Source organism: Scyliorhinus torazame, chromosome 7, assembly GCF_047496885.1.
Source record: "Scyliorhinus torazame isolate Kashiwa2021f chromosome 7, sScyTor2.1, whole genome shotgun sequence".
NCBI lineage: Eukaryota > Metazoa > Chordata > Chondrichthyes > Carcharhiniformes > Scyliorhinidae > Scyliorhinus > Scyliorhinus torazame.
Window position 1 is genome coordinate 112,303,639 of NC_092713.1, and position 285,888 is coordinate 112,589,526.

The 285,888-nt window shown below is 46.5% G+C and overlaps 2 protein-coding genes across 6 annotated transcripts in view; one reads left to right on the forward strand and one right to left on the reverse strand.

Moving 5' to 3' along the window:
• Positions 1-3,069: 3,069 nt before the first annotated feature.
• On the reverse strand, positions 3,070-152,314 carry abl2 (c-abl oncogene 2, non-receptor tyrosine kinase). 2 transcript variants are annotated; one of them, XM_072511273.1, is made up of 11 exons: positions 151,797-152,314; positions 50,210-50,380; positions 44,054-44,349; positions 28,379-28,651; positions 24,496-24,580; positions 20,385-20,562; positions 13,648-13,832; positions 12,795-12,947; positions 11,947-12,036; positions 11,082-11,243; positions 3,070-10,362 (listed from the first exon to the last, which is right to left on the reverse strand). In XM_072511273.1, the coding sequence occupies exons 1-11, from the start codon at positions 151,966-151,968 to the stop codon at positions 8,657-8,659; spliced, it is 3,471 nt and encodes a 1,156-aa protein (XP_072367374.1). In that variant the 5' UTR covers positions 151,969-152,314; the 3' UTR covers positions 3,070-8,656. The 2 variants fall into 2 exon arrangements, with proteins under 2 accessions (XP_072367374.1, XP_072367375.1); XM_072511274.1 differs by having other exon boundaries at positions 9,929-10,099.
• A 92,903-nt stretch (positions 152,315-245,217) lies between these two features.
• The window catches only part of soat1 (sterol O-acyltransferase 1), a 142,636-nt gene continuing 101,965 nt past the window's right edge, over positions 245,218-285,888 (forward strand). The window contains exons 1-2 of one of the 4 annotated variants that reach the window (XM_072511276.1): positions 245,218-245,325; positions 245,894-246,024. In XM_072511276.1, the coding sequence (XP_072367377.1) occupies positions 245,901-246,024 (124 nt within the window). In that variant the 5' untranslated portion in view covers positions 245,218-245,325; positions 245,894-245,900. Of the gene's footprint in view, positions 245,680-245,889; positions 246,025-285,888 lie in introns of those variants that run through there. The other 3 variants (XM_072511277.1, XM_072511278.1, XM_072511279.1) reach the window with 3 other exon arrangements.

Here is a 285,888-nt window from a genome sequence, read left to right on the forward strand (position 1 = left end):
AAATTAACCGTCAGCAGAAGGGGGAGGGGGGGTTGGGGTTCAGTTTAGAGTAGGTCTGAGAAAAGATGGGACCTGGGAGGGAGGAAGACGGATTTTGCACTAGGTTTACATTTGTATGTACACTGTTTCTTCTGTTATTGTTATAAACCATACATACCTCAATAAAATGTTTATATAAAAAAAAAAAGGCTGCCCTCTTCAAGCAAGCGGATCAAGTTCACAGTGCTGTACCCGGCCCGCCTCTGGGTGACTTTGCAGAAGCGAGAGTACTGTTTTGGTACTCCAGAAGAGGCAATGGAGTTCATGAGGGGCAATGGACTGGGAGGAGAGTGAAGATTTTGAACTTGAGGAGTTCGTGTGAGCGTTTGCTCTGAAAAAATATTCCCTTTGAAGTGTTTCTTTTGTTTCGATGGCAGTGTTTCTGGAGGGCAGGTATTTCATGGGAGAACATAGAGGGTGAGTGTATCTTCTGCATTATGGGGGAGGGTTGAGGGGGGGGACACCATGCTAGCTGGGCGAGCTAGTTAATGGGAGTGTAGTGGGGGGTTGTCAGGATGTAGGTGCAGGAGAGGGGGATGGTGTTGATGCTTTGTTTAAGGGGGGGGTTGATGTGGCGCACTTGGAAAAGGGTCGATGACGGTAGACATCCATGGGTGAGCCTGGAGGGTCGCGTGACACCCTCCGGAACTGGCCTAAAAAGGAATACGGTTGATCGGCAAGGAAGGGGGGGATGGGGGCTCCCAACCAGGCTGGTCACATGGAGCGCGAGGGGGCTGAATGGGCGGTCAAACGGTCACGTGTGTTCGCGCAGCTGAGGAATCTGAAGGCGGATGTGGCCTTTTTGCAGGAGGCACTTAAAAATAAGGGATCAGACAAGGTTGAAGAAATGATGGGTGGGGCAGGTGTTCCATTCGGGACTGGGGTGACGAGGGGGGGGTGGCGGTGCTGGTGAATAAGCGGGTGGCGTTCAAGGTGGGGAACATTGTGGCACACTAGAGGGTGGGGTGGGGCGAGGTTCGTAATGGTGAGTGGAAAGCTGGAGGGGTTGCCAGTGATCCTGGTAAACGTTTACATCCCAAATTGGGATGATATAGATTTCATGAGGGGGGTGAATGAGATTCCTAACCTGGACTCGCACGGTTGATCATGGGGGAAGATTTTAACATGGTTATTGAGCCGGGTTTGGACCGGTTGAGCCCCAGGTCAGTGCATGTGTCGGCAGTGGCGAAGGAGCTGAAGGGGTTTATGGAGCACATGGGGAGGGGGATGGATCCATGGAGGATTGGGAGGCCAAAGGCAAAGGGATTCTCATACTTCCCGCATGTGCACCGGGTGTACTCCCGGACCGACTTTTTTGTGCTGGAGAAGGCGTTGCTGGCGGGGTGATGGACTCTTGAGCATTTGGCGATCATGGTTTCATTTGGGTGGAATTACAAGAGGACCGGGAAAGGGGGGGGGGGGGGGGCAGTGGAAGGTGGAAGTTGGCAGATGAGGTGGTGTGTGAGCCGGTGAGGGTAGCCATCTGGGGGTATGTGGAGCTAAATGATATGGGAGAGGTCATAGCCACCACGCTGTGGGAGGCACTCAAGGCGGTGATCAGGGAGGAGCTTATCTCAATTCAGGTGCATCGGGAGAGGGTGGAATGGGCGGAGATGGAAACGCTGGTAGATGAGATCCTGAGGGTGGATAGAAGATATTCAGAAGCACCGGAGGCAGGACTGATGAAGGAGAGGCTCCAGAAGGAGTTCAGATTAGTGTTGCTGGGGAAGGTGGTGGGGCAGCTACGAGGGCCAGTATACAAATACGGTGAGAAGGCAAGTAGGAGGCTGGCCCACCAGTTGAGGAAGCAGGAGGCGGTGAGGGAGATTGGCAAAGTAAAGGACGAGATGGGTAGGGTGGTATTGGACCCGGAGGGGATGAATGCTTTTTTTGAGGCTTTTATAGGAGATTTTAATGAGACGGAGCCCCGGCCGGGGGAGAGGGAATGCGGGAGTTTTGGACCGAGGTAGTGTCGGAAGACCCGGGAGCAAGAGATCCGATATCTTGGCCTTTGCCTCCCTGATAGCCCGGAGACGGATCCAGCGTGGATGGAAGGACTAGGAGCCACCAAAAGCAGGGTGTGGGTGAGTGACCTGGCAGAATTCCTGAGGCTGGAGAAGGTCAAGTTCATGCTGAGGGGTTTGGTTGATGGGTTCACTCGGAGGTGGAAGCCATTCATTGATTTCTTTCAGGAGGATTGAGTAATCAGCAAGGGGGGGGGGAGGGGGGAGAAGAGAAGAATGGGTGTTGATTATTCATAATATTGTATGATTTTTCTTCTGCTTTTGTTTGTTTTTATGAAAATGCCTGAATAAAATATTTTTAAAAAAATAAAATAAAATCGGATATTTGTTCTCCATAAAACATGGCCATATATAACTGGTATATTTGATACTAATATTTCATGGTATTCCTTTTTGGATACAAGTAGTCTAAATCATGTACAGGGGACATTTTGAAAAGTTGGGTATCTGCAGTACCTATGTACTCAATTTAATTGGCATTCTTAAGAATAGGGGTGTTGAAAGATCCTCATTGATGGTATGGTGTCCAATAACGTTCACGTAACTTGAGAGATCTTTATTAGCACCAAAATAACTCATGTCTTAGAAAAAAACTCAAACATGAAACAGATCAACAAAATATCAATTTAAAGTTACCACAAAGTATTCTCCAGAAAAAAAACACATTTCAGGCAGATGCACTTTAGAAATAAAAATGACACTAAAGTGCTTTGACAAGTGGGTGGGGGCTTAAACATTGCAGCCACAATGAAAATAAATTAGTTTTCAGCACCTTCAACTTAGTATAAATTTAAATATTTAACATTTTGTGGCACTGTAAAAGCTTACCAACAATGAAGTGAGAACATGTACCCATCATAAATGTCTCCCAATTATAAAACAGTTCATTGTATGATGTTTTAAATGCTAATAGTTTTTTAAAATCTGTGGAACAGAGAATGATGCATTACTTATGGATTCTGACCATATGCATACCAAGCCAACACTGCCAAAAACACTCAGTTGATTCATAATTCTGTGATAATTTAATTACAAACTCAAACATATTTATAGTACAAAAAGAACAAAATACTGCTCGTGTCATTTAGTGTTCATTCTGATAGTTCCGCCATCCCTCAAACCCCTGATAAATTCACATATTTATACATCTTAGTGCTTAAAAGGCTGGGGAAAATTCATTTCTGCTTTCTGACAAAATCCTGACAAATATCCATGTGTAACAAAATAATCTTTCACCCCACCCTGCACCAATAACAGCACCCCACCGCCCGCCCCACCACACACACATGAAAGAGATATTTTAGTCAATCTGATTACTCATCTTGTGACAGTTTCCGACATCTTGTTGTTAAGGAGTTGCATTTATATCGTGACTCAAATGATCTCGCAATGCATCAATTAATTTTACAACTTTTGTAAGTCACTGTTGTAACATAGGGAAATGTGGGAAGCCAATATTCCACACAGCAAGGTCCCCAAAACAGTACTGTGATAATGCCCAGATACTGCAATACATTTTAATGATGTTTGTTGATGGATTGATGAGGGACCAAGACACAAGGAGAACCCCGCTCTTTGAGTAGTGTCCTTCTGCCTCAGAGACTGGAGTTTTTTGTTAACTGAGTCCAGGCTGAACCAGATTGTGATTACTCATTTGGGATGTCACAGCATGATTTGAATAATACCCTTATAATTTTGAAATCATAAGCTTCACTGGTACAGGATCAAATAACAAAACCCAAAACATTTATGACAATTTGAAATTCTAATCCAAATTAAAAGCTTCCATTCAACTCTAAATTTACCTTAAAGAACACGATGTGACTGTGACAGGATACTGTAATGCAATGAAGGTCACAGAAGTTTTTAATTACTGGAAGGAGAGGTATTGAATCCTTGGTGGGCAAAGCTGTGAATGTTATGATTTCTTATTCACAGTGGATCATACTCCCCAGTTTTAATTGAGATTTTCTTCTTGATTTTAGTTGTGATCTTGGTTGATCTCCGCACTGTTGTTGAAACTTAAGTAATTTGGACATTCTGAATTCTCAGTGTACCTGAACAGACATCGGAGTGTGGCGTCTAGGGGATTTTCACAGTTATGTCATTGCAATATTAATGTAAGTCTACTTGTGCCAATAAAGATTATTATAAACGATTTGTGTGTGTGAAATAAACTCAAGTTTGCGGTGTTTCGCAGAAGCCATCACACCCCTGATGTGTGGGGATTGTAGGGTCAAAGAAAACTTTGGATTGTCTTTTGGAGCTGAACCCATCTGGGTAGATAAGAATCGGTCAAATAATATCCCTGTCTTGGTCAATTTTACCCTGGTGACTGAGAAAATTGATTGTGAGAGGTCTTTTGGTCAGGATAAAGCTATAGCTGCACGTGCCAGCTTAGTTGTGCCCATTTTAACATCCTCACACACACAAGCGTATGAGGTGGAATTAATTACATTTTAAAAAAGATCAAGGTTAATGGACTTGGAGTTTCAAATCAGGCAGATGTTGTTTTTTCTCCCCAGTATGGAAACTACAGGTATCAAGACACAGTGGTTCTGGGACTCAGTTTCTTGATAACTTTAGTCTTACCTTTTATAATCAGACGGTCAGAATTTTATGAGGGTATAATATTACTAATTGTAAGGATTGTAATTATCTTAATGTTTTTAGTGAAGAATTGCTCAAGGTTGGAGGGAAACAAAGGGTTTGTTGTGTCCCAAGAAAAATCAGGATGTGAAAAGAATCAACAAAATCAGGATCGATGAAACCAAAAACCTAATTGCAGATCTGCCCATGAAACCAGAAATAAGTTTGACCCAGCCTAAATTGCACAAAAAAAAATGACTGAACCAAGTGGCCTTTGGTATAAATGCACACAGAGTATTTCTGCTAATTATCAGCAGCAAACAGTCTGAAATGACAGTCCACAGGCAATACTGCAAACACGATCGGACGGTCACAGCACTCAACAAAAAAAAAAAAAATTCTGCATTTCACTGGACACAGCAAGGTTATTTTAGTGTTTTCAGAAAAACAGTATTTTGCCGAGTCTTAAAACAAACAGTAGTGTACGGCGAGGAAAAGTGACTTCAGGGGCTGCTGTCATGCGCCTAATGATCCGTGCTCTGTGGTACAAACTTCCCTTTCCTTAGAACTTGGACACCACATATTATGAAATGCTGCCTTGGCGTTGAGTCATGTACACAGTCACAACTCCAAATCCCAACATGAATAAAATACACAATTGGCTGCAATTCATGTTTCCTCTTTGTTCTGGACACAACTTAAGGCTCAACATTTTTTCTTCACAGAAAAAAATTGTTCTCATTAAATATATGGTTTTAGCAAACATGATCTTGTATAACACCTGTGCACGTGCTTTGTGGCTAATTTGAGAGGCAGTGATGAGCATGAGGGATTGAGTGCAGAAAGAGTGAAAATTTAATAATGCTCCGATGGCATGAAATTAATTAGCCTACCTCAAAAAGAACTGGGCACACATTCAGGAGCAGTAAAATGATGGGGTAGAGAAATATATAGTTTTAAGAATGGGATACTGGTCCCTCGTTGTATATGCATTTAAAATAAATAAAAACTGATAAATTAATCGTAAAAAATAAATAAATAGGCAAATCCCCAGGCCGGATGAATTGCATCCCAGACTTTTGTGGGAGGTGAGGCAGGAAATTGCAGGTGCTCTGAAGCAACTTTCTAATTCCTCCCTGGCCACGAGGGGCCGGGGGACAAGGAGGAAGTGCCAAAGGACTGGAGAACAACGCAAGTTGTTCCACGTTTTCAAGAAGGGTGGTAGAGATAAACCAGGGAACTACAGACTGACGAGTCTCACGTCAGTGGTAGGGAAACTACTGGAGAAAATTCTGAAGGAGAGAATTAATTAATTCACTTGGATAGGCATGGGTTGATTAGGGATAGTCAACATGACTTTATCAGAGGGAGGTCATGCCGAACAAATTTGACAGAATTTTTTGTGAAAGTGATCGAGTGTGTACATGAAGGAAGTGCAGTTTATGTAGTTTATATGGATTTTAGCAAAGCCTTTGACAAGGTCCCACGTGAGAGACTGATTGAGAAGGTTGAAGCACATTGAATTCAAGGAAACTTGTCGAGGTGATAACCAAGTCTGCAAATGACACCAAGATTGGTAGGGTGGTCAACAGTGAAGAAAAGGGTCATAGATTTCAGGAGAATATAGATGAGTTGGTTAGATGGGCAAAGCAGTGGCTGATGGTATTTAACCCTGATAATTGCGAGGCGATGCACTTTGGAAGAAGAAACGGGGCAAGGGAGTATGAAAATGAATGGCAGGACACTAGGAAGGTCAGAGAACAGATGGATATTGGGGTACTTGTTCACAGATCCCCGAAGGCGGCAGAGCAGATGAATAGGATAGTTAAAAGGGCATATAGGACTCTTGCCTTTATCAATCGTGGCATAGAACATAAGAGCAAGGAGGTTATGTTGGAGCTAAACAAAACGTTGGTTAGGTCGCAGCTGGAGTGCTGTGTGCAGTTCTGGTCACCTCACTTTAGGAAGGAGCTGATTGCACAGGAGGGGGTAGAGAAGAGATTCACCAGGATGTTGCCTGGGATGGAGCATCTGAGCTAAAGAGAGATTGGATAGGTAGAGCAGAGAAAACTGAAGGGGGATATGATTTAGGTGTATAAGATTATGAGGGGGTTGAATAGGAAGCAGCTATTCCCCTTGGTTGAGGGGTCAATCACAAGGGGGCATAGTTTTAGGGTGAGGGGCAGGAGGAGAAAACAGTTTTTCACTCCGAGGATGAGGAGAATCTGGAATGCACTGCCTTGGAAGATAGACGAGGCTGGAAACCTCAACCTTTAAAAAGCACTTGGATGAGCACTTGAAATACCATCACAATCAAGGATATGGGACAAGTGCTGGTAAATGGGATTAGCGCAGGATTAGGAGTAGTTATTGTCGGTGCAAACTTGATGGGCCGAAGGGCCTTTTCTGCACTGTACAACTGCATAACTCTCTCGGACTCTAAACGTTTACATGCTAGAAGATTAAAGGGAAAGCTTTTCAGGGACAGTATAAAAATCATCTTCCTGGTTACTAATTAGACAACCAGCTGTTTGTCAGAGCTAATAGTTTGTAATTTATAGACAGGAGCCTGGATTAAGAAGCTTTTCTTTAACAGTCACATCACAATGGGAAACTGTCAGCTGTATTTGTCACCGATTAAATTTCCTTTACAATATTTCTGCAGAGAACACGTGGCTGAAGAAGTGAATCCAAAATATGTGTACTTTTCTTAGTGTAATCTATTGCTGTGAACAGAGAAAAAACAGATGCAATATTCCTGTGCGACCTTCAAGATTCTCCACCACCACAGGTGAGTACATGGGGCAGGGGGAAGAGGGGGGGGTCGCTGTCATAAATATTGATTGCAGTAGAGGTCTGACTTGACTGTGTGCATGATTTAGGGATGTCATTTTCTATACTCACAGCAAACACAGTAAATTCACGTGGCATTGCCAAGGAAATACAATTCACATTGTCATTCTGAAGTCACAGCAGATTCTGCCATGTAACATTTGTTCCATTCACTAAAAATAGAAACATGAGGTCCATTCTGAGAAGTAACGTTACATAGGCACATCTTTAATCCCATGACAGTTCTGAGGGACTTCCTGAAGTAGTGTTACCATGAAGTCTACAGTGGAAACTCAGAAAAATTATCAACCTGGATTAAATCTCCAGGTCTGCTGATATTAGTTTTGCCTTGATGTTGCTCCTGAATGAGACACAGCACCGCATTATATCCGCAAATATGAAGAGGAAGTCAACATGCCCAAGCTTTAATTTGCAGTCTTGTCACAACCATTTCAGTAGTGATTAATAGTGGGTACATGATCTTTATGTCCACTGGAACGCTGAACAAACACCTGGCACAGCAGATTACAACTTGCTCTCCAATATTTTGGTGACGCTGGACAGAATTTTGCGCCATGTACCAATACGATGAAGTGTTGGCGTCTGAAGGTTGAAGCCTGCACCACTGCTGATGGGAATAATTGGTGATGATTTAACATTACCTGATAAGCAGCAGTTGGATAACATTAAAGCAAACTGGTTCAAGCATAATATTTTTGGGATAGTGTACTGATACAGGCACACAAAATAAGTCCAGTGACAAGACTTGGTTTTGTATTTTGCACTAACGTAATTGAACATAACCACATGATTAGGTATTCTAAAACCGTTCGGTTTGACTTCCTTTTCATCAGGGAAAAGTCCCTTAGAACTGTCCAGTATGGGGATGGGGGTGGGGAGAAAGCTTACCTGGGCCCCAACTTAAAATAGCTGGTTTTGGACCTGTCCCACTAAATGCATTTAATATCAGGAGTAGCATTCCACCCAGTAAAACATGGAGATTATGTTTCCCCCAACCCTCCCGCAGTCTCACGATGCACAGATGGCTCTAACCACGACTCCACTGACCGAAAGAGATGAATCTGTAAACATTGAAGAGCTGAACATTTGCTGAGGTACTTAAGATAACAAACTTGAGTCACTAAACCTCACACACAGTATGGCCATCTTGGCTACCTCTGCACAATATCACTTAGCTCTTTAGCACATGTCAGTAAGTTACTGAACACAGGGTTTGTAGCAAGTCCAGTAGAAGCTGTGGAGGATACCTGGAGCTCATGCAGGCTCTGTTCTAATTTGTTTACAGCTTCACGGAAAGCAAACTTGTTCCTCATCTGCGTAATGCAGTCCACATAACCAGTACAATGATCAAGCAACCGATATCCTGCTTCAACTAACTGGCTGTTGGAGATAGACTCCGAGCCACTGTCGATGACACTGCAGAGAAGCTCAGCACACTCTAATAGTGCTTCTTTGCTGATTTTTTCTGTTGGCACCTTCTCCGGTGGCAGCTTGGTTTTTCGCAAGGAAATTCTAGTACCCGTAGTTACAGAGGCACCATTTGCAAGTTTGGAGGAAGCTATTGTGGGAATGGATGAAGATGGAGGCACTTGAGGGGGCGGTAAAGATGGTCTGGAGATCTTCCCTAAGACAGTCATGATTGGCCTTTTGCCACTTTCATCATTATCAACCCCCTGTTGTGATATTGATGAGTTCTCGCAGTCCTCTGCTGTTTCTGTGCTGTTGGGACCTGTGCTAGAAGGAGGTTGCAATAGTTTTAGAGATGGTGGAGGGGGTGGGGGTGGTGCACATTTTGGTTTTACAAGCCTTGGCCTCTCCCTTTCTGCAGCAACCTGGTGTTCTGACAGCAGTTTGAATTTGTTTCCAAGAGAATCTGTTCCAATCAGCTGAACGTCTGCCGGAGCATGCTTCAAAGTTGGAGATATCAGAACAGGGACTTTATGATTATGAGTTGCTGGGAGTGTGGCAGCAATCTTGACTGGAGATGTCCAACTTGTCTTCTCCACATCCTCTTTCACACCTATTGGACCGGAATGACTACTATTGGTTTCGCCTCGCCCAACTTGCATTGAGTTTAGGTTCTGTGAAAGATCACTGTCGCCATTGCCTGAATGGGCCCTGAGAGAAGGTGTTGCAACAGCCCTTGCTAAGAGCTTCGCTTTTGATTTGTCTCTTGATGAAATAATTCCGTCTTCTGCCTTTCTATGTAGTGGATCTGTCAATCTTCCCGGTCCCTCCTCTTTAGAGATGATGGGGACTGGATGTTCTAGTTGAATTCTGTTGCGGTGACAATTTCTAGGAAGAGTCAAGGCTAGTCGATCCAGCTCCTGCAGCCCTGAAGACATGGAAGAAGTAGAATTTGACCGAGGGAAAGGTTTGGTGGCCTCCAAGCTTGAATCATCATTACTCGAAGGCTTCCCAGCTTTTAAGCCAAGCGTCTTTTTTATTAAACGTGGAGTGAAAAATCCTGCAAGTCCTGCCCACCCTCCACTAGTTACGCCACCATTTCTTTGCACAGAACCCCTTCCACAGCACCGAGTCTGTGTGTGATTCCCATCAGCAGGCGACTGGACAAACGCGAGACCTTCCGAGTGCTGAAAAGACGAGAAAGAAGAAAAGTTACCCGTTATCTCGTATTTTTTGTGTGGGTGGTTCTCCATCTCTCGGAAGGAGCTGCTGCGCTTAGGAGGCATAGGGACAGTCTTCTTCTTCATAAAGGAACTGAAGAAGCCAGCTTTTCTATCCCTAGTAAACAGGGTCTCTTTGCTATCATCCAGGAGACCACTAGGAGATTTATCTCTTTGCTTACGAGGCAATGCTGGGGAGATGCTACATGGGGCTGTGTTTGTTCCCATTCCTATTGAGAAATAGAAAATGAAAATAAATGCAACTTGATGTGGAAGAAAACATTTAAGTGCACGATCAATTTGTATTCATCATTGTTGTTTCCAGCCAATTTTCATGTTCTAATTTTGTAGCCATTAGCTTTTATTGCAATCTTACCAACTTGAGATATTTTTCTAGCTTCTAAATTAACATAACCACTCACATGGTAACATTGCATACTTTGTTTTCTTTAAAGTTTCTTTTCTAGGTGAGAAACAACTCTGCACTCTATGTTACAGCCAACCAAATTCACCGTTCGTTGCTTGAGATTTTTTCCAAGATCCTACTCGTGATGCAATTTCTTCAGAAAAAGTGGCTGATAAAAATCAAACTCAGTCTACCAGATTTGTACTGTACCTAAAACTTAAACAAAGTTAACTGCCAAGGTTTGTGATTACGTTGCTTAGTTCACAAACTACATGTGTCTAACAGCACAAGATAAATTTAGAGAGATATTAGCCAGAACTGTTTTTGTATATATTATTGGGGAAAAAGAGAAGTTTGCCATCTGAACTATTTTGACCATTTACACAGTGTGTTGGCAATTACAGGGAGTGAGTGGGTGGACATGACTGTGACTTGTTCACCTAGTAACCTAGCTCAAGGGAGATAGCATTCAGGGGAGAGGACAGAGAGGGGCAAACGTAAAAGGAGAAAAGGCAAAAAACAACCAAAAGGTGACACAAGTACCTGGCACGGTGGTTTGAGCTACAGCATGATGATCCATGTCCATGTTTTCCTTATTTTCTGCATTTTTCTTTAGTGTTCGAGTTTTTGTTGGGAGCAGGGGTAACTGAAGCTGGTGGGTGATCACAGTTGAAGAAGCAGTTTTTCCAAGCTCTTCTGCAACTTCTGCCAGAGGAAAAGGAGCACTGACAAGTTTGAATTTCTGGTTTTAGTCTTCAAAACTTATAAAAATATAAAATAAAAATGAGATAGAGGAGTGATAGAGAGGTGGAGAGTGAAAGAGAGCGCACACGAGCAAGCATTGGAGCTGTTGGACATGGTTTATCTGACAGTGCCTTATCTAATGTACAAGGTGAGCATGGAAAGACTGGACAGTCTTCTCACACCCTTTTTCTTTTGTGTATGCTGATCTTATTTCTCAATGTAATTTAAAAAAAAAAATGGAATTTGGCATCTTGAATTGATTCTACAATTTTTTCAGCAGTCTTTATCAGATTTATATATGTAGCCACTGAGTATAAGCTGACAGTTTCTCAATATGTCACAGCTGCCTCTTTCATAAAGGCACATGCTGTTTTGCTTACAGATTGCCAATTCAGGAATCAGAAGCAGTTGTCTGCCTGATGGTGACAATGTTGACTTGACTTTGCCGTTTCCTCTGAGGATCAACAAGCTTCTAAATTTGGCAGCAGAGTGGGAACAGACAAAGTTACACCTCAAAGCAAGTTTGATCCACATACAAATCTTATGCTCATGAGACTAACTGACAGTACTGTTGTTTGTTCTTAGAACAACACAGAACTGACTGCCATGTTGAGTCCTGTAAGGACTAGATCACTGGAAAAGATTAAAAGTAGTTTTCTTTTACCTTCCGAAATACTGGAGTCATGGAACATGGTCTCAAATGCTTGATGGATCTCCGCAAATGACGGGCGCTCCATGGGATTCCACTGCCAGCCTAAGAGGAAAATAGGCATATGACAGCATTGATTCGTGTCATCTCGCCACATGAATCACGGTTCTCACTTTTCGAGCAGCACAAATCAGGTTTTAAACGTGACTTGTGCAATATGGTAAATAGAGTAGAATGATTTTTGTAGAAAATTTATGACAAGTCGGTAATCAGAGCAGGGAGGGGTAAGGGTGTGTGTAGTGGCGGGGGCTCCGGGGGTTGGTTGGATGGGAGGTCCGTGAGGATGGGTGGGAAGGGAAGTCGGGGAGGGGGACAATGGTTGGGTACATGGCGAGGAGGGGGGGGGGGTTTGCATTGGGGGCGGGCGGGAGAAAGGAGGGCGAGTGGTCAGTTCAGAGGGGGGGGGGGGGGGGGGTGCAGTTGGTGGGTTACGTGGCGTGCTGGGGTCTTACTGTCATAGTTATCTCGGAGTTAAAACTGGTTTTCATCCTTCTAACCTTTCCTGTGTAACTATTCTGCGAAGTGAGTTGGAACCATCCAAGTCTCTGATTTTAAATCAGATGGTCGGAGGGATCCAGAAACAGAAATCATCCCGGGCAATTCTTGTGCAGGCACCGTGTGGGGATTTCCGAGGGCTATCCCAGCGCACCTTCTTGGGTATCTCCAGGGTACGACTATTTAGACACCGGAACATCTGGACCATAATTGCCATTGATTATATATCTTGGCAGTAAAAAACACACAATTAATATTTGCTGAAAGACTGCCACTGCCGTAGTCAAAATTGGCATACTGTTACTTACATGATCTCATCAGTTCATAGACTTTGGGTGGACAGCCCTCTGGTTGCTCCATTCTGTATCCTTTCTCAAGTAAATCATAGACCTGAGACAGATCGATTCCTGGATATGGAGACATCCCATATGTGGCAATTTCCCACAGTAATACTCCAAATGCTGAGAAGAAATGTAAAGACAGACAATTTGATAAACGTCACCTAATCTTTCCAACATAGCATGAACCATCACTCGAGCTGCATTTACTAAAAATATGATCTATGATATTCAATACCTGAGAAATACCCTATTTCTTGTCTCAAATATGATAAAGAAATAATGTTTAATTTGAACAAAATTAGCATTTTAACAATCAAGTATTAATTAATGCACAACACAAGCTCATCCACTGTGGCATTGCAAAAACTAATCTTCAGGTGAAACTAGGATAATTGGAGAGAATAATTCAACTAGGATGTGCAGATGCAATTCACATCCAATCTTAAAGCCATATACTTTGACTGTATTACTATCTTTTCATAATAAATTCCTAATTCTACAGTTAAATCATGAACTGCCTATAAAACATGTCATACAGTCATTGCACCCACCCAACGATGTGAAAGTTGAACATATTGCAGGATTTTACCATCTTTCATTCTTTTCTGCAAGAACCACATCCTTGTCGGAAAAAAACCTGACACTATGGTTTTTCAACAGGGATGGAATTGTGCAGAGTTCGGGTTTTCTTTTCCCACTCGAACAAAAAACTATCTAGCTTGGATTTTAACCAAGGTGAAAGTCAAAGTTCAGCTCTAATTAATAATACGGAGGTCTGTCGCCGAGTCCAATGCTCATAAAATCCTCATACAGTACATACCCCATACATCAGATTTTATTGAGAAGGTATTGTAGGCCAGACTTTCTGGTGCAGTCCATTTAATTGGGAATTTAGCTCCAGCATGGGCAGTGTAGGTATCACCAGTCATTAGCCTGCTCAAGCCGAAGTCTGCAACCTTCACCACATGATTCTCACCAACCAGGCAGTTACGTGCAGCAAGGTCTCTGGAATGAAGAAACAAATGCATCATAACAAGTGTCCACACAACATTTGCATAAGCAATTCAGCAGCATAATATATAGCACCTAAATGTTAAATAAATATTAAACCTTTAATGGATTTTCAGAGATATTTTAACATTATCTTTATGCAATTCTCAAGGGTTATCCATCATGCGAGCATATTTTGTAGAGACTCCAACTCAGTGCTATTAAAACTGTGTGCTTTGATGACTTCCGGTGGTGGCTATGGGGGAGTGAGTTGCACATTCGGTGGCTCTCACTCCAGCTGGCTTTTTGGACCTGGTTTCCCGACTTTTCGGAACTTTTGAGCGCTAGAAAAGGCGGCCAAAAAGTTGCTGATTGAAGTGTGCGGAGCTGTATGGAAACAAAGAAGAGCAGAAAGCAGCGAAAGCAGGAAAAGGGACAGAGACAAAGTGGTGTGGGAGCTGACCCGGGACCGAAGATGGCTGACCGGACCGCGGACCAGACGATCCAAGCAGCGCTGGACAATGTGCTGCAGGACATAAAAGGAAGTTTTGAAGACATGAAGCAGGATAACTTAGAACCGCTGGAGCAAGTGAACCAAAGGCTAGAGGCCCAGGACAAAAAGGTCAAGGAGCTGGAGCAAGCGGTGGAGGAACAGGCGGACACACAAACGATCGCTGCAATAGAAATAGATGGGTTGAAGGAGCAACGAGAAGGCTGCTTGAGAGAATTGAAGACCTTGAAAACAGAGCCCACAGATAAAATTTGTGGGGGGCCGGAGTGGACACCACCACTTTTGTGGCAGATCTGTTGCAGCAGCTAATGGGGGCTACCTCCTTTCCGCGACCTCTGGAGCTGGATGGGGACACACAGGGTGCAGGTGAGGCAGCAGCAACCGGGCTCCCCGCTCCCGCTCCCCCCCCCCACCCACCCCGACCAGTGGTGGTCAGGTTCCACAGGTTCTCAGACGAGGAGCGGGTTCTTCAGTGGGCAAAGAGTACAAAGTGTTGTACATGGAACAACAATGTCCTGCGCATTTACCAAGACCCAAGTCAGGAGGTGGCCAGGCAGCGTGTTCAAAAAGCACGTGACGTTCAGTCTGCTGTTCCCGGCGCGGCTTGGGTCACGCACCAGAGCCAGCATTACAACTTTATGGACCCCGATGAGGCGATGGAGTTTGCAAAGGATCAGGGACTGGTGCCGAACTGAGAGCCCACGGACCAAAGTCAGAGTCTGAGTATTATTGTTTGTGGGACTTCTAGTTTTCTTGGACTGACTTGATATTTTTTGTTGCTTCACAGGTACTTTGTAGTTGCTTTTTTCTGTTTTTGCTGCCTTTGGGAACAATGGGTGAGGGGGGGGGGTGGGTGCTACCTCTCTCTTTTGGGTTGTGTTTTTGCTTTGTCTGTGTTTTTTTCTCATTTTGGAGCTTCCAACGTATCAGAAATTTGGCCAGGAAGCAATGGGGGTTAAAGGTATTGGATGTAGGGGGGTGACGCGGGTACTGTATTGCTGTGTGTTTTTATTATTAATGCACAGAAATGGTGATTGGTATCACTCATCTGTTTACACAACTGGAATAGCATTACAGTTGGAGCGGGCTCGGGTCTTTGTTTGATTGCCCTTGTTTTTTTGTTTGAACTCCCTTACTGCAGGGAGACTGCTCAAGCAGGACACATCAGGGGCATGAGCCCGGGGGAACAATGGGAGCGAGACAAGTGGGAGCCGGAGGGATGAGTCACTGGGCTAGCGGGAAGCTAGTCAAGGGAGTCAGGTGGAGGGGATGCATACAGCCGGTATATGGCAGGGGTTGGGTTACAGGGGGTTATTTTGCTGACATGGGAGGGATGTAAAGTAGGTAACAGAGTGGAGGTCGGGGGTGGGAGCTGCCAGGAGGCAAACTGGGAGGGGCATGGCACATGGGCAGGGGGCGCGCCCAAGAAGATTGATCGGCAAGCTGGGGGAGGGGCAGGTGCCCTCCAACCAGGCTGATCACCTGGAATGTCAGAGGACTAAACGGGCCAGTGAAGAGGGCGCGTGTGTTCGCACATATGCGGGCTCTAAAGGCGGATATAATCATGCTGCAGGAGACATATCTGAAAGTGACTGACCAGTCAGGCTTGGACTCTAAGTCCAGGGGAGTGGCAATCATGATCAATAAACGGCTTCAATTTGAGGCGGAGGGCACAATTGCAGACGGAGGAGGTAGATTTCTTCTGGTCCGGGGTACGCTTGAGGGGGTGAGGGTAGTCCTGGTGAATGTAGTGCTGACTTCATTAAAAGGGTGCTGGGGAAAATCCCAGATTTGGATTCATGCAAGCTGATCATGGGTGGGGACTTCAACACGGTCCTCGACCCCGGATTAGACAGGTCATGCTCCAGAACTGGTAGGCTCCCAGCGATGGCAAGGGAACTGAGGGGGTTCATGGAGCAGATGGGGGGGGTAGACCCATGGAGAGCCATACGGCCGACGGGAAGGGAATATTTTTTCTACTCGCATGTTCACAAAGTATACTCTAGAATCAATGTTTTCATCATGAGCAGGGACTGTGTAGGCGGGGTAAAAAATACGGAGTACTCGGCGATCACCATCTCGGATCATGCCCCACACTGGGTTGATCTGCAGGTCTGCAAAGGGAACTACCAGCACCCGCAATGGAGGTTGGACGTAGGATTGCTAGCGGAGGAGGGGGTGTGCGAGAGACTGCGGAAGTGCATGCAGGACTACATGCAGGTTAATGACACAGAGGAAGTCTCAGCAGCGACCCTGTGGGAGGCGCTGAAGCCGGTGGTAAGTGGGGAGCTGATTTCAATTCAGGCCCAGAGAGATAGAATGGACAGAGCGGAGATGGACAGACTGGTCAAGGAGATCCACCGGACAGATAGGGAATACGCAGAGGCCCCGAGGGAGGACCTACTTAGAGATAGACGGAGACTGCAGGCCGAGCTGGGAGTGTTGTCCACGAGTAAGGCAGTGGAACAACTCAGGAAGGCAAAGGGTGTGGTCTATGAGCATGGGGAGAAAGCTAGTAGAATGCTTGCGCAGCAACTCAGGAGGAAGGAGGCGGCCAGAGAAATAGGCAGGCTAGTGGACGGTATGGGTAACAGAGTGGATGACCAGTCAGGACTGAACAGTGTGTTTCGGGAGTTTTACAGCAAGCTCTATACTTCGGAACCCCCTCGGGGGGGGGGGGCGGCGATCAGAGCTGAGGAAGTACTGGGGGGCTTGAAGGCCATTCAGTCGGGTAGATCCCCGGGGCCGGATGGATACCCAGTGGAGTTCTACAAAATGTTCTTGGAGATAGTGGGGCTGGTGCTGACTAGGGTATTTAACGAGGCGAGGGACAGAGTGACGCTACCCCCGACGATGTCACAGGCTACCATTTCGCTGATAATAAAACAGGATAAAGACCCGGAAGCGTGTGGGTCATACAGACCTATCTCCCTCATCAACGTCGCGCCAAGCTCCTGGCTAAGGTCTTGGCGCTTAGAATTGAGGACTGTTGGGATAGAGGATAGGTGTGCGAGATGCTCGAGAAGCCCAGCGAATCACACACCCACATGTTCTGGTCATGCCCGGCACTGCAGGGGTTTTGGGTGGGGGTGGCAAAGGTGCTTTCGAAGGTGGTGGGGGTCCAGGTCGAACCAAGCTGGGGGTTGGCTATATTTGGGGTTGCAGAGGAGCCGGGAGTGCAGGAGGCGAGAGAGGCTGATGTTTTGGCCGTTGCGTCCCTAGTAGCCCGGCGCAGGATATTGTTAATGTGGAAGGAAGCCAAACCCCCGGGTGTGGAGACCTGGTTAAACGACATGGCAGGGTTTATAAAGTTAGAACGGATTAAGTTCGTACTAAGGGGTTCGGCTCAAGGGTTCACCAGGCGGTGGCAACCGTTCGTCGACTACCTCACAGAAAGATAGAGGGAATGGAAAAGAAGACGACAACAGCAGCAACCCAGGGGGGGGGGGGGAAGGAATCGGACGGACTCTCAGGGATGTTATTGTATATGTATAGGCACTTGTTTTAGGTAATGTATATTGGACTGTTAGATTGTATCTTTGGAGAGTATTTATTTTTGACAAGGCAGTTGCCATTTAGTTTTGTTTTTGTTTCTGTTCATATATTAATTATTTATTTGTTTAAAACTGGCCACTGTTATTTATATTGCTTTATTGTTGTTTAAAAGAAACACTACGTACTGTTATGTTTGGCCAAAAAATCTTGAATAAAATATATTAACAAAAAAAGAATTGAGGACTGTGTCCCGGAGGTGATCAGGGAAGACCAAACAGGGTTTGTGAAAGGCAGACAGCTGGTAGCCAACTTGAGAAGACTACTCAATGTGATCATGATGCCCCCGGAGGGAAGAGAGGTAGAGGCAGTGGTGGCAATGGATGCCGAGAAGGCCTTTGACCGGGTGGAGTGGGACTATTTGTGGGAAGTACTCGGACGGTTTGGGTTTGGGGAGGGCTTTGTTGACTGGGTTAGACTATTGTACCAGGCCCCAAAAGCTAGAGTGAGGATGAATAGGACAACATCAGAGTACTTTAGACTACACTGGGGGACCAGACAGGGATGCCGACTCTCCCCGTTGCCGTTTGCATTGGCCACAGAGCTGCTGGCGATTGCTCTGAGAGCTGCGAGGGGGTGGAAGGGAATGATTAGGGGAGGGGTGGAACACTGGGTATCGCTGTACTCGGACGACCTGCTCCTGTACGTATCGGACCCACTGGCTGGGATGGACAGTATACTAGGAATATTGAGAGAATTTGGCAGGTTTTCAGGGTACAAACCGAACATGGCTAAGAGTGAGATGTTTGTAGTGCAGGCGAGGGACCAGGAGAACAGGCTGAAGGGGCTGCCATTTAGGATGGTCGGAGAAAGTTTCCGAAATTTAGGGATTCAGGTGGCACGAGACTGGGGCAGGCTGCATAAGCTAAATTTGACTAGAGTGGTGGAACAAATGAAGAATGAGTTCAGGAGATGGGATGTACTCCCGCTATCACTTGCGGGGAGAGTGCAGACAGTAAAGATGACAATCCTCCCAAGATTCCAGTTTATTTTTCAGTGCCTACCGATTTTCATCCCACGGTCCTTCTTCAAAAGGGTCAACAAGGTTATTATGGGCTTTGTCTGGGCGGGGAAGTCCCTGCGGGTGAAGAAAGCGATGCTTGTGAGGAACTGTAGTGAGGGGGGACTGGCGCTGCCAAACCTCAGCAACTACTACTGGGTGGCCAACATAGCCATGGTAAAGAGTTGGATGATGGGTACAGGGTCTATTTGGGGGCGAGTGGAGGTGGCTTCGTGCAGGGGCACCAGTTTGGCAGCCCTGGTCACGGCCCCCCTACCGCTCCCGCTGGCCAGGTACTCAACCAGCCCGGTAGTGGTGGCAGCCCTGCGGATCTGGGGCCAGTGGAGGAAGCAGGTAGGGGAGGTGTGAGCATCGGTCTGGTCTCCAATATGCGACAACCACCGATTTGCCCCTGGGAGTATGGACGGTGGATTCAGAGCGTGGGTGGGAAGGATGGGCGATATGTTCTTGGGGTGGGGGAGCTTCTCAAGCATGAGGGCCTTGGAGGAGAAAGTCGGACTAGTAAGAGAGAATGACTTTCGATACTTGCAAGTGCGTGACTTCATACGTAGACAGGTCCCATCCTTCCCACGCCTCCTGCCAAATGGGATCCAGGACAGAGTAGTGTCTAGGGGAGAGGTAGGAGAGGGGAAAGTCTCAGATATTTACCGTGAACTTATGAAAGGGGCGGAGTCCCAGACAGAGGAACTGAAGCTCAAGTGGGAGGAGGAACTTGGCGAGGAGATGGAGGAGTGGGTATGGGCGGAAGCCCTGAGTCGGGTAAATTCAACTGCAACATGTGCTAGGCTCAGCCTGATTCAGTTCAAGGTCGTCCACCGGGCCCACATGACGGTGGCCCGGATGAGTACATTTTTTGGGGTGGAGGACAAATGCGCTCGGTGTGTGGGAGGGCCAGCGAATCACGTCCACATGTTCTGGGCATGCTCAAAACTTAGGAGATACTGGGAGGGATTTGCAGATACTGGGAGTCATGTCCCAGGTACTGAAAACTAGGGTGGTGATGAGTCCAGTGGTGGCAATTTTGGGGGTCTCGGAAGACCCGGGGGTCCGGGAGGAGAGGGAGGCCGATGTCTTGGCCTTTGCTTCCCTGGTAGCCCGGCGACGTATACTGCTGGCATGGAGGGACTCAAAGCCCCGAAGACCGAAGCATGGCTCTCAGACATGTCGAGCATTTTAGGGCTGGAAAAAATTAAGTTCGTCTTAAGAGGATCTGTATTAGGGTTCGCTCGAAGGTGGCAACCATTCGACTTCTTCGCGGGGAATTAAATGTCAGCGGGGGCGGGGGGGGTAGATTACAGTCGAATAGGAGGGATAAATAGGCGGGTGCTGGTTATGAGAGGGGAATGGTCTTTTGCACTATGTTTCTGCTTTGTGTTGATATTTGCACATTACTGTACACCACAACTTTTACAATGCCAAAAATATCTCAATAAAATTGTTTATTAAAAGAAAATTGTGCTTTGTATTCTTTGCAGTGCCTGACCTGTGAATAAAGTTCTTTTTCTCCAGGTACTCCATGGCAGAGGAGATCTGTGTGGCCATGTACAAGAGCACAACAGCATTCGCCTCCTCCCTGTTGCACTCACGCAAGTAGTCCAGCAAATTCCCATGGGGCATATACTCAGTGACAATGTAAAAGGGGGGTTCCAAAGTACAAACACCTAAAGGCAAAAAATGTCACATTATTTCCATCTGCACTCTTTAGGTAAACAGTAACCAAAATTACTCTGTTTTAATAACAACCAGCTCATGCACACTGTTGATTATTTGTCTGTAACCCACCTTCAAATTATTTAAATAACTTATGCTTTTCACAACCTACGGTCAACCTAAAGCGTTTCACAATGAATTAAGCATTTTTTGAGCTTCAGCCACGATTGTAATGCAGGGAATGTGGCACCCAATTTTCAAACAGCAAGGTCCACAAATGGTAATGACATAATGGTCAGAAAATGTGATTTTGAACAGATCAGTAGAGGAACAAATTTTGGCCAGGACAATGGGCTTAACTGCCCTGCTTCAAATAGTTTCATGGGATCTCTTGCATCCACCTGAGGAGACAGACTTGCTTTAACGTCTCATTCAAAAGACAGCATCTCAGAGTCAGATTATAATTGTCAAAATATTTTATTGAAGGCATTTTCAAATATATACATAACGAAGAAGAAAAAACACAAACCAACCACTGCAACAGCAAACAGTTTAAAACATCCCCCCCCTCTCCGAACTCTACCCGCTGCCACTCTGGCACCTGCCCCCCTTTTTGAACTTTTAACCTAACCTGAACTGAAAAAAGAAACCCCCACCCCGCTGACAACTCAATATTACTTAAAGAAGTCAGTGAACAGCTTCCACCTTGAGGTAAACCCCGCCCTCTGCCCCCCACTAATGGCAAACTTGATCTTCTCTATGTGAAGCGACTCTGCCAAATCAGTCACCCACACCCCCTACACTCGGCGGCTCAGAGTCCTGCAACCCAGTCTCCGGGCTGTCAGGGAGGCAATGCCAATACACCGGCCTCTCTCCCCACCTGTCCCCCTGGATCCTCCGGCACTCCAAATATTGCCACCTCCAGACGCAGAGCTATCGTCACCCCAAAAATCTTTGACATAATATCTGTAAATTCTGTCCAAAACGCCTCAACCTCTAACACGCCCAAAACTGTGGACATGGTTCGCCGGCCCCCCTAACACCGCCCCTCCGCCCCTGAAAAGAACTGACTCACCCTGGACACCATGTGGGCCCTGCGTGCCACTTTAAACTGGATGAGGACGCATTAACCCTCTGCAAAGCTTCACTCCATATTCCAGCCCCCAACGTACCCCCCAACCCCCACCTCACCTCCTCCACCGGGACGCTCTCTCTCTTCAACAGCCCCCCATATATAATAACAATCTTTATTATTGTCACAAGTCGGCTTACATTGACACTGCAATGAAGTTACTGCGGAAATCACTAGATTTTCACAGTAACTTCTTTGCAGTGTTATTGCAAGCCTCCTTGTGACAATAATAAATATTATTATTATATATCCGAGACCATGCCCACTCCTATTTCCTCCTCAGACAGATGTTTGTCTGCAGCACCGGGGTGTGGCAGCATCAGAAACAATTATAAAGCCCCACACCTGCAGATATCTGAACCCGTTCCTCTTTGGCAACTGATAAGCCCCTCCCAGTCTGCAAACTTCCCTCCAACAAATAAATTACTCTATCCCCACCTGCCTCCACCCTTGGAACCTCACATCTAAACCCGCCGGAGCAAACCTATGACTGTCGCAAATCAGCGGCAACAGGGACATATGCCTTCCATTCTAAAATGCGGCCAGCACTGGTTCCACATCCTCAATGCTGATACCACTACCAGGCACGTGGAGTACGTGGCCGGGGAGAACAGAAGGGGCAATAACAATACTGCCCTCAAATGGTCCATTTACACGAGGCCTCATCCATCCGCACCCACACCGACCGCTCCTCCACCGTCCATCTCCTAACCATTGCAATGTTTGCTGCCCAACAAAAGGTTTGCAACTTCGGCAACACTAGCCCCCCACCCCACCTCGATCCCTCTTCAAGAACACCCTCCTAGCCCGCAGAGCCTTGTCCACCCACACGAACGTCAAAATTATCCCATTGACCTTCCTAAAAAAGGACTTGGGCACAAAGACCGGCAAGTTCTGAAACACAAACAAAAACTTGGGCAACACCACCATCCTTACTATCTGGACCCAACCAGCCAAAGACAATGGCAGCACATCCCACCTCCTAAACGTCTGACTTCATAGGTTCTTTGAGGGGGGGGGAGAATAGGTGTGGGTGCTGTGCGGGGGGGTCTTGCGAACCATGTCCATATGTTTTGGGCATGCCCGAAGCTGGCAGGGGTTTGCTGACATCATGACAGAAGTATTGAAGCGGAGGGTGGTGCCGAATCCAGAGATGGCGACCTTTGGTGTGTCGGCCGATCCGGGAGCCCAGGGGTTGAGAGAGGCTGGTGTCCTGGCCTTTGCCTCCCTGGTGGCCCAGAGATGGATCTTACTGGGCTGGAGGGACCCGGAACCCCCGAAGTCAGGGGTATGGGTCAGTGATCCCCTGCTCAAACCCAAACCGCCCCAACACCTCAAATAAGTACGCCCACTCCACCCAATCGAAAGCTATCTCCGTGCCCATCGCCAAACCCACTTCCACCTCTCGGCCTTCCGAGGGCATCATAATGGTATTCAGTAACGTCTGGACATTCGTTGACAGCTGCCGTCCCTTCACAAATCCAGTCTGGTCTTCACCTACCACCCCGGCACACAGTCCTCTATCCTCATTGCCAGTTCTTTCGCCAGCAACTTTGCATCTACATTCAACAACAAAATTGGACAGTATAACCCACACTTCTCCAGTTCCTTGTCTTTTTCTAAAGTAAGCATACCTGAAGCCTGAGACGTTGTGTGTGTGTGTGTGTGGGGGGGGGCCCAGAAAGACCCCCCCCCCCCAAACCAGCTTCTCAAACAACTTCACCACATACTTTGTGGCCTGCGTTCCTTCGATCCTCTCAGACAGCCCCACAATCCGGAGATTCTGCCTCCTGAAGCGATTCTTCAGGTCCTCCACCTTCCCCCTCAACCACTTCTGCCACTCCGCCATGAGTACCAACTCTGCCTCCAATGAGGCCAACCGGTCTTCATGATGCACCACCGACTCCAACTCGTGATCCACCACCGACTCCAACTCCTTCTGGAGTGCCCAACTCTGCACCTCCAGCCTTTGCTCTACTCTCTCAACAGCCACCATGATCAGCACCACCACCTGAGCCAGGTCCTCCAAGGTCTCTTGCCTCTGCTACTGAAAAACTTGGCTCTCAAAAGTCCACCAATTGCTCAGTAGACCATTGGGTAGCCAACGACACCCCAGAGCCTTCCGCCATCTTTCCCTCTGTCGCACTTTGAAAGTCCTCCCGGCTAGACTGTTGCCCTTTGCTCGATATACTTCTCATTTGGTAAACCATAAAACGATCCGGAGGAGAATTCCTGTCTCTCAGTTCATCCACTTTGCACCATTAAACACCCCCTACATTGGGTGAAAAGGACCAAACAATTCCGTCTCGAGTAAGAGCCACCAAATTTGCGACCACTCACTCCATGGCTGCCCCTGGAAGTCCAGAATTCAGATTCTGCAATGAAACGTCAGCCTAGATTATGTGTTCAAGGCACAAACTCTCAACCTTCTGGCTTAGAGCTGCTGCTGAATCAAGACTGACACAACATACATTTGAAGAAAACGTTCACAGCACAGAATATTCTACTCCCAACTCAAAGGCTTAACATGATCCTCACGCTGCTTCTAACCATGTTGAAGTCATGCTATAGTTTGAAATGTGCACAGGTTTTAAAATTTAATGTGCAGCATTAATGGAGTATGTAAAACCTAATTTGATCACACTCACTGCACTGACAATTCCCATGTTACAGGTTGGCTTTTCTCAGGCAGAGGAGGGAGTTGGCAGGATAGAATAAAAGAAATATTCATCCACAAGCCAAATGGTGAATTGCTATATTGTCAATACAGGACTAGTTCTCATCAGAAGACAACAGATCAAGAAACACTTGCCTAGTAGCTGAACTAAGTTTGGATGTTTAATTTCTTTCATTACAGCAGCTTCCTTCAGGAATTCCTCCACCTCCATTGTGTCCTCCTTTGTTGGGGGGGAAAAAAGACAATTTGTTACCAACTGGCAAGATGCACCATATTTGGTGCAAATTGCAAACTTGTGAAGCATCTACAAACAAGCACTAGCTATTCTTATTCAGCACTGGCCAAAGATAATGTAGAATCAAAGCATTTCCAACACCTCAGCTGTTTAGCATTGCTTTGTTTTAAGCAATATTTTTGTTGCAACACTACATTTTGGAAAAATGGCATTCTTCATCAGATTCTTGGTCTGTCCTGTACAATGCATTAACCCTAGAAAAAAATATGGACTGGATAGTTTGTGTCTTGCAATAACTTTGGCAAGAATATTAGTTAGATAATCTGCATGTCATCTGCATATCATGACTAAAAGCATGAGTTGACAGTGTTGTGCACTACTCAGAACCAGTGTGGGCTGAATAGCTTGCTCCCAGCTTTCCTCAATGCTTCTTTGAAGTAGGCTAAGGCAGGAACATACAATATGCTCACTTATTTTCTTTCTGTTCCATGTGTCCAGATTCGGTTTACTCCTTCCATATGAAGTCACAAGAATTCTAATAAGATCATGCTTACTGCCCCAGATTTGTTTTGCAAATGCATTCTTATGCCTAAATTACATTCTATTGACTAAAGACACTAGCAAATCTGATAGTGAAATGTTTTTACACCATCTGGAGTTCAACACCAGTACAAGAAAGATAAAATTTAGCAGCAAACCTTGCAGGCCTGGAGAAATGTTGTCTTTATACATACAGGCACTGTCTTTCCCTGAACCCCATAAACATTCTCTACTTGCTATTGGAGGGTTAAAATTCTTGCACTCCCATGAGAATTATTCAGTATGTTTTTATAACCTATACGGTCTCCCACATGGGAGACTGATCAATAAGGTGAGAGCCCACAGGATACAGGGAAATTTGGATCTAAAATTGGCTTCGTGGCATGAGGCAGAGTGTGATGGCCAAAGGTTGCTTTTGTGACTGGAACCCCGTGTCCAGTGGCATACCGCAGGGATTGGTGCTGGGTCTCTTGCTGTTTGTAGTGTACATTAATGATCTACATGTGAAGTGTGGGAGGTATGATCAGTAAATTTATAGATTAAATGAAAATTGCCAGTGTTGTAAATAGCGAAGAGGAAAGTCTGAAATTACAGGATGATAGTGACGGGCAGGTCAGGTCAGATGGGAGGAATAGCAGCAAATGGAATTTAACCCTGAAACATGAAGCATTTTGGCAGGACTAACAAGGCAAGGGAATACACAATGAATGGTAGAACGTTAGGAATTACAGAGCACCAGAGAAACCTTGAGGTGCATGTCCATAGATTCTTGAAGGCAGCAGGACTGGTAGATAAGATGGTTAAGAAGGCATTTGGGATGCTTGCTGTTATTAGCTGAGGCATAACATATTAGAGCAGGGAGGTTATGATGGAGTTGAACAAAACGTTCAATAGGCCACAGCCAGTGTACTGTGTGCACTTCTGGTTGCCACACTATAGGAAGGATGTGATTGCAGAGGATATTCACCAGGATGTTGCCTGGGCTGGAGTCTATCAGGAATGAAGAGCGGCTGTTTAGGCTGAGGGTGTTTTCCTGAGTAGAGAAGGCTGATTTGGTGGCGGGGGATGATCTAGGTGTACAAAATTATGAGGGACATAGAGTAAAGAGGAAGGAACTTTCTCCCTCAATATAAGGGCCAATAACCAGGGGACATAGATTTAAGGTAATGGACAGGAGATTTAGAGGGGATTTGAGGAAAAGCTTTTTCAACAAGAGGATGGTGGGAATCTGGAGCTCACTGCCTGAAAGGGTGGCAGGTGCGGGAACCCTCGCAACATTAAAGAATTTAGACGAGCACTTTGGAAGTGCCATAGCATACAAGGCTATGGACCAAGTGTTGGAAAATGGGATTAGACTAGATAGGTGCTTGATGGCCGGGCTGAAGTGCCTCTTTTTGTGCTGTAAAACCATATGATTTGATGACTTCTTTGGTGCCAGTTGACAGTGATATCACATGATTGCTGATACCCTATACTCCACTCCGGCAAATCTGATGAGAGACAGTAGATTTCAGGAGGTGTGGACAAGAAAACAATCAGCAGACTGGGTGAAGTGATGTGGGAATCAACTTGGCTGATGTCATCCTCTTGAGAACATGAACTTGCCCTGCCCCTAAGACCAAAATCACTTTCGGGTTTGGATTCATCTTTCTAAAGTGCTTTCATTTTTGAGACTTCTCAACATATTTTTCACACTCTAAAACCAGAGATGGTTTTAAAAACTGGGTTTGAAAATTGTCCTTAAATAGCAATATATGGCTACACTAGTGAGAAAGTTTAAGGCCCATAAACCATGGCTTCAATTTCATACAGAACACCTTTAGTGAAAATCTCTTCAGGTTGCTGGAGTTGACAGTCAGGAACAAAAACCATGACAACATGAATTAATAGGAAGTAGAATGGCAGGTGGTTAATGCCCGAAAGAGCATTTTAAAAAATATGGTATTCACCTTAAATCCCACCATCTTCATTCTGCTGAACAAAGTGGGTGAAAGATGAACAGAGGCGTAATGACCACTAGAAGGAGCTATAAAAGCTCCCTCCTCAAACAAAAGCTATTAGTTAAATTACTTATAAGAAATAAATGAAACAGAAATGAACACCAAAACAGAACTCTGATTTTCAAAAACAATGGCTACGAAGTGGCAGCCCGTTAGCCACGGTGCAAATCCTGTAATGGCTGCCAAATTTTGCGAGCAGCCAGGAACCACACCGGCTGGTGACTTCAGTCCAAATCACTACTGGCTTTCAAAAGTGTGATCATCACACTGGGGGTGCAGAGCTGCCTGTATGCCATGGGGGTTGAGGGACAAGACTGGACATTGCCACCTGGCACTGCCAAAGGGGCAGGTGAATGGGTAGCACCAAGGGGCTCTGGCAGGCAGGTGTTACCATCTCCATTGGGGGTGGTTTCCCCTTATTTGTGGTGGTGGGGGTACGAGAGAGGATCAATGTCTGCAAATGGTGGGGGCTGCCCTTTAAAAACGGCACCCCGATCTCAGCATCCTGGCCTTGCCGGCGTGATTAGGCCCTGCATCCCAAACTGGCTGTGCAATCCATACCAGCACTTTGTAATTGCATGGACTGCTGTTGAATCAGGCAAGGAAAGGCACCTCCAAAGCCGTCAAGTTTCATGCAGCTTTCTTGCCTGATCCAACACACTGCAATTTTGGGGAAATTGTATCCAATATCCTGATTTTAAATAACTCGGGATTTCTAATTATTGAATCATACATCTTCAATAAGCACAAGATGGTGCTGGAGCGTGGCGACTCTCTGCGAGCTCTCCCCAACAGATCCTCTCTTTACTTATCTTCTTTTCCCTATTATGTATTTTTCTAAATTTCCTTTTCTTTTCATATACTTAATGATCTGTTGAGCTGTTCGCAGGAAAATACTTTTCACTGTACCTCGGTACACGTGACAATAAACAAATCCAATCCAATCCAATCCAATAAACGTGAAGATACAGCCTGGCCAATTAAAGCAGTTATGTCCGAGAAAAACATCCGACTGAAAAAAAACCAAGAAACTAAACAGTTAAATACTATTTTTCGTATATTCTGCATTGTGGTTTAATTTGAAAGATCAGAAACATACACATTTTCTAATCAAACCTTGCTAAAACTCCCACCTTATCGTGCCTGATTTTGAACCTCCCAACACTACTCCTGACAAATCTGCAGTCCAGCACACCTCTGTTGGTGAAATTTCACTCTTGAAGGGTAATAGTCTAATATGTACCTTCAGTGTTTTTACTGCAACGGTAAGGCTGTACTTCCTCCAGACGCCAACGTACACCTCCCCGTATTGCCCTCCGCCCAGCTTGTGTTTCATTGTGATGTCAGTGCGTTCCATCTCCCACTTGTCATGTATGGGAGAGACTCCGTAAACTGTGGGTTTGTTGCATTTTGGAGCAGGGTAGTGCAGGGTCGTGACCAGCCCATCGGCCACAGTGGAATGGTGATGAACAAGCTCTGCCAAAGTGTTAAAACGGCTCTCTGCTGTCACATACACCTGAAAAAAGAAAACACGTCTAACTTCTGGGACTGCTTTTTCCGCAAATAGCCAAGTAGTTAAGATAAGCTACAGCATTTTTGTAATACAAATTGTTTGACCAAAACCTGGACACTTCATGTGTGATAGCAAATGACAAAATCTAAAGATGTTCCGGATGTGTTTTTATGCATTGCATACTCGGATTAAATAAAACAGGAAGCATGAACACAGGGAGGCCGCACTTTTAGGGTCACGGCATCTCAAAATAGATTAGTTTTGACTGTCACGCAAGGTTCCAAAAGTTTGAGTATGTCCGCTTAAAAATACAAAACTAACCACTCATCACCACCCCCACCACTCAATCCATGGATTTTTAATGATCTTCATTTGAAAACAAAAAGATTACCAATCATCACGGTCAATTTAAGAAGCCATTCCACATTTACACAAGTATTGTTTCACATAGAAATGTTTTTACTATGGTGGTTAATTCAGGAGAAGGGGAAACATTAATTTAGAGTTTTGCAGAGTTCAAAACAGAATAAATCATTCAGGTGCTACACTTTTCCAATGAGGTGAAAGTCAATGCTGCACTATAGTGCTTTAAATCAGTTTTTTAAAAACTCTCTTACAGAGCATTATGCTCAGTCCCTGGACCACGATGCTACTGAGCCCATGCGAACTGCTTCTAACCAAATAAACTACATAGAAACTAGTAGAAGCTATTTGACCCTTCGAGCCTATTGCCCCATTCAATATGATCATGACTGATCCTCGATCTCAAGGCCACGTTCCCGCTTTCTCTCCATACCCCTTGATGTCATTAAAATCTAAAAGATTACCCATCTCTTTCTTGAACATATTCAGTGACCCGGCCTCCACAGCTTTCTGTGGTCGAGAAGTCCACAGGTTCATTAACCTTTGAACGAAGACATTTTTCCTCATCTCAATCCTAAATGGTCTACCCCGTATCCGGACACTGTGTCCTCTGGTTCTAGATTCCCCAACCAGAGAAAACATTTGCCCTGCATCTAATCTGTCCATCCCAGTTATAATTTTATATGTTTCAATTTATATGTTCCTCTCATCCTTCTAAACTGTAGTGAATACAACCTCTCCTCATAGGACAGTCCCATCAACCCTGGTATCAGCTCAGTGAACTTCTGCTGCACTCCCTCTATGGCAAATATATTCTTTCTTAGGGAGACCAAAACTGCACATAATACTCCAGGTGCAGTCTCACCAAGGTACTGCATAACTGCAGTAAGACATCTCCACTTCAAATCCGCTCAGGCCAACATACCATTTGACTTCCTAATTGCTTGTTACACCTGCCTCTTCACTTTCATTGACTGGTGTACAAGATCCCTTTGTACACCCACACTTCCCAATATATCACCATTGAGATAATACGCTTCCTTTCTGTTTTTCCACAGAGGTGCATAATTTCACTTTTAGCCAAATTGCATTGCATTTTGCCAGGTGTTTGCCTACTCATTCAACTTGTCTAAATCATCTTGAAGCCTCCTTGCATCCTCCTCACAATCCACCCAGTTTTGTGTCATCAGCAAACTTGGAAATGTTACATTTGGTTCCCTCATCCAGATCATTTACATATTTAGTAGTACCTTGCCCCTCTCTATTTCCTTGTGTCCTCCACCCCCCCAACTTCCCTCCTCCTTCCCTCCCCCCCTCTTTTCTTTCCTACTTGTGACTTGCCTGCGTCTCTCCCCCTCCCAAAAGACGTATTTATTCCCACTGTCTGTCAACCAATTCTTGATCCACACCAATACATGTGCTTTAATTTTGTCCACTAAACCTCTCGAGGGACCTTATCAAAAGCCTTCTGAAAGTCCAAATGCACCATATTCACTGGTTCTCCCTTATCTATTCTACAAGTTCCATCCTAAAAAAAACTCCAGTAGGTTTGTTGAGCATGATTTGCCTTTCATTGTCCATGCTGGCTTTGTCCAATCCCATTGATGCTTTCCAAATGTTCTGTTATTACGTCTTTTACAATAGACTCGAGTATCTTCCCCACTATCAATGTCAGGCTAACTGGTCTGTAATTCTCCCTTTTTTCTTTTCTTTCTTAAATAATGGGGTCACTTGTACTACCCTTTAATCTGTAGGAACTGCTCCAGAGTCGAGAGAATTTTGGAAGATGACCACTTATGCATTTACTATTTGTAGGGCCCATTTCCTTTCATACTCTGGGACGTTGATCGCCAGGCCATTTGTCAGCCTTTAACCCCATTAATTTCCCAGCACCATTTTCTTGATAATACTGATTTCCTTTAATTCCACCTTCTCATTAGACCCTTGGTTCTCTCACATTTCTGGGAGGGTATTTGTGCCCTCATTTATGAAGACAGAACCAAAGCAGGTGTTCAATTCTTCTGCCGTTGCTTTGTTCCCCATTATAATTTCCCTGGTTTATGACTGTAAGGGACCTACATTTGTCTTTACCAATCTACTTTTCACATATTTGCAGAAACTTATGGTCAGTTTCGAAGTTCCCTGCAATTTTACTCTCATACTCCACATTCACCACCGATCACATTTTTTGTTCTTATGTTAAATTCAAAAATGCTGCCGCTCCTCAGGCTTACTGCTTTTTCTGCCAACTTTATACGTCTTCAGAAGGATTTAAATAGATCTTTATTCATTTTTATGTTTTGTGCACTTGGTTGGCTGTGCCAGCATTTGTTGCCCATTCTTTGAGAAGGTGATGGTGAGCTGCCTTCCTGAAACGCTGCAGTCTATGTGGTGTAGCTGCACCCACTGTGCTTTTAGGGAGGAAGTTCCAGGAGCTTGACTGAGCGCAGTGAAGGAACAACATATATTTCCAATTCAGATCTGTCAGAACTTGGAGGGGAACCTCCAGGTGGGGGTGTTCCCATGTATCTGCTGCCTTTGTCCTTCTAGATGGCAGTGGTCATGGGTTTGGAAGGTGCTGCCAAAGAAGCTTTGGTGAATTCCTGCAGTGCATCTTGTAGATTAGTGTATTTCAAGCTTGTTTGCCTGGGACCCATTTTTATCAACCGGCCATCCTTCGCGACCCAAGTCAGCCAACCTTCACGACCCACGCCTGCTGACCTTCGCAACCCACGCCGGCCGACCTTTGCGCCCCACCATTTTTGCATGCCGTTAATGTGACAGATGAACCTGCTTGGTCCTCACGATCTCACTTGCTTTGTTATTCAGTGTTACATTTCTGCTAAGGACTTCAGCTGATGAGTTAAGATCTCACTGCTTCCATGGAAAAAATTCAAGAGGTTTGTCCTCAAACTCACCATGCTAAATATTATAATGCCTTTGAAGTTTTGAGGGTTTTAATCTTTCATTTGTCAGTGCTTCCCTGCATATAACACACATGAACTTGGAATCCGGATTTGCATTTGCACAATTAACAATCCATACCTCAAATAATAATCTTTCTGCTGCTTTGTTCACGTTTTCAGCTTCTTCTTCAAACTTGCTTACCAGAGGGCCTGGAGCTCACACCAGCACTGCTGGCAGCCACAAAATGGAGAAATCTCTCTCGCGCCCAGAACACGTGATGTCACGTGCGTGCTACGTGCTCTCTGCCACTGCTCCAGGCAAAAAGACTCCAGTGATGTTTATAAAAAAAAAAAAAAAAAAAAAACAAAAAAAAAAAAAAACTGTACCTGGGTCAGCGCACTGACACCAGCAGGAGGAGTTGTGCCCCGCTGGGCTCTGGGCCTGTGCAATGCTGAGGGGGCACCCACGCACAAAACAGCTGACATTCTGAAAGCCGGTCGTACCATTGGGCACTGCTTCCCACGATCGGGAACGGCAGTGTTAATGTAAGCCTACTTGTGACAATAATAAAGATTATTACCATGGCCCCAGTATCGGTGACACCGTAACGCATGGCCCCGTGACCCTTCAGACACCTGCCAGGGACCCACCCGCGGTTCGCGACACTGGGCTTGAAAATGATTTGTAGATGGTATACAATGCTGCTCCTGTGTATCGATGGTGAAGGGAGTGAATATTTGTGGAAGGGTGCCAATTAAGCAGGGTGCTTTGTTTTGGATGGGGTTGAGTTTGTCTTTTTTGAAGAAAAGCCATTTTTATGCTGCAAGGCTCTGGAATGCACAGCTTGAGTGCGCAGTGGAGACAGATTGAATCATGACGTTCAAAAGGGATAATTAACTGAAGAGAAAAAGATTGCAGGGCTACAAGGAAACGATAAGCGAGTGGGACGAACAGTTGCTCTTGCAGAAAGCCGACATGGACATGGCATGCCGAATGGTCTCCTTCTGTGCTTAACTATCCTATGATTCTATGTAGTAAGTCACAAACAAAATTAACTCAAGAGATTCAAGAATTTTCGATCAGGTTGATGCAACAAATCCGATCAGCACTGGTACAACTAACACAGTAGCAATACAGTAAAAGGATATGAATTCAAGTGACCACATCATTACAGCTACACTACATCTGCAAATTGTATGGAAAAAGGATTTTTGTACAGCCCATGCGCTTTGTCAAACACAACTGTAGTGTCTTTCAGTTTTGCACGACTGAATATGCTGTATCCCATGCGTACAACTGCTCATACTACTGGTGTAAGTATAGCAGCAAATAAATGGGAATGGTGTTGAGATTCTGGAGTGTGTTGTTGCAGCTGCACTCATCCAGGCAAATGGGAGTATTCCATCATACTTCTAGCTTGTGCCTTATTGGTGGTGGACTGGTTTTGTCTGACCCGCTCTTGTAGCCACAGTATTGATATGGCTAGTCCAGTTCAGTTTCTGGTCAATGGCAACCCCCAGGATGTTGATAGCAGGGAGATTCAGTGATGGTAATACCATTGAATGCCAAGAGGAGACGGATGGTTTGATTCTTATTGGAGATGGTGATTTATGTGGCGCAACTGTTACTTGCCATTTGTGAGGGCAGGCCTGGACATTGTTCAGGTTTTGCTGCATTTGCACGTGCACTGCTTCACCATCTGAGTTATCACGAATGGTGACCATCAGCAAACATCTGCGCATCTGTCCCTGTGTTGGAAGGAAGGTCTTTCATGAAGCAACTGAAGATGGTTGGGCCTAGGACACAATCCTGAGGAACTCATGCAGTGATATCCCAGTTTTGAGATGAATGACCTCCAAGAATCATAACCATCTTCATTTGTGCTAGGTATCACTCCAACCAGTGGAGAGTTTTCCCCTTGATTCCCATGGACTCCAGTTTTGCTAGTGCTCATTGATGCCATACTTGATCAAATGTTGCCTAGATGTCAAGCACAGTCACACTTTTGCATTAAAGTTTAGGCGAACATGGCACAGCTTGTGAAGGTCGGCTGGTTGGCAAAAGTGAGTCCCGGGAAAAAGTTTGAAAAACAATGCTGGACTGGTACAGCTTGGCTAAAAGTGCGGCAAGTTCTGGAGCACACGTCTTCAGTACCATTGCTGTAATATTGTCAGGGCCCATAGCTGTTTGAAGTACCCAGTGCCTTCAGCCGCTCTTTGATATCATGTGGGGTGAATAGAATTGGCTGAAAACTGGCATCTGTGATGGTGGGGCCCAGTATCATGTATCATCCACTCAGCTCTTCTTTTTAAAAAAATATAAATTTAGAGTTCCCAATTAATTTTTTCCAATTAAGGGACAATTTAGTGTGGCCAATCCACCTCGCCTGCACATCTTGATGGTAATGGTAGTGGGGATATTCTGGGCCATGAGGTTACAGATTGTGGCTGAGTACAATTCTGCTGCTGATGGTCCACATTGCCTCATGGATGCCCAGTCTTGAGTTGAGAGATCCGTTCTGGATCCATCCCATTAATCATGATGGTAGTGCCACACATGATGGTGGACATTCTCAACATGAAGACGTGACTCTGGTGGTCACTCATACAGATACTGTCACTGACATATGAATCTGCAGCAGGTGGGTTGGCAATGTGAGGTCTTGTATGTTTTTCCCTCTTGGTTCCCTCGCCACCTGTTGCAGACCCAGTCTAGCAGTTATGTCCTTTAGGATTTGGCCAGCTTGGTCAGTAGTGGTGCGCCCGAGCCACTTGGTGATGGACATTGAAGTCCCTCACCCAGAGTACATTCTGTGCCCTTGCCACCAGTGCTTCCTCCAAGTGGTGTTCAACATGGAGGAGTACTGATTCATCAGCTGAGAGTGGTAATCAACAGGAAGTTACCCTGACCACGTTTGACCTGAAGTCATGGAACTTCATAGGGTCCAGATCAATATTGAGGTCTCCCAGGGCAACTTATCCCGACTGTAGATCACTGTACCGCCACCTCTGCTGGGCCTGTCCTGCTGGTGGGACTGGATATACCCAAGGATGATGATAGTAGTGACTGGGATGTCATCTGTGAGGTGATTCCGTGAGACTGGCTATGTCAGGCTTGACATTAAAATTATTATTATTATTATTATTTTTTTAAATAGAAAAGTTGAGTACCCTATTCTTTTTCTTCCAATTAAGGGGCATCTTTAGCATGGCCAATCGACCTAGCCTGCACATCTTTGTGTTGTGGGGGTGAGATCCATGCAAACAAGAGGAGAATATGCAAACTTCACACGGTCAGTGACCCAGGGCCGGGATCGAACCCAGGTCCTCAGAGCCAAGATGCAGCAGTGCTAACCACTGCACCACCATGCCGCCCTTGGGTTGGCATATCTTGACTAGTCTGTGAGACAGATCTCCCAATTCTGACACAAGTACCAGATGTTAGTAGTGATGACTTTGCAGGGTCAACAGGGCTGGGTTTGCTGTCATTATTTCCTGTGCCTATATGAACTTGTTTCCCCCTGGTTGGATGCAAAGATTGAACAGCTTCTATTTGGGCCATGGTAATATCTCTAAGTTTGAAAAGTAATTGAAGATTATTAAGGCATAATGTTCCCTTCACTTTTCTAAATGCTGGTACTCAATTGGTACCAGTAGACTTAATTCAAGTAAAAATGAGAACAGAGAACAACCATTAGGTTTGCTGGAAAACTCCTTTGTAAACATTGCTGGTCACTAAATGCTTTCTCAAAAGTGGGACTGTGCATGATCACAGGAAGTAATGACATGCAGCACAACCTGTTCTGTCTGCTGCAAGGCGTATGAGTTGCGGTGTGCAACACAAAAGATAAATAGAAATTAAATGTCAAGTTTGAAAAGTGAAAATAAAAAATACACTGTGGATGCTGAAAATCTGAAGTAAAAATAGTAAATATTATATAAACTCAGCAGTTCTGGCAATATCTGTGGACAGAGAAACAGAGTTAGTGTTTCAAGTTTGTGTGACTCTCAACATGACAAAAGGACAAATGGAAATCTTGTGAAAAAGAGCAGTACTTCTTCAACGCAGGCATTCCTGGAAATAACTTTCGACTAAGAACGTTCTTCCCCCATCTTAACTGCCAGGTTTTTCAGACCATATAAAGATGCAGAAGCACAAGTAGGCCATTCGGCCCATCGAGTCTGCTCCGCCATTCTATGAGATCATGACTGATCTGATATGATAATCAACTCACTTTCACACTTCATCCCAGTAACCCTCAATTCCCTTACTGATGAAAATTCTGTCTATCTCAGCCCTTTTGGTTTGTCCCAATGCAACCCGCCCGCCCCTCCCCCACAGGATCACCTGTCACTTTCCTTTAGTTTTGCTTTCACTAAGCATTGACCTTTGTTCTCCTATTCACCACATTCTGCTATTTTACTTATATTCCAATTTCAGCACTTTCTTTCATCTTTAACGCTACCATTAACACTCCCCTTGGTCTTGTGTCCATGTCATCTTTGTCAACATCTCCTTAGCTCCCACCTATCCTGGACTTTCTATTCTGTTACACCTTCTTCTCCCCCCCCCCAACCCTCCCCTCCACAACTGTATAATCCATCACACTTCTACCCGTCTCAGCTCATCAGACTTGAAATGTATGTTTCTCTGCCCACAGGTCTTGCCACACCTGAGTTTATCCTGTGTTTTCAGTTTTAAAATTGTATTTTAATAGAGGTGAAGCTGTTCATTTTATTCACATCATTAGCATATTTGAAAGCACTTCACAGCCAATGATCTAACCTGAAATGCTGCTTAGGAGACAATACAGCAAACAGTAAGATCCTATTGGCAGCCTTTTGCAATGTTGGTTGAGGAACAAATGCTGGCAGAATTTGTGAGAACTCTCTTGCTGTTCAAATGTGGAAACGTTATGGACAAATCTGACAATTTTAACACCATGCCTCAAAAATGGCATCTCGAATATTACAGAATTCCTTTTGTGCTACTCTGAAATATCCTAGATTGCATTGGTTATATTCTAGATTAGGGCTGGAATGCACAACTCATTATCGTAACAGCAGTCGCACTAACATTTGAGATTAGATCACACACCATGTGGAAATTGATGTACAACATTTGCCTCATTAAGAGATCACTGCATGATCATCAATAATTGTGTACTGGACTTCCGGGTGCGGCGATGACCAGCTGAGTCGCACGTTTCGGCACCTCCCGTTGGAACGGACTTTTGGGCTCTTATTAGGAGCCCCAACGGCAATTTTTAACAGCCAAAATCACTGTGCGGTGAAATAGAAGGGAATCCCCCCGGATATATATGGAAAAAGGAGAGGATAGCGGCCAGATTGCAGTGGATCCTTTGGAGCAGCGGCAAGGAAGGGAAGTTCGAAGCAAGATGGCGTCGGAAGGTGGCCGTTCGATATGGGACCCGGAGCAACAAGAGTTCCTGCGGCGCTGTGTGGAAGAGCTGAAGAAGGAGGTGTTGGCCCCGATGCTACAGGCGATTGAAGGGCTAAAGGAGGCGCAGAGGACCCAGGATCTGGAGCTTCGGGTCGTGAAGGCAAAGGCTGCTGAAAATGAAGATGAAATACAGGGCCTGGTGGTGAAGACAGAGACGCACGAGGCACAGCACAAAAGGTGTGTGGAGAGGTTGGAAGCCCTGGAGAATAATTCGAGGAGGAAGAATTTAAGAGTCTTGGGTCTTCCCGAAGGCGCAGAGGGGGCGTACGTCGGGGCATATGTGAGCACGATGCTTCACTCGTTAATGGGATCGGAGGCCCCGACGGGCCCTTTGGAAGTGGAGGGAGCTTATCGAGTTCTGGCGCGAAGACCAAAGGCTGGAGAAATACCTCGAGCCATAGTGCTGAGGTTCCACCACTACAACGACAGAGAGATGGTCCTAAGATGGGCAAAGAAAACTCGGAGCTGTAGGTGGGAGAACGCGGTGATCCGCGTATACCAGGATTGGAGTGCGGAGGTGGCGAGGAGGGGGGCAAGTTTCATTCGGGCTAAGGCGGTGCTTCACAAAACGAAGGTTCAATTTGGAATGTTGCAACCGGCGAGACTGTGGGTCACACACCAAGGGAAGCACCACTACTTTGAGACGGCAGAAGAGGCGTGGACATTCATTGTGGACGAGAAGCTGGAATAGTCTGGCGAGAGAAAGAGCTTCTGGGATAAAGTGGTGGGGTGATTATGTGGGGCGAGGAAGGGGAAGGGAAGGCGGGGGGGCTGATTTTTCAATTTGTTAATTTTTCAATCCTGTAACTTTTCTCTCTTCCCCTCGTTTGAGGGGGGGGGGGGTGAGTATGAGGAACTGTGGGCGCCGGTGGGAATGAAAGGGGAAGGAGAAGGGAACTGCGCCATTAGGGGCGGGGCCGAGTGGGAAACGCAGGAGTTGCTCCTGCGCTAGGGTAATTATGGCGGGAACAGGGACGCAGGAAGGTGGGGGCCTCACACAGTGAGAGGCCGAGGGCAAACGGGGAAGCCGAGGTCAGCCAGAGTTTGCTGACTTCTGGGAGTAACATGGGGGGTGTAATTATGCTAGAGGGGGATCTAGCGGGGGGGGGGGGGGGGGGGGGGGGGGGGGGAGGAGTTAACTGGGTAGCTGCTGCTAAGGGGAAGGGGGAGCGGTTATGGGGCGGGGCGGTCAAGACGAGAGGGTACCTTCGGTGGGATATACGGGTACGTGGGAACCGGGTAAGGAGCTGGGTTAAAAAAGGGGGTGGCTAGTCGACAAGGGGGGGGGGGGGGTAAAGAGCCCCCCAACCCGGCTGATCACGTGGAACGTGAGAGGGCTGAATGAGCCGATTAAAAGGGCACGGGTACTCGCACACCTAAAGAAATTAAAGGCAGATGTGGTTATGATGCAGGAGACGCACCTGAAATGGACAGACCAGGTTAGACTATGTAAAGGATGGGTGGGACAGGTGTTTCATTCAGGTCTAGATATGAAGCATAGGGGGGTGGCTATTTTAGTCGGGAAACGGGTACTGTTTGAGGCAAAGACCATAGTAGCGGACAGTGGGGGCAGATACGTGATGGTGAGTGGCAGATTGCAAGGGGAGGCGGTGGTTCTGGTGAATGTATACGCCCCGAACTGGGATGATACAAACTTCATGAGGCGTATGTTGGGGCGTATCCCAGACCTGGAGGCGGGAAAGTTGGTAATGGGGGGAGACTTCAATACGGTGCTTGATCCAGGGCTGGACCGGTCGAGGTCCAGGACCGGGAGGAGGCCGGCAGCGGCCAAGGTGCTTAAGGACTTCATGGAGCAGATGGGAGGAGTAGACCCCTGGCGATTTATTAGGCCGAGGAGTAAGGAGTTTTCATTTTTCTCCCATGTTCACAAGGTATATTCACGGATAGACTTTTATGTCCTGGGAAGGGCACTGATCCCGAAGGTGACAGGGATGGAGTATACGGCCATAGCCATCTCGGACCACGCTCCACATTGGGTAGACCTGGAGGGTAGGAGAGGAAAAACAGCACCCACTCTGGAGAATGGATATGGGCTTATTGGCGGATGAGGGGGTATGTCTAAGGGTGAGGGGGTGTATCGAAAGGTACTTGGAGCTTAATGACAATGGAGAGGTTCAGGTGGGAGTGGTCTGGGAGGCGTTGAAGGCGGTGGTCAGAGGGGAACTGATATCCATAAGGGCACATAAAGGGAAACAAGAGAGTAAAGAAAGGGAGCGATTGTTGAGAGAACTTCTGAGGGTGGATAGGCAATATGCAGAGGCACCGGAGGAGGGACTGTACAGGGAAAGACAAAGGTTACATGTGGAATTTGACCTGCTGACCACGGGTAAGGCAGAGGCGCAGTGGAGGAGGGCACAGGGTGTACAGTATGAGTATGGAGAGAAGGCGAGCCGGCTACTGGCCCAATAATTGAGGAAGAGGGGAGCGGCGAGGGAGATAGGTGGGGTGAGAGATGAGGAGGGAGAGATGGAACGGGGAGCGAGAGAGTGAACGGGGTGTTCAAGGCATTCTATGAGAGGTTGTATAAGGCTCAGCCCCCGGAAGGGAAGGAGGGAATGATGCATTTCCTGGATCAGCTGGAATTCCTGAAGGTGGAGGAGCAGTAGAGGGTGGGACTGGGAGCACAGATTGATGTGGAGGAGGTGGTAAAGGCGATTGGGAGCATGCAGGCGGGGAAGGCCCCGGGACCGGATGGGTTCCCGGTGGAATTTTATAGGAAATATGGACCTACTGGCCCGCTTTTGACGAGAACCTTTAATGAGGCCAGGGAAAGGGGGAAGCTGCCCCGACTATGTCGGAGGCGACGATATCGTTACTTTTGAAGGCGGCAAAAGACCCGCCGCAGTGTGGGTCCTACAGGCCCATTTCCCTCTTGAACGTAGATGCTAAGCTCCTGGCCAAGGTGATGGCGACAAGGATAGAGGATTGTGTCCCGGGGGTGGTCCACGAGGATCAAACTGGGTTCGTTAAGGGGAGACAGCTGAACACGAACATACGGAGGCTGCTAGGGGTGATGATGATGCCCCCACCAGAGGGGGAGGCGGAGATAGTGGTGGCGATGGACGCCGAGAAAGCATTCGACAGAGTGGAGTGGGACTACCTGTGGGAAGTGTTGAGGAGATTTGGTTTTGGAGAAGGGTTTATTGCGTGGGTACAGCTGCTATATAGGGCCCCGGTGGCCAGTGTGATCACGAACAGGCAGAGGTCTGACTACTTCCGTCTTTATAGAGGGACTCCTGTCTCCGTTACTGTTTGCATTGGCAATTGAGCCCCTGGCCATAGCATTGAGGGGCTCCAGGAATGGAGGGGAGTTCTTAGGGGAGGAGAAGAACACCGGGTATCATTGTATGCAGATGATTTATTGCTGTATGTTGCGGACCCAGTGGAGGGGTTGCTTGAGATAATGCAGACACTCGGGGAGTTTGGGGAATTCTCGGGGTACAAATTGAATATGGGGAAGAGTGAGTTGTTTGTGGTGCATCCGGGGGAGCAGAGTAGGGGAATAGATGATTTGCCGCTGAGGAAGGTAACAAGAGATTTCCGGTACTTAGGGATTCAGATAGCCAGGAGTTGGGGAACCTTATATAGGCTAAATCTAACACGATTGGTGGAACAGATGGAGGAGGATTTTAAGAGATGGGACATGGTGCCCCTGTCACTGGTGGGTAGGGTGCAGGCGGTCAAAATGGTAGTCCTCCCGAGATTCCTTTTTGTGTTTCAGTGCCTCCCGGTGATGGTCACGAAGGCTTATTTCAAGAAAATCGAGAAAAGTGTTATGAGTTGTGTGTGGGCTGGGAAGACCCCGAGAGTGAGGAGGGGGTTTTTGCAGCGTAGCAGGGATAGGGGGGGGACTGGCACTACCAAGCTTAAGTGAGTACTATTGGGCCGCCAATATCTCAATGGTGTGTAAGTGGATGGGAGAAGGGGAGGGAGCGGCGTGGAAGAGATTGGATTATGGCGTCCTGCAAAGGAACCAGCCTACAAGCACTGGCGACGGAGCCGTTGCCGTTCTCCACGAAGAAATACACCACAAGTCCAGTGGTGGTGGCAACACTGAAAATTTGGGGGCAGTGGAGACGGCATAGGGGAATGACGGGAGCCTCGGTGCGGTCCCCGATAAGAAATAATCATAGGTTTGTCCCAGGGAGAATAGATGGGGGATTTAGAGCATGACAGAGAGCTGGGATTGTGCAACTGAGGGATCTGTTCCTAGACAGGACGTTTGCGAGTCTGGGAGTGCTGACGGAAAAATATGGGTTGCCCCAAGGGAATGCTTTTCGGTACATGCAACTGAGGGCTTTTGCGAGGCAACAGGTGAGGGAATTCCCGCAGCTCCCGACGCAGGAGATTCAGGATAGAGTGATCTCAGGGACATGGGTGGGGGATGGTAGGGTGTCGGATATATACAGGGAAATGAGAGACGAGGGGGAGATTATGGTGGATGAGCTGAAGGGAAAATGGGAAGAAGAGCTGGGGGAAGAGATTGATGAGGGGCTGTGGGCAGATGCCCAACGTAGGGTAAACTCTTCGTCCTCGTGCGCCAGGCTTAGCCTGATACAATTCAAGGTTTTGCACAGGGCGCATATGACCGGAGCAAGGCTCAGTAAATCTTTTGGGTAGAGGATAGGTGTGGGAGATGCTCGAGGAGCCCAGCAAACCACACCCACATGTTTTGGTCATGCCCGGCACTGCAGGGGTTCTGTGTGGGGGTGGCAAATGTGCTTTCAAAGGTGGTGGGGGTCCGGGTCAAGCCAAGCTGGGGGTTGGCTATATTTGGGGTTGCAGAAGAGCCGGAAGTGCACGAGGCGAGAGAGGCTGATGTTTTGGCCTTTGCGTCTCTAGTAGCCCGGCGAAGGATATTGCTTATGTGGAAGGAAGCCAAACCCCCTGGCGTGGAGACCTGGATAAATGACATGGCAGGGTTTATAAAACTAAAACAGATAACGTTCGCACTAAGGGGTTCGGCTCAAGGGTTCACCAGGCGATGGCAACCGTTCATTGACTACCTCGCAGAACGATAAAGGAAATGGGAAGGTAACAGTAGCAACCCGGGGGGGGGGGGGGGGGGGGGGGGGGGGGGAAGAGGGGCGGTCCTCAGGGATGTTTTTGTATAGATACTTGTACTTGGTTATGTATATTGGATTGCTTGATTTTATTATTTGGGAGAGCTATTATTTTTTGTTATGGCAGTTGCCATTTAGTTTATATATTATTTATTTATTTGTTAAAAACGGTCACTGTTATTTATATTGTTTTATTGTTGTAAAAAGGGGAAAAACCCTTGTACTGTTTTGTTTGGCCGAAAAATTTGAATAAAATAAATTTTTAAAAAAAATAATTGTGTACTGATTTACTGCAATTTGAGTGATTATGCAGTTTACCAATTACCACAGGATCTACAAATGACGTCAGTAATTGACTGTGTGAAAGCTTGCTGACTCCCATGAGCAAAGGTATCTGGGTAGAACACGTGTACACATCACAATGATACTGTCTGTCTGCAAAGTCCTTTTTTACGTTAATACAGTAAAGTAATGACTCAGTCATTCCAATAACTATGCAAGCTGTGAAAATTGGACTGGATCTCCTTCTGGATGCCTGCCTCATGTCCTTTCAGTTCGTGGTGCTCACTTCCTTCTATCTACGTGGCCCAGCAAAATAGACTTAACATAACTAGTTCTCCAGGATGGACACCCACAACTGCATGGCTGAAAATCAAGCACATCCTGATTATATTTCATAGCTATTTAGGAGAGTTCTGAGACAAGTGCAGAAGAGTACTTGCAGCATTTTTTTTTTATTTCCGATTTTCAGCATCTGCAATATCAAAGTGGAGGCAGGTAGTGAACAAATCTGCATCATGCTCTTGCCTATCTGCAAGTATTGCACTGAAATTCTGCCCCCGGTTTGGAACATAACTGTTGCACTATTCCGAGCCAATCCTAACCGCTTCCAACGCTGCCAAAATGGGGCACCTGGAAAATAGTCGCTTTGTGAATTTGAAAGAATGGCACGTGTAAAAATGTAAATGAGCAATGGTTTTGATGTAAAACTGGTTCATCAATTTAAGGTTGATCAGTTTAAGAGGACTGACTGAAATAAACTGCCCGTCATATAGACTAAACAATTTGCACATCAACTACAGCTGTTGCCAAAAGCCAAAAGGGAATCTAAAATAAATGTTGAATTAATTACAAACAGCAACAGATTACTTGACTTTGCGAATGCACGCATACAGATAATACTTGGGGAGTGCCTGTATTTTGAACTATTTGAACGCTACTGCATCATCACTACCTACCTGCCTCTTGCTTTGATTTGTGTAATAAAGGTTTCTTCAGTAATCTGATCCACTTTTGTTTCAGTGGAGGCATGATTTAAAAACTTAAGAGGCATGAAAACATTCTCAGCCCACAAAGGTTGACCAAAAAGCAATAATTTTTGAGGAGAGCATTAAAGACTACAACTGCTCTAAATAAAAAAGCTGGCCATTTATTTTTGTGTGTCCAACAAAACCTTCCAAAGACACTATGCAAACCAGTATTTTAACTTTACCATTTTCAGATTGGTAGGGTTGGTTGAGTGCCTGTAGAGAGAAAACCTACAAAATAAAGCAGAAGGAGGTGCAGACATGATAGTTTCACTATTTACCTTGGCATCATGTGTTGTGTTGATTCTGTAGTGGTAAACTCGACCTTCGTAGCGGAGGGATATTGATAGCTGTCCCGGACTGCTCTCACTTTCTCGCACAAGAAAGCTGCCATTGATGAGGCTGCTAAGCAGGTACTCGGCTGCACTGCGGGAGACGGGGCCATGGTACCAGGAGTGCTTTTCCAGGCTATTTACAGGTGTAATATAATTGCTGGGGACCCATCCCTGCCCGTTCTTTGAGCGCACCTCACACCATTCGCCATTCTGATTGTAACACAGCACACGTAGCTTTTCACCTGTTGAAGGAGCAGAACCCTAGTCAGAAATTGCGATGAATTTACAAAACGTTACAAATTTTTTTTCTTTGCTGCTCAGTGCATCCCAAGTCAGGGAATGAAAATTAACTCCAATTTTGTGATACAAATATGAAATTGAAAGACAGAAGACTAAAAGCTGGAGTAGCCTTTTCAAACTTGCCAACCTGTAACTTCCGCAGATCATCAACCCTATTTATTGCTCTCTTCCAGCCTCACAGCGTCGAGGACCCAGGTTCGATCCTGGCCCCTGGTCACTGTCCGTGTGGAGTTTGCACATTCTCCCCATGTCTGCGTGGGTCTCACCCCCGCAACAAAACGATGTGCAGGGTAGGTGAATTGGTTATAAGGGTGGCACAATGGCACAGTTGTTAGCACTGATGCCTCACAGCACAGGGTCCCGGTTCTATTCTGGCCTCGGGTGACTCTGTGGAGTTTGCACATTCTTCCCATGTCTGCGTGCGTTTCCTCCGGGTTTCCTCTCTCAGTCCAAAGATGTGCAGGTTAGGTGGATTAGCCATGATAAATTGTCCCTTAATGTCCAAGATTAGGTTGGATACTAGGTTATGGGGATAGGGTGGGGCCTAGGTAGGGTGCTCTTTCAAAGGGTCGGTGCAGACCTGATGGGCTGAATAGCCTCCTTCTACACTGTAGAGATTCCATGATTCAATTCACCAGTCAATCATCCTCCTGGGAGAAGCTAAAAATAAGAATGCCTCAAACCAATTCATGGAGAAAAGCTGGGAAATGGCTCTGATGCCACCCACGCAGGTGGTGAAACACTATTGCAGGTGCTAGGAGAATGTGCAAATTCCACACAGACAGTTGACCGGGATCAAACTCAGGTCCTCATCTTTTGTTTCTTCACTTGTCCTTTTAATAGCTATTGCTTGCAACATGATCCCTTTCCTCCTGTTCCCACCCAATCACAGATTTTGCACTTACTCAAAGCCTGTTACATCTTAAACATTTTTCAATTCGGACGAAAGGTCAATGACCTGCCATGTTCAGCAGTTTGCTCTCTCCATAGATTCTGCCAACCAGCTGAACACTTCCTCGCATTTTCTGTTTTTATTTCAGATTTTCCACTTTCACAGCAGGTTATCTGCCATGTCACAAATTTTGTTGAACTTTCAATATTGTTATCAGGGCAAAGGTGGTCTTTACATTTTTTTTAATATGGTCACAGCCATCATTTTGAAGGCTGCTCGCAGCCGGTATTGTTGAAAGCTGGCTGCTGTGGCTGTCACGCGCGAATTTGCGCAACGACCAACGGCTCCGCGACCCTCCCGACACCCGCTCACGACCCACCCGCGGGTCTTTGAAAAGCCACCAACTTTGAAAATGCCTGGTCCAAAACATCAAACTGTCCCTTTGTAATATAATGTTTGCAATCTTCAAAATGTTATTCCGCGTAGTTCTGCGCCGACACAATGTGTCCGCATTTTTTTTATATGTTAAAAGCTAGCTGCTGCGGCTGTTACGCATGAATTTGCGCAATCGGAGACGCAGGAGAAGATTTTTTTTAAAATGCAATGTAATCACCCTGCCTGAAGGGAGCCAGAGTGCAGGTCACGCTCCCCGAACGTCGACGTCACGTGTTTTGGGCGCGATTGCGATTCCTCCATTTTATCAGCAGCAAACAAGGTAAGAGAAAATGGTGGGACGCAAAGGTCGGCCGGCGTGGGTCGCGAAGGTCGGCCGGCGTCCACCTCTGGCTCCCTTAGACATCCGCTCACCCACTCCATGTTGGCCAGGCATCCCATGTGCCGCCCTTGTTGTAAAACTGACTTAGATTTAGATTTATCACTTGTACCAAGGTGCAGTGAAAAGTATTCTGCATACAGTTCAGGCAGATTGTTCCATACATGTAAAACATAGGACATACGATAAATACACAATGTGAATACACAGACATGGGCATCGGGTGAAGCATACGGAGTATAGTGCTACAACAAGATTGTAGAGCAGTCCATAAGGGTGTCATGTGAGAGTACCTTTAAGAAATGGTGTTTATAAATGGGTGTGTATATAAATATCTGTAGTGAGAGTACCTTTAAGAAATGGGTGTTTACTACGGCAGTGATGTCAGAGAGTGGGTGGAGCTGGGCTGTCTGTCAGCTTTTTACTTTCGTTTTAGGCTGTTTGCGGCAGGGTGTGTTTTAGTTTCGTTTTCAGAGCTGGATAGCTGCAGTCACAGCCAGAAGGGGTATTAGTCTCTCTCTCTGTAATCTAAAGACTGTAAATCGATCCTGGTGATTTAAAACTAATAACAGTAGTGACTTTAACCTGATGTGCTTCTGGTAAAAGATGTTAAAAGGAAAGCTTAAAGGATCATTTAGTGTTGTATTCTTTGGGGGTTGTATTTGAATTAATGGTTGCTAAGGTGTTCACTGCATGTTTTAAAAAGGTTAACTTGAGTTCATAGAATAAACATTGTTTTGCTTTAAAAAATACTTTTCCATTTCTGCTGTATCACACCTGTAGAGTGGGCTGTGTGCTCCCCATACCACAAGAGATTAAAAGTTGTGGGTCAGGTGAATTCCACGATACACTTTGGGTTCTCTAAACCCTGGCCCATAACAAGGGTCATTCAGGAGTCTGATAACAGCAGGGAGCTGCTTTTGAATCTGTTAGTGCGTGTTCTCAGACTTATGCATCTTCTGCCCGATGGAAGAGGTTGCAAGAGAGAATAACCCAGATGGGAGGGCTCTTTTCCTAAGGCAGCAGGGGGTGTAGACAGGGTCAATGGATGGGAGGTGGGTTCATGTGGTGGACTGGGCTGTGTTCACGACTCTGTAGTTTCTTATGGTCTTGGGTCGAGCAGATCCCAAACCAAGCAGTGATGCAGTCAGATAGGATGCCTTCTATGGTGCATCTGTAAAAATTGTTAACAGTCAATGTGGGCATGCCGAATTTCCTTTGTTTCCTGAGACGTTTTAGGCACTGTTGTGCTTTCTTGGTCGTAGCATCGACGTGGGGAGACCAGGACAGATTGTTAGCAATGTGCACACCTAGGAATTTGAACCTGACAACCATCTCCACCTCACCATCATTGATGCAGACAGGGGTGCACGACACTTTGCTTTCTGAAGTCGGTGACCAGCTCCTTACTTTTGGTGACAGAGGGAGAGATTGTTGTCGTTGCACCATGCCACTCAGTTCTCTATCTCCCACTTGTACTCTGACTCATCACTGTTTGAGGTCCGACGCACTATGGTCGTGTCATCAGCAAACACACAGTCGTGTGTGTATATCAGGAGTATAGTCGGGGGCTAAGTACACAGCCGTACGTATCCTAGGAATATTCCCCCCTGGACAAAGACGATGATTAACTTGCCGACCCTGGTGAAGGAGGATTTAAGGATGAATACGAAGAGGAACCTCGGCAGCACGTTTATTTTGACCATCTACACCCATCCACCAAGCGAAAGAGAGAGTCCATCTTCACAGGTGCCTCCTCCACCAGGCGGAGAGGTTCCACTTGGATCCAGAGGCACCCGAGCTTGGTTTGGGTTACTTTGAACGGGAGTTCCTCCAGCTTCAGGCCCCCTGTTAACAAACAAACCCGGTCTGATCTTCCGCAATCACTTCTAGCAGGCAACTCACCAGTCACCTTGCCAGTGCTTTCACTAAGATTTTCACCTCAGTGTTTAAGAGAGAGATGAGTCTGTATGATCCATACTCTATCGGGTCTTTGTCCTTCTTGGGGATCAAAGAGATCGAGGCCTGTGCCAGCTTGGGTGGCAGAGCCCACTTCGACAGTGAGTCACTGAACATCTCCCGCAGGTATGGGGCCAGCGCTGTTGAGTCTTTTTGAAAAAATCTACTGGGAATCCGTCCAGTCCCAGCGCTTTCCCCCATTGCATGGAGTTGATGCACTCCATGATTTTGCCCAGCCCTAGCGGTGCTTCCAGGGCTCGTTTCCTGTCCTCCCCCAGCACCGGCATATCCAGTCTGTCGAGGAACTGTTCCATCCAAGACCTCCTCCAGGGGCTTGGAGTCCTTGGTAAAAGTTTGTAAAGGCCTTATTGACGTTGTTTGGGTCCACTATCATCCTACCATTTCTGTCCCTAACTTGTGCTATCTCTTTCGCGGTGGCCTGTTTTGTCAACTGCTTTGCCAGCATGTGGTTGGCTTTGTCCCCATGTTGGTAAAAGGCCCGGTGGAGCTGGTGGACTACCTTCAGTGTGGCAAACAGGTGAAATGTCCTCTGCTGCTATTTTCTTTCTGCCAGAAATTCCCTGGTTGGGGATATGGAGTACTGCCAATCCACTTCCAGTTGAGTCGATCAGCCGCTGCTGGGCTTCCCTTTCCTTCCTGTCCCCGAGGGTCCTATAAGCTAGGATTTCCCCCCTGATCATCGTCTGCAGTGCCTCCCAGAAGGTGGAGGGTGAGACCTCCCCGTTCTGATTGGAGGATACATAATCGTTGATGGCTCGGAATATTTTATTCCTGAATTCCTTATTGGCGAGGAGAGCTGCGCCAGGCTCCATTTGGGGGGGGGGTGCGCGTTGGGTCCGTCCTGTCTCCAATCCGGAGATTACAATTGTAGAACATTCTGCCTTTGTTACTCCCGGAAGCACCCTTTTCCCTACCACAAAGAAGTATATCCGTGAGTAGGCCTTATACCCGTGGGAGAAGGAGAATTCTGTCTCTCTCGGGTGTTGGAACCTTCACGGGGCTAACCTCCATCCTCCCCAAACTCTTGAAATGGGTGAGGACTCTGGGTCACTTCACCAGCCAGTTGAGGCCACTCATGTTCCATGTACCTAACCGGATGGGAGAGTGAAGGGGAGGGCTTCCCCTGCCTGCCATGCCGCTGCCTCCCCCCGCCCCCCCCCACCCCCTCTCGTGGGGTTAACCATACTCGCCTTGTGTGCCCGGCCAGGCCCTCGCTCGGAGGCCGTTCAAAATGGCCACCAACTGCTTCCTCTTTTTTGGCATCTCCACATGCTGTCTGATGCAACCAGAGTCAACACCCCCCCCACCAATCTCATTTTACCCTTGTGCTCCCCCCCCCTCCCCGGCTTTACCCCAACCTCTTTTGCCCTTTCGCCCCCTGAATTTCTGTCATTCCTCTCCCTCCTACCAATCACGCCTCCTTCCTGGGAGGTGCGCCACGGTCTCCTACTTAACCGTACTCCCCTACTCCAGCTTACTTGCTAGTGTGCGGCTTCCACTCTTGGTCAGGTTCCCCTATTCAACTTCTTCGCCCCCCCCCCCCCCCCCCCCTTTCCCTACCGCATCTCCGTTCGCTTTTGTTTCCTGTCCTTTTCAGATCTTGCAACTCCATTTATGGAGCATGTGCGCTATCACTGCCTGCCCTGACCATTCTTCTGGAAGAATTTGTTGGCCTCCTCTGGAGCGTCAAAGTAATACTCTTTCCCCTGGTATGTGACCCATAACTTGGCAAGGACAGCATGCAGACTGCACCTTGCCTTTGTATAGGGCTGATTTGGCGCTGTTAAATTCAGCCCAGCACTTGGTCAGGTCTGCCTGATGTCTTGATACAAGCGGATGGAATGTCCTTCCCACTGACTCTGTAAAACCTACTCTTTTACTGAGCCTTCAGTCAACTGTGCTAATATCTCTTGCATGGTTCAGTACACAGTTTTGTCCAATTCGCTCTTGCAAAGTTCACTGGGATATCTTTGCCACGTTAAAGACACTTCGATTAATCCAAATTGTTATTGATTCACTGATCATTCAGACCAGCTGCAAACCAACATTCACTGATGCATTACTAAGTGTGCACATTCTAGCATTGCGTCAATGTCAAACTCCTTCAACAAGATGTGGTTACTCATGCAGCAGTCAATGCAGAAATGTAGTTGCTTACCTTTAGTAATGCTTAGTGTGTTGTCACCACTCGCAACAAAGTCATAAAGTGCAACAAATAGATTAGGGTCACTTTCGGCAGCTCCTAAGAGGTTCTCCTTTGAGCTCCACCTCACTGCTTCGTTGAGTGTCTGCAAATCAATGTCAGAACCAAATGGACGGTGCAAAACTTCTGTAAGAGAGATTAGAGCATTCATGAGTAAATAAACAAAAACAGAAATTAAAAGTTAATCAAAGCATTTAGTGCAGTGATATCAAAAGAGTAGCATATATTTTGTTAAAATTGGTTAAAAATATTATGTAACATTTTACAAGGTTTTTTTTATGCCCAAATGAATCATATCTGATTAAGAGCCTCAGGCTAATCACACTGCTTTAGAATAAGTATTCTCATTGTGATGCTGTGAACACTGTTGCAGCACGAGTGGATTGTATGGGGAGGTGGGAGTGAAAGAAGAGATGGAGAACTGGAATCTTAAAAACAAAAATATTTGCAAACTCTCAGTCAAGGCACTCACCTGATATTAAAATTTATATAAGATTTACCTATTTCACACTCATTGATGAAATAGCATTCATGATGTTCATGAAAATAGCATTTTCTATCTAATTTACCAACAATAGCAAGATATTTCAGCAAAAAATAAACGTTTCCTAAACTCCAACCAATAAGAGAAAGTGTGTTGGTGATGGTTCTCTGGTACAGAGAGATCCATGCACACTCAATCTGACATACAGCATTAATGTATTGCAGATTCTTTCTTGGGCAGATTGGGAAAAAGAACAGCTGCGATGTTGTGACATACGGGGTTGGGGGATAATCAATCTCCAACAACAGAAGGCAAACTTGACATTAAAATCACTCCGCTTAAAACTCAATATTGCCAACTTCAAAAGATTTAATTCAAACCTACATCTTTATTCTAGCATAAAATAGCTACAAATATCTTCACAGGATTAAATGTGTTTCTGGATCAGTTAAACCTTCAAGATAGCCATGATGGGTTTTCCTTGACTGGTGCTGAAGAATTGAGAACTGTTGATAGTTATTGGGAAAGTTTGAATGTATATTATGGAATATGAAATCCCTCACGTTTTTTCCAGGATACATCATCAGGAATATACCACTTGTTACCAAGAACACAAAAGCAAGTAGCCTCTTTTCAGCCACTTGGAGGAGATCACAGAGATGGGTTACTGGAAGGCATTGAAACACGCAACTATCTGTCTACCTGTTTTCTCTTTGACTGCCAAGAATGTGAAAAGAGACAGGGAAACTGAATTGGAGTTGAACAGCTAGCATTTCAAACAGACGACTCATTTTTAAAAAAAGTCAAAAGCAGAATCTGTCAGCATTTCAGCACACTTGGTGCAACAGTAAAATTAAAATAACAAATGATTAAAACCTTTTGATTCAAGAAGTTACAACGAACTTCATTTTGAAATGTCCAACTCTGTTCAAGATTCAGAAATGTCGATCTATATACAGCAGTTTATCATAACCAAAGCACAGCTCGTGAAAATAATGTTTCATTGCTGTTCACCCGATTATAGAGTCACAGATAATAGAGATTATCAACCCATTTTAGCTTATACACCTGGTCTTGTCCCAATTACAGCAACAGTTATGACAATACCGCAGCAGACATGAAGCAAAACCGACCAATCATATTAACTTTAACATGTACAACATAGCACATGCAGCTTTGCAATGAAAAACAAAGTCGGTCATTAAATACCGAAATGACTGCAATGGATTTCTCCACTTTCTACCCTCCATTCTCCTATTTTTAATTCACCTGTTAATTTAACACTTCAAGTTAAGTGAAAATAAATGTTATTACAACACGCCTGCATTATGGAAAACTGCAATCTTTTTAGCAGGAGCGTAATATTTTACCTTCAACATAGAATTCAGCAGCGAAGGGCAAGGACTCAGAAACATCCTCACTGAAGGAACAGATTAGCCCATGCCTGTCTTCATCAAAACTACTCGAAGGCAGCAGAACTGCTCCAGAGCTCATCTTTGTTGTGTCAATAATTCAGTTGTTTCAAGTTCTAAAAACCCACTTGCATAATTCAGAAGTCAAATTTTAACAACAGATTTGTGGATGCAAGATGCTAAAGAATCCACGGAATGAATGCGTGGGTTGGTTGAACATTATTCACTGGATCAGGAAGTGTTTGCATCACGGGAGAAGATGAACATGTCGCAACTGAATTTTTAAACGCAGATACCTTCCACTTAGCCAAATTACCTAATCACTGAGAACATTCCTCAGTGGACAGTCATAATAAATAATTATGTACTCCAGAAATACATCTTTCCATTATAATGGTCACAAACTACCATTAACAATTCTAACACCATTAACACATTAACAGTTCTGAAGGAGGATCATTTAGATCTGAAGTGTTGACTCTGTCACATAGATGTTACCAGGCCTGTTGGGTTTATCCAGCATTTTCTGTTTTAAACCCTTTCACACATTTGCTTTCTATAAATCACTGTTGCTTTGTTCTCCAACCTTTCTTTTTGTTTCATTTTCAGTAGAGAGCACCATTCATCAGAACAAACACCGAAATAGTAGAAGTACAGTTAGGGTAACACTTGACAGTGATGCTTTCTTTCCTTTTTAAGACACTGATTAACCTGATGTCTATTTTTAGCTCTTTATTTCCTTCTAATTTCCAGCAATTAACTTTTTGACAACCTCCCCACCTTCATAGCTACACTCAACTGTATTTGTGACTTGCACAGAAACGAAACAAATTATGTGGATGTCTTTCCAACTACTTTCATGGAAAAATTCTGTGGCTTGCAACATTTCCTCTAATTATAATAATCTTAAAAAAAATGTAAAGTACCCAATTATTTATTTTCCAATTAAGGGGCAATTTAGCATGACCAATCCACCTAACCTGCACATCTTTGGGCTGTGGGGGCGAAATCTACGCAGACACAGGGAGGATGTGCAAACTCCACACGGACAGTGACCCAGGGCCGGGATTCAAACCAGTGTCCTCAGCGCCGTAGTCCCAGTGCTAACCACTGCGCCACAAATAATACTAATCTTTATTGTCACAAGAAAGCTTACATTAACACTGCAGTGAAGTTACTGTGAAAAGCCCCTCGTCGCCACATTCCGGAGCCTGTTCGGGTACACAGAGGGAGAATTCAGAATGCCCAATTCACCTAACATGTCTTTCGGGACTTGTGGGAGGAAACCGGAGCACCGGGAGGAAACCCACGCAGACACTGGGAGAACGTGCAGACTCCACACAGACAGTGACCCAAGACGGGAATCGAACCTGGGACCCTGGAGCTCTGAAGCAACAGTGCTACCCACTGTGCTACCGTGCTACTCTGACTAGATGGTTCAATTATTTTGAGCTACTAGGGGATTAAAAATTAGTTTGGTCAAAGGAAGTATTCAACTTGGTGTTCCTCATCTTATCCCACAATCGATAAATGCCATGCAAATGTCTTTGCAGTCCCAGACAACCATAGGCTGCTCTTCCCTTTGAGAGCTGACTGATGGTGATTTAACCAGCAGGTCACCCCCACCACAGGCGACGGGCAAGGTTGAGAAAGCGGGCCTTCAGGTCCGGGAATTGAACCTGCGCTGCTGGCATCGCCAAACATCTTGAATCAGATGTTCAGCCAACTGAGCTAACGAACCCCGGATTAAATAATAGTCTGAGGAAATTATTTGTTTGTTGAACAACCCAATGGAAAGGCATTACTCCACAGGACACGCTGCAACACTCAAGTTTACTTCATGTGGGCAGCACGGTGGCGCAGTGGTTAGCATTGCTGCCTCACGGTGCCGAGGTCCCAGGTTCAATCCCGGCTCTGGGTCACTGCCCGTGTGGAGTTTGCATATTCTCCCGTGTTGGTGTGGGTTTCGCCCCCAAAACCCAAAGATGTGCAGGTAGGTGGATTGGCCACGCTAAATTGCCCCTTCATTGGAAAAAATGAATTGGGTACTCTAAATTTACATTAAAAAAAAAAGTTTACTTCATGTACCGCAAGCTCTACCATCAAAGAAACACAAAAGCAATGAAATTGTGGAAACGTCCTCATCTTTAAGTCATACCCAACATTAATTTCTGGTCATTGGGTCAAAATACAGGAAACAGCACTCCAGTGCATTTTTCCCTCAGTACACAACTGAAATGGCTGTATGCATGAGGTACTCCGCTTCCCAAGTGGGACTTAAACCACTATCTTCTGATTCAGGTGAAGGTGCTAATTTTGAACCAAGGCTGACACTAGGTTGATAGGAAGCAGAGTTGGGATAAACGAGTGTTGCTCAGATTTGTGAAGGGTTGATGTGAATGCTGTGTACCCGAGGCCAGCAGTGGAATCAGTTTTGTTCATTATTAGCGATGGGTGGTTTTGATGTGTGCACAAAATTTCCCAGTATAAAAATTAGGGGGTTTGAAATCCACTGAAAAGGAGTGCAAAACACTTTCAGAAGGCAGGTTAGGAGAATGGAAAGAGTGGTAGAAGGAGGTACTGCCTTTCAGGTGAGAGATTAAGCGAAATTTGCTTTCACAGGTCCCACAAATAATTTGAAGAGAGGTTCGCTGAGCACCAGAGTCAAAATGTATCTGGAAACCAACTACTAAAGACAACTAATATGGTTATTTAGCTTATCCCTGTTTGTATTATAACTATGGCTGCAAATCAGAATACTTTATTGGTTTTGAATCAGTTTTGGACATTCTGTGGTATATGATATATATGGTATATGATAGAAGATATATAAATGCAAGTCTTCTCCATCCATGCCATTGCATTCTTTTTTACACCAAACAAATGCATTTTTGGAACAAAAAAACTGCTGTAAACACTCAGGGTGTTACTCAGTAAGAAATGTAATCTATTTTAAGCAAATAAAAGGGTGTGGGTACGAAGAACAAAAAGGGAAGGAATGTAATACAGTGGAATGCACAACAAATTAAATGACAGAAAGTTTCATGATGTAAAGCCAAAGGGAGTGTCAATGAGACAAGAAACAAGTTTGTTCAGATGAGACGTGAATAGCAGCCGCCCAAATGCAACATTAAGGAATTAAGAAATGAACAAAAAAAAATCAAACAAGCAAAAGAAGTAAAACAAAATGGGGACAGATCTAAAATTGTTGGGCTCAATCTTGTGTCAAGAGGGCTACGACATGTCCAGTCAAAAGATGAATTTCTGTTTCTTGAACTAGTGCTGAGCTTCAGTGGAACACTGCAGCAGGAGAAGGGCAAATATTGTCAGTGTGGGAAGGTAGAATTGAAATGACAAGTGACAGGAAGCTAGGGGTCATGCTTGCGGATTGCACAAAGGTGATCGCCCAGTCTGCGTTTGATTTTCCCTATATAGACGAGGCCACATAATGAGCAGTAAATACAGTTATCTAAATTAAAAGCAGTACAAATAAATTGTTTTGCTTCGAAGGAGCGTTTGGGGCCTTGGTTGGTGGGACGGGAGAAGATAAGTGGACAGGTACTGCATTATCTGTATTTGCATAGAAACCCGTCTTAGCAAAGGGAAGGGATGTTGAGATGACCTAGGAGTAGATTGGGGGGGGGGGTTACTGAGGGAAAGGTACCTTTAGACGGTGCGGTGACACAGTGGTTAGCTCTGCTACCCCACAGCACCACGGAACCGGGTTCAATTCCGGCCTAGGGTGACTGTGTGGAGTTCTGACATTCTCCTAGTGTCTGCGTGGGTGCTCCGGGTCCTCCCACAGCCCAAAGATGTGCAGGGTAGATGGATTGGCCATGCTAAAATTTCCCCTTAGTGGTCAGGTCGGGTTGCAGATAGTGGGCCTAGGTGGGGTGCTCTTTCAGAGGGTTGATGCAGACGCGATGGGCCGAGTGGCCTCATTCTGTACCATATGGATTTGATGGAATGTTCAAAGGGAAGGAGAGGGGAAGATGTGGCATTACACTGGAGGTGATGGAAATGGCAGAAGATAATGTGTTGAATACGGAGACTGGAGGGGTAGAAGCTGAGGACAAGGGGACCTTGATTGTGGTTCTGGGAGAGAGGGGAAAAGAGAACACGTGCGTGAAATACAACAGATATGATGAAGTGCTTTGTCAACCATTGCAGGAGCAATCCTTGGTCAAAGAAAAAATTTTCAACATCAGAAGGTTGGATCATCAGAACAGTTGCCATGGAGACAGAGAAACAGGGAGAATATAATTTAGTCCTTGCAAGAGGTGGGGTGTGAGGGAGTGCTCCCTGGATGAAAAAGGAGGTGGAAATTAAGATAAGGAAGAAAAGGTGTGGTTATGACAGGCATCAAATAGAAATACAGTTGAAAACCGACGAATACAGGTGGTTCAGAGGGGAGGTAAAAAATCATATCAGAATCGAAGAGGAATTATGAGAAATGACTGGCAGCCCGACATGAAGGGAAGTCTCAAAGTGTTGGGACTTTGCAAAGAAGGCATATAAATAGTAAAAGGGTGAAGACTCGGGTTGATTGGAAACCTAAAAGGGGATTTACACATGGAGGCAGGGGGCCTGGCTGAGGTATTAAATGAATACTTTGCACCTTTCTTTACTGAGGAGGTAGATGCTACCCAGGACATGGTGACAGCTGAGGAATTCTGTCCTTAGAAGGGGTTCAAAATTGAAGGACATGTTGAATAGGCCGTCAGTACTGAAGGTTAACAAGGCACCAGGACCGGATGAGATGCATTCAAGGAAACTGAAGGAAGTGCAAATGGAAATTGCAGTGGTGCCGGCCATAATCTTCCAGTCTTCTCTAGACTCAGAGAAGGTGCCAGAGGACTGGAAAATTGCAAATATTATGCCCTTGTTTAACAAAAATTATAAGGACAGCCCCAGCAATGACAGGCCAGTCAGTTTCTCAGTGGTGGGCAAGCTATTAGAAACAATTATTTGTGATAGAATTAGCAGTCACATAGAAAAATGTGAGTTGATTAGGATGAGCCAGCATGGGTTTTTGAAGGGAAAATAGTGTTCAATTAACTTGGGAGGGAGGGGGGACAGGCGATAACCTGAGGATTGATGAGGGTAATGCTGTTGATGTGGTGTACATGGACTTTCAGAAGGCATTTGACACAATGCCACATAGCAGACTTGAGAAAAGCTGTAGCTCATAGAATAAAAGGGACAGTAGCAACATGGATATAAAATTGGCTGAAATATAGCAAGGGTCAGTAAGTGGGCCTACAAGCAGTTGGGAGAGACTGGAGTTAGACAGAGTCACAGTGAGTATATTTGGCAATTTGGAGCCAAGTGGGAATTCAGCACAGACGGGAAAGGGGTGCTCTTTTGCTTTCTAACTTTTTCATCTTTAGTAAGGTGAGCAGGCAGGAACCAAAAAGTAGGAATAAAGGGGTCTTTTTCCGATTGGCAGACAGTGACTAATGGGGTACCGCAGATATCTGTGCCAGGATACCAACTGCTCACATTATATATTAATGATTTGGACGAGGGAACTAAATGTAGTATCCCCAAATTTGCGAATGAAAAAAGGTTTTGGGGGGACATGGGAGGGTGAACTGTGAGGAGGATGCAGAGATGCTTCATTGGAATTTGGACAGGCTGAATGAGTGGGCAGATGCAGTATAATGTGGATATGTGAGGTTATCCACTTCGGTAGCAAAAATAGGAAGGCAGATTATTATTTGAATGGGTGTAAATGGAGAGAGGTGGATACTCAGTGAAACCTTGATGTCCTCGTACATAATAATAATCGCTTGTCACAAGTAGGCTTCAATGAAGTTACTGTGAAAAGCCCTAGTCGCCACATTCCGGTGCCTGTTCGGGGAGGCCGGTACGGGAATTGAACCGGCGCTGCTGTCTTGTTCTGCATTACAAGCCAGTTGTTTAGCCCACTGTGCAAAACCAGCCCTGTACATCAGTTGCTTAAAGTAAGTGCACAGGTACAGCAGGCAGTAAAGAATGCATATGGTATGTTGGCCTTCTTAGCGAGAGAATTTGAGTGTGGGAATAGGGATGTTTTACACAATTGAATAGGGCATTGGTGAGGCCATATCTGTAGTGCGCACAGTTTTGTGTCCTTATCTGAGGAAGGATATTGTTGCTATGGAGAGGGTGCAGCGAAAGCTTACCAGGCTGATTTCTGGGATGGCAGGACTGTTATATGATGAGACACTACATCGGTTAGGATTATATTCATTGAAGTTTCGTAAAGTGAGAGGGATCTCATAGAAACTTACAAAATTCAAACAGGACAGGACAGATTCAGAAATAATGTTCCTGATGGTGCGCGAGTCCAAAACTAGGGGTCATAGTCTGAGGATTAGGGCAAATCATTTAGGGCTGAGGAGAGGAGAAATTTCTTCACCCATAGGGTGGCGAATATGTAGAATTCACAACCACAGAAAATCGCCGAGGCGAAAACATTGCGTATTTCAAGAATTAATTAGATATAGCCTTTGGGGTTAAAAGGTTTGGGGGACAGGCGGTGGCAACCGTTCCTAGACTATCTCACAGAGCGCTAGAGGAAGGTCGGTCAGCAGCAGCAGCAACCTGGGGGGGGGGGGGGGGGGGGGAGGAGCTGCCTGGGGGGGGGTGGATGAGCAAGAGATAACATGAAGAGTCGGGGAAACTGACACGGGAGAGAGCCAGTATAAAAAACTATGTAAATATACTATTTTGCCATGTATATATCTTGCTCCGCACTAGTTTCTTTTTTTGGGGGGTTACCGGGGGGGGGGGGGGGGGGGGGGGGGGGGGGGGGTATTGTTTGTAAGGGGGAAAAATTGTGTTAAAAACTTCAATAAATATATTTTAAAAAAAGGTTTGGGGGGTAGGTAGGTGGGTCAAGGTATCTAACTTGATGATCAACCATGATCATATTGAATGGTGGAGCAGGCTTGAGAGGCTGAAGTGCCTACTCCTAGTTCATAAGTTCTAATTTGCCCCACCCTACACACAACACAGACAAACAAACGAGGGGGAAAGTGGGCTGTAAAAGTAAAAGGATCAGAGTCTTGGTTTTAGGTAGACGTCTGAGTCATCCAGCTTTAAAGTGTTAGCTTTGTTCTTTCTCCACAGATACTGTCAGACCTGGTGAGATTGTCCAGCATTTTCATTTTCTATTCTTGCAAGGAGGTTTGCTCGTGCTATTGGTATCGCAGATATATGGTTCAGTGAGGGGCCGGTCTGGCAGCTCAATTCCAGGGAATAGAATCTTTGCATCTATGTTCACAACGGATAAGCACAATGTGGGTATAGAAAACAGGGAGGGGAATATAACAGAACCAGATTTGCATTGAGGGGGAGGTTTTAGCAGACTTAAAAGTCTCCAGGTCCGGAGACTTCCGGTGACGGCGGGCGGCCGCACAATGGAAGGCTCCCGTTCGGGAACGGCATTTTCGGGGCTTTAAGCCCGGTCCCAGGGTCCACGGAGGCGGCAGAAGCAGGGAGAAGGCACGGAGGAGGCACAGTGAAGACACAGGAGGAAAAAAACCCCAAAGAAAAATGTCGCGGGTGAGCAAAAAAACGGCCGGAAAAAAAAAAACAGTTGAAGGTCCGTCGGGGAGTGGAAAGGTCACTGCGGGGTCACCAAAGGAAATGGAGGCTGGAGCACCAGGGAAGGCCGCACTGCTTACGGCTGAAGAAATAACGAAGGTGATGGCTGCGGAATTTGAAAAGCAGTTGGCGCAGATTGCGAAATGCATGGAGACGGTGAGGAAGGAGATGAGGGAGGTTTTGAGTGTGCTGGTGGAGGCGGCGGTTTCCCCGGTGAGGACGGAGGTGGCGAGCGCAGTGGCGGAGGTGCGAGAGGAAGGGGAGGCACTGAAGGAAGTGGAGGAGACATTATTGCAGCACGGTGATCAACTTGCCTCGATGGGGAAGGAGATGCGGAAGGTGATGGACATTAACAAGGATCTGCGAGGAAAAATGGAAGACCTGGAAAACAGATCCAGGCGACAGAATTTGAGGATTGTGGGGCTGCCCGAAGGAGTTGAAGGACCGAAGCCGACTGGGGACTTTGCCGCGATGCTGGCAAAATTATTGGGGGAGGGGGAGGACCCCTCCCGATATGAACTGGATCGGGCTCATCGGTCGTAGAGGCCTATACCAAAGGCGAGTGAGCCGCCAAGGGCAGTGACTCTGTGCTTCCGTAGGTACAGGGTGAAGGAGAAGGTCCTGAGCTGGGCCAAGCAGAAGCGGGTGGTACAGTGGGCTGGAGCTGGTATACGTGTATACCAGGACTTTACAGTGGAGCTGGCAAGGAGGCGGGCTGCCTTCAACCTGGTGAAGAGGGCACTGTACATTTGCAAGGTGCGGTGCGGCATTGTATATCCAGCGAAGCGGAGGGTGACTTACAAGCTCAGGGACTTTTATTTTGGAACGGCGGAAGCAGCGGAGGAGTTTGCGAAAGCAGAAGGACTGTGGCAGAACTGACAAATTGAGGAATGGCCATGTGCCGATGTAACCTCATGACTGTATTTTCTTCTTTTTTGTATCACTGCGCGTTAAAGGAGCCAATGTGGTATATATTTGGACAAGGGAAGGGATAGGACTTTCACTCGAAATGAGGGTTCTTTGGGGTGTAGGTGGATATGCGGGGTTTGTGTGCTAAAAGGGGATCTTTGGGCTTTCCTAGGGCCGGGCAAGTGGGAAAGGGACCCGGCAGGGGCCTCCACGCTGGCCGGTTTAAGCCAGCCAGTGAACGGGAGTGAGGTGGGGGGGAGGGGCTGCGGCCATCGGAGCCTGGCAGAACAGGGTCCGAGTGGTCTAGCCGGGGTGGAAAGTTGGGGGGAAGGAACCGAGGTTGGGAGGAGGAGTTTTACAAGAGGCAATGGACGGGAGGAGCTGGAGACCTGGGGTGGTGGGGGAGCTGTGTAAGATTAAGGGTGACTACGGGTAATCCCTGATTCCTTTTTGTCATTTGTTTATGTAAACATGCGGGTTGAGGTTTGGGGGTTGGTGGGTAGATGGGATCGTTGTTATTATGGGGACTGACATATCTTGCTGATTATTGTTTATTGTTGATGGATGTAAATGTGGGAGAAAATGTGAAAGAGAATAAAAATTTTAAAACAATTTTTTAAATAAAGTCTCCAGGTCCGGGTGAGATGCATCCTAGTGCCTAAGCGGTTGTTTGAGACAAGGAAGGAGATTGCAGGGTCTCTGCTACCAATTTTCAAATCCAAGCCAGTGACAACATCAGTGGTAGGGAAATTATTGGAAAGAATTCGGAGTGACAGAATTAATCTCCACTTGGAGAGGCAAGGATTAATTAAGGGTAGTCAGCGTGGCTGTGCCGGGGCGGGCGCGAGCGTGGCTGTGCCGGGGCGGGCGCGAGCGTGGCTGTGCCGGGGCGGGCGCGAGCGTGGCTGTGCCGGGGCGGGCGCGAGCGTGGCTGTGCCGGGGCGGGCGCGAGCGTGGCTGTGCCGGGGCGGGCGCGAGCGTGGCTGTGCCGGGGCGGGCGCGAGCGTGGCTGTGCCGGGGCGGGCGCGAGCGTGGCTGTGCCGGGGCGGGCGCGAGCGTGGCTGTGCCGGGGCGGGCGCGAGCGTGGCTGTGCCGGGGCGGGCGCGAGCGTGGCTGTGCCGGGGCGGGCGCGAGCGTGGCTGTGCCGGGGCGGGCGCGAGCGTGGCTGTGCCGGGGCGGGCGCGAGCGTGGCTGCGCCGGGGCGGGCGCGAGCGTGGCTGCGCCGGGGCGGGGCGCGAGCGTGGCTGCGCCGGGGGCGGGCGCGAGCGTGGCTGCGCCGGGGCGGGCGCGAGCGTGGCTGCGCCGGGGCGGGCGCGAGCGTGGCTGCGCCGGGGCGGGCGCGAGCGTGGCTGCGCCGGGGCGGGCGCGAGCGTGGCTGCGCCGGGGCGGGCGCGAGCGTGGCTGCGCCGGGGCGGGCGCGAGCGTGGCTGCGCCGGGGCGGGCGCGAGCGTGGCTGCGCCGGGGCGGGCGCGAGCGTGGCTGCGCCGGGGCGGGCGCGAGCGTGGCTGCGCCGGGGCGGGCGCGAGCGTGGCTGCGCCGGGGCGGGCGCGAGCGTGGCTGCGCCGGGGCGGGCGCGAGCGTGGCTGCGCCGGGGCGGGGCGCGAGCGTGGCTGCGCCGGGGCGGGCGCGAGCGTGGCTGCGCCGGGGCGGGCGCGAGCGTGGCTGCGCCGGGGCGGGCGCGAGCGTGGCTGCGCCGGGGCGGGCGCGAGCGTGGCTGTGCCGGGGCGGGCGCGAGCGTGGCTGTGCCGGGGCGGGCGCGAGCGTGGCTGTGCCGGGGCGGGCGCGAGCGTGGCTGTGCCGGGGCGGGCGCGAGCGTGGCTGTGCCGGGGCGGGCGCGAGCGTGGCTGTGCCGGGGCGGGCGCGAGCGTGGCTGTGCCGGGGCGGGCGCGAGCGTGGCTGTGCCGGGGCGGGCGCGAGCGTGGCTGTGCCGGGGCGGGCGCGAGCGTGGCTGTGCCGGGGCGGGCGCGAGCGTGGCTGTGCCGGGGCGGGGCGCGAGCGCGGCTGTGCCGGGGCGGGCGCGAGCGCGGCTGTGCCGGGGCGGGCGCGAGCGCGGCTGTGCCGGGGCGGGCGCGAGCGCGGCTGTGCCGGGGCGGGGCGCGAGCGCGGCTGTGCCGGGGCGGGCGCGAGCGCGGCTGTGCCGGGGCGGGCGCGAGCGCGGCTGTGCCGGGGCGGGCGCGAGCGCGGCTGTGCCGGGGCGGGCGCGAGCGCGGCTGTGCCGGGGCGGGCGCGAGCGCGGCTGTGCCGGGGCGGGCGCGAGCGCGGCTGTGCCGGGGCGGGCGCGAGCGCGGCTGTGCCGGGGCGGGCGCGAGCGCGGCTGTGCCGGGGCGGGGCGCGAGCGCGGCTGTGCCGGGGCGGGCGCGAGCGCGGCTGTGCCGGGGCGGGCGCGAGCGCGGCTGTGCCGGGGCGGGCGCGGCTTTGCCGGGGCGGGCGCGAGCGCGGCTTTGCCGGGGCGGGCACGAGCGCGGCTTTGCCGGGGCGGGCACGAGCGCGGCTTTGCCGGGGCGGGCACGAGCGCGGCTTTGCCGGGGCGGGCACGAGCGCGGCTTTGCCGGGGCGGGCACGAGCGCGGCTTGTTTTGGGACTAAGTGCCATTTGATGGATGGTGTTGTTGACCTTCAGTTGGCTCAGTTAGGTTTTGTGGAAAGTCTGTACAGAAGATATTTTCTATTTTAGCTGCCCGTGTTTTAGCTGTAATAGATGCTCTCCAGAGGTGCAGCGGGTTCTGGAACATATTTGCATTGATTCCACTTGGGACAAGAAGAATTATCAGTGTGGATCAAATTGACCACAATTATTCACTCTTTAAAGATGCCTTTGTTGCTTTGAAGCCAGCTGCTCAGGGATTGCTGATGAGTTCGCTCTTTTAGTTTTGTTTAGGCTGAATTGCTGAAGCCATTTAACAAACCTGCCACTCCACACCTGAAACTTTTCTGCCCAGTTTTTCCAGAGTGATAGAATTGATGCCCAATTCATATCAACTTTTGCAATATTTGAACACCTGCATCAAATTTTAAGAAACTCCTGCATGTCTCAAGATATTTCAAGTTTTGACATCACCAAATGCCTGTTTTGGTTTCCACTGGAATAATATTAATTAGCACTTCATCTTGTATTTGTCTTTTAGATGAGATGTTAACTGAACAGATGAATATAAAACAACACATTGTTATGATACCCTGGGCTCGTGCATGATCAATTGCAGCCCCACTTGACCCAGATATAATTTTTAGAAAAATACCAAAGTCTTTGGCCCTTGACTGTGCAATAATTACAGTCACCAGGTTTGCAAATGTAAACACAATTACTGTTTATTTATAACAAGAACATAAAATAAGCAGTAAATACAACTGATTGACTATCTAATTCCTATTTCCCCACTTCAATGTTCCCAGCACCATACATACATACGGCAGACAGAGGGAAGAAAGGGGAAAAAAATCCGAAGTAAAAATAAAAATAAAATCTTTGTATCAGATGGTGGTTTCCAGCACCTTGTGTCTCTTCAAACTTTGCTTTCAGTTTGTGGTTCTATTGTAGGTTCATTTAGGTCTCTGTAGTTTCAGAAATATAACACTCACAGGCCTTTCTGGAGAGAGAGAGAGAAGTTTCTTGTTTTTCAAAAAAATATATTTTATTAAGCCATTTATCCAAGCAACAAACAAACAAGGGCAAGAACCAACTGGCACAAAATAATAAATAATCAGCACCTGCACCCCCGCTCCCCTCCTGCCTTCCATTTTAACCCCCTTATCTTCCTGCTCTGCTGACACCTCAATCCTCCTTAAATAAGTCGATGACAGCTTCCACCTCCCGGCGCACCCATCAACCGACCCTCTCAAGGCAAACTTAATCAGGAATTTCGCCAGGTCGCTCACCCGCACCCCCAATGTTGGTGGTTCCAAGTCTCTCCACCCAAACAAAATCCGCCTCCGGGTATAGATAGATAAGTCTATCTATACCCGGAGGTAGATAAGTCCGCAGGGCCTGATGGGATCTACCCCAGAATACTGAAGGAGGCTGGAGAGGAAATTGCTGAGGCCTTGACAGAAATCTTTGGATCCTCACTGTCTTCAGGGGATGTCCCGGAGGACTGGAGAATAGCCAATGTTGTTCCTCTGTTTAAGAAGGGTAGCAAGGATAATCCCGGGAACTACAGGCCGGTGAGCCTTACTTCAGTGGTAGGGAAATTACTGGAGAGAATTCTTCGAGACAGGATCTACTCCCATTTGGAAGCAAATGGACGTATTAGTGAGAGGCAGCACGGTTTTGTGAAGGGGAGGTCGTGTCTCACTAACTTGATAGAGTTTTTCGAGGAGGTCACTAAGATGATTGATGCAGGTAGGGCAGTGGATGTTGTCTATATGGACTTCAGTAAGGCCTTTGACAAGGTCCCTCATGGTAGACTAGTACAAAAGGTGAAGTCACACGGGATCAGGGGCGAGCTGGCAAGGTGGATACAGAACTGGCTAGGTCATAGAAGGCAGAGAGTAGCAATGGAAGGATGCTTTTCTAATTGGAGGGCTGTGACCAGTGGTGTTCCACAGGGATCAGTGCTGGGACCTTTGCTCTTTGTAGTATATATAAATGATTTGGAGGAAAATGTAACTGGTCTGATTAGTAAGTTTGCAGACGACACAAAGGTTGGTGGAATTGCGGATAGCGATGAGGACTGTCGGAGGATACAGCAGGATTTAGATTGTTTGGAGACTTGGTCGGAGAGATGGCAGATGGAGTTTAATCCGGACAAATGTGAGGTAATGCATTTTGGAAGGTCTAATGCAGGTAGGGGATATACAGTGAATGGTAGAACCCTCAAGAGTATTGAAAGTCAAAGAGATCTAGGAGTACAGGTCCACAGGTCATTGAAAGGGGCAACACAGGTGGAGAAGGTAGTCAAGAAGGCATACGGCATGCTTGCCTTCATTGGCCAGAGCATTGAGTATAAGAATTGGCAAGTCATGTTGCAGCTGTATAGAACCTTAGTTAGGCCACACTTGGGAGTATAGTGTTCAATTCTGGTCGCCACACTACCAGAAGGATGTGGAGGCTTTAGAGAGGGTGCAGAAGAGATTTACCAGGTTGTTGCCAAGAGGAGAGGTTGAATAAATTTGGTTTGTTCTCACTGGAACGAAGGAGGTTGAGATGCGACCTGATAGATATCTACCAAATTATGAGGGGCATAGACAGGGTGGATAGTCAGAGACTTTTTCCCAGGGTAAAGGGGTCAATTACTAGGGGGCATAGGTTTAAGGTGCGAGGGGCAAGGTTTAGAGTAGATGTACGAGGCAGGTTTTTTACGCAGAGGGTAGTGGGTGCCTGGAACTCGCTGCCGGAGGAGGTGGTGGAAGCAGGGACGATAGTGACATTTAAGGGGCATCTTGACAAATACATGAATAGGATGGGAGTAGAGGGATATGGACCCAGGAAGTGTAGAAGATTGTAGTTTAGTCGGGCAGCATGGTCGGCACGGGCTTGGAGGGCCGAAGGGCCTGTTCCTGTGCTGTACATTTCTTTGTTCTTTGTATCAGGGTGGCAAAGACCAAAACATTGGCCTGTTTCGCCCCCTGGATTCCCGGGTCTTCACTACCCCTGGGCTCGGAACCACCTTCACCCTCAACACCTCAGGCATTATATCCGCGAAACCCTGCCAGAACCCCTTCAGTTTCTGATATGCCCAGAACATGTGGACATGGTTTGCAGGCATCCCCGCGCATCGCCCACACCGATCCTCTACTCCCACAAAGAACTTACTCATCTTAGCCACAGTCATATGCGCCCTGTGAACTACTTTGAACTGGATACAACATACTTGCACACAACGAGGATGCATTCACCCTCCTCAGGGCCTCCTCCCATATCCTAGTCTCCAACTTCACCCCCAGCTCCTCCTCCCATTGTTTAACTTGTCCTATTGGGACTCCGTCCCAGTCCATCAGCTCCTTATAAATCTCGGACACCTTTCCCATACCTACTTCCTCCCTCGACAGCACCTTATCCTGCAACCCCAAGGACGGTAACCCGGGAAAGGACGGCACCTGCCTCCTCACAAAGTCCCGGGCCTGTAATTATCTAAACCCATTCACACTGGGTAACTCCTATTCCTCCTTCACAACCTCTAAACTTGCAAATCTGCCCCGACAAAAAGTCCCGAAACCATTCAATCCATGCCTGCTGCCACCCCCGAAACCTCGCATCCAGTCCCTCCTGTGCAAACCTGTGGTCGTCACAAATCGGTGCCCATACTGAGGTACCTTCCAGCCTCAGATGCTGCTGCCACTGCCTCCTTACGCTCAAGTCTGACACCACCATTGGGCTCGTGGAATACCCGAATACCTGGCCGGCGAGAATGGCAGAGGCGCTGTCAACAACGTCCCTCAACCCATTCCCTGCAAGAGGCTGCCTCCATCTGTCCACACGCCGACTCCTCCCCCACTGCCCACTTCCTCACCAGAGCGAAGTTGGCAGCCCAGTAAAAATTCATTACATTTGGCAATGACAGCCCCCCCGCAAACAGCCCCTTCTTGACCTGTGGGGGAAACCCCACCCATACAAACAGTGTTGACCTTCTTAAATAATGATTTTGGAATGAAGATCAGGAGGTTCTGATACACAAACAGGAGCCTTCGCAGCACCGTCATTATCTGCACCCGCCCCGCCAACGACAATGGCAACACATCCCACCTCTTCAAATCCCCCTTCATCTGCTCCACCTACCAAGCCAGATTCAGCTTATGCAGCTGTATATTTCCCCACGCCACCTGGTTGCCCAAGTACCTGAAACTCACCCCCACCACCTTTGACCGGTAAATCTCCCAACCTCCTCTCCATTTTTAAAAACATAAATAAGGGGCAATTTAGCGTGGCCAATCCACATACCCTGCACATCTTTGGTTTGTGGTGGTGAGACCCACGCTGGCACAGGGAGAATGTGCAAACTTGACACGGACAGTGATCCGGAGCTGGGATTGAACTCAGGTTCTCAGCGGCGTGAGGCAGCAGTGCTAACCACTTCACCACCGTGCAACCCTCCCCAACCTCCTCTCCTGCCCGCTGGCCTCAATAGGGAGGATCGTTATCTTTCTTCAGCATCAGGGAAATAGATGCCTGCAAATAGATGCCTGCATAGTGTGTGTGTGTGTGTGTGTGTGTGTGTGTGTGTGGGGGGGGGGGGGGGGGGGGGGAGAAAGAGAGAAAGAGAGAGAGAGAGAGAGAGAGAGAGATGAGAGGTAGGGGAGCACTACTCCTTTCCCAAGCCTCATTATACCCAAGTCCCCACTGGACTTCTTATAAATCTCCACAAGTAAGCCATCCAGGCTCGGGGTCTTCCCTGCCTGCATCACCCCCATACTTTCCATCACTTCCACCAACCCAATGGGGCCCCCCCAGCCCCTCCATCAGGTCCTCCTCCACCATGGGAAACTCCAAGCTGTCCAAAAATTCCCGCAATCCCTCCTCCTCCGCCCCCCCACTCCCCCGCCACCGGCAGGGGGCTCTGACTCATATAGCTTCCTATAAAACTCCGCGAATACCCCATTGACCCCCACCGGGTCTAGTACCATCCTTCCAAATCATCCTTCACTCTTCCAATTTCCCTTGCTGCCTCCTGTTTCCCAAGTTGGTGGGCCAGCATCCTACTCGCCTTCTCTCTGTACTCATATGCTGCCTCGCCGCAACTGCCCTCCCCGTGGACACCAGTCTCGTTCAACAACCCTGCTTCCGGGTCCTCTGAGTATCTCTTGTCCACCCTCAAAATCACATCAATCAGTCTAGCCATCTCTGCTCGTTTCTCCTTTTCAGTGTGCCCGGATCAAAATAAACTCGCCCCTAACCACTGCCTTGAGCGTCTCTCACAGCATAGCGGCTGCAACGTCCCCGTACCGTTAAGTTCCACGTACCCCAGGATGGCAGCCCTCGGCCACTCAAACCTTCTCATCTACTAACAACCTCACATCCAGCCTCCCTCCCCAGTCCACTCGCAAATCCACAATCGCAAATGGGCGTGATCTGGAACCACAATCGTGGTCTGGAACTCGCGCCCGCGCACCCCCCCCCCCCCAAATCTGCCACAATGTTCCCCACCTCGAAAGCCACCCGCTTGTTTACCAACATCGCCATCCCCCTCGTCTTCATATCCAATCCTTAATATAAGACCTGCCCTATCCATGCCTTCGATCCCCGATCTTTAAATATGTCTCTTGTAATAAAACAAAGCCATGTCCGCCTTCAAACTCCTCAGGTGCACAAATGCATGTGACCGTTTGACCAGCCTTTCAGCCCTCTCGCATTCCATGTGACCAGCCTTGTTTTGGGGCACCCCCCCCCCCCCCCCCCCCTCCCTTTCCAGTGCCAATCAACCATGTCCCTTTTTAGGCCAGCCCCCAGCCCGTGTCACGCGACCGTCCAGCCCACCCTCGGACGCCCACCGCCATCACTCCCTTTCTTGCTGCGCCACAGCAGCCACATCTTTTGACAGCAGCACCCCCCGCCACCCCCCCCCCCCCCCAAACAAAACAACCACCCCATCCCCTTCCCCTGCACCAACCACCCCCCACTGTGCTCTCGTTAACTAGCTCGCCCAGCTAGCCTGGCAGCCACTGCGCCACCTACCCCCTGCTCGCACTCCCTCATGAAACAAAAGATAAAGAAACAGAAAAAAGGTGCACTCACCCTTGTTGCTCTCCAAGCATCCCATCACCAAACCCAACAAAACATCTCAAAGGAGAAACGTTCTCCAACAAACCTCAAAAGCGAAGAGACAAAAACAAACACCTGCTCACACCTCCTCCAAAATTCAGTGTCCTCCTTCTCCTGCCAGTCTATTATCTCTCAGAAATTCCATCATCTCCTCTGCCAGGGTCAGGTACAACATGCCAAACATCACCATTCTTAAAGGGGGAAGCCTTAACACTGTTAACCCTGGCCCTCCTCTTCGCCAGGCCTGCGCCCAGGCCCTGATACACCCGCAGCTCCTTCCCTTCCCAGATGCACCTCCTCATCTGCCTCGCCCATCTCAAAATCTTTTCCTTGTCCATCACCCTCGGATGCTCGCTCACCTGCAGCTTCCTCATCAGCGCTCTGTATGCTTGGTAAACCCCAGAGGCCAGTCAAAGACCCCCTCCTCCATCAATTCTTCCAGCATCTTGGCCACATGCGTGCCGGCATCCGCTCCCTCGATCCCCACGGTTCGCAGGTTATGAATCCTGGAGCGACTCCCCATGTCCTCCACCTTCCCCTTCAATCGCTTTTGGGTCTCCCCCATCACACTCATCTCGGCCACCAACAGGGCAACCTGCTCCTCGTGCTCCCCCATGGTCTCCTCCACTCTCCAAATCCTGGGACTCCAGCCTCTGCTTCGCACGGTCAATTCCCACTTTCAACGGCTCGACTGCCCTGGCTAGGACCTCCTGGACTTCCCTCCTCTGCTGGCAGAACTTCTCATTCAAGAAGTTCACCAGTTTTTCCATCGGCCACTGGACGGGCAAAACAGGCCCTTTACCCTCCGCCATCTTGACCTGTGGCACACAAAGATTCTCCTGCTCCAGCTGCTCCCTTCTTTTCGACCCACTTCTGGTCCGCGGATCCATCCACACGAGTGGAGCCTCACTTTCTCGCAATCACTCCTGCACCCTTTTTTATTAAAACTTCCACCCTACGAATGGGGAAAGTTCCAAAAAATCTGCCTCGAACGGGAGCTGCCAAATGTCGACCACGCACTCCAAGGCCGCCACTAGAAGTCACCAAGGTTCTTATTTTTGTTTGAAGCTTGTAATGGTTTTCCAGTAGATTCATTGATTCGGGTTCTATGCAGCCCCAGAAAAGCAGCAGTTCTAGATAAAATATGGAGAGAGACTAGACTCTTTTTCCTGTGCTGCCCAAAATCAAACTGAAACCATTGGGACTCTGAAAATCATTCCACTGGGATAGGAACCTGTTACCAGGCAGAGTACGGCCTATCAATCAAACCAAGTTCTACACCATCTCTCTCTCTCTGGTGTCGACAAGTCTGAAGCACCTGTTTAAACCAGCAGTGACTAGCATAGTGTATTTTCTGAAATCTGCTGCTTGACTTAAAAATGCATGTTCATTAATCATCCATGGATCAACAATATTACCGGCAAAATAAAAGGGGAAATAAGGGATAAACAGGATGGACCCTTACAATTTGAAAAGCAAAGAATTCCCTCCAATATTCTCTTTAAACATTTGTTGCCTAGAGCCCATTTTTTCATTGCATGGTCCTTTTTAAACTTTTTGGACAACTACATGTTATTTCTCTCAGAACAAGGCCTGTTTGGTACCCTTCAGGTTACTGCACAGCTTAGCAGGAACATTGGTTCCACCACTAGCCTCCGCACATGACTTCCTTGATTAGTACCACCAAAATAGAGTACCTGGTCATTCATCTTTCCCCATCTCCTCTGTCTTTCGCCCACTTCCCTCATCTCGCTCTTCAAAATAAAACCATCAAGAATGCAGGGACAAGTTTAGCTTCATACGGAGTTAACTGAAACTTACAGTAGTGGTGATGCAATTAGACTCCGCACCCAGACCTGGTGGAATACTGTGGGACCGTTAAAGCTTTCAGAATGGTTACTTTCATTATTAAGGCTCTTAGTTTATTCCTCTGCTCATTCTGAAATCTTTAAGTACACAAGAAAATGTTGAGCAGTGTGTTAGATTAGATTTCAGATTTTACTCATCAGTTGTTTAACCTGTCACAGCTGTTCGAAGAAAGCAACAAGCATACTTAATTGAGCAAATGTGCATTTAATGGCAACCATGAATGAAACATAGAATTGTAGAGTAAAACAGCACAGAAGGAAATCCTTCTGAAGGGTATCCGTCAGATCGTCAGGGCTGAGCCAGCTCTTTGTGTACTTTTTCAAGTGCAATTTAAAAAAATAAATTTAGAGTACCCAATTATTTTTTTTCACAATTAAGGGACAATTTAGCACGGCCAATCCACCTATCCTGCACATCTTTGGGTTGTGGGGGTGAAACCCACGCAGACACGGGAAGAATGTGCAAACTTCACACGGACAATGACCCAGGGCCGGGATTTGAACCCGGGTCCTCAGCACCGTAGGCAGCAATGCTAACCACTGTGCCACGTGCCGCCCTTCAAGTACAATTTAATTGCTCTCACTCCCTTACTCTTTCCACATATCGCTGCAATTCTTTTACCTCCAAGTACTTATCCAAATCCTTTTGGAAGGTTATTATTAGATCTGTGTCCACAGACCTACCGGACCAGGTAGTGCATTCCAAATCTAGATTATTCATTGGGTAACAAAGGTTTTCTCTCATGTCATTTTTAGTTATTTTCCCAATCACTTTGAATCTATTCCCTCTGGTTATCACCTTCCAGCCATTTTAAACAGTTTACGTGTATTTATTCTAAGTAAATCCTCTACCAAATCACCTCTTGGCTTCCTCTACTAGATGGAAACAAGCATGCATCTTGAAATCAAAATAGAAAATGCTGGAAATATTCAGCACGCCTGGCAGCATCTGTAGCGAGAGAAACAGACTGAATGTTGCAGGTCAATCACTATTCATCAGGATCAGCGTCCTTTGAAATAACCACCTCTGGCTCAAGGACTTGAGAGGGTGTCAAAATAATGTTACTAGTCGCCGTATGTCGGCTGAAAGCTGCCTGCCCTTAATAAACCCAGTCTGCTCCTCTCATATCACCCCTGGAAGGCAGGGCACCAAGCGTATTGCCACAACCTTTGCCAATAGCGAGTGCGTTCAATACTGAAATAAGGCGATGCAGCCCACACTGACAAATCCTTATCCGTCTTCATAATCGAGGTTGTTGACGCCTGCGCCAGTGCAGTGCGCAACACCCCCCTCCCGCAATACTGACCTTTCCCGGGACAGAGACCAACCAGCTACAGGAGTCCTTCGTCTGCATTAACTCCCGGGAGGCAGTCTGCCACCTCAGCTGGTGGTCTTCTCCCCATATTCATAAAATGCCCCCTCGAGCGTCGCAGCTGGTGCACCACCGAGCAGCCCGACTCCATCTGTTATTTTGTCCTGCTCGCCAACAACTCATGTGTCGGGGAATGCGGACACTGCCGGTCCACCTCAAGGATGGAATCCACCAACCTCTGCCTCTCCACTCTTTCATTCTTCTATTTATGTGCCAAATTGGAGATCATCTCCCCCCTAATCAAATAATGTATTTTGAAGAACAGTGTGAATAGGTGAAGGAAATGCAGCAGGCACTCAATGAACAAACAGGAGACTTGTTACAAAAGTGCTGTGCAAAATGTGTTGCAATAGGTATTGTACCCCTTATATTTGTCTCTCCCATCCCCCCTTAGTTTACCTTGTTCCCTCTCCCCCATAGTTTCTCTTGTCTATCCATGTTCTTCCGAACAAAATGCATCACTGAATGCTTCTCCGCATTGAACTTCATAAGCCACCTACCTGCCCACTCCACCAACATATCTATGGCCTCTTGAAGTTCTGTACTCTTCTTCACAGTTTACAATACTTCCAGGTTTTGTATCATCCGCAAACGTTGAAATTGCACACCAAGACCTAGATCATTAATATATACCAAGAAAACCCAGGGTCCCAATACCGACCCCTGGGAGAATACCACTACACATCTTCCACCAGCCTGAAAAATATCCATTAACCATTACACTTTGCTTCCTATTATACAGCCAATTTGTATCCACACTGCTGCTTCCCCGTTTATTCCATACGCTATAATTTTTCTCAAGTCGGATGCATGGCATAGTATCGAATGCCTTCTGCAAGTCAATGTACGCCATATCAACATTGCCCTCATCGACCTTTTCTGTTAACTCTTCAAATCAAAACTCCAGCAAGTTAGTAAAACACTATTACTCCTTTAGAAATCCATGCTGGAGGGCAGCACGGTGGCGCAGTGTGTTAGCCCTGCTGCCTCACGGCGCCGAGGTCCCAGGTTCGATCCCGGATCTGGGTCACCGTCTGTGTGGAGTTTGCACATTCTCCCCGTGTTTGCGTGGGTTTCGCCCCCACAACCCAAAGATGTGCAAGGTAGGTGGATTGAACACGCTAAATTGCCCCTTAATTGGAGAAAAATGGATTGGGTACACAAAATTTATTTTAAAAAAAGAAAAAAAAAAAGAAATCCAGGCTGGGGCAGCACGGTGGCGCAGTGGGTTAGCCCTGTTGCCTCATGGCGCCGAGGTCCCAGGTTCGATCCCGGCTCTAGGTCACTGCCTGTGTGGAGTTTGCACATTCTCCCAGTGTTTGCGTGGGTTGCCCCTCCACAACTCAAAGATGTGCAGGTTAGGTGGATTGGCCACGCTAAATTGCCCCATAATTGGTAAAAATGAATTGGGTACTCCAGATTTACTTTTAAAAAAGGAAAACCATGCTGGCTGGCTCTTCCTTTTTTAAAAAAAAAAGATTTTAAAGTACCCAAATCTTTTTTTTTCCCCAATTAAGGGGCAATTTAGTGTGGCCAATCCACCTACCCTGCACATCTTTGGGTTGTGCGCATGAAACCCACACAGACACGGGAGAATGTGCAAACTCCACATGGACAGTGACCGGGGACTGGGATCGAACCTGGGTCCTCGGCGCCGTAAGGCAGCAGTGCTAATCACTGCGCCACCATGCCGTCCTATGCTGGCTCTTTCTAATCAATTCACATTTTTCCATGTGACGACTAATTCCACTCCGAATAATTGTTTCTGGAAGCTTGTTCATCACAGATATTAAATTGACTGGTCTGTAATTGCTGGCGCTCCCCTTACAACTTTTTTGAACAAGGACATACATGTGTGCAAGTGAAACAACTATCAAACCTCATCCTGTGTAAGTGATTCTACAGCAATGTACAAATTCTGCACATCATACCTTAGTTCGGATCGTACCTCACTCAAACCAGAAGGCAACTGGTCCCACAAGATTGTTTAAATTGCTATGAGGCTACCTGCTATGCACTTTAAGAAAATGAATTAAATAGCTGATGCTGCAAAGTCTAACCTGAAGCAGAACTCACAGACCGGAGGGACTCCATTACTGTTGCTTACTGTCTCTACAGGTGGCCAAGGAGAGTTAAAACACTGCAGACCAGACATCGTCAAGACAAGATCCCTGAAATGTCTTGCCAAGCTACATTATTAGATGAGAGGGATGGCCAGACCACTGACAGCAAAGTGAGCAGATATTCAGCATGGTGACCATAAAAGCATGTATTGGCATGATGGTGCCACAGAAGCCTTTGCCACTCTTGAGATTGTATGCGCTCAGATGTAGGGTCAAAATAATTTATGTGCAAAAATGGATACAGGTGCAGGTCTAACCACCTAAACACAATGTATGTACACCAAACCTATTGTGTAGAATGACACACAGATTCCATCCCTGGGATCCATTACAAAAGCTCACACTGGTTACCCCAGATGTTTTATGTTGTGAAAAGCATGGGTCGAATGATTGTAGGTCTACTGGCGTGCAGTGACTTGTCCTTGGTCACCACAGCATCAGGAAATTGGCAAAGATCACAGACTACAAGGAGCATCACTGGAAACCGTGCTAACAATGGAACGAGATCACCTAACTCTGCAATGCAGATCATCAGTTAACAGGCTATGTGGCACAATTTGAACCGAATACAAATACCTTTTTCTTTTTTTCTGTAAATTTAGAGTACCCAATTATTTTTTTCCAATTAAGGGGCAATTTGGCATGGTCAATCCACCTAGCCTGCACATCTTTGGATTGTGGGGGCGAAACCCACACAAACACGGGGAGAATATGCAAACTCCCCACAGACAGTGACCCAGAGCCGGGATCGAACCTGGGACCTCGGCGATGTGAGGCAGCAGGGCTAACCACTGTGCCACCGTGCTGCCCTCTAAATACCTTTTCTGAACATGTACAATTCATTGCACTGCAGAACCAAACACTGAATTGCTATTCAGCAGACAAGTGCAGCTATGCGTCCCAGTTATCACTCACTGATACTCCCAGCAGTACGTAACACTGTTCTGGACCAGGATTTCGAGAACCCCAAAGTGTATCATGGAGTTCACCTGACCCACAACTTTTAATAGATTGTGGTATGGGGAGCACAAGGCCCATTCTACAGGTGTGGTACAGCAGAAATGGAAAAGTATTTTTTAAAGCAAAATAATGTTCATTCTATAAACTCAAGTTAACCTTTTTAAAACATGCAGTGAACATCTTAGCAACCATTAATTCAAATACAACCCCCAAAGAATACAACACTAAGTAATGCTTAATAACTTCCCAAACAACATCCAGAAGACAAAAGAAACACCTTTTAACAGAAGCACATGATGCTTGCATTCACTACTGAGAACATTTATAATTCTGAATTCACCAAATGATCAAGAGATAGTTTTTTGATGGCAGAGAGAACAGCAGTACACCTGTTTGGTCTGGCTTCAGCTCCAACACTGAAAACGAAACTAAAACACACCCTGCAGCAAACAGCCAAAACGAAAGTAAAAAGCTGACAGACAGCCCAGCTCCACCCACACTCTGTCATCACTGTAAACACCCATTTCTTAAAGGTACTCTCACATGACAACACATTGATTGAAAAACAGGACAAGGTGAAAGATTCCCATGACCAGCATATGAATTACAAACTACCCAATATGAACATCAGACAGAAAGTTTGAGTACAAGACCCAAATGACGTCATATGGAATCTACAAGAAATCGTCCGCATGCACCCAGAACCAAGATCGTATCAAGTAGGAACACCTCATATGATAGCACGAAGAAACAGATGCCAAATCATGCCACAATTGGAAGCACCGAGTAATCCTTTTTTGTTAAATTTAGAGTACCCAATTCATCTTTTCCAATTAAGGGACAATTTAGTGTGGCCAATCCACCTACCCTTCACATCTTTGGACTGTGGGGGTGAAACCCACGGCAACATGGGGAGAATGTGCAAACTCCACATGGACAATGACCCAAGGCCGGTCGAACCTGGGACCTCGGCGAAGTGAGGCAGCAGTGTTAACCACTGCACCACCATGCTTCCCCAGTACCAAGTAATCCTATTGCGACTAGAACACAATGCAAGACTCAGCACAAACAAACCACCCCTAGCCAGCATTCTGAAAATGTATGGCAGCTCCAAAGATCACTGGAATCAAGTCTGGACAGATAAAATAAAAACGCTGATATATTTTAGAGACTTGTAAATGCATTGCTTTGTATAATCATTTATTCAGTTATTTAATAGTTTGAATCTTATTAAGGTTATTTGAACCTTGGTTCAGAGAAAAAAAGGGGATGTTGTGCTATGACATGTGTACTTTTAAGTGACGTATCTTAAATTGCCAATTGCATGGCTCAGTTAGTCTACAGCAGCAGACAGTCAGAGCCAGACATGTATACTTAACGTTACTTTTAATGTTATTTCAATGTCGGAAGGGGTGGGTTGGTCAAGTATTCCACTCCGGGCTGGACTCAAAGGCCAGTGGGGTAGCGATTCTGATTAATAAACAAGTGGCATTTGAGGCAGGGAGAATCATGGCAAACACGCGAGGCAGGTACATAGTGGTGAGTGGGAAGCTGGAGGGGGTGCGCGTGGTACGTATATGTTCCGAACTGGGACGTTGTGGAATTTACGAGGTGGGTGTTAGGTAAGATCCCAGACTTAGAGTCACATAACCTGATCATGGGAGGGGATTTCAATACAGTCATTGATCCGGAATTGGACCGGTCAAAATCCAGGACAGGGAGGGTTCCAGCTGTGGCAAAGGAATTGAAGGGGTTTATGGAACAGATGGGGGAGTAGATCCCTGGAGGCTTGGACGGCCAAGGGCATCATGAATAGTGTTCTTACAGGGAACAGATCAGTCCGAGGGGGAGTCGTTGAGGAGTCTTGTAGCTGTGGGGCTGTTCCTATGTCTGGATGTGCGAGTCTTCAGACTTCTGTACCTTCTGCCTGATGGAAGGGTCTGGAAGAAGGCAATGCCTGGGTGGGAGGGATCTCTGATAATGCTGTCTGCCTTCCTGAGGCAGCAAGAGGTGTATACAGAATCAATGTGGGGGTTGCAAGCTTGTGTGATGCGTTGGGCTGAGTTCACCACAGTCTGCAGTTTCTTGCGATCTTGGACTGAGCAGTTGCCATACCAGGCTGTGATGCAGCCGGATAGGATGCTCTCTATCGCACATCTGTAGAAGTTTGTGAGAGTCGATGCAGACATGCCAAATTTCTTCAGCTTCCGTAGGACGTAGAGACATTGTTGGGCTTTCTTGACTGTTGCATCAACGTGAGTGGACCAGGACAGACTGTTGGTGATGGTGACCCCCAGGAACTTAAAGCTATCGACCATCTCCACTTCGGAGCCATTGATGCAGACAGGAGTGTGTGTCGTGCTGCGCTTCCTGAAGTCGATGATCAGTTCCTTGGTCTTTCCAACTTTGAGAGATTGTTTTCGGTGCACCATGCAACCAAGTGATTTATCTTCCGCCTGTCGGCTGATTCATCCTTGTTTGAGATGCGGCCCACCACAGTTGTATCATCCGCAAACTTATAGATTGAGTTGGAGTTAAATGTTGCCACACAGTCATGTGTGTATAGCGAGTACAGTAGAGGACTGAGCACACACCCTTGCGGGGCTCCGATGTTGAGGACTATTGTGGAGAAGGTGCTGTTGCCTATCCTGACAGATTGTGGTCTGTTGGTGAGGAAGTCAAGGATCCAGCTGCACAGGGAGGGGTCAAGTCCAAGATTGCGGAGTTTAGTTATTAGTCTTGTTGGGATAATGGTGTTGAAGGCGGAACTGTAGTCGATGGACAGCAGTCTTACATAGGTGTCCTTGTTGTCGAGGTGTTCGAGTGTTGATTGCAGAGCCAGTGAGATAGCGTCCGCTGTGGACCAGTGTATTTCATACACTGTATAATATATTGAAATGACAAAATATAATTGATTGGATCGCTTCAAACTACAGCACATTCAACACCAGAGTACAAAAAATACATGAATTATAAGCAGCCTTTTCCCCCTCAGCAAAAGAAATACAGGTAACGGATCGATTTGTTGATTGGCTGATCAGCTTCAAACTGAGGATGGTCAATGGCAAATACCCATTGAATAGGGATAGCTGTAGCTAACCATATGTAGGAAGAATTACACCCATTTTGAACATGCCCCAAGAGTCTTTCGATTTCTCGCATGCATTTTAGTTAAACTCAACATGCAGCTATAAAGATGCTATAATTGGCCTCTGTCTGTGGGTTATTGAAAAGCGACGGGAGGAAAATAAACTAAGACCAGTTTCCTTCTGCTGATCAATAGACCATTACAGCCTTGGTGTGTCACCATCGTTCACAGCTTATGCATCTCATGCAAAATGGTCACCTAAATAAAGCATTAAAGAGCTCGTGGCACGAATGCAATTATATGCAACTATGGGTTGATACCACCAAAATGCAAAGGCAAGAATTTATTGTGGAGGCCGTGACTGTCAAAAAATGAAGAACAAGCGTTCCAAGTATGGAGCTCAATGTAGCAGAGCACAGGTGAGACCGAATTGGTCTCAACACCCCAGGTCAACCAACAGAGTAATGAGACATGATCCACATGCTGGTATTAGACATATTTGAATATCAGCCGAAGACATCATCAGACCCAGCTGTAATGCATTCACAGTTAAATAGCTTGCCAACATTCACCAGGTGGAATAGTAATTTAAGGTATTGAATGCTTTCCAGTACATGTTGAACTACTCCTTCAGAACAGGGTGGAGAAAAATCAAAAGGAAAGTGAAATTAAAAGGACAAAAATCTTGAATGAAACAAGATTAATGAGAGGAGTATTTGTTTACTCATCTTTTAGCAGAAGCATCATTGCTTTCACTCCAACGTACAATCTTATGTATTCAACAAATAAAAACCACAAAACATAAAACAATTACAAGAACCCCGGATTTTTTTTTTTACCTCCTCTGCAAAAGGAAGAAAAGAATCCTCTTCCAGTAAGGTCACATAACATCAGCTTCCAGTACATTATTCCAGAACCAAGTGACACATAGATCCTCGATCTTTATGGAACTATTAAAAAATTCCCGGCAAATCTTAAAGTGTCAAATCTATTTTCGGAGAACCCTCAGCTACAAATAACGCCAGTCCTTTTCAACTGAGCTGATGCTGGAGCACTGAGTTTGTGGCAACTCCTCAGTTCTCAAGAGCTATGGACTCGAGATATCTGCACGCGTCTATACTTAGTGTTCAAGCACGACTTCCTGCCTTTTTGATGACTTACCCTGGCTGGCGCCGTAAATTAACAACAGGGTCTTTCATAGCTTGACTGCCAACAGCTGGTCACAGCCTGATGCAATGCTGATACCATATGCCCCAACTACTACAAACCAAGCCCAGACAACTCAGCTAGCATCTGATAACCCTTCAATTGGTCTATTCATGTAAAATCTCTGCGGCCCTCACTCTCCCCAGCTGCTATGGGCAAGTGCAGGCATGCACTAACAGTAGTCTTTTTCACTTAAACTTAACGGTAACTTTAGCGCAAGTAATTATCCGTTGAAATGGCACATATTATCCAAATTTTAATTTCTGAAATGCAAATATCCATGCCTTTTGTGCAGGTTTCAATTTCAGCTTCAAAAGGGCTGGGTAAAAACTGGAATAACGTGAGCATAGCTCAGCACACAAATACATGATTCCCATCACAAGGATCTGATGCCATCATGACAAACATCATGTTGAATTCCTTTGGGCTCTTCCTACAACCTCCTGCTCATTTGGCATTGGAGATCAAACAAGAACAGCTTAATGTCAAGAGATGTAAAAGGTTGTGGCACAAGCATGTAAAAGACATTTCTCCAAAGTGGTCTGTGAGTTAAGAATGTGTGTATGTAGCCCTCTTTTAAATGTCTGTGATTCAGTTGGAAAATAACCAGCAAACCTTCTTTAGTCTTAAACAAGATAAAGGTTCATTCATTACAAAACTACCGCCAAAGTTACTGAAATAATAAAGTTAGTCACTGAACACATACAAAGATTAAATGCAGATAAGGATAAAAGATTCTTAGGGCAGCACGGTGGTGCAGTGGTTAGCACTGCTGTCTCACAGCGCTGAGGACCCAGGTTCGATCCCAGACCTGGGTCACTCTCCGTGTGAATTTTGCATGTTCTCCCAGTGTCTGCGTGGGCCTCACGCCCACAACCCAAAGATGTGCAGGGTAGGTGGATTGGCCATGATAATTGCCCCTTAATTGGGAAAAAAAGAATTGGGTACTCTAAATTTATTTCAAAAAAGGATGAAAGATACTTTTACAGATTAAATTCAGTCCTTCAAGATATAATTCTAGGGATCAGTGCTGGGACCTTTGCATCTGATAGTATATATAAATCATATGGAGGAAAATGTAACTGGCCTGATTAATGTTTGCAGGCGACACAAAGGTTGGTGGAATTGCGGATAGCGATGAGGACTGTCAGAGGATACAGCAGGATATAGATTGTTTGAAGACTTGGGCGGAGAGATGGCAGATGGAGTTTAATCTGGACAAATGAGGGGTAATGCATTTTGGAAGGTCTAATGCAGGTAGGGAATAAACAGTTAATGGTAGAACCCTCAAAAATATTGACAGTCAGAGAGATCTAGGTGTACAGGTCCACAGGTCACTGAAAGAGGCAACACAGGTGGAGAAAATCGTCAAGAAGGCATACGGCATGCTTGCCTTCATTGGCTGGTACATCGAGTATAAAAATTGGCAAGTCATGTTGTAGCTGTATAGAACCTTAGTCAGGCCACACTTGGAATATAGTGTTCAATTCAGGTCGCCACACTACCAGAAGGATTTGGAGGCTTTAGAGAGGGTGCAGAAGAGATTTACCAGGTTGTTGCCAAGAGGAGAGGTTGAATAAATTTGGTTTGTTCTCACTGGAACGAAGGAGGTTGAGATGCGACCTGATAGATGTCTACCAAATTATGAGGGGCATAGACAGGGTGGATAGTCAGAGACTTTTTCCCAGGGTAAAGGGGTCAATTACTAGGGGGCATAGGTTTAAGGTGCGAGGGGCAAGGTTTAGAGGAGATGTACGAGGCAAGTTTTTTTTTTTTTTTTTATATACACAGAGGGTAGTGGGTGCCTGGAACTCGCTGCCGGAGGAGGTGGTGGAAGCAGGGACAATAGTGACGTTTAAGGGACATCTTGACAAATACATGAATAGGATGGGAATAGAGGGATATGCACCCCGAAAGTGTACAAGTCTTTAGTTTAGACGGGCAGCATGGTTGGCGCAGGCTTGGAGGGCCGAAGGGCCTGTTCCTGTGCTGTACTTTTCTTTGTTCTTTGTCTGTAGCTTGAAGTTGAAACTTTTTTCTTGTTCCTCACTTGTGCAACTATGACACTTCAATTTTGCTTAGATTCTTGATCAGCAGAATAATAGTTGATTTGTGGATACTTATAGGGACCCACATCTTCAAGAACTGTATTTTAGATCGAAAATTTAGAAGAACGTTGCATTATTTGGACACATTGGATTTTTAAAAAAAGGTGGCAAGTTCATTTGGGCTGTGAGCAAGCAGGTCTCCAAGAAAACACCTGACCAGAGTTCACGGATTCCAACCGTCCCAGAGACAGGTGTGATGTTGCAGATGTCAGAAGAATACAAGAAATACAAGTAGTAGACAATACTCAGCACACTCCAACATTCAAAATTATCGTCGCAAATCTTCTGCTTCAACTCCACTTTCCCACCTGTTTTAAATAGCCCTTATTGGCTTCATTCTGCAAGATCAAAAATCTGGCTCTGCTTTTGTCACCAAGATTGAGACAATCCAATCATTTATTTCTTCCACTTGCCCACCTGGCCATATTTCCTTTAATGCTCACCACCACCCACAGATCTTAACTCATATCTTTCTAAAATTTCACTCCCATCACCTCTCATGATCTCTCAGAGCTCACCTTGTCCATGAGATCCACCTCCTGTTCACCAAGTCATATTCTCACAAAACTGATCATCCAGCTTCCTCTTCTGGTCCCCATGTTAGTCAGTATTATGAGCAACTTTCTTTCTCTTCAGGCGTTAGGGTTCTCAAATTCCTCTTCAATTGCCCACTTGGTTCCATGTGGTTTCATTCCTATCTAACAATAGCCAGAGAATTACTTGCAATAGCTTTTCCTCGTGATCCCACATTTTATACCTGGTGCCGCCCAAGCATCTATCCTTGGTTATTTACATGCTACCCCAAAGCAACATTATCTGAAGGTACAGTTCTAGCTTTGTTACAAAATGAGGTCCATGAAATTTTAGTACTGTGTCTTTAGTTCAGGATAAAAGGGGGCCACATGACTTGTTCTGCAGTTTGCAGGGCAAGCCTAGAGTCATAGAGGTCAACAACTCAGAAATGACCCTTCGGCCCATCATGTCTGCACCAATCAAAGACAACCACCAAAGTATTCTAATCCCATTTTTCAGCACTTGCCCATGACTTTAGATCTATGCCCCCTGGTCATTAATCCCTCCATCTGGGTGATGTAGCTGTCCAAGACTAATGAGAGGCCCCGATTGTTTTGCTCGAAGGCGAAAGGTGTTTACACTTGGGAGACAATGTTAACTGCACCCGTTGTATAGCAGTTAGTCTACGAGAAAAGTGCCACAAAGGTGCTGAGAATGTTAGGTTGTAAACTATTACACCTTATACTGTCCATTTACTTCCAAGATTAGTTGGGGTCTCAAGGATAGTTAAACAACATTTCCACCTGTATACAAGGCCCATGTGTTTGTCATTGCCTTGGAGCTGAGTTCATGCGCAGATTGAAAATACCAAATTCATAAGGATTTGAAACTGGCCTGGAAGATCCACCTAGTTTGTGTTAGAGGAAGAATTAAGAAGAAAATCTTTCACCATGAAAGAGACAGTTCTTTGTTTCATTGCACTTTTTTTTTACATATATCGACGTGGTGTTCCCCATGCACAAGTCTGGATGGTCAATATACAAAAATCAAGAACAATGATCACACTGGATAGCACCGATTAGCATCCTCCAGTCTGATTAACAGACTCATTATCCCTTTTTTCTGTCCTTAAAATTGTATAATCTACTTTCCAGTAACAAGGCTTCAATGCAGCATATGAAACAGCTTTTATGAATCCTTATCAATTATCTTTAATCAATGCACACTTTATTACTTGACAAAACATGACATTTGTTAGACACAACATTTCTTCATGAATCCATGAGTTGATCTCCTGAACACAGGTATCAAGCCTATATGCAACCTTCAAGTTCGAAGGATGGGAAATAGTCTGGCGAGAATGAAGGTGGATCTTTGAAAGTAGTGGATGAGATGAGGATAGAAGGAATGGTACAACATCTTGGGTCAGGTAGGAGCTGGCAGCTTGGTAAAAGAAAAGGTGATAGCTGGGTTAGAGGATGGGGAAGATAGAATAGAGCAGGAAGCCAAAAGAGGGAGAGTTAAATAATTATCTGCTCACGTATTCAACCCAACTTCACTTCAGGTCAAGCTTTACTTCATTAACAGAGTGGACACACCAAAACCTTATATAGTAATCTAAAATTCAAATTTGCAATGAAGTGTACAAAAATTGCCAGCTATGAGTACACTAGACATATTCTTTTACATTATGTACAAACAAACTCACAGCAGTTTAATTAATATTGAAAGTCCCATCTCTGATGGCAAACCCAGCCTACCCCTTACATTTGAATTCAATTATTTTTAAAGATGGCCCATTTCTGAAATGTCTTGTACAATTCAAGAGCACTCTGGAGCCATTTGTAATGTTAGTCCTTTTACTTGGATGTGTTACAATTATGTGGTTTATAAGACTGTTATGTTTTGGGGCTGTAATTATAATTTAAAGTAAAATGAAGGGGGTCATGGGACCTGTTCTGAAGTCAACCTGACAGCAAGCCTAGGTAGTTTGATTGTCAGAGATTAAAGGGGGCCCCAAATGATTTTGCTCGGAAGGTGGTTCAAGGCATTTACACTTGGAGACAACGGCAGCAGTCTGTGTGGATGGATAGATTGGGAGCTTCCAAATCCCAGGAGTGTTGATAATGTCAGGTTGTAAATAGTTATGCTTCAAACTGTCCATCAACTTGCAAGAGAGTAGAGTTTCAAGACTAGCTAATCAATATTTCTACCTTGATACAAGGTCCATGTGATTTACGTCTTGATAGAGATGAGCTTTGAGGAGGCAAGGGTCTAAGATATCCCTGAAAACTCCCAGCCTGCCAGAATTGGGGAGAGGACGGGCAGTTATAAACAACAAGATGCTGTGGTTCACCACACAGGAATGAGAGTGAGAACTTACACTTAGATTGAAAAGACAGAATTCATGAGGATTTAAAAAATGGTTAGAAGATTTGCCTCACTTGCCCTCGAGGAAGAATCTTTGGCAGGACAAAAATTCCCTGTGCAAGACAATTCAGGTGATCAAATGTTCCTCTGTTGAGAAAGGAAAATAGCAGAAGTAAAACCCTTGATAGCTGAGAATCGCCTTGTACTGGTTCTGTGGGAATTCAATATCCACTTAAAGGACGTTCCAAAGTAGGTCTGGGAAGTATGTTTTTGGTTATGCTCAAATAAACCGTGCCATGTTCTGTTTTGTGAGTTAAATTAAGAGTTGCCTCCAAAGAGAATCTTAAGTGTTTTACATATTTTGTTACAGTTAAGGTCTTAACCTGTGAAAACTTGTGTCACCCTTTCAGCTTTTAACTTAAAGTTTGAATTTGAACTTTAAACTTTGAATCCCTCGGGAGGTTGTAACACTGGTCAATCCCGACACTTGTTAATTCTTTTCTTACAGAAATTCTCTGATAACTTAAAACTTGGTAATATCCTCAAACACATGGTCATATTTGCTTCCCAATATTTGGACAAATGCTTTTAAGTAACTTTAAATTGTGAGAGTATTTATCAAAGGACTGCGCCTCCAAACATGCACCATGCACCGAAACAAAAACTCTATGTCAAAGAACAAATTAAGCCTGGGAAATAACCCCTTTACGAAATGGTTACTATGATCACTTGTTTGGGAAACTGGAATTTCTGTGTCCTGAACATTTGCAATCCTAAAAATACTAACTTCACCAACCTCAATTGCATGATAAGCATCAGTTACCATTTATCTAATAGACAATTGCCAATAAGTACACTTTATCACATTTATTTAAAAACAATGAGCTCTTGCAACTTATTTGCACACACTTTATCCTAGCTCAGCATTCTCGCATGGATGAGATGCATCAAACGGTCACCGAATTACTACTTCTCAATTGACCTCTTCCCCCCTCACTTTGGAAACATGGTAGCGTGTTACGCTGGATGTTTTAGCCTTTAACATAGATTTCTCAAATTAACACGGATGGCACGGTAGCACAGTTGCTTCACAGCGCCAACGACCTGGGTTTGATTCCCGGCTTGGGTCACTGTGCGGAGTCTGCACGTTCTCCCAGTGTCTGCGTGGGTTTCCTCCGGATGCTCCGGTTTCCTCCCACAAATCCCGAAAGACGTGCTTGTTACGTGAATTGGACATTCTGAACTGGGCAGCACGGTAGCAGTGTGGATAGCACAATTGCTTCACAGCTCCAGGGTCCCAGGTTCGATTCCGGCTTGGGTCACTGTCTGTGCGGAGTCTGCACATCCTCCCAGTGTCTGCGTGGGTTTCCTCCGGGTGCTCCGGTTTCCTCCCACAGTCCAAAGATGTGCAGGTTAGGTGGATTGGCCATGATCAATTGCCCTTAGTGTCCAAAATTGCCCTTAGTGTTGGGTGGGGTTACTGGGTTATGGGGATAGGGTGGAGGTGTTAACCTTGGGTAGGGTGCCCTTTCCAAGAGCCGGTGCAGACTCGATGGGCCGAATGGCCTCCTTCTGCACTGTAAATTCTATGAGAATCTATGAATTCTCCCTCAATGTACCCGCCGGAGTGTGGTGACTAGGGGATTTCCCCAGTAACTTCATTGCCGTGTTAATGTAAGTCTACTTGTGACACTAAAAATATTATTATTAAATGGAATATCCAGAATGAGTCAAATACACACGAGATCGAGTCTGAACAGTCTCGCCTATCAGGTTGGATTCATATAGCATACAAGTTGGTCAGGGTTCACAAAAATTTACAGCTAAATAGAAAGTTTCTTTAATTTTCTGGCTACTTCAAAACTATTAGCTTCCTTGGGAACTGCATGGACTGTGATTTGTTTTGAACTAGTGTACAAATTTCCACGACATTTTAGGTTAAAACCAATAACCATGCGTCACGTGAAATGACAAATTAGTGCTTTAAAGTAACCACTAAACTCTACTGACTAGGTTCATGCAAGATTATCACTTATTTTCCTTCTGCATTTTCTATTTACACTTGGATGCATGTGGACACTGCGCTATCCATCAAACTCTGGTCATAAAACAGCTTTTGAATAATTGTGCTTTTCATGGCATTATTCACATTTAAAATTGTGAAGATGTTGTTAACCTTTCTTGCCCTCAATTTGCTCACCTTTCACAAAACTCTCCTCCCCACACCAGCCAGCTTTTCAAACTTCAAGCCTTAAAGCAACAAATCTCCCGCCAATGCACAGGACTCGCTTCAGTTGCTCAACTTTGCATATAAATAGGCCCTCCTCTTCGGACTTCCTGAAAGACACCGTCTCTCAATGTACGTAAGCCAGAGGATGAAAGCGAACCAGATCATCACTGCCATTAGGTGGGGCATTGATTTTGGCAACCAACTTGAACTCCCCATATCAGAAGTCGACTACCTTGCCGCACCCCATCTCCCAGTGCATTTGCTGCCCTGGGACATGGACAATGATTTTGTCAAAGCACTGTGACAATTCTGTATTGTGAACTCAGAAAGTAGCTTTTTTCTCAATTTACAAAAGTTGAAGAAAATGACCAATGCCATGCACACAATAATTATCTTTGAAACAATAAACTGCATTTGTAAAGGTGCCATTAATGCAATGAACCATGTCAAGGTTCTTTAAACACGTGTAAAAAAAATCTTCAGCACTCACCATTACGTGCAGTCAATGAATTTATCCTTGCTTAATTATTTAAGCAAACGATGAAATGCAATGTGGTTAACTAATGACTCAACTCAGCCCAATGCATAAACTTATAAACACCCTGAGGTTTCTATGGAGACAAACAAACATAGAAGGTAATTCTATTACTTCCCCACAGCATTACCGTCATAGCTGTTTAAATCAGATTTTTTTGGCAAATGGGCGCTTGCATTTGTAGTAGAGATACTTAATGTACATACACAACAGGTTAGGTGTGGAGCAATCATAGAAAATACTAAGTAGCAGCGGTGGAGAAAGGAAAAGGAGGTTAATGTTTCAGATTGATGACTTTACACGGAAAAATCATTAACCCCACTTTCCTCTCTCCACAGATACTGCCAGGCCTGCAGAGTGTTGGCAGCATTTTCAGGGGAATTTCAGATTTGCATTTTTTTTTCCAAAAACTTTCGGGATCTTTCCTTTTTTTATAAAATGTCCTGAGACTTTCCATTTTTCTACCAATGGAATTACTCAACTCCAGCGAGCTCCCGACAGATAAATGTTCAGCCGTGTACAGGATGAAGTTCCAGATGGCCATCAGTACAGTTCTGTGGCTTCTGTAATCTTCAACATGAATACGCAGATGTTTAAAAAAAAAAGCAATGGGGAAAATCAAACAAAAACGTGGCATTGCATCCTACCCAAATGAGATCAACGTTTGTTCACATAATCCTCCAAAAATCGAGTATCTGTTTTCAGTTGCAACAATATCATCCTGGAGGTTACCATTGACCAGAAACTTGACTGGACAAATAGCTACTGTGGCCACAAGAGCAGGACAGAGGCTAAAAATCCTGTAGCAAGTAACTTACACCCTGACAGCAACTCCCCCCCCCCCCCCCCCCCGGCAAAAAAAGCCTGTCCACCGTCTACAAGGCACAAGTCAGGAGTGTGATGGAATACTCTCCACTTGCCTGGATGAGTACAGCTTCAATAACACTCAAGAAGCTTGACACCATCCAGGGCAAAGCAGCCCACTTGAATGTCACCCCTTCCACAAACATTCACTCCCTCCATCACTGATGAATAGTGGCAGGCACATGTACCATCTACAAGATGCACTGCAGGAACTCACCAAGGCTCCTTAGGCAGCACCTGCCAAACCCACAACCGCTACCATCTAGAAGGATAAGAGCAGCAGCCACACGGGTACGCCACCACTTAGATGTTCCTCTCCAAGCCATTTACCACTCTGATTTGGAAATGTAATCGCCGTTCCTTCACTGTTATCGGGTCAAAATCATGGAACTCTCGCCTCAACAGCACGGTGGGTGCACCAACACTATATGGACTGCAGCAGTTCAAGGTTGTGGCTCATCACCAGCTTCTGAAGGGCAATTAGGGATCTGCAATGAATGCTGGCCCAGCCAGCAACGCCCACATTCCATGAATGCAAAAAAAAAAGGAATGCGGAGCGTAGAGCAAGGATTTTAATCATCCCATGCCTTTGGGAAGGATCATAATCTGAAATCACTACTCTACTTGTGTTCATTTATCAGCAACTAATTCAAGGCAACAATGACAGAGACCTGGGTAGATATTGCTAGTCATTCTGATGCATATCCCAGAGAAATTGGGGAGGGTAGAAGAGGCAGGAATGCAATTTTTAAATAAATCTACTGCCTTTGTCTGAAGCGTTGCCTTGCTCAGAGTGTAGCAGAATACAAAGTCCACATTCCTACTTACTCCAACTTCAGAGCTGAGGTTTCTGGAGGTACATTTATACTTCAACACTACTGTAGGGCAACTTCCAATTTTGCTAGGAGGTCGGTGTTGAACTTTATAATACAATTGTCGTCACAGCCACCCAACTCTGGAACAAAGCAGTGCAGGAAGAAATCTCATATTAGATGAAGCTAAAACACCAGTTTGTGATGAACCTGAGAGTTCCTTTGAGCTTAGGAGAACTTTATAAACTTACGAGAAATTTTGAAATTGTTGCTTCCAATTATATTCTCGAAACATGAACATTGGTTGCTGAACTAGCAAAGTCAATCTGGCCACAAGAAGCTACTTTTATATGAGTAACGATATTTAATTCTTTTTACACAATTGGCAAAAATAAAACAGGCAGCATGGTAAAACACCAAATTTGGGACACTTTGCACATGTTGGTGAACAATTACATAAAATTGGTCAACAATTGCAACTATTACTTCAACACCCTATCATGGCAAGAAAAACTATTTTCTCTGGTGAGGGAGTCCAGAGCAAGGTGCATAAACCTAAGAGCGAGGTTATCCATGGATTTTGTTAGGAAACACTTTCACAGAAACGATCATGGAAATATGGACTTTTCTTCTCCCAAAGGCTGTTGAGGTTGGGCCAATTGCGATTAGGATGTTTGTTCGGGTTACAGAGTCACAGGCAGATGATGGATTCAGAACCTCCTTGGTCCAACTGAATGGGGAAAAAGAGGCTCAGGTGACTGAGTGGCCTCTGCCTGTTGCTGTGTTTTTGGGTAGAGCCTCCAATTCAAGTTATTGGAATAGCAACAGGTTGGTGAATAGGGTGTGACAATGGTAATCAAAACGAGATATATGCAGTTTGTGCAAGATGCCATTCAGAATGAGGCAGGTGATGGGATGTGGTTGGAAATTTGTGAAACATTTAGCAGCCGAAAACTACGTGGAGAATGTTGTATCTCTTTGGATTAATTAATTTAGATTGTCCAAAAGAATTTCCTCTTGTCTGTCATTATTTTATAATCCATTACACCAGCCTGGTTGTACTTAAAAGTACAGTTCTGAAATTGAATCTGAACAGGTGACTGATGCATGCATCAACCCGTGAGACATTTTCAGGTTGAACAATGACAATCACAACCAACATGTTAAAAAGGGTGTGTTGATCAAAGCGGCAATGACTCTGTTGAACAGCACTTGTTCGAAAATCAAACCTACGGAAATTAATCCTTTCCTGGAAGGTTTGCCTCAAGATTGTTTATCGGATTTCAGCCTCAAACACAGGCACTTGGAACAGAGTTGAAACCTCCTATGGAATCCGCTTTCCCACTCTCCCATGCACTGCATTCCAAATCCCAACAACTGAGTAGTGCAGTTTCTCCTGATCTCACTCCTAGCTCTCTTGCTGACCAGCTTGAAATTGTGACTCCATGTCACTGATATACCATCTGGTGGAAACAGAGTAACCTTCTCTCCCATGTCGAAATTGTTCATAATTTTTAACATCTCAATAAGGTCACCTCTTAATCTTCTCTAATCCAACGTGAACAACCCAATTTCTCTCATCTTTCTTTGTATCCAAAATTCCTAATTTCTGGTGTCATTCTAATAAATCTCTTCTGCATTTTCTCTGGGACACCGATATTTATAAACCTAAAGATCCTATAAACCTTATCAACAACTGTTTCAACTTGCCTGGCCACCTTCAGAGAATTCTGCACCTTAGCCCAGAGGTTCCTTTGCTCCTGTACTTCCCTCAAAGTTGTACATTGAGCCTGTCTTGTCTCCCTTTGTTCCTTTTATCAAAATGCATGACCTCACGTTTTTCAGCATTGAAATTCATCTGCAGTTGTCTGCCCATTTGGCCAACTTGTCAAAGTGCTTGAGGTCACTCAGCATCAGCCTCAGAATTCACCATTCTCCCTAGATTAGTATCATTGGCAAATCTGCAGATTTTGCTCTCAACACCCATCTTGAAATTGTTCACATAAATTAGAACCAGCAAGGGTCCCAACACTGAGCCTTGGGGAACACCACTTTCAACTCCACTCCAGTTTGAGAAATGCCCATCTATACCTAACCTGTTTCCCTTCTCTTGGCCAACATCTAATTCATGCTGCCAAGCACCAATCAATCCCAAACATTTCTAATTTGTTAACCAACCTGCCATTGGCACCGTATCAAATGCTTTCTGAAAGTGAGAATATCTACATTATAGTTATATAGCAGATAATGGGCTGGATTTATTGACTAACCCACCACATGTATTTCGGCAGTGGAGGTGGCCCGCCAATGGGATTTTCTATCCCGCAGTTGTCAACCCTTCTTTGCTGGGAAACCTATGCCCCATCGGCGGGACCAGAATATTCTACCGGCGTGAACAGTTGATAAATTCCACCCTATAACTATTTAATTATATAGCAAATAACTTTTTAAATGCAATTTTTCCAACTTGAGTGACCATGGCCAACTTTTTCTCTCGTTCCCCACCCCATTCTCTCAGTCGCCAAATGCACCTAGGCAAAGAAAAATCATCGTACATGCATCTTAATGCAACCAAATAATTCAGCACCATGATTCCGCACAATTCTTTCAGCATTGAAATTGTACATTTTCTGCAGAGGCAACATTTGCCCCAGTATAAACACTCATGCCTCAAGCATTCCCAGTTGCACATTTTTAACTCAAATATAGCCAACTGTATTACCACTTACAAACAAGCCAACCAGTCAGATGCTCAATCATAATTTAACCACAAAAAGACAAACATATTCAAGCTACTCTTGAAGCACAACAAAATATGCAGTATGAACATCGATCAGGTATCATAAATTCAGCATGCTCAAACCCAAAAGCTTTGCAACATGAAAAAACATGCATTCTACTTAGAATTAGTGACAGTTGTAAAATTGTACCACAGTCAACACGCTTTATATTGACTCCTTATAGCGTCTATTTATTTTACTTGAAACAATGGTACAACTGTGTCATTCTTGAAACACCTAAATTACTGCAATATTAACTTTTCTTGCTCCTGAAAAACAAAGGCCTACAACATAGACCTTCTCTAATTGCCGAGATGCAGCAATTATAGCAGGATACCACTGGATAGGTGACAAGATTCCTGAAAGCAGTACAGTTTGCTGTAACAAGCCAAGTTCAGCAAATTATATTGATGTGCATGTTGGAACAGTTGGTATTTTATGTTGAGGTTTTGACGTCAGGTGGGATATTGGGATACAGTAGTTTTGTTGGCAGAAATATAGTCAAAATATCTTTCATTGCTCTGGTCCAAAGTCAGCATGGAACACAACAGACACCTCCCTCTGCAGCATTTGCATCTACATGACATTTTATTTTTGTGTTCTTTTTATTGATTTTCAAAAGAGGAAAAGAGCAGGTAAACAAGGTACAATACCATACCATAATCCAAAACCCTCTCCCAATAGACAAACAAAAATTATACCAAAAGAAAGGAAAATTATTCGTCAACGGTAATTAACTCTTTCAAGAAAGACAAATGGTTGCCAACGACAAAATAATTTCTGAGTGGATCCTCTTATGGCATACTCAATATTCTCCAAATAGAGAAAATACTTCAAATCTTCCAACCAGGATGAAGCATTGGGTGACTTGGGGGACTTCCAGGTTAACAAAATCCACTTGCCGGTTATTAATGAAACAAATGCAGTGACTTCTGTCCCAGTCTTGGTGAAACTGACCGTGACTTCTGTGCAGAACTTTAAACTGAATTAAGCTTAACCAAGCACAGGAGGAGTTGACCCTAAAGAGTCTCCTCCCACCAGTCATTTCTAACATGAAAAAATGTTTCATGGAACCTCACACTGTGTAGAAAGCATGTGCCACGTCAGGAAGTAAGTGGGTAAGGAGAAAACCCCAATGGTTTGAAGAGTGTTTTTTTGATGGCAAGCTGGAGAGGCAGATTGGCTTTGGGACGGAATTCCAGAGAGCACGGAGAGGTTGAAGATTCTGTCATAATGATCTAGAGGAATAGAGAATGCACATAGATTGCAGTCAGAGTAAAAATAGGAAGAGACAAAAATTGGGGTAAAGTCACAAAGGATAATAATAATCTTTCTTGTCACAAGTAGGCTTACATTAACACTGCAATGAAGTTACTGTGAAAAGCCCCTCGTCGCCACATTCCGGAGTACACAGAGGGAGAATTCAGAATGTCCTAATTACCCAACAGAACTTCTTTCGGGACTTGTGGGAGGAAACCAGAGCACCGAGAAGAAACCCACGCAGACACTGGGAGAACGTGCAGACTCCGCACAAACAGTGACCCAAGCCGGGAATCGAATCTGGGACCCTGGCGCTGCGAAGCAACAGTGCTAACCACTGTGCTGCCCACCTGTGGGCGGATAGAGTGATGGGAAAGCAGGACAGTTTATGTGTAGCAAGAATTGGATGCCATGGAGGGTGAAAGATGGAAAATGAGAACATTGGTGACAAAGCGATAGTGGAGGTTAAGGGGAGGCAAACGCAGTTGCACAGTTAGAAGCAAATTGTCTGCATGATGAACAGATAATTAGGTTTAAAGATTAAGCAGGATGCCACCGTTGCAAACTGTCTGTCTCATTCAGCCTGAGACAATGACTAAGGAGAAACATGAATTCAGTGATTGGGGAGCAGAGTTTAATAAGACCCTTAACAACTCCGATGGCAAACACACCTTTGGTGTTCAGGAGTTGTGCTTTAGCCAAATGGAAGTAAGCTGGTGTATTTCATCAGTGGAGCTTTTCAGCAAAAGCAGGTCCCCAAAGGTGACATCGGTGGCATCAGAACAATCAGGTAGCTGGTGATTTTTATATTTATTTGCTCCATGATTCATTTACGGTTGCTAAGCTGCAATCATGCATCATCACCACATAATGGAAATGCTGCGTTGTACTGAAGACAGTCCTCCAGAACTTGCCATACCATGAGCTAAGTTGTTCCAGTACAGCTACAACGCTGACATCTACCCAGCAATGTTGAAAACTGCCTAGGTATGTCCTGTACACAAAAAGCGGACAAATCCGTCCTGACCTATTACCACCCTATCAGTCTACTCTCAATCATCAGCAAAAAGTGATGGAATGGGTCATCAACAGTGATATCAAGCAGCAATTACTCACTCAACAATAACCTGCTCACGGACGCTCGGTGTGGGTTCCGCCAGGGTCACAATACTCGTGACCTCACTACAGCCTTGGTTCAAACATGGACAAAAGATCCGAATTCCACAGGTGAGGTGAGAGTGACTGCCCTTGGCATAAAGGCATAATTTGATCAAGTATGGCATCAAAGAGCCCTTGCAAAACTGGAGTCAATGGAATCAAACCCCCCACCGGTTGGAGTCACACCTAGCACAAAGGAAGGTGGTTATGGTTGTTGGAAGTCAGTGATCTGCTAGAGTTCCTCGGGGTAGGGTATCCTAGGCCCAACCATTTTCAGCTGCTCCATCAGTGATCAGATGTGGGGATGGAGATGTTTGTTGATGTGGGGATGTTCGCTGATGATTGTACAATGCTCAGCACCATTCGCGTCTCCTCAGGCACTGAAGCAGTACATGTGCAAATGCAGTAAGACCTGAACAATATCCAGGCTTGGGCTGACAAATGGCAACGTAACATTTGCACCACACAAGTATCAGGCAATTACCACCTCCAATAAGAGAGAATCAAACCATCGCCCTTGACATTCAATGGCATTACTATTACCGAATCCTCCACTACCAACATCCTGGGAGTTACCATTGATCAGAAACTGAACTGGTCAAGCATATAAATGCTATGGTAACAAGAGGAAATCTGCCCAAGTAACTCACTTCTTGGTTCCCGAAAGCCTGCCCATCACCTATAATGCACGTCAGGGGTATGATGGAATGCTCCTCTCTTGCCTGGCTGAATGCAGCTCCAATAACACTCAAGAAGCTCAACACCATCCGGACAAAGAAGCCCACTTGATTAGCACCCCTTCCACAAGCATTCACTCTCTCCACCGATGCACAGTTGCAGCCGTGTACACAATCTACAAGCTGCACTGCAAGAGCTCACCAAGGTTCCTCAGGCAGCACCTTCCAAACCCACAACCAGTACCATCCAGAAGGGCAAGGGCAGCAGATACATGGGAACACGACCACCTGGAAGATCCCCTCCAGGTCCCTCACCTCTAAATTGCCGTCCCTTCACTGTTACTGCATCAAAATCCTGGAACTTACTCCCTAATAGCACAGTGGGTGTACTTACAACACATGGACTGCAGCAGTCAAGAAGGCAGCTCACCACCACGATCACCAAATGTTGGGCTAGCCAACAAACCGCACATCCCGTAAAATTATTTTGTTTAAAAACAGATGTCCTGCTTAGACACAAATAGTAGCACATAGTCTGCATAAATTGTAATCTTGTGCTGCTTAACCCCACACTCCAGCCCTGATATTAGGGGGTCCCTCCAATGGCTCTATGGCCAGCGCAATGACAAGTGGGAAAGTGGTAGCCCTGCCTGGTCCCCCTGTGGAGTCCAAAATTTTCAGACCAAAAGCCATTCATGAGCATCGCTTCCACAGGTGTATGGTACAACACCTGAATCCAATTAACATTGTCCTCACCCAGCCTAAATCTCTGTAACGTGTACACCAGATAACTCCATTAAATCTGATCAAAGGCTTTCTCCGCATCCAAGGAGAACATTATTCCATCCAGGGCCTGCTTCTGAAAGGCCAGATTCACATTCAACTATCGCCTAACATTGCTAGAGAACCTGCCCATAATAAACACAGTCTGATCTCCCGGAATAATTGTCAGGAGGATACCCTCTAGCTGTTTTGCCAATACTTTAGATGATAGGGACTTCCGGTTGCGGCTCTGCCTGGGTAGGTCGCACGTTCGGCAGCTCCCGCCGTGAATGGACTTTTGGGCCCTTTTAAGGAGCTCCAGCGGCACTTGGACGCCGATTCCCGGTGTGGGAAAGCAGCAGTGAGGTCCCCCCAGCACTGTATGGAGTGGACCAGGAGCGGAGTGGTCAAAGAAGCGGCACCGGAAAAGCAAGATGGCGGTAGGTGGAGACCAGGTAGTGTGGGCTCAGTGGTCTCGGGAGCAGCAGGAATTTCTGAAAAGCTGCTTTGCGGAGTTGAAGGCAGAGATGTTGGACCCTATGAAGACATCAATCGAGAGGCTGGTGGAGACCCAGAGGGCGCAGGGGACGGCGATTAAAGAGGTGCAGCAGAAAGCCTCGGACAATGAGGATGAGATCCTGGGCCTGGCGGTGAAAGTGGAGGCGCTGCACAAAAAGTGGTAGGAGACGTTTGAGGACCTGGAGAACAGGTCAAGGAGGAAGAATCTACGGATTCTGGGTCTCCCTGAAGGCGTGGAGGGGTCGGATGTCGGGGCGTATGTAGCCACGATGCTGGGCACGCTAATGGACGCGGGAGACTTCCCGAGGCCCCCGGAGCTGGATGGGGCACACAGTAGTGCTGGCAAGGAGGCCGAGGGCGAATGAGCTGCTGAGGGCTGTGGTGGTGCGGTTTCACCGTTTTACTGACAGAGAAGAGGGGAGGAGGATTCAGCCGGGCCAAGGAGGTTCTCCATCGAAAGGGGGTGAAATTTTGGGCTGCTGCAGCCAGCGAGGCTGTGGGTCACTTTTCAGGGCCGACACCATTATTTTGATACGCCGGACGAGGTGTGGACCTTCATCCAAAATGAAAAGCTGGACTCAAATTAATGGTTTGCTGCAAGTTGTGGGAAGGGGTGATTTGATTTGATGTGTGTTTTCTGGGCTTGTGTATCGATCTGGAGGGGCTGTTCCCCGTGCTTGAAGGGGGAGGGGGGGCCGGAGGCCCTGGGCCGTTGGGAATTGGGGAGAGGCTGCAGGAGAAAGGAGCTGCTCTACAGGAGGCAGGGCCAGCCGAGGCAGAAAACGCGGGCTTTTTCCCGTGCAAAAGGGGGGCGTGGCCCGACGCGGGAGGTGGTACCGGATGGGAGCCTGCACTGGCTCGTAGGGGGAAGAACTTCGAGGGGGAAGAACTTCGAGGGGGAATTCAATCGGGGGATCATCGGCAGAGGCAGGAGCGGCCGGGGTCAGCTGACGTACAGGAGTGCAATGGGGGGAGCAAGAGGTCTAGGCAACTGCCTGGCTGGGGTTGGGGGGACGGACTGGGTTGCTGCTGTACTGACTGAGGGGGAGCTGGAGGCAAGAGGGAGAGTCCGGGTGGGGAGTCCCCGCCTGGGGGGTGGGAGAGTGCGGGAGGCGTGGGCACGTGGCTGGCCTAAGAAAGGAGATGGCTAGTCGGCAGGGGGGGGTCCCCCGATCCGGCTGATCACGTGGAATGCGAGAGGCCTGAATGTGCCGGTCAAGAGGGCCCGGGTGTTCGCGCACTTAAAGGGACTGAAGGCAGACGTCGCTATGTTGCAGGAGACGCACCTGAAGGTAGCGGATCAGATCAGGCTGAGGAAGGGATGGGTGGGGCAGGTCTTTCACTCTGGGCTGGATGCGAAGAATAGGGGGGTTGCAATCCTGGTGAGCAAGCAGGTGACGTTCGAGGCGATGAGTATTGTGGCGGATAAAGGGGGCCCTTATGTGATGGTGAGTGGTAGACTGCAGGGGACCCGGGTGGTGCTGGTGAATGTGTATGCCCCGAACTGGGACGGTGCAGGGTTCATGAAGCGCATTCTGAGCCGGATCCCGGATCTAGAGGCGGGGAGTCTGATAATGGGGCGGCGGGGGGCGGGGGAACTTCAATACAGTACTGGACCCAGCACTGGATCGATCTAGGTCGAGGTAAGGCAAGAGGCCAGCTGTGGCCAAGGTTCTGAGGGGGTTTATGGATCAGATGGGGGGCGTGGATCCGTGGAGGTTTGCCAGGCCAGCGGCGAGAGAGTTCTCCTTTTCCCATGTGCACAAGGCCTATTCACGGATAGACTTCTTCGTGGTGAGTAGGGCGTTGATCCCAAGAGTGGAGGGGATGGAGTACTCGGCCATAGCGATTTCGGACCACGCCCCGCACTGGGTGGAGCTGGAGTTGGGGGAGGAGAGGGGCCAGTGCCCGCTGTGGCGCATGGATGTGGGACTGCTGGCGGATGAGGAGGTCTGTGGGCGGGCCCGGGTGTGCATTTAGAGGTACATAGAGGCCAATGATAATGGGGAGGTACCGGTTAGTGTGGTTTGGGAAATGAAATGAAAATGAAAATCGCTTATTGTCACGAGTAGGCTTCAATGAAGTTACTGTGAAAAGCCCCTAGTCGCCACATTCCGGCGCCTGTTCGGGGAGGCGTTATGCGGCGGTTCCTGGACCAATTGAGGTTCCCAAGGGTGGAGGAGGGACAGGTTGAAGGTTTGGGGGCCCCGATCGGGATGGAGGAGCTGGTTAAGGGGTTGGAGAATATGCAGGCAGGCAAGGCCCCGGGGCCAGATGGGTTCCCGGTCGAATTCTATAGGAGGTTTGTGGAACTGCTGGGTCCGTTGTTGGTGAGAACCTTCAACGAGGCGAGGGAGGAAGGGATTCTTCCCCCGACGATGTCTCGGGCTCTGATCTCGCTTATCCTCAAGCGGGACAAGGACCCGCTGCAGTGTGGCTTGTCTAGGCCAATTTTGCTCCTTAATGTGGATGCCAAGTTGTTGGCGAAGGTCCTGGCCACTAGGATTGAGGATTGTGTCCCGGGAGTGATACATGAGGATCAGACGGGGTTTGTGAAGGGCAGGCAGTTGAATGCAAATGTGCGGAGGCTCCTGAATGTGATCATGATGCCCTCAGAGGGTGGGGGAGGCGGAAGTGGTGGCGGCAATGGACGCGGAGAAGGCCTTTGATCGGGTGGAGTGGGAGTACCTGTGGGAAGTGCTGGGCAGGTTTGGGTTCGGGGAGGAGTTCATAGGATAGGTAAAATTGTTATACTAGGCCCCGGTGGCGAGAGTATCGACGAATCGGCTGAGGTCAGAGTACTTCAGGTTGTATCGTGGGACGAGACGGGGGTGCCCCCTGCTGTTTGCCCTGGCAATTGAATCGCTGGCTATGGCATTAAGGGAGTCCAGAAACTGGAGGGGGTTGGTCCGTGGAGGGGAGGAGCATCGGGTCTCGTTATATGCAGATGACCTGCTTTTGTATATTGCAGATCCAGTGCAGGGGATGGCAGAGGTCATGCAGACCCTTAGGGAGTTTGGAGACTTCTCAGGATACAAGCTCAATGTTGGGAAGAGTGAGCTCTTTATGGTGCATGCGAGGGGTCAGGGGAAGAGGCTGGAGGAGCTGCCGCTCAAGAGGGTGGAGAGGAGTTTCCGGTATTTGGGTATCCAGGTGGCCAGGAGTTGGGGGGTCCTGCTCAAGCTCAACTTGGCGCGGTTGGTAGACCAGATGGAGGAGGACTTTAGGAGATGGGACGTGTTGCCACTCTCCCTGGCGGGTAGGCTGCAGTCCGTTAAGATGGCGGTCCTCCCTAGGTTCTTGTTCGTGTTCCAGTGCCTGCCTATTCTCATCCCTAAGGCCTTTTTCAAGCGAGAGAGCTGGGGGGGCTAGCGCTGCCGAATCTGTGTAGCTACTACTGGGCAGTTAATGTGGCAATGATTCAGAAATGGGTAATGGAGGGAGAGGGGGTGGCGTGGAAAAGACTGGAGGCGGCGTCATGTGTGGGTACTAGCCTGGGGGCACTGGTGACAGCACCGTTGACGCTACCGCCGACGCGGTGCACTACAAGCTCGGTGGTTTCAGCAACAGAGGATCAGGAGGCGGAGGAAGCCTCGGTGAAGGAGCTGAAGGGCAAATGGGAGGAGGAGCTGGGTGAGGAGCTGGATGAGAGCCTGTGGGGTGATGCCCTGGGCAGGGTTAATTCCTCCTCGTCTTGTGCCAGGCTCAGCCTGATTCAGTTTAAAGTGGTGCACAGGGCGCATATGACAGGGGCGAGGATGTGTAAGTTTTTGGGGGTAGAGGACAGGTGTGAGGGGTGTTTGGGGAGCCCTGCAAATCACACCCATATGTTCTGGGCGTGTCCGGCGCTTGAGGGGTTTTGGAGGGGTTTCGCAAGGGCTATGTCCATGGTCTTGGATACTCGGGTAAAACAAGCTAGGGGATAGCAATATTTGGGGTGTCAGACAAGCCGGGAATGCAGGAACCGAAAGAGGCCAGAGTTCTGGCCTTTGCCTCTTTGATAGCCCGGAGGAGGATCTTACTAATGTGGAGGGACGCGAAGCCCCCAAGCGTGGAGACTTGGATCAATGACATGGCGGGGTTTCTCAGGTTGGAGAAGATAAAGTTTGTCTTAAGAAGGTCTGTGCAGGGGTTCTCCAGGCAGTGGCAAAAAATTTATTGGAAAAATTTTGAATAAACATATTTAAAAAAAAAAAATACTTCAGACGATAAATTGAAGTCAACATTCAAAAGGGAAGATTGGCCTCGAAGAGGCACATGGCCAGATCCTTCCTAGTTTTCAAAATAAGGGAGATGTTAGCGTCCCAAAGCATTGGAGGCAACAGCCTACATCAAAAGAGTGACAGTACCAACGGTTCCATCAACAGATCCTTAAACTCCCTATAAAACTTACACCCAAAACCATCTGACCCTGGGACCTAGAATGGCTGAAGCTCCCCAATAGCTGCAGCCAACTCGTCTTTAGAAATAGGAGCATTAAGGGCCAAGCGCTGTTCCTCCGAAGCCACAGAGAATCCAAGGGAGAAGGAAAAACATTCCACACTTGCCATCATAGCACCAGACTGATGTGTCTGAGAAAACTCAGCATAGAAATTCCTAAAAGGCTCATTCATCTCCTCAGTCTTCATTAACCTCCGCTCCCCCCCCCACCCCCCACAACCCAACTCCCACCCACTTCGGTGCAGAGGGATCTGGGCGTCCTAGTGCATCAATCTCAGAAAACTGCTATGCAGGTATAGCAGATAAGGAAGGCAAATAGAATTTTGGCATTTATAGCGAAAGGGATAGAGTCTAAAAGAAGGGAAGTGTCGCTACAACTGTACAAGGCATTGGTGAAATCGCACCTGGGGTACTGTGTACAGTTTTGGTTCCAAAGAGAAAATGCTGGAAAATCTCAGTAGGTATGGCAGCATCTGTATGGAGAGAAAAGACTAACGTTTAGAGTCCAGATGACCCTTTGTCAAAGCTATAATACAGAGAAAGTGGGAAATATTTATACTGTGGAGTGAGAATGAAAGATGAGTCATAGCCACAGAATCCCAGGGAAATGGGAAATGACTCATCTTTCATTCTCACTCCACAGTATAAATATTTCCCACTTTCTCTGTATTATAGCTTTGACAAAGGGTCACCTGGACTCGAAAAGTTAGCTCTTTTCTCTCCCTACAGATGCTGCCAGAGATTTTCAAGCATTTTCTCTTTGGTTTCAGATTCCTGCATCCGCAGTAAATTTGCTTTTGTCCAGTTTTGGTTCCCTTATTTGGGGGAGGATGCATTAGGGGCAGTTCAGAGTAGGTTCACCAGATTGACTCCAGAGATATGGGGTTTGTCCTATGAAGAGAGATTGAGCAGTTTAGATCTATACTTCGAGTTTAGAAGAATGAGAGGAGATCTAATTGAGGTTATAAGATGATATATTGATAAGGTAGACAGAGCGGATGCTTCCTGTGTGGGGAATCTAGAACGCGATGTCATAGCTTTAAGATAAGAGATAGCAGATTTAAAACAGAGATGAGGAGTAACTACTTCTCTCAAAGGGTCGTGTATCTGTGGAATTCACTATCTCAGAATGCAGTGAGTGCCTGGACTGAGTAAATTTGAGGATATGGACAGATTTTTCATTAGCAATGGGTTAAGGGTTATGGAGAACTGGCAGGAAGGAGTCGAGGACAAGAGATCAGCCATGATCGTATTGAATGGCCGAGCGAGCTGACGGGACTGAATGGTCTGATCCTTCTCCAAGTTCTTATACTCATTGCTTCTGCTTTGCAAATTTGAAGTTTCTCTGAGCCTGCTGCTTCAATAAGGAATTTAGAGCCAACTTTGCTGCATTAACCTCCTTCAGCAACTTCCCTCAAGCAAAGATTTCAGGAAAACGGGAGCATGATCAAAAATTACAGTACTGCCAAGAGCGGCATGGTAGCACAGTGGTTAGCACTGTTGCTTCACATCGCCAGAGACCCAGGTTCGATTCCCGGCTTGGGTCACTGTCTGCTCAGAGTCTGCATATTCTCCCCATGTCTGCGTGGGTTTCCTCCAAGCATTCCTGTTTCCTCCCACAAGTCTCAAAAGACGGCTTGTTAGGTGAATTGGACATTTTGAATTCCCCCTCATTATACCCGAACAGGCGCCATAGTGTGGCCACTGGGGGCTTTTCACAGTAACATCTTTACATTGTTAAGGTAAGCCTACTTGTGAAACTAATAAAGATTATGATTAAGAGGAGACTAGGATCATCCTAAGCACAAAAAAAGTCAATTCTAGTGTGACACTGATGGGGGGACAAGATAAAAGTAAAATCTCCATCCCTAGGATGCAGTTCTCCACACATCCAAATATCCCACCTTGTCATACCCCGAGGCCAGAGCTCTAGCCTGTAAGGGGACAGGGGGGGATGTCCTTATTGACCGGGAGCTTGTCAATCAAGGGCTACAGATGACAATTGAAGTCAACATCTACAAACGAATTAGCAAAGGCCAATTCTGCGATGTCCAGAAAAGTCAGAGTGATAAACTCTGGAAAGTAATTTGGGTCATACATATTCACCATCAAGGCGGCTTCTCATATACCACCAGCCCTCTAACTGTCACATACCTGCCATGCTTATCCTTAACACAGTTCTATACTTTCAAGGGTACATTCTTGTTGATCAGTTTTGTCACACCTCTATTACTCGTTGAAAAAAAAGGCAACAAAAGACCGGCCCCATTTAATCCTGCCTCAATTTTAACTGCTCCCTTCATCCAAGTGAGTCTCCTGTAACCGGAATATGTCCACTTTCTCCGTAATGGAGGATCCTTTTCCTTTTGATTGGATGATGAATTCCCCATACATTGCATAAGCAAAGTTTAAAAGTAATCATTGCTATTGCATAGACCAATAGGAAACAGTTTAAGAGTCAACCACATTCCATGTGGAGTCCTCCACATGTGGAGTCACATGTAGGTCAGACCAGGTAAGGATGGCAGCTTTCCTTCCCCTATGAACATTAGGGAACCAGATGAGTTATGTTTGTTGTCAGCATCATAGGCACTATTAATGAGGCTATCTTTCAATTCCAGGTTTCGTTTTTACTAATTTAATTAAAATTCCACCAGCTGTCTGGGTGGGATTTTAACCCATGTCCCCCTAACAGCAGTCTGGGTCTCTGGATTACTTTTCCAGGCACATTCTCCCCATTGTCGCCGTGATCTGTTCTCGTTGCTCCTCTCTGGACTCTGCTGCTTAACTCACATTCAAGTCCTGGGCTCCATCCAGTGGCAGACATTGGTCAGTGCAGGCAATCAGAACTTCTGCTCTACCTGCACCATCAAGGTCTGCCACTAGATGGAGGATGGTGAATGTAAATTAAAAGTATGCTATGTAGGTGAAAATACTGTCACTTTTTACAATGTACAGAATTGTGTACGGCATCTCTTGTATATTTAGTGACGCATTTTATTTTGCAAGTTGTTTTAACTAAGAATGCACAATGCTGCTCATGTATGGTCTGTTGCTAAATGTTTTCTCTTTTTCGTTGGCTCTGAATATGGCGGTCAATATGGTCACCTTCCTTAATTCTAATTACGTTTTGCTCGAGAGTCGCCAGGTATCTTTCGATACCGCCACAAGTTTCAAACCGAATACTGATCAAAGACCCGATACACCAGTTAGTTAGTTCAAAGTCAATGCTTATTTATTTACACACACAGTTAAATATACTCATGCACAAATACTACAGACTAAACTATCACTACTGCTAAAGCCTATACTTAGCTTCGGGCACCCACTCAGTCAGAGGAACAATGGCCGTTACTCAGATCTGAGGCTGCTGGGGTCAAAGTGGTGAAAGGGGAACAGCTACGGTCGTCTGTTTGGTAGCATGCATTGACCTTGGACTTACTTGCTTTTGGTGCAGCTGGTGGATGGGTCTCTCCTCGGTGAGAGCCGAATCCAAAAGAACGATTCTCTCTTGGGGGCTCCTTCTGAAACCCAAAGGGGCTTCGCGTGCTTTTGGGCGGGCCTTGAACTTGGCCCCAATCAATTGGGCTGTTTCTTGAGCGTTCCTATCGATTTCATCCAATAAAGGGGTGGGTGCCCTGAAGGCTGGGCGTGTCCTAGGTGGCCATTGGCCTGCTTTGTTCTGGTCTCCTCTGGCGCCGGGTATCGGTTACTGAAATGTTACTCTTTTGTTCCTGGAGATGGGCCATTAGTATGCTAATGGGCCTACAGTTTTGGTCTAGTCTGGGAGCTGCAGCTCCAATAAACAGACAAACCCTGAACCTGCTTGTTTTCTCAGTATTGTCCATCTTCCCTGCAACCTTTGCAAAGTGTCCATTTTGTAATCGGGAAGTGGCCATCCCAGATGGCGACAGTACAGTATCTCAACTCAGACATTCGTTTAGCCAGATGAGAAATGTCTGAAGGAACATATGGCTTTAACAATGATTCCTATGAAAACCTACGATTCTCTTCAAAGTCATTTTACTTCAAGTCGCAATTTTCAGGAATGCAACCACAACTTTCAAGTGAGGACTCTCTCTCAGTGGTTACCAAGATAATATTTAGTGTTTTCTTTGTGTGACTCCGATGTAATGAAAAATTATTTTGTTTCAAACAATGGAATCTTGTGGCTCTGCTCTTTCAGTAACTAACTTGGATTCTAGACTGACATCGCAACACTCTGGCTGAGGTCAATTTACTCAGTGTAACAGAAGACTGGACCTGGGACATGTCTGTCTGTCTGGCTCCATATTAATTAATTAACCAGCTTCCCATAAGGTCTGCCCAGTAATCTGACATTTTTAACACTTCAAAACTGAACATGAATACAATATGGATGATGCAAAGCAATCATAATCCTCTGGGCAACTAAATTTGCTGAAAAATATGTTTTACATCTGCAGACCAGGAGAAAGAATTTTCTAGATTATTTGAGTGCACAAAACATTACTGTGAAAATGCCCAGTATCCTCTACCGTCCCGATCTCTGTCAGAAACCAGGTAGTGTGTGCTGGTACGTTATTTTATGACAGCAGGTATACAATGAAGTCGTTTATGATCGTCACACGTTGACAACAAGTATATTTCTCAGAGGTCACTGCAAACGGTCATGAATGTGCCCAGCAACAGCAGTAAAACAAAGTAAACAAAATATAATAGGATGTGAGATGTCCAGCAACAAGTAGAAATCTGCCTTGAGACAATAGTAACCATTATTCAAAATGGCCTCAATGAGATGTGCCTCTCCCAGTAACCAGTTTGAAAGATAGTTGAAATAAGAATCTGATGCGAATGGCTTGAGTAGAAACAGTTTACACAGACAACTGAGGAATATCAATGAGGTATACATATGTTAATATAGAGAGTCAAGGAAGTGATAGGGACACAGAAGGCATAAACAAAGAGAAACAAATGTATAATTGGCCGGACCCTCAGAAGCAAGGTACGCCAGGTAATATCTAGCAACCTCAGCATGTAGACAAGTCAGTTTTCCAGCTGACAGCCTCATAGTCTTAGAGACAATGCAGCGCAGAAAACCATAATAAATGCAGTTTAAATACATTTGTTGGACCAGGAAAAACATTTCACAGACTTGATTACCATCCCTTAAGTGTGTAGTAACATTAAGATGGTGCAACTTACACATTTCTTTATTTTGGATGGTGTTTGGGGAAATTGGGTAGTCTCAGAGTTCAGGGATTGTAGATATATTTTGGAATTCTACATGAACTGTATGCATGCATAAATTCATATACCTTACTTGTTAGAGTCTCGTCATGTTAGTCTGTATTTGTCTTTACTTTAATAAATAGTCTTCAATTATTATGATGCAATGACTGGGTTATTTATTCCCACTGGGGTTTCACTTGTCTCTTTACACCAAAACAAAACTATACACCCTCACACGAACTGGTGTTCCAAGTTGGGATACCCTCGCCAATAATATCAGTGTGCTTCGTGACAGAGCCAAGCAGGGACAGACTAACTTTATTCCTTCATAGCTCTGGGAAATTAAGCCACAGCTCAGCACTTTCAATTGCTGCCTCAATGTGGACAAAGTAATTGTGTGAACTGAGTTAGTACCACAGCAGGAAGTATTCCAACTGAAGGCTGTTTTTAAGTCACCTACATTTTTTTGAAATGATCAACTATGACGTACAGAAACCATGACACAGCTTCTGAATGAAGAAATCATCCTCAAGAACAATAGATCATCAATGAATCACTATCTTACACGAAATACTTGTAAAACTAGATTCTGAAATAGTAACTATCCACAATTTTTCACAAGGAAATCAGGAGACACACAGACGCCCAGGGCTGTTTTCCAATGGCAATCTGAGGTGGACATTTCCCACAATTTCAGTCTCACTGCTTGAATTTTATGATGTAACACAGAGTTTTGCACATGTAGGATTTAGTAGGCCAGACACAGTTTGAACAGGAGATGCAGCAGTGACTGACATGGGGAGACAAACTTAAAAAAAAATGAACTCTTTTCCAATACTAAAATTAAATTCTTTGGAGTTTTCAAAAATTAATTCCTGGGATGTGAGCATCACTGGAAAAGCCAGCATATGGCTCCGATTCCCTTTCAGAATGCGGTGGTCAGTCTCCTGAATTGTCACCAACCACGCTGATGGAATCTGAGGGGGTATCCCAACATGAAACACAGGCTCATGGGGACATACAATTTTGCTTTTTGAATGGTATGAGGAGTCACGTGAAGCCCCAGTGAGAATAACCAGCCCAGTGGTTGTTTAATATTTAAAGACTATTTATTAAAGGAAAGTCAAATTCACACAAACAGGACTACAATACACTCAGACAATTAAGCACACGAATCACAGGAACTTCCGGTGGAGGCCATGGAGTGAGTGGACGCACACAGAGCAGCTCAGGCTCGAAGGCATTGGTTTGGGCACTTTATACCCGTTAGTGGGGTAGCTCCAACAGGAAAGTGGTGCAATAGGTGGAGAGGGATTCTTCCCAGGATTGACATGTCTACTGGCTACCAGACCTGGCAAAAAACAGTTAAAGGCCTGGTAAGGAGTGGACCTATGGCACAACAATTGCGAGAAAGGCGGAGGAGGAAGGGTCGTTGCCAGTGGTTAAGCCATTGATGGCTTTCGTCAAAGAGGAATTTTGCCAGCAAAGGAAGGAGATGCACGGTGACTGGTTGAAGGCCATTCAGGGAGTAGGAGCGCCTCTGCGAGGAGCGATGGACCGTGTCAAAAAGTGCCTTCAGGGACATGGGGCGATGATACGCGAGGTGGAGAAGGTGGTGTCCGACCAGAGTGATCGGATCGTGTCCCTGGAGGCAGAGGTGGGATCCTGGGGGACCTATGCAAGTCGTTGAATGTGAAGATTGATGAGCAGGAAAGTAGGTCCAGGTGGCAGAACCTGCGAATTGTGGGTCTTCCAAAGGGTGTGGAAGGAACGAGCTCCACAAAATATGTATGGAGGATGCTAGCTGGGTTGGTGGAGGTGGTGTTGCTGGATAAGGCCTCAGAGATGGACAGGGCCCCATCAGGTCTTTACAGCACAGGCAGGGAGCAGGAGAGCCGCCGTGGGCAGTGATTGTGCGGTTGCACAGGTCTGTGGAAAAGGATAAGATCCAACAATGGACCAGGGAGAAACAAGACTGTGAATGGGAGGGTAATCGTGACCGAATATACCAGAACAATGGTGAAGAGCTGGCGAAGAGGCGTGCTGGATTTGACACGGCCACTGCCCTGTTGTACTGAAGGAAGATTCGGTTTGGGATGCTGTACCCGGCAAAACTGTGAGTCACTTTCGAAGGCCAGGTGTATTATTTCAAAAAACCCCAGAACAGGCCAATGATTTTATAAGGGACCATAAACTGGGAAAGAAAGGAGAGTTGGTGTGAGATGGAGGAGCTACATCTCCAAAGGTTGGAGGTTAAGGCTATTGTGGATTGGACTTCCGGGTGCGGCGATGACCAGCTAAGTCGCACGTTTCGGCAGCTCCCGGTGGAACGGACTTTTGGGCTCTTAATAGGAGCCCCATCGGCAATTTTAACGGCAAATAACACTGTGCGGTAATCCAGAAGGGAATCCCCCCCCCGGCCATGGATGGAAAAAAGAGGGGAAAGTAGCCGGACTGCAGTCGATCCTCAAGAGCAGCGGCCAGGAAGGCAGGCACAAAGCAAGATGGCGTCGGAAGAAGGCAGTTTAATATGGGGCCCTGACCAACAAGAGTTCCTGCGGCGTTGCGTAGATGAACTCAAAAAGGAGATGAAGAAGGAGCTGTTGGCCCCGATATTACAAGCGTTTGAGGGGCTAAAGGAGGAGCAAAAGACCCAGGAACAGGAGCTTCGGGTCGTGAAGGCAAAGGCTGCTGAGAATGAGGACGACATACAGGGCCTGGTGGTGAAAACGGAGATCCACGAGGCACAACACAAAAGATGTGTGGAAAGGCTGGAGGTGCTGGAGAACAATGCGAGGAGGAAGAACTTAAGGATTCTTGGTCTTCCCGAAGGTGCAGAGGGGGCGGGCGTCGGGGCATATGTGAGCACGATGCTGCATTCGTTAATGGGATTGGAGGCCCCGACGGGTTCGCTGGAGGTGGAGGGAGCCTATCGAGTTATGGCGCGAAGACAGAGGGCTGGAGAAACTTCTCGAGCAATAGTTGTGAGATTTCTCCGATACAAGGACAGAGAGATGGTCCTCAGATGGGCCAAGAAAACTCGGAACAGTAGGTGGGAGAATGCGGTGATCCGCGTGTATCAAGATTGGAGTGCGGAGGTGGCGAGAAGGAGGGCAAGCTTTAATCGGGCCAAGGCGGTGTTGCATAAAAGGAAGGTCAAATTCGGAATGTTGCAGCCGGCGAGACTGTGGGTCACACATCTTGGGAAACACCACTATTTCGAAACGGCAGACGAAGCGTGAACATTTATTGTCGAGGAGAAGCTGGAGTGAGCGGGCCAGAAGAAAAAGAACGTTCGGGACAAAAGGGGTGGGGGGGTGGGGTGAATTTGTGGGATGAAGGGGGGAAAAGGGGGAAGAGAAGACTTCCCAGATTGTTAAACCTGCGACCCTGTAACTTCTCTCTTCCCCATGTCGTGGGGGAGGGGGTGAGGGAGGATGAGGAGCTGTGGGCGCCGGCCATTGGGGGCGGGGCCAAAAGGGGAAGCGCGGGCTTTGTTCCCGTGCTATGGTAATCATGGCGGGAACAAGGAAGCAGGAAGGAGGGGGCCTCGCACAGCGTGAGCCGAGGTCACAGGGGGAAGCCGAGGTCGGCCAGAGTTTGCTGACTTCTGGGAGCAACATGGGGGGTGCTACTACGCTAGCTTGGGATCTAGCGGCGGGGAAGGGGGGGGGGTTAACTGGGTTGCTGCTGCTGGGGAGAAGGGGGAGCTGGTATGGGAGGGGGGGGTCGGGGCGGGGGGGCGCCGCCTGGGGGGGGGATACAGCTACGTGGGAACCGGGTGAGGAGCTGGATTGAAAAAAGGAAATGGCTAGTTGTCGGGGGGGGGGGGGGGGGGGGGGGGGTTAAAAGAGCCCCCCAACCCGGTTGGTCACGTGGAATGTGAGAGGCCTGAACGGGCCGATTAAGAGGGCACGGGTACTCGCACACCTAAAGAAACTTAAGGCAGATGTGGTTATGCTTCAGGAGACGCATGTGAAGCTGACAGACCAGGTTAGACTTCGCAAAGGATGGGTGGGGCAGGTGTTTCATTCGGGGCTGGATGCAAAAAAACAAGGGGGTGGCCATACTAGCGGGGAAGCGGGTAATGTTTGAGGCAAAGACTATAGTGGCAGATAGTGGGGGCAGATACGTGATGGTGAGTGGCAAACTGCAAGGGGAGGCGGTGGTCTTAGTGAACGTGTATGCCCCGAACTGGGATGATGCCAATTTTATGAGGCGTATGTTAGGACGCATCCCGGACCTAGAAGTGGGAAAGTTGGTAATGGGTGGAGACTTTAATACGGTGCTGGACCCAGGGCTGGACAGATCGAGGTCTAGGACCGGAAGGAGGCCGGCTGCAGCTAGGGTGCTTAAGGATTTTATGGTGCAGATGGGAGGAGTAGATCCCTGGAGATTCAGTAGACCTAGGAGTAAGGAGTTTTCGTTTTTCTCCTATGTACATAAAGTATTTTCACGAATAGATTTTTTTGTTTTGGGAAGGGCACTGATCCCAAAGGTGACGGGGACGGAGTACACGGCTATAGCCATCTCGGATCATGCTCCACACTGGGTGGACCTGGAGATAGGGGAAGAAAAACAACAGCTTCCACCCTGGAGAACGGACATGGGATTATTGGCAGATGAGGGGGTGTGTTTAAGGGTGAGGGGGTGTATTGAAAGGTACTTGGAAATTAATGATAATGGGGAGGTACAGGTGGGAGTGGTCTGGGAGGCACTGAAGGCAGTGGTTAGAGGGGAGCTGATATCTATTAGGGCACATAAAGGAAAGCAGGAGGGTAGGGAAAGGGAGCGGTTGTTGAATGAACTGCTGAGGGTGGACAGACAATACGCTGAGGCACCGGAGGAGGGACTATACAGGGAAAGGCAAAGGCTACATATAGAGTTTGACTTGTTGACTACGGGTAAGGCAGAGGCACAATGGAGGAAGGCACAGGATGTACAGTACGAATATGGGGAGAAGGCGAGTAGGTTGTTGGCCCACCAACTGAGGAAAAGGGGAGCAGCGAGGGAGACAGGGGGGGGGGGGGGGGGGGGGGGTGAGAGATGAGGAGGGGGAGATGGAGCGGGGAGCGGAGAGAGTGAATGGAGTGTTCAAGGCATTTTATGAAAGATTATATGAAGCGCAGCCCCCGGACGGGAAGGAAAGAATGATGTGCTTTCTGGATCAGCTGGAATTTCCTAAGGTGGAGGAACAGGAGAGAGTGGGGCTGGGAGCACAGATTGAGACGGAGGAAGTAGTGAAAGGGATTGGAAGCATGCAGGCGGGGAAGGCCCCGGGACCAGACGGATTCCCAGTTGAATTCTATAAGAAATATTTGGACTTGCTGGCCCCGCTACTGATGAGAACCTTTAATGAGGCGAGGGAGAGGGGACAAGATTGAATTACAATCAATTGCACAATTTTCAGAATACTGATTCTCACTGTCGGTGTGTTTTGGGCAAGTTTACATCCCAAGTTCTTCCCAAGTTGTAATGTACCCCAAATCTGTAAACACAAATTGTCAAGAATTTTTTCAGCAGTCCGAGCCACTCACAGACTGGTCACTCGAGGTGCTGCAACCAGAAAGTCAGCAAACAGGAATTATAAACTGAATCTTCAGCATATCTAACTTCCTACAGTCTGAGCCTGCTGGGAGCTGGAATTCTGGGACCTTAGTCCTTTTGCAGACTTTGGGTACACGGTAATTTGAGCAGTAGTTTTTGAACAGACCCAGGGTATACAATAGTTTGGTCATTTTAGCACAGGGCAGTAACATAGAAGATGAAGTATTTCTGCTTTGTCTCTCAATAACCTGTTTACAGCCTGTTAACACACTTGAGGTTAGGCATTCTAATGTTATTCCATAATCCAGAAAATTCCATAACCCAGAAATGCCTTGGTCCCAAGTATTCCAGACTGGGGAGGTTACAGGGGAGAGGAAATGCATCAGCAATTTGTTCTAGCAAGGTCCCACAGACAGCAATGAGATAAATCAGCATATTTTAATGATGTTGATTGAGGGATAGTTATTTGTCAAGACACAAAAATTATTCCCCTGCTCTTTTTCACATAGTGCAATGGGATCCTTCATGTCCAGCTCCAAGTGCAGAAAGAGCTACAGTTTAAAGTCTCATCTGAGAGACAGCAGTTGAGAGTAAAATACTCCCTCGTTGCTGCGCTACAATGCCAGCCTGGATTATGTTAACTTTCTGGGGTGGACTTGAACCCATCGTTCCTATCAACACAAGAATTATAGGATTGAGTGACTTTCTTCCACTTAGCCTCAGGTATTTTGGCAGCCACTTACAAATAAATAATGGTATCTCCCATATGCGACCGTCAGCACTGACACATTCAGGCAAGTTCCAGGGTTTGCAGGCAGCACAGTAATAAATGTCTTGGCCAAAATGCAGAAAAGGGATCTGGCACCATCATTGTTTCTGTTGGTAAATCACAGAGTGGTCTACAAAACTGCCAACTGCAGGAGGAAGCATTTCACAGGGAATCTTACTGTAGCAGGTTGCGACATAACCTTGAATCAAAGTACCTTAACTTTAATGGTGCCCTTGATCGTTCTCACTAATGCTCACACAATTCAAAGATAGGAAAAAATACAGGAAAAGCATGATCATTCCCTGGCATCACATCTTAGCCCAACTACTTAATAAGGACAATATGTTGACTATGCAAGGATGCATCTGGATATTGGCTAATGGTCTGAGACCTGTAGCTGCAGGTTGGATTTCAGTCAGCTGATACCCCATTGACATTGCTTGGCTGAAACTTCAATTCGGCCGCCCAAGAGTTCTACTTAGAATTTCACTCCCAGAAATTACATTTTACATGTTCAGACAATAATTTTATGTAATGAATCATACATTTACATAATAGTGATAGAAATCTAACTTTTAATATATAATAGGTTTAAAGGAAGAAATGGTTCAGAATTAAAATGGTTGATTAAAACGCTTTATTAAGGTCACACAGTTCAAACATGACAGTGAGAACTGCTGAATACCATGAGAATGATCAGATTAAAACAGACCAGACAGAAGCAAGGACACATCTGTAAGTATGAAAATCTGGGCAACGTTCCTAGTCCAGTTTATATAACAGATAAAGTTTGTTAGGAACAAAATATCTCCGTCACACCATAATCAAAATTTGATGGACAGACATATCTATCGAATTGAATGAATTGTAATTATTAATGACCCAATGACAGCCAGAAAGGGGACAGAACATTAACGATAGCAATTACCATAAAGCTAAGTGCCGGTTTTGAACAATTCATTCCGGAATCAACTTACTCCATTTCTGAAACTATTTTCTGTACTTTTGCTGTGAAAGCCGCCATTTTGTTTATTTCCAACTTCTCTGTATTGTGCATTTTGATTTGAAGAAATCATCAAGAATTGTAATTTGTATTGAATTCAACTCTGTCATCTGTATTTGCTTGGACTAAACAAACTTTCTAAAAACTCTATTTACAAGCAAACTGACCTGATCAAGAGACATTTTAAAACTGACTGAATAAAGCTACAATTTACTTCACGCATGAAGCTCAGCTTTATGTTCTGTTGAGTGATTACGAGTTCGGCGACACATAAGGTATACTAACCAAGTACAGATCTATCATACCTTAACGTTAAAACTAATTGAAGAAAAACTTTCTGGAAGCCAAGGAAAGTCTCAGTTTGGCAGCACACTCAATGCATCCTTTACACTACAATGGACCAAAGCAGTCGATATGACCTCTTCACCACTTCACACCGAGTCAAAAGCTATAAGCTCGTGAGTACATTTAAAATAGTGTTTTTGCTTTACAGCTACACTGAAATTGTGCAGCAAACCCAGTGTCACAACCAGAACTAATTCCTAAGCGTTGATATGATATGATATGTTCAACTTGGGATGTAAACTTGCCAAAAACACACCGACAGTGAGAATCAGTATTCTGAAAATTGTGCAATTGATTGTAATTCAATCTTCATCTAATCAAGCCAAATTAACATGGTTTTGAAAATTCTTGAGGATTTGGTGCACTAATGTTAAATTGATACAACACAATTGGTGCATCATTCTTCGCCCAGTTGTACCATAGGGTTACGGTCATTCCCACTGACACCAAAAAGAAACATTCTAACTGCGGGAGCACTGGGAGGAGGGAACACAGCTTTTATCATAGAATTTACAGTGCAGAAGGATGCCATTCGGCCCATCGAGTCTGCACCGGCTCTTGGAAAGAGCACCCTACCCAAGGTCAACGCCTCCACCCGATCCTCATAACCCAGTAACCCCACCCAACACTAAGGGCAATTTTAGACACTAAGGGCAATTTATCATGGCCAATCCACCTAACCTGCACATCTTTGGACTGTTGGAGGAAACCGGAGCACCCGGAGGAAACCCACGCGCACACAGGGAGGATGTGTAGACTCCGCACAGACAGTGACCCAAGCTGGAATCGAACCTGGGACGTTGGAGCTGTGAAGCAATTGAACTATCCACAATGCTACTGTGCTGCGTTTCCCATGACCTCACTGCTGATTTTCATGTAAATTGTAACACTCGCGAACCTCGAATGGGTGCCAAGCTCCGGTTTGACCCATGTGACAGGTGGCAAGAATTCAAATGACTTTTTACTTGCCTGATGAGGGCATTGGAATGAGGAGCTACAATTTATTACTACATAATATTATGGTTTTGTTAACACTGCAGCAAGCTGTTGGGAGTCAGCTCACTCCTGGGGGTCTCACAGACCAAAAAGGTTTTCATCTTGATTGAAAATTATACTTCATCTCCGTAAAACATCATTCCAGGGCTAATTCTTGCTTGGAACAGTATTACTTCAGCAATTCTTACGAAAAGGTTGTCAAATAAGCAAGCTGGATAAAAGTATTACAAGGTTATACATAATTGATAGAAGCTCAACAAACTTTCACCTCATAGTTCAACAAACGTTCACCTCCTAGACCCAAGCAAGTGTTCACTTTCAGAAATAAGACATATCCTGATTTGCCTCTTTTTAAGCACAGTTTCAGATATTTGAGGAAAATGCTATTGTGCATAGATTGATATTGAATGGCAAGTTTTTTGGACACCGTTGCACGTTATTTCCATCAGATTCTTAGATGTTCTATTATTTTGAGTCTCCCTCTTTTGACTTATTTCTCTTCGATTTGAAGTTGCTCTATAGTGATTATTGCCTGGAGTGTAGATGTTTCAGTCACTTGCTAAATGCTCCATTTTTATGCGTGCTGCGTAAAATGAATAATTGAATCTAAAACACAAGTCGTGCAACCGGTTTGCCTACTTGCAGTGCAATGTGCACCTCTGATCATATGTGTAATTTTGCAATCATGGAGCTTGCCCTGAAGATAGAATAGCCTTCCAGACTCAATCGTATGTATGATGTTTGGGCTGGTGGGTGAGGTCCATGGTATCATACACAAATAGGAGTTAACACCATAACATTTTACTTCTAACAAAGCTTTATCATAAATCTCATTCCTTTTGAGATTTAGTGTCTCAAATTGCACTGCAAGTAGACAAACAGGTTGCACGAATTGTGTTTTAGATTTAACTATTTATTTTGCATGGCACACATACAAATGGAGCATTTCGCAAGTGACTGAAACATCTAAACTCCAGGCAATAACCACCACAGAGTAATTTCAAATCAAAGAGAAAATAAGTCGAAGGAGGGAAACTCAAAATAATAGAACATGTAAGAATCTGATGAAAATAACGTGCAACGGTCTCCAAAAAAACTTGCCACTCAATATCCATCTATGCATAATAGCACTTTCCTCAAAGATAAAGAGGCCCTGCAGATCAATAAACCACATTGTCTTTATGAATTAGGTTCAATCTCCACTATAGATACTGTTTTATGCTTCACTGAGAAGCACAAACAACAAAGAAACTTATGGATATTTTTGAATATATGAACTGGATAATTGTTTCAGAAAAATAAAATGACTTGCAAACTCAACAACGAAAATCCACCAAATATGTTGAGGGTTATAACCTGGCAACTTCTCATTTTTGATACCTTCATTGATAAGCATACTTAAATATATTGTTGCACATTACAATTATGATATGTTGCAATTGTGGGCCAAACAGCAATGTGTACTGAGCATGACCATTCATTCCTTATAACAAATCTTGCTTTATATTTTGATAGAAAAAAGATGAAAACAAAACTCGTTCGGTCAAAAAGGCTTGTTCAATCAAAGGCAGTTTTTGGACTTTGCACATTATCCCCCAGAACCCAAAGATGTGCAGGTTAGGTGGATTGGCCACAATAAATTGGCCCTGTATTTGTAAAAATTATTGGGTACACTAAACTTATAATTAAAAAAAAGGTAGTTTCCACACTGCGTTGGCGACACACAGGTGCACTAGTCAGCTGATCAGCAGCCAATGCACTAAGAAGACAGCCTCCAATGTACGAGCTGGAAATAGCAGCAAAGTCAGCATTAAAAGTCCCAGGCACGGCGAGAGCGTGGCGGGGGAGAGACGGCGAGAGCGTGGCGGGGGAGAGACGGCGAGAGCGTGGCGGGGGAGAGACGGCGAGAGCGTGGCGGGGGAGAGACGGCGAGAGCGTGGCGGGGGAGAGACGGCGAGAGCGTGGCGGGGGAGAGACGGCGAGAGCGTGGCGGGGGAGAGACGGCGAGAGCGTGGCGGGGGAGAGACGGCGAGAGCGTGGCGGGGGAGAGACGGCGAGAGCGTGGCGGGGGAGAGACGGCGAGAGCGTGGCGGGGGAGAGACGGCGAGAGCGTGGCGGGGGAGAGACGGCGAGAGCGTGGCGGGGGAGAGACGGCGAGAGCGTGGCGGGGGAGAGACGGCGAGAGCGTGGCGGGGGAGAGACGGCGAGAGCGTGGCGGGGGAGAGACGGCGAGAGCGTGGCGGGGGAGAGACGGCGAGAGCGTGGCGGGGGAGAGACGGCGAGAGCGTGGCGGGGGAGAGACGGCGAGAGCGTGGCGGGGGAGAGACGGCGAGAGCGTGGCGGGGGAGAGACGGCGAGAGCGTGGCGGGGGAGAGACGGCGAGAGCGTGGCGGGGGAGAGACGGCGAGAGCGTGGCGGGGGAGAGACGGCGAGAGCGTGGCGGGGGAGAGACGGCGAGAGCGTGGCGGGGGAGAGACGGCGAGAGCGTGGCGGGGGAGAGACGGCGAGAGCGTGGCGGGGGAGAGACGGCGAGAGCGTGGCGGGGGAGAGACGGCGAGAGCGTGGCGGGGGAGAGACGGCGAGAGCGTGGCGGGGGAGAGACGGCGAGAGCGTGGCGGGGGAGAGACGGCGAGAGCTTGGCAGGGGAGAGGTGGCGAGAGCGTGGACGGCGAGAGCGAAGCGGGGGAAGAGACGGCAAGAGCGTGGCGGGGGAGAGACGGCGAGAGCATGGCAGGGAGAGGCGGCGAGAGTGTGGACGGCGAGTGCGTGGCGGGGAGAGACGGCGAGAGCACAGTGGTCCCAGGTTTGATTCCCCGCTGGGTCACTGTGCCGAGTCTGCAGGTTCTCCCTGTGCCTGTGTGGGTTTCCTCCGGGTGCTCCGGTTTCCTCCCACAGTCCAAAGATGTGCAGGTTAGGTGGATTGGCCACGCTAAATTGCCCTTAATGTCCAAAAAAAAAGGTTGGGTGGGGTTATTGGGTGATGGGGATACAGGGATAGGGTGGAGGTGTGGGCTTAAGTGTTGTGCTCTTTCCAAAAGCCGGTGCAGATTCGATGGGCCAAATTCTGTACTGTAAATTCTGTGATTCTATTGCCCGAATGCATCTCAACCCAGGTTTTAATAACTTTACTGCAAAAAATATATATGATGTGACAACTTCTTACATTCATCACAGGTCAAATGGGTTCCATGGCTGGAAAAGTTTGGGAAACCCTGCTTTAGGGAATGAAATCTGCTCTTACAAGGTCTGTCCTCAACGTGGCTCCACAACAGTGTGCCGGATTTTTAACTGTCTTCTGAAAAGGTTTAATAACCTACCCAATTAACCTACGACCACCTTGCCAGGCAGCAAGGGCAATAAATGTCAGCTTTGTGAGTAATGCACGTGAGACTGCACCTTCTCCCTGCGTCTGCGTGAGTTTCCTCCGGGTGCTCCAGTTTTCTCCCACAGGTCCAGAAAGACGTTCTTTTAGGTTATTTGGGCATTCTAAATTTTCCCTGTGTACCCGAACAGGCACCGGAATGTGGCGACTAGGGCCTTTTCACAGTAACTTCATTGCAATGTTAATGTAAGCCTACGTGTGACAATAAAGATTATTTAATGACCACATCGTAAGAAAAATTTAAATCTTGAAGCAAGAAAAGAATTGGAGACATGCAAATTACAGAGGTCACTTATTGGCAATAATCTTCTCCTATCAGCACTGGATTAATATAATTTCAACTACTGCAAGGTTTGTTTTTTTACTTGAAAAGCAAGTGACATTACTACGGCTAGTCAAGTGAAGACTGCAACTACAATTCAGTGGATGAGAAAACGATAATTCTGGATTTGTGTGTACTCAAATATACTGTCACTAGAAGCCTGAAAAAGTCTTACCAGATCGGACTGGCATCCATTTGACTTCATAACAACATAGTTTGTCAACTGTCTTCTCAAGAGGCTTCGTCAATCCTCCAGGTTTCAAAAAAAAGAGCTTTGCTTTCAAATTGTTCTTAACATGAAAAAAAAACCTGAGCAACGAAAGTCCTTACATCCTCTTGATCTCCTTGGGCAATAAGCAAGCATAAAAGATAGGATTCACGGTCGAGTTAGAGGAAACAATTTTCCAGTTGATCTTTACATATCTTCACCATCTCTGCCTATTAGCAATTTCCTCTTCCTGCCCTCAGGTCAGCTTGAAATTTTGCCTCCGACCAATCCTACCTGTTAGTTTGTCTTTGTGGTTCCACTTCCCCTTTTGTTCACTTTGCTCAGAAGTCTCTGAGATTGTCAATTTAAATGTTTCTACCTCATAAAAGGAGGAAACATTCCCAAAGATGTGGTAAGGTGGATTGGCCATGCTAAATTGCCCCTTAGTGTTCAAAAGGTTAGGTCACGTCACTGGGTTTACGGTGATAGAGTGGAGGCGTGGGCTTAAATAGGGTGCTCTTTCCTAGTGTTGGTGCAGACTTGATGGGCCGAATGGCCTCCTTCTGCACTGTAGATTCAATGATTTTTCCTTCAGTAACCAAGACAGTAATTTCCGCTTTGGATATGTTCATCTAGACAGCTCCCAGTGTAACCACCTCAGCATAAAACTTTCCTCATTAAGTATGTTCTCTCGGATCCACCTACAGTACTGGTATTTAAACTATTTTTCAAAAGCTTTGCTGATGACCATTACCCAAGTTAACAGAATTGCTGAGATATGGAGTTCAGAATGGGACCTAGCTTTGACACTTCATGTGAAAAACACACAAGTATTCAACTTTTCCATGACTGTTAAACCTGACCTTAAAACTTGCACTTTGCTGAGGCTGTTTCCTGTACAAAACATTTCCTGGATAAATGAACTACTTTCAATCCTTGCCTCAAATATCGCACGCAGCAAACCTGTTTTTTCCCCCAGTTATTGGGGTCTCTGCATACCAGAATCGAAAACAGTTCACTCGGTCAAAACCAAGTAAGTTCACCGAAGGGAGAGAGTCAGCGGGTACGTGACTGATGCTAATCTCTTATGGTGATTCTGTTGCACAGGGCTGCAGGCTGCACAAATAGACAACGTTACTGCTCAATCTCTTATCAATAACTCCCCAAAACATTTGTGAATGTTTACATCTTTAGTCAAGCTGTGACTTTGAGCAGTGGCTTCAATTCCCAACCTGATGTGTCTTAGATTCACAGCATTCACAATCAAATTTACTCAGTTTTCTCCTTTACTACTCGAACATAAATTACTCATTGCATATTATGCAGCGAGTGAGAAAATTAACTAGACAACCCACGCATAATTCATTACACACCACAAACAGCACCTCACCCCCACATCTTGCCTGAAGCAATTACACATTTTAACTTTGAAAAAATATTTAAATTCCTTTATCTTTCCTTCCATTCATTTGCTCAGGGATTAGCAAAACCCTCCACTTTCACTGACAACTGAGGTCAGACCAATTCTGAAATCAACTGCATGCGTACAGCAGTGTTAACATACATGGAGGCATTTCAAAGCTTGGAAACAAAAGTGGAAGTTGAGTATGGGAGAAATCAAAGACACAGATTCGAGCAAGCTTTAAAAAGTAAATGCTGAGGGAACTGGACGGAGTTTTTCAGAGAACAAGCAGAGCAGCTGAATAGCTGGTGGAGCAAAGGAAATTACAAACCAGGAAAGTCCTATTTCAGGAAAAAAGTTCTGTAGATGGAGGAGCCGTGAACATTCACAAAGGTAAAATGAGCTAAGACAATGAAGAGATTGAGTATGAGCTAGAGAATTCTAAATCGACTCACTTGAGCTTGAAGAGCAAGGAGGGTAGGTACTGGTGGGGAATCACAACAGCAGTATTTTTGATTAATTGAAGCCTATGAAGGATTGAGGCAGACAGCCAAGTAGAAGAGCAGAAAAGTACATCAACCTGATGAAAATGTGGACTCAGGTTTCAGCCAGGCTGACAGACGTTGAAGTGGGGGGGGGGGGGGGGGGCGGGGTCCAGAGGAAATACATTTGGCCAAAATAGGCAGGACTCTCCAAAGGGTTTCTGCAATTAACCAATAATTATAAAGCAATGGCATAGTAACAAAGCACATCCATCAAAAAAGGTACTTGAATATTACCAAAGACTCTTCAGGTCCCATGCAGTCATCAGTACTACCAAAAATAGTGTATTGTTCATCAGACACCAGCTAAAACTTTCACAGGTCTCACTATTTGCCTCCGTGTACACAATGCTTTCTGGATGGAAAGTGACATTATTATTCTGACATGCTGATGCAGTGGATTCAAGTCGACATTAAATTTCCAGGAATGTTTGCCAGTAGAGGCAACCTGCACATTTAACATGTTTTCATGGCACTATTCTGTTCGTTGGCCCATCTTTCCTAAAAAAATAATTTTTATTAGAAGTTTTCATAAAATAGCAAAATGAGAAAACAAAAAGAACCCAACAGGGTTAAGTACAAAACACAGTCCAGAAAAGCAACCCTCCATACCCCCCTTCCCACTGTACATAAATAATAAATTAACATTAACACCCCAACTTAACACAACAGGTATATACATACACCCCCTCAGACCCTTCAGTGTAAATAACAAAAACAATAATAAAGTAACCCCCCCCCCTTCCCGAGCTGCTGCTGCCATTGACCAATGTCTATCGTTCTGCCAGAAAGTCTAAGAACGGTTGCCACCGCCTAAAGAACCCTTGTACCGACCCTCTCAAGGCGAATTTCACCCTCTCCAATTTAATGAACCCCACCATATCGCTGATCCAGGATTCCACGCTTGGGGGCCTCGCATCCTTCCACTGAAGAAGGATCCTTCGCCGGGCTACCAGGGACGCGAAGGCCAGAATACCAGCCTCTTTCGCCTCCTGCACTCCCGGTTCCTCTGCCACCCCAAATATTGCGAGCCACCAGCCTGGTTTGACCCTGGATCCTACTACCCTCGACACCGTCCTCGCTACGCCCTTCCAAAATTCCTCCAGCGCTGGGCATTCCCAGAACATATGGGTGTGGTTTGCTGGGCTCCCTGAGCACCTAACACACCTGTCCTCACCCCCAAAAAACCGGCTCATCCTTGTTCCGGTCATGTGTGCCCTGTGCAGCACCTTAAACTGTATGAGGCAGAGCCTCGCGCACGATGAGGAAGAGTTCACTCTCCCAAGGGCATCTGCCCACGTCCCTTCCCCAATCTCCTCTCCCAACTCCTCCTTCCACTTACCTTTTACCTCCACCAACGAGGCCTCCTCCTGCATCACCTGGTAAGTTTCCGAGATCTCCTCCTCCTCCTCCCTCCCCCCTCCACCCCTCCCCCCCCACCCCCCAGAGCACCCTGTCCTGTACTGTGTGTGGCAGTAGTGACCTAATTACACATGACGAGACCCATGAACTTGGCACCTTGCTTCAGATTGTGAGATTGGTGACATCACTACCCTGCACCTACCATGAATGACATTCTTTCATGTAAAATGCCCAATGAGATGCAGAGTCTAGTTGAATCTTTTCCTCCACTAGATAGGAAAGAAAATTAAGCTAGCTTGGTTTGGAAAATATGCTGTAATCCAACTGCGAAGATTCCAATGTGGGGAGGCGGTGGTGCAGTGGTATTGTCACTGGACTAGTAAACCAGAGACTCAGAGTAATGCTCTGGGTACCCAGGTTCAAATCCCGCCACTGCAGATGGTGAAATCTGAATTCAATAAAAATCTGGAATTAAAAAATCTTATGATGACCATGGAACCATTGTCGATTGCTATAAAAAAACATCTGGATCACTAATGTACTTTAGGGAAGGAAATCTGCCGTCCTTACCTGGTCTGGCGTACATGTGACTCCAGACCCACAGCAATGTGGTTGATTCTTAACTGCCCCAAGAGCAATTAGGGATGGGCAATAAATGTTGGCACAGCCTGCGACGCTCACGTCCCATGAACAAATATAAAAACATTTTCTGCAGAAGAGCACTCCCACATTTATTCTTTACTTTTAATATTAATGCACAAATGGATCAAGTTCAATGTCCATTCCATTCATTTAACGGTAAGTTTGTTACTGAACCTTATTGCATTTCCAGAGAGTTCACTTTAGTGGTAACTAAATACAAAGTGCACATTTGAGAAAACAACAAAATTACTGCTGGTGAAATTTTAAAATCAAAACATCCCCTATTTCAGTCAAATTAATCCCAGAAATCATGTCCTGCCAACTGTTTCAAATGACAGAAATAGAATTTCATTCCCAGTCACAGCCACTTCATTTAATAGCAATGGTACACTTGGTTAATCTACCATACCCACTTTAAAGGAAGAGCATTGCCTTTAATTTACAATAGTGAACAAAATTAACAGGCTGCAAGCAACAGCTTCTGAATTGAAGGATTAAGCTACTCTAAGACTTTGTTGCTAACTTTCTCAGAGCAAACACACAGCAAGGAAAACAATGGCTGTACCACTTTCAGGGCATGCTGCGTGACAGAGTTCAAACACACCAAGACAAATGCGAGTCACTGCAGAGGACTGTCTTAGTAATAGCCTCTCACTAATACAAGTCCAGTCAGTGGCATTTGTCTTTGTGGTCAAATATAACACAGACCCTTTGCCAGAGGCTACGATCATACAGTGAAAATAAAGCGCACCAAGATAATAATAATCTTTATTAGTGTCACAAGTAGGCTTACATTAACACTGCAATGAAGTTACTGTGAATCTCTAACAGCAGGGGTTTCAACATCATTCAAAATTATTTTACCAGGGCAAAGTCTAAAACAAAAGAAAGATTTGTTAGGGACCACATTTTGTATAAACATTCCAATTCACAACTGAAGAGTTATGCTTCACAGAGTTGTTGCCATTTAAACTCAGTCTACCAATTCATTGTCCTGACTCGCTGAGATGTGCGTTTGCTGTCCTAAATAAAAAAGAACATTATGGAGTCCCAAAAAGGCACCGACAGCTCAGATACCAGTTGACATAATAGATCCTCTGTTGCAACATGTTTTCACTCCAAAAAGGTGCAAATGGAGGGCGGGAGGCTTTTACAAACGTGGAGGAAACATCACCTAGAACCATTCTTTTGGGGGGGGGGGGGGGGGGGCTGCCCACCCAGTGGTCGGTGGAGCAGCTGATGAAGTTCTTGAATAACAAATTTCACAGCATAGGAAAGAGGCCCTGGAAGACAAGGCCAAGGTGGTGGAGCTGCTGAGATCTGGGATTAAGCGAGTTGAGCAGAGGCTAGAATCCCAGGGCCAGATGATTCAGAAAGTGGAGGCAGCAGTGGGGGAGTACGAGGACCAGATGGCCTCGTTGGCAGGAAAGCCAGAAGAGGCTGATGGAGAAGGTGGAGGACCTGGAGAACCACTCCAGGAGGCAAAATGTGAGGATTGTTGGGATGCCTCAAGGCTTTGATTGGGTGGAGGCTGGCGTGTATATGGCGAGTATGCTGGAGAAGTTGATGGAGGAGAGGGCCTTTGTTTGGCTTCGAGGTGGACCGTGCGCACAGAGCGATGAGGACGTGTCCACACGTGTGCGAGCCGCCGAGGGCGACGGTGGTGAGGCTGCATCGCCTTTTGGATGAGGAAAAGATCCTACGATCATAGATTATCATAGAATTTACAGTGCAGAAGGAGGCCATTCGGCCCATCGGGTCTGCGCCGGCTCTTGGAAAGAGCACCCTACCCAAGGTCAACACACCCACCCTATCCCCATAACCCAGTAACCCCACCCAACACTAAGGGCAATTTTGGACACTAAGGGCAATTTATCATGGCCAATCCACCTAACCTGCACATCTTTGGACTGTGGGAGGAAACCGGAGCACCCGGAGGAAACCCACGCACACACGGGGAGGATGTGCAGACTCCGCACAGACAGTGACCCAAGCCGGAATCGAACCTGGGACCCTGGAGCTGTGAAGCAATTGTGCTATCCACAATGCTACCGTGCTGCCCACATGGGCGAGGCAGACCAAGAAGTGTACCTGGGAAAGGAGTGAGCTGCAGGTCTACCAAGACCTGGGTGCAGGGTTGGCATAGAGGGGGGTTGGGTTCAACTGGATAAAGGCTGCCCTCTTTGAGAAGGGGGTGAAGTTTGAAGTATTATACCCGGTCCGCTTGTGGGTGACATTCCAGAAGCAGGAGTTCTATTTTGACAGGCCAGCGGAGGCAACAGACTATATGAAGGACAATGGCCTTGGAGGAGGGAGGACATGGAACTTTGGAGGAGATTTGTGTACTTTTAAAAGTGTCTGGGTGTTGCTATCCAGGGCAGGTCTTGGCAGGGAGCAGTGGTGGTGAGTGTGCCTTTTGTTACTCTGTGTGTTGGCAGTTGGGATAATCAGGGGGGAACTGGAGGGAAGGAGAGAGGTTGGGGGCCTTGGGCGGGGGCCACAATGCTAGCTGGGCGGGCTAGTTAAATTCCTCAGAGCATGAACACACGCGACCCTTTAACCGGCCCATTCAACCCCTTCATGTTCCACACAATCAGCCTGGTTTTGGAGGGGGGGGGGGGGGGGGGGGGGGAAGAGAGAGGGCGTCTCCTTCCCTGCCCGCTCTCTCCGTTGCTTTTCGCTTTGGCGATAGAGCCGTTGGCAATGGCGCTTAGGGCATCGAGGGTTTGAGCGGGTGGATGTCGAACATAGGATCTCGCTGCACACGGACGACCTATTATTTATCTCTGACCCGGCGGGTAGCATTGGAGGTATTTGGGAAATTTTGGGGTAATTCAGCCGGTATGCAGGATATAAATTGAACGTGAGAGACAGTGTGGTGTTCCCAATTAATGCCAGTGGCAGGAAAGGAAGCTTGGGGAATTGCCATTTAAGGTGGTGGTGGAGAGTTTCAGGTATTTGGGTATCCAGTGGCACGGAGCTGGGTGCAGCTGCATAAAATGAACTTGGCTCGACTGGTGGAGCAGATGAAGGCGGATTTTAAGAGGTGGTACATGTTCCCGCTGTCGCTGGCTGGGCGAGTGCATACAGTGAAAATGACTGTGTTGCCTCGGTTTCAGTTTGTGTTTCAGAACCTCCCCACCATTGTCTTTAGGATGGTCAATGGGCTGATCTCCGGGTTTGCATGGGTGGGGAAGGCCGGCGGATGCAGCAGGCTTTTATGGAACAGGGTGCGGGGGCTGGCGTTGCCAAATATGATTAATTCTTATTGGCGAATATTGCAATGGTGCGTAAGTGGGCTGTGGAGGAGGGGTCAGTCTGGGGGCGGATGGAGGCGGCATCCTGTACGGAACGAGTTTGAGGGCTTTGTTGTTGGCACCTTTACCGTTCTCACCGGCCAGATACTCCGCGAGCCCAGTGATAGTGTCAGCCTTAAAGGTGTAGAGGCAGAGGAGGCAGCATTTGTGGTTGGGGGTTGTCTAGATGTGGGGGCACTGATCTGCGACAATCATAGTTTGTGCCCGCGGTGGGGATAGAGCACTTGGATGACTTGTTTATAGGGTGCAAATTTGCGAGGCTGGTGGACTTGGAGGAAGTGCATGAGCTGCCTAAGGGGAATGGCTTCAGGTACTAAAGGTTTGGAATTTCGGAGGACAGAGGTGCTGTCCTTTACTGGGCTGCCACCCCTGGGATTGCAGGACAAGATGCTGTCGAAGGATGAAATAGGGGAGGGGAAGGTGTTGCTTATTTATAAGCAATTGATGGAGTGGGAGGGAGCACTGGTGGATGATATTAAGCGTAAATGGGAGGAGGAGTTGGGAGCGGAGGTGGGGGCCGGGACGTGGGCAGAAGCCTTGCGGAGGGTGAACGCATCCTCGTCGTGAGAGAGGTTAAGCCTCACCCAATTTTAAGGTGGTGCACAGGGCTCAGATGAGTAACAATTTGAGAAGTGCAGTTATCTCAGAGGGGTGTTTAAATCTGAACAATATAAAGTATATACAGTATATGCAGTGTCTAAAATAAGCTGCAGAGTAACTCACGCAAACTAAAAATCAACAGAATGAAAATATTCCTCTTTTAGCAATTGCTAAAACAAGACTAATTATCCCTGGATAGTTAAAGTTACAAATGCTTCAATAAAATATTTTCTAAAAAAAAAAAATTATCCCTGGATAGTTGTCCAACTCCCCCACTGCACTTCATTCCCCCAAAGTCATTAAGAGAGAACAATGATGTAAGTCAAGAAAATACCAGATCACTTAATTCCCAAATAAAAAGTGAAAAGCTGATGCTGGAATGGGAATCAAACAAAAACACAATATGCCGGAAACATTCAGTTGGTCAGACAGCATCTGAAAAAATTAAGATTTGAAGGATTAACATCTGGAACAAAATAATCTGTTCTCCCTTCTGCCAAGGTAGAATCCAGATAGTTGATGCTACAAGAACAAAACAGCACTGAAAGCACATTCTCCAAGTACTTCAAAATGCTCAAGAGTGAATTCAAAGCACATGTCCACTGGAACAGACATGCCAACCGACAGAAAGGAAAACTTCAACTTTGTCCAAGAGTAACATGCAGCTTTTTCCATCACCGTGAATCCCGTTTTAGACTGCAGAATCAGTCAGGTGAGAGAATCGGCAATTTCTTCAAAAGCAGGGATATCCATCCAACTTTTTGAAGACGCTGCCAGTAACACAAGTCAGAGTCATTGAATGAACTACAAGCCCTTGCAGACATAAATTCAAAATTACTACCATGTTTAAAAACAAAGTAAAACCTTCTCATGCACAAAGTTTCCCCACCTCCGCTGCCCATCCTCCTTTCGGCCAAAGACTCAAAACTTCAGCTCCTTTAAGTCCCTGAGTCAGTAAAATGGTAAAAACAAACTACTCAGGAGTGCTGTGCCAGAACTTCCCTCGAGAGTTCCTCTGCTGCCTACTGAACTTTCCCAAAGTCTTTAACTTTATATCTTTTTCCAAGGGTGGGCCTGACAAGACATTTCTGCTTTAAAGATGCACTTTATTTTGAAATGCCCTATGGATTTAGTTCTTTTTTAAATGTGGGGTCAAAAAAAACAGCCTACAAAGTCATTCACCTGCCATTAGCTTCTTGAGCCTTCACAAATACCTTCTGTCCTTGCTCAATCAGGCCTGGACTTTACATCATGATTTCCTTATCCCTCTCTTATCAGTTGCCTTCTCCCCATAAACATTCCTTCTCCAGCTTTCAAAGCTAACTTGCATTAATTTGTGTCAGTCCTGTCATTTTCTTTATCCCCAAAATTATCCGTCAAGTCCGATTAATGAATGGTATCCTTTCCAGTTCGGAACTCCGAAACACCAGTTGTCCAGACTTTTTTTCCAGCAGGCCTCACAATATGTTTTTGTCCATCTGCTCCTGCATTCATACATATTATGCAGGGTTGGAGACTCTACACCGCAAGCACTGGCAAAGTGGAAGGGGTTGATTACTGTTTTGTACATGGCAAGGGTTGGTGGAGGCTGATTCCTCTGTGTGAGGCGACGGGATGATTGTGTGTGTGTTAAAATGGGGTGCTATTAGGAAATAGTTTGGGCAGCACAGGTATAGAAGTTCCAGAGAACAACTTGAGATAACTGCAAGCATTTTCAAATTATAAGAGTCCTTCCAGCTATTTCTGTTCCCATTTTTATGTTATTTCATTGTTGTGGTCCATGGACCCCCATAAATCACTGTGCGTTTAAGCAGAAGACTCAAAGTTGAAGCAGCCTGCTTGCCTTGACATTGTGTTCCCAGGTTTTGTTTTAAGCCAGACTCCTCAGCACCGAGTGGACCTTAGGAGCTAGGTTTGGAAGGAGTCTTATCAATCAGTTAACTGGCAACCGGTGGATTGGCCGGGGACAGTGTTCTGCCTGACAATGGTCAGTGATTGGCTCCTGCGGGATGCTTTCTGAGACAACTTGACTGAAGCGTTTAGACCTTGGAAGTGAAAGGAACTCAACTCTTTCCTGCTTGCTGAAGTAGAAAATCTGCTTTATTGTTCTGAAAGCAGTGAGTGCCTGGCACATCCTTTGTTGTGAACCTGGAATGATGGGGAGTCTGCAGAAAAGGTAGACAACCAGAGAAAACATCTCAAGTCCAGGGGGAAAAAATACCAAAATGAAAGCTGAACTTCAGAAAGACACAAGTGAGAAGTCATCCGAGTGCAAAGATCCTTATCCTATTATTAATACTTTCTTTCCCCTCTGTATTGTTTGTCTGTGTGTGTACATAGAGAGGGGGAGTAGTTAGGAAGGGGAGGGGGTTGGGAAAGGGACATTAGACATTACATTTTGCTGCCAGTTTAATTATGATACTGTACATAATAAGAGGTTACTTGTGTTAAAGTTACAAACCCAGTGACTGCAGTTTATTGGGCTCAACCATTACCTTGGGTATTTAAAAAAATATGGAATTTCACCAGTGCTGCGACTCCGGGTCAAGTGGAGCTGCAACTGACTATGCACGAGCCCAAGGTGTCACGACAAAATGTATATTGTGAATACATTCGTACTTACAGGCTTTCAAGAAAATCTGCAAAAAAAATATTGTTTAAGTACTGATAATGCTCAATTTTATTCTGGACAACTGTGCATTAGTCCATATTTTCAACGAATGGATTCAGAATTGCACACTTTTGCAGTTTTGGCATGTTTCAGGTACATATTTATATATGGTTCGTAACTTGCGGTTAGGCATTCTATTGCTATTCAATAATCTAGACAATTCCAAAATCTAGAAGTGCTTCGGTCCCACACATCGAAACTGAAGTTACGCTGTTCAGGCTATCCAGTCTATTTGTTTTCATTCCTTATCGGACTGTTGAACAATGGGGTTGTTCAATCAAGCAACTTCTCATCTACATTCACTCACAAATGAATTTATGAATGTCAGAAAACATCTTATTTAGCCTGAATAAATGAAAATTCCAACACAGATTAATGGTATGACTATTTGTTTTAACTGTCCACTGGTTGATCTCCCACGCTTGATGTGACCTTGTCTGACAATGGGCTTCTTTTTCGACGAGTTAGAGTTGTCTGTGCTCTAACCAAAGGCAGGCCCTTGGCCAATTGTCTGCTGCTTCACTCTGAGCCACTTGCATGGCAATTTTTGTCATTGGTGATTTGCCATGGTCTCCCACTCTTGGGAGCAAGGAGGCAGGATCCAAGTCTACTTCTGCCAGAATGGAATCAAATATATTGTCATTGTGATTTTAAATCACACACTAGCGATCCAGCCAACTGAGCTAGCCAGCACAATTCCACCACTGTCACCACAAGAACCTCCCCCACCACCCTCAATAGCTGTCTAAGAATAATCATTCAATGATCTGATTATATAGAGTATTTATTCACCTCCACTTGAAATACCACCTTCCTGGGCACAGAATTCCAGAGATTCACCACCCTCACAGAAGAAATTGCGACGCACCTCAGTTTTAAATGACCAGTTCTTCATCTTGTAGTTAGGTCCCCTTGTTCCTTCTCACAAGGTGAAAACATCTCACCTTGTCAAGCCCCCTCAGGATTCAATATGTTTGAATAAGGTCACCCCTCACTCTTGTAAACTCGAAGGAATATCGACCCAGGCTATTGAGTCTCTCCTGATAGGTAATAGGACAACCCTCTCATCCCAGGAATAAACATGGTCAATCTGTTTTGGACTGGCTCCAATGTTACTATATCCTTTTTTAGGTACTACATCCTTTTTTAGGTACTATATCCTTTTTTAGGTAAGGGGACCAAAACTATACACAGTATTCCAAGTGAAGCCTCACCAACACACTGTACAATTGCAACAAAACTCTTTATTTTTAAACTCCAACCCCTTTGCAATAAGGCCAAAATATCATTTGCCTTAACTACTTGTTGGACATGCCTGCTAGCTTGTTGTGATTCATGCACTAGAACACTTAGATCCATCTGTACTTAATTCACCCGCAGTCTCCCTCCACTTAGGTAATTATCTGCCTCTCAATCCTCCTTCTGAAGGGCATGACCTCACACTTCCTCACATTAACTCAATTTCGCCAGGTTTTCGCCCAGTCACCCAATCTATCTCTATCCTGTTGCAGAATCACAAAGTCCTCATCACAACATGCCCCTCCAGTTATTTTCGTATCATCAGCAAATTTGGAAACCTTGCGTTCTGTTTCTTCCTCCAGCTCATTAAAGTAAATAGTGAACAATTGCGGACCAAGAACTGATCCCTGTGATACTCCACTAGTTACATCTTCCAACTCTGAAAAGGACACATTTATTCCAACTCATTGTTTTCTATGTGACAGCCAGTTTTCAATCCATGCAAACCTCCAATTCCACAGGCTTTTATTTTATGCACCAGCCTATTATGCGGCACCATGTCAAAAGCCTTCTGGAAATCTAAATACACAACATCTACAGATTCCCCTCTATCTAATCTCCCTGTTACATCCTCAAAGGATTCAAGCAAATTTGTCAAACATGATCTACCTTGCACAAAACCATGTTTTTGTTTTAAATTTAGAGTACCGAATTCATTTTTTTCCAATTAAGGGGCAATTTTGCATGGCCAATCCACCTACCCTGCACATCTTTTAGGTTGTGGGGGCGAATACCGTGCAAACACAGGGAGAATGTGCAAACTCCAAACGGAGAATGACCTGGAACCGGGATTGAACCTGGGACCTCGGCGCCGTGAGGCGACAGTGCTTACCTCTGCTCCACCGTGCTGCCCCACACAAAACCATGTTGACTAGGTTTGATTATATTCAGCTTTCCTAAATGATTAGTTATTTCCTCTTTGATTACTGACACCAGCATCTTGCCAATAACGGACGTTAAACTAACTGGCCTACAGTCCTCTGCCTCCTGCCTCGCTCCCTTTTTAAACAAATGAGTCAAACTGGCTGTTCTCCAAGCTTCTGGTACCTTCCCAGAATTTAGTGAGTTATGCAAAATTTCAACCAATGGGTCCAATATCTCTGCTGCCACTTCCATTAAAACCCTAGTGTGCAGTTCATCAGGTCCTGCCGATTTGTCCACCTTTAGCCCCTTGAGTTTCACTAATACTGTATCCCTTGTGATTGGAATTTTTGTAAATTCTGCCATGATATTTGAAATCAGCTAATCTGAGAGCTTCTCGCCAGTCGCCACTTCCTTTTATATATCCATAGGAACTCTTACTGTTTGTTTTTATACTGCATGCAAGTTTTCTCTCACAATTCATTTCCTCACTTTTTAGCTGTTTAGTCTTTTGCTGCTGAATCCTAAATACTTCCGAGTCCTCTGGTCTACCAATATCCCTTGCCACTTTGTATATCCTGCTTTTCAATTTAACATTATCCTTGATACCATGATTACCTCACCATGAATGACAGTTCTGTTAAAAATTATAGGTTAAGAAAGAAATGGAAAGGAGAACACCCTCGAACAAGATTGGGTCTGAATGACTAAGTGGGTTGCTCAACTGTGTTAAAAGTAAAAAGGCAAAAGTTCGATGTATACATTGTCTTTACTCAAGAGTTTTTTGTATTGCTGTTACAGTAAAAGTCTTAAAATCTGAAAGTTTGCGTCATCCTTTTAGGTATCAACTGGAAGTTTGAATTTCTTTGTTATTTGGTCTCGAGAGGATCCTCACACAATTGGCAAGTGATTTCTATTCTAATGACAACTGTTGCCCCTCAGCTTCCGTGTCTCTCGGGAGAACAATCCCAGTTTATTCAATCTCTCCACATAACTAATTCCCTCCATATCAGGCAACATCCTGGAAAACTGTTTCTGTACTCTCTCCAAAGCCTCCACACCCTTCTGGTAGTGAAGTGACCAGAATTGGACACAGTATTCCAAATGTGACCCAACCAACATTCTATATAACTGTAATATAATTTGCTAACTTTTATACTCAATGTCTCTTCCAATGAAGGCAAGCATGCCATATATTTCCATTATCACCATTTCTACCTGTGCTGCCACTTTTAAAGAAATGGACCTGCACACCCAGATCTGTGCGTCTATGCTCCTGATGGTTCTGCCATTTATTTTATAGCTCCCACCTGAATTGGATCTACCAAAATGCATCACCTCACATTTGTTTGGGTTAAATTCCCTCTGCTATTTCTCCGCCCAGTTTTGCAGCCTATCTATACCCTGCGGTGTTCTCGGACTATCCGCAACTCCAGCAAAACTTGCTAATCAGACCCGTTCTGTTTTCTTCCAAGTCATTTATATATATATATATATATATTACAAACAGCAGAGGTCCCAGTACGGATCCCTGTAGAACACCACTAGTTACAGATGTCCATTCGGAACAACACCCTTCCATTGCTATCCTCGGTCTTCTATGGCCAAGCCAGTTCTGAATCCATCTAACTAGTTCACCTCTGACCCCGTGCGATTTAATCCTTTGCACCAGCCTGCCATGAGGAACCTTGTCAAATGCTTTACTGAAGTCCATGTAGAGAACATCCACAGCCCTTGCCTCGTCAATCATTTTTGTCACCTCCTCAAAAAACTCAATTAAATAATAATAATCACTTATTGTCACAAGTAGGCTTCAATGAAGTTACTGTGAAAAGCCCCATGTAACCACATTCCGGCGCCTGTTCGGGGAGGCCGGTACGGGAATTGAACCCGCGCTGGTCTAGTTCTGCATCACAAGACAGCTGTTCAGCCCACTGTGTTAAACCAGCCCCATGACCTCCCTCGTACAAAACCATGCTGTCTGTCGCTAACAAGACCATTCACTTCCAAATGTGCATAGATCCCATCTCTGTGAATCGTTTCCTACAATTTCACCGTCACTGGCATAAAGCTCACTGGTCTATAATACCCAGGTTATCCTTGATACCCTTCTTAAATAAAGGGACAATATTGGTTATCATCCAATCCTCTGGAATCTCTCCTGTGGCCAACGAGGAAACAAAGATTTCTGTTAAAAGCCCAGCGGTTTAATCTCTCATCTCCCTCAGTAATCTGGGTAGATGCCATCTGGCCCGGGGGATTTCTTTTTTTATTTTATAAACACACCAAACACTTTCTCCCTCATAATAATGACTTGTTCAAAAGTGTTTTCATATCCCCACCAATCAACGTGTCCCACTCCTTTGTGAAGATTGATGCAAAATACTCATTCAGGATCTCACCTACTTCCTTTGGTTCTATGCATAATTTACCTCCTTTGTCCTCGAGTGGACCAACTCTTTCTCTAACTACCCTCTTGTTCCTAATATACGTATAAAATACCTTGGGATTCTCCTTTACCCTGTCTGCGAAGGACATTGCGTGACCCATTTATGCCCTCCTAACTCCCTGTTTGAGCTGTTTTCTACTTGCCCTGTATTCTTCAAGTGCTGAGATGCCTAGACATCACGTATGTATCCTTTTTCTTTTTGACTCGACTCGCAATTTCCCAGGTCATCCACGGTTCCTGAATCCTGCCTTTCCATCGGTACATGCCTGTCCTGCACTCCCATCAACTGCTCCTCAAAAGACTCCCACATGCCAAATGTGAATTTACCCTGCAACAGCCTCTCCCAAACAATCGCCTCTAAATCCTGCCTAATCTGGTTGTAGTTAGCCTTCCCCAATTTAGTACCTTAACCCCAGGACAACACTCGTCCTCTTCCATGAGTATCCGAAAGCTAATGGAATTGTGGTCACTGTTCGCCACATGTTCCCCCAAATATAATTTCGATGACCTGGCCGGACTCAATACCAAGTGCTAGGTCCAGTATAGCCCCCCTCTCTAGTTGGACTATCCACATAGTGTGTGTCTTCCTGGACACACGTAACAAATTCCTCACCATCCGGACCCCTAGCGCCCAAGGGATTTTCAGTCAACATGAGGAAAGGTAAAGTTTCCCACTACAACAACCCTATTATTTCTACATCTATCCAGAATCTGCTTAGATACATGTTCTTTAACTTCCCGTGGGCTGTTGAGAGGCCTGCAGTACACCCCTATCATAGTGACTGCCCCCTCCCAGTTTCGGAGTTCTACCCAGTGTCTCGTTACTTGATTCTTCCAAGGTGTCCTCCCTCTGTACAGCTGTTCTATGTTCTCGAAGCAGTATTGAAACTCCCCCACCTTTTTTACCTTCCCCACTGCCTTGCCTAGAACACCTATATCCTGGAATATTTAGGTGCCAGTACTGTCCCTTTTTTAACCAAATCTCTGTTACCACGTTCCGCGCATGAATCAAGGCTCTAAGTTCATCCGTCTTACCTGTTGTCCTCATGCATTGAAGCAGATGCATTCCAGACCTCCAGGCCAACTGAGTTCGACCCCCCCAGTCTGCCCTTCCTCTCAGCCAGCCTGACCCTGGTGCCATTAGAAAAATTTTTTTTTAGAGTACCCAATTCATTTTTTTTCTAATTAAGGGGCAATTTAGCGTGGCCAATCCACCTACCCTGCACATCTTGGGCGAAACCCACGCAAACACAGAGAATGGCCCTGGTACCATGCTCAAGTCTCTACACTTGTTGGCTTACTGTTCTGATTCCCCACTCCCCTGCCACATTAGTTTAAACCCACCCGAACCATACTAGCAAACTTTGCCAGCCAGGATAATTGGTGCCCCTGGCTGGGAGATTTGTTAATATGCTAACATGCAAATCGCAATAACTGAAACCCAAAAGAGCATTTTACAAGAATTATTCCTACTTATTTAAGATATCAAATTAAGGCAAGAGATACTAAAAAGGCATCCAGCAAATATTTCACTGAAATATCGCATGCCGATATAAAGAAGTTAAAAATTACAATCTGAGGAGCCAAATAGTGGAAATTAAGTGCATCATTGACAATTTCAAATTGCTTAGGCTTGTCCCTTGCCCATTCAAAATGAGTGAACTGAACCACAATAAAAATGCCACTAAGACCATGCTTACTGCTCACCCCAAATTTCAATGATAAAGTATTGTTTGTCCTTCTGAATAAACTAGTGCAATCCTTCAGTTGATGCTGACCCCCTGGTAATCGGTAGACAATTCCAGGCTACTGATCCAGTGATATGGGAATGACAATACATGTACCTGCAGAATAGTATATAACCTAGAGATGGTAGTCTGTCTTCTTGGCAATGTACGCACCAGAACCACAAGGCTTTCGAGAATTTGGCTCAGACTTAAAATTTCAATTGTTACAGGACAGGAAGGGGTCATTCTGTTATTTAAGCTTGGTGCACCACATCCTATAAACAGTATACAATGAAACAAGCCAGAAAGGTTCCAGATTAATCCCCAACTGAGCAGGGTTAACCTATCTCATGCAATAGCAAATGGGGCAGTTCTATTCATGTCATGGCTGCAAGTCATATTGGAGGCATGACGCAAAATGCTTGGGTTCTCATTCTGAGCTTTATCCACTGGTCTGGTGAAGACAGAATCAGACGTGGCTGAGATACCTTCAGTTGAAAAGGTTCAGAGCTCCTGGGGAACTAAGAAGCTCTGTTGAACTGTATTTAGGTAAGAAGTCAATTCCTTCCAGCAGGCAGAGAGGGTAGAAAAATAGTTCAGGAAAAAAAACTGTAAACATTTATAAGCAGCCTCTTTGTTCAACATTATTAGGTCAGCTTTGGATCAGAATGTTTGAACCTAGGACTTAAAGTGTTTGGTCAAAGTCCCACTTAGATACTCGAGTACAATTCCAGTGCTGTGAAAAAGCTGTATTCAAAGATATTGTATTCTTTGATACATTAAATGGTGCCCTCAACTGCACACAGACAGACATTATAGATCTCATGCAACTATTCTAATATCATCAGGGAACTTCTGCTGATGATCTGGCTACCTAATACCACGAAAACAGACGATCTGATTATCTTAATTGCGGCTTCACTGTGCACTAATCGGCTGGAGCGTTGGCTACACAATGTCAAAAGTACTTAATTGGTCATGAAGTGCCTTGGGACGTCCTGAGGACTGAAGGCACTTTGTAAATGCAAGTTCCTTCTTGTTTCTCAAAGCTGCAGTCACGTCTGTACATCTTAATACGTCCTAGCACAACATTTATCATAACGGTGACTTTTAACAGTACACCTCTTCTAATATTTGGTTCTACCCAAGACTTGACTTAAGAACAGTTATAACAAGTATGCAATGATGAGATTTTAAAATTGAAGTGAACATTGAATATCAAGGAAACATCTAAACCAATTACAACTCATTTTTAAAAAACTAATCATATAATTATGAGATGATACTTTAGAAGCTCTAATTTATATTTATATAAAAGGAACAAATCCATTACTGCATAAAATTCCCAAGTAGTCTAAAATCACATGGCTGTCTGCTCAAAATGAGCAACATTTGAAAAATAATATTTAAGGTACCACGAAAAAAGGTAATGAAATTAAGCAATATAAATGTAACAGGTTGAACTCGGAGTTCTACTCCCTTGGTTTTTATTTTTCCCCCAAGTTTGGGAGCAACAGCATCTGCATTCTCTCTAGTATGAAAACTTTGCTAATTTAAGTACTCTAATGATCCAATGAACTGCCTGATTTCTTAATGTTGCTTCACACGAGGTAGGAATTATACTGCATCCAAGCCTAAATCAAGCTGTGAGACACAGCCACTTGCCTGTAAACGTTATATACCACTCCTGCAACTACAGATGAAACACCTTTGGACAATCTATTAACAGTATACTTTCTATATATATTATACATATGTATATAAATATAAATAATGTGCACACATACCACGCACACTCACTTCATGCGAATTATTGTGCAAGATAGTAACAAAATCACAAATTCACGTTTAACGTATTTTATTTCACTGTTCCTTAATTTCTTAGCAATCAACTGCAGATTGTGAATGACCATGAGAACAGTTAATCCTGCTGTGGCCAGATTGGATGATTGAAATGATGTGGGTGTGTGCAGTCAATGCTTGCACAGACAGCAGATTGGATTGGATTTATTTATTGTCACGTGTACTGAGGTACAGTGAAAAGTACTGTTCTGCATACAGTTCAGACAGATCATTCCATACATGAAAAAAAGACACAGGCATCGGTTGAAGCATACAGGTGTATAGTACTACTCAGTAGAGAACGTGTGAAGAGATCAGATCAGTCCCATTAGAGGGTCTTTTAGGAGTCTGGTAACAGCGGGGAAGAATGTTTTTGAATCTGTTTGTGCGTGTTCTCAGACTTTTGTATATCCTGCCCGATGGGAGAGGTTAGAAGAGGGAATAACCCGTGTGGGAGGGATCTTTTATTATGCTGCCCACTTTCCTAAGACAGAGTCAATGGATGGGAGGTGGGTTCACGTGGCAGACTGGGCTGTGTCCACGACTCTCTGTAGTTTCTTCCGGTTTTGGGTCGAGCAGATCCCATACCAAATTGTGATGCAGCCAGATAGCAATTTTTACAGAGGAAGCATTCTAAGAGTCACTGTGGGCATGCCGAATTTCCACAGTTTCCTGAGAAAGTATAGGCACTGTTGTGCTTTCTTGGTCGTCGCGTCAAAGTGGCTGTAACAGGACAGATTGTTGGTGATGTGCACACCTAGGAATTTGAAGCTGTCAACCATCTCCACCTCAGCACCATTGATGCAGACAAGCATGTGTACGATGCTTTGCTTCCTGAAGTCAATGACCATCTCTTTAGTTTTGCTGACAATGAGTGAGAGATTGTTGAGGGAGAGATGCCAGTAGAGAAAAGGATCCAGACTGCTCCAAGATCTCCACATAATCGTCAAATGCGTTTTTAGAAAAAGAATTGGAGTAATTATAAAGCAAGTCCGAGCAGCAGGATCCTGATGACAATTACATACTACTCAATCTTTATTATAGCTGCTTACATCACCTGAATCATTCAATTAAAGTTGTTAACTAATTCTCAGGTATACATGAACCTATTTTGCCAAGAATCAATTATTCCCCAACACAAGCTGGAAAATTTTACAATTTGAGAATAGGATTTCTCCGTACTGCATTGCAGAAGTACTAGAGTTATGGGAGAAATCTAGTTAATTACCTCTAATGAAATTAAACACAGCCTCAGGTTCAAATTCTCGACGCAGTTAGCTGATGTCAGCCAAAACTCAATACCCGAGTTGAGGTTTTAAAAAAATGGTTGGTTCCCCTGACCATTATCCAGCAATCTTTGCTCAAAGCTCATGTACGACATGAGATAGTACAGGATTGGATGAGCTATTGATGAATAGTGTGTGAGCACAATAAAGGCTCACATATTAATGACCTCTTGCGCAAGATATTGTGGACTCACCTATATTACTCATAATACTTGTACAAAAATATGCTGAATATTTAGTAAACACCACAGAAAAGCACCAAATTCTCACAATGTAAAATATGACGCTGTTACAGGAAATCCATATTATAGCACCAGACTTAGCATTTGGCATCAGCTTGACTCAATGCTAGCCCTCTCCAAAGTCAGAGACTGTGGGTTCAAGCCCATTCCAGGACTTGAACAAAATGTGAAGAGGTACTTCAGTTCTGTACTGAGGGCATGCTGCATTATTTTTTTTTTTTTTTTTAATGTATTTTATTACAAACATGTATCAAAACAGGTTACAGCAAATAAACACTCCGGGAAACATACTTCCCAACAATCAACCATACTGTTTGTACAACTTTTCCCCCAAACCCCTCTGTTGAGCCCCTTAACTCATACTTTATCTTCTCCAATTGCAGAAAGTCCTACAGGTCACCCAACCAAGCCGCTACACCCAATGGCAATGTCGACCGCCACTCCAGTAAAATCCGCCGCCGTGCAATCAGAGAGGTGAAGGCCACGACATCGGCCTTCCTCCTCTCTATGAGCTCTGGCTTCTCCGAAATCTTGAATACTGCCACGAAAGCGTCCGGATCCACCTTCCCTCCCACTATACTGGCTAGGACTGCAAGCACTGCCACCCAGAATCTCTCCAATTTTTCACAGCCCCCAGAACATGTGCACATGATTCGCTGTCCGAGCCCACACTTCTCACACTCATCTGTCACCCCCTGGAAGAACCCATTCATTCTTGCCCGAGTCATATGTACCCTGTGTCCCACCTTGAACAGATCAACCTTATTCTTGTGCAAGAGACGGGCAGCACGGCGGAGCAGTGGTTAGCACTGGGACTGCGGTGCTGAGGACCCGGGTTCGAATCCCGGCCCTGGGTCACTGTCCCCATGTGTTGCTAACTTTCTCCTTGGTTCAATTGCTCTGTTTTATTACCTTTGCTCTCGAGTCGCCAGGTATCTTTATGATACCACCACGAGGTTCAATTCCGAGTAATGATCAATAACCCAATACACCGATTAGTAAGATTCAAATCAAAGCACATTTATTATACACAGTAATCGCTACTCATGCACAAATTCTACGTCTAAGCTACTTCTACAACTAACAGGCCTATACTTAACTTCGGACTGGCCCACCAGGTCAGGGGAACAAATGGCCTTTCGTTCGGGTTCTGAGTCTGCAGGATTCGAAGTTGGTACGGATTGGTAGCTAGGAGCGCCGATCTCGTAGCGAGCATTGAATTAAGACTTACTTTGTTTGGTGGTCACTGCACCGGTCACGGTCAATGTTGGTTTGTGTTGCTGGATGACCCGGGCAGGACGAAGAGGTGAAGAGAGCAATTTGAACGTGGGGCTTAACTCTTATAGTCCCCAGGGGCTTCCCGCCTTTCGGGGGCGGACCCTGTACCTGGTCCCAAGTGATTGGACTTTGTCCCAATTACTTGGTTCAATTTCTCCAATACTGGAGCAGTTCCCTGATCGATGGGCGGTCGAGGTGCTCATTCACCTCCTTTGTGTTGGCTCCTGCTGGCGCCGAGGAGTCTGGCTTTGCTTTGTGTGTCCAAAATGTTACTTATTGTTCTCGGGGATTGCTCATCAGTATGTAGATGGCTGCTACATTGTTATGCTGATGGTTGCTGGTACCGATGTTGTCTGGCCTTTTGCAGAGTTAAATACACAGCAAACTTGCAGCTGCTGGTTTCTGTCTATGTTGGCTGACTTTCCCATCAGCCTTTGCTGTTCGCCATTTTAAATCGGGAGCTGGCCAATTTAGGTGGCTACACATGTCTGCATGGGTTTCACCCCCACAACCCAAAGATGTGCAGGGTAGGTGGATTGGCCATGCTAAATTGCCCCTTAATTGGGAAAAATGATATCATTGGGTATTCTAAATTTATTTTTAAAATCCTTGCGCAAGACGAGGTCCCGTTTACCCTACGCAGTGCCTCACTCCATACTCCCCAATTTATCTCCCCTCCCAACTCCCCTTCCCATTTCTCCTTGATCTTCACTGCCGTTCGCCTCCCTGCTCCCCCAGCCACTTCTCTCCCTACAGATGCTGGCAGACCTGCTAAGATTGTCCAGCATTTTCTCTTTCGTTTCAGATTCCAGCATCCGCAGTAATTTGCTTTTATATATATCCCCAATTCTTTCCTCCCCTTCCACATCCGGAAGCAGCAGTCGTTCCAGCAGGGTGTATCCCGACAACCTACGGAACCCCTTACAGACCTTTTGCGCAAAGTCCCTAACCTGCAGATACCTAAACTCGCTCCCCCTCAGCAGCTCTACCCTCTCCCTTAGCTTCTCCAGACAGGCGAACCCTTCCTCCAAATACAGATCCCTCATCTTGTCCAACCCCATTTCCCTTCACTCCAGTGTACACATGTGCAGGTTAGGTGGATTGGTCATGGTAAATAGCCCCAACGGTTAGGTGGTAATACAGAGCTCATATGGGTTGTAGACCTCGGTAGAGTGCTCTTTCAGATGGTCAGTGCAGACTCGATGAGCCAGGTGGTCTTCTTCTGTACTGTTGGGGTTATATGATTCAAAGATATTAAATATAGCTTAACCTTGTACAACCCAAAAATGCCCCTTCTCTTGACATTGATCAAACTTAGGCTAATCACAATTAATAAGCATTTTATACCTTAATATCCATTATTATACTCTAAATCTATAAATATCTTGGAAATTAAAAGGAAGTCAAAACATGACAATAATGTCCAGATGGTTAACAGGAATTAAATGCACAAATATCTTAGCGACTTATAAATATATCAAGATTTTTAACACAACAATAAATTTAATTAATTTAGAGGCATTTGGGGCATATTTTCTGAGGTGTGGAATGTCCAATTATCGTATTGGCGTCACATGGCAGGAAAAAAGACGCCACATGGCAGGAAAAAAAAGACATCACAAGGCAGGAAAAAAGATGAGCAATGTGAAGAAAATTCTCAGTCACATCACAACTCTTGACAGAACGGCATGTTGCAAGGAGATTCATGGGAAGACAGAAAACACAAAAGACTGCAAAGCTAAACAAATTTGTCTCCTATCATCAGATCCCTGCTTAAGGGGAACTAGAAATTAAGTCAAACATTGCAATTAAGTGAGACACACAGAATCTGGGTGCAGTGGGTTAGCACACTAACATTTAAACTTTGATTCTAACATTCAAATCTCTGTTGCGATTGAAGTCTTTTCTTTGTATTTAACAGGTGAAAGAGTGTTATTTAAAATCACTTTGGATAACTATTCATTCACAAATTGGAATAAAACAGTTTTTAATTCCACCCTGAGAAGCGCAAGGTCTGGCTGGTAGAAGAATGGGAAAGGTCACATTGGTGCATTCTTATTGAATTAGGGCTCAAGATCCAATGCTGGGATAATTGAAGCTTTCTTTAACTCGGTGCTAAAATCACAAGAAAATTGTAAAACTAAATCACGGAACGCCAAATTTCGTCTATATAAATATATATCCTCAATTCTCATCAAATGTCTCTTTTTTTGAGGAACAGTGTTACTTTGTTGGGACTATATTATTAACCAATGAATGGCAGAGATAGATATGCAGACTAGAGAAAAAAGTGCCGGAACAACAGGACTATAATAATGGATGAATGCAATTATCCAAAGAAATATGGGGGTAAGAATATGTATTTACGTGTCCAGAATAGTCTTCTGTTTCAGTGTATTTCTAATCCAACAAGGAAAGCAACACAGCTGTATCTTGTTGCAGGAAATGAAGTGGGCCAAGTCGGCAATGCAAGCGTGGGGGAGTAATTGAGGAAAAAGCAAAATGTGAAGTACGGCTTCAAGATAAAAGGTATTGGAGTAGAAAAAAAAACATAGAATTAGTCCAGATAGACTGAAGAAAATGAGTAACGATGAACATGGAAAGAAAAAATTGGAACAGGTCAAGCAAACAATTACAGTACAGAATAAACATATTCCAATTAGCAGAGAAGGTAGTGCTGGAGTTCCTTAGATGAGCACAGAAATTAAAATTCAAAAAGATAATAATGCTATGGTTAACAACAACAATGGGTAAAACAAAACTCAGAATAGAAAAATAAAGTGACTGGCAGGCAACAGCAAAAGGTTTATAACCATGGAAAAGATAAATCTTTATTTTACTTATTCTTTCATGGGATGTGGCATTATAGGCAAGGCCAGCATTTGTAGCCCATCCATAATTGCCCTTCAACTGAGTGGCTTGCTATACCAGTTCAGAGGGCAGTTAAGAATCACATTGCGGCCAGACCAGGGAAGGGCATTAATGAACCAGATGTTTTTTCTTTTTTAAAAAGAATTTATTAAAAAAAGTTAAAGTCTACCATGGTAGGATTTGAACACAGGTCCCAGAGTATTAGTTTGGGCCTCTGGATTACTCATCCAGTGTCATGATCACTGTGCCACCATCTTTCTTTCCCCCCCCCCCACTCATGCCCATCTTGACAAAAGATGAAACTATCTTACTTGATGTTTTCGTCACTTCAGCCTTTTACAAGTCATTTGCCTTGGTTTTCACATGAGTCGCGTAGTGGGAAAGAGAGTGAAGCTGGAATACCTAGGCAACAGGTAGGACTATATACTGGATGGCATATATCCCAAAATTCTCAGTTAAGACGCGAGAAAGCAGATACTGTGTCAATTTTTCAAACATTTAAATGTAAGTTATGCAACTGTTCATAGACAGTGGTGTAAATCGAGTATTTACTATCAATTAGCCTCGCATCAGTAGTAGGTCTGCCTCTAGAGACCAGAACAGTGGATACTCATCTCAAATGGTTTGGGTTAATTAAGAATAGTTAACATGGATGTGTAGAAAGCAAGTCACTAGTGACAAATTTAACAAAGTGCTTTAAGAAAATACAAGTAACGAAAAATGAAATGATGTGACGATGTTATTCATATGTCGGAAACTGAACGAAGATGAAAGTTCTTTCAGCAAAAGAGAAGCAGGGCAAACGTCCAAATTGCTTCGAAATACACCACAAAGTTCTACTGCTCCATTTTGCACCATGATTATTTTGCATTTACAAAGCATTCTGAACTTGTTTTTGATGAGGTTGCGTGTGAGTACATGACAAGGGGAGGTGCTATGATTTCTAATTACTCGCTGAAATGACCTTGCAAGCCACTCATACGCCAGAAGTTGGTTCATTATCTTCTGAAGAGCACTTGGGGGTGGGCAGAAAATGCCAGCCTTACCAGCAGCATCTGCATTATAAAGAACACATGTTGCCAAGTTTCTGGGTCACAGCCTGGGAAACAGAAATGTTTAAATCCATGTTAACTATCCGTAGTTTGGGGCAGCACGGTGGCGCAGTGGTTAGCACTGCTGCCTCACGGCGACAAGGTCCCAGGTTCGATCCCAGCTTTGGGTCACTGACCGTGTGGAGTTTGCACATTCTCCCCATGTTTACACGGGTTTCACTCCCACAACCCAAAGATGTGCAGAGTAAGCAGATTGGCCACGCTAAATTGCCCCTTAATTGGAAAAGATTAATTGGGTACTCTAAATTATTATTTTTTAAACTATCCTTAGTTTAAGTTATTGGAGATGAGAATCAATTTTATCCACTGTTCTGGTCTCTTGAGGCTTACATACTACTGGTGCAAATCTAATTAATGAGGAAGTACCTGATCTGCACCTTTCTCTGTTTATGAACAGATTCATAATTTGCATATCTAAACGCTTGAAAAACCAAATGTTGAAAATGCTCAACAGGTCAGGCAGCATCTGTGGAGGGAGAAACAGAGTTAATGTTTCCGATTTATGATGAAAGGTCACTAATCTGAAATGCTAGCTGTTTCTCTCTCCACAGATGCTTGTTGACCAGCTGAAGATCTCCTGCATTTTCTGTTTATATTTCAGATTTTCAGAAACTACGGTATTTTTCATATGCAAACCAAGATTATCTTCTGTTTGAGACTGAGGATGTAAACTTGAAGAAAACACAAGTGTCGGTGATTTGTTCCCATACAGATTCCAACATTCTCTCCTTTCGGACAAGTAATTAACAAGTATAAAATTCACGCAGTAAATTAATGTAATAGTGTAGCAAGTCACATGCCTGAATCAGCAACTCTACATAGAGGCTTGTTTTAACATGTATCAGCTCACCTCAGTGCTATGCTCCTAAAACCAAATCGGGAAGTTGTGGATCAAGATTTCACTCCAGGACTTGTGCATATCCTCGATGGAAGGTGAAGGTGCCATTCTTTGGACAAAATGTTAAATCAGATTCTCATTTGCAATTTCAGAGGGTTGTAAAAGATCCTGTGCCATGATTATTCAAAGAACATGTGGCTGTCTTGGTATCTCAGCCAACATTCACCCCTCAAACATCACTATCAAAGCAGAGAAATCTGGTCATTAGCTTTAGGATTGTCTATGAAACAAAAGTGCACTTCAAAAATTCATTGGCTGAAGTATTTGGAACCGAGTTGGAACATTAAAAGTACACTATAAATGCAGGTTCTTTATTTCTTTTAAATGTAGATGCCTACAGTCAGAGTTCACTTCACTTACTCACAGACTACTCAATCTTAGCCTATCCATTGGATCAGAATTAACTGTCAGGTCTTAAAGCATAATCACAAGGTAGGAATACTCGAGCAGATATTTTCAAACACAGGGTCTGGAGGGACACGGCGTTCCCGATCCCGCAAGTGCCCAAAGGCCACGGCCAGCTTTCAAGAATGCCGGCTGCGGCCAGCTTTCAAGAATGCCAGCAGTCCCGTGCATGCATAGCCCCTCAGCCTATGCTCAAGCCCGGAGCCCAGCGGGCAGACGGCCTCCTCCAGACATCAACATGCTGACCCAGGGGCAGATGATTTTTATTTTATTTTTTTAAATTTCTGTTTCCCAGACTGTGGCCCAGAAACCTGGCAACATGGCCTGTTTTTTAAAATGCAGGTGCTGCAGGCAAGGCCAGCATCCCCAACTGCCCTTCAGAAGATGAAGACCAAATTTTTTGAATACGAGTGGCTTGCGAGGCCATTTCAGAGGGTTGTTTGGAATTGTTCGCGCATCCCCTTGTCATGTACATATGCACAACCTCATCATGCATGCTGTATCTTGCAGTGACATTGCGATTAGGGTCTGCTTCAAAACTACCATCTGCTCTAAATAGTCCATAATTAAAATTAGCCTCAGTTATAGCTAAAAGCTGAGAAAACCTTTACACTGCTCATGCAAATCCTGCAGTGAGGATTCAGTAATGCAGCTGGCACCCACAGTGTCAAATACAAAATTAAGGTGGAAAACAGAGAAGCATTTTTACACAGTTTGCACAACATTAAAATAATTTTGGCCATGTCTGCATGGGCTTCACCCCCACAACCCAAACATGTGCAGGTTAGGTGGGTTGGCCAAGCTAAATTACCCTTTAACTGGAAAAAAAAAATTGGGTACTCTAAATTTAAAAAAAAAAAAGGTCATTTTGGCAGCTCAGTTTATGCACAACCCAACATGGGCCTGGACTAAAACTTCAAATGCTGGACAATCTCAGCAGGTCTGACAGCATCTACAGGGAGAGAATGGAGCTAACGTTTCCAGTCTGGATGACTCTGTCAAAGCTTTGACAGTCATCCAGACTCAAAATGTTAGATCCGTTCTCTCTCCACAGATTGTGTCACACCTGCTGAGATTGTCCAGCATTTTTGTTTTTTGTTTCAGATTCCAGCATCCGCAGTAATTTGCTTTTATCTTACCGACCTGAACTATGCAGGCCAAGCTCAAGCTGAGCTGAACCCCACTAGGGTAAGAGGAGATCACTCTAATTAGTTGAAAGGGGTGGGCAAAAAGGATCATAACAAGCAATTACCAAAGTGACCCCCCCCCCCCCCACCCCCTCTAAAGAGTAAATACGGCTGTTTGGCAATGACAAGGTTGGTTAGGATACCCAATCCTTGCTCCCAGCTAACAAGATAGCATGTCATCAGACAGTGTACAGGCTCACATAAATTCTCCTGGCAGCACCTGTGGAATCAGACTTCAGTGTGATGCAAAGCCCTTGGAAAGGCAGATAAATGTAATGGCAAGGACAATGCTGAGGTACACATCTGCAGCTCTTACACATTCACAGTGACTGGTTCATTTTTGGGCAACTGTATGATATTGCAGCTTTAAGTCACTGAAATTCAATGGACAGATGGAGATTGAGTTGCAAGAGAACGTGTGTCTGCAGACTTACATTTTTGTAGATATTTTCTTAAAATGCTCAGTGTTCATTCACAAAACTGAACATAAACTAGCCACTAGCCAAGAATATTGTTGGAGTGCTTGCGATTTACTTTGCTTGCAACCTGATAATGTAAATGAGATACAAACTAATATCAGGGCAATAATACTGTGGCCTGAAATAATCGTTCAAAAATACATACCACTTTGGAGCAAACAAACATCACATTCATCCAAAAATCAGGCCCATGCTAGTCACCATAAACTAAGTCAATTACATCATCCAAATGAGCATCGCTTGGCTAAGTCTCATTCGGCAGCAGTTTAAACTCATCAGTAAAAACAAATCAATCCAAGTCCCTCCCACTAACCTGTACCAAGTCCACTATATTAGAACAAGTATTCAGCCCCTCCCAGATCAACTTGTCTCCACCCTCACGCAGATCAGCCATCCATCCCAGTCATTTCACTCAAAACATGTAAAAATGGTCCTACCATGCATGCATCTTGCTGTGTACCAGTGCTGAATTGACCATAAAAATGCGTAAACGTTAATACATAGCTCATAAGCTCGGCATTTTTAGTTCTCTTTTGATTAAAATAGGTCAGCCAAACCTTCAGGAATAAGGGTTTCATGTCACGAATACATCAAGTCTATCGTCAGCCAATCTGGAAACTTGACGATTTTCTCCTCCCTAACTCAGGACTTCCAAGATCAACTAAAGCTGTTCTTATTGAAGGTTGTTATTGAAGGTTACTCTCCAAAATCAGTTGCTTTCTTGGACAATCAGTTGCTTTCTTGGACACACTCGTCTCCATCAAGGACGGTCACCTCAGCTTTTTGCTTTACCACAAACCCACGGATAACCTCACAATGCTCCACTTCTCCAGCTTCCACCCTAAACACATTAAAGAAGCCATCCCCTATGGGCAAGCTCTCCTTATACACAGGATCTGCTCAGACGAGGAGGAGCGTAACAGGCATCTACAGACGTTGAAAGATGCCCTCGTACGAACGGGATATGGCACTCGACTCATCGATCGACAGTTCCAATGCGCCACAGCGAAAAACCGCACCAACCTCCTCAGAAGACAAACACGGGACACAACCGACAGAGTACCCTTCGTCGTCCAGTACTTCCCCGGAGCGGAGAAACTACGACATCTTCTTCACAGCCTTCAACACGTCATTGATGACGATGAACATCTTGCCAAGGTCATCCCCACACCCCCACTACTTGCCTTCAAACAACCGCGCAACCTCAAACGAACCATTGTTTGCAGCAAACTACCCAGTCTTCAGAACAGTGACCACGACACCACACAACCCTGCCATGGCAATCTCTGCAAGACGTGCCAGATCATCGACATGGATACCACCATTACACGTGAGAACACCACCCACCAGGTACATACTCGTGTGACTCGGCCAATGTTATCTACCTCATACGCTGCAGGAAAGGATGTCCCGAAGTGTGTTACATTGGCAAGACCATGCAGGCGCTGCGACAACGAATGAATGGACATCGCGCGACAATCACCAGGCAGGAATGTTCTCTTCCAGTCGGGGAACATTTCAGCAATCAAGGGCATTCAGCCTCTGATCTCCAGGTAAGCGTTCTCCAAGGCGGCCTTCAGGACGCGCGACAACGCAGAATCGCCGAGCAAAAACTTATAGCCAAGTTCCGCACACGAGTGCGGCCTCAACCGGGACCTGGGATTCATGTCGCATTACATGCATCCTCCACCATCTGGTCTGCGAAATCCTACCAACTGTCCTGGCTTGACACAATTCACACCTCTTTAACCTGAGGTTACCCCATCTCTGGATCTGTAAAGATTTAATCACCTGCTAATGCTCGCATTCCAAGCATTGTCTGGCAGCTTTGAATTTCTCTCTCTATTTGTTTCTGGAACATACCTCTTCATTCACCTGAGGAAGGAGCAGCGCACCGAAAGCTAGTGACATCGAAACAAACCTGTTGGACTTTAACCTGGTGTTGTAAGACTTCGTACTGTTCTTATTGAAGTTAGGTCCTTTGGGGCCTGCCCACCTCCTCAATGGCAGGAATCAAGACCTGCCTCCCTAAATCATTGTGTACAAGCTTTAAACCTTGTTCATAACAAACTGTAAGAAGTCTTACAACACCAGGTTAAAGTCCAACAGGTTTGTTTCAAGCACTAGCTTTCGGAGCGTAGCTCCTTCCTCATTTGAAACATTTGAAACAAACCTGTTGGACTTTAACCTGGTATCGTAAGACTTCTTACTGTGCTCACCCTAGTCTAACGCTGGCATCTCCACATCATCATTATAAACTGAGCATTATTCCAAATAAACCATGGTTACTTTTTTCAGCATTGGTCTAGCTCATTAATGCCTTCATCAATTCATCATTCTCTACCAACGACAATTGGAAACTGAATGGTATATTTGTCATTTGTCATCTGAAAAGCTTTCCAAGTTTGCTAGAAAATCCCCATCATCTGCCCAATACCTCTTGGAAGTGTCTGCGCTACTCAATTCTCCTGCCTTTTCCCCCCCCATTGCTCTTTCTAATGCAAGACTGAATAACGTCAGCAGCAGTGCACGCTGATCAGAGTGCCTTTCTCAGCAATATTCACTACGAGCAGTAAGGTGACAACCATCTGCCATTCCCTCCTCCATGTTAATAAAAGATCAATTAACAGCCCAGTACCAAAATATTTGGACACGGACTTGCATCAACAATTTTCTATCCAACACCCCAAGTGTACAACTACAGCAGTCCTGCCACTACGTGCTCAGCGAGGCCAGGTTCTTCCCATAAAAATGGCAGAATAAAGCAGTCAAATATTTGCCTTTTTTGGTCACTTCTAATTTCCATGGCATTGAGAATAAGCTTGCAAGCAAGGTTGCTTGTCATTCATAGGGAGGCCATGAAGAAATGGAGGGAAGCAGATTTAAGAAATTAACTCCTGAAGAAATTAAAAGAAATTAATTGGAAGATTTCCCTGGACACCTTAATGAAAAAAATTGCAATTCAGAATCACTATAGTACTTTAGCGTCATACATACATATTTCTCTTTTGTAACCCAGAGATTATTAAATTGAAGCTCCAGTAAAGCACAATCTTTTACATTATACATTTAGCGGAGGCTAATTTTTGTAAAACATCCCAACAGCTTTGTGAAAAGAATAGTTACGTGAAGCAAGTGGTCCCGCAAACCACGGACACCCACTGCATAAATTCAACAAGACCCAGCAATACACTATTCAAAACTTCCACTTGGCCTTTCTCCACTATCACAGCTTCTGAAAGTCTTAATGCAGCTTCTCAGACACATAAGCAGAGCTGCCCTACTCACGTTTTTACCTCTGGTCTCAATATCACCTCACCATGTAAACCCATAGTAAAACCACTGTAATGACAGAACACACAGTAAGAAACTGCAGCATCAGGCTGATTAATGTACTACTTTAAAAAGATATCCTACACACAAAAAAATTAATATTCAACAAAACAATTTAAGTCATTAAAAATATTTAGTGCTTTATCTCAAAAATGCAAAGATATTAACAAAAGGTACAGAACAACCTGTATTTCTTTAACCCCTTAAACGTAACAAAACATCACAAATTGCTTTAACATGGCACCAAGCCACTCAACGAGACATTTTTATGTTTGATCAAAGATATCAAGGAACATTTTAAAGGAAAGGAAAGCATAACTTGGGGGCCAGGCAGGTAAAGGACAGCCTATGGTGGAGCGATGAAAATCAAGGATATTCAACAAATCAGAAGTGGAGCGCAGGTATCTCAGATGGTGATGGGGTTACAGATTATAGATAGAGAGGATGTCACAGAGGGTTTGAAAACAAGGTTGAGAAGTTTGAAATTGAGGCGTTGTTTAATTGGGAGCTGATGTAAGTCAGTGAGCATGGGACTGGATAAGTGGGAATTGATGGGTGTTAGGACACAGGCAGCGGTTTACCAGTAACATGTAAGTGCACTGGAATCGTCAAGTCTAGAATTAACAATGGTATGGGTGAGTGCTTCAGCGGTGGAAAGCTAAAGGGGGGGGGGGGGAGAAGACGGGACGTTGAAGCAATATTACAGAGGTGGAAATAGACAGTCTTACTGAAGACGTGTGTGTGGGGGCCACCATACAACACTGAAAATGTTGCAGCACTATCTGCGACCACAATTAAAACCATTCATTGAGCCTTGAATTTTGTTTCTCACATGCCAGCCAGCCACACTGACCTGCAATCCTGCGTGCGTCCCAAAGACAAACCCAAATGAAAATGGATAATTGCCTTTTAAGTGAAATTAATGACCATCCAAAGGTGGGATAAACAGCTTTCAGATTAACAAAATAAATGCGTACAGCTCCATTGATTGCGATCATTTGGAAAATCTTTGCCACAATCAACAACGGAGCTGAGCCACAGTAACTACAGTGCGGGTTGTCATTGTTTCCCACGAAACCACAAATAGTGAAAGGAGAATGTCATGAAATATAAACAATGGGCAGTGGATTTGCCTATAATCCTGCTATAACTAAAAGTAGTTGCATGTACCTCCGGCACCGAAATACGTTTCGCTCGACATTAACTGCAGACTTACCGTGGTGAGTGAAGATGTTACAGGCGGCCTCACTGCCCCTGACTGCTATGTCTCGCCTCCTTCCACCTTGTCCGGGCCTCGTTGTGCCAACCCTACCCCGACCCGGCTGGACTGTCTCCCCGCCGACACCAACACCAGCAGCCCCGCCGACGCGGGCCTGTTGTTGCCCCATCCCCGGCCTTTCCAAGAGCGTCCGCCACGAATCCCGCTCTTTCGGAGCCGTTTCTTTTACATCCTCCCTCGCTGTCCTCTTCTGCTGCCCCGCGGGGTTATTGTGTCGCTCTCTGCCCGGCAATCCCTCCTCCCGATCTAGGCGCACAGGTCGGCTCGCCGCCGGGTCCCGGGCCCCTTCCCTCGGAGAACAGGGGAGGGACGGAGGGGGTCGGGCGTTGTTGTCTCCTTAACACACAGCACTTATCTCCGGTGAGACCACGGCAGAGGGGAGGGGGGCCCCGCAGACAGGGACTGCTCACTTCCCCCGACTGCGTATACGCCCCCGTCCCACTGCAACTGCCTGTGCCTCGAGCCACAACGAGGCGCTCTCTTCACGGTCCTCCAAGATGGTCCTCCAAACAACTCCAGCGCCATTGGCCCTCCCACACTCTCCTCTGCCACTAGTCCTCCGAGATAGTCCTCCAAGCCTCGCCTCTGCCACTGGTCCTCCGAGATAGTCCTCCAAGCCTCGCTTCCGACACTGGTCCTCTGAGCCGCTCTGATGTTTCTGTTCCCAATTAATCTTCCGCCGACGGTGGCACGTGGCACTAGAAGTGACGGTTTGCATGGCGAGTTGTGAGTTTGAGAGGACAGAGCATTCCTATTAAAAGATTAGACCGCCGTGCCACGAGATCTATGACCGGGATTGCTCTAAATTTCAGTTGGAAGCGTTGGGTGTGGGAGGGATTTAGAGTCAGATTAATGAGGCTTCAGTGGAGTTTATTCGGATTCAGCATTTCGTAGCAAATTAAGCTCCCAAAATTAATCACTACGTACTTCGCAGATGTAACAGTTCATCGAGAGTTAATCATTTGCCGAAGAAATGAAAGACTTGTTTTCAAATATTACTTTGGCGCAGCGTTAAAAAGAAAAAATTTGGAAAATCCAGTAACGGTTGCTATATGGATAGAAGGGGACTCCGGCATCATTTCTATTTGTGCTATCATCTAAAACAAAGTTCCTTGAAAGGTGCTTGATTGAACTGATATGGCCACTCACTTAGCCTGTCCAAATCAAGCTGAAACCACTCTGCATCCTCCTCAAAGTTCACCCACCCAAATTTGTATCGTGCAAATTTGGAGATAATATATTCAGTTCCCGGGTCCAAATCATTAATATATAATGTGAACAGTTGGGATCCTCGCACAAATCCCTGCGGTACCCAACTAGTCACTGCCTTCCAATGGAAAAAGACCCATTTATTCCAACTCTTTGCTTCCTGTCTGCTAATCAGCTTTCTATTCACCTCAACACACTGCCTGCAATCCCATGTGTGTTAACTTTACGTAGTAATCTGCTATGTGAAAACCTTGTCAAAAACTTTCCGAAAGTCTAAATAAACCACATCCACCGGTTTTTCTTGGCCAACTCTATTTGCATCTTCAAAGAATTAAAGTAGATATGTCAAGCATGATTTCCCTTACGTAAATCCATGCTGACTTTGTCTGATTATATACTGCTTTCCAAATGCTGTGCTATGAAATCCTTGATAATGGACTCCAGCAACTTTCCTACTCCTGATGTTAGGCTCACTGGCCTATAATTCCCTGTTTTCTCTCGACCTAGCTCTTTGTGTAGCGGGCTAACATTAGCTACCCTCCAATCTGTAGAAATCGTTCTGACTCTAAGGAATGTTGGAAATTAACCACCAATTGATCTACTATTTCGAGGGCCACTTCCTTAAGTACTCTCGGAGATTTATCCACCTTCAATCCCATTAATTTGCCCGAACCCATTTCTCTGCTAATACGGATTTCCTTCAGCTCCTCACTAAAACTTGTGTTTCTCCGAGCTTACAGTTCATTATTTATGTCTTCCTTTGTGAAGACAGAAGCAAAGTACGAATTTAGTTCCTCAGCCATTTCCTTGTTCCCCGTTATGAATTCCCCCGTTTCTGATTGTAACATTCGTTTCTGTCAATTTTTTCTCTATGTACCAATAGAATCTTTTACAGTTCCCCACGACAATTCGTGACTGGATTATTTGAAATAGTTAGAAAATAAAATGGCAATTACAGAACTATTAGTCTCATTTGCAGTCCATGTAATTCATCAATATTTTATCTAACAACCTAATTGGCAGGAGCCAGTATGAATTTGGGAGGGAGATTCTGTCTGAACAAACTCTTCAAAGTCTGAGGAAATGATATCTTAAATGGACTGTGGAAAGGTATACACCATGATGTACCAATACTTTCAGAATACATTTTGGTAGAGGACGTGAAAAGTTCTTGGTTTAACTTAGAGCTGTGGAGGTGCAGTACAGTACACAATCAATGCTCAGCAATAATAATGTCAACTAGATTGGATCAGGAGAAGGTATGGAAATCCCCTGGGGCACTTGCTGACATATTCTTACCACACTTTGAGAGCTTTTAGTTAGTCTCAAAAACTCGAGCTTCTTTTCACTGGAGAAGATTAGAGTTGAAGGTGACATCATTGATGTTTTTAAAATGATAACGTGAATCTGTAATGCAATGCCCCAAAGGCTGGTGGATGCAGGTTCAATAACAACTTTCAAAGGGGAATTGAATAAATACTTCATGAAGAATAAAAATACAGGGCAATGTGGAAAGAGCAGGGGTGCGGGACTAATTGGACAACTCCTTCAAAGTGCTGGTACAGGCACAATGCGCCAAATCATGAGCTGTATCATTCTATGAAAAAACAATAGGGTGTTAAACAAAAAAGACAGCAAATCATAACTAAATTGTGATATCATCTGGTTCGGCTTCATTTGGAATAATGTGACTAGTAGATACAGATACAGTGAGACATTTAGGCAGCAGAGGCAGTGCAGGCAAGAAATAACACTAATTCTAAGCTTTAACAGGCTCAAGTTGTTTCTCAAGCCTTTCACTGGAGAAATTGGGGCTTTTTAGGCCAAGAAAGAAAGTGACTGCAATATTATTAAATGGAGGCATGTAAGACAGTTAAGGGAATGGAATATTTATTTAAACTGAATTCCATGAGATGGAGAAGGGGACGGGAATGGTAAAGATGAAACTGTTAAAATGTTAACCTAAGATCAAGAATTGTGTGATCAAACACAAAATCAACTTTCAAGCAGAATACGTGGAGGAGAAGCATAGAAAATATTTAAGAAAGAAATGTAACAATTGGGGGGCGGGCATTCATTAGCATATTTCAGATGTCTCAATTTAGATGTGCCAAATGGCCTTCAGCCATTAATTGTATTGTGCCACAGAGAGGCAGAATTTGTAAACAATGCCTCAGGAGGACAATAGGCATTATTCAAAATAATTCCACACTGGCATTTAACTAACCAAATCAGACAGATCCTTGGTCTGAAACCATTGTTTACATGTCATGTATTTGAGATGTCTACTCGTATCATAAGACAAATGTTGTTGAAATAGCAAGCTGTGTAAGTCTTTTGAACCAGAGAAGGCAGTCATGTGACTAATGCGTTCTTTTCCATCACTGATATGCTTTTTTAAAATTTCTGATTTTGTTTATTTCTCTCTTTATAGAATTATGCTTTGCAAGTATTTACTCTTGCAGGTTTAAAGTTAAGCCTCTCCCATCATTAATAGTGACACTGATATCAAAATATTCATCCTGTAGCTTGAATATGATGCTTTCACTACCACCATGCATTTGGAGTATTCTTTGGCTTTTCACTGGAGTCACAAGCCTGGTGTGAAATTACTGTTTTTCAAGTCTTTTCACTGAATGCAGATGAGCTGGCAGACCTGTAATAAACTAAACAAGCTTCATCCTGATGGCATCTGAACCTTGAGGAATCAAGCACATCTGCTCATTAATCCTCACAAATAAAGATTACACAAATCTCTGACAAAACCTCATTCATCCATTTTGAATTAACATGATTTGAAAACTCATCTCCACAGTAAGTTGAAGAGCAAAATTACACTGCTAGGTGGTGTTGAATGAAACCAGGTAATACCCTTGCAAAAACTGTTTTCCTTAGTAAGTGGGCCAGTTATTCCTCCTGACAGCTGGTTCCAGAATCAGGCACCCATTTAATGCAGTAAAAAACGAGTTGAGTGGGACTTGTCAGTTTTTACTATAAATAGACACCATCATATTTGCAATGTATATTTTTTTCGACATGTGCACATTGTCATGTGAGAGTACCTTTAAGAAATGGATGTGTATAAATGTATCTGTAGTGAAAGTACCTTTAAGAAATGGTTTATTATTGCAGTGATGTCAGAGAGTGGGTGGAGTTGGGCTGTCTGTCAGCTTTTTACTTTCATTTTAGGCTGTTTGGGCTGCAGGGTATGTTTTAGTTTCGTTTTCAGAACTGGATAGCTGCAGTCACAGCCAGAAGGTGTATTAGAGTCTCTCTCTGTAATCTAAAGACTAAATCGATCCTGGTGATTTAAAACTAATAACAGTAGTGACTTTAACCTGATGTGCTTCTGGTAAAAGGTGTTTTAAGTCTTATGGATGTTAAAAGGAAAGCTTAAAGGATTACTTCGTGTTGTATTCTTTGGGGGTTGTATTTGAATTAATGGTTGCTAAGATGTTCACTGTATGTTTTAAAAAGGTTAACTTGAGTTCATAGAATAAACATTGTTTTGCTTTAAAAAATACTTTTCCATTTCTGCTGTGCCACACCTGTTGAGTGGGCCGTGTGCTCCCCATACCACAATCTATTAAAAGTTGTGGGTCAGGTGAACTCCATGATACACTTTGGGGTTCTCTGAACCCTGGCCCATAACAAATTGGGGGCTCGAGGGGGATAAAAGTCTATCTATTGGATTGGTTTCGTGAACTTAAAGACAGTGAGGGGTGAGCATATTGTGGTTGCTTTTTAGGTGTGGTATTTTAGTTTAAGTAGGGAGTGGGTTGTAGACAATGGCTCTTTCAGAACCCACCATCTATCCTACCTGGAGCGAACCTGTGGTTGTTCCGTATCGGGATCCAGACTGAGGCCCCTACCTCCCCCCTATGCCATCTCCACTGCCCCCAAATCCTCAGTGACGCCGCCACCACCGGGCTCGTGGTGTACCGCGTTGGTGGAAGCAGCAACAGTGCTGTCACCAGGCTGGTACCTATACAAGACGCCGCCTCTAGCCTTTTCCACTCCGCCCCCTCTCCCTCCATTACCCATTTCCGAACCATAGACACATTCGCTGCCCAGTAATAGCTGCACAGGTTCGGCGGCGCCCCTCCCCCTCCCCCGATTGCGCTCCAAGAACAGTCTCTTAACCCTCGGGGTCTTATTCGCCCACACAAATCCCATAATACTCCTGTTTACCCGCTTAAAGAAGGCCTTGGGGATGAGAATGGGCAGGCACTGAAAGACAAACAGGAACCTAGGGAGGACTGTCATCTTTACGGACTGCACCCTACCCGCCAGGGAGAGTGGCAACATGTCCCACCTCCTAAAGTCCTCCTCCATCTGGTCCACCAGCCGCGCCAGATTGAGCTTATGCAAGACCCCCCAACTCTTTGCCACCTGGATACCCAAAGACCGAAAACTCCTGTCCACCATCTTGAGCAGTTGCCCCTCCAGCCACCTTTCCTGGCCCCTCGAATGCATCACAAACAGCTCGCATTTCCCCACATTGAGCTTGTATCCCGAGAAGTCTCCAAATTCCCTAAGAGTCTGCATGACCTCACCCATCCCCTCCACCGGATCCGCAATGTACAGCAGTAGGTCATCCGCATATAGTGAGACATGGTGCCCCCGCCCCCCCCCCCCCGAACCAACCCCCTCCAGTTTCTGGACTCCCTCAACGCCATGGCCAGCGGCTCAACCGCTAGGGCAAAAAGCAGGAGGGGACAAAGGGCACCCCTGCCTCGTTCCACGGTACAACCTAAAATACCCTGACCGCAGCCGGTTCGTCGATACACTTGCCACCGGTGCCTGGCACAACAATTTAACCCACCCTATGAACTCCCCGAACCCAAACCTGCCTAACACCTCCCACAGATACTCCCACTCCACCCGATCGAAGGCCTTCTCCGCGTCCATTGCCGCTACCACTTCTGCATCCCCCCCCCCCACCGAAGGCATCATAATCACATTCAGGAGCCTCCGCACATTCGTGTTCAGCTGCCTGCCCTTCACAAACCCCGTCTGATCCTCATGTATCACTCCCGGGACACAATCCTCGATCCTAGTCGCCAAGACCGTCGCCAACAACTTGGCATCCACATTGAGGAGCGATATCGGCCTATATGAGCCACACTGCAGCGGGTCCTTATCCTGCTTGAGAATAAGCGAGATCAAAGCCTGCAACATCGTCGGGGGAAGAATTCCCTTTTCCTTTGCCTCATCAAAGGTTCTCAGCAGCAACGGGCCCAACAGTTCCGAGAACTTCCTGTAGAACTCAACCGGGAACCCATCCGGCCCCGGGGCCTTGCCCGCCTGCATACTCCCCAACCCCTTAACTAGCTCCTCCATCTCGATCGGGGCCCCCAAACCCTCTACTCGCCCCTGCTCCGCCCTCGGAAACCTCAGTTGACCCAGGAACTGCCGCATCTCCCCCCCGCCCGCCTCCGGGGGTTCTGACTCGTACGAGTTACCATAAAAGTCCCTAAAGACCTTGTTTATCTTAACTGGACTCCAGAACCGTGTTCCCCCCCATATCCTGATACCCTCAATCTCCCTAGCCGCCTCCCTCCTCCGCAGCTGATTGGCCAACATCCGACTCGCCTTCTCCCCATACTCATACACTACTCCCTGTACCCTCCTCCACTGGGCCTCAGCTTTCCCCGTGGTCAGCAAGTCAAACTCCATTTGGAGGCTCCGGCACTCCCTCAACAGCCCCTCCACGGGGGATTCCGCATATCTCCTATCCACCCTCAGTATCTCCCCCACCAGTCTCTCCCTCTCCATCCGCTCCCTCTTCTCCCTGTGAGCCCTGATTGAAATTAGCTCCCCCCTGACCACTGCCTTCAGCGCCTCCCAGACTCCACTCACCGACACCTCCCCATTATCATTGGCCTCTACATATCTTTGAATGCACCCCCGAACCCGCCCACACACACCCTCGTCCGCCAGCAGTCCCACTTCAATGCTCCACAACGGGTGCTGGCCTCTTTCCTCCCCCAACTCCAGCTCCACCCAGTGCGGGGTCTAGTCAATCTTTAATTTTAAGAGATGAGGAGTTATGTAGTTTGGGAAGAATGTTGCCAGAAAAGGTGGTAATATGTGGAATTCAGGGTGAGAGGACTAGTGTTCCATTATATAAGGTACGGTTGGAAAGTCCAGTGAACAGTGGTGAAGTGGTAGTAGGAGTAATAGAGAAATTATCTTGTCCAGGAATACAATTTATCTTGGGTAATGATAAAGCCGGATCGCAGGTGAGAGTGATACCTACTGTGGTTGATAAGCCAGTGGAAAATCAGACAACTGAAGTGTTGAAGGACGAGTGTCCTGGGAATTTTCCGGATTGTGTAGTAACAAGATCGCAAATTGATTGGTTAAGACAAGAGGAGAAATCAGAGAGTGAAGATAAAGGTGAAGTGCAATTATCAGAAACGATTTTTGAACAGATGGTTGGAAAAGAACAAGAACAGGTGGAGGATGAGGCGAATATTTTTAGTTCAGGAAAATTGGCGGAGTTACACAGAAAGATATAGAAATAAAACAGATCACTTCCGGTGGCGGCTATGGAGGAGTAAGTCACACATTTGGTGGCTCCGCTTGGTCGGACTTTTGAACCTTTCCCCGTTTTTCTACCGGACTTGAATTGTAAAATGGATGTTAGTGGCAATTGTTTACTGAATTCCCACTTCGGTGCATGGCGAGAAGGACTAGAAGTGTTCGTAAGGGCAGAAACAAAAAGATAGAGAAGGCTTGGGCTGTAGCTGCAATAGAAGACAGTATGGCGGAGGTTCGGACCTCTGGCTTGTTGACCCAGCAGTCTATGGAGCAGCTGATGCAAGTCATTGAGGAATGCTTTGCTACGCAGAAACGGGACTGCTTGGACCCGATAAAAGAGTCGATTGAGCGGTCGGAGCATAGTTTGGATGCCCAGGATCGGGCAATCCAGAATGTGGAGAAGGCGCTGGCTGAGCAGGAGGAACATCAGACTGCGGTGGAGCTGGAGGTGGGGATGCTGAGGGACCAGCAGAAGAAGCTCCTGGAGAAGGTGGAGGACCTAGAAAATAGGTCCCGCTGGCAGAACCTAAGAATCGCCGGGCTCCGGGAGGGGTCCGAAAGAACGGAAACTGGGGCATACATCACAGACATGTTTGTGAAGCTGCTGGGGGATGGGGCATTCTCCTGGCACTTGGAGGTGGATAGGGCTCACAGAGCACTCGTGAGGAAGCCGCGAATGGGAGACCCCCCCAAGGGCAATGGTGGTGAGATTCCAAAGGTTCTCGGATAAGGAGCGCATTCTACAGAGGGCCAAGCAGACACGGAGCTGTAAATGGGACAATAGCATCCTGCGGGTTTACCAGGACCTGAGTGTAGAGGTGGCCAGGAGGAGAGCAGGCTTCAACCAGATCAGGACCATCCTTTTTAAGAAAAAGGTGAAGTTTGGACTGTTATACCCAGCCCGTCTCTGGATCACGCATGTGCATCAGCACTTCTACTTCGAGTCCCCTGAGGATGCATAGAACATTACAGCGCAGAACAGGCCCTTCGGCCCTCGATGTTGCGCCAACCTGTGAAACCACTCTAAAGCCCATCTACACTATTCCCTTAATAGACCCTTAATTCCCTTAATAATTCCCTTAATAGAATGCGTTGGGACTTTGGAAAAAGAAAGGGCTGGTGATGGATTGAGAACGTTTGAACTTGGCTGCAACGTTCATGTTTTTGTTTTTTCTTTTTGTTTCTCTGTTTTTGTAAAATGTTTCTCGTTTTGCATTTCATGAAAGATGTTTGTGATGCCGTTTGCATTGATCTGGAACCAGCGGTAGAGCTGAGTGATTTAAGGTTTTCATTTGCACTATTGGGAGATGGAGGTGTGCTTGTTTTGATCTTGGTGTTTTTCTGTTGGGCAATTGTGTGGGGATTGTTTTTAATGTTGGAGTTTGTTTGTATGAGCGGGGAGGGGAGGGTGGGAAGGGAACAATAGGTGGGAGACTATCTGGCACCGGGGATGGGGGCCACCAAGCTAGCTGGGCGAGCTAGCTCTCGGAAGCGCAGTGGGGGTGTGTGTATATGTTTGGTTTAGTAAAGGGGTTGGGTTACAGGGTGTTGTTAGTAGGGGGGGAGGGTGGGGTGAATGTTCTGCTGACGAGGGAGGGACTTGGGCTGAGGGACAGAGAGGAGGTTGGGGGCAGGGGCTGCCTGAGGTTGGACCGGTGGGGGCGCGGAGCACCGGCTGGAGGCGGCCCTAATAAAGGGGATGGCTGATCGGCGGAGGGGGGGGGCAATGAGCCCCCCAACTAGGCTGATCACCTGGAATGTTCGAGGGTTAAATGGGCCGGTCAAAAGGGCACGTGTGTTCGCGCATCTTAAGGGATTGAAGGCATCCGTGGTAATGTTGCAGGAGACGCACCTTAGAGTAACGGACCAGGTTAGACTGAGGAAAGGCTGGGTCAGTCCGGTCTTTCACTCGGGACTAGATTCAAAGACGAGAGGGGTCGCGATCCTGACCTATAAGCGGGTGGTGTTTGAGGCGGGTAGAATAGTCTTGGACCTGGGAGGTTGGTACATTATGGTCAGTGGGAAGCTAGAGTGGGTGCAGGTGGTATTAGTAAATGTGTATGCGCCAAATTGGGATGATGTGGAGTTTATAAAGAGGATGCTGGGGAAGATACCGGACCTGGACTCGCACAGGTTGGTCATGGGAGGGGACATCAACACAGTTATGGACCCTGGCTTGGGCCGGTCAAGCTCGCGAATGGGCATGGTGCCAGCAGTGGCAAAGGAACTAAGATGGCTCATGGAGCTGATGGGGGCGGTGGCGGTGGGGGGGGGAATCCATGGAGATTTGGGCAGCTGAGGATGAAGGAGTTCTCCTTCTACTCACACGTGCATAAAGTGTATTCCCGGATTGATTTCTTTATTTTGAACAGGGCCTTGCTGGCTGGGGTGGTGGACACGGAGTACTCAGCGATTACAATCTCAGACCATGCTCCGCATTGGGTTGACCTGCAGGTTAGTAAAGACAGTAACCAGTGCCGCACTGGAGGTTAGATGTGGGACTTTTGGCAGATGAAGTGGTGTGCAAGTGGCTGAGGAAATGTATTCAGAGCTACCTGCGGGTCAATGACACGGGGGAACTTTCAGCAGCGGTGGTATGGGAAGCACTGGAGGCGGTGGTCAGGGGGGAGCTGATCTCGATCCGGGCCCGTAGGGAGAAGGTGGACAGGGCAGAGAAGGACCAACTGGTAAAGGAAATGCTACAGATTGATAGGAGGTATGCGGAGACCCCACAGGCAGGGCTTTTAAGGGAACGGCAGAGGTTACAGGTGGAGTTTAGCTTGCTGACCACAGGGAGGGCGGTGGAGCAGCTGAGAAAGGCGAGGGGGCGATCTATGAACATGGAGAGAAGGCCGGCTGAATACTTGCACAGCAGCTTAGGAAGAGGGAGGCAGCTAGGGAGATAGGGAAAGTATAGGACTGAGACGGGAACCTGGTTGGTGATTCAGTAGGGGTGAATAAGGCGTTTAGGGACTTCTACAGCAGGCTGTACAGGTCGGAACCCCCTACAGGGCTTGAGGGGATGAGGCACTTCTTGGAGGGGCTGAATTTCCCAAAGGTGGACAGGGCGCGGGTAGAATCGGGCTGGAAGAGATAGTGGAGGGCTTGAAGGCCATGCAGGCAGGTAAGGCCCCGGGTCCGGACGGGTACCCAGTGGAGTTTTATAAAACGTTCTCGGGGATATTGGGGCCGGTGTTGTTGAGGATGTTCAATGAGGCAAGGGAAAGAGGGGTGTTGCCCCCGACGATGTCACAGGCAACAATTTAGCTGATTCTTAAGCGGGACAAGAACCCGGAGCTGTGTGGGTCCTACAGGCCGATCTCCCTGTTGAATGTAGATGCCAAGTTGCTGGCCAAAATCTTGTCCTCCAGGATCGAGGATTGTGTTCAGGATGTTATTGGGGAGGATTAGACAGGGTTTGTTAAGGGCAGGCAGTTGGTGGCCAATGTAAGAAGACTGTTAAATGTGATCATGATGACCCCGGTAGGTAGGGAGGTGGAGGTAGTGATCGCAATGGATGCAGAAAAGGCTTTTGATCGGGTAGAATGGGACTATCTGTGGGAGATACTGGGGCGGTTTCGAGTCGGGTAGGGCTTTATTGACTGGGTCAGGTTACTGTATCAGGCTCCTGTGGCAAGTGTACGGACGAATAGGACAACATCGGACTATTTTAGATTGCACCGGGGGACGAGACAGGGATGCCTCCTCTCCCCACTGTTGTTTGCGCTGGCTATAGAACCGTTGGCAATTGCTCTGAGAGCCTCAAGGGCTGAAGAGGACTGGTCCGGGGAGAGAGTGGGGGGGGGGAGCACAGGGTTTTGCTCTATGCGGATGACCTTCTTCTGTATGTTTCGGACCCAGAAGAGGGGATGGAAGAAATCATGAGGACTCTAGAAGAATTTGGCCGGTTTTCGGGGTATAAGCTTAATATGGGAAAGAGTGAGATGTTTGTGGTCCAGGCGAGGGAACAAGAGAGGCGACTGGGAGAGCTGCCGTTTAGGTTAGTAGAGGGAAGCTTTCGGTACATAGGCATCCAAGTGGCGCGGGAATGAGACCGGCTGCATAAATTGAATTTGGCCTGGCTGGTGGACCAAATGAAGGACGATTTTCGGAGATGGGACGCGCTTGCGTTGTCTCGGGCTGGGAGGGTGCAAACGGTGAAGATGACAATCCTCCTGAGATTCCTATTTGTATTTCAGTGTATCCCTATCTTTATTCCGCGGTCCTTTTTTAAGCGGGTCAACAGAGCGATCACGGGCTTCATCTGGGCGGGGAAGACCCCACGACTAAGGAAAGTAATGCTTGAGCGGAGTCGGGTAGAGGGCGGGCTGGCGCTGCCAAATTTTAGCAACTATTACTGGGCGGCTAATATAGCCATGATCAGGAAGTGGGTGGTGCGTATGGAGGCGGCATCATGTAAGGGCACCAGTTTGGGGCGTTGGTAACTGCGCCTCTGCCATTCCCGCCGGTACGGTACTCCAGTGGTGGTGGCAGCCCTGAGAGTTTGGGGCCAGTGGAGGCGGCATGTGGGAGCATCGGTCTGGGCCCCAATCTGTGATAATCACCGATTTGCCCTGGGAAGTATGGACGGGGGGTTCCGGTTATGGCGGAGAGCGGGGATTGAGAGGATGGGGCATATGTTCATAGAGGGGAGCTTTCCGAGTATGAGGGTGTTGGAGGAAAAGTTTGGGTTGTTGAGGGGAAACAAATTCAGATATCTGCAGGTGCGGGACTTCCTTCGTAAACTGGTGTCAACCTTCCCGCTCCTACCGCTAAGAGGGATTCAGGACAGGGTAGTTTCCAGAGGGTGGGTAGGAGAAGGGAGCGACTCAGACATTTATAAGGAGCTTATGGGGTCGGAGAAGATGCAGACCGAGGAGCTGAAGCGCAAGTGGGAGGAGTAGCTGTGAGGTGGGATAGAGGATGGTCCATGGGCAGACGCATTGAGTAGAGTCAACACGTCCGCAACATGTGCCAGGCTCAGCCTGATACAATTTAAGGTTGTTCACCTGGCTCACATGACAGTGGCCTGGGTGAGCAGATTCTTTGGGGTGGAAGACAGGTGCGTAAAATGTGCGGGAGGACCGGCGAACCATGTCCACATGTTTTGGACATGTCCAAAGCTTAGGGGATTTTGGCAGGGGTTTGCAGACGTCATGTCCACGGTGTTAAAGACAAGGGTGGCGCTGAGTCCAGAGGTGGCGATTTTCGGGGTGTCAGAAGACCCGGGAATCCAGGAGGAGAAAGAGGCAGACATTCTGGCCTTTGCTTCCCTGGTAGCCCGGAGACGGATACTATTAGCATGGAGGGACTCAAAGCCCCGAAGTCGGACACCTGGCTATCGGACATGGCTAGCTTTCTCTGTTTGGAGAAAATCAAGTTTGCCTTGAGAGGGTACACCCGGAGTTGGCAACCGTTTATCGACTTCTTTGCGGGAAATTAATCATCAGCAGGGGGGGGCGGGAGTAGATTAGAGTAAGGGGTCAATAAGGGAGGGACCTGTACGAGAGGTAAATGGCTTTTGCACTATGTTTATGGTTTCATGTATATTGTTTATTTGGTTGTTGTTACTAAACCAAAAATACCTCAATAAAATGTTAATTAAAAAGAAAAGAAATAAAACAGATGTATCAGAAAGCATACGCAGAAGAGGAATCTGAGTGTATACCAGAGTGTTATTACCGTAAAAGTGATGGCTTGATGAGAAAATAGAGACCTTTACATGTGCAGGTGGATGAAAAGTGGGCAGAAGTTCATCATATAGTATTGCCGGTAGTGTATAGAAAGGAGCTGTTGCGTGTTGCACATGAGGTACCAGTGGGAGATCATTTGGGAACAGGGAAAACTCAAGCTAAAATACAAAAACAGTTTTATTGGCCTGGACTACATAAAGATGTAGTTAAATTTTGCCAATCATGTCACACGTCAAGTGATAGGGAAACCTCACGCAGTGATAAAACCAGCGCCCTTAATACCCATTCCAGCATTTGAGGAACCTTTTACAAGGGTCCTAATTGATTGCGTAGGACCGCTTCCTAAAACGAAAAGTGGGAATCAATATCTTTTGACTATAATGGATGTGTCTACTAGGTTTCCAGGGGCCATTCCAGTACGTAATATTACAGCTAAAACGATTGTGGAGGAATTACTTAAATTCTTTACTAGATATGGACTACCCACAGAAATACAATCGGATCAAGGATCAAATGTTACCTCAAGGTTATTCAAAGAAGTTATGGATAGTTTAGGAATAATATAATTTATATCACCTGCGTACCATCCAGAATTGCAGCGAGCGTTAGAAAGATGGCATTACTGGATTACGTGTCAAATTTCAGGGAACGATTAAATAGAGCAGGTGAATTGGCTAGACAACATTTAAAAGTTGCACAAAATGTGATGAAAGGGGTAGTGGACAAGAAATCCAAAGTTCGTAGTTTTGCCAGTGGAGATAAAGTTTTAGTGTTGTTACCAGTGGTAGGTGAACCTGTAAAAGCAAGGTTTTGTGGACCTTATAAGATTGAAAGGAAATTAAGTGAGGTGAATTATGTGGTAAAAACGCCGGACAGAAGGAAAACTCACCGAGTGTGTCATGTGAATATGCTTAAAAGGTACTTTGAAAGGGAAGGAGAGAAAAGGGAGGAGGTTTCAATGATTCTAACTGAAAGTGACGAACCAATTCCAGATGACTGTGAATTTTACATACCTCAAATTAAATTGAAAAACGAGGATGTTCTTAAAAATTGGGATAAATTGTTGAGTTACCTTCCAGAGGAAAAACAAACTGACCTGAAAGGGTTATTGATATCACATGGGCATATTTGTGGAGATAAATTGGGAAGTACTGAAATGGCTATACATGATGTAGATGTGGGAAATGCTGTTTCAATCAAACAACATCCATACAGACTTAACCCTTTAGAATTGGGCACAGGTTAACAAAGAGATTGAGAGTATGCTTAAAAATGGCATAATTGAAGTGGGTTGCAGCCAATGGAGCTCACCTATAGTGATGGTACCTAAACCAGACGGTACTCAACGGTTGTGTGTGGACTATAGAAAGGTTAATGCAGTTACAAGAACGGACGCTTTTCATATCCCACGTTTGGAGGATTGCATTGAGAAAGTGGGACAATCAGTTTTTATTTCCAAACTGGATTTACTTAAAGGTTACTGGCAAGTACCTTTATCTGAAAGGGCGACGGAGATTTCAGCTTTTGTACTCCAGATGGTATATACCAATTCAAAGTTATGCCATTTGGCATGAAAAACGCCCCAGCCACATTTCAATGGTTAACTAACAAAGTCGTTTCAGGATTACCCAATTGTGCAGTATACATCGACGATCTGGTAATTTTCAGCCAGACATGGAAAGAACGTTTACAACATCTGATGGAGTGATTCGATCGACTTCAGGAGGCGGGTTTGATGGTAAACCTAGCCAAAAGTAAATTTGGAAAAACCAAGTCACTTTTCTTGGCCATACAATCAGACAGGGTCGAATGGTCACACGGGATGTGAAACCAACAGTTATTGAGGAGTTTCTGATACCTTCAAGACAAAGGGAAATATTGCGATTTCTTGGCATGAGTGGATTTGATCAAACATTTGTGCAAATGTTTTGTAGCGTGATAGCTCCACTGATGGACTTGCTGAAGAAACATCAAAAATTTCAGTGGACAGCGGCGTTTCAACATGCATTTGACTGCCTGAAAGCTGTGATAACCAATGCTCCTGTGTTGGAGAATTACAAGGGACTCTGTGATCAGATTAAAGTATCTGACTTTAAAGAGAAATGCCGAGGCGTAGAGAAATAGACGGATCGTGCAGAGACCTTCTTGTTCAAAGAGACTGTCAATCGAGAAGGATTTCAGTTGGAGGAAGAAAAATGAAAAAAATGGACTATATCATTATACCTTTTTGCGTGTGTTGTTTTTTGAAACGAAAAAGTATATTTACTGTGTGCATTTGTTAAAGGATAGTGAAAAGGTGAAAAATGAAACCATCTTGAAGTTGATGGGTTTTTTTTTCTTGGGGGGCCGTGTCATGTGAGAGTACCTTTAAGAAATGGGTGTTTATAAATGGGTGTATATATAAGTATCTGTAGTGAGAGTGCCTTTACAAAATGGGTGTTTATTACTGCAGTGATGTCAGAGAGTGGGTGGAGCTGGGCTGTCTGTCAGCTTTTTACTTTCATTTTAGGCTGTTTGCTGCAGGGTGTGTTTTAGTTTCGTTTTCAGAGCTGGATAGCTGCAGTCACAGCTACAAGGTGTATTAGAGTCTCTGTAATCTAAAGACTGTAAATCGATCCTGGTGATTTAAAACTAATAACAGTAGTGACTTTAACCTGATCTGCTTCTGGTAAAGGTGTTTTGAGTCTTATGGATGTTAAAAGGAAAGCTTAAAGGATTAATTAGTGTTGTACTCTTTGGGGGTTGTATTTGAATTAATGGTTGCTAAGGTGTTCACTGTATGTTTTAAAAAGGTTAACTTGAGTTCATAGAATAAACATTGTTTTGCTTTAAAAAATACTTTTCTATTTCTGCTGTACCACACATGTAAAGTGGGCCGTGTGCTCCCCATACCACAATCTATTAAAAGTTGTGGGTCAGGTGAACTCCATGATACACTTTGGGGTTCTCTAACCCCTGGCCCATAACAACATAGAAACAATGTTTTTCTGATTCAGTTAAAAAAAAATTGTCAAATCTAATAGCGACATTGCACAGAGATAAAGGTGTTATAAGACAGACGCAGTCAGAACTGCGAGGGGAACTGTGGGATTTGCCAGTTTCTCTTTTACTGGCCTGCAATGAATTGACACCAAGGTGTAAATTTTCTCCAAAATAGTTCTGATGTCAACGTCATCTCTGGCCACACATGGGAAGGACGCATCATCCAATGTAACACTAAACCATATCTGGTTTCTGGTCTGGAATGAGTCAGCACATCTCAACAAAGAAGCAGATCTGCAATTGGCCTCAGTACTTCTGGGTTATAGGATGAACAACAATTCAGCCAAGATTCTTGGACCAAGAAAAATTGGTCAGCTGAAGCAGTGACATTTGCTTAGATTTTAAACCAAGAACAGAGCTATTTAGTACTCAGGCTGAGCAATTATGTACATCAGTAATGTACTAATTGTCTTTCATAGAACAAGGCATTCTTATCAAATGAAGGAAATGAGTCAGCAAGTAGTGTCTGAGCCAGCAAAGGCTCCTAAGTGCTCATTTGGAATAAAGCCTGACTACTAAAAGTTGAACAAAAAGAGAAGTAAAACAAGATTGTGCTTGGCTATGATCCATACCAGATATTGTCCTGCCTCCCTCATGAACAATGACTACTTGGATATGGTACATGCGTGACAACCAGTGCTTCCCCCGTGTCAGCGTGGGTTTCCTCCACGTGCTCCGGTTTCCTCCCACAAGTCCTGAAAGACGTGATTGTTAGGTGAATTGGACATTCTGAATTCTCCCTCAGTGTAACCGAATAGGTGCCGTAGTGTGGCGGATTTCACAATAACTTAATTGCAGTATTAATGTAAGCCTACTTGTGACCCTAATAAAGATTATTATTAACATGGTAAGAATTTAGGGCGGCATGTGGCGCAGTAGTTAGCACTGGGACTGCGACACTGAGGACCCGGGTTCGAATTCCGGCCCTGGGTCACTGTCCATGTGGAGTTTGCACATTCTCCCCATGTCTGCGTGGGTTTCACCCCACAACCCAAATATGTGCAGGTTAGGTGGATTGGCCACACTAAATTGCCCCTTAATTGGAGAAAAAATAATTGGGTGCTCTAAATTTATTTTTAAAAACATGGTAAGAATTTACCAGGACATTGGCACTGAGCTAGCAAGTAGATCAGAAGTTAATGGAGATTTGAAACACAAGGCATAGCGCTTCTTTGGCCAAACCTGCTGCCCAGTTTGCCCATTAATAAAAGTGTACATCGTGGGGGGCCTTTCTTGTCTGGAGGATTTGGAGGAGGAGTTTGAACTGCCGGGAGGAAATGGGTATCTGCAGGTGAGGGACTTTGTACGAAATCAGGTTTCAACCTTTCCTCTTATTCCGCCCCAGGGGATACAGGATAAGATAGTTTCAAAAATGGGTGGGGGAGGGGAGGGTCTCAGAAATTTATAAAGAACTCATGGAATGGGGGGGGGTCCCAGATAGGGGAGGTAAAGTGCAAGTGGGAAGATGAGCTGGGCAAGGAAACAGAGTCAGGTTTGTGGTGCGGTGCTCGGAGTAGAGTCAACACGACCTCATCATGTGCTAGGCTCAGCCTGATACAAGTCAAGGTGGTCCACCGGGCACACACGACGATGGCTCGGATGAGCAGGTTTCTGATGGAGGACAGGTGTGGGAGGTGTGCGGGAGGGCCTGCAAATCATGTCAACATGTTCTGGGCATGTCCAAAGTTTAGGAGATTCTGGCAGGTATTTGCGGATGTCATGTCTACGGTGTTTAAAACGAAGGTGGCGCCGAGTCCTGAGGTGGCGATTTTTGGAGTGTCGGAAGACCCAGGAGTCCAGGGGCGAGAGAGGCTGACGTCATGGCCTTTGCCTCTTTGGTAGCCCGGAGACGGATCCTATTAGTGTGGAGGGACTCGGAGCCCCTGAAATCGGGGGTATGGGTAAGCGACATGGCAAGGTTTCTCAGGCTTGAGAAAATTAAGTTCGCCCTAAGAGGATCAATGTTAGGGTTCATTCGGAGGTGGTAGCCGTTTACCGAATTCTTTGGGGAAAACTAAATGTTAGCAGATACAATAGGAGGGGGGGGGGTGAGGGAACGTGGTGTGGGGCGCGTAGGGGTGTTAGTTCAGTTTAGGCAGGATCAGCGAGAGGAGATGGAGGGACTGGGGGATTTTGTGTATAAGCCATGTTGGCTGGGTATGGTTGTTGGTTGGGGAGGTATTGTTATAAAATCATAAATGCCTTCATAAAATGTTTTTGAAAAAAATAATAAATACATCGTGAATTCATCGTTTTATTTTTGGCAAGGTTTGGCCCAACCTGTTTTGACATTTTTCTAAATTAGAACTGCAATTAATCCTGGATTTGGTCAAAAGTTATTCAGGGTTATTTTATTACCTGCCCCACAGTGATGTGGCACAGCTTTACAGTAATTGTATACAAGTTTCCTGATTAACCAAACAGGCCAAGGTACTTCTCTTCTTTGCAGTCCGTCAGAATCATAGGAATTAGGAGCAGAAATAGGCAATTCAGCCCTTCGAGCCTGCTCTGCTACTCAATCAGGTCATGGCTGATCTTTTCCTGGTCTCAAATCCACCTCCCTGCCTGTTCCCCATATCCCTTTAACCTATTTTTTATCAGAAATATATCTACCTCCTTCTTGAAACCATTTCATGATTCTGACTCCATCGCACTATGGGGTGGCAAGTTCTACAAATTCACCACCCGCTGTGAGAAGTAGTTCCTCCTCATCTCAGTTTTAAATCTACCGCCTCTCAACCCAGATCTAGCCTCTTGTTCTAGATTGCCCGAGAAGGGCGAACATTTGATCCATGTTTACTTTATCAATCCATCTTAGTATTTAATATACTTTGATCAGATCCCCTCTCATTCTTCTAAACACCAGCGAGTATAAGCCCAAACTGCTCAATCTCCCCTCATTCGTCAACCCTTTTATCCCCAGAATCAATCTGGTGAACCTCCCCTGTACAGCCTCCAAAGCCACCACACCCTACCTCAAATAAGGAGACCAAAACCCCTGTCAGCATTAACGGGGCCGAGGTGGAGATGGTTAGCAGTTTCAAATTCCTAGGGGTGCACATCTCCAAAAATCTGTCCTGGTCCACCCACGTCGATGCTACCACCAAGAAAGGGGAGCACGGTAGCATGGTGGTTAGCACAATTGCTTCACAGCTCCAGGGTCCCAGGTTCGATTCCCGGCTTGGGTCGCTGTCTGTGCGGAGTCTGCACGTTCTCCCCGTGTGTGCGTGGGTTTCCTCCGGGTGCTCCGGTTTCCTCCCACAGTCCAAAGATGTGCAGGTTAGGTGGATTGGCCATGCTAAATTGCCCTTCGAGTCCAAAATTGCCCTTAATGTTGGGTGGGGTTTCTGGGTTATGGGGATAGGGTGGAGGTGTGGGCTTGGGAAGGGTGCTCTTTCCAAGAGCCGGTGCAGACTCGATGGGCCGAATGGCCTCCTTCAGCACTGTAATTTCTATGAAAGCACAACAGCGCCTATACTTCCTCAGGAAACTAAGGAAATTCGGCATGTCCACATTAACCCTTACCAACTTTTACAGATGCACCATAGAAAGTATCCTATTGGGCTGCATCACAGCCTGGTATGGCAACTGCTCGGCCCAGGACCGCAAGAAACTTCAGAGAGTCGGGAACACCGCCCAGTCCATCACACGAACCTGCCTCCCATCCATTGACTCCATCTACACCTCCCGCTGCCTGGGGAAAGCAGGCAGCATAATCAAAGATCCCTCCCACCCGGCTTACTCACTCTTCCAACTTCTTCCGTCGGGCAGGAGATACAGAAGTCTGAGAACATGCACGAACAGACTCAAAAACAGCTTCTTCCCCACTGTCACCAGACTCCTAAATGACCCTCTTATGGACTGACCTCATTAACACTACACCCTGTATGCTTCATCCGATGCCAGTGCTTATGTAGTTACATTGTATATGTTGTGTTGCCCTATTATGTATTTTCTTTTATTTCCTTTTCATGTATTTAATGATCTGTTGAGCTGCTCGCAGAAAAATACTTTTCACTGTTCCTCGGTACACGTGACAATAAACAAATCCAATCCAATGTGGTCTCACCAACACCCTATACAAATTGCAACAACACTTCTCTACTTTTAAACTCGAGGATGACTTGTTTACACTCCAGTTCAATACCTTCTGAGATGGCAGATAAGTCCAATGCATGATCAGCAGACTCTGCCACATGGAAGGAAGTTGGCACTTGGAGGGTTAGGTAGATGAGTTGTTGGGAGGTTTACATGCTCTGTCTGACACCTGAATTTCGCCACTGTGTGTTCCTGACAAATTCTCCGTGTGCGTGGTGCCTTCATGATGAAAGTTCTCTATTTTGGCCAGTCACAAACCAGGGACCATGTGTTGGTGGGAATCTTGACATCTTCAGGGATGCTTTGAGAACATCCCAAAGCATTTCTATTGTCCGCCTGAGAGTTTCCTGCTGTGAGCAAGTTCTGAGAAAACCATTTGCTTTGAGAGGCTGAATTCAGGCAGACCAACGACCTTTGTCTTGGGTTTGTCATCCTGGTTCACAAATCGTGTACTTTTCTCGTCAGTTGGCCGAAGGCTGAACTGGCACATTGGATGCTGTCGTCTGCCAGCCTTCATCAAGAGGTGGCTCCCAGGATATGGAAAATTGCCCACATTTTGGATTTTAATGTAGGGGTGGTCTCGTGTCGTGAGAGGAGGGGGCCTCAGTTTTCTGGGTATTTCGTGAAAGGTCCCCTTTGGTTCTCATATGCTTCAAAAACGGAGCCAACAATTACCGGGAGATCAATTTGAGTGAGCGCAAACATAAGCATAATCTGCATCATGGAACGCAATGACTGAAGTTGGAGTGATTTTGGTTTTGCATTGAAGGAAAAAGCAGTTGAACTATTTCTGTTCTGTAAATGTGTATAATGTGTACAGTTTAACTTATTGGGCGGAATACTCTAAGTGTAATTTCGGGCCAGAAAATCAACGATCTTCCCACACGTAGTCATTTTTTTGGGAGGAGAGTGTGATTTGCAGCAGCAAGACAGGGGCGGAGCCGAAACTCGCCGGCATGCTCAGCTTCATGGAGATCAAAGCACCCTTGTTAAAGGGCGCCCCGATCTCAAAGTGACAGTGAAGTCTCCCCCCCCACCCCTGCCGCACCCACACACACACATCGCTGGCATCGGGCTTGAGTGCCCCCACTGCCATCCTCGCTGGCATCAACACCTTGCCCCCCCCCCCACGCCGCAAGGATCGCTTGCATAGAGGTGTCGGGGCCCTCCCAATGGGTCTCTCTTCAGACCTCTCCCTCGTCTCGTGGCATCAGCCCCCCCGCCCCGATCGACCCCAGCCCAGATAAGCAACACCCTGCTATGGGAACACTAAATGCTTCCCGCCATGCCCTGCTCCCTTTCAGGTCCTTCCACCTGGCATTGCCAACCTGGCACTCTGGCACTGCCAGGGTGCCCTGCCATGTCCCCGACCACCCGGGGTTCCAATGTCCAACCCTCTTGACTCCTCTTGGTGTCAGATCTCTGCTTTTTTCAGTTGATTGCTGACTTTTCTGCCCAATTATTCTCCATCTCTCTTTGGTTCGCCATTTGGTCAAACACTCGAGGACCAGGGCTTCATCTCTTCAGACTCAAAGCTCTGTTTAGTTCTGGCCTACCACCTTCCTGATGTTCCTTTGCCTGGTATTTCATTGTTTCTGATGTATCTTTCCAGATAACCTTTGTGAAGAGGATTGGTGGACTGGAGCCAATGCCAATTCATTTCGATGTGGAGTAAGAGTCAGTGGGTAAGAGCGTGGCTAGCACTTCTCAATTGAAGCCTGAGGGCGGGCCTAGTTACTGTTACTGGGCTCTGGGGAACTGGAGCAAGGAGAGAGTTCAGGTCTTGGGCCCAGCCGAGGTTGCTATTAGCAGGTGAAGCTGTAGCCTGTCACTATGGAAGCCACACACACACACACACAGGCGGAATGTAAACAAGAAGGCCGTGTGGGTGAAGAGGTGTATCATGAAGTGGTCCTGTGAGAAAGGCTGGTCCCAAAATAGTCAGCAACCATTGGAATCGACTATGGAGTTACAAAGGTGAGGGCGAGGGACCAAGACATTAATGTACTTTCTTCTTTGGTATACGCAATTAATTATCAGATAATATGATGGGCCCACATGGTCAGGGGATGCGGCGCAAAAACAGGCCCATCTGACCGGGTTTGCAAGAGTGTTGAGAGCAAAGCATACCACAGCATTGCAAGCAGAGCATTGCAAGAGATTTGAAGGAGAGTGACGGAGTTGAAAAAGGGGAATATGAAGGCTGGATTGGGGATAAGGGGAATATCAGGTGGTTACTGCTGTTTCAGTTACTTTAAAGGAACTGATTGACCAGAACCAGCTGCGCAGGGCACAGAGTTGTCACTGACAGTTCGGATCCACACCATCCAGACCGTTTAACGAAGAACTGAGAATATTTTGGAGAAGAGCGCCATTTTGATAAAGACTGTACCCATGGAACTTGGTTTGATGGACAGCTGCTGTCTGATGAGAATCAATGGCTTATTCTGTGAAGGAAAAGAGCTGGAATTTCACCTGAGGAAGATGAGTGCTTTGAAGAAATTTGTGGTTGAAATTGGTGACATATAAGCTGAATGGACTGCATGTTATATCTATAAATCTCTTTATTGTATCTGTGATTTAGGGGCTGGTTTAGCACAGCGGGCTAAACAGCTGGCTTGTAATGCAGAACAAGACCAGCAGTGCAGGTTCAATTCCCGTAGTGGCCTCCCCGAACAGGTGTCGGAATGTGGCGACTAGGGTTTTTTCCACAGTAACTTCATTGAAGTCTACTTGTGACAATAAGTGATTATTATTATTTAATGTGTAATTTATAAATATTGGCTGTGATTTACCTATTAATTCATGTTTCCGTCATGTTGATTTGGTTTACTTGTTAAAGTAAAAGCTATAAAAGGTGAAATCTCCATTGGTTTTTCATTAGGGTAATTTAGTAAATTCAGTCCTTGTGGTTTGTTGATCTTCACACTGTTCATAACATTTGGAACCTGTCAATTTCCCTGTTGTATGAATGAATCTCTGAATGTTTGGGACAGAGTGTGAGTCCAGCACAGTGAGCCAGAGTTACAGATATAAGGGACAAAATGGACAGAAACAGTAATCAAAACAGCCAGAGTGAAGAAGACAAGTGAAAAATGTTGACAACAAGCTCTGCGATTTGGACAGAAAGAAAACTTCCCTGTTTTCACCTTTTCTACCAGCAGAAGGAGAAACAAAAAAAAATGTGATTAAGCAAGACACAGAGTGTATCTGTGTCATGATTTTCCACCATTTCCATGCTGGTTCGAATAGGGTACTTGGGTAGCTAGGCATACACAACCCTCGGAACTGACTTTTCTCTGCAGGGTCTCAAGGCATCCATTATAAAGATCTGATTCAAAAGCTTGTTCCGAGAGGCATGCACTGAGGATGCCAACAATGCTGTGTTTTAATTTGTACAAGGGATATCAATGTTAGGACCTGGCCAATGCACAGAAATGCTACCTTTCAGAGCTAGTCCCTCAAAGTGAGGGAGGTAGATCTGCGGTGGCTGAATCCTGGGTCCGCAGACCTTGCCACAGGTTTGGCATGTGGTACTTGATGCGGTGGTTGATACACAGAAATTGCACCAGTCAGACATGCACACGTCTTGGAGCTGGCTTTTGAACAGTATAGTCACATACATGCAATGTACTCCTGCAGGGAACAACAGATATTTGGCCAAGCAAACTATTTAAAGACAATTAAAATAATTGTTTTATTGGCAACACAGGCACGTGAGCAAGTTGGTCCCAGAGTCCTGCAATGCCCAATGAACAAAACACGAGGACTTTGCTTCTACCTGCTTCCAATGTGCTCTTGTAAGATCCTTATACATATAAAACATTTCTCTCGGTCTCTTTGTCTTAAGTTATTTCAAGATGCTATGTACCCAAGAATATTTATTTACCAACCTTGGTTACCTTGTCATCATGTCTCTCTAATGACAATTAGATTCATAGTTCTAGAGTTTTACAGCACAGAAAGAGGCCCTTCATGCCTGCGCTGGCCATCAAACACCTATCTATTCCAATCCCATTTTCCAGCACTTGGGCCATGGCCTTGTATGCTGTGGCATTGCAAGTGTTCATTTAAATGCTTCTTAAATGTTGTGACTGTTCCTGCTTCTACCACCCCTTCAGGCAATAAGTTCCAGATTCCACGACCTTCTGGGTGAAAATGATTTTCCTCAAATCCACTCTAAATCTCCTTTCCTTAAATCTATGCAACCTGGTTATTGAGCCCTCTACTAAGGGGAAAAGTGTCTTCCTATCTACCCTATTGATGACCCTCACAATTTTGTGTACCTCAAAGAGGCTCCCCCTTAACCTTCTTGTGCTCTAAGGAAAACAAACTCAGCTTTTCCAGCCTCTCTTCATAGCTACAGTGCTCCAGTCCAGGCAACATCCTGGTAAATGTCCTCTGCACCCTTTCTAGTGCAATCACATTATTCCTATATTGTGGTGACTAGGACTGCATACACTATTCTAGCTGTGACCGAGCAAGGGTTTATTACACTTCCATCCTAACATCCCTGCTCTTATAGTCTATGCCTCGGCTGACATAGAAACATAGAAAATAGGCGCAGGAGTAGGCCATTCAGCCCTTCGAGCCTGTGCCGCAATTCATTTTGATCATGGTTGATTAATGAACTCGGTAATATGTTCCCGCTTTCTCCCACATCCTTTGATCCCTTTATCCACAAGAGCTATATCTAACTCCTTCTTGAAAACATACAATGTTTTGGCCTCAACTGCTTTCTGTGGTAGAAAATTCCATCGGCTCACCACTCTCTGGGTGAAGAAATTTCTCCTCATATCAGTCCTGAATGGTTCACCCCGTCTCCTTAGACTGTGATTCTGGACTCCCCCACCTTTGGGAACATCCTTCATGTATCTACCCTGTCTAGTCCTGTTAGAATTTTATAGGTTACTATGAGATCCCCCTCATTCCTCTGAACATCAGCGAATATAATCTGAAACGACTCAATCTCTTCTCGTACGTAAATCCTACCATCCCAGGAATCTGTCTGGTAAACCTCCACTGCAATCGCTCTATAGCTTTTTAAAAAATAAATTTAGAGTATCCAATTATTGTTTTCCAATTAAGGGGCAATTTAGCGTGACCAGTCCACCTCGCCGGTGCATCTTTGGGTTGTGGGGGTAAAACCAGTCACGGGGAGAATGTGCAAACTCCACACAGACAGTGACCCGGGGCCGGAATCGAACCCGGGTCCTTGGTGCCATGAGACAGCAGTGCTAGCCACTGTGCCGCCCGCACTCCCTCTATAGCAAGAACATCTTTCCAGGTGTGGTCTCACCAAGGCCTTGTATAATTGCAGCAAGACATCCCTACTCCTATACTCGAATCCTCTCGTTATTGTTATGGGCCAGGGTTTAGAGAACCCCAAAGTGTATCATGGAGTTCACCTGACCCACAACTTTTAATAGATTGTGGAATGGGGAGCACACGGCCCACTCTACAGGTGACACAGCAGAAATGGAAAAGTATTTTTAAAAACAAAACAATGTTTATTCTATGAACTCAAGTTAACCTTTTTAAAACATACAGTGAACATCTTAGCAACCATTAATTCAAATACAACCCCCAAAGAATACAACACCAAGTAATCCTTAAGCTGTCCTTTTAACAACCATAAGACTTAAAAAAGATCTTTTAACAGAAGCACATCAGGTTAAAGTCGCTACTGAGAGCAGTTATTAGTTTTAAATCACCAAAGGATCAATTTACAGTTGTTAGATGACAGAGAGAGAGATTCATACACCTTCTGACTGTGACTGAGCGATCCAGCTCTGAAAACGAAACTAAAATACACTCTGCAGCAAACAGCCTAAAACTAAAGTAAAAATCTGACAGACAGCACATCTCCACCCACTCTCTGACATCACTGCAGTAATAAACGCTCATTTCTTAAAGGTACTCTCACTACAGATATTTATATACACACCCATTTCTTAAAGGTACTCTCACATGACACCTCCCCCCGAAGAAAAAAACCCCCCATCAACTTCAAGATGGTTTCATTTTTCACCTTTTCACTATCCTTTAAGAAATGCACACAGTAAATATACTTTTTCGTTTAAAAAAAAAGAACACATGCAAACAGGTACAACAATATAGTCCATTTTTTGTTTTTCCTCCAACTGGAATCCTTCTCGATTGACAGTCTCTTTGAACAAGAAGGTCTCTGCACGATCTGTCCATTTCTCTACGCCTCGGCATTTCTCTTTAAAGTCAGATACTTAAGTTCAATCTGATCACAGAGTCCCTTCTAATTCTCCAACTCAGGAGCATTGGTTATCACAGCTTTCAGGCAGTCAAATGCATGTTGAAAGTCTGCTGTCCACTGAAAGTTTTGACGTTTCTGAGCAAGTCCGTTAGTGGAGCGACCACACTGCTGAAATTCGGTACAAATTTCCTGTAAAATCCACTCATACCAAGAAATCGCATTATTTCCCGTCGTGTCGAGGGTATCGGAAACGCCCCAATAACTTTTGTTTTCACATCCCGTGGGACCATTCGACCCGTCCGATTCTATGGCCAAGGAAAGTGACTTGGGCTTTTCCAAATTCAGTTTTGGCTAGGTTTATCACAAAACCCGCCTCCTGAAGTCGATTGAATAACGCCATCAGATGTTTCAAATGTTTTTTCCATGTCTGGCTGAAAATTACCAGATCGGCAATGTATACCGTACAATTGGGTAATCCTGAAATGACTTTGTTAGTTAACCGTTGAAATGTGGCTGGGGTGTTTTTAATTCCAAATGGCTTAACTTTGAATTGGTATGTACCATTTGGTGTCACAAAAGCTGAAATTTCCTTCGCCCTTTCGGATAAAGGTACCTGCCAGTAACCTTTTAAGTAAATCCAGTTTGGGAAAAAAAGCCGTCTCAAAAAACTTTCTCAATGCAATCCTCCAAACGTGGGACAGACGAAGAGTCTGGTCTTGTAACTGCACTAACCTTTCTATAGTCCACACACAACCATTGAGTACCGTCCGGTTTTGGGACCATCACTATGGGTGAGCTCCATTGGCTGCAACCCACTTCAATTCTGCCATTTTTAAGCAATCTCTTAACCTGTGCCAATTTTAAAGGGTTAAGTCTATATGGATGTTGTTTGATTGGAACAGCATTTCCCACATCTACATCATGTACAGCCATTTCAGTACTTGCCAATTTATCTCCACAAACTTGCCCATGTGATATCAACTCTTTCAGGTCAGTTTGTTTTACCTCTGGAACGTAACTCAACAATTTATCCCAATTTTTAAGAACATCCTCATTTTCCAATTTAATTTGAGGTATGTCAACTTCACAGGCATCTGGATTTGGTTTGTCACTTGGAGTTAGAATCATTAAAACCTCCTTTTTCTCTCCTTCCTTTTCAAAGTACCTTTTAAGCATATTCACACGACACACTCGGTGAGACTTTCTTCTATCTGGTGTTTGTACCACATAATTCACCTCACTTAATTTCCTTTCAAACTGATAAGGTCCACAAAACCTAGCTTTTAAAGGCTCACCTACCACTGGTAACAACACTAAAACTTTATCTCCACTGGCAAAAGTACGAACTTTGGATTTCTTGTCCGCGACCCATTTCATCACATTTTGTGCAACTTTCAAATGTTGTCTAGCCAATTCACCTGCTCTATTTAATCGTTCCCTAAAATTTGACACGTAATCCAATAATGTAATTTCCAATTTCTCACTCACCAATTTTTACTTAATCAATTTAAGTGGTCCTCTTACCTCATGACCAAAAAGTAGTTCAAAAGGACTGAATTTGGTTGACTCATTAGGTGCATCCCTAATTGCAAACAGTACGAATGGAATTCCTTTATCGCAATCCTCTGGATAATCTTGACAATAAGCTCTCAACATTGTCTTTAAAGTCTGATGCCACATTTCTAACGCTCCCTGCGATTCTGGATGGTACGCAGTTGATTTAAATTATTTTATTCCGAAGCTATCCATAACGTCTTTGAATAACCTTGAGGTAAAATTTGATCCTTGATCCGATTATATTTCTGTGAGTGGTCCATATCTAGTAAAGAATTTAAGTAATTCCTCCACAATCTTTTTAGCTGTAATATTGCGTACTGGAATGGCCTCTGGAAACCTAGTCGACACATCCATTATAGTCAAAAGATATTGATTCCCACTTTTGGTTTTAGGAAGCGATCCTACGCAATCAATTAGGACCCTTGTAAAAGGTTCCTCAAATGCTGGAATAGGTATTAAGGGTGCTAGTTTTATCACTGCTTGAGATTTCCCTACAACTTGACACGTGTGACATGATTGTCAAAATTTAACTACATCTTTATGTAGTCCAGGCCAATAAAAGTGTTTCTGGATTTTAGCTTGTGTTTTCCTTATTCCCAAATGACCTCCGACTGGTACCTCATGTGCAACTCGCAGCACCTCCTTTCTCTCCTCTATCGGCAATACTATATGATGAACTTCTGCCCACTTTTCATCCGCCTGCATATGTAAAGGTCTCCATTTTCTCATCAAGACATTACTTTTACAGTAATAACACTCTGGTATACACTCAGATTCCTCTTCCGTGTATGCTTTCTGATACATCCGTTTTATTTCTTCATCTTTCTGTTGTAACTCTGCCAATTTTCCTGAACTAAAAATATCCGCCTCATCATCCACCTGTTCTTGTTCTTTTTCAACCATCTGATCAAAAATCGTTTCTGATAATTGCACTTCACCTTTATCTTCACTCTCTGATTTCTCCTCTTGTTTTAACCTGTGACTTTGCGACCTTGTTACTACACAATCCGGGAAAATCCCAGGATATTCGTCCTTCAACACTTCAGTTGTCTGATTTTCCACTGGCTTATCAACCACAGTAGGCATCATTCCCACCTGCGATCCAGCTATATCATTACCCAAGATAAACTGTATTCCTGGACAAGATAGTTTCTCATTTACTCCTACTACCACTCCACCACTGTTCACTGGACTTTCCAACCATACCTTATATAATGGAACACTACTCCTCTCACCCTGAATTCCACATATTACCACCCTTTCTGGCAATATTCTTCCTAAACTACATAACTCCCCATCTCTTACCATTAAAGATTGACTAGCTCCCGTATCTCTTAAAATTCTGGCGTCTTTACCTGCTCCTCCTGATACACATGAGTAAACTTTACCCACACAAGTAAATTCTTTAAAGAGATCTGACACCTTCTTATCAATCACCTCTTGATCAGGCTGTACAATCTTTTGCCCCTCCTTCGCTTCACTTGGGCTTTCTTTTGCCACTTTAACAAACCCCACTGTCTTATCCTGTTTTACCACATCAGCCTTCCCAATGCTTTGATTCAACCACCAACACTGTGACTTTACATGGCCTAGTTTATCACAGTGAAAACATTTGAAATTTTTCATGTCTCTTCCACCCTCCTGGATTTCTTTTTTAATCTGAGGTACACTCTCCTTATTACCTCCCATCAGATCACCTTTACCTCTCCCACTTGAGTATTTCTCATGTCCCCAGTTTCTATCCTTCACAGGCTGAAACTGATATCGGAAACCAAGCTTTGATTTATGAACTAATTCATAATCATCTGCCATTTCTGCTGCGAACCTCGCAGTTTTAACCCTCTGCTCTTCCGCATGAGTTCTCACTACATCAGGAATTCAATTTTTAAACTCCTCGAAAAGTATAGTTTTTCTGAGAGCTTCATATGGTTGGTCTATTTTCAAAGCCCTTATCCACCTATCAAAATTACTCTGAGCCTTTCAAACGCCATGTATGTTTGACCAAATTCTTTCCCTTAATTTCTAAACCTTTGTCTGTAGGCTTCAGGCACTAGTCCATATGCACCTAAGATGGATTTTGTCACCTCCTCATACGACTCAGATACCTCCTCTGATAGTGATGCAAACACTTCACTAGTCGTATCTACCAGCTTTGTTTGAATCAGTAATATCCACATGTCCTGTGGCCATTTCATTTGTTTAGCTACCTTCTCAAATGAAATGAAAAAGGCTTCTATTTCCTTCTCATCAAACCTTGGCAATGCTTAGACATATTTAAATAGATCTTCACCAAGCCTTCGGCTATGATGCTCTTTCTCACTATCCTCATCACTATCATCCAACTGTACGTTTCCCTTTATGCCTGCCAATTTTAACTGACTGTCATGTTTCATGGCCATTTTCTGAAGTTCAAACTCTCTCTTTACTTTTTCCCTGATCTGTATCTCCCTTTCTCTTTCTTTTTCCTCTCTCTCTTTTTCCTCTCTATCTCTTTCATATTCAAGCTGCATTAATTCTTTCTCATGTTCCATTTGTTTAATTTGTAACTGAATTTTTGCCATTTCCAATGAGTCAAACTGTATCTCAGGCAACTTTAAATGCTTAGCCACCGCCATCGTTACCTCATCTTTTCGCATGTTGTCAGGTAATGTTAACTGCAATGTTTTTGCCAAATCTAACAGTCTGCTTTTAATCTCTGTCCGTAAGGTACTGCGTGTGACCGTCTCCACCCCCAAAAACTTCAGAGCCTCTGAAAGAGCCATTGTCCACAACACACTCCCTACTTAAACTAGAATACCACACCTGAAAAGCACCCACAATATGCTCATCCCTTACTGTCTTAAAGTTCACTAAGCCAATCCAACAGATAGACTTTTATCCCCCTCGAGCCCCCAATTTGTTATGGGTCAGGGTTTAGAGAACCCCAAAGTGTATCATGGAGTTCACCTGACCCACAACTTTTAATAGATTGTGGTATGAGGAGCACACGGCCCACTCAACAGGTGTGGTACAGCAGAAATGGAAAAGTATTTTTTAAAGCAAAACAATGTTTATTCTATGAACTCAAGTTAACCTTTTTAAAACATGCAGTGAACATATTAGCAACCATTAATTCAAATACAACCCCCAAAGAATACAACACTAAGTAATCCTTTAAGCTTTCCTTTTAACATCCATAAGACTTAAAACACCTTTTACCAGAAGCACATCAGGTTAAAGTCACTACTGTTTTTAGTTTTAAATCACCAGGATCGATTTACAGTCTTTAGATTACAGAGAGAGAGACTCTAATACACCTTCTGGCTGTGACTGCAGCTATCCAGTTCTGAAAACGAAACTAAAACACACCCTGCAGCAAACAGCCTAAAACAAAAGTAAAAAGCTAACAGACAGCCCAGCTCCACCCACTCTCTGACATCACTGAAGTAATAAACACCCATTTCTTAAAGGTACTCTCACTACAGATATTTATATACACACCCATTTCTTAAAGGTACCCTCACATGACACTATGAAGGCAAACACACCATTTGCCTTGTCGCAGAATCATAATAAATACAGGTCAGAAGAGGCCTTTCGGCCTATCGAGTCTGCAGTAACGCAAGAAATACACCTGACATGCCTATCTAATCCCATTTACCAGCACTTGGCCCATAGCCTTGAATGTTATTGTTTTTTAACAAACAATTTGGGCAGCACGGTAGCATTGTGGATAGCACAATTGCTTCTCAGCTCCAGGTTCCCAGGTTCGATTCCGACTTGGGTCACTGTCTGTGCGGAGTCTGCATGTCCTCCCCGTGTGTGCGTGGGTTTCCTCCGGGTGCTCCGGTTTCCTCCCACAGTCCAAAGATGTGCAGGTTAGGTGGATTGGCCGTGATAAATTGCCCTTAGTGTCCAAAATTGCCCTTAGTGTTGGGTGGGGTTGCTGGGTTGTGGGGATAGGGTGGAGGTGTTGACCTTGGGTAGGGTGCTCTTTCCAAGAGCCGGTGCAGACTCGATGGGCCGAATGGCCTCCTTCTGCACTGTAAATTCTATGATAATCTATGATAATTTTATTGAGGTATTTTTTGGCATTGTAAACAGTTACAGATTACAGAAATATGTAAACAATATAAAACCAATACTTCAATCAAACCATAATGCACACACCCGCTCCTCTCCCATAGACACTACCCGCCTATTTATCCCTCCTACTCTGCTCTCTCCTCCCCCCCCCCCGCCTCACTGACGTTCACTCTCCCGCGAAGAAGTCGATGAATAGTTGCCCCCTTCGGGCGAACCCCAGTACAGATCCCCTCAAGGCGAACTTGATTTTTTTTCCATACCCAGAAAACTTTTTATAAAAAAAAATATTTATTGAAGTTTTTTAACACAATTTTTCTCCCTTACAAACAATAACCCCCCCCCTCGTAACAAAAAAAACCGAGAAATCGCGCAGAGCAAGATATATACATGGCAAAATGATATATTTACACAGCTTTGTACACTGGCCCTCACCCGTACGTGCCAGTTTCCCCAACCCTTCATGTTATCTCTTGGTCGTCCACCCTCTAAGGCAGTCCCCCCTTCGCCCCCTCTCCCAGGATGTCCCCCCCCCCCCCCCAAGGTTGCTGCTGCTGCTGACCGTCCTTCCTCTAACGCTCCGCGAGATAGTCTAGGAACGGTTGCCACCGCCTGTAGAACCCCTGCGCAGACCCTCTCAAGGCGAACTTAATCCTCTCCAACTTTATGAACCCAGCCATATCATTTATCCAGGCTTCTAGGCTGGGAGGCTTCCCTCCTTCCACATTAGCAAGATCCTTCACCGGGCTACTAGGGACGCAAAGGCCAGAATGCCGGCCTCTTTCGCTTCCTGCACTCCCGGTTCGTCCACTACTCCAAATATTGCTAGCCCCCAGCTTGGCTTGACCCGGACTTTCACCACCTGAGATTTTGCTTCCGCCACTCCTCTCCAGAACCCCTCCAGTGCCGGGCATGACCAAAACATATGGACATGGTTCGCCGGGCTCCCTGAGCACCTTCCACATCTGTCCTCTACCCCAAAGAACCTACTCAACCTCACCCCCGTCAAGTGCGCTCTGTGAAATGAAATGAAAATCGCTTATTGTCACAAGTAGGCTTCAAATGAAGTTACTGTGAAAAGCCCCTAGTCGCCACATTCCGGCGCCTGTTCGGGGAGGCTGTTACGGGAATCGAACCGTGCTGCTGGCCTGCCTTGGTCTGCTTTCAAAGCCAGTGATTTAGCCCTGTGCTAAACCACCTTAAATTGTATCAGGCTGAGCCTGGCACACGAGGAGGAGGAATTAACCCTACCATCAGCCCACAGACCTTCCTCGATCTCCTCCCCCAGCTCCTCCTCCCATTTACCCTTCAACTCTTCTACCATCGCTTCCCCCTCTTCTTTCAACTCCTGGTGTATTTCCGACACCTTGCCCTCCCCGACCCATACACCCGAGATCACCCTATCTTGAACTTCTTGTGCCGGGAGCAACGGGAATTCCCTAACCTGTCGCCTCACAAAAGCCCTCACCTGCATATATCTAAAGGCATTTCCTGGGGGTAACTCGAACTTCTCCTCCAGTGCCCCTAGGCTCGCAAACGTCCCGTCGATGAACAGGTCCCCCATTCTTCCAATCCCCGCCCGATGCCAGCTCTGGAACCCCCGTCCATCTTCCCCGGGACAAACCGGTGGTTACCCCTGATCGGGGACCACATTACCCCTGATCGGGGACCACATGTTATTGTTTTTTAATACATTAAGTGTACCCAATTCATTTTTTTCAATTAAGGGGCAATTTAGCGTGGCCAATTCACCGACCCTGCACATCTTTGGGTTGTGGGGGTGAACTCCACATGGACAGTGACCCAGAGCCGGGACCGAACCTGGGACCTTGGCGCCATGAGGCTGCAGGGCTAACTGACTGCGCCACGTGCTGCCCAGCCTTGAATGTTATGACGTGCCAAGTGCACATCCAGGTACTTTATAACGGGTGTGAGGCAACCTGCCTCTACCACCCTCCCAGGCAATGCATTCCAAACCGTCACCACCTTCTGTGTAAAAAGGTTTTTCCTCAAATCCCCCTAAACCTGCCCCTCACCTTGAACTTGTGTACCCTCGTAACTGACCCTTAAACTAAGGGGAACAGCTGCTCCCTATCCACCCTCATAATTTTGTACACCTCGATCAGGTCGCCCCTGTCTTCTCTGCTCCAGCAAAAACAACCCAAGCCTATCCAACCTCTCTTGATAACTTAAATAACATCTTGCTGAATCACCTCTGCACCCCCTCCAATGCAATCACATCCTTCCTATAATATGGCGACCAGAATTACACACAGTACTCCAGCTGTGGCCTCACCAAAGTTCTATACAACACCAACATGACCTCCCTGCTTTTGTAATCTGTGCCTCGATTGATAAAGGCAAGTGTCCCATATGCCTTTGTCACCACCCTATTATCCTGCCCTTCTGTCTTCAGGGATCTATGGACAAGCACCCATGGTCCCTTTGTTCCTTGGAAGTTCCCAGTGTCCGGCCATTCATTGAATACTGCCTTGTCAAATTATCATTCTAAAGTGCATCACCTCACACTTTTCAGGGTTAAATTCCATCTGCCACTTTTCTGCCCATTTGACCATCCCGTCTATATCTTCCTGTAACCCAAGACACAAAACCTCACTGTCAACCAACCAGCCAATCTTTGTGTCATCCGCAAAGTTACTGATCCTACCTCCCACGTAGTCACCTATGTTGTTTATATAAATGACAAATAGGGGATCCAACACAGTTCCCTGTGGTATACCAGTGGACACTAACTACCAGTCACGAAAGCAGCCATCTGTCATCACCCTCTGTCTCCTACTGCTGAGCCAATTTTGAATCCACCTTATCAAGTTCCCCTGTATCCATTGTGCATTTGCCTTCTTTATATGTCTCCCATGTGGGACCTTGTTAAAGGCTTTGCTGAAATTCATGTAAACTACATCAACTGCACTACCCTCATCCAAACACCTGGTCACATACTCAAAAAATTAAATCAAATTTATTAGGCATGACCTGCCTCTGACAAAGTCATGCTGACTATTCCTGATCAAACCTTGCCTCTCCCAGTGGAGATAGATTTTCTCCTTCAGAATTTTCTCCAAGTCTCCCTACCATGGACGTGAGACTTACTGGCCTGTAGTTCTCTGGCTTATCTCTGCAACCTTTCTTTTTTTTTAAAAAATTTTTTTCTTCTACATTTTCACATTTTCCTTCAAGAATTTACACCCCACCCACAAACAGTACATGGTAACAAATACAAAATCAATCCCCTTAACAATACCAATGATCCCATCCTCCCACCACCCCAAACAACGGCCCACCTGTCAATATATGCATCCAATAAACCAAACCCTCCCACGGTGGAAACAAAAGAGAAAAAGAAAAAGGAGTCCGGGACCGCCCATGGTCACCATTGACCTATAGAGTCCACTCCCCCACCCCCCCTACACTCAACGCCATCCAGCCTCTGAAAGAGTACCGTACATGATACCCAAGAGTTGTACAACCCGCCCCCCCCGCCCAAATCTCCAGCTCCTCCCGTCCACTGCCTCTTGTAAAATTCCTCCTTCCAACCTCGGTTCCTTCCCCCCAACTTTCCACCCTGGCTAGACCACTCGGACCCTGTTCTGCCAGGCTCCGATGGCCGCAGCCCCTCCCCCCACCTCACTCCCGTTCACTGGCCGGCTTAAACCGGCCAGCGTGGAGGCCCCCTCATTAGCTGTTCTCCAGTCCTCTGGCACCTCCGCCGTGGCCAGAGAGGAATTAAAAATTTGGGTCAGAGCCCCTGCAATCTCCTCCTTCGCCTCCCACAACATCCTGGGACACAATTCATCCAGACTTGGAGATTTTTAAGCCTCCAAGACCTTGTCACTCCCAATGACAATTTGCTCAAAAACTTCAGAGGTCCCTTTCCCCCTTGCCCGGCCCTAGGAAAGCCCAGAGATCCCCTTTTAGCACACAAACCTCGCATATCCACCTGCACCCCAAAGAGTCCTCATTTCGAGTGAAAGTACAATCACTTCCCTTGTCCAAATATATACAACATTGGCTCCTTTAGCCCCTACACCCGCGCGCAGTGAAACAAAAAAGAAGAAAATACAGTCATGAGGTTACATCGGCACATGGCCATTTTTCAATTTGTCAGTTCTGCCACAGTCCTTCTGCCTTCGCAAACTCCTCCGCTGCTTCCGCCGTTCCAAAATAAAAGTCCCTGAGCTTGTAAGTCACCCTCGGCTTTGCTGGATATACAATGCCGCACTGCACTTTGCTGATGTACAGTGCCTTCTTCACCCGGCTGAAGGCAGCCCGCCTCCCTGCCAGCTCCACCGTAAAGTCCTGGTATACATGTATACCAGCTCCAGCCCACTGCACCACCCGCTTCTGAAGCACAGAGTCACTGCCCTTGGCGGCTCACTCGCCTTTGGTACAGGCCTCCATGACCGATGAGCCCATTCCAGTTCATATCGGGAGGGATCCTCCCCCTCCCCCAGTAGTTTTGCCAGCATCGCGGCAAAATACTCAGTCGGCTTCGGTCCTTCAACTCCTTCGGGCAGCCCCACAATCCTCAAATTCTGTCGCCTGGATCTGTTTTCCAGGTCTTCCATTTTTCCTCGCAGATCCTTGTTAATGTCCATCACCTTCCGCATCTCCTTCCCCATCGAGGCAAGTTGATCACTGTGCTGCAATAATGTCTCCTCCACTTCCTTCAGCGCCTCCCCTTGCTCTCGCACCTCCGCCACTGCGCTCGCCACTGCCGTCATCATCGGGGAAATCGCCTCCTCCACCAGCGCACTCAAAACCTCCCTCATCTCCTTCCTCACCGTCTCCATGCATTTTGCAAACTGCTTTTCGAATTCCGCAGCCATCACCTTAGTTATTCCTTCAGCTGTAAGCACTGCGGCCTCCCCTGGTGCTCCAGCCTCCATTTTCTTTACTGACCCCCTCGGTGACCTTGCCACTCCCCAACGGACTTTAAGCCGCTTTTTTCGCGGTCATTTTTATGCTGGTCTTCGACATTCTTCTCCTCTGTGCTGTCTCCCGACTTTTACTGCCTTCACTGCCCCTAGGACCTGGCGTTAACCCCCGACAATACCGTTCCCGAACGGGAGCCCTCCAACGCGCGGCTGCCTCCCACCCGCCGTCACCGGAAGTCCCCTCTGCAACCTTTCTTAAATAGTGGGACCTCATTAGCTGTTCTCCAGTCCTCTGGCACCTCCGCCGTGGCCAGAGAGGAATTAAAAATTTGGGTCAGAGCCCCTGCAATCTCCTCCTTCGCCTCCCACAACATCCTGGGACACAATTCATCCAGACTTGGAGATTTTTAAGCCTCCAAGACCTTGTCACTCCCAATGACAATTTGCTCAAAAACTTCAGAGTCTCTCTCCCTGAGTTCCATATCTACCTCTTTGTTTTTTTGGGTGAAGACAGATGTGAAGTATTCGTTCAACATCCTACCACTGTCCTCTGGCACCCACAGATTTTCCCCTTGGTCTCTAATGGACCCTACTCTTTCCCTGGTTATCCTCTTCCCATTCATATATGAATAGAATATCATGGAATTTTCCCTGATTTTACCAGCCAAATCTTTCTCATATCTCCTCTTTACTTGAAAAAAAAATTTCAATTAGGAGGCAATTTAGCATGGCCAATCCACCTACTCTGCACATCTTTGGGTTGTGGGGCGAGGCCCAGGCACACATGGGGAGAATGTGCAAACTCCACACAGACAGTGACCTGGGCCCGGGATCGAACCCGGGTCCTCGGTGCTGTGAGGCAGCAGTGCTAACCACTGCGCCACCGTGCCGCCTCCCCCTCTTTGCTCTGCTATTTGCTTTCTTAAGCTCCATCCTGCACTTTCCGTACTCCACTAATGCCTCTGTTGATTTTCTTCCCTTGTACTTTCTAAAAGCCTCTCTTTCCCTTCTCGTCGTATCCTGAATGCCTCCGGTCATCCATGGTTCGCTGGGCATGTTCCTATTACCCTAGAGGGAACATGTTAGGCCTGTACCCTCCCCATTTCCTTTTTGAACACACCTCCCCCCAAATGTCTCCAAATGTAACGCCAGTCTATCTTGGCCAGATCCTGCCTTATTTTACTAAAATCCAATCTCTCCCAATCCAAAGCCTGCAACTTATCTATTTCTTTGCCCATGACAAACTTAAATTGTAACATGTTGTGGTCGCTCTCATCAAAATGCTCCCCCACCAACACATCAACCACCTGTCCTCATTCCTCAGAATTAGGTCCAGCACTGAACCGTCCCTTGTTGGACCCTCTATATATTTATTTATTAATTTTAAATTTACAGTCCCAATTCTTGTTTCTCAAATTAAGGGCAATTTAGAGTGGCCAATCCGCCTATCCTGCACATCTTTTTGGGTTGTGGGGGACCCTGTACATATTGGGCTAAAAAGTTCTCCTGTATACATTTTAAGAACTCCACTCCATCTAAGCCCTTAACACAAGGACTATCCCAATTAATGTTGGGAAAGTTGAAATCACCTAATTATCACCCTATTATTATCTTTACACATCGCTGCAAATTGTGCACATATTTGCTCCTCAATTTCCACTGGCTATCTGCGGGTCTATAATAAACACCTTGCAATGTGTCCCTTTTTTATTCCTAAGCTCTACCCACAAAGCTTCATTTGATGCCCCCTCCAAGATATCATCTCCTTCCTGTAGTAACTGACCCTTTAACTAATAATGCTATGCCTCCTCCTCTTTCACCCCCTACTCTTTCTCGCCTGAAGATTCTATATCCCAGGATATTGAGCTGCCAATTCTGACCCTCCATCAACCACGTCTCTGTGATGGCTACTATATCAAAATTCCACGTGTCAATCCTCGCCCTTAACTCACATGGTTTACCTGTAATATTCCTGGCTTTGAAGTAGAGGTCATCCAGCCTTGTCTTTCTTCCTTGAAACTTACTATCGCTGTATTCCCTCTGACTTGATTACGTTTCTGTGTTATGCTGTGTCCCTACTCTGCTAACAGAATAGGACCCCTCCCCCTGCCTAATTAGTTTAAACTCCTCCCAACAGCACTAGCAAACTCACCAGCAAGGATGTTAGGCCCACTCTTGTTCAGATGTAGTCCCGTTTGTGCAGGTCCCACCTTCCCCTGAAATGGTCCCTTTTTACCGCCTGCGGCCCCTGCATGCTTACCTTCAGCGACTGGTTAACAAAGACACCCAAATATTGTTGCACATCCCCGTATCTTAATCTATGGCCATTCATATATTAGTCTGCCTTCCTGCTTTTGCTACCAAGTGGACAACTTCACATTTACCCATATTATACTGTAGCCACCTGGGTTGGCCACTTCTCGACTTAAAATGGAGAACCGCAAAGACTAAAGGGAAATTCAGCCAACCCAGGCAAAAACGAGCAAGTGCAGAAATCCTGTGTATTGGCTTTGCAAAAACCAGACAGCACTGAAACCAGCAGCCATCTGCATACTAATGAGCAATTCCCAGGCACAATTGATACACTTCAGGTGAATAAGGCCAAGCCAGGCTCCTCAGCGCCAGCAAGAGCCAAGGCAAAGGGAAGGCCAACGGACATTTAGGGACCGCTCAGCGATCAGGGAACAACTCCAGTATTGGAGAAATCGATCCAAGTGATCGGAACGCAGTCCAATCATTTGGAACCAGGTACGGGGTCCGCCCCGAAGGGCGGGAAGCCCCTGGGGACTATAAAGTAAAGCACCCAAGTTCAAATCGGTCTTCTTGGTAGGGTCACTCAACAACGCAAATCAACCCCTGAGAGTGAACTGCCCAGCTGCCGCACCAACCAAGTAAGTCTCCAGTCAACGCTCGCTACGAGATAGGCGTTCCTAGCTACAAGTCCATACCAGCTTTTGAATCCTGCAGACTCAGGACCTGAACGAAAGGCCATTTGTTCCACTGACCTGGTGGGCCAATTCCGAAGCTAAGTATAGGCCTTTTAGTGATAGAAATAGACTAGAAAGTAGAGTTATATGCATAAGTAGTGACTTACTGTATATCATAAATGTGTTTTGATTTGAATCTTACTAATTGGTGTGTTGAGTTATTGATCATTATTTGAACTTGAACCTCGTGGCGGTATCATAAAGATACCTGGCGACTCTAGAGCAAAGGTTAAACAAACAGAACAAATTACGAATTAAGAGCCAACCAAAAGTTAGTAACAATACTGCCATGCATTTGCCCTCTCAACTTGTCCAAGTCACACTGAGGCAGCTCTGCATCCTCCTCACAGCTCACCCTCCCACACAGCTTTGTGTCATCTGCAAATTTGGAGATATTACATTTAGTTTCCTCATCTAAATCATTAATATATATTGTGAATAGCTGGGGTCCTAGCACTGATCCCTGCGGTACCCGACTGTCACTGCCTGTCATTTAGAAAAAGACCCATTAATTCCGACTCTCTGTTTCCTGTCTGCCAACCAGTTTTCTATGCATCTCAATACACTATCCCCAATCCCATGCACTTTAATTTTACATGCTAATCTCTTTTGTGGGACTTTATCGAAAACCTTCTGAAAATCCAATTAAACCACATCCACTGGTTCCCCCTCGTTAACTCTACTAGTTGCATCCTTGAAGAATCCCAGTAGATTTGTCAATCATGATTTCCCTTTCATAAATCCATGCTGACTCTGTCGATCCTACCGTTGTTTTCGAAGTGCTCTGCTAATAGACCTTTATAATGGACTCTAGCATTTTCCCCAGTACCGATGTCAGGCTGACTGGTCTATAATTCGTGCCGGTAAGGAGGAGAATGCCATGACATCAGCTCCCTTTCCCACCATGACACCAGGATTTTCAGACACACCAAAGATAGCTACCCATGGAAAAGACGTGACCAGGACCCCCATCACCCAAGAAGGAAGGGGAGCTGAAACCAATGCCCTTAAAGAAGTTCCCATATATGAGGCCTCCTCCACTCTATACCATACCGACCCCTGGTCCAACAACCATCTTCGGACCATAACAATATTAGCAGCCCGGTAGTAACATTGAAAATTAGGAAGTGCCAGGGCCCCCCCGCCCCCCATCTACTCCTTTCCAGACCAACTCTTTTAATATGGGGGACCCTCCCCGTCCACACAAAGCCCAAGACAAGTCTATTAATCTTTCTGAAAAAGGATTTGGGCAGAAAGATTGGGAGGTTTTGGAAAACTAAAAGGAACCTCAGCAGGATCATCATCTTAATAGTCTGGACTCTTCCAGACAAAGATCGAGGCAGACTGTCCCACTTTTTGGACTCCACTTTCATCGCCTTGACTAAGCATGTCACATTGAGGTTGTGAAGTTGGGCCCAATCCCGTGCCACCTGAATCCCCAAATAGCGAAAGCTCTTTCTAGCCAGGCAAAATGGGAGCTTACTCAAACACCTCTCATGCTCTCGAGAGCCAGTCAAGAACATCTCACTTTTTGCCGTATTAATCCTGTATCCAGAGAAGGAGATGAATTCATTCAAAATTCTCTGGATCTTACCAACAGACTCAAAGGGGTTAGAAACATACAGTAGGAGGTCATCCGCATACAAGGGAAGCCGATGTTCCACTCCCCCGCTTAATACCCCTCCACTCTCCAGACGTCTGAAGAGCCAGTGCTTTTTCAAAAATAAATATAGAGTACCCAATTAATTTTTTTCCAATCAAGGGCCAATTTAGCCTGGCCAATCCACCTACCCTGCACAACTTTGGGTTGTGGGGACGAAACCCACGCAAACATGGGGAGAATGTGCAAACTCCACAGAGACAATGACCCAGAGCTGGGATCAAACCTGGGACGTCAGCGTCGTGAGGCAACAGTGATAACCACTGCGCCACTGTGCTCCCTTAACCGAAGCTCCATCGCTAAAGGTTCAATCACAAGGGCGAATAGCAAAGGAGAAAGCGGCCATCCCTGCCTTGTCCCACGCTGCATAGTAAGGTACTCAGAACTAATCCTGTTAGTGGAGATGCTGGCCGTCGGGTCTATATACCCAGTCCACAAATCCTTGTCCGAACCCAAACCACTCCAAAACGTTAAATAGATACGCCCACTCCACTCGGTCGAATGCCTTCTCAGCATTCATTGACAGCACAACCTTCACCTCATTCCACCGCTCTAGAAATCTGCTGGCACTTTCACATTGCTAAACTTGCACTTCTGGACTGAAATCAAAAGTCTGATAGGGACTTTAGATAAGAAAAATAAATCTCCATGCGCGAGCCATCAAGTTCACAGCAGTCTACCACATGGCGGTTACTGGAAGTCCCACACCACCAATTTCCATATAAACCTGCAAATCTGTGGATCATAGCCCCCAAATTCACATCTAGGTCATGAATGTTCACTACAAACAGCAAGGCATCCAGCACTGATCCCTGCGGTACACCACTAGATGCAGGCTTCCAGTCACAAAAACAACTTTCAACCAACACATCCTGCTTCCTGCTACTAAGCCAATTTTGGATCCAATTTTCCAAATTACCCTAGATCCAATGGGCTCCAAACTTCTTGATCAGTCCCCTGTGCGGGACCTTGTCAAAAGACTGACAAAGTCCATGTAGACTACATTAATTACATTGCCCTCATCTTGCCCTGGTCACTTCCTCAAAACATTCACTCAAATTTGTTTGACATGATTTCCCCCTGACAAAGCCATGCTGTGTATTCTTGATTAATCCTTACCTCTCCAAGTGGTGATTAATCCTGTCCCTCAGACTTTTTCAATAATTTCCCTGCCACTAATGTTTAGACTCACTGGCGTGTTAACTACTTCCCATCTTGAATAATGGCACCACATTAGCTGTCCTACAGTCCTGTGGCATCTCTCCACAGGGCTAAATAGCTGGCTTTTAAAGCAGACCAAGGCAGGCCAGCAGCGCGGTTCAATTCCCGTACCAACCTCCCCGAACAGGCGCCGGAATGTGGCGACTAGGGGCTTTTCACAGTAACTTCATTTGAAGCCTACTTGTGACAATAAGCGATTTTCATTTCATTTTTTCATTTCCTGTGGCCAGAGAGGATTTAAAAATTAGTGCCAAAGCCCCTGCAATTTCCTCCCTTGTCTTACACAGCAGCCTAAGTTACATCTCATCTGGGCCTGGGCCTGCTAAAATCGCTAACACCTCTTCCCTCTCAATGCTAATCTGTTCAATTATATCACAGTTCCCCTCTCTGCTTTCGATACCTACATCATCCTTCACCATTGTGAATATAGATGCAAAATACTCACCTATGTCCTTTGGTTCCACACACAGGTTGCCACTTGGTTCCTAATGGGCCCTACTCTTTCCCTGGTTACTCTCTTGCCCTTAATATACTTACAAAACACCTTGGGACATTCCTTTATTTTGCCCACCAGTGTTTCTTCATATCCCCTTTTTGCTTTCCTAATTTATTTTTTGAGTACCCCCTGCACTCCTCGAGGGCATCCACTATTTTGAGTTCCCTGAATCTGCCATCACCTCCCTTTTTCTTCTTATCCAATCCTGTATATCCGTTGACAATGAGGGTTCTTTGGACTTATTGATCCTACCTTTTACCTTTACGGGAATATGTTGGCCGTGTACTCTATTTACTTTTTGAATGACTCCCACAGCTCTGAATTGGATCAGCCTCCAAGGAGCTTCTCCCAGGCCACTTCAGCCAGATCCTGTCTTATCCTATTAAAATCTGCCTTCCCCCAGCTCCTGATTTCCGGTTCATCTTTGTGCTTTTCCATAACTACCTTAAATCTTATGGAGTTATGGCCACTCTCACTGAAATGCTCCCCCACTGACATTCTGCCACTTGAGATGGGTGTCTCAGCGCACGTGGGGCCGCCATTCCACACCCTGGATCATGTGTTCCCATTCCTGGTGCAACTCCAGCTCCGCCTGTCAGCCCCATCGACCACCCATAACTCCCACTGACCGCGGAGGCCTTTGGCCGCGAGGCTGAAGGCTATTGCGAATTGGGAATCGTAGTTAAGTGAGCGCTTCACACCTCCCAAGTGGATCCTCTTAGGTAGGCATACAATGTAGCATGTGCGAGTTATCGCTTAACATCCCAATTAAGCCGTGATGCCTGGACACTGTGCCTGAACACTGCAGGAGGCAACACCACAGATGCAGCAACCAACATCTGAACATCCAGGCGCTGGGCCCCAGCATCGAGGATATTTTGGCAACTGGAGGGGAGCATGAGCACCGGGGAGGGGACCAGCGCCTGGTACAGATAATGTGACATGCAGGTGTCTGGGGTACAGGGTGTGGGGTCTGGTGAGCAGCGGCTCCCACTGCAGCTGGGAGTGCATGGGCAGGGCTTGTCGGATGGCAGGGGGTATGGCCAGGGGGGGGCTGAGGGGCGAGCAATGGGGGAATGGGTAGGAGGGGAGAGAGCAAGGGGGGAAATGGGGGGGCAATGGAGGGTCCCGGGGTGGGGTTCATCATTGGTTATCAGTCTCTCACCCTCTCCTAATTCATTACAGATATATGCAATGGGCGATATCTTGGACCCCGCGGAAGCTGCCTGTGTGGTGTTGCTGGCAGGCCAGTCGCCGATATACGTAGTCGCAGCAGCGTCGACAGCGACTCGAGGCAGTGGCCGTCATGTAGCGCCGCACCCCAGACCCCGAGGACCTGACTGCCAATCGGGCCAGGGAGGGACTCAGGGGGGAATGCCCGTGACGGCCCAAGGTGTACAGGCATCGCTGGTCTTTCAAGCAGATGACAGACTGCGTGTGCAACAGGAGGCTCCGCCTCAACAAGGGGACGTTTGGGAACCTGCGTCATGTCCTCTCAGACTTGGCACCACGTGGAGGAGGTGGTTGGCAAGGTCACCGCAGCCATGAACTTCTACATCTCAGGACCATTCCAGGGCTCAAGCAGGGACATGTGACATTTCACAAACGAGAGGGCACAAGTGCATCCGTGAAGTCAAGGATGCCCTGTTTGCCGAGGCAGTGAACTATATAGGGCGGGATTCTCCATTGGCTGACGCCAAAATCGCGAAATTTGATTGGGCAGAGAATAGGTTCCGACACCAAAATCGCAGCACACGCCGAATTGATGGCAAATCGCAATTCAGCGGCATCAATGCGGTCCGAACACACGTACCATAAATACCTTTTGCATATCATTAGCAGGCCCAACCCCTTATTCTCCTGGGCCTCAGCGATTCTCCACCTCTGATGGGCTGAGTTCCTTCTGGCACGGTTTATTTGTGCTTTTAAAAATTGTGAAACCAGCATCGTGGCTGATGAGAGAGAGTGAGGAGGTAGGACACAGAGGGGTGCAAGTGAGGGGTGCAAGTGTGGGCTGCCGGGCCAGAGACTGTGGCTAGTGTGGTTTGGGGCGGGGGCAGTGACCCCTCACAGGACTGGGGCGGTGTCCAATCATGGACCACCATTGCCGCGGCTTGCAAGGCAGCCATCTTGCTGCGCATCCCATTTACCACCCACCTTGGCCCCAGTTCCACACAGTGGCATCGGCTGTATAGTTGTCCCCACCCCCCCCCCCCCCCCCCCCCCCATACCCCAGCACCTAACCCTCCGCCATACACCCCTCACCCGGCCGCCACCCGCTCGTGACCCACCAAGCGCAACGCCCACTGTAGCCACTACGGGGTGCCGTTACTCCTGGCATCAGGGACAGATGCCAAAGCCAGAGGCCCCTATGGTGCAAGGCAACGATGGGGCCAGCGGTGCAGAGATGGGGGGGGGGGGGGGGGGGGGGAGACCTGCGGGGGCAGAGCCCACAGTGTCAATGAGTCCACCTGGTTGGACACGGGGGCTGTATATACCATGCAAACATGTCGGTAATTCACCCCCTGCAGGCAATGGATATTGGAATTCAACCAGCAATGGTGGCCTTCCTGCGAGTTGCCGCAACCCTGGGGGATGCCCTACGGCTGTACGAGCTGACGCTGCTTGAGGAGGAGGAAGTGGCAGCAGCAGAGCGTGCAGCAGCAAAGTGTGTCACAGAGAAACAGGAGGCAGCAGCCCAACAGGCCGAGGAGGTGCAAAGGAGGCGCCGTATGAGGCCTCGTGTATACTGGCAGCGCCTGTCATTCGAGGACTTGCCGGACCGGACATGCCATTGAAGCTCCAGCTGACAAGGGAGACAGTGTGACATATCTGCCAGATCATGGCGCACCTGGCACTCTGGAGGTATGGGGGAGTACACCCGCTCCCGGTGGCCGTCAAGGTGACGGTCACCCTGAACTTTTACGCCACGGCCCTTCCAGGTGCCAAATGTGAACCAGTCCGGGATCTCACAGACCTCGGTGCAGAGGTGCATCTGCGCCATCATGGAGGCCCCATATGCTCAGGCGGCACAATACATTCACTTCAATATGGACCAAGCCCACCAGGATGCCCGGGCAGCTGGGTTCACCTTCATCGACGGGATGCCACCCCTAAGGGACCAATGGCATATCTGTGGGTGGAGCCAGAGGACATTGATAGGGTGTTAAACACATATTTCACATCTGTCTTCGCCCAAGAGAATGAGGAGGCAGATATGGAACTCAGGGAGCGATGCTGTGAGCAAGTTGTTAAAGGGAGGACAAGGTATTAGAGGTGTTGGCAGGCTTAAAAGTGGACAAGTCGGCAGGTCCGGATGAATTGTATCTCAGGTTCATGTGGGAGGCGAGAGAGGAGATGGCAGGGGCCCTGTTCCAAATTTTTAATTCTTCTCTGGCCACGGGAGAGGTGCCAGAGGACTGGAAAACCGTAAATGTAGTCCCACTATTTAGGAAAAGTTATAGGGATAGGCCAGGGAACTACTGGCCAGTGAGTCTCACGTTAGTGGTGGGAAAACTAATGGAGAAATTTCTGAAGGAGAGACTCTATCTCCACTTGGTGTTAAGTAATGGGGTAAGACACATTCCAATTAGTTGTCTCATTTATGTAAAGTATCCAATAATTGACACTGATATGTAAAGGGGCTTCAGGTGGCCTTCGTGTCAGGTGATGTGATGTTAGAGTTTTGTGCAGAGTCTGTTAAAGTGAAATAAAGGTGTTGGTGAAAAGGAGCAGAACTTTTGACTCTTTATACAACAGCAGCTAAACGTCTGACACTTGGAGAGGCAAGGTTTGATCAGGAATAGTCAGAATGGCTTTGTCAAAAGGAGGTCATACCTAACAAATTTGATTGAATTTTTTGAGCACGTGACTAAGTGTGTAGATGAGGGTAGTGTAGTTGATGTAGTTTACATAGATTTCAGAAAAGCCGTTGACAAGATTCCACATGGGAGACTTAGAAAGAAGTAAAATGCACATGGGATACAGGGGAACTTGGTGGATTCAAAGCTGGCTGAGCTGTAGGAAACAGAGGGTGATGACAGATGGCTGCTTTAGTGACTGGAAGCCAGTATCCAGTGGCGTACCGCAGGGAATTGTGCTGGGTCTCCTATTATTCGTCATTTATATAAATGACTTAGCTGACTATGTGGGGGGTAGGATCAGTAACTTTGCGTTAGGCCGGTGAGAGTCTCGGGTGACAGGAAGATATAGATGGGATGGTCACATGTGCAGAAAAGTGGCAGATGGAATTTAATCTTGAAAAGTGTGAGGTGTTACACTTTGGAAGGAGCAATTTGACAAGGGAATATTCAGTGAATGGCATCACACTGCTATGTCCTGAGGAACAAAGAGACCTTGACGTGTTTGTAAATAGATCTCTGAAGGCAGAAGGGCAGGTTAATAGTGTGGTGAAAAAGGCATATGGTACACTTGCCTTTATCGATGAAAGCGTAGATTACAAAAGCAAGGAAGTCATGTTGGAATTATATTGAACATTGGTGCGGCCATAGCTGGGGTACTGTGTACAGTTCTGGTCGCCACATCATAGGAAGGATGTGATAGCATTGGAGCGGGTGCGGAGGCTTTTCACCAGGGTGATGCCTGGGATGGAACATTTAAGTTATGAAGAGAGGTTGGATCGGCTTGGGTTGTTTTCGCTGGAGCAGAGAAGACGGAGGGGCATCCTGATTGAGGTGTACAAGATTATGAGAGGCATGGACAGGGTGGATAGGGAGCAGGTTTTCCCCTTAATCTAATAATAATAATCTTTATTAGTGTCTCAAGTAGGCTTAATGCCACACGAGACTGATGCGCAATTAAAAATAAATAAATCTTTTATTAGTGTCATAAGTAATTAACACTTACATTAACACTGCAATGAAGCTACTGTAAAAATTCCCTAGTCGCCACATTCCGACACCAGTTCGGGTACACTGAGGGAGAATTCAGCATTTCGAATTCACCGAACAAGCATGTCGTTCGGGACTTGTGGGAAGGAACCTGAGCACCCGGAGGAAACCCACGCAGACACAGGGAGGTGCAGACACCGCACAGTCAGTGACCCAAGCAGGAATCGAACCTGGGACCCTGGTGCTGTGAAGCAACAGTGCTAACCACTGTGCTACTGGGCTGCCCTTAGTTGAAGGGTCGATTACGAGGGAACACAAGATCAAGGTGATGGGCGGAAGGTTCAGGGGGATTTAAGGAAAAACACTTTTTACCCAGAGGATGGTGATGGTCTGGAACACACTGTCTGGGAGGGTGGTAGAGGAGGGTAGTAGATGAGGGTTTAAAAAGTACCTGGATGAGCACTTGGCATGTCTTACCATTCGAGGCTATGGGCCAAGTGTTGGCAAATGGGATTAGGATTGGTAGATCAGGTGCCTTTCATACGGCGGTGCAGACTCGATGGGCCGAACGGCCCTTTCTGCACTGTATTTTTCTGTGATTCTGGGTGTCACTGACATCCCCCGCTGAATCTCTCGGTCGCACATTATCATCTGCATCAGCTCTGAGTAAACCTGGTCCAGAGACTCAGTCTCTGACCCAGCTGGGTCCTGGGATCCAGCAGACCTCCGACTGCTGTCTTGCCTGGTGTTCCTGCCTAATGCACATCAGTAACTGTGTGGTGCTCACCAGAATGTGCCCCAGAAGCCTGTCCACTACTATAGCCAACTGATGTGTGTGTCTCTGCGCTGGTGAAGGGTGGGGATGAGAGCTGTGCCATGAACACGGCGGTGTTGTCGGAGCTCCCCTCGAGGTGCTCTCATGTAAGGCGGGGAAACCACCCCGGATGAGCTGGCACCGTCAGAAGAGGATCCTGCGGGAGAATGGACAGTGGGAGGGATGGGTCATTTTGTATGGCATTAAAAACTCACCTCTGACAGGTCATCTGAGTGGAGGCCGGTGGATCCTTACCTCTGCGCTGTATGCCAACGTGTCCTTCAGTGACAGATCTGCCCTCATCCACCCCGCGACCTCCAGGGCCCATTCCAGGGTGGCACGGTAGCACAGTGGTTAGCACTGTTGCTTCACAGCATCAGGGTCCCAGGTTCGATTCCCGGCTTGGGTTACTGTCTGTGAGGAGTCTGCATGTTTTCCCCATGTCTGCTTGGGTTTCATCTGGGTGCTCCGGTTTCCTCCCACAAGTACTGAAAGACATACTGTTAGGTAATTTGGACATTCTGAATTCTCCCTCTGTGTACCCGAACAGGCAGCGGACTGTGCCGACTAGGAGATTTTCACAGTAACTTCAATGCAGTGTTAATGTAAGCCTACTTGTGACACTAATAAAGATTATTATCTTAGTGGGTGGGGACTCTGATGTTTGGCACCCTGTTGCTGGCTGGGTCCTCTCTCTTCTGTTGTGGGCCAACTTCACCTGTGGGGTCACAGAGGAGGCATTGTGAGTTGCACGCGCCGTTCATCGTGGGAGTATGGTGGGGGTTTGGGGAGAAGGGGGTGGGGAGTACTGGGTGAGAATGGGGGGTGGGGATATGGGGTTCGGGTGGCATGGGTGCCACAGCTGGACATGAGTGAGCTGGGGCAAGGAACAGTACTGGGCGGGGGCGATACCAGGCGCATTCTCGGGGAGGGGGGGGGGGGCGTCCAGGGGTCTGGTGCCAACCCATCTGTGCAGCCCGCTGGAGGTCATTGATCTTCCTGCGGCACTGGCTGCCCTGTGACTGACCCTCCAAGACCCTTGGGGAAGAGGGCATCCAGTCTGGCCTCTACTGCATCCAACAATCCACTCAGGTCGGCATCCCCGAATCGTGGGCTGGTCTTGGTGGCATGGCTGCGAGCTGAGTAGGGTTGGCTGTGCAGGATCGGTTTAAATGCTGCTCTCCTTTGTTAGCAAGGGGCTGGCGATCACGGTCCCGGCGAATCAGCCGGCAGGACCATCATTTGCAGTGTGACGCCATGTGGGGCCTTGTTAAGTAGACCAATCAATGTTTTATACCAGTGACGGCCTCGCTGGTCCAAGTGTCGAGAAGCTCGGATCTGCAATTTCCCACTTCCTACCATACTGCAGAGGGCGGCAGAGCAGCGACGCTGATCGGCTGTTGCGGGGAGTGAATTGTGGAAAGCTGCTGTCGGGTGAGTTTCGAGAACTAATATATTTCAGGCAGTGGCTAAACCCGAGACACTACACAGGTAGTGTCTCCCACCCATCCTCCTCCTCTAACCAAAAAAAAAAGACTGTGTGGTGAGTTGGTGAGGTAAGCTTTTCTTTCCTTTTCCTCTCTCCACCCTTCCACCACCTCTAACCTGCGGGGAATGTGAAAATCAGATAAGCTTTTTTTTTCTCTCTCTGTAATTGTCAAGTGGATAAATGGAAGGGATGGCAGAGAGGGCAGTGCAATGTTCCTCCTGCAGGATGTTCGAGGTGAGGGACAGCGTCAGAGGCCCTGCTGAGTTCACCTGTGGGAAGTGCACCCATCTCCAGCTCCTCAAAGACCGTGTTAGGGAACTGGAGCTGGAACTGGATGAACTGAGGATCATTCGGGAGGCAGAGTCGGTTATAGATAGAAGCTACAGGGATGTAGTTACTCCTAAGAATGAAGGTAGCTGGGTGACGTTTAAAAGGAGGTGGAAGAAGCAGTCAGTGCAGGGATACCCTGTGGTTGTTCCCCTCAATAACAGGTGTACCGTTTTAGATACTGTTGTGGGGGGGACCTACCAGAGGTAAGCCACGGTGACCAGGTCTCTGGCATTGAGTCTGTCCCTGTGGCTGAGAAGGGAAGGGGGAGAGCAGGAGCGCATTAGTTATTGGACACTCTATAGTTAGAGGTACAGATAGGCGGTTCTGTGGCAACGATAGAGGCTTACGGTGGGTGTGTTACCACCCGGGTGCCAAGGTCTGTGACGTCTCTGATCGTGTTTTCAGGATCCTTAAGGGAGAGGGGGAGCAGCCACAAGTCGTGGTGCACATCGGTACCAACGACATAGGTAGGAAAAGGGATGGGGATGTAAAACAGGAATTCAGGGAGCTAGGGTGGAAGCTGAGAACCAGGACAGACCGTGTTGTCATCTCTGGTTTGCTGCCAGTGCCACGTGCTAGCGAGGTGAGGAACAGGGAGAGAGTGCAGTTAAACACGTGGCTACAGGGATGGTGTAGGAGGGAGGGTTTCAGTTACTTGGATAATTGGAGCACATTCTGGGGAAGGTGGGACCTGTACAAACAGAACGGGTTACAACTGAACCAGAGGGGCACCAATATCCTGGGAGGGAAATTTGCTACAGCTCTTCGGGGGGGGGAGGGGGGGGGGGTTTAAACTAATTTGGCAGGGGCATGGGAAACTGATTTGTAGTCCAGGAGATAGCGTTGCTGGAGTTCAGGAAGTTGAGGGTAGTGCAGTACTGAGGAAGGTACCAAGGTCACAAGAGTGGACCTGCAGGCATGAAGGTGGTTTGAAGTGTGTCTACTTCAATGCGAGGAGCATCAGGAATAAGGTTGGTGAGCTTGAAGCATGGATTGGTACCTGGGACTATGATGTTGTGGCCATTACGGAGACGTGGATAGAACAGGGGCAGAATGGTTGTTGGAGGTTCCGGGGTTTAGATGTTTCAGTAAGATTAGGGAAGATGGTAAAAGAGGTGGAGGAGTAGCATTGTTAATCAAGGACAGTATAATGGCTGCAGAAAGGCAGTTTGAGGAGGATCTGTCTACTGAGGGAGTGTGGGCTGAAGGTCGAAATAGGAAAGGAGCGGTCACTTTGTTCGATGTTTTCTATAGCCCCCCAAACAGTAACAGAGATGTGGAGGAAAAGATTGCAATGCAGATTTTGGATAGGTGCGGTAGTCACAGGGTAGTTGTCATGGGTGACTTTAACTTTCCAAATATTGATTGGAACCACTATAATTCGAATAGTTTGGATGGGGTTGTTTTTATCCAGTGTGTGCAGGAGGGTTTCCTCACACAATATGTGGATAGACCGACAAGAGGCGGCACCACATTGGATTTGGTACTGGGTAATGAACCGGGCCAAGTGTTAGATTTGGTTGTGGGAGAGCACTTTGGAGATAGTGACCACAATTCGGTGACTTTCACTATAGCAATGGAGAGGGATAGGAACATACGGCAGGGCAAGGTTTATAACTGGGGGAAGGGTAATTACGATGCGATTAGGCAAGAATTGGGGAGCATAAGATGGAAACAGGAACTCTCAGAGATAGGCAAAATTGAGATGTGGAGCTTGTTCAAGGAGCAAATACTGCGTGTCCTTGATATGTATGTCCCTGTCAGGCAGCGAGGAAATGGTCGAGAGAGGGAACCATGGTTTACAAAAGAGGTTGAATGTCTTGTCGAGGAAGAAGGGGGCTTATGTAAGGATAAGAAAACAAGGTTCAGTTAGGGCACTTGAGGGATACAAGATAGCTAGGAAGGAGCTCAAGAAAGGGCTTAGGAGAGCTAGGAGGGGGCATAAGAAGTCCTTGGTGGGTAGGATCAAGGAAAACCCCAAGGCTTTTTACACTTATGTGAGGAATAAAAGAATGACCAAGGTGAAGTTAGGGCCGGTCAAGGACAGTGTGCATGGAGTCTGAAGATATAGGAGAGGCCCTAAATGAATACTTTTCTTCAGTGTTCACAAAGGAGAGGGGCCATGTTGTGGAGGAGGATAGTGCGATACAAGCTGGTAGGCTGGAGGAGGTAGATATTCGGAAGGAAGATGTGTTGGAAATTTTGAGAAGCCTCAGGGGCCTGATGGGGTATATCCTAGGATTCTTTGGGAGGTGAGGGACGAGATTGCAGAGCCTTTGGCTTTGATCTTTATGTCCTCACTGTCTACAGGAATAGTCATGATGTGGAGATGCCGGCGTTGGACTGGGGTGTACCTGTTGGTACACCTGTTGGACTTTAACCTGGTGTTGTATGACTTTGTACTGTACAGGAATAGTTCCAGAAGACTGGAGAGAGGCGAATGTTGTCCCCTTGTTCAAGAAAGGGAATAGGTATAACCCTGGGAATTATAGGCCGGTTAGTCTCACTTCGGTCATAGGTACATTATTGGAAAGGGTCCTGAGGGATAGGATTTATGATCATTTGGAAAGATACAGCTTAATCCAGGATAGCACGGATATGTGAGCGGTAAGTCTTGCCTCACAAGTTTGATTGTATTCTTTGAGGAGGTAACTAAGTACATCGATGAAGGTAGAGCAGTTGATATTGTATACATGGATTTTAGTAAGGCGTTTGATAAGGTGCTCAATGGTCGGCTCATGCAGAAAGTAAGGAGGCATGGCATAGAGAGAAATTTGGCCGATTGGATCAGTAACTGGCTATCACATAGAAGACAGAGGGTGGTGGTAGATGGTGAATTTTCATCCTGGAGCCCAGTCACCAGCGGTGCACCACAGGGATCAGTGCTGGGTCCTCTGCTATTTGTGATTTTTATCAATGACTTGGATGATGGAGTTGAAGGTTGGGTTCGTAAATTTGCTGATGACACCAAGATTGGTGGAGTAGTGGATAATGTGGAGGGCTGTTGTAGGCTGCAAAGAGACATTGATAGGATGCAGAGCTAGGCTGAAAAGTGGCAGATGGAGTTTAACCCTGATAAGTATGAGGTGATTCATTTTGGTAGGACAAATTTGAATGCGGATTACAGGGTTCTGAAGAGTGTGGAGGAGCCGAGAGATCTCGGAGTTCATGTCCATTGATGACTGAAAGTTGCCACCCAAGTGGATAGAGCTGTGAAGAAAGCCGATAGTGCGTTAGCATGTATTAACAGGGGGATTGAGTTTTAGAGCCGTGAGGTTATGCTGCAACTGTACAAGACCTTGGTTAGACCACATTTGGAGTATTGTGTGCAGTTCTGGTCACCCCATTATAGGAAGGACGTGGCAGCATTGGAAAGGGTGCAAAGGAGATTTATGAGGATGCTGCCTGGATAGGAGGGTAGGTCTTATGAGTAAAGGTTGAGGGAGCTAGGGCTTTTCTCATTGGAGCGAAGGAGGATGAGAGGTGACTTAATTGAGGTGTATAAGATGATGAGAGGGATAGATAGAGCGGACGTTCAGCAACTTTTTCCTCGGGTGGATGTAGCTGTTATAAGGGGGCATAACTATAAGGTTCATGGTGGAAGATATAGGAGGGATGTCAGAGGCAGGTTCTTTACTCAGAGAGTGGTTGGGGCGTGGAACGCAATCCCAGCTATGGTAGTGGAGTTGGACACTTTAGGAACTTTCAAGCGGTTATTGGATAGGCATATGGAGTGCACTAGAATGATTGGGAGTAGGTTGATTTGATCTTAGTTTCAGACTAGTTCGGCACAACATCGTGGACCGAAGTGCCTGTACCGTGCTGTACAGTCCTATGTTCTGTGTATACTTCGAAACGTTTTGGTGGAATCATGCCCAACGTTTCCAGCAGTGTGTATTCTTTCACTGCTGCATTGGAGTGTCAACATTGATCTTTACATTCAAATTCTGGAGGGGGATTTACACCCTCAACTTTCTGACTCAGGGGTGACCAACCAAGCCAGACCTGGCACTAACAGTAATGTTGATTGATTGGTCCACAATCCCGAGTTTTCCTGGCAGGGAAATATGTATTGGAGCCTTTTACGAGTTCAATACTTTCCATGGCTGGAGACAAACGTTTTTTGCGTAAAGGCATTTCATCAGTGTGAAAGATTTTGGACTTCTATTGCTTTGAAAGGTTCTGAGTTTTATGCATTATCATCTCACTAAATATGGTGTGCTTTGATCTTGCTTCAGAATAAATTTATTTCTTCATAAATCTAAATTGAGGCTCATGGCCTCATATATACAGCCTGCCTGAATATTACTTTTCATAATTTGGAAGAATTAAGAGTTCATGGGGCTAACCGAAAAAAAAATTATTTTTTAAATTAAAGTTTTGCAAAGTTTTTCATAATAAATAGTAATAATCCTAACACAGCAAAATAGAGTGAACATTAACATAGTGCAAAAAGAGAATATACAATAGCAATTGACTAGACGTGACCCCACGCGCCTCAGTCTTCCCACACCCTCCCAACGGAGCACTCACCCCCACACTCCTAGGAGTCGCTGCTGCTGCTGACGTTTTAATTTTCCCTGAGAAGCCATCGGACGGTATTATGCCCCCGCTCAACAGCAGCAGCTCTGTACACTTGGCAAAATTATTTACACACATAAGTAGGCATCTGTTCGTGGTGTTGTCGTCCCCTGCTTCTCCCAGACGGAGTTCGCTGCCGTTGTCGCCTCGTTCCGCTTCTGCGCACTTCCGCTTCTGCGGCCCTCCCGTCTTCTCTGTTCCTGTGGACGTTAAGTTTGTTAACGTTTCCCTGCCTCCCCCTCCCTGGCTCTCCTCTATTTTACGTCTCTTCCCTCTAACCCCCTCTCCCCGCTCCTCCCCCCCCACCCCCTTGTGACTCGCCTTTCCTTCCTCTTAGATTTAGCTGTCCCCCATCCCCCCCCTCCCAGTCTATCTCTCCCTCTCATGCTTTGGCTGCTCTCCCGTTTCTTGGCTACCTGGCTATTCTTCTGCTTGTTCGTTGGCCACAAACAGGTCCTAGAACAGTTGGGTGAATGGCTCCCACGTTCTGTGAAAGCCGTTGTCTGACCCTCGGAGGGCGAATTTGATTTTCTCCATTTGGAGAGATTCCGAGAGGTCGGACAGCCAGTCTGCAGCTTTGGGTGATGCTGCTGACCGCCAGCCGAACAGGATTCTACAGCGGGCGATCAGGGAGGCAAAGGCAAGGGCGTCCGCCCTCCTCCCCAGGAATAGATCTGGCTGGTCTGAAACCCCAAAGACCGCCACTTCGGGCATGGCTCCACCCTCACCCCCACCACCCTGGACATTGCCTCGAAGAAGGCTGTTCAGTACTCCACAAGTCTGGGGCAGGACCAGAACATGTGGGTGTGGTTGGCTGGGCCTCCTTGGCACCACTCACATCTGTCCTCCACCTCCGGGAAGAACCTACTCATACGGGTTCTTGTTAAGTGGACTCTATGTACCACTTTTGTTGCGTCAGGCTGAGCCTTGCGCACGTGGAGGTGGAGTTGACCCTATGCAGTGCTTCGCTCCAGAGTCCCCACCCTATTTCGATCCCCAGGTCCTCCTCCCACTTCATTCTTGTTGCGTCCAGTACGGTGTCGGCCCCTTCTACCAGTCGGTCATACATGTCACTACAGTTTCCTTGATCTAGTATGCTTGCGTCCAGTAACTCTTCCAGTAATATCTGTCGTGGTGGTTGTGGGTATTGTAGCCACCTGGGTTGGCCACTTCCCGACTTAAAATGGAGGTCCGCAAAGAATGCAGGGAAATTCAGCCGAGCCAAGAAAAACTAGCAGCTGCAAAGTCGCCTGTGTATTAGAACTTGCAGAAACCCAGAAAGCACTAGAACAAGCAGCCATCTGCAAACTAATGAGCGATCCCCGGGAACAATTGAAACATGTAAGGTGAAAAAGGCCAAGCCAGACTCCTCGGCGCCAGCAGGAGCCAAGACAAAGGAAGGCAAACAGACACTCATGGACCGCCCAGCGATCAGGGAACAACCCCAGTATTGGAGAAATCGATCCAAGTGATCGGAACGTAGTCCAATCACTTGGAACCAGATACGGGGTCCGCCCCAAACGGCGCGAAGCCCCTGGGGACTATAAAGTAAAGCCCCCAAGTTCAAATCGGTCTTCTTGGCAGGGTCGCTCAGCAGCTCGAACCAACCCTTGACAGTGAACTGCCTAGCTGCCGCAACAACCAAGTAAGTCTCCAGTCAATGCACGCTACGAGATAGGCGCTCCTAGCTACCAGTCCAGACCAGCTTTTGAATCCTGCAGACTCAGAATCGAACAAAAGGCCATTTGTTCCCCTGACCTGGTGGGCCAGTCCCAAAGCTAAGTATAGGCCTTTTAGTGATAGAGATTGTCTAGTCAGTAGAGTTTTATGCATGAGTAGTGATTGACTGTGTATAATAAATGTGTTTTGATTTGAATCTTACTAATTGGTGTGTCGAGTTATTGATCAGTACTTGAACTTGAACCTCGTGGCGGTATCATAAAGATACCTGGCGACTCCAGAGCAAAGGTTACAGAAACAGAGCAAATTAAGCAAAGACACAACGAGCAACAAATTAAGAGCTAACCAAAGTTAGCAACAGTATGTCCCTGTTTCCTTTCGTAGGAAGTTTGTTAGTTGCAGGCACCTTAGCTCGTTCCCCCTGGCTAGCTGGAATTTCTCTGTCAGTTCGCCCAGTGTTGCGATCCTGCCGTCCGTGTATAGGTCCCTGACTGTCAGTGGCCTTCTGTCCTGTCCCCACCTTTTGAAGGTGGCGTCAGTCAGTGCTGGCGTGAACCTACGGTTGTTGCAGATGGGAGCTTTACCCGACATTCTGGTCAGGCTAAATTGTTGCCGTAGTTGGTTCCAGGACTGGAGGGTGGCTAATACCACCGGGCTGCTGGAGTGTTTTTTGGGTGGGGATGGGGATGGGAGCGCCACCGTGGCCAGGAGACCTCTGGCTAACCTATAATTTGCACTGCATGCTTCTTCACACCTCTCTCCTTAATTTTGCATTACATCAAGTGTCAGTTAGGGCGGCACGGTGGAACAGTGGTTAGCACTGCTGCCTCATGGCGCTGAGGACCCGGATTCAATTCCAGCCCTGGGTCACTGTGCATGTGGAGTTTGCAAATTCTCCCGTGTCTGAGTGGGTCCCTCCCCAACACCCCAAAAAGATGTGCAGGGTAGGTGAATTATCAATGCTAAATTGCCCCTTAATTGGAATAAAATAATTGGATACTCTAAATTTGTAAGGAAAAAAAAAAATCAAGTGTCAGTTCATAATAGAACTATGGGCCTGCCGACGGAGGCTACCCTGCCAATCACTGGATATGAGAAAAAGTATCTGGAGAGTATCCATGTTGCAATAGTGAAGAATGCCGTATTGCCAAAGGTGTAGTCTTTTGTTAAAATAGGAAGTGCAGGTGGACAATAAACTGTTGGGGTGGGAAAGTCGTAATACAGTTGTATTCTCGATGAATGAGATAAAATATGTTGAATAACTCTTTTGTGTAATCCAGCCTCATGCATGAAGGGGGTCACATGGATGATGTACCAGATAGCTGCTGACACCTGTCAGACTATATCTGGCATGAATCAGCACCTTTAACGGAGGAGACAAGCACAGAGGAAACGTAAGAACGCTACACAGTGCTGAAATCAGTAGTACAGCTGCATTATTCTGTCTCATTGTATTGTGGTTACTGTTCAAGTATAAATCATGATAGTGACTGTTCAACAGGCTAGTCAACCACATGGAAAAGTTGTAACTGATTCTGTTCTCACCCAAAGCCAGACTGCACACAATGGGTGATGATTCCTGATCATGAACATGAATTCTTTCCTCCCTGGCCTACAGGCATTGTCTCGCTAATTTAGTGCTGCGGAAGGATGTATTTTAACCTTGAAGACTATCCTGCTTTGTCTGGATCAGTTTTAATCATCCTCGTACAGCACTGTCATGACTAACTCAAGACTCAATTATCTAACACACATATAATGTCAAAACGATTGTATTTTCTTTCCTAACCCATTGCCAAATATTCTGATATAGCTGAATGTATGATTAATGCGACTTCTGCCTGGAGTGGTCCCTTAATAAATGACCAGTGAAATTATACACAATATCAATCATGATTGTAAACCAGCTGGATTCATATTGGGTGTCACAGAAAGCTGAAAGTCAATGCTTCATAAACAATTACTAAACATCCGCATTAATAATATCTGGGGAAATGTATGGTGCAGCTTTCTGTCTGTCATGGCTGTTCAACAATGAAGTATAAATGTTCAGTTTGACTTGTACTGACTTCAGTTCTACCAAGTGGTCGGATCAGATCAGAGGTCGTCAGGATCAATGAGGAAGATGCTGTAAATTAAAGGTTAAAAGGATTTCTGTGGATTTTGTTTTTCCAATTGAGGGGCAATTTAGCATGGCCAATCCACCCAGCCTGCACATCTTTGGGTTGTGGGAGCGAGACCCACACAGACATGGGGAATTTCTGCAGAAAATAAGGCCAACATGAAAGAATGAAGGTGGAAAGGTGAATGCTATGCATTATCAAATCTACAAAGATAAGAAATCCAAAGGCAGTGTATATTATTCTGTTCAAAGACAAAAGAATTATATTTTAACATTTTAATAAGTTTGATATCTAATTCAAACTCTATCGAATTTAAAAGCAAAAATAGAAAATGCTGCAAACAAACAGCAGATTAGTCAGGATCTGTAGAGTGAACAGTGAAGTTAACATTTTAGTATCGAATCTTCTTCAAAAACTGCGTCTATTTAAAACCGTTCAAATTATTGAGTCTATCGAAGAATATTCGAAAGCCCCATTACATGCCCTCAGTGATTATTAATATTTTGCTGATCATGCTAATGTTTTGCCAGATTCCACCAGGGTCACTCAGCTCTGGACCTCATGACAACCTTGTTCCAAACAAGGACAAAAGAGTTGAATTCCAGAGGTGAAGTGAGGTGACAGTGATAGCTCTTGACCTCAAGGCAGCATTTGCCCAAATGTGGCAGCAAGGAGTCCCAGCAAAATTGAAGTCAATGGGCATCAGGGGAAAAACTCTCCATGGGTTGGTATCATGCCTTGCACAAAGGAAAATGGTTGTGTTATTGGAGGCAAATTATTTCAGCCTCAGGATATCACTCCAGGAGTTATTCAGGGTAGTGTCCCCAACCCAACTATCTTCAGCTGCTTCATCAATAGCCTTTACTCTATCATAAAATCACTGATGATTACATCGAGTTCAGTTCCATTCTAGACTCTTCAGATACTGAAGCAGCCAATGCTCGCAAGCAGCAAGACCTGAACAACATTCAGGCTTGGTATGATAAGTGGCAAGATGCATTCCAACCAAAGAAGTGCCAGGCAATGACCATCTCCATCAAAAGAGAATCAAACCATCTCCCCTTGACATTCAGCAGGAATCATCACTGAACCCCCCCCAAAATCAATTATCAACATCCCAGAGGGTTACCTTTGGCCAGAAATACAACTGAACCATCCATATAAATACAGTTGTGTGACTTCCAGCCAGTCGCACTTTAGGTGGCTCCCGCGCAGGCCCTGGTACTTCAGGCTTTTTTGTCCTTTTAGCTCAAGGGATTTCGGGCTGCAGCCCGACGGCTCGGCAGAGCAAGCGTGGTTTAATCGGGGGATGTCGAGGCTGACGTCGAAGAGAGACTGAGGAAGGAAATCCGAGCCCAACTAAAGAGTCGGCAAAGATGGCGGGGGAAGTGGCTTTGCCCATCACCCTGGATATGATGGTTGGGGTGATGATGAAACAACTGAAGAAGTACGGTGGGGAGATGGACGAGTGGCTTAAGAGGCATGTCCAGGAAATGAAGGTGACTTTTAAAGCTATGCTGGAGGAGGCTTTGAGCCCGATTAGGGAGCAGCTTGGCAAGAAGGCTAAGGTAGGCGAGCAGGCTGAGATATTGAAAGGTGTTGAGGAGGCCTTGTCTCAGCACGAGACCGGCTCATGTCATTGGAAGCTGAAATGGTGCTTGTCAGCGACAGAAATAAGGGCCTCGAGGCAAAACTAGATGACATGGAGAACAGGTCCAGGGCATGAACCTGAGGCTGGTGGGTCGGCTGGAGGGAGTCGCGGGTCGATGGCCAACTGAATACTTCTCTGCAAAGTTTTCTCAGCCGATGAGTGGAGAATAGGCGTTTGCTGCAGAGCTGGACAGGGTGCACCAGGCCTTGAGGCAGAAGCCGAGGCCACATGAGCCACCGCGTGTGGTGATCATTCGGTTCCACAGTTTCCAAGGGAAGGAGCGGGTCCTGCAATGGGCCAAGAAATGCTGGAGCTAATTGGGATAGTTTGGGTGGCCCGGTAGCATAGTGGTTAGCATTGTTGCTTCACAGCGCCAGGGTTCAATTCCCGGCTTGGGTCACTGCCTGTGTGGAGTCTGCACATTCTCCCGCTGTATCTGCGTGTGCTTCCTCCGGGTGCTCCAGTTTCCACCCACATGTGCCAAAAGACGTGCATGTTATTTGAATTGGACATTCTGAATTCTCCCTCAGTGTACCGGAACAGGCACCACAGTGTAGTGATTAGGGGATTTTCACAGTAACTTTATTGCAGTGTTAATGCAAGTCAACTTGTGACACTAATAAAGATTATTAACATGGTAAGAATTTACCAGGCCACTGGCACTGAGCTGGCAAGGTGACGAGCGACCTTTAATAAGGTGAAGACAGCTAGCTGGGTGAGCTGGTCTACGGAAGCCAGGTGGGGGGTGTATATTTAGTTAGTTTATGGCAGGGGTTAGGTTACAGGGTGTTGTTGCTAGGGAGAAGAGGGGGGGTTGTTGTTCTGCTGACGAGGGAGGGACTTAGGTGCGGGATCATGGAGGAGGTCTGAGGTGGGGGCTGCCAGGTGACGGGCCAGGGAAAGCGCAACATAGGGGCTGGGGCGGCCCCAAGAATGGAGATGGCTGATCGGTGTTGGGGGGGGGGGGGGGGGGGGGGGGACGACGACACGGTGCCCCTCAACCAGGCTGATCACCTGGAATGTTAGAGGGTTAAACGGGCCGGTAAAGATGGCGCGTGTGTTTGCGCATCTGAGGGCGCTGAAAGCAGACGTGATAATGCTTCAGGAGACTCATCTGAAGGTAGCTGATCAGGTCAGATTAAGGAAGGGCTGGATTAGCCGTGTCTTCCATTCGGGGCTGGACACTAAAACCAGAGGGGTTGCGATATTGGTCAGCAAACGGGTGCAATTTGAGGCGGGCAGCACAATCTCGGATGGGGGAGGCAGATTTGTCATGGTGAGTGGTAAGCTCGAGGGGATGAGGGTAGTCTTGGTCAATGTATATGCCCCAAATTGGAATGATGTGGAGTTTATCAAGAGACTGCTGGGAAAGATACCTGAACTTGACTCGCACAGGCTGATTATGGGAGGGGATTTTAACACAGTCCTTGACCCCGGCCTAGACCGGTCATGTTCAAGAACGGGTAGGATGCAGGCAATGGCAAAAGAACTGAGGGGGTTCATGGAGCAAATTGTGGGGAGGCTGATCCATGGAGGGCTAGTCGGCCGACAGGTAGGGAGCTTTCGTTCTATTCACATGTCCATAAGGTGTATTCCCGAATTTATTTTTTCATCATGAGCACGGACTTGTTAGCGGGGGTGTCGGATGTAGAATATTCGGCGATCGCTATCTCGGACCATTCCCCGCACTGGGTTGATCTGCAGGTCTGCAAGGAAGGTTTTCAGCGCCCTCAATGGAGGTTGAGGTTGGTTTGTTGGCGGACGAGGCGGTGTGTAAGAGGGTGAGGAAATGTATGCAAAACTACCTGCAGGTCAATGACACAGGGGAAGTCTCAGCGGCAGTGCTCTGGAAAACGCTGAAGGCGGTGGTGAGAGGGGAGCTGATTTTGATCAGAGCACATAGGGACAGGGCAGAAATGGACCGACTGGTAAGGGAGATCTTACAGACAGACGGGATACGCGGAGACCCCGAGGGCAGAGCTATTAAGGGAACGACAAAGGCTACAGACTAAGTTTGGGGTGTGGTCCACAGGTAAGGCTGTGGAGCAGCTTAGGAAGGCGAGGGGTGCGATTTACGAGCACGGGGAGCAAGCCAGTAGAATGCTGGCACAGCAACTGAGGAAGAGGGAAGCGGCCAGGTACATAGAGAAGGTAGTCGACGGGGGAGGAAACTTGGTCGGGAATCCGGCGGGGCTGAACAAGGTGTTCAGGGACTTCTATAGCAAGCTTTACACCTCGGAACGCCCCCCACCCCCCGGGGCGGGAGGGGATGAGACGCTTTCTGGATGAACTGACCTTCCCAAAAGTGGTCAGGAGATTGGTAGACGGGTTGGGGGCCCCCGATCAGGACTGAAGAAATATTGGTGGGCTTGAGGGCCATGCAATCGGGTAAAGCCCCGGGGCTGGATGGGTATCCGGTGGAGTTTTACAAAAAGTTCTCTGAGATAGTGGGGCCGGTGCTGGCTAGGGTTTTTAACGAGGCAAGAGACAGAGGGGTTTTACCCCCGACGATGTCACAGGCCACCATCTCCCTGATATTGAAACGGGACAAAGACCCGGAGGCATGTGGGTCCTATCGGCCGATCTCTCTGCTCAACGTAGATGCTGAAATTCTGGCCAAGCTCTTGGCGGCTAGGATTGAGGACTGTGTGCCAGACGTCATTATGGAAGATCAAACCAGGTTCGTCAAGGGCAGGCAGCTGGTGGCCAACCTAAGAAGGCTGCTGAATGTGATTATGATGCCCCCGGAGAGTAAGGAGGTAGAGGTAGTTGTGGCAATGGATGCCAAGAAGGTTTTCGACCGGGTTGAGTGGGACTATTTATGGGAGCTCCTAGGACATTTTGGGTTCAGGGAGGTATTGCTCTTTCTAGCTTTATTCTATTTGCTCTGTTTCGGTCACCTTTGCTCATGAGTCGCCAGGTATCTTTATGATACCGCCATGTGGTTCAGGTTTAGGTTATAATTAATAACACAGCACACCGCTTAGTAAGGATTAAAACGGTCATTTATTATATACAACAAGCAATATTAATGCCCTAATACTACTTTCTATATAACAAACCTATCACTACTGGCCAATACTTAACTTAGGAAGAGCCCACCAGGTCAGGGAAACAAATGGCTTGTCCAATCAAATCTGGCCCGCGGGATTCAAAAGGCTGCTACAGGTTGGTGGCTAGGTGTCTCTACCGGATAGCGATCGTTGGATTCAAACTGACTGCTGCCGGTGGCTGGTCTTCCGAAGGTCTCGAGCAGGTGAAGATGAGAGAGAGAGAGATCTGAACTTGGACCTTTACTTTTATAGGGCCCAGGGGCTTCCCGCCTCCCGGGGCGGCCCTTGACCCTGAGTCCCAAATGATTGGATTCTGTCCCCAGTCTCTGGGGTCGATCTGTCCAATGGTGAGGCGATTCCTCGATCGGGGGGTGGTCGTTCACCTGCTTTTGTTTCGGCCACTGCAGGCGCCGACAGGTCTGGCCCGGTATTCAATTGCTAATATGTTGCAATTATTCCCGGGGATAGCCGATTTAGCTGTGGATGTCTGAGTTGATTAGGTGTAAACAGTCCTGAGTATCGGTCTGGGCTACGTTCCCAGAGCTGAAATATGCAAACCTGTCTGCAGCTGCCTGCTTGTGTCTTCATGGCTGCTTTTCCCAGCAGTCTTTCGGGTTAGCCATTTTAAACGGAACGCAGCCATTTTACATGGCTACAGAGGGCTTTATCGACTGGGTCAGACTGTTGTACCAGGCTCCGGAGGCGAGTGTGAGGACGAACAGGACGACATCTGACTATTTCAGACTGTACCGTGGGACGAGGCAGGGGTGTCCCCTCTCCCCACTGCTGTTTGTGTTAGCAATAGAGCCACTGGTGATTGCCCTAAGAGCTTCTAGGGGCTGGAAGGAGGGGGGGGGGGGGGGGGGGGGGGGGGGGTGCGCATGGAACACAGAGTTTCATTGTACACCGACGACCTGTTCTTATACATCACGGATCCAGTGGCTGGGATGGATGAAATCATGGGAATCATGAAGGAACTCGGCCAGTTCTCGGGATACAAACTGAACATGGCAAAGAGTGAATTGTTTGTCGTCCAGGCGAGGGGCCAGGAGGGTGGGTTGAGGGGGCTGCCATTCAGGTTAGTGGGGGACAGTTTTAGATACTTAGGGATACAGGTGGCGCGGGATTGGAGCCGTCTGCACAAGTTGAACTTGTCTCGGTTGGTGGAGCAAATGAGGGTCGAGTTCCGGAGGTGGGATGCGCTCCCACTGACACTAGCGAGAAGAGTGCAGATGGTTAAAATGACGATCCTCCCGAGATTCCTGTTCGTTTTCCAGTGTCTCCCCATTTTCATTTTTTCAAGGTAATAAAATGATTATGGGATTTGTGTGAGCGGGAAAGTCCCCATGAGTGAAGAGGGTGATGCTCGAGAGGAACCGAGGGGAAAGGGGACTGGCGCTGCCAAACTTCAGTAATTACGACTGGGCGGCCAACATAGCTATGATAAGGAAGCGGATGGTGGGTGCGGGGTCGGTTTGGGGGCGGATGGAGGCCGCTTCGTGCAGGGAGACCAGTTTGGCAGCCCAGGTTATGGCGCCCCTGCTGCTCCCGCCGGCACAGTACTCCACCAGCCCCATAGTGGTGGCGACTTTGTGGTTCTGGGGCCAATGGAGAAGGCACGTGGGGGCAGTGGGAGCATCGGTTTGGTCCCCAATTTGCGACAATCACCGGTTTGCCCCGGGGAATATGGACCGTGTGTTCCGAGCATGGCGGAGGGCGGGGATTGAAAGGATGGGGGATTTGTTCTTGGAATGGAGCTTCCCAAGCATGAGGGCGTTAGAGGAGAAATTCGGGCTGGCGAGAGGGAATAAGTTCAGGTACTTGCTGGTGCGGGACTTTCTACGCAGACAGATTCCATCCTTCCCACGCCTGACACTCAGGGGGATCCAGGACAGGGTAGTGTCCAGTGGATGGGTGGGGGAGGGGAGGGTCTCGGATATATATAAAGAACTTATGGGAGCGGAGGAGTCACAGACTGAGGAGCTGAAACTTAAGTGAGAAGAGGAGCTCGGAGGTGAGATAGAAGAGGGCTTATGGGTGGAGGCATTGAGCAGGGTAAACGCGACCGCAACATGCGCTAGGCTCAGCCTGATTCAATTCAAGGTCGTCCACCAGGCCCACATGACAGTGGCCCTGATGAGTAAATTTTTCGGATTGGAGGACAGGTGCGCCAGATGTTCGGGACAGCCGGCAAACCATGTCTACATGTTTTGGGCATGTCCAAAACTCAGGGGGTACTGGCAGGGGTTTGCGGACGTTATGTCCCGGGTACTGAAAACAAGGGTGGTGATGAGTCCAGAGGTGGCAATTTTGGGGGTTTCGGAGGACCCGGGAGTCCAGGGGGAGAGAGACGCTGATGTTTTGGCCGTTGCTTCCCTGGTCGCCTGGCGACAATTTCTGCTGGCATGGAGGGACTCAAAACCTCCGAAGTCGGAGGCCTGGTTATCAGATATGGCGAGCTTTCTCGGTCTGGATTTTGAGAGGGTTGACGAATGTGATATAAAATAGTTACTTTAGAGATATTAGTTAATGTAATGTAGAGATAGGCCAGTTTAATTCTGGTTAGTTCACAGACAAAGGATTTCAGACCGCATGGAAAAGCAGGAAGAGGTGTGTCCACCAGAGCAGGAGAAAAGGATGCTGAGTAAAAGGGGCCAGAGGAAGGGATTGGAAGTGAGCCAATCAGAATAGATCAAACAGGTCAGGAGGGATATAGGATGACCTATGGGCGTCGAGTATGTGAAACTTGATGCCATTTGAATGTATCAGTACAGAGCCCTTTGTCTTATATCCTCACTTGATTCCGGAGGTGCAGAAAGCAAGATGTGATCTGTACCGCTGTGAACTGAGACAGACTTGCAAGTCTAATAAAATAACTAATGCTGTACCTGCATATCCATCTCGACTTTTATTGATGCCAGACTGACGGGTAAAGAAACTTGGGATTCAACATTTGGTGCCGTAAACCCGGATTTCTCAAGACGGTTCTGACCAACTGCGAAATCAGAATTAGACTGATTATGAACAGGAGGATGGGGAAAAAGGGCCCACAATGTACAGCTGGAAAATGACCGCGCATTGATTTTTCCCCTCTTCTTATCGTCTGATTAGTCTGGTCACTCGCGGTTGGTACGGTAAGATCGTCTCGACGAAATCAAAGGTCAGTCTGGGGATTAGCAATTTAATTGATGGGATTTCATATTGTTGATTCGGCTTGGGTTAGGGTTTTAGGCTGATGTGACTTCAGTCATGAGGGTTCAGTCTATTATTATATGGGTAGAAAGGCTGATGTGACTTCAGTTGTGAGGGTTCAGTCTATTATTATATGGGTAGAAAGGCTGATGTGACTTCAGTTGTGAGGGTTCAGTCTATTATTATATGGGTAGAAAGGCTGATGTGACTTCAGTAGTGAGGGTTCAGTCTATAATAACTGTTTTTAAATCTGAAAAGGATTCACTTCCATGTGTGAGTGTTTTAAATCTATAGTTGATTAAGCTAAAATTGTACCCTTGGACTGTAGTGGCGAAAAACGCAGTTCCGAGGACTAGTTGAGATTATGGGGAATTCCTTGGATAGCACAAATGATCCAGGCATGCCACTGCAAATATTATGTGATAAGTATCCGGATAAAGCGAAGGATTTTAGAAAAATGTCAGCACAGTTAAGAAGTAAAATGGGGGATGAATGGCCACTAGGGGGCACCAAAGACCTAGAAATGGTTAAGAAAATCCAGGGACAAATTTGGAAAAAGAGTCAAAGTATGAAAGCAAAAGAATTAATTGGATTATGGAGGCAATATTCTCAAGAGGAAAGAGATAAGATCATGTTGTCGAGTTGGCAGGACAATGCCCTTAAAATGGGAATTCCAATTAGTGAACAGGGTAACCTAAAAACATTACAGGTCTTGAAAAAGGAATGTGCATTCAAAAAACGCGCAAGTAGAGACAGGAAAGATGCGGGTCAAACAAGAGATGAGCTACGTAGTTCAATGACTGGCCTTGAATTGACAGAAAATGATAAATTCAATAATTTGGAAAAGTCACTAAAAGTTCCGACTGCACCTGTAGCATGGTCTGCACTCATTCCAGAACCACCAGAGTATAATAATATATATCCAGTCATTGCTCCCCAGATTCCAAATATGCCAGTAACTCAAGCCCTTTTGGGTGATAGTGTGGGTCCTGATTTACCATCTTCACGATCAGTAGAGAAAGAGGAGCTCTGTTCCACAAGCCCAGTTAGCTCTAGGACAAGATCTCGGACAGCGAGAGAGGGGCTTGATCCTCACCATAAACAATTAAGTATACCACCTAAGTCTCTCCAAACTAAGGAGAAACCACAAGGTTCGGGAACAAAGGAAGCTGCAACAGATGATTTTGAAGAGAAAGAACTCCCTCTAGTGACAGGGAGAGACGTTGAAGTCTTGGAACAACCAGGGGAAATAGCTAGAGTGCCCCCTGGTGACATTCGGAGACAGTTACCGATTAGGAAGATGCGAAACCCTGATGCGGCGACTGCGGGAGCGCAACCCACGAGAGACGTTTACTTCCCATGGACACCCAGTGAGATGATGGCTATTATGGCTACAATCCCAGATAGGAAAAAATCTCCTGCTGCTTTCGTGGATTCCTTGAGAACTACCATCTCAATTTATCAAGCTGATTCTAGGGACCTCTGGGCTCTAGTCCAGCAGGTTTTAACCCCAGCAGAGTACCGCAATTATCTTAACCACTTGAATTATGCTAGCCATGCCGCACTTCAGCAGGCCTATGCGTTAGACGACGATAGAAGGACACAGATCCTGAAGCGTTGAATAGCACATTTCAAAAGCCCATAAATCTTTCTGTTATCTTAGACCTAAAACCTAAGAAGATTGAAGAACCAGAGGAATTTCTGGAGCGTTTTAATGAAATCTACCGTGGGCAGGCAGGCGACTTGCTATATCAAAATGGTCAGAATTCCCCTCAATATTGTGCTATGTTAATGCATTGCCTACCACCTTCTGTGGCTACTGCTGTGAAATGTAATAACATGAATTGGACAGAGAACGACCCTTCCCAGATGGCAAGGGCAGTCTCTGCTGAATTTTGCGAGAACTGGAAAAAACCTCAGGTTCTTGCACCCAACCGGGGCCACTCAGCCGGGTGGGGGATTCTGAGCGTATTGTCACTGGGGGGTTCCTTGGCTGTCAGTGATAGGAATTATTTTATTTGTGGCCTTACCATCTTGGGAAATGAAACCTTGGGAGCCCTCGGGGCAATAACCAAGGAATTGTCTCAGCTACGGTTGTTTGCAATGCAGAACCGGTATGCTCTTGACTATCTTCTGGCCCGTGAGGGTGGGGTATGCGCCATAGTGTAGGGCAAGTGTATCATGGGAGTTCAGGACTTGACCGCTAACATCACTAAATTTATGAATCACATACGGGATCACCTGGACTGAATGCAGGATCCTGGCTCTTGGGGTAATTGGGGATTTGGGGGTTGGAAGGACTGGTTGATAAATATGGCCATGTATTTAGTGGTGGCTATCGGCTGCATCTTTGTGGGCCTGGCCATCCTTAAATGTGTGATGGGTAGAATGCGGGGTGCACTGGATCAGATCAACGCCCCTAAAAACTTACCTGTTAAAATCCATGAGGGTGCAGCAGATGAGGGGGGGCTAAGCCAGGAATTGGAAATGCAGCGACGGATCTTTTTAGATGAGGAACCGTAGCTATGGATTGGAAGTTTGGTTATCATGGAATGATAAAAGGAGGGAATGACGAATGTGATATAAAATAGTTACTTTAGAGATATTAGTTAATGTAATGTAGAGATAGGCCAGTTTAATTCTGGTTAGTTCACAGACAAAGGATTTCAGACCGCATGGAAAAGCAGGAAGAGGTGTGTCCACCAGAGCAGGAGAAAAGGATGCTGAGTAATAGGGGCCAGAGGAAGGGATTGGAAGTGAGCCAATCAGAATAGATCAAACAGGTCAGGAGGGATATAGGATGACCTATGGGCGTCGAGTATGTGAAACTTGATGCCATTTGAATGTATCAGTACAGAGCCCTTTGTCTTATATCCTCACTTGATTCCGGAGGTGCAGAAAGCAAGATGTGATCTGTACCGCTGTGAACTGAGACAGACTTGCAAGTCTAATAAAATAACTAATGCTGTACCTGCAAATCCATCTCGACTTTTATTGAGGCCAGACTGACGGGTAAAGAAACTTGGGATTAAACAGGGTCACTGTATGGGTTCGCCCGGAGGTGGCAACCATTTATCGACTTCTTCGCGTCGTCTGCAGGGGGAGAGGGGGGGGGGGTTTGGGTTGGGTTAGGGTAACGTAGGTTAGGGGGGTAGTTAGGCTGGTCCTTGTGGGAGGGGAGCTGGTTTTCTTGCACTATAATGACTGTTTTTTGCACACTGTTTTATATTATTGTTATTTATTGTGCCAAAATGTCTTGATAAAATTATTTATCAAAAAAAAAATAAGGTGAAGACAGTTGTGTACAATCAAGGAGTGCAGTTTGGGGTGGTGTATCCAGCAAAGCTGAGAGTCACATTTGACTCAAAGGACTTTTACTTCGAAACTCCGGAGCTGGTGGAGATCTTCATCAGAGATCATGGATTGGGCATGGTTTGAGGGGTGTGAGTGGGCTGTTTGGTGGTTGGGGTTTTACTGTTCATGTTGATTCAAGTTAGGTTGATGTTATGGTAGAGATGGTTAGATAGAGGGTAAATCCTCTCTTCTGTTTTCACGTTTATTCTCTTTTTCGGGCTCAGTAGTTGTCGGGACAGTGGGGGGGGGGGGGGGGGCGGGAATGGAAATTTTTCTTCCCCTGGTGTAGGTTTTTGTTCAATATGGTTGGGGATGAGACCATGTGGGAGGGGCGCGCCTGGGGCAGGAGCAAAGGCATTGGTTAAGGAATAGGTGGGACCTGGTTGGGGGGGGGCAGGGGGTGGGGGACACCTTGCCAGCACTAGAAAGTAGGCTCGTTAATGGAAGTCAAGTGGGGTGGGGGCAGGGGGGGAGGGGGGCGGGTGGAGCTGCGATTTGTTGAGCCACTTAGGCTCGATGGGTCCAGAAGGTTGGGGGAGGTGCAATGTTGGTGGAGGTGGCAGGCTGTCTGCCAAATAGGTGGAGGGTGAGGGTGGCGGGGGTGTGTGAAAAAACAGTGACCGTGAGTTTTTGTTTCATCGGTTGGGTGGGGCAGGTCGCCATCTTAGGTGACCTGTGGCCTGGGAATCGTCAGTGAAGCTACGCTCTATCACAGTGGTAAGTAAGAGAAAATGGTGGGTCGCGTAGGTCGGCCGGCCGACCTTCGCGACCCACCATTTTCTCCTACTTTTAATGCGAGAAGTGAGCCTGGGCTTACAGTCTATAGTCGAGAGTAGTGAAGATGAAAAATGACCTAATTGAAACAGGCATTAGTCTCTCAGGACTCTACAGAGTAGATGCAGAATGTAAGTTTTCCTCAGATGGGTGGTTTACAGCCTGGGGATATAGTTGGCAAATTACAATGCAACGATTTTAGACATAGATTTTTTTTGTCTTTTTATAAATTTAGAGTACCCAATTCATTTTTTCCAATTAATGGCCAATTTAGTGTGGCCAATCCACGTAGCCTGCACATCTTTGAGTTCTGGGGGCGAAACCCACACCAACACCGGGAGAATGTGCAAATCCCACACAGACAGTGACCCAGACTGTCAAACAATTTTACAATTGTTAAAATTTCCATAAAAATAAATAGTTGCGATAGGAGCAGGTCAAAGGCTGAATATTCTGTGGAAAATAACTCACCTCCTCATACCCTGTCCACCATCTAACAAGCCATATGTCAGGAGTGTGATGGAATACTCTCCATCTGCCTGGATAAGTGCAGCTCCAACAACAGTCAAGAGGCTCAACACCATCCAGGACAAAGAAGCCCACTTCATCGCACTTCACCCACTTCAAGGCACATGCGAACAACACTACTTACAATCTTCCCTCCAAGCCACACATTATCATAACTTGGAATTATATTGCTATCCCTTCACTGGTGTAGCGACAACAATCTCTCCCTCAATGCCAACAAAACTAAAGAGCTGGTAATTGACTTCAGGAAGCAAAGTACTGTACACACCCCTGTGAGCATCAACGGGGCTGAGGTGGAGATGGTTAGCAGTGTCAAATTCCTAGGGGTGCACATCTCCAAAAATCTGTCCTGGTCCACCCACGTCGACGCTACCACCAAGAAAGCACAACAGCGCCGATACTTCCTCACGAAACTAAGGAAATTCGGCATGTCCACATTATCCCTTACCAACTTTTACAGATGCACCATAGAAAGCATCCTATCAGGCTGCATCACAGCCTGGTATGGCAGCTGCTCGGCCCAGGACCGCAAGAAACTTCAGAGAGTCGTGAACACCGCCCAGTCCATCACACGAACCTGCCTCACATCCATTGACTCCATCTACACCTCCCGCTGCCTGGGGAAAGCAGGCAGCATAATCAAAGATCCCTCCCACCCGGCTTACTCACTCTTCCAACTTCTTCCATCGGGCAGGAGATACAGAAGTCTGAGTACACGCACGAACAGACTCAAAAACAGCTTCTTCCCCACTGTCACCAGACTCCTAAATGACCCTCTTATGGACTGACGTCATTAACACTACACCCTGTATGCTTCATCCGGTTCCAGTGCTTATGTAGTTACATTGTATATGTTTAGGAGGAACTTCTTCACCCAAAGGGTTGTGAATCTATGGAATTCCTTGCCCAGTGAAGCAGTAGAGGCTCCTTCATTAAATGTTTTTAAGATAAAGATAGATAGTTTTTTGAAGAATAAAGGGATTAAGGGTTATGGTGTTCGGGCCGGAAAGTGGAGCTGAGTCCACAAAAGATCAGCCATGATCTCATTGAATGGCGGAGCAGGTTCGAGGGGCCAGATGGCCTACTCCTGCTCCTAGTTCTTATGTTCTTATGTGTTGCCCTATTATGTATTTTCTTTTATTCCCTTTTCTTCTCATGTACTTAATGATCTGCTCGCAGAAAAATACTTTTCACTGTACCTCGGTACACGTGACAATAAACAAATCCAATCCAATCCACTGTTGCTGGGTCAAAAACCTGGAACTCCCTCAAAATTGTTCAATATTTTAATGCTGAGTTTAAATGTCAGTAATATGTAACATTACCACTAGATGTCAATGTTCTGCACTATCTGATGCTGCAGTGTACTGAAGTAAGTAACGTGGCCATAGGCTGCTTTCCCTTTTGAGGATAAGAGCTGATTGGTGGTGATTTAACCTGAGGATCACCATACCTCAGGTAAGGGGTAAGGTTGAAAGAGCAGGGCCTTCATGAATAACCTTAGCCGGTATGAGAATTAAACCCACACTGCTGGCCTTGGTCCAGCATCACGAACCAGCTGCCTCACCAAGTGAGCTAAAACCTGCAGTCTGGTATAATTCTAGTAATTATTCAAAGCAATCCTTTCTTCTCCGAGGCCAGGGCTCTAAAATTTAGCTTAGATTCATAGCATAAAAATATCTCTGCTGGTTGTAAATGTATTTTGAGTGGTCTCACCCAGCTCTCCTAGGTCCCAAAGATTTGTCTTTGGTGAACTCAGTATATCAAGTCTCTGAACTACTGAGAAATCTGCATCAGCAGAGTTTCCAGATATGGAGTGCGTACTATCTCCCAAAGGGTACATCTCACCAACCTAGAGAAGTTATCAAGAAGAGTTAAAGACCAGTTTCAAATGTTCTGGTACTCCCAAATGTACGTGTAGACCATAGCTAAATTTTAACCAGCTAAAATAGAACAACTTTTTGGAAGGATGAATTTACCTGGACAAACAACAGGACTTTCATATGCTTGTGCAGAAGGGACTGCCCTGCCTATTTGGGTATTGACTTATTTGATTAATTGGACTTGAGAGGAATTCTGAATAGCAACTCATCTTCTCTAAGTTCCATTACTGAAAGAGTCTGACTGGGCAATGATCAGCACTAAGAACAACAACTTTCATTGATGTATTGCCTCCATATTGGGCAGCACTGTGGCACAGTGGTTAACACTGCTGCCTCACAGCGGCAGGGATCCGGGTTCGATTCCAACCTCGGGCAACTGTCTGTCTGGAGTTTGCACATTCTCCCCGTGTCTGCATGGGTTTCCTCCAGGTGCTCCGGTTTCCGCCCACAGACCAAAGATGTGCAGGTTAGGTGGATTTATCACGCTAAATTGCCCCTGAGGATAGGGTTGCAGGAATAGGGTGAGGGATTGGGCTTAGGTAGGGTGGTCTTTCAAAGGGTCGGTGCTGACTCGATGGGCCAAATGGCCTCCTTCTGCACTGTCGTGATTCTATGACTTCGCAGAACTGTAATCATTTTTTAAACTATTTTATTCAGAAAATTTTCAACAATTTTACAATACAAAACCCCCCAGCCCTCCCAAACCCCTCATCCTCAACAGTCAACGGTAACCAACTCCTGAAAGTGCATGATGAACAAACCCCGACAAATGTAGAACCCCTCCTTCGCTCCCCTCAGCGCAAACCTCACCTTCTCCGGGGTTAGAAACTTCAGCAGGTTCCCCCGCCACACTGAGGCACAGGGTGGAGAAGCTGACCTCCACCCCAATAAGGCCCGCCTGTGAGCAATCAGCGAGGCAAAAGCTAAAATATCTGCCCCTGCACCTGCCTGTAGCTCCGGCCAGTCCGACACCCCAAAAATGGCTTCTAGGGGACCGGGTTCCACGTCCACATATAAAACCCCCGAAATGGTGCTGAACACTGTCCAAATCCTTCCCTGCTTCGGGCAGGACCAAAACATATGCGCATGGTTCACAGGGCCCCGCCCACACCACTCACAGACAGGGAGGCAGTGATGTAGTGATAGTCACTGGACGAGTAAACCAGAGACCCAGAGGAATGCTCAGATCCAGGTTCAAATCCCGCCATGGCAGATGGTGAAATTTGAATTAAAATTTTAAAATTCTGTAATTAAAGTCAAATGATGACCATGAAACCATTCCTGATTGTCATAAAAACCTATCTGGTTCATTCATGCCCTTCAGGGAAGGAAATCTGCCGTCCTTACCCGGTCTGGCCTACATGTGACTCCCGATTCACAGAAATGTAATTGACTCTTAACCGCATCCTCAAGAGTAATAATGCTGGCACAGCCTGTGACGCCCATGTCCCATGAACAAATTTAAAAAAAAATCCTCTACCCTCAATCAGCCGGCTCATCCTTGATTTTGAATTTAAGGTGTGCCCTGCACACGACCTTCAGCTATATCAGCCCCAGCCTCGCACACAAAGACGAGGCATTTACCCTTCGCAACACCTCACACCACAGACCCTCCTCGAACACTCCCCCCACTTCGCCTTAACACCCCCCTACATCCAAAATCCTCCCGTAAATCGGCGAGACGATCCATCTCTCCAACAGTGCCCCCCCCCCCCTCCCCCCATTCGCTGTGACAGCACCATCTCCAACAACGAGGAGGCAGGCAATTGGGAAGGTCGGAATGATCTCCCTTGCAAAGTCCCGCACTTGCATATACCGGAAACTTTCACTCCACGCTAGCCTAAATTTCTCGCCCAACTCCTCCAAACTCGCAAATCGCTCTCCCAAGAGCAGATCCTTCATTTCCCTAAACCCCCTCTCTTCCCATCCCATCCCCGAAACCTTGCATCCAACTTCCCCGGCTCGAACCCATGATTCCCCCTAATCGGCATCCCCCGATCCAGCCCCAGCTTAAAGTGTTGTCTAAACTGCCTCCAAATCTTCAAGAGCACCCCCCCCCGCTCCGTGCTCCAGCCCCCACCATCTCTGCATTTGCCGCCCAATAATATTACAACAAATTTGGGAGGCCTCGCCCTGCCCCATGCCATCCCCTCTGCAATACCATCCTCCTACTCCTGGCCACCTTCCCCGCCCAAACAAATGGGGACATCAATCTGTCCACCTCCCTGAAAAAAGACTGAGGCAAAAACACTGGCAGACATTGAAATAAAAACAGGAATTACGGCAAAACATTTGTATTAACTGCCTGCATCCATCCGCCTGCCAATGACTGAGGGAGATTGTTCCACCTCAGCAAATCCGCCTTCACCCTTCCCACCAAACTAGTGAAATTAAACTTCCGAAGCCCTGCCCAATCCCGGGCCACCTGCACCCCCAAATACCTAAAATGAAACCCTTCAGTTAGGGAAAACGTCCCGAATCTCTGGAACAACCCCATTGTGCTCCCAACCGACATGCTCGGCTCCGAAATATACAGCAACAAGTCATCTGCATAGAGAGACACCCTATGTTACAATGCCCCCAACTCATTATTCCCTTCCACAACCCTGTGCTCCTCAAGGCAATAGCCAAGGGCACTATAGCCAATGCAAACAGAAGGGGGGACATGGGACATCCCTGCCTCTTACCCCGATGTATTGCAAAACAACCTGAATTAATACCGTTTGTGCGCATGCTCTCCATCGGCTCCTTATATAGTAGTTGCCCCCATGCCATAAATATCAGCTCAATCCCGAATTTCTCCAGTACCGCGCCATCAAATAACTCCAAATAACTTCACTTGACCCGATCAAATGCCTTCTCCGCATCTAATGTTACCACCACCTCCATTTCCCTCCCCTTTGCCAGAGAAAGCACCACAATCAGCAACCTCCTCACATTCGAGGACAACTGTCTTCCCTTTACAAACCCCATCTGCTCCTTCTGGCAGCACGGTAGCACAAGTGGCTAGCACTGTGGCTTCACAGCGCCAGGGTCCCAGGTTCGAATCCCTGCTGGGTCACTGTCGTGCGGAGCTGCACGTTCTCCCCGTGTCTGCGTGGGTTTCTCCCGGGTGCTCCGGTTTCCTCCTACAGTCCAAAGACATGCAGGTTAGGTGGATTTGCCATGATAAATTGCCCTTAGTGACCAAAAAGGTTAGGAGGGGCTATTGGGACTTCCGGTGGCGCCCTCGAGGAAGCAGGTCGCAGGTCGGATCGCTCCCGCCCGCGATGGGCAAACGGGCCTGTTTCACAGGATTTTTTTGGGACCTGACGACCTGAATCGGTGGAGGAGACGAAAGGAAGAGGTTTTCCCCCTGGGGTATGGACAGTTGGATCAGAAGTGGCCGAGTGGAGCGGCAAAGATCGAAGCAGGAGCAGTGGGGACCCCAGACCGGGCGGCGAAGCATGGCGGACGGCAGGGAACAGGGAGCGGAGGCTCATTGGCCAAGGGAGCAACAGATGGAGTTTTTTAGGAACTGCTTCACTGAACTGAAGAGGGACACGTTGGACCCGATGAGGGCGGTGATGGACCGAATGGTCGAGGCGCAGGCGGTCCAAGAGGAGGCGTTAAGGGAGGTCGAGGTGAAGCTCTCCAGCCAGGCGGACACGGTAACGGGGCTGGAGCACGAGGTGGAGGAGCTGAACTCCCGCCAGAGGAGGATGCAGGAGCAGCTTGAAGAGCTGGGGAATAAAGCCAGGAGGCAGAACCTGAGGATCGTTGGCCTCCCCGAGGGCTGTGAGGGATCGGATGCGGGTGCATACGTGATGGGTATGCTCAGGGCGCTGATGGGACCGGAGGCCTTCCCTCGACCCCTGGAGTTGGATGGGGCGCATAGAGCCCCCGCAAGGAAGCCCAGGACGGACGACCGACCGAGGGCCTTGGTGGTTCGCTTGCCGACAGGGATCGTGTGCTGCGATGGGCCAAGGCGGAGAGGAGCAGCAGATGGGAGAATTGCGAGGTGCGCATCTACCAGGACTTGGGAACGGAGCTGGCCAAGAGGATTCATCAAGGTAAAGGCAGCCCTCTACAAAAAGCAGGTGAGGTTTGGAATGCTGTATCCTGCGAAGCTTTGGGTTACGTTTGAGGAACTATATCACTACTTTGAGGCACCAGAACAGGTTTGGGCTTTCATTAAAGAGAAGAAGCTGGACTTGAACTAACGGGCACTTAGTTTTTTGTGCTCTACAGTGGCGGCGGTCTGTTAACCTAGCTTGCTTTGACTAGGAATGGACTTTTATTAAAAGAAGAAGCTGGACTTGAACTAAAGGACTCTGGGCTCACAGAGCTTTTGTGTGGCGGCGGTCTGTTAAATTATCCTGTACTGTAATGTTTTATTTAAGATTGTTTTCAGCCTGGACAGAGAGCGGGGGCTGGAGGGCTCACTGCTTAGGGTGATTTTGGGAGATTGCAACGAGAGCGGGGGGGCCTGCAAGGGGGGCCCTGCACTTGGTATCGTTTGGCGGGAGATCGGGGCCTCTGATGGGGGGGGATGGGCTAGGGGCTGGTGAAGGGACTTGAAAGGGCACGGGGAGATACAATCAGGTTAATGGGTCCTTGGTGTGTGGGGGGAGGGCCCGAGCACTTGGGCGGGAGACAGTCAGGCGCCAAGGGCAGGGGTCAGCGTAGCTAGCGTAGGTCGGGGGGCACCAGGGAGAGTCGGAGAAGGGGCGGGCTAGGGCCAAGCGCAGGGCGGACCTGGCAGGTCAAGCCTCGGGGGTCGGGAGGGGGGGGGGGGGCAGCCGGGAAGGAGAGCAGAGAAGACTTAAGTGGGCAAGGGGGGTGATCAGGGATCCCCCGGGGAGAAAGTCGCTTGCAGGGAACAGCGTAGGAAACAGACAGCAGCAGCACCTGGGGGGGCGTGGGGGGTTAGAACCACATTAGTTTCGTTGAACACGTGGGGCATGGGCAAACAGCTGATCGGGGAAATGCCTTATTAATATGTTTATTCTTTCCCACTGTTCGTTTTCAATATGTTAAGGAAGGCTTTTGTATATGGCCTTCTTTTTTCTCTGTAAATGTTACAAATCTGTTTTCAATAAAACATTTCAACAAAAAAAAAGGAAAAAAAGAGGTGTTATTGGGCTACAGGGATAGGTTGGAAGTGAGGGCTTAAGTGGGTTGGTGAAACTCAATGGGCCGAATGGCCTCCTTCTGCACTGTATGTTCTACCCAAGTACTTTTGGGAGACACCCTTCCAACCTTAACGCCGCCTTTGCCAATATCTTGGCATCTACAGAGATATGGGTCTATACGACACACACACCACCGGATCCTTGTCCTTCTTTAACGACAGTGAGGTGAAGGCCTGCCCCATTGTTTGTGGCAAGACACTCCTAACCATCACGTCCTCAAACATTCCCATCATCAACGGCTCCAGCTTGTCCATAAATCTTTTTAAAAATTTGACTGGAAACCCATGGGACCCCGCTGCCTTCCCTGCCTGATCCTCCCATTCACCACCTTCACCTCCTGCTCCCCCACCAGCTCCTCCAACCTTGCCCTCTCTGCCTCTCCCACTTGGACACTCTAGCCCACCTCGAAACTCCCCAATTTCCTGCTCCTCCTCTGGTGGCTCCGACCTATACAGGTCCCTATATAACTCCTTGAACCCTTATTAATCTAATCCAGAGCCACCACCAAATCTCCTGCCTTATCCCGCAACCGAACTATCTCCCTCGTCGCAGCCTCCCTCCAGAGCTGACCTGCCAACATACGCCCTGTCTTTTCCCCATACTCACAGACAGCTTCCCTCGCCCTTCTCAGCTGAGATACCGCTTTCCCCGTGGACAATAGGTCGAACCTCACCTGCAACTCCTTCCTCTTTGCCAGGAGACCCGGGTCCGGGTCCCCCCAGTACCTCACATCCACCTCCAAAATCTCTTCTACCAGTCGTTGGTGTTCCTCCCTCTCCTCCCCTTCCAGCTTAGCCTTAAACAAGATCACTTACCCTCTCACCACCGCTTTCATAGCCTCCCAGACCACCGTAATTAAACCCCCACATACTCCTCTATCACCATCCCTATCTTGTCACAGAAGCTTCGGTCCGCCAATAACCCCACATTCATTCTCCATCCCGGCCTCTGGCTGCCTCCTTCTCCAAAACCACATCCATCCAAAGCGGAGCGTGATCCGAAATCACAATTGCTGAGTGCTCCAATCTATTAATCCCAGCCAACAGCGCCTTTCCCATCACAAAAAAGTCAATCCTCAAATACACCTTGTGCATGGGAAGAAAAATAAATACTCTCGATCGCTTGGGTGTTCAAAACCTCCATGGGTCCGCTTCTCCCATCACCCTCATGAATCCAGCCAACGCCTTCCCTTTCCACCCCCCCCGCCCCAACTGGATCAGCGAGCGGGGCTGGAATTGGTCCACCTTCGGTTCCAACACTATGTTCCAGTCCCCTCCTACTATTAACTCATGGCTATCCAAATCCAGAATGGCACCCTCTTCTGAAACTCAGCATCGTCCCATTGGGCCAAATACACTTACTAGTGCCACCAACCTCCCCTCTAATGCACCCGTCACTACCACGTACCTACCCCCCTGATCAGCCACCACCTTCTTCATCTGGAACCTCACCCTCTTGCCCACCAATATCGCTACCCCCTGAACCCTACTGTTGAAACCCAAATGAAACACCTGACTCACCCAACCCTTCCTAAGCCTCACCTGATCCTTCATCCTCAAATTGGTCTTCTGCAGCATCACCACATGAGTATTTGAACTCTTCAAGTGCACGTAAACACTTGATCTCTTCACTGGGCCCCCTAACGTTCCATGTCACTAATCTGACTGGGGGTCTCACACCCGCCGCCACCCCCCCACTACTCCTCCTATCTGTCATAATCATAACCCTGGGCCCTGCCAAAACTTTAGTTACCGTTGAACCCCTCCCCAACCCCTTCCCAGAATCCCCTCACCCACTTCCTCATGCAAACACCTCTTCCAGTATCGATCCCTCCCCCCACCTTTCACACCTCCCAGGTCCATTGAAAACTGTATGACCAGGCTCCAATGACCAGGGCCCCTCCCTCCTCCACACACCTGTTCACTAGCCAACTTTCACTTGCTGATGAGCCCTGCGAGCCCCACTTTCCTCCCATCCCCCTCCTCCGTATCCCGGTCCCGCATACCTCAACAATCCCCCAATTCCTCATATTGAAGAATACAAAACTGAGCCCACAGAAAAATGACATAAACCCACAACCCAATACATATGTGAACAAAGGTAAACAAAACCATTCCATTCAAGAGTCAGAAAAAACAAAACCCCAAATAAATAGAAATCCCTCCATAAGAAAAAAATACCATCCCCAGCCCCACAAACCAAGTCCAAGTCCCAACTCTCATCTCAGGCCCAGTCCTTCAGCCTACTCGAACGCCTCCGTCATTATCTCGAAATTGAAACCCCTTGATTGTGAGTCACTCTCATCTTCGCAAGGTTGACCACTTCAAATCTCACTCCGCTGCTACACAATGCCGTCTTCAGCCGTCCAAAGGCCACCTAACCTCTCGTCAGCTCCGCCGTCAGGTCTTGGTATATTCGTATACCAATGCCTTCCTACTTCACCCAGGTCAAGACCTTCTCCTTCACGTGGAACTTGTGAAAGCAGATTATAACCGCCCTTGGTGGCTCATTTGCTTTGGCTTCGGCCAGAGCGACTGATGTGCCCTGTCCAACTCATAGTGGGAGGGTTCTTCCCCCTTCCCCATCACTCCGCCAACACCTTTGCGAAGTACTGGTCGTCCTCAGGCCCTCCACCCCTTCAGGCAGGCCCATGATTCACAGAGTTTGCATCCTTGCCCTGTTCTCCAGGTCCTCCACCTTAGCTCGGAGCCCTTTATAGACCTCCGCCACCCTCCACAGCTTCTCACCCATCGAGGTGAACTGGTCGCTATATTGTAACAATGCCTCCTGCACCCCCTTCAGCTTTTTTCCTTACTCCCGCACCTCGACCAACATATTCATCGCTGCCGCTTTTACCGGGGCAGTTGCCTCCTCCACCTACTCTCATCGCAGCCATCATCTCACTCCGCAGCACCTCCATATGCTTGGCGAACAGTCTCTCGAACTCCCCAGACATCACCTTGGTCAGAGTTTCCACTGTGAGTGGAGCGGCTCCACCCAACAAACCCAGCCCCTGCCATCTTTCTTCCTAAAGGACTCACAGACTCATTTGACGGCATACTTTTGCTTGCCCCCTTCGTTCCTGCACCATTCTTCTGGGTCTACGACATTTCACACCTTCCTGATAACTTCCCGCACCAATTCATTCACAATCCACTCATGAACCGGGCATCAAAGTCCAAAAAGCAGAGACTGTAGCAGGAGCCACCCAACCTTCACCCAAATGTTGCCACCTGAAGTCCACCTCAGAGAATTGTAATCAAGCAAAAATGGACAAGAGACTGGAGATGGAATAAAGAGAGCACAGAGATAGGAATGAAATCTTTGAGGGATTTAAATACAATTAGAATTTTAAATTTGTTGCATTGGAGGACCAGCTGACAATGTAAGTCAGAAAAAAGTATGATATGTCAGTGGGGACTTCTTGTGAAATATGACAACAGCTACAGAGTTGAGGTTTACAGACAGCGGAGGGTGGGAAGCCAATCAGGAGAGCACTGGAATAGTCAAGTCTGGATGACAGATTCAGGGGCAGATTGGTTAATGACAATGGCAATGTTACAGAGACAGAAATAGGCAGTCTTTGCAATGGAGAGGATATAAGTTCAGAGGCACTGGCTCGGGGTCAAGTAGAATACTGAGATTTGTGACAAATATGGAGTTCATAAGTTTGTTATATTTTGGGACTGTTTCATTTAAGAGAAATGCAGAAGTGAAGTGGTCATGTGACCTGTTCTGAATTCTGCCTGATTAAGAGTGTGGGTTGCTGATCGTTAAAGTTTAAGGTGGCGGGGGCCCGCAGTCTTATTGGGAAGAAGGTGAATGATATTCATGCCTATAATCAATGACCAGGCAACTGGGCTGACAGTGAATAGACTGTTAGTTTCCAAGTCACAGAGAGATGTTAGGAATGTCAGGCTTTGTAAATGGTTACACTTTAAACTGTCTATTTAATTTCAAGATAGAATGGAGTCATGGGACTAAAGAATATTTCATTTACAGTTATACCGGAATACAAAGCCCTGTGATTCACGCTGCCACGGAGATGGGCTTTGGGAAGGGAGAAGCCCATCGGAAACCATTATATGATTGAGTTGCAGGATTTTTCTAAAAGATCCTGAACCTCACCAACAATCAGCCTGCAAGAATTTGGGAGAGAGAGTGAGAGCACAAAAATAGAGGCAGCTAGGCCTGCACCTTAAGCAGAGAAAATGCTGGCTATGTCAGTCATTATGCAAGATGCAAGCGGGAGCTCACACTCAGGTTGAAGAGACCCTGTTCATGAGGATTTGAACAAGATTCACCTAGCTTGGCTAAAGGGAAATTCATCCTTCATTGCAAAGTTTCAGGAATTAGAAGTTTTCCGGTTGGTAAAGTGAAAAGGAAGCATGCCATCAGGAGCTGAGAATAGTTTTGTACTGGTTTCTGGAGAATGAAGAATCTACTTAAAGGACAGAGTAAAGTGTAACTGTGGAGGGAGAGTTTTGGTCATTTTGCAAATTAAGTGGGGTATTTTTTCTGTAGTTCAGAGAAGTGTTTAGACACTGTTGCTGTTAGTTTGTTTATTACAGTACAAGTCTTAAAACTTGTGTGATCTTTTCAATTTCACTGAAATCTAAATGTTTGTTTTTAAAGTTATTGGTTTCTATGGAGATTGTTACAGGTTGCAGCCTGGTTTAACCTGAGGCAGGGGTGGAGGGGTGGATGGTGCAATCGGTGAAAAGGTTACTGAGTTTGCGGTAGGGGCTGAAGACAATGGCTTCAGTATCCCCAATGCTTATGTGGAAAAACTTACTGCTGATGTAAGATAACATATCGGATAAGCTGCCTGACAGAACAGAGGAGGTTGAGGGGTAAGAGAAACAAAGTTGGGTGTCAATGTACATATGAAAGCTCATCCCATGTCTTTGGATGACACAACTCAGGGACTCTCATTGAGTTGCAGAGCAGCACCCTGGACTGTTGCTCAAGTGCCTGTTTTCAGCTATCAGCTTACCCATTCAGCCACAGAGAGTTGACTTATTTTCAAACATATCAGGCAGATGTGTTATCTTACAACCTCCTTGACTCTAAAGGAAGTACTAGTTACCTCAATAACCCTTTGAAGGAGGACAGCCACTAACTAATCACTCAGCAACTGTTTTACCCTTTGCCGAGTGGACAGCAGCCTCCAGTACATCCTCGTGCCATTGGTGAGTTGTAGAATTCACAAATAAATCCTCCTGATCATAGCATGGACACAAGCCACACACACTGAAGCATGGCAGGCAATCAGCTGTTTCAGTACTTGTTCTTATGTCCAGCCTGCAGTGAGAACCTCTCATTTTAGATATTGAAATCTACTGCCATATATCAGGTTTACTCATCACCAACTGTTTGATCCATGTTTTGGGATAAAGTACCATATGAGCTTGATGCCCCCATCCAGACAACTCATTGACAGATCCTAGAAGTGAAGTAGTGGTGTTTTAACCCATTACACTGCTTAAAAACAATTGAATTCAGATGTGACAAATGTTTGCAGTGTTAATCTCTGGCATGTGTAATGGTGACCTTTGGTAGTTGTTACTGCGGCAGCCAAGAGAAAACGGGTGCGTCAACCTTTACTCAGGTGATACAATTGACATATGGGCCAAACTTTAACAATTCTGGGACAGGAAATCCTGCTGGCAAAGGTGAGCAAGCAAATTTACAGTTATTTACTTTATTGATCAACAACAAATTTCTTGAATAAGTTCTAGTTTTTATAAGAAACCCAAGAAGGATGTAAATGCAAGGGAAATTCCTTTTTTTAAATTAATAATTATAAATTTGTTGTAATTATGGACCTGATAATTAAATCACAGGAATGTTTAACATAGGAACTTGTAATTTCTAAGAATCCAATCTTGCTAGGCTGCTTACGATCGTGAGAAACACAAATTTTCCAATTTCCATTGAGGGACCTCAGCCTTATTTTTATTGAATGTTCCATTCTAGGCCATCCCTATAGGATCTGTTCCTCATTTTAAAATAATTTAGAAACATAGAAAATAGGTGCAGGAATAGGCTATTTGGCCTTTCGAGCCTGCACCACCATTCAATATGGTTATGGCTGATCATGCAAATTCAGTATCCCACTCACTTTTTTTCTCCATATCCCTTGATCCCTTTAGCCACAAGGGCCACGTCCAGCTCCCTCTTTAATATATCCAACAAACTGGCCTCAACAGCTTTCTGTGGTGGAGAATTCCACAAGTTCACAACTCTCTGGGAGAAGTTCTTCCCCATCTCAGTCCTGAATGGCTTACCCCTTATTCTTAGGCTGTGACCCCTAGTTCTGGACGTCCCAACATCGGGAGCATTCTTCCCGCATCTAGCCTGTCCAGTCCCATCAGGATTTGATATGTTTCTATGAGATCCCCTCTCATTCTTCCAAACTCCAATGAGTACAAGCCCAGTCGATCCAGTCTTTCTTCATCTGTCACTCCTGCCATCCCGGGAATTAGTCTGGTGAACCTTCGTTGGACACCGTTAATAGCAAGAATGTCCTTCCTCAAATTAGAAGACCAAAACTTCACACACTACTCAAGGTGTGGCCTCACCAAGGCCCTATATAACTGCTGCAAGACATCCCTATTCCTACACTCAAATCCTCTCTCTATGAAGGCCAGCATGCCATTAGCTTTCCTCACCGCATGCTATACCTGCATGCCAACCTTCAGCGACTGTTCCATCACGACACCCAGGTCTCGTTGCACTTTCCCTTTTCCGAAACTGCCACCATTCAGATAATAATCTGCCTTCCTGTTTTTTTGCCACCAAAGTGGATAACCTCATATTTACCCACATTATATTGTATTTGTCAAGTATTTGCCCATTCAGCCAGCCTGGCCAAGTCACCCTGCAGCCTCTTTGCATCCTCCTCACAGCACACACTGCCACCCAGCTTAGTGTTGTCCGCAAATTTGGAGATATTGCATGTCTGAATCATTAATGTGTATTGTGAACAGCTGGGGTCCCAGCACTTGCGGTACCCCACTCGTCAATGCCTGCTACTCTGAAAAGAACCTGTTTATTCCCACTCTCTGCTTCCTGTCTGCCAAGCAGTTCTCCATCCACGTCAATACATTACCCCCAATACCATGAGCTTTAATTTTGCTCAGTAATCTCTTGTGTGTGACCTTGTCAAAAGCCTTATGAAAGTCCACATACACAACATCCACTGGTTCACCCTTGTCCACTCTACTGGTCACATACTCAATAAATTCCAGAAGGTTTGTCGAGCATGATTTCCCTTCAGTGAATCCATGCTGACTTGGACCGATCCTGTCCCTGCTTTCCAAATGCTCAATTATTTCATCCTTAATAATTGACTCCAGCATTTCCCCATCACCGATGTCAAGCTAACCGGTCTATAATTCCCAGTATTCTCTCCCTCCCTTTTAAAAAGTGGGGTTACATTAGCTACCCTCCAATCCATTGGAGGGTCTATAGAATGCTGGAAAATGATCACCATTGCATCCACAATTTCTAGGTCCACTTCCTTAAGTACTCTGGGATGCAGAGCATCAGGCCCTGGGGACTTATCGGGTTTTAATCCCATCAATTTCCCCAATACTATTTCCTGACTAAAAGGATTTCTTTCAGTTCCTCCTTCATGCTAGACTCTCTGTCCCCTGGTATTTCTGGAAGGTTACTTGTGTTCCCCTTAGTGAAGACAGATCCAAAGTATTTATTCAACTGGTTTGCCATCTCTTTGTTGCCCATTATGAATTCACCTTATTCTAACTGTCAGTGACCTACATTAGACTTCACCAGTCTTTTTCTCTTCCCATATCTATAGATGAGTTTGCAGTGAGTTTTTATGTTTTCTGCAAACTTACCCTCGTATTCTATTTTCCCCTTCTGAATTAAACCCTCTGACCACTTCTGCTGAATTTTAAATTTCTCCCAGAACAAGCAGGCTGACTGCTTGTTCTGGCCAATTTATATGCCTCCTCTTTAGCTTTAAGACTATCCCTGAGTTACCTTGTTAGTCCTGATTGAGCCATCTGTCCCAAAATACTGTTGCGCCAGACAGGGATGTCCAATTTAATCATTTATTGGATAAGTCGCAGTCCCTCTCTTTTGAAGGTATGTTTCCTTCCTGCTTTCTTGTGATTCAACCGTGTAACAGATGATTTGACAGGAATGAGAGATGGGAAGAAACCTGTTTCACAACCAGAAGGACACAAGACAATGGCTCAATTGTGTGAGGATCGGTCAATTTTTTCTCTCTCATACTTTCCTCCAAATTTTCATCCCTCCTCTCCTAAAGCTACTTGTTCTCCATTGTTCCACAAGTGCGGGCAATTCTCAGGCTAGTGGCTATTCTTAATTTGTAAACATTAGAGTACGAGTATCAGCAGGTTATTTAATTGCATGGGGCATCATAGTTAGCATGATCCTTTCCACATCCTCTATCTCCCATAGGCGATATTGATCAATGATACGGAGTTGGAATTGTCACTGATACTTCCAATTTTCAGTCCAGTGATGCCAAATGTAGCCCTCGATTGCTGTTTCGAACTGAAACTGATGCTTCAACACAGACTGGTCAGCATGTTCAGTCTACGCTGGGTGACATACATTTTCTCAATTTTGTTTCTTTCCATCGTTTCCTTTAGGCATTCATTCTTTCCGGAATTACTGTTCCCCAGGGACTGTGGATGTACCATCACCCGCACCGAGTCATCATTGTTCATGTGTAATTATTGGGCACTCGTGTCATGAGAGCATTTGCAAATCTAACTCTGACTAAAATTCACACCTGGCACTCATTGAAGGAGTAATAGACAGTACCTTTCATTGGTCATCAGGAAATTCATAAAACCATACAGAGATGGATTTTACTTGTGGCTTAATTTATTGAGAAAGTAGTTTGTTAACAGCCATGTATGATAGGTCATATTAAAATGTAGTTAATTAATTTTTGAATGTCAAACATTTCCAGCTTGATCTTATGCAGTTTGATTGTAGTTGATGCAAAACCTATTCCATGGTTCCCTCCTTCTATTGTTTGTGTTGTGTGAAATTGAAAGACCACAAGGGATCAGTTTCAGCTGCAGTGCTCCATGTGTAATTTTCTACACAACAGGACACCATTCATGAGTCACATACAACAGGATACTAGCTGTGCGATCTGTGAACCCTGTCAAACCATTCTGTCCTTGTTCATTCTGTTCTTGTTCCATCTTTTGGGAAAATAATTAGCATAATCTTTCCTTCATAATCTTTTCTTCCTCATTCCATTTCTTCCCTGCTCCCCTGAATCAGGAATCCAATTTGGGGAGTTACCTGTTGCACTCACCTACTTGCTAACAGATTCAGAACTTCACTGGTGGATGCCTAGTGATATACTGTCTTTCCTGCCCTTGTTTTCCCTCACAATTTCAAAATCTTCCTCCTGTAGCCTTTGACTGGGTCAACCACACCATCCTCTTCTAATGGCTATCCACCATCACCAAGTTTGGCCTGATTACTTTGCTTAGTTCCATTCTTACTCAACAAACATCAGCAATGGTTTATCCAAGGAATCATCTTTGACTCCTTCCTCTTCCACCTGCTCCCCACACCTCCAGCCCTGCACCCCATGTCCAGCCCTGTTCCTCCCCCACTCCGATCATGGCATTATCCACAGATATGAGGGTCAGGTTACACATCTGCGATGATGACACTCACCTTTGTCTCTTTTACTCCTTCCTTGACTCCTCCACTGTTGACATCCGGTCTTTGAGCCACAGTTTCCTTCAGCTAAATATTGTCAAGTCCAAAGCTGCCACCCTCAACCTCCATCATATGCTCTGCACCCTTGCCACCAACACTTTGCCCCCATGACTCAGGTTGAATCAGGCATTTGATATCCTCAGCTTTCAATTGAACCGAGCTGAATACTTTTCTTCTCCACAACAACAATTGCATGCTTTCACTTTAGCATTATCTGCCTCTGCCTAGCTGTCGTTAAAATTCTTGTTTGAACCTCTGTTATGGGTCAGGGTTTAGAGAACACCAAAGTGTATCATGGAGTTCACCTGACCCACTACTTTTAACAGATTGTAGTTATGGGGAGCACAAGGGCCTACTTTACAGGTGTGATGCAACAGAGATCTAAAGTACTTTCAAAACAAAACCATGTTTATTTATAAATCCAGTTAACACTTTATAAACCCACAGTAAACATGTTAACAACTATCAACACCAATAATCCCCATAGATACAATATTCTATAAGTAACACTTCATAGCTTTCCTAACAACATCCAAAAGACCAAAAGACCCTTTTTACAGAAAGACAGCAGGTTTAAATTCTCTACAGAAACAGGTATTACTTTGAAATCCTCAAATGATCTGGAGACAGTCTTTAGATTGCAGAGAGAGATCAATGCACATCTGCTTGCTGGGACTGCAACTTCTTCAACTCTCAAAACGAAACTAAAACACAGACACACACCAGCTTTTGTGCTCAAAGTGAAAGCAAAAGCAGTCACAGCTCAGCTCCACCCACACACTGACATCGCTGCAGCTATTTGATAAACATCCATTTCGTAAAGGTACTCTCACATAACACCTCTGTTACCTCACAATTCAACGATTACAATGTTCTCCTGTGATCCACCTTCAGCTCTTTCAGCTTTTCTTTTTTTTTGTTTAAAATTTTTTTTTTTTTTTTTTAAAGAGTACCCAATTCATTTTTTCCAATTAAGGGGCAATTTAGAGTGACCAATCCACCTAGCCTGCACATCTTTGGGTTGTGGGGGAAAAACCCATGCAAACACGAGGAGAATGTGCAAACTCCACACGGAGAGTGACCCAGAGCCAGGATCGAACCTGGGACCTCGGCGCCGTAAGGCAACAGGGCTAATCCACTGCGCCACCGTGCTGCCCGGTTATGCTTTTCTGAAGAGCCCTGGAGTATCTTTCTATGATAAGACCCCGATGAATGAAAGTTGTCATTCAACCATCCTCCCTTTTACCTGATATGCATATGGGTACTTTCCAGGAAGACACAACTATTTATCTTCTGCGTAAACTAAGTGTTGTTGAGACCATTTTCAGTTTCTAAAAAAGACCAACCAGCTCAGCACAGTCTGTGATCTTCTGTTATGTGTGGCTCAGTACAAGACAATATAGTTTCCTTATCCACAGAACTATCAGGCGACCTATTTTAATTTTAACACCGAGGAGCATATGGGTTGAGGCGAGGGTGGATTGTTAAAGTCAATACAAATGTGTCAAAGTGCCAGCTCCGACGAACTGCCTTCCAGAGCTAACATGGCTGTGTTCAGCTGCATGGGTGTAATTCTCCTTCGGAAAGGAGGGGGAGTGACTTAAACATTTAAATTACTGAAATGCAATGAAATTTTAAACGGCATTTAAGTTTCACACGCATGCATGGGTTTTCTGAAATTTGCCATTGAAACCAAACTGAGAACAGAACAGCAAACCATGGGCCTGATTAAATATTAGACAATTATATCAATAGTCAGAGTTCACAGTTACTTTCTTACTTCATTGCATCGCCTGACACTGATATGAAGATGTATTTGCAAATGCCCACATTTATCCATCCACATTCACCTCACAATCGCCCGGATCTTCAGAGTAGCAGCCCGACCATCTGATTGTTGCTGCACTCATAACTTGATGCTGTTGCACATTTCTAATGGGGTCCACCGATCCTGGCTTTCAGAGAAATGCGCATCGCAAGCATCTCTTAGGGAACTGCATCAGGGAAATAGAGTTGGAGGAAGACAGGAAACATTTTTTTTTTACAGTACGAGCTGCTATGTGGTAAGTTTAAAGGCCCAGTTAGAATGTTAATGAGGTGGGCAAGTGAGCAATCGGGGAGGTGGGTAACTGGACAGAAGGTAGGTGGTGGTAGGTAGGTGGCTAGTCAGGTTGAGTAGTTTGGATTTGGGATGAGTGAGTAGTGGGAGGCAGTGGTTGGGTTGGAAGGGTGGTTGGGAGGGCGTTTAGGTGGGTGGATAGTTGGGTCTGGGTAGTTGAGGGGTCGGGATGGGTGATGAGGTGGGGGGGTAGTTGGATTGTGTTGAAAGGGTAGTCAGGTTTAGTTGGGAGGGCGAGGCAGTCAGGTGGGTGGGTAGTAAGGTTGGGTCAGATCAGGGTATCAGACGGGCAGTCAGAAGGGTACTCATGGTTTCGGAAATGGTAGTGAAGTTGAGGGGACCGGGACGTGGTGTGCAGTTGGATCAAGCCCAGCAGTGAGTTGCTAATCACTCAAAGCCACCTCCACTGAAACGCTTTGGGGATGTCCTCAAAGGATCCATGAAGAGGTCCAGCAACTCATGGTGAACAATCAAAACTGAAAGCAGGACTTTGTTGGCAACATCAGAGATGAAGTCAAGGTGACAGAGTGCAATAACGTGAACAAACAAGTAATTTAACTGACCCTGCAAGCGACATCTGCTCCACATGTGGCAGTCTGCAGATGGCGCTTTGGATTTTAAAGCTACCTGAGAACCCTTTGAACTGGAGTCCAAGTAGGAGAGGGTGATGTTGTGGTATTGTCTCTGATTAGTAATCCAGAGGCCCAGGGTAAGGTCTGGGAACATGGGTTCAAATCCTGCCATGGCAGATTGTGAGATTTGAATTTAATAAAATTCAAAAGTCTAATGATGACTATAAATTCATTGTCAATTGTTGTAAGAACCCACCTGGTTCACTCATGTTCTTTTGGGAAGGAAGTTCTCTAAATGTCCTCACAGTGCAAGGGACCCGGGTGACTGTGGAGTTTTCACTCTGGCTTCCTTCCACAGTCCAAAGATGTGCAGGCTAGGTGGGGTAGGGTGTGAGAGAAGGCCTAGGTCTGAGAATTCGAGTTCTTTTTGCCCTCAGTCTGGTCTCAGTAAATATACCGAGTCGGATTGTAGGTAAAAACAATTTACTTTATTTGCGCAGCTTGCAAGCGGACTCACTCTGCCATAGTCTGTCGAATTCCTCAGAGCAAATGAAGAACAACACAAAGCACTTTGTCTCATATACATTGGTATAGAATGAGGTTTCACACGACTAAATAAGGTAACTTGGCAATTGTCGGGTTTTCCATAGGTTCTTCTCACATTCCTTAACCTGGCCATATAAGGTAATCTTAGCAATTACTGGTCCCAATCGCCTCCTCTCACATTCCTTTTGCCTGAGGCCCCTTTTACCAGTATCTTCTCCAACCGAGCGACTCAGTGATTACCCACCCCCCTCACCATGCCTTCCTGGAGTCCTAGTGAAGGCTGTACCTTTCTTCAGCATAAGCCCGAGACCTCTACAGAGTCTGCTGCTCTCGTCCAATTTCTACTGCAGTAAGATTTACTCCTGACATGGCCTAACTACCCATCATGCTTCAGTGCCATGCCCTTTTGCTCATTTCCTCAGGTAGGGTGCTCATTCAGAGGGTTGGTGCAGTCTTGATGGGCCAAATGGCCTCTTTTTGCACTGTAGGTATTCTATGGTTCTAAATCTGCCATCTTTACCTGATGTGACCTTCATATGAGCCAGGTTCACTTTTGTCTCTGAAATGGAGGGAACTTTGGGATGGGCAATAAATGCTGACCCAGCTACTGATGCCCAGATCCTGAATGAATATAAGAAATCATCCCTGAATCTGAGGGACTGCGCAAGAAGAATAAGAGACCGTGATTATTATTTACTTTGAATTTAGACTACATTTCTTTAATACTTCGTGATTTATGTTGAGTTATTTCAATTAGTACAGTACTGCACACACAGTATTTTTGTTTTTTTTACCTTCACCGAACGTCATTTCACTTGAAATTGGGATCATCAGCAACCCAACTGCAACTTTAAGCGACGACTGACTGAAGAGTTTGGGAGATTGAGTGAAGTGAGAATTATGCAAGGAAAGTTTTATCGCCCCAAAAGACGATATTCTTTCTCCCAAGGAAACATCTGTTAAACAGCCAGCTCATTGAATTGTTGGTTTTTGTATTCCGCTTTATCTCTTCCTCATGTTCGGTCCCTTCTGTGATTCGGCTGGACCCGGTGGATGAGGCAATGGTGCTGAAAGCTCTGGGCTGCCTTCCTCGTGTATTTGCATGTGTTGTTCGTGGCTGGCTGCCTGGCTGGCGGGGAGAGTGGCTCCGGGGTGGCGCTCCAGGCGGAAGCGCGCGCACTGACGTCCTGGTCCCAGTCCAACGCCGGCATCTCCACGTACTGGTGCGTGAGCAGGCGCGCGCTGGCGATCACGTTCTCTTTTCGAACGCTGAGAGTTGCAGCAACATTTGTATCGAGTGTGGGGAAGCAGGTGAGCAGAGAGTCCCCTCGCCTCTCACTGTGGGGAAGGGGGAACTTCCGCTGCTGTAGTGAATAGAGCCAGGAACCGCGAACCTGCTGCTTACGCTGAGAACTGTGGCGGGACCTATGTACCTCCCGCCACCCTGACCTGTGTGCCGGACTTGGGCCACCTTCCTCTTCTCCCGGCTCCGGATACCCCAGCGACAGAGAGCTTCCAGCAGGCCAAGGAGTTTCTCTTCCTTCTTGCTCAGTTGCTAGCCAATTGAAAATTTCCACTAACTTCCCTTTCCAATGTCATATTTAAAGATTTGATTTTTTTTGTTGTTGTAAAAACGCTTTCCTCGTTCCTGGCTTCTCATCACTTGTAAGAACTTTGCGATTTAATCTCGTCTTGTTTTTTTGGTTTAAACGTAACGTTCTAAACACCCCGTTTCATTTTTTCCCCCTGTATCCAGCGGAACATCAGTCTTGGATTTTTTAAACAGCCAAGTGCGGACTGTTAGTTCGACTGAGGTTTGAAGCTCCATTGCCTGTTTCTGTGCTCTCGGTGATTTCTCTCTGGCCCTTCCTTCCCGCAGGAAGCTCATGGCGAGTGGGACGGGAATGACGCTCAGGGGCCGGCGTATTTCCGCGGCTAAATCTGTGGATGAAGGCGGTCCGAGAAGCTCGGAGGGGCCCGATGATGGATACGTCCGATCAATGAGTAATGGTGAGTTAAACCAGTTTCCTCCCTCGCTTCTGGTACCGGCTCTTTCGCAATGGAGGCGGTTAGCTTCAAATCTATCGTCACCATCACATGAATCTTTACAGACTGTGAAGTGATTCTAAAGGGAAAGGTTTTCTTTGTTGGTTTCGGAGGAGTTAGGAGCTGGGGAGTACACCGGATGCAGTTGACGGCCACCCAGAGAAATATTTCACATGACTTGTGGAGAGTGTACATCAATTGAGGTGTACACACCACCTGGGTCGTAAGCAACGCTCAAAAGAAATTGCTGAGGCAACAACGTTTTAGCCCTTCACTAACCTCAGTAGGAAACTCCTGTGTACATTGGCAAAATGCAGCTCGAAAGTGCGTCACGTGTATGTTTATTGAACTAACCAAGAAAGTAAAACAAAACACACGCTCACGTCTTAAGATTTTAACCTGGCACAAAATGGTTTAAGTATACATGCATAACATGGTGACAATGTGACCATTGAGATCACATGCCCAACACTGTGACTATTACTCATTTTTAGTTGCTAAATCAGAGAAGCAACTAATCATATTTGGATTACCAATTAGCTACAGTGGCAAATATATTGGATAACACTGCTCTTTGTATGTGAAGTAGAGGGAGTTTTAAATACAAATTCCAGTGATGCTCGGGTCCAGACTTGAGTTTATACTTCAGTTCTTCATCAGTGCTCCATACCTAGTGGCTAGGGGCGCTCTGTCGACACACAATCATTTTAGTTTTCCTATTTTCTGGAATAGGCTACCTTATTTATAAAAGTTGTGATTTGGTGTACATGGAAGAGGTTCTGAATCTGTTTGCTTTTGGTTCCCTTCTCCCATGTTCTTTTAATCAAATGGGCCATCTGAAACGCTAGCTTTAAAATATTTGTTCATGCTTTGAGGCTATTTCAGGAAAGATCAGTTTGAAGGTGGTGGTGCGTTGTCTTCTTGAACTGCAGTCCATATGTTGTAGGTCCACCCTTGTATTTAGTTCGGAATGTTATGTTTGTTGTCTAGCAAGGAATCCATAGAACTGCTGGTGACTTGTCCAAACCAGGATTTTTATTAAAGCACATGTGGTAAGGTAACGATCAGATACAGAGCAAGTTATCATGGAGTTTCTTTAGACTCACTGGAACTACCCCTACTGCTGCGGATCACCGGATCTGCCCTCACTTATATCTGGGAGATCCACTCCCTACTGAAGTCCACGTCTGAGGTATTCCAAGAAGGATGACCCTGCCCTATACAAGAAATCTAGGTACGACCTTAGCAAAGCCACCAGGAACGCCAAGTGACAATACCAGGCTATGCTAGAGTCCCAGCTGAATAATACGCTCTAGTTGGTTGTGGCAAACAAGGTTCCCACTTGCTTCAACAGGACCGCTATCATACCAGTGCCAAAGAAGAACCAGGCATTGTGCCTCAATGACTACTGATCAGTGGCTCTGACATCTATCATTATGAAGTGCTTCGAGAGGTTAGTCATGAGACGCATCAGCTCCAAACTTCCAGATTGCCTTGATCCACTGTAATTTGCCTACCGCCAAAACCAGTCCACAGTAGATGCTATCTCTCTGGCCCTACACTCATCCCTGGAGCATCGTGACAACAAGGACTCCTATGTCAGCCTCCTACATCAGACTGTTACTCATTGACCATAGCTTCGCCTTCAACACCATAATCCCAGCCAAGCTCATATCCAAACTCCAAAACAGAGGACTTGGCTCCACCCTCTGCAACTCGATTCTTGACTTTCTGACCTACGGACCACAATCAGTAAGGATAAACAACGACACCACTTCCACGGTAGTCCTCAATACTGTAGATGGAATTGGAAACAAATTTTGCCACAGTCGTGTGTGTATAAGCAGTATGGTAGGGGACTAAACAAGGCTCGTGTTTAGTCCCCTACTATACTGCTTATACACACAGGACTGTGGCAAAATTTGTTTCCAATTCCATCTACAAGTTTGTTGGTGACATGACCATAGTGGGTCGAATCTCAAGCAATGATGAGTCAGAGTACAGGAAGGAGATAGGGAACCGAGTGGCATGGTGCAATAACAACAATCTCTTCCTCAATGTCAGCAAAACGCAGGCGCTGCTCATCGACTTCCAGAAACAAAGTATCATACACGCCCCTGTCTGCATCAATGGCGCCTAGGTGGAGATGGTTTCTAGTTTCAAATTCCTCGGTGTAAAAATCTGCAACAATCTGTGCTGGCCCACCCACGTCAACGCTTTGACCAAGAAAGTACAACCTTCAATGTCCACATTGACTCTCTTGCCAATGTTTGTAGATGCGCCATAGAAAGCATCCTATCTGGATGCATCATAGCTTGGGATGGCAACTGCTCGGCCCAAGTCTGTAAGAAACTACAGAGAGTCGTGAACTCCGTCCAGTCTGTCATGCGAATCCATTGACTCTGTCTACACCCCCAGCTGCCTTGGGAAAATGGGCTGCATAATCGAAGACCCCTCCCACCCGGACGATTTTCTCTTTAAATCTCTTCCACCGGACAGAAGATACAAAAGTCTGAGAATACACACCAACAGATTCAAAAAACGCTTATTCTCCGTTGTACTAGACACCTGAATGGCCCTTTTTTTAAATGTGTTTAATTTGTAAAATAAATTCAGGGTACCAATTCTTTTTTTTCCAATTGAGGAGCAATTCAGCATTGCCTACCCACCTACACAACATCTTTGGGTTGTGGGATTGAGATCCACGCTGACACTGGGAGAATGTGCAAACTCCACATGGACAGTGACCTGGGGCCGGGATCAAACCTGGTCCTCAGTGCCATGAGGCAGTAGTGCTATCCACTGTATCACCAGACTGCCCTTCTGAATGGCCCTCTTATAGACTGAACTCATCTCTCTTTGCATCTGGTTTAGCACAGTGGGCTAAATAGCTGGCTTGCAATGCAGAACCATGCCAGCAGCGTGGGTTCAATTCCCGTACCGGCCTCCCCGAATAGGTGCTGGAATGTGGCGACTAGGGTCTTTTCACAGTAACTTCATTGAAGCCTCCTTGTGACAATAAGAGATTTTTTATTATTATTATCTCATAGAAACATTATGAATGGAATAGATAGGATAGATGCTGGAAGGTTGTTTCCACTGGCGGGTGAAAGCAGAACTAGGGGGTACAGCCTCAAAATAAGGGGAAGTAGATTTCGGACTGAGTTTAGGAGGAACTTCTTAATCCAAAGGGTTGTGAATCTATGGAATTCCCTGCCCAGCGAAGCAGTTGAGGCTCCTTCATTAAATGTTTTCAAAAGATGAATAGTTTTTTGAGGAATAAAGGGTTATGGTGTTCTGGCAGGAAAGTAGAGCTGAGTCCACAAAAGATCAGCCATGATCTCATTGAATGGCGGAGCAGGCTCGAAGGGCCAAATGGCCTACTTCTCCTAGTTCTTGTGTTCTTATCTTCTCTATAGTTGTAGCATTATGTTCCGTATACTTCACCCGATGTCTATGTGTATTTATCGTTATGTCGGATGTTAATGTGTGGAGCAATCTACCTGGACTGAACGCAGAACAATACCTATATCTCGGTACATGTGACATCTAAATCATTTGACACTTCTGCTGAATGCTTCAGCCTTGTTTTCATGCTGGGCTCCGCCATCATTGATTGCTGGTCATGGATTGTTTAGGGAGCCAGCTCTGGTTAATTTAAATGTAGATGCTTTATCTGGCAGGGCGTAGTTTTGATCTGATCTGTTTGTTGTGGGAATGCTTAACTCTGTCTGCAGCATGTTGTTTCTGCTGTTTAGCATGCATGAAACATCTGATTTCATGCACCTTTCATTGAACCAGAAAGCTCTCCTGGCTTGATGGTAATGAAAAAGTGAGGGACATCAAGTTAGATTCGGGTGGTATCCATTCCTGCTGCTGTGGCCCATATTGTTTCGTGAATGCCCAGCTTTGAGCTGTGAAATCTGGTCCGAGTCTATCTCATTTTGCATGGTAGTGCTAGACCAGGCAGTTTTAAAATGAGGGTCACGACCCGCAGGTGGGTCGTGGATGGGTGTCTGGAGGGTCATCCATCCATCATGGCGTTCCTGATCGCAGGAATTCACACGCAACAGCCGCAGCAGCTAGCTTTTAACAATGCCGGCTGCGAGCAGTTTAAAAATGACGGTCAGCTAAGACAATACGGGCACACTGCACATGCGTGCCCGCTCATCAGTGCGCATCCGCAGAGCCCAGCGAGAAGCACCGTCTCCTCCTCGCTGACCCAGGAGAAGCTTTTTAAAAAAAATTCCATGTAATTTTCCTGCTTGAAGTGAGGCAGAGAGTAGGTCATGCGCCCGAATGCTGACGTCACGTGCTTGGGACACGATTGAAATTCCTCCATTTTGTCAGCAGCAAACAAGTAAATGAGGACCAAGCAGGCTCACCTCTCGCATTAAAGGTAAGAGAAAATGGTGGGTCGCCAATTTCGGCCTGTGTGGGTCCCAAAGGTTGGCCGGTTGGTAAAAATGGGCACCCGGAAAAAAAGTTTGTAAAACAATGTAGCTGCTCGACGACACTGGCTCCCTCTGGGCAGATGGGACTTTGTCTTGACAAGGAATGTGTGATGGTCACTATATGAATAGTCTTTTGGAAAGGTGCATCTGTGACTGGTGAGGATTAAGGTCAAGTAGGTTTTCTCTTAAGTTGATTTTCTCACCATCTGCCACAGACCCAGCCGGGCAGCTATGTCCTGAATGATTTGGCCAACTTGATGAGAAATTATGCTGCTGAGCCATTTTTGGTCATTGACTGTGAAGTCCCTCACCAAGAGTACTCTTGTTCCCTTGTTACACTCAAAACTGCATGGAACACTGATTCATCAGTTAAGGGAGGGAAGTAGGTGATAATGAACAGGATGTTTCCTTTTCAATGATGTGGGACAGCAATCAATGTTGAGAATTGAGGGTTACTCTCTCTCAACTGTATGCCAATGTGCTGGCACTTCTAGTGGGGCAGGGCATACCAAGGGGTGGTGAGGGGGAGACTGCATTGGATCACTAATCTCCCAGTTTTGGCACAAGTTGCAGTTGTTAGTGTGGGGAATTTGCAGGATTGACTAGGCTGGGATTGCCTTTGTTGTTTGACAGGTGGTTCATTCAGTTTTATTTGTAGACTTTTCTATAATTGTTTGTCAAATCTGAATGGCTTGTTTGACTGTTTAAGAGGGGAGTTCAGGGTCAACTCCTGTTCTTGTTCTGGAGTCGCATGTAGACCAGCCCAGGTGAGGATGGCAGATTTCTTCCACCTAAAGGTTGTTAGTGAATCAATTGGGTTTTTAAGGCAACCCCATCGTTCCATGGTCACCATTACTGATGTAGCCTTTTATTCCATATTTATTTAATTAACCGAATTCAAATTCTCCAGATGTTGTGAAGGGATTTGTGCCTCATGTCTGTGGATCGTTAATGCAGGCCTCTGAATTGCTCGTTCAATACAGAACCAGTATGCTACTGTTCCATCAATTTTTGCAATCTGAATACAAAATGGTATCATCCTTGGAAGAAGGACTTTCTCAATTCTTCAAGTAACATCATGTATTCACTCGTACAAGGCAGAAATATGATATTGGTACAAATGCACAGAAATTTCACCAAGGCCACCAAATATCTTGAAGTAGAAATGTGACCCAGAGTATTGACATTATTTATCGATATTTCTGGAACTTTCGTCACTCCATGCACCAAAAGTTCTGGCAACATTAGACCACAAAGTTTCGATACAGATAATTTCTGCAAAGTTTTGATAAGTTCTAGGATGTTGAGGTCAGGATGTGGACTTTGGAGAAAAGTATTTGATCTGCAATACAGCCATTTAGCTATGTTTAACAGCTCTATGGTTTCCAATTCCTAAAATGTCCTTGTTTGGCTTGTAAATTTGTTCAAAATAACAGGTTTTGTTAACATGCTTGGCAGGATTCTTCATGTTTCTGCTTATTTCCTGGACATATAACAGGGGAACAACTAATTCATAAATTGATTTGTCTTTGTAAACTTAGCTGCTCCTGTTAAGCTAAACCCGACACTTGCAGGTATGAATAATCTGCATCTTTTAACTATGAACCACACAATTACAACATTTTTTTCAGTTGGATAAATATTTAAATCCCACGCTTGCAGCAGTTTGGAAGATAAATTGGGATTCCTCAGCTTGCATTTGAAAACTTGATGAAACACCGAACCAGTTGAACCAAAGACTTCATCATTCAATGTTAATATGAGAACTAAGCAGGGTGATGCACAAGTAGGATTGACAATTTAAAGAGAACGTCGTTTGTGGCTTTAAAGCTGGCTAGTTTTTAGTTAAATGTTTTAGAACGTCACATATTTAAAAAGGAATCAATGTTCGGAAATGTGACTCCACTTGTTTCCGATGAAACATTTATACATCAGCTGTACCTCTACACAAATCAAAAAATTGCGTTCCAATATCTGACAAGCTGACAGTTCAAAATCAATATCATTGGCAGACCACTGTGCTACCGTGCCGCCCACGGTGGATTGGCCATGCTAAATTGCCCTTAGTGTCCAAAGGTTGGGTGGGGTTGCTGGATTACAGGATCGGGTGGAGGCATGGGTGCACTTTCCAAGGGCTGGCGCAGACTCGATGGGCCGAATGGCCTCCTTCTGCACTGTAAATTCTATGATTCTATTCAGCACTACATGGGCTGATTTGGCAAATTATTTCATGGGCATTTGGCTATCAGAGAATTAAAATGGAAGTTTTATAAGAACACATCAGGAAACGATTGCTACATGTATCATAATAAGATGCTTGGTGATTTTCTTCACATCTGTCTCATTCAGGAATGAATTATTTAATTCGTAAGCTGGTGACGAGTGGCATTGATTGTTCCCTGAAGCCTGTGTCTACATAATGGCATGGTGAAAGGCAAATGCATGAATGGACTAACAATATCAAGTCCTTCGTCCACCTGAATCAGTCGACTGCCTCTATGCACGTGGATCTCTACATTAAATAGACATGTTAAAATCTGTAGACCTTTGTCCTTGACAGGATCAGGGTGTGGTTATCAATCTTGTGAACGTCACACCTGTTCAGAAAGATAGTTGGTTCCAAGGGACATTATAATTGGTAGTAGTACTCCCAGAGATAGTTGAGTATGAAGTAATGAGCAATGAATGTGAAATAATTTTCGTAACTATCTGGCAGACCCCTTGAAACTGTCTTGTGGGTCCCTGGTTTAGAATCCTGGTCAATGGTTGAAATCCTGGAATTGAATTTCTTCAGATCCTGTTGCTCTTCTCAGACTGATGATGATTAGTGCAACAAAATTTCTGCTGCACTTGTGGCTTGCAAAGTGATTTATTTCTACGTTTGATGACTGCTGGAACATTTTATTCTTCCCCTGAACTATCAGGATAGGATTGATTTCATTAGAAATATACAACTTATTTCCTGCCTTTTTCAAGCAGCTTCACATTGACTATTTTATTCTGCATTGTTGAATCGATGTTCAGAGTGTAAATTGACATGTACAGGCCAGCGAACAGCTGAGAAAAAAATGAATGTTTCAATGAAAATCCCATCAGATTGGTTCGTTGTTTGATATTTGCACCAGCAATTTCACGAAATTGTGAATAAATTATTTTATTTTCACACTCTTCTGTTATCAGCACTTGCCAATAGTTCATGCAAGATCACGCCCTTGAGATACTACTTTCAAATCTCACTTATGCTTACAACAAAGCAGTGAGTCCAAGTCACAGTTTATGTTGTGCCAACCTCTGAATTCTTGCTCTTGTCCTTATTATCTGTATGTGTGTGGCCCCTCAAATTGTAAATATGGTGTTTCGCCTGGAAGGGTATTTAAGTGCAATCTTTTTGTGAATCTAATTCATCTTTGTTCTGCAGGAAATTTTAGTCACTGCGATCTTACAATTGCATGACTTTGTTGGATAGGTTTACACTTGGCTTACAGTTTGTTACTTTAGCTTGCTATTCAAGCCCATAAATCTCTGCTTGATGTTTTTGCATGAGATTGGTATACTCCCGTCAAGGTTCCTCTTTTCTGATATATGTTGTAATGAAAGGTCTCAATGACCTTTTTCGTAAGGGATTATTTGAGCCACCAATCGCTTGCCTTCCAGAACACACTTCCAACACCCAATCAGTTTTTTTTTTTTTCCCCTTTCCCCAAAATTAATCACTGTCCATTAGTTTGTTAACTCAGATTCAACCATACCAATGCCTGTCTCACCAATCTCACCCACCTTCCCCCATTTACAAACTTGCACTTGTACAAAAATCAGCATCCATGACCTAACCCATGCTATGTGCAGCCACCATCCTCTTTGCTGACCTGCCCTGGTTCCCAATTCCCCCAATCAAAAATAATCATCTTTAGTTGAACTCCCTTCATGCCTGCAGTCTTCGCTATCTCTGTAACCTCTACAACATTCTAAAAACTCTGTTTCTCCATCTCTGGCTTCTTGGTATTCTTCGCTGGCTTTCATCTGTCTCAGCCCATTGCTCTGGAATTCTCCCCTCAAGCATCTATCTTTCCATTTCACAACCCCTTAAGATCTACCTCTGGGACTGAAATTTTAGTAACCCCCCTAACTGATGCCACTTTCTGTTTGATGCTACTGTTGAACATTCTGGGAAATTTTTCTGTAAAAGTTACCCTAATTATTCTTGTTGTGTTCAGTCACTTCTTTCTTGCTTCCCCCTCCCATGCCCCTACCTTAGTGTTCAAATCTCCTCTTGGGAAAACTTTGAAATACTCTAGTTGGGTGTAGTTAATGACTCTAACCTGATTCTTTAAAAAAATAAATTAGAGTATCCAATTCTTTTTTCCCAATTAAGGGGCAATTTAGCATGGCCAATTCACCTACCCTGCACATCTTTTTGGGTTGTTGGGGTGATACCCACGCAGACATGGGGAGGATGTGCAAACTCCACATGGACAGTGACCCGGGGCTGGGATTGAACCCGGGTCCTCAGTGCAGCGGTGCTAAGCACTGCACCACCGTGCTGCCCTAACTGTATCCTGGTTCTGACATTTACTTTTTTAGCTTGTCTGGCATCTAGCTGAGAGACAGGTTGACTTTGATGTTGGGTTCGATTCCTGGCTTGGGTCACTATCTGTGCGGAGTCTGCATGTTCTCCCCGTGTCTGCGTGGGTTTCCTCCAGGCTCCGGTTTCAACTGACAAGTCCAGAATGACGTGCTGTTAGGTGAACTGGAAATTCTGAATTCTCCCTCAGTGTATCCGTAGTGTGGTGACGAGGAGATTTTCACAGTAGCTTCATTGCGGTGTGAATGTAAGCCTACTTGTGACACTAATAAAAGGTTTATTTATTTTTAATTGCATGTCAGTCTAGTTTGGCATTAAGCTCTTACTTCACCTGTGTGATGACTATTGGTAATTGCCAGTTGGCCTATCTGGCACCAAAAAGTAACTATTATAAGGTGCTTGAGGTTTTGAATTGTCCAACATTAAATTTAAATTTATTTTGTTACTTTTCTTTGTCTCTTCTTTCAGTCCAATCTTTGTTTTCCCCTCTAAATTTCTCTTTCTGGTCCTGGTTTGACAACTTTCATCTCAGTTTTTCCTGTTTATTTTCCAATTTTAAATCTCCTTGGTTAGGGAGTTAACGTGATGGCTTTCCTGTTCTCTCCATTATCACCTCACACTTTCAGCAATATTGTGGGCAAAGTTTTTGAGTTGTAGGGTGCAGGACAAATCTAACTCATGGCAGAACACTAAATTTCACTAAATTGTGAATAAATAATTTTATGCTCTGCGACAGTAAAATCTGACCTGTGTTTCTTTTCCAGGTCTCGTCTGGCCGTGTCAGACAGACCAAAGTTGATATTTGAATTCTTTATTTTAAATGCTATTAGTTAACGGGCCAATTATGGGGAGGTGGTAGTTAGTGTTGTCACTGGGCTAGTAATCCAGGCGCTCAGGCGAGTGCTCTGTGGACTAGGATTCAAATCCCACTAAGGGAGTTGGTGGAAATTAAATTAATAAATTTCAAATTAAAAGGCTTGTCCAATAGTGCCCATGAAGCCATTGTTGATTATCATGTTTAAAACCCATCCGCTCCTCTGATGTTCTTCCGGGAAGGAAATCTGCCATTCTTGCCTGCTCTGGCCTACATGTGAGTCCAGCCCCACAGTAATGTGGTTGCCTCTCAAATGCCCTCTTAAGTGGTCTAGCAAGCCACTTGGTTATATCAAATCTCAAGGAAGTATAAAAGAATTGAAACTGGGTGGACTACCTGACATTGACATCAGCCCCGGAAATGACGAGGCACACCCAGCCCTGTTGACCCCGCAAAACCCTCTTAGTAACATGTGAGGGCTTGTGCCAAAATTGGGAGAGCTGTCCTGCAGACTCGCAACAACCTGACAGTCATATTCAGGGAATCCTACCTTACAGATAATGTCCCAGGCACCACCAGCATCCTCCCTGGGTGTATCCTATCCCAACAACTGGACAGATTCACCAGAGGTAGCAGCAGCATAGTGGTATACAGTCAGGAGAGAATTGCCCTGGGATCCCTCATCATCAATTTTGGACCCAATGATGTCTAATGGCATCAGATCAAATATGGGCAACGAAACATGCTGCAGGTGATGAAGCAGTTTACGCCATTTTGAAGACCATTTAGAGGAAGCGCTGATGATGGCAAGGGCACAGAATGTATTCTCGAGTGGTGGATTTGTTTATTTTAGTTCAAAAAATCTGCATATTTCTTAAATCAATCTATTCCGAGACTTTTTTTACATGGAAAATCCCGTTCGAATTCGGAAGTACGCTTTCTCTCATTGCAGTACAAAAAAGCCGCCTCCCGAAACGCATTATTTGGTTTCCTTGGCGACAGGTTTCCGCATGGAGGCCCCACCCCCTCTCTCTACCCTGCACACTAATAGCGCATGTATGTCAGACACGCATGCGCTGTTGATGAGGCATTGAGGTGCATTTTGAATACCTCATCAACAGCACATGCGTGTCTGCCACACATGCACTGTTAGTGGGCAGAGAGGAGAGGGGCTGGGCCTCTGCGCGGGGCCCTGTCACCAAAGAAACCAAGACTCACCTCGATGTCTCGTGCGAGACCGCGCAAAGGTCAGGATCACCTGTCTGAGGCATCGAGGTGCCTGGATTTTATTGGGATTTTAAAAAACAATCATGTTCTGGGAGGGTGGACTACAGTACGTAGGCTCAACACTAGCTCTATCACTAATCTTTGTCGAGCACGGATATGTATTTAAAGGGAAACAAAGTGCTGGAAATACTCGGGTCAGGCAGCATCAATGGGGAGAGAAGCCGAGTTAACATTTCAGAATTATTGAAAGGTCATTGGTCTGAAATTTTAACTCCAGTGCATCTGATTATACATTGCACATTATTAAGTTTCAGCAGCATTCAGTTTGTAAATCCTTGTTCTGCTTGTGGAAACTGCGCTGCTTGCTGTGAGCATGAAACAAAAATGCTGAAAAAGTAAACCTGAATCATCATTAATCTATTTAACCATACCTTCTGCTTTCTACTTTTTGTGGTCTTTTCTTTGTGCTCTTTTGCCTTTACTATCATTAACCCTAATTTGAATATCAAATCTGTTAGTGCTACTTAATGAAAATATTTTTTGAAAGAGAAATGCACCGGATTCCTTTTGTCTATATACAGTTTCTTGTAAGAATTAGATTAAAAAAACAATTTAGAGTACCCAATTTATTTTTTCCAATTAAGGGGCAATTTCGCGTGACCAATTCACCTACCCTGCACATCTTTGGGTTGATCATAGAATTTACAGTGCAGAAGGAGGCCATTTGGCCCATTGAGTCTGCACCGGCTCTTGGAAAGAGCACCCTACCCAAGATCAACACCTCCACCCTATCCCCATAACCCAGTAACCCCACCCAACACTAAGGGCAATTTATCATGGGGTGTGGGTGAAACCCACACAAACGCAGGGAGAATGTGCAAAACGCCACACGGACAGTGGCCCAGAGCCGGGATTGAACATGGGATCTCGGCGCCGTGAGGCAGCAATGCTAACCACTGCGCCACCGTGCTGCCCTGTAAGAATTCAATTAAGTTAATCAAGCATTGAGGACAATTTTGAACTTCATGTAAAAAGACGAATGTTTTGTTCATGTTTTTCCTCCTTAGATTTACTCAATGTTTGAAACTTAATTTGAAAACACCCACTCATGATGATGTACATGTATGAAGCATTGGATTTGCATTTTCCATTTATGTTTTAGATTTGTGCAATAAAGGTGTAAAGCTATAAAGATTGGTGGGCGTTTTTCCGTTGAAATTAAAATCTGCATTTTATTGCAAAAATACTGATTTTTGGTGTCTGAATACTGATTTTTGTTGGGCAACTCTGCCGGTGGTCATGGCCACAAGTCTGTCTGATGGTAGCATAAGAGCACTTACCAACTGAGCTATTCATTGGAAGGGGAGGGGAAAAGCATTTTCTTCACATTGAACTATTGTTACATTTTGTCCAAAATAAGTTTGCAATTTAGCAACATTGTATATCATGCTTATTCTGTTTGTTGTACTACATATTTTCCATTGTGTTATTATTAACATTCTTGTAAATCAATTATGATTTGCTAAGAAGTTTTATTCTTGAATCTAGGATTCAAGAAACTTTAGATAAAAGTAACAATCCTGTAAAGCCTTGTAAACATGCCCATGTTATTGCCCATTAGAAAAAAATATCCTGCACTCCAGTGCCTGTTGGGAATCAGATGATTTTCAGACCAAGCTTGAATTTGCGGCTCTTTAGCACGCTAATATTTAAAATGCAATGGGGCAGACACGGTATGTCAAAAAATGGCTTAACTCCATGATTCACAGAAATTTCAATATTTGCTGTGTTTTTGATGGAGATAGAAGTAATAATAAACAAGGCAGTTTAGGTAGCATGTCAGAAGAAAGTAGTGGTGAGGAAGAATCCCCCAATTTCCAGTCATAATTTGAGTGAGCAGTTTTATTGAGAAGTTAATGGGAATCTTAACCATACCTGATGCATTTAGATTCATTATCGAAGAGAGATCATTTAATTCAGTTTGGTGTGAAAGGCCAGTGATTCCCAGCCTTTTTTACATCCTGGCACATATTTATATGATCAGAAATGTTGAGGCACCACCTCCTATTTTGTCCAACTGAACAGCCCTCTTACGGAAGCCATTTATCTCTAAAACCTCCTAAAAGCATGTCGCACCACCATTTAATGCAATTTTCATTAGTTTAAGAAGTTTACAAGGAAAGCCATGTGCACGTCAAATTTTGGAGCCTGTTTGTTCCTCACCGGAAGCTTTGTTTTATTTTACTTCCTGTGTTTTTCAAATTCTCTCCCATGTCTCCCTCACTGCTCCCACGCGTTTGCCTTTTTTGTATTTTTGAGCAGGCGCATGGGGCCTTTTGTCTTCAACTGTGGTCAGCATATCCAATTCCCAAAGAACCTGGGACCTCCTGTGCATGCATCAGCCAGGAAAGGGCTGCACATGTGTGGTTCGGAATGGTTTATGTTGGTAATCCGAACCATGCATGCAATCGGGTAGGCCCGGTAGGTCCATGTGCATGCGCATGACCAATGTATAAATCCAAACTGCACGTGCGGCTCATTCCCAGCCGTCAAATGCGTGTGATGCCCAAGGATCATTGGGACTTGGAGATGCCAACCATGGAGCTGAAAACAAAGATTAGATTTGGGCTGCAATTCTCCGGCCATTGGGATTCTCTGTTCCTGTCGGCAGCACACCTCCGCCCTGGATTTCCTGGCGGCGTGGGGTGGCTTCAATGGGAAATCCCTTTGAGAAGTGGTGGGAAGAGAACCCTGCCACCAGCAAATGGTGTGCTGCCGAGAAACCCTCAGCTGGGGGAACCAGCAAATCCAGCCCTTAGTTTATTTCTCATTTTGAATCTTATTTTGTGACACACTTGTAGAGCTTGCACAGCACACCAGTGTACCGTCGCACACCGGTTGGGAATCTCTGTCGTAGGCCGCCAAGGTGGGTTTGAGCAACTTGCATATGACACTTTAATACCTCTCAAGAAATAAAAGAACTGTGGATATATGGCTTTTAAATGGCATTTTTAAAAATAAATTATTACGGGATGTAGGCTTCGTTGGCTAGCCTATTTGTTACTCATGCCTAATTGCCCTTGAGAAGGTGTTGGTGAGCTGTCGCTGTTAACCGCTACAGTCAACGTGTGTAGATAACACCCACAGTGCTGCTAGGGAGGGAGGTGCAGGAATTTGACCCAGCGACAGTCAGCGAACTGCGCTTGTTTTTTTTCTCCCAAAGTCAGTGCGATGAGGGACATAAAGGGAACTTCAAGGGGAACCCTATGTGGAGGTCCTTAACCGCTAGCATCTCCCCGTACTGTCTTCATTTTTTAAAGGTGGTGTCGAGCATGGCTGGTGGGGATTTGTGGTTGCCGCAAATGGGGGCCATGGACGACATCTCGGTTAAACTGAAATGCTGCCTCTTTTCTTTCCACGTCTTCAATGTGGCTACCACCACTGGGCTCTATGTGCCTTGATGGGGGAGATGGGAGCACTGCCGTGGTGAGAGATTAGAAGGCCGTTCTCTTGCAGGAGGACTCCTGACAAAGTCCGTCTGGTCCTCTGCGACCACCTCTGGTATGCAGTTCCCCAGTCTCTTGGCCAGGACTTCTGTGAGTATCTTTGTGTCTGCATTCAGCAGTGAAATGGGTCTAAATGATCCACATTCCGTCAGGTCCTTGTCTTTTTTGGGTATCAGCGATATCATGGCCTGTGTTAGTGTAGGAGGCAGGGCGCCCCTCGCTAGCGAGTCTGAACTGTAGGTGAGGGGCCAGGGCTGGCGCAAATTTCTTAGAGAACTCCACCGGGAACACGTTGGGTCCTGGCGCCTTCCCCACCTGCATGGAGCTGATATTCCATGATCTCTCCCAATCCTATTGGTGCTTCCAGCTCCCCTTGCCTGTCATCACCCATGACTGGCATGTCCAGTCCATCGAGGAACCGTTTAATCTCCGGATCCCCGTCAGGGGTTTTGGAGGTGTACAGCCCCCGGAAGAAGATCTCATGCATTCAGTTGACGTCTTTTTGCTCGATTACCAGTCTGGCTCTGCTATCCTTAACCTGCACTATCTCACTGCCTGCTTGCTCAGCTAGTGAGCCAGCAGGTGGCCAGCATTTTCCCCATGCTCGTACAAGGTCTCCCGTGTCTGGCAGAGTTGGTGCACTGCTTTCCTGGTGGAAGTCCATTTATAGCTTTTTCCTCTCCGTCAGAAGCTCTACGGCCGGGGCCTCAGAGTATTTTCTGCCGATCTCCAGCATGGAGTTGATCAGTTGTTGCCTGGCCACACTCTTGCCCATCTCTTCGTGCCTTGTAGACTATAATCTCTCCCCTGAACACCGCCTTCAGTGCCTCCCAGAATGTGTAAGGTGAGACTTTCCCGTTCCGATTATTTGTAACATACTCGTCTATGGCTTGTGATATTTTTTGTCAGAAGACCTTATCGGCCAGCAGGTCCGTGTCCATCCTCCACGTGGTGCAATTGGCATGGCCCGTCTCCAACCGCCCATCCACTTAATGTAGAGCGTGGTTGGAGATAACTATCGCGGAATATTCCGCTCTTATCTATTTGTGGAAGCTCCGCTTACCCCACTGCAAAGAAGTCTATTCTTGAGTATGCTTTGCGGATCGGCGATAAGAACGAGAATTCCTTCTCACCGGGGTGTAGGAACCTTCACGGGTCCACCAACCCCATCTGTTCCATGAATGTTGCCAGCTCCCTAGCCATGCCCATCCTTTCCCCGATCTGGGGCTCAATTGGTCTGTCAGTGGGTCCTGAACACAGTTGAAGTCACCTTCCATGATCAGTCGGTGCATGTCAGTGTCGGGAATTTGCGCCATGGTCTTTTTCTGAAGCCTGTGTCATCCCAGTTGGGCATGTACACATCAACCAGGACAACTGGTGCCCCGTCTAGTAGACCGCTGACCATGACGTACCGTCTGCCTTGGTCTGAAACTGTCTTTGTCACCATGAACCTCGTCCACTTACTGATCAATATGGCTACTCTCCTGGCCTTCGTCCCGTAGCATGAATGGTACGTCTGTCCCATGCAGTCCTTTCTTGCCCACAGTTGGTCCTTCTCCCTCGGGTGTGTTTCCTGCAGGGAGACAATGTCGGCTTTCAGGCTTCTCAGATGGCCGAAGACTCTGGAATTTTTCACTGGGTCGTTAAGTCTACTGACATTCCAGATGATAATCCTGTTGAGGAGGTCTCCTCCCCCCCCCCCCCCCCCCCCGGCTTCTGCGGGATCAGCATACTTACCTGGTCTTCGCGCCCCTGCATTCCGGAGTTTCCCTTTGTTGGGGCGTCCAAAGTGGCCGCGGTCACCGTTCTTGCCACAAGATCAGGCCCCTGCGCTCCAGGGTTTGCCTTTGTCCATTGGGGCACCCAACATGGCCGCCAACTGTGTACGCCATGTGGGGGCGCCCCTACACTCCAGGGTCTCCCTTTGTTCAGGGACCCTCCAAAGTGGATGCTTGTGGCGCCATCTTGTTCCCCCAGCCCATTCCTCACCTGCCGAGGCCTGTACCAGCTCATTTTTCCGACTCTGTTCCTTTTGTGTCCCTTTCTCTCTCTCTCTCTCTCTAACTCCCTCCCCCCCTCCCCTGCCCCTGACTAGGCGCTCCCTCCCTTTCTTTCTGCCGTCCTGAGCTAGCTATTTCTGCTAGGATGGTGGCCCACCTCACTGGTTTGGGCTAGCCCCTTCCTTATGTTCGCTGATTGCCTGTTCTCCTTGTTTAAATCCTTACCTGCCCTCCCCAGTTGCTGCTCCTTTTTTTAAAAAAAATATATTTTATTGAAAATTTTTGGCCAACCATCACCGTACATTGTGTATCCTTTACACAGTAATATAACAGTACAAATAACAATGGCCTGTTTTATTAACAGAAAATAAATAATATATAACGAAAACTAAATGGCAACTGCCTTGTCTCAGATATACACTCTCCAAAAATATGATTTAACAGTCCAATATACAGTTATCTATAACAACAACCTATACATATTATACATATATATTAACAACCCTGAGAGTCCTTCTGGTTCCCCCCCCCCCCCCCGGGCTGCTGCTGCTGTCTTCTTCTTTTCCACTCCCTCTATCTTTCTGTGAGGTATTCGATGAACGGTTGCCACCGCCTGGTGAACCCTTGAGCCGATCCCCTTAGGGCGAACTTAATCCTTTCCAGCTTTATAAACCCTGCCATGTCATTTATCCAGGTCTCCACCCCCGGGGGCTTGGCTTCCTTCCACATCAACAGTATCCTGCGCCGGGCTACTAGGGACGCAAAGGCCAAAACATCAGCCTCTCTCGCCTCCTGCACTCCCGGCTCTTCTGCAACCCCAAATATAGCCAACCCCCAGCTTGGTTCGACCCGGACCCCCACTACTTTCGAAAGCACCTTTGTCACCCCCACCCAAAACCCCTGTAGTGCCGGACATGACCAGAACATGTGGGTGTGATTCGCTGGGCTTCTCGAGCATCTCGCACACCTATCTTCTACCCAAAAAATTTACTGAGCCGTGCTCCAGTCATATGCGCCCTGTGTAACACCTTAAATTGTATCAGGCTTAGCCTCGCACACGAGGACTATGAGTTTACCCTACGTAGGGCATCAGCCCACAGCCCCTCCTCAATCTCCTCCCACAGCTCTTCTTCCCTTTCAGCTCATCTACCATACTCTCCCCCTCGTCCCTCATTTCCCTATATATATCTGACACCTTACCGTCCCCCACCCATGTCTTTGAGATCACTCTGTCCTGCACCTCCTGCGTCGGGAGCTGCGGGAATTCCCTCACCTGTTGCCTCGCAAAAGCCCTCCGTTGCATGTACCGGAATGCATTCCCTTGGGGCAACCCATATTTCTCGGTCAGTGCTCCCAGACTTGCAAACTTCCCATCCACAAACAGATCTTTCAATTGTGTTACTCCTGCTCTTTGCCATATTTCAAATCCCCCATCCATTCTCCCCGGAGCAAACCTATGATTTTTTCGTATCGGGGACCCCACCAAGGCTCCCGTCTTTCCCCTATGCCGTCTCCACTGCCCCCAAATTTTCAAAGTAGCCACCACCACCGGGCTTGTGGTGTATTTCTTCGGTGAGAGCGGCAATGGGGCCGTCACCATAGCTTGTAGGCTAGTCCCCCTACAGGACGCCTTCTCCAATCTCTTCCACGCTGCTCCCTCCTCTTCTCCCATCCACTTACTCACCATTGAGATATTGGCGGTCCAGTAGTACTCACTTAGGCTCGGTAGTGCCAGCTCCCCCCTATCCCTACTACGCTGTAAGAATCCCTTCCTCACTCTCGGGGTCTTCCCGGCCCACACAAAACCCATGATGCTCTTTTCAATCCTTTTGAAAAAACCCTTCGTGATCACCACCGGGAGGCACTGAAACACAAAAAGGAATCTCGTGAGGACTAGCATTTTAACCGCCTGCACCCTCCCTGCCAATGACAGGGATACCATGTCCCATCTCTTGAAGTCCTCCTCCATCTGTTCCACCAACCGCGTTAAATTTAACCTATGCAATGTGCCCCAATTCTTGGCTATCTGGATCCCCAAATAACGAAAGTCCCTTGTTACCTTCCTCAGCGGTAAGTCTTCTATTTCTCTGCTCTGCTCCCCTGGATGCACCACAAACAACTCACTTTTCCCCATGTTCAGTTTATATCCCGAGAATTCTCCGAACTCCCGAAGTGTCCGCATTATCTCTGGCATCCCCTCCGCCGGGTCCGCTACATATAGCAGCAAATCGTCCGCATACAGAGATACCCGGTGTTCTTCTCCTCCTCTGGGTACTCCCCTCCATTTCCTGGAACCCCTCAATGCTATTGCCAGAGGCTCAATCGCCAGCGCAAACAATAATGGGGACAGAGGGCATCCCTGCCTTGTCCCTCTATGGAACCGAAAGTATGCAGATCCCCGTCCATTCGTAACCACACTCTCCAGCGGGGCCCTATACAACAGCTGTACCCATCTAACATACTCATCTCCAAAACCAAATCTCCTCAGCACCTCCCACAAATAATCCCACTCCACTCTATCAAATGCTTTCTCGGCATCCATCGCCACCACTATCTCCGCTTCCCCCTCTGGTGGGGGCATCATCATTACCCCTAGCAGCCTCCGTATATTCGTATTTAGCTGTCTCCCCTTCACAAACCAAGTTTGGTCCTCGTGGACCACCCCCGGGACACAATCCTCTATCCTCATTGCCATTACCTTAGCCAGAATCTTGGCGTCTACATTTAGGAGGGAAATAGGTCTATAGGACCCGCATTGCAGCGGGTCTTTTTCCTTCTTTAGGAGAAGCGATATCGTTGCCTCAGACAGAGTCGGGGGCAGCTGTCCCCTTTCCTTTGCCTCATTAAAGGTCCTCATCAGTAGCGGGGCGAGCAAGTCCACATATTTCCTATAAAATTCGACTGGAAATCCATCCAGACCCGGAGCCTTCCCCGCCTGCATGCTCCTAATTCCTTTCACCACTTCTACCTCGATCTGTGCTCCCAGTCCCACCCTCTCCTGCTCCTCCACCTTAGGAAATTCCAGCCGGTCCAGGAAGCACATCATTCTCTCCTTCCCATCCGGGGGCTGAGCTTCGTATAATCTTTTATAGAATGCCTTGAACACTCCATTCACTCTCTCCGCTCCCTGCTCCATCTCTCCTTCCTCATCCCTCACTGCCCCTATTTCCCTCGCTGCTCCCCTTTTCCTCAATTGGTGGGCCAGCAACCTGCTCGCCTTCTCCCCATATTCGTACTGTACACCCTGTGCCTTCCTCCACTGTGCCTCTGCAGTACCCGTTGTCAGCAAGTCAAATTCTGCGTGTAGCCTTTGCCTTTCCCTGTACAGTCCCTCCTCCGGTGCCTCCGCATATTGCCTGTCCACCCTCGGAAGTTCTTGCAGCAACCGCTCCCGTTCCCTACTCTCCTGCTTTCCTTTATGTGCCCTTATTGATATCAGCTCCCCTCTAACCACTGCCTTCAGCGCCTCCCAAACCACTCCCACCTGGACCTCCCCATTATCATTGAGTTCCAAGTGCTTTTCAATGCACCCCCTCACCCTTAGACACACCCCGTCATCTGCCATTAGTCCCATGTCCATTCTCCAGGGTGGGCGCCCTTCTGTTTCCTCCCCTATCTCCAAGTCCACCCAATGTGGAGCGTGATCTGAAATGGCTATCGCGGTGTACTCCGTTCCCCTCACCTTCGGGATCAACGCCCTTCCCAAAACAAAAAGGTGTATTCGCGAAGAGACTTTGTGGACATAGGAGAAAAACGAAAGCTCCTTACTCCTATGTCTGCTAAATCTCCACGGGTCTACTCCTCCCATCTGCTCCATAAAATCCTTAAGCACCTTAGCTGCTGCCGACCTCCTTCCAGTCCTGGACCTCGACCTGTCCAGCCCTGGTTCCAGCACCGTATTGAAATCTCCCCCCATTACCAACTTTCCCACCTCTAGGTCCGGGATGCGTCCTAGCATACGCCTCATAAAATTGGCATCATCCCAGTTCAGGGCATATACGTTTACCAAAACCACCATCTCCCCCTGTAGTTTGCCACTCACCATCACGTATCTGCCCCCGCTATCCGCCACTATGGTCTTTGCCTCAAACATTACCCGATTCCCCACTAGTATAGCCACCCCCCTGTTTTTCGCGTCTAGCCCCGAACGAAACACCTGCCCCACCCATCCTTTGTGTAGTCTAACCTGGTCTATCAGTTTCAAGTGCGTCTCCTGTAACATAACCACGTCTGCCTTAAGTTTCTTAAGGTGTGCGAGTACCCGTGCCCTCTTTATCGGCCCGTTCAGCCCTCTCACATTCCACGTGATCAGCCGGGTTGGGGGGCTTTTTACCCCCTGCCCCCCCCTCGTCGATTAGCCATCCCCTTTTTCCAGCTCCTCACCCGGTTCCCACACAGCTGTGTCCTCCCCAGGCGGTGCCCCCCCCCGCCCACCCCACCCCATGCCAGCTCCCCCCTCTCCCCAGCAGCAGCAACCCAATAACCCCCACCCCCCCTGCTAGATCCCCCACTAGCGTAGTTACACCCCCATGTTGCTCCCAGAAGTCAGCAAACTCTGGCCGACCTCGGCTTCCCCCCCGTGACCTCGGCTCGCACCGTGCGACGCTTCCTGCTTCCCTATTCCCGCCATGATTATCATAGCGCGGGAACCAAGCTTCCCCCCTGGCCCCGCCCCCAATGGCCAACGCCCCATCTCCTCCACCTCCTTTCCTCCCCCCACCGCCACCTGTGGAAGAGAGAAAAGTTACCACATCGCAGGATTAATAACATAAAACTCCTCTTTCCCCCCTTTTTACCCCCCTCTTCGCCCCCCATACTCGCCCCACCACTTTGTTTCAAACCTTCTTTTTTAATAACCCGCTCATTCCAATTTTTCTTCTACAATAAAAGTCCACGCCTCTTCCGCCGTCTCAAAGTAGTGGTGCCTCCCTTGATATGTGACCCACAGTCTTGCCGGTTGCAGCATTCCGAATTTTATCATCTTTTTGTGAAGCACCGCCTTGGCCCGATTAAAGCTCGCCCTCCTTCTCGCCACCTCCGCACTCCAGTCTTGGTATACGCGGATCACCGCGTTCTCCCACTAACTGCTCCGAAATTTTCTTTGCCCATCTAAGGACCATCTCTCTATCCTTAAAACGGAGGAATCTCACCACTATGGCTCTAGGAATTTCTCCTGCTCTCGGTCCTCGCGCCATCACTCGGTATGCTCCCTCCACCTCCAGCGGACCCGCCGGGGCCTCCGCTCCCATTAACGAGTGCAGCATCGTGCTCACATATGCCCCGACGTCCGCTCCCTCCGCACCTTCAGGAAGACCAAGAATCCTTAAGTTATTCCTCCTCGCGTTGTTCTCCAGCACCTCCAGTCTTTCCACACATCGTTTATGGTGTGCCTCGTGCATCTCCGTCTTCACCACCAGGCCCTGTATGTCGTCCTCATTCTCGGCAGCCTTTGCCTTCACGACCCGAAGCTCCTGCTCCTGGGTCTTTTGCTCATCTTTTAGCCATTCAATCGCCTGTAATATCGGGGCCAACAGCTCCTCCTTCATCTCCTTTTTAAGCTCTTCCACGCAGCGTTTCAAAAACTCGTGTTGTTCAGGGCCCCATATTAAACTGCCACCTTCCGACGCCATCTTGGTTTTTGCTTGCCTTCCTTGCCGCTGCTCTAGAGGATCCACCGCAATCCGGCCACTTTCCTCTCCTTTTTCCATCCGTATCCAGGACGGATTCCCTTCTGGTTTACCGCACAGTACTTTTAGCCGTTAAAATTGTCGTTGGGGCTCTTATTAAGAGCCCAAAAGTCCGTTCCACCGGGAGCTGCCGAAAAGTGCAACTTAGCTGGTCATCGCCGCACCTGGAAGTCCCTGCCGCTCCTTTTTAAGACCCAGTCTTCCCTTTATTTTATTTTTTAGAATTTTATTTTTTGAAATTTTTTTATTGCCATTTCTCATATTTATGAACAGTTGTGTATATATACATCACATTTTTCTTGCCCGCACTAATTTACTTTATTGTGCAGAGAGGTTTATTTTGTCCTAAAGGTCAGCGAGCCAGTCTGCAGCTGTGGGTGGTCCTGCTGATTGCCAGCCGAGCAGGATTCTCCGGCGTTCGATTATGGAAGCGAAAGCAAGGACATTAGCCCCCTTCCCCATGTGTAGCTCTGGCTGCTCCGATACCCCGAAGATCGCCACTATCAGGCATGGCTTCACCCTTACCCCCACAACCTCCGAGAAGGCTGTCCAGAACCCAGCAAGTTTGAGGCAAGCTCAAAGCATGTGGTTCAGTCTTCCCTTTATGATCGGAATGAGGCAGTACAGTCCCGCACAAACATGTTCACTGTCCAATGAGTCTTGTGCTCTTTCCGAGTCTTTCCCTGTACATCTCTCATCATTGATGTGCTTGTCCCTTGTCCCGGCCGTTGGTTCTGACAAACTCATTCGCTTCCTCCAGGGAGTTGAAGTCAGACTCCTTTTGTTGGTATGTGACCCAGAGCCTGGCCGGCATATTGAAATATAGCCCGTTTTGTTTGAAAAACACTGGCCGAGAGAAATGTATGGTGACGTGTTTGGTAAGAATGAGTAAGAGGACACATACTTTGGTCGAACTGTAAAAGGAATAGAGAAGCAGAGTTGTGGATTTAGATAGACAAGTTTTAAATGTTCATGCTAGTGATAAGCTTTTAAAGATGGATCTTGTTCATCAATGGAGACATGGCGTATGAATGCAGATGTGATGCTAAAGCTACAGAAATTTCTGATTGGCACGAGTTAGAATTGATTATCGTATGATGGTAAAGATGCTGAGGCCATAGTGGCACCCAGAAGAGATGCAGTCGGACATTGAGATGAGGCATGGCAAAATTAGATCTATTTCAATCTATACATCTATTTTACGGCAGCACGGTGGTTAGTACTGCTGCCTCATGGTGTCAGGGACCCTGGTTCAGTTCCGGCCTTGGGCCACTGTCTGTGTGGTTGGGCCACTGTCTGTGTGGAGTTTGTACGTTTTTGTGTCTACATGGGCTTCCTCTGGCTGCTCTGGCTTCCTCCCATAGTGTAAAGATGTGTGGGTTAGGTGGATTGGCCATGATAAATTGCACTTTAGTGTCCAGGAATGTGTAGGCTACGGGGATGGGGCAGGGTGGACGGGGGATTGGACATGGTTAGAGTGCTCCTCCGAAGGATTGGTGCAGACTCGATGGGCCGAATGGCCTCCTGCTGCACTGCCAGTAATCTAATCTGTTTCAATTTGGGCTAAGGAGGTCAGCAGGTTTGATGAATGAGAGCTTTGATCAGGTAAATCAGGAAAAACACTTAATTGTTTGGTGAGCTATTGGAGCATCAAAGGAATGATAACGCCCCCACGGAGGGTTTGCATGCGACTGGGTGATCTCCGAGCAGTGTTACTTGGAATCCACCAGTTTGTTGCAAGTGTTTTATGGGCAAAGGAATATATTGATTTTCATTGACTGGTGAAGCAGAAAAACATTCTAACGTTTTATGTAATTGTTTGTTGACAAATTGTTTTAATGGTACCCTCCTTTTAAAAGGATAAGTTGACAAAAAAAGGCAATTATTTTGTGGTAATTATCACTTCATGGTTCAAATAGAATAAAAGGGAGTCACTTTAGAACAGAGATGAGGAGAAATTTCTAATGCCAGAGAGTGGTGGGTCTGTGGAATTCATTGCCGTGGAGGCCGGGACGTTGAGTGTCTTTAAGACAGAAGTTGATAAATTCTTGATTTCTCGAGGAATTAAGGGCTATGGAGAGAGAGCGGGTAAATGGAGTTGAAATCAGCCATGATTGAATGGTGGAGTGGACTCGATGGGCCGAATGGCATGACTTCCGCTCCTATGTCTTATGGTCTATCTGTGTCTGGAAGTTCGTTACGTATTTATAGCATGGTCTTGTTCTTTCATGTAAACTGAGTGGGTAGTCGCAAAGTCCATATAGTGATAATGAGTTTGTGTTGACTTGAATGCTCTTGCAGATGGTCAGTATCAGTTCCAGCCAGGGCCTCATTTGGCAGTTTTTGTTCATGGCCAATGGGTTTTGTCAGCCTGTTCCCAGTACCACAGCTTGTTTATCCAGTTAATGCTTCTGAGTCATGACCTCATTGAAATTGGATGAAAAGTTTGAGCCTAACTGAGGAGAAATGAACACAGTTGAAATGACATGATGACAGTTGCAAGCTGCGTGATTCCAATGCGCTAGTTCCCTAATGTCAGTATTATTTCAATAAAAAAGTGTTCAGAAATCAGTTAATGGTGGCAGCCGTGTCTAGTGTTCCATTTGTATTGCGGTGTTATGTACATTAACTCTTTTTAATGCCCAGAGGCCCAGTCTGGCCAAACTGCAAGCTGCCATTTCTGATCGTAGGCCTTTGAAGATAACGGTGCAATTTGACAATTCTTGTCTCTACATAGCTACAGAAACTCACCTGGACCAGTCTCATAAATACCTTCGCTGCTAGATTAAGTTGGAGTCTTGAGTATTCTGTGACAAATTGTTCATTTCTTAACTCCCCAAATCGTCCTCCCCACCTACAAGGCACAAATCTGGTATATTGTGGAATAAAACCAAAATACTGTGGATGCTGGCAATTTGAAATAAAAAGACAAAATACTGGATGAACTGAGCAGGTATGTCAGTAGCTGTGGAGAAAGAAATAGAGTTGACGTTTTGAGTCTGTATGACTCTCGAGAGAAATGTGATGGATGATATAGTTGGGAAAGGGGGGTGGATAAGTTGGAACAGAAAATCAGGGGTAGGTGGGAGCTAAGGAGAGATTGACAAAGATGCCATGGGCACAAGACAAAGCAAGTGCTAATGGTCGCTTTAAAGACAAAAGAAGGTGCTAATAATGGCATAAAAGTACAAAAGCAGAATGTATTAATAGGAGAGCAAAGGTCAGTGCTCAATGAAAGAAAAACTAAAAAATAAGTGACAGGTGACCCTTTGGGGGCTGTGGGGAATTCTGTGTTGGGAGAAACAAAAAGATGGAGGAGAAAATTCAGTCTAAAGTTGTTGAGCTCGATGTTGAGTCCAAAAGGCTGTAACATTGCATCAGGTCCAGGACGGGCATGTGGGCATGAGAGCAAGATGGTGAGCTGAAATGGTAAGCAACAGGAAAATCGACGTCATGGGGACTGAGCATTGGCAAGACCACTTTGGAGGGCACCAATATAGAGGAGACCGCATTGGGAGCAGCGATTGCAGTCGACCAAATTGAATGAGGTGCAAGTGAAACACTGCTTCACCTGAAATGAGTGAGGTGCAAGTGAAACTGAAGTGGGAGGAGGTAAAGGGCAGATGTTGCACCTTTGCCATTGCATGGGAAGTTGCTGTGGGAACGGGGTGATGAAGGAGTTAGAGGGTGTGACGGAGGGAGTGGTTCCTGTTACATACTGATGGGTGGTGGGGTGGGGGAAAAGAGAGGGGGGGTGGGGGGGGGGAAGAGAGAGACGAGACGTGTTTCTGGTGATATCAAGCTGGAGTTGGTGGAAATGGTGCAGAATGACCATTCTGGTGGGGTGAAAGAAAGGACAAGGGGTACCCGATCATGGTTCTGGGAGGGGGGAAGCCGGGAAAAGAGTGCACTTGCAACAACACACTTGGCATGATCCAGGGCTCCCCTTTCAATATCTTAAACGTCAATTTTCTACACCACTGCCGCACCTGTCCTGTAATGTGTACCATCTACAAGGTATATTGCAAGAAGTCACTGGTGCTTATGAAGCAGCATCTTCAAATTATGACCTCCATCACCTATAAGGGTAAGAGTAGCAGGTGCATGGAACGTGGTACCATGTTGATCTATCTTTGAATAATGACCTTGGACATCATGTTGCTACTTAAGCTTTGCCCTTGTATTCTGAAAACAAAATTGAACTCATCATTTGCCTTACAACCTTGCATTGGGCTGCAAATAAACATTTTTGTTTGTTGTCGATTCAAGTACAGAAAGGTAAACAGTTTAAACATGTTTTCTTTTCTGTTGCAATTTGGGTCATGCTCTTCATGCGATTGAAGTCCCTGATATGAAGCTAACTATTTTCTTTGTGAACTTGGTTCCCTTTCACAACAGCAAGTTATTTTGCAAGATAGACTGTAAAAGTTGAGTTGAGGATTTTGTAAGAAATAATGTGCGAAGCAATTCTAAGCGCTTCATTATACGAAATAATATCATAGACTTATTAAAATAATAGCGCAAAGTTGCCAACTAGCACGGACGTTCCCTATTTTATATGGAAAATCCGTTCGAATACGGATGTACCCATTCTCTCTTTGCAATACGGAAATGCCGCCTCCCGAAACATGTTACTTGGTTTCCTTGGTGACAGGGCCCCACGCAAAGGCCCCGCCACCTCTCCTCTCCACCCCGCACACTAACAGCACGTGTGTGTCAGACACGCATTATACGCACCTTGATGCTGCATCAACAGTGCACACATGTCTGCCAGTGCATGCGGAGAGGGGGCGGGGCCTTTCCCGGTGCCCTGTTACCAAGACACTCCTCTGCCTCATGTGCAAGACTGCGCATCCTGACCTTCGAGTGGTCTCTGAGGCATCGAGGTGCCTGGATTTTATTGGGATAAAAAATTATCCGGGCCTGGTGACTTCTCTACTTGGAGTGCTGCCAGCTGTTTTTAGCACCTTTTCTTTATCTATTACTATACTGCTCAGTTGCTCAACACCCACATTTCCAACTGGACCATTGTCGCCATCTTCTAATTTAGTAAAGCCAGCAGCTAACTTATCATCTTGTACCACTGCCATACCCTCCGCTTCAACGAGTAGTTAACCCTGCTTGTCCCTTATGGACCCCACTCTATCCTTCATAATCTTGTACCATTAATATGCTTGAAGAGCATGTTGCTGTTTGTTTTTGCACAGCCTACAATCCTTTCCTCATGCTTCCTCTTAGCCTTCCTTATTCCAGCCTTGGCCTCTCTCCTGCTTCTGAGATACTCTTCCTGATTTCTATTGCTATTCTTATTCCATCATGCATCGTATGCCTCTTTTTGGTTCTTCCTGATTTTATCATCAATATCTTGAGTCATCCAGGGTACTCTAGCTTTGGATACCTTGTATTTATTTCTCATGGATATGAACCTAGCTTGCACCCTATTCATCTCTCCTTTGGATCTGGCCTGTGCCAGCCAACTGTAGCAGGAACAGCCAGCCAGTTCAAGACCAATGATAGCTACTTGACGGATGAGCCCATCTCTCCTTTGAAAATCTCCCATCTTTCATCCACTATTTCATCCACCAAAATGCGTTTCCAATCAACCTGCTCCAGTTCAACTTTTAGACCCCTAAAATTTGCCCTTTTTCAGTCCTACGTTTCAGCCTACTCCCTAACTCCTGAAACTGGTCCTGCAAGACCTCAACTGTCCATGCCTATGTTGTTGGTTCCCACATGAATAACAACCTCTGGTTGTTCACCCTCCCTTTCCAGATCCATCCGATATGTCCCGAACCTTTGCATCCGGGAGGCAACAGACCACACGGGACTCACTATTTTGGCTACAACCTAGACTGTATATACCGCGAACTACTGAATCCCCACGAGTATCACCTTTCTCATCTGCCTACCAGTCCCCCTCTTTTCTCAAAGTAACCTCAAGCACCATGGTACTATGTTTTCCCCTCTAGTCATCTGTGCCTGATTCAGTTGTGTTCCTAACTTCATAGGAATCTAAAACTTCCTACCTGTTAACTCGTTCCCAGGAGTCCTGAGCTTCTTGGAGCTGCACTCCTCTTTGCTTGGCTGTCACGATGTGGAGCGTATACCCTCTGGCACGACTTTTCCAGAAACCTGACTACTTGTGACTACTTACCAGCTGTTGGCTTCGTCCTTTTTCTTCAGTACAGGGCTGACCCTACTATTGACATAGAGATTTTCTCCTTTGATATTCTACCTAAACAATGACTTCGAAAAACATGCTTTTAGCATGTGTGACCTGCATTTTTATATCTAGATTTAACACTTATAATTCTATACCCTATTGTTCCCCATGTTACTGAAGCAAACACTCCCTGCAGCTAAGCTAAACACAATTTCCCTTTCAAAAAACTCTGTTAACTCTGCCTGATTGTCTTGAATTTTTGCAAGTGCTTGCTATAATATGTTTAATAATGGCTTCCAAAATTCTCCCTATGGCAGATGTTAGGCTAACTGGCCTACTTTCTGTCTCCCTCCCTTTTTGAATAAAGGAGTTACATTTGCTATCTTCCAATCTAATGGAACCTTTGCCGAATCTAAGGAGTTTTGGAAAACTCAAATCAAAGCATCAATGATCTTAATATGGCCATTTCTTTCAATTCTTAAGGGTGAAGTTCTTCTGGACGTGGGAATTTGAAGCCCGCACGGGCTCAACAATTTGCTCAATTCTACTTCCCTGGCAATTGCAATTTTCCTGAGTTCCTCTCTCCTTTCCATTTCCTGATTTGCAGATATTTATGAGATGTTACTTGTGGTCTCTATAGTGAAGACAGAAGCAAAATATCTGTTTAGTTCATCTGTTATAGCCCTACTTTCCACTACAATTCACCAGACACATTTTCTATAGGACCATTGCTCACTTTGTTAACTTTAAAAAGATATATCTATAGAAACTCATCCTGCCCATCTTTATATGACTGGCCAACTTTCTCTTGTACTCTAGTTTTTCCCTCCTTATCAAGCTTTTTGTCATTATTTGATCTTGATATTCTTTCCAATCTTCCAATTTGCTACTTGACATTGTGCAAATATGCTTTTTCTATGAGTTTAATACTGTTTTTTCAAAGTTTCCAGTTAACTGCAGATGATGGGCTAACCCCTTGCAGTTTTCTTTCTCTTTGGAATACTCATTGTGTATTCTGAAATATCCCTTTAACTATCTGCCACTGAACATCTGATGATTTATCGCTTAAGCATATTTGCCAGTTCACTTCAGCGAGCTCCACTTTCATGCCCTCATAATTGCCGTTCTTAATCTGGGATGCATTTTTCTCTCCTGCAAACTGAATGTAGAATTCAATCATATTATGATCGTTGTTACTTGTGGTGTGGCTTCACCATGATGCTATCAACTAATGCTCTCTCTTTGAACAATACCAGTTCTAGTATAGCTTGTCCCCTGGTTGGCTCCAGAATACTATTGTTAGTTAACAGAACCACCCTTCCACTTGTTCTTAATTCCTAAATGTCGTCTACCCTTCAATATTTGTGTCCCAAACTCTGCCAACCTGTAGCTATCTCTCTGGAATAGCTATTAGATCGTACTTATTAATACATTTCCATTTTGTGCTATCAGTTCATCTGTTTTGTTTTAAATGCGGTGTGCATTCAGACACAGAGTCTTAAGTTTTGTCCATGTTATTATTTCTGCAAACTGTTTTTTCACAGTGAGGAATGAAAACATCACCTCCCAAGCACCGCGTTGTTGAATAGAAGTTACATCCGTTATAGGAGTGACTGTGGTGACGTTGTTTCAGTTTTGCTGTTGTAATCGGAGTAGAAATAGACTTGACATGCCATGCAGTTAATGTGTATATTGACATTACCAGCACAAACTTTCCTCTTTTGCCAAAGTTTGAAATCGTGCCATAAATTCATGATATAGTCTGCTTTCATGCAGCTTTTAAGATTTTATCCTCTAGTTTGTGCAGACGTTAACACCGTGTTTGCTGAGAATTGTTCACTTGCAGAAGACCTGTCAGGTCTCTCCAGTTTTCCTTCCAGCACACCGTTGGATGCTGCTTGACATTTGCTCCGACTTGTCCCACTTAAGCTGCTATCAATTGTAGTTATCACTTGCTGGACTGGAGCAGTTATTCCAATTGGGCGACTTGACCATAATAACAGCTCCCTTCTTCACTGGTTTGCTGGTGTTTCTATGGTACTGAAGTCTGGCATTTTCCTCTGGCAGGTAGAATTTTAGCAAATGATCAATAAATAGTAACCAAAGTCTGAAAGCACGTGCAGTGTTTTCTTAAGAACAGCACATTCTACTTTTACCTTGTGTTTACAAAAAGCAGGGGCTGGTTTAGCACAGGACTAAATCGCTGGCTTTTTAAGCAGACCAAGGCAGGCCAGCAGCATGGTTCAATTCCCGTACCAGTCTCCCCGAACAGGTGCCGGCATGTGGTGACTAGGGGCTTTTCACAGTAACGTCATTTGAAGCCTACTTGTGACAATAAGTGATTTTCATTTTTTTTCAAGCAGGACAAAAAGATTAACATACATAACACCATGTGATATCAAGATGCCTGGTGACTCTCTGTTGCTTATTTTTAAATTATTATTGAAATGCAACCTCTATCCAATTCAGCCACATGGAGCTACTGGCTAATGTATTGGATAAAACACCTATGGCACAAATGCGATGCAGTGCACAAATACTTAACCCCTTGCCCTTCACGCTCTTTCCCCAGTAAACGATGCATTTTGAATCTTTAAAAATAGATATTTTTATTAACATTTTCAATATTTTAATATTTTTACAAAGAATAAACACAAGCCCCCACCATCTTGATGGCAACCAGATCCCTAATGGCAACCAGATCCCTAAAGTGTGAGATAAACACACCCCATCTCTTGTGGAAGCCCTCATCTGACTCTCGCAGAGCAAATTTTACCTTCTCCAAATACAGGAACTCCATTAGATTCCCAGCCACACAGATACAGGGAGGAGAAGCTGACCTCCACCCCGACAGGACCCGCATGTGAGCAAACAACAAGGCGAAGGCTAAAACCTCTGTTTCCACAGCCGTCTACAGCCTCCAGCTCCGGCAGGTCTGAACCCCGAATATGGCCTCCAGGGGACCAGGCTCCAAATATACATGTAGGACCTCTGACATGGTGCTAAAAAACAACCCCCAAAATGTCTCCAACTTCCGGTAGGACCAGGCTATATGAATGTGATTAACTGGGCCCCTCCCGCACCATTTGCAACTATCCACCACCCCCTCAAACAGCCGGCTCATTCTCGCCTCTGTTAAGTGCGCCATGTGCACCACTTTTAATTGAATCCTGAGACCAAGTAATTGTTCAACATGTCTGCCATTTCCCCATTATCTTTTTTAATTAAAATTAAATTCCAATTAAGGGGCAATTCAGTGTGGTCAATCCACCGACCTGTACATCTTTGGGTTGTGGGGGTGAGAGCCATGCAGACACTGGAAGAATGTGCAAACTCCACAAGGACATGGACCCGGGGTCAGGATCGAACCCGGGTCCTCGGTGTTGAGGCAGCAGTGCTAACCACTGCGCCACAGTACTGCCCGCCCGCCATTTCCCCATTATCAATGATAATATCTCCATTTTCAGATTTTAGTGGGCATGCGTTGTTCTTGACCACCTGCTTGCCCTTCACATAACTATAAAATGTATTCTTATTTATTTGGATGCCCCTGCAAGTTTCCTTTCATAGTCTCTTTTAGAAGCTCTTATAAACTGGTTTGTGACTTGTTGCTGTTCTTTGTATTGATCCCATTCGTCCAGATATGTGCTTTGTTTTGCATTTTTGTAAGCTCTTTCAGTTTTATGCTGTTCCTAACCTCTTGAGTTGTCAATGTTTTTTTTTGAGAAGTGGAGCTTTCCTCTCTCTGATATATAGATGCTCTGCATCTCATTATATGTTTCTTTGAATATTCTCCACTGTTCTTCATTTGTTTGACCCATTAACAGATCTTCCCAGTTTACCTTGAACAGTCTCTGCCTCATCCTGTTAAAGTCAGCCTTGCCCAAGTCTAAAATGTTAATAGCTAATTCGTGCTTTTCACTTTCAAACGCTGCATTGAATTCAATCATGTTGTGACCACTATTTGAATCTTGGTCATGGATAGTTGGGCAACTAATTAAATTTGCCTCATTACTCATAACTATATCTAATATTGTCTGTTCCCTTGTTACATCGAGAACATATTGCTGCAGGAAACTATCCCGGACACATTCCAGAAATTCACTACCTTTCTGACAGGTGCTTGTCTGCCTCTCCCAATCTAAGTGTAGGTTAAAATCCCCCATTACTGACTTCCGGTGGTAGCTATGAGGGAGTAGGTCGCACATTTGGTGGCTCCTGCTTCGGTCGGACTTTTGGACCTTTTCCTCTGACATTTTTACGCTTTTGAGTGTGGAACTGGAAAGCAATAGCACTCAGGCACAGGACCCATATAGAGTTGTATGGACCTAAGAAGCCGGAGGGACCGTAAACAGCAGAAGAAGTGGTCGAGTAAGGGCACAGTGGAGGCTGTGAGAGAGACCAGCATGGCTGGTGTTCAGAGCAAAGAGCTGACAGCCCAGCCACAATGGAGCAGCTGCTGCAGACTATGCAGGAGGGCCTTTTGGTTCTGAAGCGTGACAATTTGGAGCAGTTACAGAAGTCGATTGACCGGATGGGAAAAAGGCTGGATGATCAGGCTGAGAAGCTCCAGCAGTTGGAGAAGTCAGTGGAGGAGCAGGCTGACTTTCAAACGGTGGCGGATGTGGAAATTCGAAGGCTGAGGGACCAGCAAAAAGTGCTTCTGGAAAGGCTGGAGGACCTGAACAACAGATCTCGCCGGCAGAATGTGAGAATTGTGGGCCTCATGGAGGGGGCAGAGGGGCTAGACGCTGCTGCATATGTGGAGGGTATGTTCCAGAAGTTGCTGGGGAACGAGGTGTTCCCGTACCCGCCGGTGGTGGACAGGGCACACAGAGTGCAGGTGAGGCAGCCGCGGCGAGGGGGTCCCCCACGAGCGATGGTGGTACGCTTTCACAGGTACCCGGACAAGGAACGAGTGCTGCAATGGGCAAAGAGCACACAAAGCTGTATTTGGGACAATACCACCCTCCGTGTGTACAAGGATTTGAGCGCTGAGGTGGCGAGGAGGAGGGGAGGCTACAGGCAGGTGAAGGAGGTCCTGTACAAAAACAAGGTGAAATTCAGGCTGCTTTTTCCGGCACGACTGTGGGTCACGTATAAGGGTCAGCACACTATTTCGAGGAGCCCGAAGAGGCGATGGACTTCATTAAGAAGCAAGGGCTGGCCCTGAACTGAGGACGTTTGGGCTCATGTTAGAGCTTTTAAGTATATGTGGCGTCTCTTCCGTTTTGAAAAGTGCCTGTATGTTTGGATCAGTTTTTGTTGTTTATTTTATCGACCTTGTTTGGGGGTTGGAGGGTGGTAGGGATGTATCATCTTTTTTTTTGCGTGGTTTACCTGAATGTTTCCTGTTTGGGCTCTTTGATTAGTTAGAGTTTGGCTGGGGGGGACATCGATAAAGAAAAGAGTTAAAAGTGTTGGGTTCAAATGGATGCTTCAGGGGAACTTTGTGCAATTTTTTTTCTGTGTCTGTATGGGAAGGACTGAAGAGGGCCTGTTATTTCTTATCTCTTTTTTTCTTGTTTAACTTGAATGGTGCTATTGTGGGGGTTGTTTATGACTTGTACAGAGTGTTTGCTTAGGTAGGGCTGACCTGGGAAGTGGTGTGGAGGGGTGGGGTGGGGGGGGGGGGGGGGGGGGGGGGGTGGAGGGGTGACTGGGAACAATGGTGGGAGACGTGATGGTGCCGAGGCTGGGAGCACCAGGCTAGCTGAGTGCAGCTAGTCAACGGGAGCCGAGGTGGGGGTGTCCATATAGTTCGATTAGAGCAGAGGTTAGATGATCGGTTAGTGTTGCTGGGGGGGTCGTTCTGCTGACGGGGATGGAAACTGGGCATGGTAACAGTGAGGAGGTCATGGGTGGAGCCGGTCAGGAGGCGGGCCAGATGAAGCGACTCACATGGCTGGGCAAGGAAAGGAGATGGCTGATCGGCAAAGGTGGGAGGGCAAAGTGCTCCCCAACCAGGCTGATCACCTGGAATGTTAGAGGGTTAAACGGGCCAGTGAGTGTGTTTGCGCATCTGCGGGTTCTGAAGGCGGACTTAGTCTTGCTGCAGGAGACGCACCTGAAAGTGGCAGACCAGGTTAGGCTAAGGAAGGGCTGGGCCAGTCAGGTCTTCCATTTGGGGCTTGATTCGAAGACGAGGGGGGTTGTGATCCTGATTAATAAAAGAGTGCAATTTGAGGCGGAGGGCACAGTCGTGGATGGGGATGGCAGGTTTGTTATGGTGAGAGTAGTCCTGGTCAGTGTGTCTGCCCCTAATTGGGATGATGAGGATTTTATTAGGAGGATGCTAGGGGGGATCCCCGACTTGGACTCACGTAAGTTGATCATGGGCGGGTACTTTAATACAGTCCTGGACCCGAGCCTGGACCGGTCATGCTCAAGAACCGGCAGGTTGCCAGCGATGGCGGTTTCCAAAAATTTGCTGGGATAGTGGGGCCGGTGCTGGTCAGGGTCTTTAACGAGGCAAGAGACCGGGGGAGTTTACCCCCGACGATGTCGCAGGCCACCATCTCGCTCATTCTGAAACGGGATAAGGACCCGGAGGCCTGTGGGTCATACAGGCCGATCTCTTTGATCAACGTAGACGCCAAGTTACTGGCCAAGATTTTGGCGACTAGAATCGAGGACTGTGTACCGGCTGTAATTGTGGAGGACCAAACCGGGTTTGTAAAGGGGAGGGCAGCTGGTGGCCAACCTAAGAAGGGCTGCTCAACGTGATTGTGATGCCCCCGGAGAGGAGGGGAGGGAGAGATAGTGGTAGCAATGGATGCTGAATAAGCTTTTGACAGGGTTGAGTGGGATTATCTGTGGGGGGTACTAGGACGGTTCGGGTTCGGGGCGGGGTTCATCGACTGGGCTAGGCTATTGTATTCGGCCCCAGAGGCGAGTGTAAGGACGAACAGGACGACATTGGACTACTTTAGACTGCACCGTGGGACAAGACAGGGCTGCCCTCTCTTCCCACAGCTGTTCGTGCTGGCCATTAAGCCGCTGGCAATTGCACTGAGAGCTTCTAGGGTCTGGAAGGGCTGGTCCGGGGGGGGGGGGGGGGGGGGGGGGGGGTGGAGCGGAGCATAGGGTCTCGCTATACGCAGATGATCTGCTGTTATACGTATCGGATCCAATGGGGGGGATGGACGGTATTATGGCAACCCTGAGGAGTTTGGCCGGTTCTCCGGATACAAATTGAACATGGCTAAGAGCGAATTGTTTGTAATTCAGGCGAGGGGGCAGGGAGAGTAGGCTGAAGGGGTTGCCGTTCAGGCTAGTGGGGGAGAGTTTCCGATATTTGGGGATTCAGGTGGCACGGGACTGGGGCAGGTTGCATAAGCTCAAACTGTCCGGCTGGTGGAACGAGTGAGGGAGGAGGTCCGGAGGTGGGATGCGCTCCTGCTGTCATTGGCGGGGAGGGGGTGCAGACTGTTAAGATGACGATTCTCCCACGGTTTTTGTTTATTTTTCAGTGTCTCCCCATCTTTCTTCCGCGGGTCCTTCTTTAAGAGGCTGAATAAAATTATTCTGGGGATTTGTATGGGCAGGGAAGTCCCTGCGGGTGAAGAGGGTGATGCTTGAAAGGAACAGAGGAGAAGGGAGGCTGGCATTGCGAACATCAACTATTACTGGGTGGCCAACATAGCGATGATAAGGAAATGGATGGTGGGTGCAGGGTCGGTTTGGGAGCGGATGGAGGGTGCTTCGTGCAGGGGCACTAGCTTAGCAGCCCTAGTCACGGCGCCTCTGCCGCATTCGCCGGCACGGTACTCCACCACGCCGATAGTGGTGGCGGCTCTTCAGATCTGGGGCAGTGGAGGAGGCATGTAGAGGAGGTAAGTGCATCGGTGTGGACCCCAATCTGCGGCAACCACCGATTTGCCCCGGGTAACATGGACGTGGGGTATCCAATTCCGAGAGGCACCTGTCAAATCTCAGCGGTGACCAATATTTGTATCAGGCTGAAGGAACCTGATAGCCTCGATATGTGAGCATTTGGCCTGCATTGGTCACTTAATTAAATTCCACATTGTGTTTTCTCCTCCCTGCCCCAGCAAAAAGTAGTATTAATTAACGAACAAAAATACTGAACTGACAATTATACAGCAGTATTCTCAAATGCTGTAGCATTTATTAATTTGAAATGGCCGACTAGTTACAAACAAATCACCTTTTCCATTTTGCCTGTTTGAAAAGTCTTGAAAATTTTGGCGATTTAATTTACGAAGTACAGTTTTGCTGTTTGGTCAAACTGCTCTCTTTCTCGTGAGTCTCTCTCTCTCTCTCTCTTTCTCGTGAGTGTGTCTCTCTCTCTCTCTCTCTCTCTGTGTCTCTCTCTCTCTCTCTCTCTCGTGTGTGTCTCTCTCTCTCTCTATCGTGTGTCTCTCTCTCGTGTGTGTCCCTCTCTCTTGTGTGTGTGTCTCTCTCTCTCTCGTGTATGTCTCTCTCTCGTGTATGTCTCTCTCGTGTATGTCTCTCTCTCTCTCGTGTATGTCTCTCTCTCTCTCGTGCGTCTCTCTCTCTCTCACTCTCTCGTGTGTGTCTCCTCTCTCTCTCTCTCGTGTGTGTCTCTCTCTCTCTCTCTCGTGTGTGTGTCTCTCTCTCTCGTGTGTGTGTCTCTCTCTCTCTCTCTCTCGTTGTGTGTGTCTCTCTCTCTCTCTCTCTCGTGTGTCTCTCTCTCTCCTCGTGTGTCTCTCTCTCTCTCTCGTGTGTCTCTCTCTCTCTCTCGTGTGTCTCTCTCTCTCTCTCGTGTGTCTCTCTCTCTCTCTCGTGTGTGTGTCTCTCTCGTGTGTGTATCTCTCTCTCTCTCGTGTGTGTCTCGTGTGTGTCTCTCTCTCTCGTGTGTGTCTCTCTCTCTCGTGTGTGTCTCTCTCTCTCGTGTGTGTCTCTCTCTCTCGTGTGTGTCTCTCTCTCTCTCGTGTGTGTCTCTCTCTCTCTCTCGTGTGTGTTCTCTCTCTCTCTCGTGTGTGTCTCTCTCTCTCTCGTGTGTGTCTCTCTCTCTCGTGTGTGTCTCTCTCTCTCGTGTGTGTCTCCTCTCTCGTGTGTCTCTCTCTCGTGTGTGTCTCTCTCTCGTGTGTGTCTCTCTCTCGTGTGTGTCTCTCTCTCGTGTGTGTCTCTCTCTCGTGTGTGTCTCTCTCTCGTGTGTGTCTCTCTCTCGTGTGTGTCTCTCTCTCGTGTGTGTCTCTCTCTCTCGTGTGTCTCTCTCTCTCTCGTGTGTGTCTCTCTCTCTCTCGTGTGTGTCTCTCTCTCTCTCTCGTGTGTGTCTCTCTCTCTCTCTCGTGTGTGTCTCTCTCTCTCGTGTGGTGTCTCTCTCTCTCGTGTGTGTCTCTCTCTCTCGTGTGTGTCCTCTCTCTCGTGTGTGTCTCTCTCTCGTGTGTGTCTCTCTCTCGTGTGTGTCTCTCTCGTGTGTGTCTCTCTCTCGTGTGTGTCTCTCTCTCGTGTGGGTCCTCTCTCTCGTGTGGGGTCTCTCTCTCGTGTGGGTCTCTCTCTCGTGTGGGTCTCTCTCTCGTGTGGGTCTCTCTCTCTGGTGGGTCTCTCTCTCGTGTGGGTCTCTCTCTCGTGTGGGTCTCTCTCTCTCGTGTGGGTCTCTCTCTCTCTCGTGTGTGTCTCTCTCTCTCTCTCGTGTGTGTCTCTCTCTCTCTCGTGTGTGTGTGTGTGTGTGTCTCTCTCTCTCTCGTGTGTGTGTCTCTCGTGTGTGTGTCTCTTTCTCTCGTGTGGTGTGTCTCTTTCTCTCGTGTGTGTGTCCTCTTTCTCTCGTGTGTGTGTCTCTTTCTCTCGTGTGTGTGTCTCTCTCTCTCTCGTGTGTGTGTGTCTCTCTCTCTCGTGTGTGTGTCTCTCGTGTGTGTGTGTCTCTCTCTCTCTCTCGTGTGTGTGTCTCTCTCTCTCTCTCGTGTGTGTGTCTCTCTCTCTCTCTCGTGTGTCTCTCTCTCTCTCTCGTGTGTCTCTCTCTCTCTCTCGGTGTGTGTGTCTCTCTCTCTCTCGTGTGTGTGGCTCTCTCTCTCGTGTGTGTGGTCTCTCTCTCTCGTGTGTGTGTCTCTCTCTCTCTCGTGTGTGTCTCTCTCTCTCTCGTGTGTGTCTCTCTCTCTCTCGTGTGTCTCTCTCTCTCTCTCTCTCGTGTCTCTCTCTCTCGGCTGTGTCTCTCTCTCTCTCTCTCTCTCGTGTGTCTCTCTCTCTCTCTCTCTCTCTCTCGTGTGTCTCTCTCTCTCTCGTGTGTCTCTCTCTCTCTCTCGTGTCTCTCTCTCTCTCTCTCTCGTGTGTCTCTCTCTCTCTCTCTCTCTCGTGTGTCTCTCTCTCTCTCTCTCTCTCTCTCGTGTGTGTGTCTCTTGTGTGTGTGTCTCTCTCTTGTGGTGTGTGTCTTCTCGTGTGTCTCTCTCTCTCGTGTGTCTCTCTCTCGTGTGTGTCTCTCGTGTGTCTCTCTCTCTCTCGTGTGTGGGTCTCTCTCTCGTGTGTGGTCTCTCTCTCGTGTGTGGGTCTCTCTCTCGTGTGTGGGTCTCTCTCTCGTGTGTGGGTCTCTCTCTCGTGTGTGGGTCTCTCTCTCGTGTGTGGGTCTCTCTCTCGTGTGTGGGTCTCTCTCTCTCGTGTGTGGGTCTCTCTCTCTCGTGTGTGGGTCTCTCTCTCTCGTGTGTGGGTCTCTCTCTCTCGTGTGTGGGTCTCTCTCTCTCGTGTGTGGGTCTCTCTCTCGTGTGTGGGTCTCTCTCTCGTGTGTGGGTCTCTCTCTCGTGTGTGGGTCTCTCTCTCGTGTGTGGGTCTCTCTCTCGTGTGTGGGTCCTCTCTCTCCGTGTGTGGGTCTCTCTCTCGTGTGTGGGTCTCTCTCTCGTGTGTGGGTCTCTCTCTCGTGTGTGGGTCTCTCTCTCGTGTGTGGTCTCTCTCTCGTGTGTGGGTCTCTCTCTCGTGTGTGGGTCTCTCTCTCGTGTGTGGGTCTCTCTCTCGTGTGTGGGTCTCTCTCTCGTGTGTGGGTCTCTCTCTCGTGTGTGGGTCTCTCTCTCGTGTGTGGGTCTCTCTCTCGTGTGTGGTCTCTCTCTCGTGTGTGGGTCTCTCTCTCGTGTGTGGGTCTCTCTCTCGTGTGTGGGTCTCTCTCTCGTGTGTGGGTCTCTCTCTCGTGTGTGGGTTCTCTCTCGTGTGTGGGGTCTCTCTCTCGTGTGTGGGTCTCTCTCTCGTGTGTGGGGTCTCTCTCTCTCGTGTGTGGGTCTCTCTCTCGTGTGTGGGTCTCTCTCTCGTGTGTGGGTCTCTCTTCGTCTCTCTCTCTCTCTCTCTCGTGTGGGTCTCTCTCTCGTGTGGGTCTCGCTCTCTCTCGTGTGGGTCTCACTCTCTCTCTCTCTCTCGCTCTCTCTCGTGTGGGTCTCACTCTCTCTCTCGTGTCCCCCTCTCTCTCTCTCGTGTCCCCCTCTCTCTCTCT

Bases quoted from the DNA above. Each gene is read 5' to 3' on its own strand.
- abl2 (XM_072511273.1), bottom strand. From the start codon at position 151,968: ATGGGGCAACAACAGGCCCGCGTCGGCGGGGCTGCTGGTGTTGGTGTC. The intron at 44,350-50,209 runs GTAAGCAACTAC...CTCCTTCAACAG, and splicing joins CACACTAAGCATTACTAAAG to GTGAAAAGCTACGTGTGCTG. The intron at 10,363-11,081 runs GTACTTGTGTCA...ATTTCTCAATAG, and splicing joins AGCTCAAACCACCGTGCCAG to GAATGGGAACAAACACAGCC.